The sequence below is a fragment of the Grus americana genome, chromosome 8 (genome assembly GCF_028858705.1).
Source record: "Grus americana isolate bGruAme1 chromosome 8, bGruAme1.mat, whole genome shotgun sequence".
Taxonomy (NCBI): Eukaryota; Metazoa; Chordata; class Aves; order Gruiformes; family Gruidae; genus Grus; species Grus americana.
The window spans coordinates 14,118,977-14,347,594 of record NC_072859.1 but is presented as its reverse complement, the minus strand read 5'-3'; the positions used below and the strand labels follow the sequence as shown (position 1 = coordinate 14,347,594).

The 228,618-nt window shown below is 37.0% G+C and overlaps 1 protein-coding gene across 3 annotated transcripts; it reads right to left on the bottom strand.

Moving 5' to 3' along the window:
• Nucleotides 1–6,640: 6,640 nt before the first annotated feature.
• On the bottom strand, nt 6,641–158,318 carry COL11A1 (collagen type XI alpha 1 chain). 3 transcript variants are annotated; one of them, XM_054833955.1, is made up of 68 exons: nt 157,904–158,318; nt 142,074–142,241; nt 137,478–137,691; nt 133,692–133,854; nt 121,769–121,897; nt 108,063–108,179; nt 107,639–107,791; nt 107,358–107,453; nt 105,613–105,858; nt 102,979–103,041; nt 101,645–101,686; nt 101,217–101,279; nt 98,693–98,767; nt 96,213–96,296; nt 95,903–95,959; nt 92,694–92,747; nt 91,503–91,556; nt 91,336–91,389; nt 90,688–90,741; nt 87,541–87,594; nt 87,385–87,429; nt 86,020–86,073; nt 85,889–85,933; nt 85,397–85,450; nt 84,886–84,930; nt 83,427–83,480; nt 80,119–80,163; nt 78,433–78,486; nt 78,307–78,351; nt 74,902–74,955; nt 73,844–73,951; nt 70,490–70,543; nt 67,348–67,401; nt 65,135–65,179; nt 64,951–65,004; nt 64,811–64,855; nt 60,712–60,765; nt 59,780–59,833; nt 56,994–57,047; nt 55,961–56,068; nt 55,083–55,172; nt 54,718–54,771; nt 49,380–49,487; nt 48,794–48,901; nt 47,725–47,778; nt 43,587–43,640; nt 42,746–42,853; nt 41,935–41,988; nt 40,949–41,002; nt 40,790–40,843; nt 31,260–31,313; nt 30,658–30,765; nt 30,416–30,469; nt 30,076–30,129; nt 28,937–28,990; nt 22,560–22,613; nt 22,032–22,139; nt 21,893–21,946; nt 17,243–17,296; nt 16,239–16,346; nt 15,587–15,640; nt 15,462–15,497; nt 15,305–15,358; nt 14,227–14,476; nt 11,922–12,034; nt 11,039–11,107; nt 10,135–10,368; nt 6,641–8,396 (listed from the first exon to the last, which is right to left on the bottom strand). In XM_054833955.1, the coding sequence occupies exons 1-68, from the start codon at nt 158,016–158,018 to the stop codon at nt 8,250–8,252; spliced, it is 5,577 nt and encodes a 1,858-aa protein (XP_054689930.1). In that variant the 5' UTR covers nt 158,019–158,318; the 3' UTR covers nt 6,641–8,249. The 3 variants fall into 3 exon arrangements, with proteins under 3 accessions (XP_054689930.1, XP_054689928.1, XP_054689929.1); XM_054833953.1 differs by lacking the exon at nt 107,639–107,791 and having other exon boundaries at nt 157,904–158,317; XM_054833954.1 differs by lacking the exons at nt 107,639–107,791; nt 108,063–108,179 and having other exon boundaries at nt 157,904–158,317.
• Between the last annotated feature and the right edge of the window lie 70,300 nt (nt 158,319–228,618).

Sequence of the window (228,618 nt, the reverse complement as noted above, 5' to 3'; positions counted from 1 at the left end):
TAAAAGAGGACTTTCGAGTAAATATTTCCTCAGCTGTACTTGGTCATCTCTCTCCTTCTTTGCAATCATCTTTTGTCACGTGCATAGCGTTTGCAGGCCCTGGGTTCTACCCTTTTCGGCTTTTTGCCTTGTTACTGTCCTGTCTGCCGTGTGTGGGAGTTTGCCCGTCTTTATTTAGAGTGTATTCTTTCATTGCATTTACACAGAAAAGGGCTGAATGCTGTCTGGCTATTGCTACTTAGGTAATGAAAATATTCCAGTGTTGCAAGAGCACCCTGAAGTACTTTGGTGTTTTTGCTTCTTCTGACTTATGAGTCTCATTAGAGTTAAATGTATCATTTCATACACCATCACAGCTGAGTTCCACTTGGGTAATGTGCATCCAAATTTGCTCCATATCTATAAGAAGTATTTATTGTTTTACATATTAAGAGGTATTAACTAACTGTGCTTGCATATGTTTCAGCCCTTAGTTGGCTTTCAAATTTGTGATTTCGCTTTCATCTTAGTTTTATAGTAGTTAATTCTAACCTACTCATTAAATTTAATGAGTAATCACACTGACTAGCTGCTGTTTTTACATGGTACACTTGTGCATACAGTCATCAGAAAGATTATGCAAAACACGAGAAATGAATGCACACATGCAAAAACACATAATGCCTTGAAATAGTTGACAATCATTTAATCGGGAAATTTTTCAGGTATCAGTTCATGTGTACTGTCCTTTTTTAGGTTTTTTAATTGCTTTCTCCAGAAAAATTGTCATGGAAAGATGCGACACTAGTTCAAATGGTTCCTTAAGATATTATGGCTTTGTTGTGAAGTTAATATGTTTAGAAAATAAAATAGGCCAGCTTTACTCTGCAGAGGGAGGTTTCACACAGTCATCAATGTGAACTGCTCTCCCTATTGTTTTCATCTGGCTTTTGTTGTTGAGACAGTCCTCAGGAGGACTGTAGCACTGCCTGCCCCATATGTTTCTCTGTGGTAGGAAAAGGACACAGACATTGTGCAGCCCATGTCATAGCCTGTTCCTAATCTGGATGCCTGGATGGGCCAGACCAGCTTTGTGTTTTGTGACTCTGTTAGTGTGGCTGTATATTGATTTCCCAGCCTGCTCACCCTCCCACATTGTCCTTTCTCTCTCCTTCAACGACCTGACCTTAAAAGTTAAGCTCCTCGTCCCTCTTTTCAGATGTCCTGTACTTTTCAGTGCCACAATAAAATGTGGCTGCTCCATGAGAATAGAGCTTCTGCAGAGGAAGCAAGTTCAGGAATGTCCAAGACAGAGGTGCGCTTGAGAAGGGAGAGGAGAGCAAGGGACAGGGACATGGCTGCAGGTATTAGCGGCACCATGTTTCCCACAGAGGCCTGCAGTGTTTGCTACTCTTTTTAGGTGCCATTTTTATAAACCAGTTGTGCTGCTGCCTCCTAACTAGGGGCCTGGTGCACCCCTCGACTTTGCAATGGCTATGAGAAACCACTGCCGTATACCAACAATCACATGGGATGCTCCGAGACTGGGCCATAAAGATTTCTTGCCCTTCTGCCCTGGCTTGAGGAGAGGAGGGAGCCAAGTTTTGCTCCCATCAACCTTTGCCCATGTATTTCCCCACTGCTTCCTTATTTCCTTTCCCCACCCCTACATTTTTGTCCTTTCTGCTGTATGCTGAGAACTATTTCTGCTTGGTTTTGTTGTGCCTTTCTTTATAGAGTTGCCTTTGATTCAACTGTCAGTATTGTACTCATTTCCTGTGTTGTGTCCCGTCCCCCCCCCGCCAGTGGACACTTCCCCCTACCAGTCACATATTTTCAGTCATTTTGAAGAAAAACATCTTATAATTTCAAATGCAAACGTCGCAATTAAAAAAAGGGGAGATGTGGGGAGGTAAAACATACTTTGTTCTCTTTGGAAATGGGAGTGCTGTGGAAATTTTTTATGAACTGAATTTCCATTTTTGGCCCCCTCTGTCAGTAAACAGCTTTGATCTTAATATCTGTGCATTGAGCAAGTCTGCAGGCCTAGAGCAAAGTGGATATTTCTAAAATTCTTCTGAGGAATAACAAAGGGATAAGTGATCCCTATACTTCCAAATCAGAAAGTTACTGAATAGTGAATGTTATGAAGATTATATATTTATGCATTCTCCAGAGCCTGAGCCTTTGCATCATGCTGTGTTATCTTGTCAGCAAATGTGGGCGACAGGATTACAAAGCAGAGCTACTTTCTCACCTGAGCTAACATTGAGATCATATTCTAAATAAAAAAAATGCATAGGCTTGAGAGACTGGATGAATCAAATAAAAAACCTTACCTATTTTTTTGTTAATATTTGACAGAAAGAAGCTTTTATGTTAATAAAAATAACCTCATTCAAAATCTCTCCACTTCTTATTCACTTAACATACTTTACATGCTGTAATGAACAGTGCCTGCTCTAGAGGTCAGTCAGGTCAGTGATAATACCCTGACTTCACTGGGCTTTCTGTGTAAGATTCTGAGTAAACTAACAAATAACAAATTAGTTTCTCTGTTTCAGAACTGCTAATTGTATTGGAATGTTGTTATTGTTTGTTAGTCAGATCCTGAGTTCAGTTCACAATTTCAACATTTAGTTGATATTTTCCATTTAAAAACACAGGCTTATGGCTCTGCTCTAGCTATGCTTACTTTTTACTTGTGCTAGAGAATTACAGAGCTTGCAGGCTGGGCATCCGCAGGCCACGTGACAGTATGGCCTAGCGTTGCTGCAGCACATGGTGAGATATTACTCATGAGATATTTCAGGGTGAGATGGGAACTGAGCAGGAGGCTTCTGTGTTCATTCCTGGTCATTAGGATCACCTTGGGACTCTGGGCAGCCTTGTTGTCCCAGCCCTGTGCACTCAGAAAGGTTCATTACCATTAATTACCCATTACTTCCTTACTATAGTGAAAACATGGCAGAAGATCCAGTTTAGAGAACTTCTGGGGCTAGAGAAGAGTTAATTTGGTTTTCTTTTTGCAAATAATTTAACTGACCACCATTTAAGGCTTAAAGCAAGGGCCAGAGCACAAATTTAGAAGATGGTTTTGCAAGGTGTTAAAGGACTCTGACAGGTACTGACACCCAACCTTCCGTATGTACACAGAAGAAGAAATGATGGTAACTGTTCCATCAGCTATTCTGCTTACTGTATCATTTGGAAAGTGATTAATTTTCCATTTTCTTGTTATCTGTTGAGGGCTTATTGACACTATTTGTGGCAGATGTTTTTTGTTTTAAAATCATGAAGCAGGTTGAGTGATTATCCTTACTGAGCCTTATGTTGCTCTGAAAATACCAGAGTATGAGAAAAAGCAATGTTAGTCATTTGGGTGTAGAATGGCTGACAATCAGGAAGTTGAAAACTACTGCTACTATTAGATTGTAATAGCTCACGAAATGTAAGCTCATGAAACTAGACGTTGAAAGGCAATCAATTAGTCAGCGTCATCCAGCAAAATGCAAATTACCAAATCATGATGAAAGGAAATCAGATGACAGACTCAAGGTTTTTCCTGGAGAGTACATGCTGGACTTGAACAGAACATCTGGCACCATCAAGACAGGGAAGAGAAAACAGATGCATTGACTTCTTAGTTGTGAATTTTATCATAACCCACTGACTGAGGCCTTAGTCATCTCCTATTTATAAAATTATGTTTTAGTAGCATATAATGTAGTGGCAGCATATTGGATAGACTGAATTTTAATTTTCATCAGCATTTTAATCACTGTGCAAGCTGGAGTTCTTTTATGCTTCAGCAAGATTTAGTTACGTTATCTTTTTGATCTTAAAAAAATAGTTTCTTAGATCATACCAGGGAGCAGAGAAGACACTTAGATCCCAGTCCTGCTGCTGAATTCCTAACAACTCCTGTCTGTCTCACTGAAGTTAGATGTATTTTGACAGAGATCGCTTCTCAACCCTTGAGAAACTGGGAACAAAGTCAAGGTCTGGCAAAGCTCCTGCAAGAACCTAGACAAAACGTGTCCATGGTAGCATTGCAGGATTTGGCTCCATTCTCTCTCATTAGAACAGAGCCTTCATTCACATAGCTGAGAATAAAACAAGCTAAATTTTGGCTAGAGCAGCATGTCTGAGTATCTGTACATTCACAGCCTTCTTCACTGTAATAATCTTCAATGTCCTTATTGAAAATACAATGAATAAGTAGCTTTAGAGCGGTCTGCTCCTTTGCAATAATCTTGGCATTGCTTTTTACCGAATTAACAATGAGCCTCTTTGATCATTTATGTGCCTAGAAAAGGAACACAAGAAAGACACATTTCCAGGTAAATATAATAGACATGACATTTAATATCCTGTCTTTGTCATTTTCAAGTTATTTTTGGTGCATGTACAATAGATGTTCATTCATAGAAAAATGATTGTGCTTGTAGTAGAAAATCAATTGCTATTAAGGCATCTCCTACCAGTCATTAGCATGTGAAGCTTCATTTTAAAATTAAGAAAGCTGTTCACAAGGGGAAGAATCTTAAGCAAATAACTGTCCTTATTTTTTGAAACAGATGGTAGCTTTTTGTGTCACAAAGTGACTGTTGATGTTAGCCATAATGACCGCCCACTTAGACTGAAAAAAAAAAAATCTTCATTACAATTTAGGAAGTTTTCCAAAAGATATGCCAGTCATAATGAACTGATACTGTGCTATCCTGGATTAGAAAGAGGAAAGGAGAGAGAGAGGAACAGAAACTCTACATCTACACGCAGAGGACAGTTTATACCTCTGCAGTCATAGCTTGTCATTTAAATCTCTATCATATGTCCATGTTACTCTGGACAGAACATTGCCACAATCTGTAGTATTTGTTGGCTTGTGTTTGCTGTGTGCTTACTTACTCCATTTCCATGACAGCAATGTCTGTATGTGCAGTGAAGAAACCATGTACCATCTCCAGTATGGCCTTTCTCTGTTTAGAGAGAGGCTCCAAGCAAACTTTCAAGAAAAACTGCCCGGTCTGCTTTGGGTAGGGTGAAACCGCAAGATCACAGACCATCCAAGTTCTCTTTTGTCAGTTTCTAGAGGTAAAATCCAGATGTCATATAGGAATTCCAATCTTTTTGTGATTACACAGGCTTTTAATTTGCGGTGTGAAAAATATTGATCCTTGTTTGCTTATGAGTTTGGCTGAGTAAGGAATTTAGCTTGCATAGTTTTGGAGTGGGTATTGCTTTTTATAACAGCATATGACGAATCTGAGGTTTTATGTTCTTATAGCTGGGATTTGACTAGCTTATTTCATAGAAAGACTAACATATGAATTTAGATGTGAAATTTCTGTTGTGAAGAGTGCTTTTTGGTTGTTGTTGGGTTTTTTTGTTTGTTTTAAGCACTGCTAGTATGAGACTTCTGTTGAGGGAAAAATAAATAGCATAATTTTTACTTGAAAGCAAAATATATAATGGCTATTTCCCCCTTTAATCAGAAGCTTTGAGAGAACAAGAACAGCACATTGAAACAGAGAATGGACAAAGAGGAGTTAGAATAATTACTGAGTTGTTCTCATGACAAAGATAAATAGTAAGGTACCTGGCTAAGGCCTTAAGGGCTAGAGAATAATCCTGATGAGTCCTTGCCTGAGAGGTGTAGCAGACTCAAGTTTATTTCCTCCTTTGGAATGTTGTCAACATGAACCTTGGCAAGATACTTTGATTCTGAAAAAAGATCAGCATTCATTTGGCTTCTTGCATACACCATTGCACTCTTAGAAACATCGTTCTCCTGCAGCCTAATCCTGCCTCTGCCAAATAACAACCATCTTTATTTTTTTACCTGAATCACCCTAAAGCACCTGACCCAGAATTATTTTTTTTTAAATAGGGTTGAACAGCTCAGCACCTAACTTAACCTAGCCCACTTCAGCAGCAGAAAGTAGCTGCTCCTCTGCCAAACTTACTGGAGCTGCTTTCACAGCTATCGTGGACATAACCAGAGTTCATAAAGAACAGTTAGCAGAGTAAAAAAAAAAAATATAAACCATTTTGGAAGAGGTCCCAGGTGACATATGTCACATCTGTAGCTTGGACCCATCACCAGTTCTGGCTCCGCTATCTAAAACAAAGTACTGGAAATTTTGTGTTCCAGTAGTTTCTATGTCTTGGTCTAGTTCTTGCCTTCCATTTCCAGTTTTTAGTTCTTGCCTTCTGTTTCTAGGTCTTGGGTCTAGTTCTTGTCTTCCATCTCCCATCAATGAATAGGGTCATTTGCCTACTTCATGGGACCCCACAAGGAAAAACACAAGATTGTGAAGCACTGAGACACTGTAGGTTGTGAGAGAGTGGCTGGGGAGAGGATATCAGATTCCTATCTTGTGTTTGATAGTATGATGTGGACTGCTGCAGCTACAAATCCATACAAACTAAATATGAAATTATCCGCCTGGCTGCATACTGCCAGTGGCCAGACCAGCATCTCTTCTAGTAACACTTCCCTTCCCAGCACTGTTGCCCAGTGCTTGCCAGGACATGTAGTAAGATAACTTTTTTTTGAGTCTGGATGGTCTGGTAGCAGAGTGAAGTTATGGTAATAACAGTGGGTGAGGTTTGGAGATTAAAAAAAAAAAAGGGAATGACCAATCCAGGTAGACAAGACTTGATTTTATTAATAAAATTTGTGTTTTCCTCTTTGAGGTGACAGTTACAAACTTTGGTTCAAAAATAAAAGAAAATATGAACAGCAAGAAGTTGACTTTTGAAATCTCACTTTTACATGTATAAACGTGCATAAGAAAATACCAGTTGGAAATGAGCCAGCAGAAACTAGTACTATTTAATTTAACAATTTATAAGAAATAGAAACAAACATTTCTTTTCAAGTCTTACATATATTATGAAAAATAATTACAAAAGGATTTGTGTTGTAAGGCTAAAATGTAATTTCTACTTCCAACTACCTGAATAAAATGTTCAGAGGGAAGGCCAAACCAACTTTTTTTTGCTGAGATTTGAATAGCAAATTGGAAGAGTTTGGGTCTAAGACAGCTCTGGAAGAAGCAGTCCCCTCGTATGTTGCTTAGCAACTATGTAGAATCACATGACCTAGACATATTGCATCCCTGGCCTTAGGTGAAATAACAGGAAAAAATAATTCATATTAATGGGATGGGCAAATATTGTATAGGACCATTCTGTAGAACTTTTAGTATCCAGTTCAGGAAGCAAACATCCATCATTGCTTACATAAAAATCTAAGTAAACACCGCAAAAATCCATAAATAACTGTTTAGAATCCAGTTTTAATATTTATGCAGACCAAATAAGCACAATGGAAACAAATTCAGATGAGATGTAAAAAAAAAAAAAAAAAAAAAAGGAAAGCTATATGACTAATTTATTTCACACAAATTTTTAACAGACCTCTTACACAGAAGTTGTTTTTTTTCTTTTCTTACATATTTTCCCCACCCAAAAATATAAACTTGTTTATTTTAGGTATGTACATGTATCTTATGACATTCTGGAATTAGAAAAGAAAAGAAAAAGTCTGAGGTATAGCACCATGGAACACAGCACCTTTGAAGGTGCTTTCAGTATTGAAATTCATCATCACAGAGTGATATCATCAGAAAAGAGTTGTCTGAGTGTGCTGCTCAAGATCTTCCAGTTTTGCCACCTTAAGTTTTGTTGGCGACTTCAAATAACAAAGCTCTTCAACAACAATATATACAAAGGGATTTTATTATTAATCAGAAATGGAATTGGCTTCACTGGCAATTACAGCTTTATTTTTTCAGAATACATACACAGTATTGACAATGTAGTTTTGTAATTATAAAATAAGAGCCAGATGCAATTCAGAGACACATGCAAGTTTTGGAAATGGACAGAGAAATAACAGTATAGTACTGTACATAGAATAATTACAGTTTATTAAACATTTTCTTAACACCTCTTTGTTGTAATGGAAGGAGCACCATGTCGTTTTTTTTTTTTTTTTTTAACAGCACCAAAGGAATCCAAAGGGGGGTGTTCCTAAAGTGAGCCCTCTGTTGTCTGTCTGTGCCACAGCATCTTTGCAAAATAAGTTTAAGTCATGTGATTCTGGCCCTACAAGGGCAACAATTACTTTCTAGATAAGACATACGTACACAGCAAGACATATTTTCTATGCCATCCTTAATTCAAAACTTGCATGTGGCATGAAGTGGGTTGGTAGCACCAAAGTGCAACATTTTTGTTGATCTGATTTTATCTTAAGCTTAACCAAGGAAGCAGACAGGACCGACCTCAAATCCAAACTTCTGGTTCTGATCACCAAAGTCATTGATCATCACATCAACTATAGGCACTTGGTCTATTTTGGGTGTGTTGATTTCGAGCACCGTCTTTGCATAGCCCTTTCTTGACTGTTAAAAAAGAAGCAAAAAAAACAAAAAAGCAAACATGGTTATATCTCAGAGAAGTAAGCAGGTGCTGTAGATCTTCACAGGTTGTCTCTGAAGTGTAGAATTTATAAATTATTGCCCCCTCATGCACCAGATATTAAAAACTCTAAAATTTATATTTTCTTAGGATTTTATTTTAAAAATGGGACATGGAATGTTTTTGATTTTAGAAAGAGATCGGCCCATAGCTTTTTGACTTACTAAAATAGACCTACAAATGAAAAATTATCTAAGACATTAAATGTCTCTTAGAGAATTCTGAGTTCACATCTACACCATTTAATAAATAATATCAATATTCTCACAGCAGTGCACATGTCTTCCTTGTGAAGAAATCCCTAATTACTTCTGAAAGAGAGAAGAAAGATCCATGTCTAAGAAGAAAGACTGTAACTGTCTCACAAAATATTACAGCAGCTGTTTGGACATGAAAGAAAGCATAAGTCTGACAGGACTGCCAACTGATGCACTTAGAACCCAGGTTTGAAGGCACACCCTTACTTCCTAACAAAGGCTCTCTACCTCCTCTAAATATCATCCAGCCAAGTCATCATGTTACTTGTCGGGACTGCACTTTGTTCAGCTGGCTCTTACATGTTGCTGAGACCCCTTTCAGCTATGCCAGGTTCTTGGAGTTTAGATGAGCATCCAAGTTGGTCGATCCGGGCATTCTCAGTTTAGTGACAGTTACACCCTAAATCAATTCCATCTCTCTCTGGAGCTCTACATTCACCCACTGTGCATAACAAAAGCAAAATAAATACATGGGACATACAGAAAGGCTGACATGAAGCAGTTACGTATTAGGATCTCATTCCTGAGGGGAGGAGGCTCTGCATCTACCTAAGCTGCATCTGTCTCAAAGCCAGGTATGTATCCTGGCACTTTCAGCTCTCTGATTCTCTATCACTGACTTCTCAGGAACTGCATTCAAAATGCTCCCATACCCAAAATAATTAATGAGGCTTCAACTGTCACTTGCTCCTTTGATGTCTTTGTTTCAAAGTGTTCAGTACAAACCATTCTGATTCTGAAAACAGGTAACAGTTGCCATGCCTACAAAGACCCTGCTGGAGAGGTGGTCAGAGAGCTGATGGATGTTTGGACAGCTCCAGGGATTTTAGCAGAGCTGAGAGAGGATTCTGAAAGGTACAATCCACAAAGTTCACCTGGCTTTGACTACCAAAAAATGAGAAAATGAAATACAAAGTCACATATGAAACTATGCAATTAATTCACTGTTTGTGTATGTACATGTATGAACTAAGCTATATGTTTTTACTGTATTCACTAAATATTCTGTCTGCATATGCCTTTACTTTGAGTATCAATATATTCTGCTGATGGGCTGCCTCCCTTGATTACGCTTTGCTGCTTCTGTTCCTCTCTTATACTGTGCTCATACTAGCAGATAGTCTAGTTTCAGCATGTTGGTGCCAACAGCCTGTATCCATGCCAGGTTTGTTCCATTTCTGTTGCTTGCTTTATGGTTTGGGTTTTGGGGTTTTTTTTTGCACATATATGAAAATTAAATAAGGGACTAGTGTACTGTAGTTAAAAATCTACTAAAAGGCAGTCTATTAAAAATAAAGTGTTTAGAAAGCTTTCTCAGAAGAAAGCTGTGAAAAAATGAATTTGTTTGATTTCTACTTTAACTGACAGGTTGGTTTTGTGAAAACTCTTCTGAACCTCTACTTACTGCACAGCCATCATGAAGAGCTTTGATGTAAGGATTGTTGTCATAAGACATTTCTTCATCATTCGATCCTAAGAACCTTAGTGCTTTGTCATAGCTGTCAGATGATGCATCATGCCAAGCCACGGACTGATGACAGTTGTAAGTGAAATTTTGTCTGGCAGAGGCACTCAGTAGTTTAAGGAACGTCATTTGGACCATATTAATGGAATTGCCTTCAACATCCAAATAGGAAAGCTGCAAAATATAAGGAGTTACATGAATATTTATCTATTTCCTTTGTTAAAATGCAAAACAAAATTATTGTTGACAAAAGAAGCACATAACTGTCCTTAATTGAAAAAAAAATAAACTAACACATAACATTTTATGGAGTTTTAAAGTTCAATAAAGCTATGACTCAGTAAATAGATTTTCATGTTGTAGCAATCTATTTAGGATGAAGAACTACATATTTTAGCTTCATTCTAATGGGAAAGACAGATAATTACTCCTACCATATAGTGTAATCCAGCAGAATCTCTTTGGGAATCTGTTTTTAGTTAATGATAAAGTTATGTCAGCCTGCAGTCTCACCTTTGCGTACTCAGTATATTTCCAGTTACCTAGAATGGGGCGGGGGATATGTGCTCCAGCTGCTTTACTACAGTTCAGCGGTGATGTGTGGTCTGCCAGAAACCAGATCCTCACCATCAGTTGTGCAGGTGACCATTGGGATCATTGTGGGGCAATACAGAGCAGGCTCCTGCTGTCCAGTGGCAAGAAGCGATATAGCTGCTCTAATATTTAGGGCAAAAAGGCTGGGTCTGAAAAGTCTTTTTGTTATATAAATATTTATAAAATTCCTTGGGATCTGTTGACACGTACTTTATTTGCAAATAACTGTTAAGTTGCAGTGACAACTTACAAGTTTGCCTCGCTTAAATTCACTAAACCAAGATCCTGGATTCTCCTTTGGCCACGACGAAATTCTAACCTGTGTGGTAAAACAGCAGAGATATAAGTATTTAAAACATATGTTAATAGACATGAAGGTTTTACATTACCTGGGACAAATTTCACATCAGATAGTAAAGAACGGTTCTTCTTTCTGAGATCTCACCCTCTTTAAAGCTCTAAAACAGGATGTTTTTCTGGTATGGAATGCCTTCAAATTAGTGACTTTCAATGGAATCCAGGGTTATAGCTTATAAAGAGAGCTAGTCCTATTTAAGGGAGACTGTTGTCATCTGTTAAGATTCAGGTAATCTGCTGGTATAAAGTGTTCCTGTGAAGAGTGTCTAAATTACTTTCCACTGGCATTGATGCTGATAGATCTCTCTCATTTAGGCAAGCTTTTAGAAAGCCTTCCTCTACACCTTATGTCCCATCAGAGGTAATTTATAACAGCGAGTGAGGACACTGTTAATACATAGTGTTTTACATCTACTTTGCATAGGTATAAATGAATAGATAGAAATGAACCCAGTGAGAAACACAGTAAGAATTTAGCTTTTAGGTGTAAAATACTAGATTATGCACTTTAACTGACTGCACAGCTATGTTGCAGTTGGAAATGCAATGAAAGGTTAGCAAGCAGGTGCATAGATTCCCTACCTAAGCAAAAGAGTGAAAATGCTGTTGGTTAACTCTATGTACCATTTTACCACTTCATTCAGATTTATGCAAATTTCAATGTAATCAGACAGATCTATGAAAATGTGACAGTGTAATTATCCTGTTTAGTTCAACATTGCAACAGCATAGTAGGATCTGTCAACAGCCAACTGAAAACACAGATTGGTACTTACTCCTTCAGATTTCTTATCTGGGTAGATGCAAGTTTCCCCACCTGCTGTGAAATTGCAGTATACTTTGAAGGAGTCTCCAGAACAGCCCTGGTTAGGATCAATCCAATATTCCCCTGAAACAAATGAGAAAATATTTGCCTTAATAGTAGAAACAGTATTTGTAAGATCCAGGGTTTACTGCTGCCTAATGGTCTTCCAAAGTTTGTAGCAAAGTTATTTTAGCTGAGTAATGAGAAAGCAACCCTTTCTTTTCTGCCTTGTGATTTGTTGCTGCCGTTATTGTTTATGAAAGATAAGACCAGGATCAAAGTCTATTTTTATCTGCGTCCTTTTGTTTCTGTCTAATTTTACTTCAAACCATGACTCCATTGCAGGATACTGCTGAGGTTTTGGAGGAACTGCGGAGACCTCAGTCCTAGAGGAAGGGCATTATGTGTGAAACACACATTGCAGGTCTCAACAATTTGGCCACTTCAGTATTTCACCTAGAAGGATAGTTTGCACTTGTGGTGACAGCCCTCTCAAAAACAAAGCAGAGGCCGCCTTAGGCAGAAATAAGCTACGGCTTAGGTCAGAGAGCAAAATCTAGAGTCATCTGCATACCTATCTACATAAAAAGATGGTCACACAGGGCTTGGTGAGGTTGTAGCTGACACAAGTACCTAAAGCTTCCATTGAGAGAGATATACCTCAAACAAAGATGTATTTTACTACTGGGTTATGAAGCTGCAACACTAGTGAAACTTCAGGCTGCTTTAGTTGATAAAAACACCTTAATACCTTGGTTAGGCGACATAGCGGGAAAGACAGTTAAAACTTGCATGAGGCTTCCCATCGTTTCAGCAGTCCTACCAGACTGGCATGATTGAGAATTTAGGCCCTACAATGCTAGGGTGAATGAAGGCTGGGGATGAAAGAGCGCCGCAGTTGATCCAAGGTCCATTAAAAACTAGCACTTTGTAAAATCTCTCATTCTAATTATAATGATGATTTCTGTGATGTGGATCCTTATCTCCAGCTAGTTTCACAGCAAGACAGCAAATGACTTTCTGACACTACTGTTCTAATCTGATTTCAAGCAAATAGTGGAGGTTTCAAAGAGGTTTTCAAATCCTTTCACCAGTTGTCTTCTGAATACAGGGCATAGGCAAAGCATTTATGGTATTTTAAAATTCTGTAGATTCAGGCTGTATTTATTGAAAACAGTCTTTCCTACCTGTAAGTCTTGTCCCTGGAGAATTCTGTATTTTAAGGAATGCATTTACTTTTGTTTTAACCAAAATAAGATTAGTTTGATATGAAGAAAGCTCCAAATAATAAGCAAATACTGGTAAATGAAGAAAGTGAATGTGTTCTATAAAAACATCATTATGGAGGTACTGAATTGTAAAATATGTACTTTTCATATAGCACATACACTCCTTAACTACTCCTCAAGGCAATCATCTGTTTTTAAACATCTAGAGCCAAGGCAATAAAATATTATTAAACTGTCAAAATCTATTTTTCTTCTCATTTAAAACCAGAAAAATACTGGTTTGAACTGGGAAAAATATTCATTGCGATCGAAAAAAATATGAAAGGATGAAAACTCTGTGAAGGTTGATTTTCATTTAAACCTTTCCAGAGGGGTAAACTCAGTTACAAAAAAAGAAGAAAACAACAAAGAATAATTAAATCAAGATAGTTCTTCAGAACACAGTGTCTTGTTCATACTACTCTGCATTTTATTAAGCTAGTACTTATTAGCATTAAACAGTATCAGAGAATCTTGCATGTCTATTTGCTAAGGGTAAAAAGAATAGTAATTTTTTTGACAGTCATAATCAATAAATCTCATATAATACCAATGCTATTTTTTATTATTATACTAAGATAAAGTATACAGCTACTAAAATAATCCTAATTTCTTTTAAAAGAAGCTATTAGCTATCCCAGCATGCTGAAATTTGTGATTTTACTTTTCATTGATCTAAGTAGCATCAATCCTTCATCCCTCTCCTGTTTGGATAGTTCTAGAAATGCAAGGCCCACCTTTCAAAGCAATAACTGGTCTTTATTTAGCGCTTTAAAAAGTTTTAAATCTAAAACCAGATCAGGTTATGTATTTAAAGAATTTTGGCTTTTACCAAGACAACATCTCTTACATTTTATAAACTTTGATATGTGCAAAAATAGATTTAATGAGACTGTATTTATTGAGCAACTATATTAACCTTCTACCAATAATTAATTATTCTGCCAAAGTATCTTAGCAGATCATAACTTTGGTGTTGTTTGCCTTTGTCATGCAATATTAACATACCATCTGGGAAGTCTGGGTGGCAGAGTTGCAAGTCTTTGCAAGTTCGGGCTGGGTTATTCTGAGTGCCCATTGGATACTTCATATGCTCAATGTCTTGCTTCAGTGAATTCAGTGAACCAAAGATCTCTTCCATGCCATCAGAATAATCCAGAATATTATCCCCAGCATCAGATAACATGTAATCAGGAGATCTTCTTGTCTTTTTGGGTGACTGGATTGGCAGTGGCTGGATTACCTCACCCGGAGGACCCTGAGTGGAAAACAACATATCTGGTTAACTTTTCTGTTTGTTTTTCAGCTGCATAAATGCACAGAGGAAGACCACAGAATGTGGCTTGGGGATGCTTTGAATAGCCTTTCCTCAAATTCTTTATTTCCTTATCTCACTTATTTCTTTCAGATTTATGTCTATGTGCTTTGATTTACTTGCAGAAAAAGATGATTGTAGAAGGCCAAACCATTGTTGTGCTCTGAACTCTTCCCACTACATCATTGTTGTTTGGGGAAGAGCGTGCTGCCCTCACATAAGTTAAGTGTGCAGAACTGACTTGTGATTGTCTCTTTATCCCTAGCAATTCCCTCAAGCACAGGCTTAGCCTATGGCAAATGAAAGCTGTGGATGTTTCCTATGATAAAACTTTAAAATTCCAGTTGGGGTCTATAAAGTGGTATTTCATTTCAAGAAATTGAAACACTTCATTCAGATTTGGACTGTTTTCATTTTAGATGTTATGATATGAAAAAGAAATGGTAGAAACAGAAGAGTATTAACAGGGAAACCAAAATAATTCCATTTCCTGTGCTTCAATGTAACACATTAAATAATTATTGTGAGGGGTTTTTTTTTGTTTGTTTGTTTGTGGGGTATGTTGGGGGTTTTTTTAAGTTTCTAATGGCTTTTTCAGTGCAGACAATGTATTTCTGTGTCTGGTGGATCTGTTTCTTCTGCAAAATGAATTTTCAATCATCAATATTTTCCTTATCTGCAAGTTCACAAATGGTGTTTTCTACCCTTGTCAAAACAGGATCATCGTGTCAGTGTAATGTGCATGCATGTCAAATACAAGTTCTTACTTACTGGAGGACCGGGTGGACCAGGTAACCCACTGTCACCCTTTTGACCAGCAGGACCCTATAAAGTAAAGAAAGAAATGCAGTGTTGACCATGTACACAATATTAAAAAATAACACACAGCAGTTAAGTAAAAGAACAAAAAAAATGGAGAGTTACTCACGCTGGATCCTTTGGAACCTTTTGGACCTTGGGGACCCTATGGGCAAGAACATATAACTATAGTTGGAGTATATTCCACACAACTCGGGAGTGTTTTGAACAGGAGGACTGGATGGAGTTACTTACAGGTAAACCAGGAGGACCAGGGGGTCCGAGTGGACCTGCAGGACCGGAAATTCCCTAAGAAAGAATAAGAGAATAAGTACAGAACTAAAGTATTCTACATACTGGACTGGATTAAAAAAATGCGTATCTATGAAAAAGGTAGTCCTGTGAAGCATCCAACCCTGGTGAGTTTTGATTTAGGCCATTTGCTAGGGTCCAAACTAGTTTGTAAGTTTAAAATGTTATCTGACAGTTTGAGTTGCTTGTATTTGCTCTTACGCTGCAGTACTTGTAGTCACAACTGTGTTCCCCTTCAGATTGGCTTGGAAATCTTACGTTGTACATAGTGCCTTAAAACATGGCTTAATAACTAGGCGAAAGAAAGCTACTTTGGGTGGTGCGCTTAAACATCATGTGATTAGCGCTGCTAGTTTTATCTCGTCCCTAACTTAGGTGAATGTGTTTCCTTCATCTTCTGAAACACTCTGTGATCTTGTTTTAAGCTGTTTAACTTCACTGTGTTTGTACAATGCCTAGGAAAGTTTTAACCTCTAGCAGGAGGCTCTGGGTGTTAAATGGTTATAGCGACTTTATGTCTCTTGAAAAAAAGACTGGAATATGTACTCTTTGCTTGCACAGAGTTTGAATGAAAACACAAGTATGTTCTACTCACTGCATCACCCTTGGCTCCAGGAGATCCCTGTGGGCCAGGAAGACCTCTATCACCCTTTTCACCCTGTTCTCCTGGAGGTCCAATCAGGCCAATCAAACCAGGATGTCCCTAAACAAGATAGAAGAAAATATAGTTAGAACTCAATGTGTATAAAGTAAATGTGCTTTGCAAACACACAAGTTAGAGCTTTCAAATAACATCACTGTTGCTAGTCAACAATTAACTTGAAAACAAATTATTCTGAAAGCATATTCATTGTTGTTAGTTGCCCTTTAGACTTGGAGATTATTTGCGAGCTGTGACCGCTTATTCAGTGAAACAGATCTAAGTGCAACATGGTCCTTACTGAAACTGATATAGAAGTAATGATACCTGTGGGTACAAATTTCATACCAACTTTCAAATTTAGATGCTATAAGCATATCAGAGGTTGCACATTTTTTCCCTCATGTAATATAGCTGTATAAACAGCTGATCCAAGCACATAAACAAAAACTGAAATTCACAAGATATAATCATATTCATGTCCCTTTCTCTATACAGATTTTCTCTGTTACACAAGAAGTCAATAAATTGTTGGGACTCATTTAGAAAATGCTACCCAGATGTCTCAATCTATTGTTTCGAAAGAAAGTATTATAGCTGTTAAATATTTACACTTTGTTGTTTTAAAATAAAAACCTTGAATAGTTTTTATGTCTACTTACTCTGGTTTTGTAAAACCAACAGTTCTCTTTACATCAATGTCTTTGGGATTTTCATTGCAAGGAAGAATCACATAGATTACTACACAGGCACTGTGGGTTTTTTCTGTGTATCTCAAGGATATCAAATGTAGCTTAAAACTTCATGATTACTATTAAGGCTATGGGAAACTGATTGATAGATACGGTAAGTTGTCTTGCTTGCTGATACAAAAACCCTAGTGTTTCTTTCTGCTAATTTTATATAGACTTTTAGACTGGATCAAAATTACAAAGGCGCAAATAATGAATAAAGTATACCTTCTCTCCTTTGGAACCTGGATCTCCTTTCAGGCCAGGCAAGCCAGGTGGACCCTAAATAAATTAACGGAAGTAATGTTAAAATAAGTTTTAACGTATTGCACAGATCATGTTTCCTTGGAATGTTATTAAAGGTAGTGTAAGTCAAAGTAGAGTGTCATTCAGTGGTTGATGATTGTGATTGATGACATATGATTTAGGGCCCAAGAGAAAATCGAAAAGTATGTTTAAAAAACCATAATGATGCTACTGTAGCATTTACATTACTTTAAATTAGAAAATCATAAAGGGTTGTATGATTAGGAAGCTATGAAGCAGAGGGTCATCTAAACTCTTAAAGAACACTGAAAGCATCCAGTGAAGCAAGTGATATTTAAAAAAATATTCAAATATTTTTTTTGTTGGTTAACCTACTTTTGCTTGTGGTTACATTACATGCTTTCAATTATTACTTCTACATTAATTGCTGTACGTTATTTTAGTTGCTTATTTTAGCCCTTTCTTTCATAAGACAGTGAAAAGTATCCTCTTAGCTCAGTAGGATTTTTGCAGAATATAAATTAGGTTGCTTATAATAACTGCTCCTCAATATTGTTTTGTTGGAGAACTACATCATGTTTTGTTTCAGCACTCAGGATGTTGTCTTGGAATTATGGTTTCCTTGAGTTGCCACCTGAAAGTCCTGTATGACCACGAACAATGCATTTAAATCTATATTTTCTAAATATTCACGTCTTTTCTACTCCACATCGCAAGCTTAATTAACGTGATCTAGGCATGCTAGTTCCGCTGACATGTACAAGCTTATGGTCCTTCATCACTTTTGTAAATGTGATTAGTTACACAAATTACTTCGGTTTTGCAATACTAGTCTGGGCAATCCTAAATGTTTTTAGGAACTGCCTTAGTCTCTTTGGGCCTCCACTCCTCATTTGTTGGATAGGGATAATATCACTACCTTACAGAGGTGTTAAACTGATACCTTTTTAGGTACTTACATGGTTCACGTCATATAAGCAGCTTACAATTTTTTATTTGTATTCACAAGCCAGCCTTTCTGCAGCACAGTAAGGACATATGTTACTTTATGAAACTGAGTAAGAAATGCTCTTTATTCTATGTTTTATCTACATTTGTCCCTAAATATTACTCCGTGCAGCTAGATTTCTGTTAACAGAAATATGCTGGGGCAGGAGACAGAGCTGTGAACAACCAACACAGGGTCAACAGAACCATTCTGTAAGGCCTTCCATAGTTTTGGGGTGGGTGTGGGGAGGGCACAACCCAAACCACTCATTTTTTCCAGGTGTTTCCAATGTAAGCTGCTACTTAGAGAATCTATTGGAAAACTCCATTGCAGTCTTGCTACCTGGGGAAGTACTGCAAAGCATAAACACATTCACATGGATAGGTCTTACTTTCTGCACATCCCTTGCAAAAAACACTGAATAATCTTGTTATAACTTGACACAAGCTTCTCTTCCCTGACAGTGCTTTTTTTATTTTTACTGGGGTCATAAGAGCAATCCATTAAAGACACCACTTTATCAATAGTCAAAAGTATAGCTGGATAGATGGCACAGAAAAAGATTATATATGAAGGTTGTTAAAATCTCCTTGGTTTGTTTTCTCTCCAGCTTTTTTTAATTATTATTTTGATCCTTATTTATAATTTTAGAAGAAAGTTCATAAGAATGGTAGTGCTGATTTTGTCTAATTTGTACAGAATGAGGTGGAAAAATTCAGGCCATACAGTACATATACAAGCACAGAAAAGGCATTCATTTCTCAGAGGCTATTAATCACACACTGAACATGTATGCATTAGGTGTAGAGCTGCTAGTCTAAGTCAGTATCTCATCACTACTAGTCTGCTGGCAGTAGACATCTGTGAAGTTATGATATGGATAGCAGTAATAAGTGACCTTTTCAACTTGGCACAGATTCAAAAGTGCCATAACACTTCATGTTCAAATTATTATTCAGTGCGTATCCTTACCATCTCTACTTCAGGATATCATTAGATGCAAAAGCCTAGGCAAATACATAATTCATGAATGAAAAGTGAATTTTTTAAGCTTTTGGAATACAGAATCCAACATTTTCACTTGCAGTGTATTGGGCTCTACTACAAATCTGCTTTCATATTCTTCTGATAGCAATCTATTGCGAAGGGAGAGAAGGGAAGGAGGGAGGCCTAACCTCAGCAACTTTTACATATAAACTTTATTTTCTTAAAATCCAAAATAAAGTTTAAGTTGCAGCAAGGCATCTAAATAAAGAGTTCTTGCTGAGCTGACAGGAAGCCTGTGCATTTGGGAATATACAGTTCGTTCATTCACTGAACTTCGGATTTGTATTGAATATTTAACGTCTCAGATGCTGGAAAAGAGATCTTTTGATGATGTATTTGGAGGCTTCTGGTGACTGACACATGGGAAAGGGATGCTTATTGTTGCTGAATAATAATTGTTCATTGGTTTTTAGATTTTTGGCACAGAATTGTAACTGAGGAGATGAGTTTTCAGTTCCCTGATCTGTCCTCCATGCATTTTATTTGTAAATTGGGCACATAATTTAAAAACTATGGTGGTGGTCCCACTCTTTGGAGAGAAGAGGTTTTTATTATGGACTTAGCTCAGGGGAGTCCTCTACCCTGCAGCTGAGTCTTTGTTTCCAACCTCTGACTTACAGGCAATGTTATCCCTGAGACTTAGACAAAATTAGAATTTTAAAATGAAAGGCGACCAAGAGCTCTAGTGTAAGGTTTCCTCAGCACATTATTGTTTTCTAAGAGACAGAGAAAAATGAAACAATATGTAGGTGCCACTGTAATACCATCTATAATTATATACACACAAGTGATTGATAGATACACCTATGCACCAGATCACTGTTGACTGGAAAAAAAAAAAAAAACAAACCTTTCTAGTGTGTGGGGCATAAAAATATACGTTCTGAAATTCTTTGATTATAGGTTAAAGAAGTTGCACATTTGGAACATTTTTGGAAATGTAAATAGTTACCCAAATACTCTCACCCATGAAAGTGTTTCAGTCAATGAAAGAAAAGGCAATTACTCATGTTCACATATGCACACGAACGTGAAAGACCGGTTTAGGGTAAAAGTCTTAATTTATGCAGCATTTCAGTTTAAATTCCCCATTTTTTCCACTTTCATTTTTATATACTGGAAAAGTCTGATACGGAAATTTTATAGCTGATGTTCAGACCCTGAGTTCTCACTGGGGAGGCATAAATGCTGTTTGGAAAGATTTTGAGTTAATGTATATAGTTTAAGTGCAAAAACTTTCAGTATTAAGGCTACCCAAGCACTCGTATTCTTTGTATCCTCTAAATCTATATAGGAAAAGGAACAGAGGATTTCCTTCACACTTCCTACTCACAGCTTTCCTTTTTCCCTGTAAAAACCACATCATTTCTTAAGTAGAGGAAAGCCCCTTATTGCCCTATTCTCCTAAAGTAATCTGATTGTATATGTTGGCATAGTTAAATCTTCTGGCCAAAATAACAGTGGATTTTACATAGGATGTGATAACACTGCTTGCAAACTGTAAAATACCTTGAGAGTGTAACACTTGTGGATGTTTTGGGTTTTTTCCCCCACCAAACTATAACAGTCCATGTTTTGTTTCAAAGCTTTTTATTCCGAATGTGTTATTCAACTGTAATCATAGAGGTGAACTCTACTTCAGTGAGTTTGGAAAGCAATGAGTATGAGATCTTTCTGCTAAATTGGATCACCTTTGCTTGATGTGAAGAATTAACCTGCTGGTTTAGATTTTAATTTCTGCACATAATGCTGAATAAGAACACTAATATTGTGCAATTTGTTGCTGCTCACAGTGTTGTTTTTTCAACTTGTTAGAAAAAATGCACTAAGATAGCAAGTGTAAATAGAAGCAATGATATAATTTGATAACATATCATCTTCCCTTGCTTTAATCATATTATTAACACAGAGCAGAACTGTGGAATGCCCTAGACGCCCTAGGAATTAGGACCTTGGTTCATTCAGACCTTTTTAAACACTTTGGTCATGAATTACATTTCCTGGGACTGCCACAATGAACAACAAAAATGAACAGCAGCATCATGTCTATAAAACTAGCATGTTTTCTTCTTTTGTAGAGGTCCCCTTTTGGCCCTACTTGCGATTTAATTTTGTCTTTCTCTAAAGAATAATCTAAAATTTTATCCTATGAATAATGTTTTCCTAAACTAGCAGTCATTAAAATCAAAGTATGTACAAAGTTTACCACTGTTAAGGAAACAGAATGATTTAAGATATTAAGCTTTGCTGATGTGGGAACAGAAGTAGATTTTTTGATTGTAAGCGTCATTCATTTAATTTTTAATTCTGTTCAGGAGATTTCAAGAATTGGGTTTTACACTGCCTTACTCCACTTTTTACCTGGTATAACTCAGCAGCATTCAGCACAGCTGCCTATTAAAATAGAGCAATAATATGAAGGCAGTTGTGCATCAGATTTTACCAGCACAGAAAAATAGCTACTTTGTGCTAAGAACTGACTTGTACATTCATTTTTCTGTAAATGCACAGACACGTTAATGGTATATTTTAAAGGGTGCTTTTTCTGTTTTGGCACTGAAAGGAAGGGTACTCACCAGAGGCCCAGGAGGGCCATCCTGACCTGGTGCTCCAGGTAGACCTTGTTCTCCCTAGAAAAAAAACAAAGTTTGCTTTACCAGAGGATATACAAGAAATGCAACAATTAAAATATTATTATATGCTCCTCTTACTTACCACAGGGCCAGGAATGCCCCGGAGACCCTCTGGGCCAGGTTTTCCTGCAGGTCCCTGTGGGCCAACTGGACCTGTTTTTCCAGGAGCCCCTTCTGCACCAGGTTCACCCTAGAAAGAACATAAGCAACAGGTCAGAAAGAACTGACTAAGCTTGGCACTGTAGGGATATACAAGCTACAAAGCAAGAACAAAGTTTTCTCACTCCATTTTTTAAAAGCTATTCTAAAACAGCGTTCTGCACAGGACAGTTTTCTGAACAAATTTTGATGGCTTCATATAAAGATGTGGTGCCAGCAAAGCATACTCATCTTGCTTTTCCACAGGGGTGAGCTAAGTTGGGCTTGCACTAGTGAGGGTCCACCATGTACTCTGTTACGTATTGCTGCTAGTTCTGGGTCTTAATTTGGATTTTACGGTTTACCTATTATTACTTTGATAAGTTTCACAGTCTGCATGTTAAGCAATTTACTTTTCATTTATATATAGTTTACATTTCCATGCTCTTGAAAAAAATCTTGAATGTATTACCTTTGCACCTTTTTCACCTTGTCTGCCTTCAGCACCAGTTGCTCCAGGAGGTCCCTGTAAAAGATGGAGACCGAGATCATAATCTCAGTTTTCTAAAATATTACCAGTGAAAAAAATCTGACAGTGCAATTTCCACTCAGTAAGTAGTAAATGCTAACAAAAGAACATTAAATGTCTTTCTTGACATTTTATTCACAGGCTAAAAATCCTAATCTGTCGTATCGGCTCTTTTTCCCTTTTATAAAATTTTCTGGGATTTTAGAATATCTGAAAGAATATATATCATCTAACACCTCTGATATGATGAGGTTAAAAACAAAGAAATAGCTTGAAAAAATACAAATAAGATATAGAAGTAAAAGGAAAAGAACAATTCTAATTTACATATACAGTAGCAGTTTTAAACTTGCTTTGCATTGGCTTCTGTCTATTCACTGTAGTTTATCCACTGATTCCAAAAAAAGCCCGTCATTCTACAGTGCACAGAACGGCATCTACTTCTTTATTCTCTAAGTCAAGGATGGGCTTAGTAAGCCTTTTGATTACATTTGGACAGCCAAAAAAAAAAAAAAAATTGATAAATGCCTTAATATTATCCAGTAAACGTGAAAGGGGAAAAAATTACATGACTGCTGGTTGCAAGGAATGAAATAAAGACACTGACTACAAATAGCTCTTGGTATCAGGTTTCCTGCTATTGCTCTAAAAACCCCTCTGCTTGACTAAGAAGATATAACTTCATTCTGCAGGAGGATGTAGAGATGGGATAAGGTTCAGTTAAAGGCCATAAAACAGGAGTTGCAGTTGTCTGGCAGCACTATGCCTACCTATTGCTGATGTCATCCATCTTTCATTTTCTTAAGGTTTCAGTGAAAAATAAAAAGACGTTTTTCTCCTCCAAAACATCAAGGGCTGGTTTTCAGGTCAGGGAATTAATATTCATAGCTTCAGTTATGAACAGAAGCAGTATCTAGAATCTAATGTACTCTTCTGAAAATGGTTCTCTTATATATACTTAGTTTAGGAAAGATACACTCAAGATAATGGACCAACTGTTTTTCTACAAGGTTAATTTTTAGCCTGGGAAATGTCTTTATTGCAAGTAGCTATTTCTTCCAAACCAATAAGCAGCTTAAATCAAAAGGAAAGAAAAGTGACCATGATCAAATACAAGGTGATTTTCTGAATCTATAAAACTTACTCTGTAAGACTCATCTGTTCATTAATGTATCAAACAGTTTGTTATGTAGAAATAATAATAAAAAAAATGTTCTAAGGACCAGCAACAAGAAAAATTAAATTACTTCCATTTATTTACTGCTTTTTACTTCATAACAATAGACAAAAAAATGCAGGGCCCTAAAAGTGAAGCACTAAACCACATTCTTAATTTTACAGACAAGAACTGTTCTTCCAGTCAAGCATCCACCTGCATGCTTTGTGAGCTCAGGGCTTTAGACCAGAGTTTGACCTCATAGCAATCTCTTATACTAGAGCTGAATCTAGCCCGAAATTTTTATAGCCTGATATATTTCGCCATCCACTACTCTTGGCGCATACCTTGAGGAACTCCACCAGTTTTAATTTAATTCCTGGAAATTTACATTCATTTTATAACTATTTACATAGAAGTATATTAAGATCATTCATTTGCTTCTGAAATGAAGCCTTCTCCAGAGTGGAACTGAACACCTGCAGTACTGTATGAACCTTTTGGCCAACAGAGATAGCTCAGGCTTTCCATCAAAGGTATTGCAAAATGAATTAAATTACCCATGATGGACTTTGGTCATTTGTTGTGGGTATCAACAGGTGCTTCTCTTTGGTATTTTTAAGAGCTGTAAGTGGTAAAAGGACTTAGCTTCACCTCTTCAAAATACAGAGAAGCTAAAAAGCCCTGGGAAGCGTGGTCTAAGTGCAGACTCTTTAAAACAGGAAAAATAATTTAAATCACTACTGCTCCAATAATAATCTCCAATGTATATACCCCTTTGTGTATGTTGTAATTGGTTGAGTGGATCACAGTTTGCAGCGATACCAAGAAAAGTGATGAGCAGGTAAATACTCAGGAACATTTTAGAAACAGGACTTTTTTCTTACATGAATTACTTTACATGCTTATTGTCTTTACTGCTTAAAAATTCCTATCACTCCAGTTCCCTTATGGATTATAATCTACCCTAAGAAACTGTAAAGGGCTGAGCGTGGTAGTTTGTATTTGAGAAATATGGTCTCTGCATAATCTAGAAATGCAGCTGTAACATGAATTAGCAGGGCTAAAACCACTGTGATCACTAAATTATAAATACAATGAATCATGATTGCTAAACAAAGGGGGCACATTCATTATCAAATGCTGCCAATGCTGCACCAAGCACAAAGCAGCTGAATGAACTGCTCTTTCTAACAGGCTGTGATTGCTGGCGTGGCACAGATGGTGCTTCTACAGAGAAAGACTGCTAATTATTATTTATCTTACCTTCCTACACTTCAGTTGTTGGAGTGTCTGGTAAATTTTAACTGGCAGAAAAGATCTCAAGAATAATTTTAAATTAATGCCTGGCTGCCCACCCTCACCACCCCAGCTACCATGGTGATTTTTATGATCATTACATTATGATCATACTGCCTGATAAGTTTTATGCAGAACTGAGAAGACAAAAGAACACATACAGAAACAAACTTGTCCTCAATTTTTGTTACATGAGCCTACTGGACATTTTTGTCTGCTTTTCCATTTTTCATAATTTCATTAAAATAATTTAAACTGTTGTTTATAGTTGTCTGTCATCAGACAAAAAACATGATTTCCAGCACAGGAAATCATTACCACATTTCATCAGTCTGTTAGACATTCTGTGCATTTGTCAATCAAGAGAGAAAATCAGCTTAATTTTTAAGTGGGGTGTGCTCCCTGCTGAGGCAGCATGATGCTGTAGTCAAAATGGAAAAAAATCTCCTTCCTAGAAACACTTCCTCTTTTGCTAAGTTATTCAACATTGTATATAAAGGCAACTAACTGAATAAGCTTTTATTTCACAAAATTTAGAGGCTGACTTTGTTGCAGTATTGACATCTGTTCTTTTATTGAAAGCAGACAGTATGCCCTCCAGTTTAGAACAAAAATGTATCTCAGTCTTCCACTTTAAATTCTAACATTTTTGGATTGATATAAGGAGCCTTATGTGTATGTGATCTAGACATCTAATTGACTTTAATAAAGAAAACACAGCTGAAGGGCTTAACACACTGAAAGGCTGAGAGAAACATAAGCTTGTTGATTTTTATTGATTGTATATGTTATTTGTTTTAAGAATAAATGTTGTTTGATGGTGTTTTTTTCCTCATGCTATTTTTAACATTCATCAAATAGAAAACAATGAATTCAAACCAGAGATATTACCCAGTACTCTATGGCAAAACAAACAAACTAACAGTCCCAAAAGTATGTGCAAAGAATTAAGTTTCAGAAAAAAATAGTAACAACATAACTGTACAGTGATTCAGTCTTTGTATCTGCATTTCTAGATAAGCAGGCATTGGATCAGGAGGCCTTTTGAGATGTTTAATTCATTACAGGACATTTTATCATTGAATTCAAAAATAGAGTTTAGTCAATACTAAACTAGTCCCTGAAAGCCTGATCCAATGAATATGTATTTTTAAATCAGTTGGTGTTTTGGGCATCGATCCTCTCTTGCATTGAACTACAGAATCTGGCCTTCCATTTGTTAAAGAGAAAATCCCTTTAGCTGTATGTTTCTCTTGATAGATTTTATGGCTCTGATTTTCTAAACAGCGTGTGCTCAAATCCATGCTAGATTTGCATGCACCATTAGTATGATTACTTGCTCCATGACTACATAGATGTATAAAGCCTTCTAACCATGTATTTATCTGATCTGGTACATGCACAGATCATTTCAGAAGTCAGGATCTGTAAAATATTAATTATGATTTAATGAGAATTAAAAAAATCAAGAATATATGTAATCGCTTTGAGAGACTTTATCGATGACTATGTCACAAGGTTTGACCTTAGATTATGGTTCTGGTCTATCAATATGTATATATTTAATCTAGTCATTCATCTGACTATAGAACGTCATTCTGAAGATACACTGATCTCTACCTTGTACAACTGAAAGTATCTGTGGTATTACGACTTTCTGAAAGGCAGTAATGGAAATATTTTTTGGAAGAGCAATTATTAGGTCTGTAAAGTGATACATTAATTAGGGTACAGATTTGGTGGATGCTCTGATGATCCATTTTTGTTTCATGCATCGATTTAACCTTTTATTTTGATTTAGACTTGAACTAAGTGGTCATTAGCATGCTAGTCAATTTTACCTCTTCAGAGTAGGAATCTGGAACAGGCTTCTTGTTCTGACATGTACTTCCTAAGTGGTATTTCTTAAAAGAAAGTCACCATACTGCTTGTCCATGAAACCCTTGCTCAGTCTACAAGGCTCTGGTATTTATTGTCAAAGCCTTTAGAGCACCACAGTGAAACAGTTTTGGTATTTGCTTACCACACCAACTAATAGCAATCCTATTACTGTCACCTATCACTAACTAGGAAAAATAGTTTATTCTTGGCCTTCACTTGATAGTTAAATGTCACTGTAAGTATGAAGTCTCTTAGGTACAATGGGAAAACTATTTATGTCCATGTCTCTCACTAGAATTTGCTTCCCAGGTAAAGCTGGGGGAACCTCTTTATAACTGGCAATACTAGACACAGATTGCTCAAAACTCTGAAACCTGGTAATAAACATAATTTCATAAGACCAAGCAGTGAAACTGAGTTCAAGTCAGTTCCAAAATACAGGGGAAGAAGGGAATGAAAAACAGAATAAATAAGGAGATTGTACAGTTGAGGAGTTCAAGGGACTAGATTTAAAAGTATGAATCCTGAGCTCTGCCAGCTTGTCGTTTCAGACACAGAAAAACAAAAAATGGGGTGGAATGTTGCTTTCTAGTAGTATTGGCAGAGCTGCACTTCCACAGACAGCAGTATTACTACTGAAATGGTATGTCCTTCTTAATCCAGATGAAAGGACAGTTGTTAGGGCTTTTTGTTGAAATCCATTCTACCATATAAATGCTCTTCATTAGTTTTCATCATTTGTATGTTCATTCTGCCAGCACAGTATGAAGCTTTCAATCCTTTGCTGTTTCTCTCTGATATAATATCAATACAATACAGTCTCTGTAGAAAAGCTTGAAACACTCAGGTACTCAAGTAACGCAGAATCTGATTCTACATAATGTTTTCTTCAGAATTCAAGAATGGGATTACTTGGCAATATTTAGCCATACATTTTCCCTAAATTGGAAATATGTCAAACCACAGGTGACATGATATTTGTGTTTCTAAAGTGTTTTTTGTCTAGGTACAATTAGATGCAATACATCCAATCTGTTAAGAATGAGCTACTGCCTTTCTGTATAATAAAGTAGGAAGTCCTTATCTGATGTCAAACAAACATACTAATTGCTAATATTCAATCAAGCCGTATTTCAGTTCTAGTGATAAGGTTGCTAATGCTACCATAATCATTTACAGTATTATAAATGTTTTGCAAGTTGGTGGAGCAAATAGATTATTGTGTAACATAGATAAAACTAATTAGGCATGTCAGTTCACTCAAGCCTATTAAATAGACCAATTTAACACATTTTGTTAAAGAGCTCGCAGCTTACATTTAATGATGCCCCCTCCCTTGTTTTTTTAAGGTGTAAAAGCTACATCTAATTGCTCTCTGAAGCAGACCTAAAGGCTGATGCATCTACTACATTTCTGTAAGTGTAACATTATTTACTGGTTATGATTAGCTATATTTGTAAAGCCTGTGAAGCTTCAAAGACTTTAGAAATAATAGAATAGCTTCAAAAGTTACAGAAATATCTGCTTGTTAATTTTGTATGCAGAGAGGATGACACAGGTTTGCACAAAAGCTGCATTGACATTTCAGAAGCTAAAGACACCAAAACAGACACATTCTTCTGGCTCCATGCCAGCAGTCATGTCCCTAAGGATGATGTCTTGTTTTACTCTCATAATCATTCACTCCTATTAGCAGACCAATTTAGCAGACACTGAATTCTTACCCTAGCAGGCACTGAATTCACTTGGGTGAAAAGAAAAGCATATTTATAGACAAGGAATACATTCTTCTCTACATATTTTTGTTCCCATGTTCTACATAACCCATGTTAAAGGGTCTTCTCTGCTGTTTCTATTTTTTCATCTCTCACATTACTTAAAAGAAACTTCAAACATCATATATGAGTGTCACAACATGGAAAACAAGTAGCTGAAATTCTCTAGAACATCATGTCTCACAAAGAGCAAATGAGAAATTACTTACTCTTTTTCCAGGCGGACCAGGTGGGCCGGCTTCACCTGAAGGACCTGGTGGACCCTGCAATGGAAAATGATAAGCTCAGTGGTAACAAAGGATAACATTATTATCTTTATTAAATGCAACAAACATCTGCAATATGTTGGCACTTTTCAATGGACAGAAAGTAAGTACACACAATGTGCAAATACACAGAGAAATATACCTGCTTATTGAAGAAATCCTTTCTTAGGGTAGTCTTTTAAAATTTTTAACAATTTTTGTTACTGTACAAAATGCAGTCATTCTTTTTTTCTCTTCCTGTTTGCAACAAAACATTTCAGACCAGAAAGTGGCTGCACGAAGTAACATATATAGTCTTAGACTACTGCCTAACTCCATTAAGAAGCTTCTTGCTTTCTCAGGTGCTGAAGTTGTTACTTTTGCTAAAATTTTTCACTTACATCTGTCAGTTAGCTGCCCTATGAGTGGCTTTCTCCTGAAAAATCTTTTGTGCACTGATAGCCATTTGGCTGCTCCATCTTGGCAAGCTGTGATACGCTTACATATTTCAGGGTTGCTGAACAGTTTGATAAGCTTTTCTTCAGGAACACAACACTCTTGAAGTACTGACTGTTAAGTAAGACATACAGATACTAATTTCCTGAAGTTTACAGGTAAACCCCAGTTTATAACTCACTCCCAACCATATGTTCAATGTACTAGCATTTTTTTATTTTCAAACAGTACTGTATAGGATAATTCCTTGATAACCAGAACTTTGACAGCTAGAAAGAGACTTTCCAAAATGGAAATCTTATCTTTTTGCAATAAAAAAAAATAAATTAATGATGTTTTAATTTGGGAATTCAAGAAATGTAAGAACTTTGATGTTTAACGTGATTATTGTTCCGATACTTCTTAACTTTCTTAAAGCAGAAACATCAAGGTTTTGCTTCATTTCATCAAGTCAGCTAATGAAGATTATTTGGCTGCAACATTCCTTTCTTATGCTCAGAGTTGCTCTATTTTTCATACTCCTCAGTAGCTCTATTACAAATCCTTAACACATCATTTGTTTCTACTTCTAAGAGAAACTGAGTTCTTGCTTCTGGTTGTGACTATAGTATGGGCAGTTCTATCTCCACAAGGAAATAACAACTCACAGGTTGACCAGGATCACCATCTTCACCCTTCTCTCCACCAACACCATCTTGACCCTACAGAATTAATGCGAAATAAAAAAAAATACAAAATTCAAAAATAAGTAACTTAGTTTCATATAAAAATGTAAGAGCACTATTTTTCTACAGAGCATTTTCCTAAGGACACTAGTTTTCAAAACTTTTTAAATATTTCTAAATCTTTTTTAAGCCTTAAGAAATATATGAAAAGCAACAGATCTTACAGGCAAGACCTCATCCCCAGAAAAAGAAGAGTCAAAGTTAACTAGAATTTAGCACAAACCAAGACTAAGACCTAAAAGTGTTTTATAAGTATACTTACAGCAGGACCAGGTTCCCCAGGGGGACCAGGATCTCCAGGAAAACCAACTGGGCCCTAGATAAATCAGGAAAAAAAACAAGGAATGTGTTATCCATTGACAAGCAGGTAGCAATCATCACAAACATTTTATGAAGCATATAATGAATTAGTTCAAATGTAGAAAATTATATACAGTTCTATATGTAGCACAACTTCAGCAGTGCCTCACAAGGCTTTGTGTTAAAATTATTAAGCTCACTTACTGGGTTACCCTTAGGCCCATCATCACCTGGAGGTCCTTTAGCACCTGGTGGCCCAGCTGCTCCAGGTGGACCAGCCTCGCCTTTTTCTCCCCTTTCACCTTTTGGACCCTGTAGGAAGCATATGAACACAAAAATGTCACCTGGAAATTGAATGGCTAAAAAAAGATTACGATGGCAAAACTTTTTCAGACCTGGGCAATGTTATCAATAAATGTTGGCATGTGAATGGGAAATTAGGACCTCAGCCTCAGAATGGAAAACCTGTGTATCTCAGGTCGAGTGCCAACATCTGCACCCAGTTTGCATCAATGAACTGTCTTCAGAGATAAAAACATGCATGTCAACCTTAATACTTTTGGAAGAAAAACATAGGTACTCTCTTAGGAAGTCTTCAGCTTTGTCCTCTAGCTGTTAGTACAAGATGTGGCTATAATTACAAGGAAACAAATTGCATTTTAAAGGTATAAGTTCTTCACTGAAAATTTAAAGAAATCATACGTGAGTACTTAAGTAATCTGATTAAATACTTTCTAAAGTAAGCACTACCAGATGCCTTAGTTCACTGTAATAGGTTAATAATAAGACAAAACCACAATACTCACAGATGTTCCAGATTCTCCAGGAGGTCCAGGGTTACCAGCTTCTCCAGGTTCACCCTGTAAATGTGTGAGGATAAATTGATGAGTCATTAGGGACAATATTCATATGAATTTACTTCTGTTATTACATATTCTTCTCATGTTTATTCATGTGAAAAACTTACAAGAACTGTCTTCTATTTGGTCTACCTAAAGGGGGGTGAGTTACATATGGTTTTGCAGAACTGGAATCTGAAATTTTAAAGACAATATATCAAACTAAGCTTTTAGTGAGTCAGGGAGACTAACCTTCCTTTTGGGCTTTGGAAGACCTTCCCCTTTATTATCCCATGTATTGCAAATTTCCTGTTTGTCATCTTTCTTTCTAGTCACAGAAAAGCCAAAGAAGTATATTGATTGTATATGTTTTTTTCTCTAGAAGATATATTTTGTCTGGAAGCAAGTTTCTACAAATAAGTGAATACTAATTGGAAATGAATGTCAATGGAATAAGATATTACTGCTATAGCTACTGTTAGAATAAAAAATTATATAAAGAAAAACATAAGGATAAAATAATAGCATAACATTTAGTAAAACTTTCACCACAGGCCACAAAGATGTACACTATATATTTATGGGTGATGGAAATTGTTTAGTAAAGCAGATGGCTATCAGGACGAGACCATATGAAGAAAATCTGTACAAGTCAAAGTTTATACACTATTAAGTGAATGTTTAAGTTAATTCAGTCTAATACAAAGTATTGGCTCAAAGACTTTCTTTGCAATTGCTCATTTTAAAGTTTATTATGTCTGATTATTTTCTAGCTCAGTGGTCTGATAAATAAACCTTTCTAGAAAACTACTCTGTTAGTAGAAAATGTAGCTATTAGCATCACAGATACACAAATCTGTGAAAGGAAAACAGAATCTGCTTTGTGATTGTCATGGAGTGCTGCGATAAGAACTATATATTTTTAGTCCAAAGGATTTCTCAATGTAACTGCTAATGGGGGGATTTTTTTCCCCATATGTATTCTTTTTCCAAAACAAATGAACCTTGCCAATAATTATGCCTATAAGCAAGAGTACTTCAGTGCTGAAAATGCATTTCACCCAATCCCCTCTACTGAATTCAATCGGAGATTTGGAATAAATTTGCGTATCTTTCATACCTTGTATGACCTGCACGCCCCTCTTCATTCTATGACAATTCAATTAATACAACATGCATGTCTGTCATTTCCACACAGAGAGTATCAATGTATAAATGATAGAATATGAATTTCAAACAGATCTTATGGTGTAGATACTGAACATTTTTTCATAGAAGCTAATGGCAGCACGATGACCTCACTGGGTCCAGAATTTGGCCCAATGTAAATATTATGTTAGATGAATGGAAGAAGATCTGAGCACCCAACTGAATTCCGGAATAGGATAACTGACAGATTAGCACAATTTTAGGAGCAATATTAAAATGTCTTTTAGAAAGGGCAGTTTTAAAGGGTAAATTTGCCTTTAGAAACTGTGATATGTTTTATTAGACAGTAATCTTAAAATTAATGATCCTGCTTAGTACTTAATATTAATTTGCTTCTGTGATACAGCATTCATTATTTAAAAAAAAAAAAAAGTCTAGTGGAAACTTCAGTATGTTTTCTAGGAAGATTCATAATCATTTCCTTTTCCTCTGCACAGGTTTTTCTGAATCTGCAGCATCGTTAATACTGTTTTTTTGTCCATGCCTACTATCAATCAAATTAGATTTATGTAGCAACAGAGAATGAGGTCTGGAATTAGCAAACAAATTGATGTTATTTGAGTTAGCAGATATGTTATATCTAACAAAGTCCGCGATATAGACCCCTGCAATAGGTGTCCCTATTGCAGGACTAACTGGGTGACACAAGAACGCTAACTGTGCCAAGTCTTCCTTGACAAGCACCTGTGCCAGTATAATTCCCTTCTAAGCTTCTCAGGGAGTAAGTTCTTTTTCTGCCTTTCTGCCAAATGATATTGTAATTTATGATGATTCACATTTGATTTGTAATCCATTCTTTACCCTTCCTACTGACAAACACATCTTCATTTTATGATATCATGCAACAAGAGAAAAGATGGGCTTTCTCTGACATATTGACCTATACTTGGGGATAATGGGGGAATGCTGTGCTCCTGGGATCTCAGGGGTCCCTGCTATAGCACGCCTGTTGAAACTGGCAGATGCAGACAGCCTGTATGAGCTCTGTGTATAGTAACTCCCCAATAAGCAGCAGTGTGGAAGACAGCAAAATTGGAAGGGCTAGAAAATGTCACGATGTTCCTCTTAAAGGGCATCTGTGAAAGATGAGACCAGTTAAAATTTTGTCTCATATTAATACTTCTAAATCAGTGCTTTATTAAAAAATGTCACTCTGCCCTGTATGCAGTCTTTTTTTTCTGACACTGATTTTTATATTCCAAATATTCAGAGGTACTATGAAGTTTGTACTTGTCTTTACTGTTAAGAGAGTTAAACGTTAGAGAAGATTGTACCTGACATATATTTACAGAGTTATATTTATAGCTACTAAAAACTGCAACCTGTAGGTTATTGTTTGCCCTTGTCTTTCTTTGCATTTTTTGGTAAGGATGGTATTAATTCAGAATCAGATGCACCTTCTCCATGGGAAATATGTTCTTTTGGGAAATAGATTTTAAGATCTAATAATAGATTTATTCCACCTCTGGATTTTTTTTCCTCTTTTGTTATCAGGTCAGATCTTTCAAAAGTTAGTGTGGTCTTTCTTAGGCAAAACTTTCCTCTGACAGAATTTCGACAACCAAAGACAGAAATTTTAAACTACAAAGAGTCATGTCATTTCATGGACATGTTTAATTCTGAAAACCTCCTTGGATTAAGCAACAAGAATGATTTATATCAGGCTAAGGACAGTAGTTTAAAAGTCCTTTGTTTTATGACCAGTTCCAGAGAACTGTCCATACAAAGCACAGAGACAGATAGTGGATGGAAGGCTGCCACCTTTTGGTTAAATTCTGGGACATGGTGATTTATTTTGTAAGAATGAGAAGCAACTTTGAACTGATGGGCTTGTGAAAAGGATTCAGTTACACTTTTGCTCCTCTTTGCCATCCTCACAAAATAGAAAAAAAGAGAAAAAATGTGACTCTAGAAGACAATCCCTTTTCACATAGGCATGCATATGTCACTGGGTTATATATGTTATGGCTCTGTGGAGATAAAATCAAGAGAGAAATTCTAAAGCTGTGCTATATGTTCTGGGAGGGCTTATGTTTACAGACACGTTGGAGAGATGAAGAAGGATGAGAAGAGATCAGAGTCAGTGAGTCATGTAAAGTTATTAAAAGTCATTTGTTAGGACAGATATTCAGGTAGCATAAACTGTCATAGACACATCTTGATTAAGCACCGCAGCAATTGTCTGCACACAGGTGTGTGGAAAAATGATATACACACATAAAGATGTCTGTGCAAACTTATCAGACATGTCTTTAAACTTAGGGCCAGAATACTCAATACATTTTGTCCTCTCACTTCCATCTGTAGTATACATCAATGACTGATTAAGCATGTTAAACTATTGATTTCACTTGTTTAGTGTGTTGGACTCCTTATTAATGTACTATTTTAAAAATTATTTTGGAATGATATAATAGGAAGGAGTATAAACACCAGATGAGTGTAGCGGTTTTCTTACATCAGACTTGTCATACAGTAAACCAGATTTAAACTCTGAGAGAAAAGAATGCTTAGGTTCTGCAGGCATTCATTTTGCATTATGCATTGACTGCCAGTTTAACACATGCTGTGGAAGGGAGAAAGGGTGGAAGAATGGCACAGTACTCAGTGCGGTTATCACAGATTAGCCTAAAATAGAGAGGCAAATTTATTTTATTAGGCTTTGTGGAAAAGAAGTGTGAGGTTAAAATAACTTCTTCTGTTTCCTCCCTGGGTTATAAATTCATAGATGCTGTAAAACATCCAAGACCTAGTTTTGAGAAGTCATGAGCAACTTACGGGGTATTTAAAGTATCTGCATGTTAGGCCTTTGATATCAAATTAGAGATAAACGTGTTGGAACATTTTATTTTTACACTTTTTCTTAATTATTAGCACAACAAAGAGAATAATCTCTGCATGGAAGCTGGATTTCATAGAATCATAGAATCATAGAATGGTTTTGGTTGGAAGGGACCTCAAAGATCATCTAGTTCCAACCCCCCTGCCATGGGCAGGGACACCCTCCACTAGACCATGTTGCCCAAAGCCTCATCCAACCTGGTCTTAAACACTTCCAGGGAGGGGGCAACCTGTTCCAGTACCTCACCACTCTAATGGTAAAGAATTTCTTTCTAACATCTCATCTAAATCGACCCTCCTTCAGCTTAAACCCATTCCCCCTTGTCCTGTCACTACACTCCCTGATAAACAGTCCCTCTCCATCTTTCCTGTAGGCCCCCTTCAGGTACTGGAAAGCCACAGTTAGGTCTCCCTGGAGCCTTCTTTTCTCCAGGCTGAACAATCCCAACTCTCTCAGCCTGTCCTCATAGGAGAGGTGTTCCAGCCCTCTGATCATCCCTGTGGCCCTCCTCTGGACTCTCTCCAACAGGTCCATGTCTCTCCTGTACTGGGGCCCCCAGAGCTGGACGCAGTACTCCAGGTAGGGTCTCACAAGGGCAGAGTAGAGGGGCACAATCGCCTCCCTCGACCTGCTGGTCACACCTCTTTTGATGCAGCCCAGGACACGGTTGGCTTTCTGGGCTGCAAGTGCACACTGCCGGCTCACGTTGAGCTTCTCATCAATCAATACCCCCAAGTCCTTCTCCTCGGGGCTGCTTTCAATCCATTCCTTGCCCAACCTATAGTCGTGCTTGGGATTGCACTGACCCACGTGCAGGACCTTGCACTTGGCCTTGTTGAACTTCATGCGGTTCACACGGGCCCACGTCTCCAGCCTGTCAAGGTCCCTCTGGATGGCATCCCTTCCCTCTAGCGTGTCGACCACACCACACAGCTTGGTGTCGTCGGCAAACTTGCTGAGGGCGCACTCAATCCCGCTGTCCATGTCGCTGACAAAGATGTTAAACAGTGCCAGTCCCAGTACCGACCCCTGAGGAACACCACTTGTCACCATTCTCCACTTGGACATTATTGAGCTGTTGACCGCAACTCTTTGAGTGTGACCATCCAGCCAATTCCTTATCCTCCGAGTGGTCCATCCATCCAATCCATGTCTCTCCAATTTAGACACAAGGATGTTGTGCAGGACAGTGTCAAATGCCTTGCACAAGTCCAGGTAGATGATGTCAGTTGCCCTTCCCTTGTCCACCAACGCTGTAACCCCATCATAGAAGGCCACCAAATTTGTCAGGCACGATTTGCCCATAGTGAAGCTGTGTTGGCTGTCACCAATCACCTCCTTATCTTCCATGTGCCTAAGCATAGGCTCCAGGAGGATCTGCTCCATAATCTTGCCAGGCACGGAGGTGAGACTGACTGGCCTGTAGTTCCCTGGGTCTTCCTTTTTACCCTTCTTAAAAATGGGGGTTATGCGTCCCCTCTTCCAGTCAGTGGGAACTTCGCGAGACTGCCAGGACTTCTCAAATATGATGGCAAGTGGCCTGGCCACTACATCTGCCAGTTCCCTCAAGACCCGTGGATGCAACTCATCAGGTCCCATGGACTTGTGCACCTTCAGCTTCCTTAGATATTCTCGAACCCGATCTTCTCCTACAGTGGGCGGTTCTGCATTCTCCCAGTCCCTGCCTTCTGTGACCTGGGCAGTGTGGCTCAAGCACTTGCCAGTGAAGACTGAGGCAAAGAAGTCGTTGAATACCTCAGCCTTCTCCATATCCTGGGTAACCAGGTCACCCGCTTCATTCCGGAGAGGACCCACATATTCCCTCGTCCTCCTTTTCTCACTAACATACCTATAGAAGCTTTTCTTGTTGTCCTTGACATCCCTGGCCAGACTACTTTCTATCAGGGCTTTGGCTTTCCTAACCTGATCCCTGGCTGCTCGGACAGTTTCTCTGTATTCTTCCCAGTGCTTCTGGTTGAGTGTAAGTCTCAAGAGTTCTCAACTGCTCCATGGAGGCTACAGGTATTAGTAATGCAAGGCTACATGCACATTTATACTGCAGATGTCTTTGAACATTTAGGCTTTTGTGTGTACAGCAGAGGAAACAAGAAGCTAGTTGAAAATACATGGCACTGTGACAAAAATTATTTATAATCTGCCAGAAGATAAGGGGGCTTTGAAACCCCAGTCTTAATGACAAAATAACTCCTTGTCTAACCATTCAAATATGAAAGTGAGCAAATCTATTTCACTCCCCAACAGTGACAGGGAGGACGCCAAAATGTTTTTCCACAGTCTACTATCAGCACTGCATTGCATTATCTGTAGTATGATATGTCTTTCCTGAAAGGGATGCAGAGACCAAAGCACGCTGATGTAATAAGAAAAACATTGGGGAAAAAATATGTGGGAAAAAATGGGAAAGAGAAAATGCATTTTTTCTTTAAAAGCATGAACTGTCCTCCCACTGCGGGAACTCCTCCTGACAAAATGACTCTTTATGATTTCTAAGCTTGCGAATTCATTAAATAGAACTGGAATTAAGAAGGAAGGTGTCCTAACTAGGAGAAAAACTGGCATGTACTAAAACTTGAGAAGGAGGAGGAAAGTAATTAGAAGAAATAAAACTTCCAAAATAATATACTTGGAAGCTTCTCTGTGTGAATGCAGAGAATATGGGAAATGAGCAAGAGGAAATAAAAATAACAGCCAGTGATAAACAGTCTGAATTTCATGTTCTTGAATTAAATTTCGTGGGCTGATTATCAGAAAATACAGATTCTAAATCACATAGAAGAGTCACAGGGAGAAACAAAGGACTAATGAGTTCAATATAAGTCAATGTTTTTACAAAATGACTGGTATATAATTTGATCATGAAACAGTAAAAATTAAAGAGATGACTGAAACCAATGGAACAATGCCTATTGACTTCACTGGGCCACAATATTATATGAGGTGTTTTTTTTGAAAGCAGTGAATATAATGGGTGCTACCCTGGATGTAGTGTTCTCATAATAAACGTATTTCTCAGTACCCTAGTGGTCACAGAAAGAATCTTTCTTCCCACAGTGCCTATTTTTATCTGTATTCCACTGACACACAGACTCTTTTTCCAATAACTTTTTTAAACATCTCTACCAACTCTTACATTCAGACACGTTTTTGGTACTCTTCCCAGAGAGAAAAAACAAATCCTGCAGCTCTTGATGAGGCCAAGCTCTTTTCTAGGAAAGGCTGGAGGAATGATGTCACAAAATTGGAGATTAGAGGCAATATCGTTGTTAATAATGCAGTCAAGCAGGAGGGCATCATGTTTTGTAAGTCTTATGCAATTATGGATAAAAAAGATTGAAGGCACAAGAATGCCAGTGTACCAAGAGCTGGGTTGATGCTCAGAGGCACATCCTAAGAAACAGGGAATGCAATGAAGTACTGTCAGCTTAAAACATGACAGCGTTACCATGAAGAAAATAGCATATAAAGTTAATATTTTCATTTGCTTGGGCTCAGCACCCTTTGATCTCAAAAGACAAAGAAGGGAGACAAAGTAGGATTTTTTTCCATCAAGCCATATATTATATTGCATTAATCTAGTACTCTCCGCACCACATCCCAGAGCACTGGTAAGTGATTTATTTGATGGACATGTAGAAAAAATCATGAAATATCTGAAAATTCTATTAACAGAATAGCTTGGTCATACTGATAAGAAGTTGGTGATTCCTTTTGACATGGCCCTAATATAAGTGAAGGGTTATTTAAAGAAAAGACATTTTAGTGAAGAAAACAGACACATAACCAAAATTGGTATGATAGATAGCAACAATATGGAAGAGCATCATAAGAAAGATCTTTTGTTATCGCAGAGGAACAAGAAGCTTGTGAGAAACTATAGGATAAACTGCAGATTTTAATTATTTTTTTTAATTATTAGCCATACAAATGATCCTGGGAAAACAATGGTAACTTCCTTATCTGGTGAAAAGAAACAACACCTAAAAGGTCTGTGAGGCAGAGTGACATGGTTTTGGACAGGGATTGAGAAGAGGATCATGACAAATATAAGTGATTTTGATTGACCTGGTACTCGAGTAATTATTTGTAAATTCATAGATCTGATGGATTTGTACCTAGAGGTACAATACTGGTACACCATGTCAAAGAGAATATGTGGATAAATGAAAGGGAGCAGAAGTTAAGACTGCTGAAGTGCTGAAGTTCAGTAATGGTGTATGAGGAAGATGAGGGAAAAGTTACCTGTGCAATTAATTATCTGATGGGACAGGAAGAAAAAGGGAAAACTTGCTTCACATTCTGAAAAGTTATTAATATTGTGATTCGTCTGAAGAACTACCAATATTGACATTCCTAGGGATGTCTTTTCTAGGATTCATTGACATTAGCATTTGACTGAATACATAGTAACCTGGAATATATTTCTACTCAATTTCCTTCACCTTATGCTCCTTTCAAAATCTTCTTTCAAATCCAAAGTTAAAGAAAAAATTCTTATTAACTCTGTAACATTACAGCAAAATGTTTTAGGCTTACACACATGATGTGGCTGAGGTCATCTAACTTGTTAAAATAAACATAAATAGGAATTTCAAGAGAGTCCCTTTTGAATTTTGTGTTTGCTCAGCATTTTATCATAGTTTACACTGGTGATTCAAATAAATCACACACAAAAAAGTCATTACATCTATTGCATACAATATTTTTCCTTTAAGAAAAAGGAAGATATTATCTGACATGTTCTTTGGGTAAGATATGAAATTTTTTAAAGAAAGCCACCCCATAGAGTGGTAGGAAATTTTTGAATAGAGAACTGAAAATAGCAATTAAAAGAATTTTGATGAATGAATGTCATATAGCATCAGTCTTAAGTCAGGTTTTCAACTAGCACAAATCATCCTCAAACCTTTGACTTTATTGGAACTGAATCTATCTGTATGAGGAACAGATACAGTGTGACGCTTCAGGTTCGCTTCACCTCACAGATATGTTTACCGCTGATACGTTAGATAATAGCTTATATTCTTAATGTTCCAGATAGAGGGCTATATGATATTCTAAGCTACACCAGTATAAAATGAAAAACACTTGAAGCCAATAATGTTACTGTAGGAATCAAAGTATGTAGTTAAGGAAATCACCATAACCTTACTTTAATCCTTCACCTGAAAAGTAACTCTTCTGTTCCAAAGCTCTTTCCTCTGATTGTTAAATATTTTTGTGATGTAAAACATGAAATAAAAAGACCAACCATGGTAAGTCAGCCATTAGGAGTATAGTTAGATCACTATTAAAATTACTAGATCAATGAAGGATATTTAGGAACTGTAATATATTTATCTATATAGCTCCAAAGAAGAATCAAAATGTATATTCACATTCCTATCCCAATGTTTTCTCTTTCTAGGAGGATATTATTAACACTTACCTTTTCACCAACACCTCCAACAGAGCCAATTGAGCCTGGGGGGCCTTGAGGACCCTACAATGATAAAAGATGTTAATTATCACAAATATAGTGGTTATCCCAAATACAGTGGTTATTACTGAATTACTGAGAGAAAAAAAAAAATAGGCTAATTCTTACATCAGCTCCATTAGGACCCTGGGGACCTCTGGGACCTGGAGGGCCAGGTGGACCCTGTATCAAAGAGACAATTTGATATAGTTACGATCGTAAAGAGTTAAGTCCAGTGGGGTTTTTTTGGCCAATTAAAAATAATATACTCAATCTGTAGAGGACTTTTCATCTTTGCAGTGCTACAGAAACAGCAGGGCCAGATTGCTACCCATTGCATGAGTCCACAAGGTGGCAGGGAATCCAGGCTATATTATACAGTACCTGAGCTGGAAATGCTCTGACGCTTAGGACTCCTGAGGACTGGTTTCCTGCACTGTATTTTCCCTGCAGGTTACCTGCATAGCCCTTCCACTGTGCAAAGACCCTGGAGTAGCTTATCAGTCTTGTAACAGCCACGTGACAGTACTGCACCATGGTGCCTACAGATGGGCAATAATAAAGTATCCAGACTTGGCATAGGGTCTTGGAGGCAAATCTATACTGTATAGCTTTCATTTCGGTCAGAACCAGCCCAGAAGGCATTCCGTCAACAGTATAAACAGTTGGAAAATGTAGTCTCAAGATCACCCAGAGAAACAGAGTAAAAAATAGCCAAGTAGTGTTTACCATCTTCTGGCCTGCAATTACCTGAAGCTAAGGTACAATGCCCTGAATTTCAGAAAAGTAGCTCCAACATCTATGGTGCAGTTGTCTCTCCTTTTTTTCTTTTTTCCTGAACCTGCTTGCCACTGTCCTCTCTCAGACACACATAGCATCTGCTTTGCTACCTAATCTTCAGAGTATTTTCTTAAGTTACATAAATCTTGACATTAAAGATGAGGAGATAGATGTGGGAAAGCAAAGTAAAGCCCAGAGAGAGTTTATGTTACACAAAATGTTTCATACTCAGGCACCAAATTCAGGAGTAGCTTATCAAATTGTGAGCTACAAAGAAAGTATTACACAGATGATGCTTATGGCCCCCACAGCGACCAATGGGGAAGAAGTCTTACCATTGGGCCCACATCACCATTTTCACCCTTTTCACCTGGTGGGCCAGGCAGACCCTAAAACACACAGAAGAGTAAAGAAAACTAATAGTTTTGAAATATTTCATGTGCATAAGTCTCTATCTAATTGATTTTTATATTTATGTAGCTTAGTGCTCATTAAATTTAAAATGTGAAGGTGGACTTTATTGAAAAACATCAGTTGAAATAGCATCCAAGATTTGGGAAAAAAAACAAGGATAATAACAAAAAACATTTTACTGTATGCTTGCTTTGTGGTTTTTGACTCATAAAATAACAAATTGAAGAGGAATAAACATGAAACTATAGGAACCTGCCAATGGTGGCAGCAGTGTATAAGCACCATGGAGTTCTGCTAATCTTTCAGAATTCAAGTAGTTTCTGTGATGGTATCACTGAGAAACACACTATGTTGCCAAAATCTATTGTGAAAAAACAGTAAATGACCAGGACACGTTAAATACTCCTCCAGGTTGAATCTTTTCTTTAAAATGTGTATCTCTAGTAAAAAGAAGTGCTCTTGTTAAAACAGAAATTGTTGGACTCAATAAATGAATGAGTTACTGAATGAAATTCTAAAGCCTATGCTATCCAGGAGTTCAGTTTTAGAGCATTTTACCCATCTCCTTCAGCATTAAATCTGCTATTTATACATGAACTCTATGAATATGGGATCTTTCAGTTCTTATTAACTGATGCTATCATTTATTTAATAGAAGACAATACTAATTCAGTTTCTGACACAGAAATCAGGGTTCTTACAGGTGGAGGGTAAAACAATAAAGGAATTCACCTGTAAGCCAATAGGGCCTGGAGGGCCAGGAAAGCCTCGAGGACCTTCATCACCTTTTTGCCCAAACATCCCTTGCTGACCTCTTGGGCCTGGCTCTCCATCACCTCCCTGTTTGGAAACAGCAAAAAGCAAGATTAATACAGATCTGATAATAACAGAAAAAGGTCCACTGAAATCACTGGAAAACAACTACAAGAGGGCTCAGAATCACTCCTAATGTCTTTACAAATGCATGTACACCACCTTTACTGAATGAAATCTGTTATACAAATAGAATACCAGTATATGCCCTGGTTTAATGTAGGTCAAATAATACTGCATGTCTCTCAAAAATTTTCCCTGAATACCTCTTCTCTTTCACTTCTGCATAAACATTCTAGCTGTTAATACCTACATACTAGTAAATGTGAGTAGCATGTAGTTCTACCAGTCTTCATGGTAGAAGAACCTTCTAGATAAAAATAAAAATCAATCCACCTGGTGTCAGGTGGGTTTTAAAAAGAGATATTCTCTTTTAAATGCATGTGGTATTAATCTAATTTTACCTCTGACTGTCATACAAACCGTCAAACAAGTTCACTGAAAGGATGGGCCCCATTCGCTAGTTACATCATTTCATTTTTAGTAATTCCTTCAAAGTTTTTCCCTGCTGTAAATCTGGAATAAAATAACACCTCTGCAGGTTTATTTACAATAAACAACTGCATGTAAGGGGACAATGATAGAACTGTTAATTGTGTTTTGAAATATATTCCTAAGTAAGGAGCACACAGTTTAAATAACTTCTAAGTCTCAGATAAGCTATGGCAAGATTGAGGCTTGCTCTGAATAAGCTACTTACAGCTATACCAGGGGCACCAACAGGACCCTGGAGACCTGGTGGACCGGGAGGACCCTGCAACAAACAAACATCCAAAAGGAAAAGTTAGTGATTATGGCATCTGGAATGAGATTAAAAGCAAATATAGAGACAACCCTATTTGCATGATCAAGGTCTATTAAGCATTTCTACATTTCTCCGTAGAGAATGTAGCATTATTCATAAGACTTTTCCATTCAGTACAATCATTATTTGTTTATCTCTCAAAGACTCAGATTTGCACATCTATAATAGACTTAATTCTGGTATTTATTGAAAGTACACTTGTAATGTTTTAGAATATTTAAAATAGATTCCCATGCGAATATGAATCAAAATGAAAAATATTTTCTTCACAATTAAAAATATTAGACCTTTCAATGAGATTTGTGCAGAAAAAGTCAACGTTTAAAGCATCATCTAACAATCTATCTTTAAATGGAATGCTTATTATTTGGATTAGTTTTTATGAAATTGCAGATGCAGATGCAACAGCACAAAGCTTATTTTGACCTCCAGGGGACACAAAAAAAGTCTAAGTTCTTGTTGAGCACTGGGAGTCACATTCTCTTTGCTATTCTTTTCAACAGAATGGCAAAAAATATGTCTCTGAGAGGAACTTCTTAATTTTTTCAGTCTCCTTGCAGAATAATAACTTTCTAAGTTATATTGTGCATAATTTAGAAGTCAGTTATGCAGATGTGATGTAATGAAGATATCAAACTCTGAGAGTATAAGAATGGAAGATACTAGTTTATGATGGCATTAAAATTACGTGCTAGGTTGAATCTGGGTTTGGCACCAGCTAGAGAGATTAGACAGAAGCAAAGAAAGCATAAAACCTTACACCTGGCAACGGCAGAGTTCTAGTCTGCTATTTCAGATGACAAAGAAGTTGTCTGCAGTTTGTAGGCTGGGAATTCTAATTTAATGCATAAAAATTCTCGGATTTAAAGACCTTGCTAGGGCTAAAAATCAGATTATTCTGCCCTTTATAGGAAGATTAGGAAAAGGGACTACTCAAGTCTTGTAGTCTATTTCTTTCTCTGAGTTCTACGTATATTTTAGAGTATCTTATTTTCTAGGGAGTTTTAAGTCTCAAGCTATGTATTTCTCTTTTACAATTTTCTTTTCATCACATACCTGATGGCAATAGGTGAAGCAAAGCTTTTTAGCCTCTATGGTGACATATCTAAATTAAAGGACTCCTAAGAATGCTCCTGTTGACTGGGAGGGTTACCATGCGAAAGGGAATTAGCATGCATGAATTTAAAAAAAACCAAAACATATTGGAACGGATTGCTTTTACACTCTGCAGGATGCTTCTACCTGCTTCTTCATTTTATAGGGCCCAGAATGAGATCTACCCATTTTTAATCTCACTTAAATACTCATGTTGATATAAAGTATTGCTGCAAGGTACTTTGCAATTGATTAATGAGAAGTTATTTGGACACATGGCCAGACTCTTCCATTGCTCTGGAGGACAAATGGAGAGAGACTGATGAGAATCATCAGGAGAGAATCTTCAGTTAATAAAGGCAGCTGTGGTAGCAGTGGTGGTTTTGAAGCTCAAGAGAGGATGTACATCAGCAATAAAATTGTGCTGTCCCTAGCTAGGATATGGCAATGTAGTATTTTTTGTTTGGCACGGTATAGTTAAATGCCCAAACATAAATCCTTGTTAGTTTCAACTGAGAATTGAAGATATTTCCACCTCTTCTTAAACAGGAAAGAGGGATCAACTCTACTTTGCTCAGAACCTTGCTGTGATGAGGCTCTAAATGCCAAGGCATTCGTGGGCATCTAGGTATAGTGAATATCTATTCTGTGTGTCCTGTGATTTCAGAACTAGGTACTTCCTCTTCAGAATCTTTCAGAGGTGACCAACAAGGCCTTTCCTCCCTGCCCCAACATAGATCTGTCAGCGGGCTGAAAGAAAAGCAGATTTGAAATAAATGCATTCTGATATTGTCAGGGTTGAAGGACTGCAACTGAGGACAAACAGGATTCAATACACATGACTTCAAATAGGGTAACATTCACTTCAACTAAGCAGGCCTGGACACTGAATCCCATATTTCAAGGAAAACATATTACATTCCCAAATGCCTTAAACGTTGAGACTGAGAGCACAGGATACATTCTCAAATGATTATGCTACAGACACTTTATTTGTAAAGCAGGTCTGCTGGAACATGCCCAAATACATTAGTACTCACTATGGGACCTGTGGTCACAGTCTAATGCTCAGCATAACTAGCTATGCTAAAATGGTCTGACACAGAAAAGTGCAGCACATGTTTTTTTCTGAATTTCTCTGATGCAGAAGCATCTCTAATGAAGAGGCATATCAAAGGGGAAAACAGGATACACATGTGATCACATGCAAAGCCTGAAGTGGAACTGGACCATGACCTGCTTCATATGCTTCCTCTGCCTTTTCCTTTAAACACCACTTTTTTTTGTGTACACAGGGCCTGTTCTGTAATGAACCTCTTTAGGTGGACAAAGAGGAGTTGCATGTACCTCTATGTGTTCTAAAGCTGGTTTACAACTACAACAGCAAATAGATGAAGATTGATTTTCAGTTAACTGGGAACAAGTCCATGGTTTTAAAAATGACTTTTAAAAATGTTTTAATTTGATAAATTAATTTTACCCGATTAACCAAAGCATTCAGCTCAGATTATGCAAGAGTAGTTTTAGTCTGAAGCAGAATTTGTTTACAACTTGGTTACAGGTATGTTTCTTGGAAAACTGGGGTTTATAACAGAAATGCTCTCTCATCCATATGTATAACATTACATTCCTTGTGTTAACAGGGCATTACAAATGGTTTATTTGTGATCAATTAAAATAGGATTGTGAAAAGTATGTGTTTTCTGCACTGGAAACTGCAGAAATCTTTCTCACATAAATAATTGAAAAGGACAAACTTATCCTTAAAAACAAAAAAACCCTTGTCATTTTTTTGCATGTTTTGTCTCCACATTTTTTCTACGAAATTATCATAAAACTGTGATTTGCTTGAATTTGTATGTATCCTCCTATAAAACATTATCTGATTATGTGTAAGGCATAAATTTGGTGCAATTTTTAGAAGCAATCTACATTTATGATGCTCTGCAAGTTTTTAATCATAAGCACAGTGTTTTCAAAATAATAAATATACTTAGTTATCAATACCCCTATGTTGAGTTCTGAACTTTGCTCTGTGAATATTGGATGAAATATAATAATAAAAAAATCTTTCTGCAATTACTTCTCCATTTTTTCTTAAGGTAATTTATTCAAATAGAATGTCAGTTTATCTGAACAGAAGTGAAAACAAATCTTTTCTGTATTTTTGGGAAAGAAACCAAAATCAAATAGGGAAAAAAAGCTAGTTTTATTCTTTCTAGCATCAAATTTTACAGGGAAAAAAGCTTAGTTTTATATTTCTGGCCTCAATCAAAAGCAGAAGTGCTTGAACTTTAGAAATAGTTTTGAAGACAAAAATATTTCAAATTAAATCAGTAGAAGTCTTATTAGTCCTAAGTTTACTAATATGCCTAGTGATAATATTTGAAAACTCATATAAGCCATTTCATCTGAGCTCTTTGCTGTTCTGAAACGTTGCAATCAGTTAAGTGTACTCTCCAAGAATTAGATATTCTTTAAAAATTTTAAAACTGTATTAGTAGATTTCTCTACTGAATCTTCATATTCTTCATCATTACGGCTAAGAAGCAAAAGCTGGGTATGTTCACACAATCCAGTCAGTGAAGTTAACTTAAACACAGTAAGACAATGTATGTGTATTTTTGGTCTCTCCCAGTTCAAATGCAGAATGGATGAATTAAAATGATATAGGAAGGATGCTTGGGAATGCAGTTTACCTATCTATTTTTTAATGATTCTGTAAGCTCAAGAAATACGAAAAACACTAGATGTATGCATGGCTCTATAAGCACAAGCTTCTTGTGCTGCAATAAAACTCAACATTATTTTGAAGAAACATTTTTTTGAAGTGTGTCTTTGTTTCTGTTCATTGATGTAGCAAGGCTACCCGCATACTTCATGCATGAATACTTTTTATTTATGTAGACTGTAATGGACAAAGGATTTTGCTACTCACGTTTTCTCCCTTGTCGCCTTTACTACCCTTCTGACCTGGTTCACCAATTTCACCCTGTAATTGAAAGTTAAAAGTTAAATTTCTTGTTTAAAATGGTCTCCTTCACACTTAGCTGAAGTCAATATTACCGTATCTTTAAATGTTCCCTTTGATATGATTATTCTGTGTTTTATGCTGCTGTTTCAGGTGTGAAGGCCTAAAGGGGGCAATTCTGCATCGATCAATAGTATGTCATATTAATCCAGATATTGATTGCTATACGGCGAAGGGCAACAAGACCTGGCTTTGAAGTGTAATGCAACTGAGCTCTGAAAGGAAATTGTGTTCCTCGTGTCACCTTCAATATGAACTTATAATGAAAGCACTCTGATTTACCAAGTCATCTAACTGTATGTGACTGAACAGCTTCTCACTATAGTGTACAATATTTCCAAACTTCAAAATTATTCAAATCACCAGGAAACCATGTCAGAAAAAAAAAAGTTTTCTTTATACAATAATAAAAGACAATCACAGAAAATACTCTCTATGGGATAAATAACACTCATGCATAATAAAAACGAACCTCAAAGTCTTTACCTTTACCTTATGCTATCTAACAAAACAGTGCTGGATCAAGCAAATATGCAAGATGATCCTGAAAGGTGCCGTGTCCTAAATTCTGCCAGAAGTCAGCAGAATATCTCTGCTGTGAACATATTATTTTGACACCCTCAACTTATCAGCAGTGGTTCCAAATCACTATATGTTACTGAGAACGTTTTATCTTACTCATTCAGCAAACCAAGTTTCTAAAATAGGCAAAAATCAATTTTGACATCATCTGCCTTGATTTATTTTGCCACACTTTCATCCTTGTTTCTTTGCCAGGATAAATGTTAGTCTACTAGTTCTTGAACACAAATCCCAATGTCCCATGGCATCTGTTTTCTTCACAGTGGGTGGAGGGAGTTTCAGGGAGGCAGGGGTGTTACTTTGTCATCATATTTATTGTGAGGAAAGCTACAACCAGAGAACTGTACTGACAGACCTTCTCACAGATGCACTAATACCAATTATAATGATTCACCTTGTCACCGTCTTCTCCAGGAGAACCACTAGGACCAGCAGGACCAGGAAGTCCTACAGGACCCTGTACTCCATCACGCCCAGCTGGACCTTGAGGACCTTTTTCACCCTGGTTTTGAAGAAAAGGAAGTGATCCACATTATCACAGGAGACTAATGAAGATTTCAGAACAGGCAGTCACATTACCAATACAAAATTAAAAAAAAACCCCCGAAACAATAGAAAGGAAACTATAAAGGGAAGAGAATTTATTAGAAAATTATACTAAGTAATAGCGGAAGCTGATGACAAATACACTTGTACTCCAATACACAGTGGCTGGGTACAAAGGTTTAATGAAAGATTGATTTGACAAACTTTTTTATTATATTCACTCCCTGCTCTGATAATAACAGGTTTAATATTTTGTGGGTGTTACAGGGTATTACAATGAATGTTTTACTATTTACTTAGTTGTAAATATAAAAGGAGTAGGTCAGGTATTCTGTGGATATGTTTAATAGGCAAATACTAGAGTGGGAAAAAGTGACATTTTGAAATGAAAAGTCTGTGCTATGATAATTTTATGTGACTCTGTGAATACTTACGGGAGCACCCTTCTCTCCTGCAGGGCCTGGAGGACCCTGAGGTCCAGGACGACCTGGTAGACCAATTGGGCCCGCAGTGCCTGCTGCTCCACGTTCCCCTGGTGAACCCTGGAAAGAAATAAAACATTGTAAGAGAATTCTGATATAGTGCTGATAACTGTTGGTGGTTTTCATGACCCAGGTCAACAGAGAAGATACCTGTTATTCAGTGAGATTCCAGCTGGTAGAAAGGTACACATTCTGCATGTGTACAAGTAAAGAAAAAAGCTGAAAGAACTAACCTGAAGTTCACACTCAATAGTTCATATTCAACACTAATTTGAACTTTTTTTTTTCATAAATAGCCCTTCCTGTATTTGTTCATCATAATAGGAGCGTGCTCCACCCTGTTTTCAAGAACTTTTTCCCTCTGTGTTTCCAAAATACATTAACATACCACTTTGATGAAAGAATATTCACCATTTTAAAATACAGACCTAACCCACCCTACAACCCAAATTTTTGGTGTTTTGTGCTGTACATTGCTGTGTTGATCAGTATGTTTCTACATTTCAATTCACCTGTGTAAAAATCTATTGAAGTATATTAACTAATTCGATGTGTCAGACAGAGGAGGCTTGGGTGTACACGTATCTTTAGATAAGCACAGAAAAGTTAAAAATCTAATATTGCAAATTAAAGGGGAAAAGACAGGTGCTGTATGTGGGAAAAGCACTGGAATTGTGTATTCTAGAATATATTTTGAAAGAGAACAATAGCAGAGAGGAATAATTTTTACTCTAATATCAACAAGCCTCACTTTTAAATGAGTCATATCATTGTTATTACTGTATTCCTTTAATTGTCTAAATAAGTTTTTTTTTCTACCTGAAACTACCAAAGCATCCATAAGTGAAAATTTAGTTCCTACCTTCCCTTTTGAAGCAGTATAGGGCTTATGGCTGTTCCATAAAAAGCCAACCTTTCTTTTAACTATGTCAATGTGCCACAGAGCCAAGTTCCATAACCTTTCATAATTTGAGTTATGCCTTTATGGTTTCCACTGGATTGAGCTAACTGGATAAAACAGAAAGCATGACTAGGTATGTAAAAATCTGCAGTGCTCTAAAAAAAAAGAGGTACCTAGGGTGGACTAATTTTTTCCTGTCTTATTTATCGCACTTTCTAAGCATACAGATGCCATATACTTTTAAGTAGTGCTGAAAGGGAACAAGTAAAGGAAATGAAGTGTTCTAGTACTAAAAAACCTTCTTAAGAGGATACAAGGGAACAGATAACAATATAGATTAGGACTTCTACCCAAATAAATGGAATTTCAGAATCAAAATGTTAAATTTTGGTCTACCCATATTTCTTTATAATTTACTCAAAAGCCACAATGTGGAGCTTTTGGTGGCTCTTGGAACATTGGAATTTTGAAATGCTTTCACCTATGAGGGCCCAATTTTTTGCTTTTATTCATTACATACTTTTCCTGGATGGACCCCGTTAGCATAACTGGTTCTAATTCCATAATAAGGTGCTTCTCCCTCCAGATAACTGTGGCAGAAGAGAATGCTGAATGATTGCCCCCAATATTTTTGCAAGTTATCTCAGTAAGATCTAATTTTGCATGAATATTCAAAAAAGTATTTGTGCAGGAATCATAGATGACTTTATCTTTCCAGGTGTTGGGTCTTTTTAAGTCTAGGTGGATGCCTAAGTTTCAGTCCTATTTCTGTTATTTTGCTTCCTAAGACCTCAGTGTATTCAACAAGAAAAATTCACTACCCTGCAGCCATACCTCCATGGTCTCTGATCTTGTCAGCTCTCATAAGCTAAACAATTTTAGGTCATATCATCAGTAGGATGCAAGAATAGAGAGGAAAAAAATCCAAATAACTCATAGATCTTTCCTATATCAGACAGCAGACACTAACAGTAGCCATAATTTCTAGTAGCTCTTTTTACTCAGCCAGCTTTTCATGTTTATCTTTGCATCATTTTTATTTCTTAAATTTCACATGAGTTATGAACAAGAAGTAGACCTTCTGTTTTCGAGGATCCTCTCAATTCTCTATGTGCTTCTCTGATCAAAGCAGAACATATTAAATTATAGTCACAACTCAGAAAAGCATTTTAGGTAGCTTCTTAAATCTGTTCTCTTTTTCCGTATTCATTATCTTTTTTTTTGTCACTCTGTCCTGCTATGAAACAATCCCCTTATATTACTAAACTCCTTGTTAACCTGTGGTCTTGCAGTGGTATTCACATCCTGGAATCTTTTTATTAATTTGCTGGGGTTTTAAAAACTCTTCGACAGGACGGAAGTGTCATGCTTTGTCTTGTATTTCTCTCATACAGACTATAAACTCATTAGTAACCTTGTTTTTATCTCTCTTTCTGTGAAGAGACATGTAATTATAGCTGTTGTATACATTACATAGTAGTAGCAATACTTTTTACTGATGGTTAACTGAATGCTCAACAACTGAAGATCCCTGTGACTGAAAAATGTTACCAGATAGAGGAAGATAGATCTAGATAGCTCAGTACTGATAACTGGGTAGCCCAAAGCTGGCTTATTCTGAGTCCAATTTGGGCATCCTATTGCTAAATGAGATAATGAAAAATGACTGATTGACATTCTGAAGAGCTTTCTCTCATCAGCATTCAGCATTCCACACAGTAGTATGAGAAGAAAACAAACAGATGACGAAGATGGCAGATAAAAGAGAACTGTTAAAAAAAAACCCCAAACCAACAAACAAAAAACCCACAACAAAAAAACCCCGAAAAACCCCTTGCTCTGGAGTGCATTCATGCATCTCTTTCTTTTGTCCAAATCCCTCTAAGCACAGTAATTGGCATGCACAGTATTTGGAGCAGTCATTTGTTTGGTATGCTTGCAGATGTATGCACTAGCCAAATAAAGCTTATAATTGACTATATATGCTAGTTAGAAGCAATTGGTATTGGCAGGGAATTGGAGGAAAATCATCCAGTGGCATGAATTATCTTCCTATTATAAATGGCAAATGAAGACTCCATTATAATTACACTTCTGTGTGTACTCTCTGTTGGCTAAAAATAGATGGGAAAATATTTTAGGACTACTCGATGCTCATGGTCTGCTATGAGCTACTGCGAAAAAAAGCAAGCTATTGTGGTTTAATTGTGGTCCTTGCAGATGCACAGAAACCAAGTATTAAGGGCACATATGCATCTTTTTTCACTGGAAAAACACTTTCAAGATAACAAGTTAGTAATTAAAGATGAAATAGAAAAAGTAGGAAAAGAGGTCCCGTTAGCTGGTGTGTATTAGAAGCACTCCTGGAATTTCTCTTCCAATTTAGTTTCACATGAAAGGAGAGCTCCATGATTTGAACCAAAGGATGGTAAATGGGGATGATTGAGACATTCACCTCAAAAAGACTCTGATATTTTGAACACTAACATACACACACCCTATAAGAATTAGACATGGATCATCTGAATTTAAATTCAAACGTGTATTTCATAATATGGACAACCATCTCTAAAGATATGTGCTTTTGCCTCACAGCCTTACGTGATGCATATTTATGAGAAACTATGATAGTAGTAGCACAACTACTGTGTGGGCATCTTGTCTGGGAAAGTGGGGTGTGTTAAATGTCAGGTGCTGTCTGGTTTCCGCATGCTCAGAAGAGTTCTGGTTCATTGTACCTGAACTAAATAACTGTTTGAGAGGTTAGTCCAGCCTTAGGGCCTCCTTTAACAAAAAATGAATACATGACATTTAGATAGAAGACACTATTCTGATCTATGCTTTCTTGATTTTGGTTCATCTTTTCTTCTAACAGTTCAGGTTCTTAGATGGGGTGGGATAATATCCCTTTTGACTCTCCCTGCTAGCTTCCCTTCCCTTCCCTTCCCTTCCCTTCCCTTCCCTTCCCTTCCCTTCCCTTCCCTTCCCTTCCCGTCCCGTCCCGTCCCGTCCCGTCCCGTCCCGTCCCGTCCCTTCCCTTCCCTTCCCTTCCCGCTTGTTTTGGTGCCTTTTAGAAATGTATACATACTGTATGGTGTTAAGAAGAATTGTAAATCACAAATGCAAGTTCTTGATTTAAAGAATAGAAGCTTAACAGCATTAAGAATTCAATAATTAATCTTAAGAATTCAAGTACCAAGTATTAAGAAATCAAGAACTAAACCTTAAAAGTCTGCTACAAGCAGACCTTTTCCAATAATGTAGAAATAATCCAAAAGCAAGAACCTTTATACTACATTGGGTTTTTTTCCTCCCTGTTTAATGCATTCTAATTTCAATATGAATTGCAAGGACGTATGAGCGCTGTATTGTTGAAATACATAGAAATTCAGCTCCTCCATTAATTTTTGTCTAACAGGAATAGCTATGCTGATTTTTTTTTTTTACTTCAGTTGCACTGAATGAAAGAAATAAGTTGACAAGATGACTGTCAAAATCTACACAATTCACATTTGGGAATAACTGTACCATGTTTTGAATACCAGTGTGTCCAGGTAGAACTTCCTTGCATAAAAAATGACAACAGAGAATAGGTAACTTTAAGCATATTCTAATTTAAATACCTTTCAGTGGTAACCAGAAACTGAAGTGAAAGAGTGAGCAGAGGCATAAATAATAGAAGTCCAAATATGAAACAAAAATCTAAATGTAAACAACTGTTGAGCACAGGACCATCTAGAAAAAATCTAGTCACGCTACTCAGGGGAGAACAATTTACTGGTTTTGAGGAATGAGCACATATCACTGCTTTTCTCTCTATCATAATCATAAAGAAAAAACCAACACCGTCACAAAAAGTTGGCAAATACATTTTTATGCCTAAGTTGAGCTTAAAATGTTGAGAAGGAATATTACTGCATGACGTGATTATACATAGCTGTTATTAGCCAAGCAAACACAATTTCTAAAATTTTCACGGATTCTTTCTATAGGCATGGTCAACACAAGTGCAGTAAAGATAAAGTCTTCAAAGCAATGGAGGGTTTTTGGTCATCTTACCTTCTAAAATGCCTAAGTACTTGTATAATGCATCATTTCATTACATAAAATGTTATTTTAATAAGCCATTCTTATATTCTTGCATGATGTATTTTCCTATGGATTTCAATACGAGATTTCAAGTTGCATGTTACTATTTTCCAAAATAAGATTCTTTTTTACAATGGTCATAATACTTGCTCAAAGTTCTTAAGCTTGCTCTACATTTTTTCCCTTTTCCTACAGAATCTAACCTTTCATTGAAATATATTTTTTTCAATGTAGATACTGTGGCAAAAGGTTGCTATGTAATACTGTTTGTATTTCCATAAAATGATTATGTTTACTTACAACTGGGCCAGGTGGGCCTTGTGGGCCTTCCCCTCCTTTCAGACCAGCAGTACCCTAAAAAATGGAAGGGAAAAAGGAAAAAAAAATAAAAAATAAGCTTAAGCTTATCTCTTACACTAGAAAGTTCAAGAGTTACTTTTGCAACACATGTAATAGAAATAATGTAAAAATCCAAACACAAAAAACTGAATAAATTACTTTTTGTTTATATAGTCAATGATATTTAACAATGTTGGATTTTTGATGCCTGTTCTCCTATTGCATTAATTTTTAAGCACGGTAGAAGGTTCCATGAAATAAGAGTTAATCCGTTGTTTCTTGTATTTAGAAACATCATGTCAATTGTCCTACTGCTTATATCATACCTGAGCACCTGGAAGGCCTCTCTCTCCAGGGAAACCACGAAGACCTGCTGGTCCATCTTTCCCAGGAATGCCTTGAGGGCCTGGGTCACCCTTGGAAACATATTATATTTTGATTAAAAAAAAAAAAAGTTGAAAATGCTTATGTTAGTCATTAAATGAGTGATGAAAATGAAGTACCGGATCCTAGTTATAGCAATGACAAAAAAGATTATGACCCCACCTATTCACCCACTAATTCTTTTAAGATTTTTAGGACAATTGTCTATCAATATGGTTAAATTTATAAGAAGCTTTGACAAAATACAGTATTAGTTACAGACTATAAATAGTGAAAAACACAGCAAGCTATAAAAACGTGTTTAAAGATACACTCATTAAAAATTTACAATGCCCATTTAAGATGGAAGATTGCATAGAGTTACACAGTAACAAGATAAGCAGTATTTTTCTTGTGCCCCAATGGTGGCCAAAGAGTAAGCAAAGAGCTAAATTTGGTTAGTGAAATTCTGCCTTGTAGCCAGTACTACACATCCTACTTTAAATGCCAATGTACAATTGTAGATGTACAATTTCCCACCTTGGTGTGAACGTGATTACTCCATATTTCCACAGTGAATGTGTGGTATATGTAAACTGTTTTTTTATTTTTTATTACCAAAATACTAATTATTGGCTCAAGAGATTTCTCATAATTTCAATGCAAGCAGACACAGCTCTAAAATTGTAATTTTCCAGTCTTCAAAATCCTTCTGGGTGAAATGTCTTAATCGTGATTTTATATTGTAAGTTCTGATTTTATTCTGCATAATGATTTGAAATGTGAGACTGTCAGCAATTTATCTGTCCCTTCCAATTTGTTCCCCAAAGCCACATCATACCTTAGCACCTTCTTTTCCTGCAGCACCTGGGAGGCCTTGTTCACCTGGTGGGCCAGGAGGACCTGGATGACCTCTTTCACCGATTGGGCCAGTCTCACCAGTAGGACCCTAAGCACAAAAGTGAAACTTCAGTCACCTCAAGGTATTTAATGTCTTGGGGGGGGGGGGGGGGGGGGGGGGGAGGAGCAGATTCTTAATATCCAGCTGTTATGAGTATCTGTTACAAAACAATATTACCATTGGTTAGCATGCATTCCTCACCTTCCCTCCAGGCAAAGCTGACTTACAAAATATCCTTGTCCTATAAAATAAATCTTGCATTGCATTCTGCCTGCAGACATGTCTGTACAGCTTCCAAAGAGTGAAATCCTAACCTTGCTCTTTAAGCAATGAAGCTTTAAAACACAGTGCATACCCATATATTGGAGGAGGTTACAGAAAGGACATGAGAGGGAAGTCCATGTACTATGCTTGTCTTGAAACACTGTTGTTTTTCTGAATAATATAAATTAGAAAGTAGGACAGTTGAAAGACAACTGTACAGATTCACTAGCAGAACATTTTCACTGAGGGAATTACCTAAAAAAGCTCATGCAATCCAAATGCTTGATCTTGTTGCAAATAAGTAACATTAGATCAAATGAATTGTTGATAGTGAATCTCTCCACAATCTCAAAGTGACTAAAATTTGGCCTCTGACAGGAAAGTGACATGTTGTATTGTTCTTTCTAAACTATTTCATGGTAGACAACTCTGCCTTCTGGACTGCTATAAACCACCAACTTCACAATCACATGAAGAAAACACACAGAAAAGGAAATAGAAAGGTAACCTCAACATTTGAATATTTTGTGTAATCACTAATGATCGCCAAGTACACCTTTCTAAAATTGTTATGCATAATTTGTTACAAAAGTTAATACAACTATCAATATGGTCCTTTTAATACAACAAAAGCAACTGCCTTAGCCATAATATAATCATTAAATATTGGTCTTATGCAGTTATGAAACTATGAAATTAAATGATGTACCTGAGGGCCAACAACACCACCAGGACCAGGAGGACCAGTTTTTCCTTGAAAACCCTGTGAAATAATCATAGAATACTATGTTACCCAGGACAAGATCTAGAAGAGTAAAATTCATATCTGTGCTGAAGAGGAGAAAGAGAAATTCCATGTCACATGTTCCTTCTCTTCAGGAAATAAAAACAAGAATTTCTTTTTTCCTGTGTGCACTTAGAAGTGAAATACTGATTAATCTTTCTTATCTCTATCAGTTCCAATTTCTCTGAGGTGGTACAGCAGTAAAAATTCCAGTTTTTGCAGATCTCTCTAGGTGAACTTGATTAGGTGAGTCTGAGTGCCTAAGTGATGCAGCTAAAAGACAGCTGAAGAATACATTTTTACATATATACATTATGAATCATAAAGCCAGACATACAAATGCTTTTTAAAGAAAAACACAGATGGTGGATTAAGTTGGAGGTGCATTAAAGGTAAAGGGGAGGTTAGATAGAAAGAAAATGAAAAGAAATAGAGATCTAGGAAAATGAAGATTATATAGAGATGGTAAAAAAGGCAGCAGGAGTGCCACAAAAAGAATGAAGTTAATGAGAAATTGATATGATGACAAAAACTGGGAAGCAGAGAATAGAAAGGAAAAGGTTTTGGCACAGATTTTGAGAACACTGGCAAATTGCCAATCAGTGGCACCAGATTTCCATCCAAAATTAGTCAATAAGCTGAATGACAACTTTATAGTAGTACTATTTAATGTATCTTTGAATCGTGCTAAATTATTTCTTTCAAATATTGGAAGTGTGTGGCTGAATAAAGTTAGGAGAGTGCATTCACTGCTGTATCACATCTAGGGTTCCACATAGTATCCCCTGCCTAACAGCCTCTATCTGCCTCCTACTCTGCTCACCTACGTAAAAACAAAGGTGTGATCTGGCCCATATTTCTTATAAATGTTGGGCCCTGCTCAGCGTTCCTCTGGGCTCAGTCTCACTGACAGTTGCCCCATTCCATCAGATCTGGTTTAAGCTTTTTTTTACCTTCCTCAATCTGATTCTCTTCTTACTGCCAGCCAGATGTTATCATGGTTCAGTTTGGCCCATAACTGTTTAGGCACTCTCTCTCAGACCTCTGAAATGATCCAGATTAAAAACAAATACAAAAATACCCCTTTGCTCTAATGACTGAAAATCAGAACTGCTACAGAAGGAATCATTCATGTGTTCCTTCCTTTACACAATCAAAGCTTCTTCTGAATATTATCCATTTCCTGAAAGTACCTTGAGAAGACCTGCTGTTCCCAGGTTTGCAGAATGCATTGATACTTTGCAGTGTATTCAATGATTCTTAGTACTAATGATGGTTTTACTACTCTGCTTTGTCTCTTACGTCACCAGTTTATCATTCCTACAGATTAAGATTTGTAAAAGAAGTAATAAGCAAAGGAGATTTCAGCAGCAAATAGTCAAGATAACCTGAACATCACATGGGTTCATCTAAAATATTTAGTATTAAAGAATTTACACTGATGTCTCATGCATGTGTTTCTAAGTGCCTAATTAGCCTCCATTTTTTTGTTATTTTCTGTGAAAGACAATTCAATAAAACTGAGTTTATTGTATTAAGAAGAAGGTACTTGATTAATTCTAATAGGTGAAACAGCTAGTATATTTCTATTTTGTCCTTTCGCAGGCATGAAACACTAAATTCTTGAATAACACCAGAGAATCTAAGAATCTCTGCAGCTGATGCCTCCTGCCAATCTGAGATTTTTATCACTGAAATTGATAATCACTTCTAAGGTGGAACTAGCTTAATATTAGTACCTAGTTTATTCCAACATTTATATTCGAAAATATTTATCATAATATTACTGTTTCTATGTCTAGAATTTCCGCAAATAATGGCAGTTCTTCAAAGTGCATGTGGCTTACCGGGGGAAGAAGCTGTAGCCTTTTCTCCACTAATACTTACCTCAGTTGCTATGAACATATACTTATTATTCCATAAGCAAGCTGCAGAGGGCAATCTGGGAATCTGGCTCTCTAATTTGTTAAGCTTGAGTATGTCTCTTAGTTTAATTCCCTAATAGCTGTAATACCCACATGCACCACTGAACTTTAATGAGATATATGCCTAAATAAGAAACAGAATTCTTAAGACCCTGACTTACCAGTGACTGCAATGAAAATTTTCAGATTTTTTTTATTTTTAAATCTGAAATGGAAATGTTCATCGAAAAAAAAAGTCAACAAGTCTACATTTTGTTTTTAAAAAAATCTGGTTTTCTACAAAGACATATACTCATTGTGATTCTTAGGGGGATTACATAGGACATAGTTTGAAAATCTAAGATCTTTTTCACAGGTTGAATCATTCCTGATCTTACTTTCCAAAGGTGTTGGCTTTTGAGTTTTCTACATTAACAAGATTTCTTATTATGTTATTATTTATGTTACATGGCATTCAGTGAGAAAAGAACCATATACTAATTGGATGGCAAATCTTTATTAAAATTGAGATCTGAGTATTAATTTCTGTTACTTCTATTGACTATATAAGCTCATTGTGATGTTACTAACCAGGCATAGCAAAGAATAACCTCATTCTTGCAGCATGGAAACAAAATAAAGCTTTCTAATGCCTAACCTACAGACCATAAGAACACTACAGTTATATAACCTCTTAGTCCCAGCCTTTTCCCCTTTTCTCTGTTGTCTCTGTTTCTTTAGTTTTGATCACACAGTCATGGCCTTTGGAGGTTTACAACACTAAGACAGTAAAGTACATATACTTACAGTCTCACCCCGCTGTCCTGGGTGCCCAGGCAAGCCATCTTTTCCAGGTGGCCCCTGAAATTGGAAAATACATAAATCAAAGCAATTCTTAGCTATCCTTAATTCTGAAAAATAGTGTGCAATTAGCTGTAAGAATCTCTGATCACTTTGTTTTTTCTAGACTAGTCTTCAGTACAGCTTAACTGCTCCTATATCAGCTAACTCAGATTTTAATAATACAGTTTCATTGTGTCCTCCCTGATGTGTGCTAGTAATTGCTTGGAGAGTGATTGTTAGGTTGTCAAATTCACACATGTTCAAAATGGATTTCTGTACATTCAGAAATCATGGAAAGTCCCTATACTTCCCTTCCATTTTTCTTTGCTTAATGACTCAGTTAACACAAAACTAAGCATTACAGGAGCATTTGATGAAATGTCAGCTTTTGGCATTGGAAATAAAATAAAAAATGCTGGGGTGAAAAAAATCACAGGTGGTTTGATGCTTTTGTACTTACTCCACATGAGAAGAAACACACCAGAAGAGCAGTATAATTAGTTCAGGCTGCAGCTCAAATGTGCTATTACTTCTATACATTTCTGCTACTAATGTATGTCTTCATCCTCTTCATTTTTTCCTCAATGAATCCATTGTTAAAAGAAAATGTACACCAGCAAAGCAATATTTTGCCTAAACTCAGTCTGTCAGCTGGACATTGGCATCAACATATCAGAAAATTTACAGTTTAGCATATTATGCTGAATATCATATGAGCTGCACCAATGATCATTTTGAATATGTGAGTTCTTGTCTTAGCCTTAAAGGTCAATAAGCATATTTGTAATCTATACATAAACCATCCCGTAAATAAATCTTCACATACTAACTTCAGAAACATTGTATGAAAAATAACATTCCTGTTGTTGCACATACTTTACTAAGAAGATACTTACTGGAGGTCCCTTTGGTCCGGGGAATCCAACAGGTCCCTGAGGCCCTTGTGGTCCCTAGTATAAAGGCAACCAAACATGTAACGTTTTACTGTAGCTGCCATGACACTGGACTGAAAACTTTGCTTCAATTATAAAATATATGAACTTCAATTATAAAATATATTAACTCTGTAGATAATGTATCTATCTATCTGTAACCAGGCTATAAGTATAAAGCCTCAGCTCCACTGCCATAAATATTGATAGCAACAATTCACACGCATAGACATTGGAGGGGATTTCCTGAAAGCAATACTGCCTGTGTAGGAATGCAGTAAGAAAAAAGAAAAACTACGTATATAAAGTACGTCTGCGTCTGACCCCTGAAACTGTGCGTAATAAAGTAGGAATCAACTGTGAGTAAGAAACATTGTTTTCTGTGTTGCATAAAACATGGGAATTAATTAATAGTCTGGTGGTCTTTTTAACTTTGAGTCCAACATTCATCTTGGCAGTTCTTACACTCTGACAGTATTTCAAGCCAGTACAACAGTACAAACTTCCAAATAGAATAAGTCTTCCAGAGTTACCAGGGACTACAGATAATATTCTCACTATCATGAAAAATAGTTGAGATATAGCTGAAAAAAACACATGATGCACGAACATTTTATTTATATAGTTTGGTACATGCACACATATAGGGAGAGAAAAAATTTTCATGCAGTATGGTTTTACAAATTGAGTTAAAGATGATCATGTGACTTAGTGCACTATGTACGTATATGCACAAGTATACACATATACATGTGTACATACATGTATGTCCGCATACATCTATACACACAGATATATAAATTAAGTACTAGCTTGCATGACTGTTTCTAAAGTTGTCACCAAACAAAACAGAGGCCAGATTTTTTTAAATTTATTGCTGATATGTTGAAATGGACTGTGCTAGCTTATTAAAAGAATTTTTCCTGTTCAGTTTTTAGTGTGCTAAGTCAAAGACTAGCAACCTGAAAAATCTTATTTATTCTACATGGTCCCACAACAGAGCCATGTACCCTAGTCACATAGCGCAAGACTTTATCCTGTTCTACTTGGTATATGATGTCTGGCTTTGCTAATACAAAGCTGTCAAAATATGTTAGAAATGTTGGTTTGATGTTTGATACAAAAGACTTGAAGCAGGAGGCCACATGTCCCAAATTATGCTACCCTTTTGCTCCTCTGATAAAGCGCCAACTGTTTCCAAGTTCCATAAGACTCATTCATTAGAGCCCAGGCTCACTTGCCAGAGCATGGCTGCCTCCTGCAGTAGGCAAAGCAGTGTGCGAATGTAGCTGTGGGAGAGGATCCCTTCTGCCCAAGCTGGGAGAATTTGCCCTTAAGTGAATCCTACTCCATGGTAGACCTGGATTATACTGTAATACTAAGTCAACTAAGTGGTGCTAGGTAAAGGAAGAAATTTTTGTGATCGTACTGCACTACCTGTCATTTTTATTTTCTCTTCCAAAACAGGTGTAAGGTTGTTTCTGAAACCTCCATAACACACAAATATGTTCCATATGAGGGTTTGGGGTTTTTTTCATTCTGCTGTCTCTGTGAACAAATGACCTTGACTCATTTGCTTCTGTGTATAACATAAAGCATAAAGTTCCCTCCAAAAAGGGGGGGGGGGGGGGGGGGGGGGGGCGGTTTATAGAGGAAAACTATTAAAATTGGCTCAGCTATTGCACAAAATATATTAAAGAAATTGGTCCCTCTCAGGAATTGGGTTATAAGAGCAGAACTCAAAGTTTTACTGTTAGTTTCACCTTATTTCTCATAAATGCCCACTCTACTTTGACCCTCACATCTTCAGGCTTTTTAAGGAAAGAAGATTTGCATGGTTTTTTGTTCACAATACAGCTTGCAGATTTCAAGCCACTGGACTGATGGATTATGTGAGAAAAAGCACTAGAATACTAACAGCATGTTATCAAAATTACATTTTCTTTTTTGTCATTAAATTTCATTTTAACAGTAGCTGCGCAGGACAAGTTATTTAATGTTTACATGTCTGGGACCTGAAATAGTCTCAGTGGAATAGAAATGAGAGTTTTATTTTTTGGCTGAAATCCATCCCTACTGGGAAGCAAATAAATACCTCACACTTATATTACACAAGTGATATGAGATGTGGTGCTCTGTGATTCTTCATCTCTGCTCTAATCAATTTCTCTCCAGGGATGCCTTCATCTTGGATTGATCTGTTCATTGTTTTCAGTCCCCCACAGCTTCTCTTCCTCATAACCTCTTGGAGCTGCCAACAAACTCCTCCTTCATGAGGCTCTGCTGTTCACCTTCTGGTAGTCTGCCTCTGACATTCCTCCTCAGTGTAAAATAACCTACAGTTCCTTTCTTGGACTATGCCTAGTTCTCTACATCCGACATCCCAGTTACTCATTCCTCTCTTGAATCCCAGCTTCCTGCCCCTGTGTGTCTCTCTTGCTTGCCACATCATGCCTGTTTCAACCAAACTTTCCACTTACTCCCACTGTCCATATTCCACTTGTTACATTGTCTGTTGCTTGATAATAGAGGTATTTTCAACTTCTTACTGCAGCCTCCCTTGGAGTGTTGCCTTCCATATGTACTGGCTACAGTCTAGTCCTCCCATCCTCAACTTTTCTTCTGTTCTACCGTACTTCTCCGCCTTACTGCAAGAACCACTGTCCTGCTCCAGTAACCAGTCTCTTAGACAGTTAAGTAATCTACTTCAGGAATGAAAGAGCTAAAACAATGAGTATGAAAGGTTTTTAGTAAACTAAACCTTTTGTTTCCAGTGTACTTGGTATTAATTTTTTTTGGCTTATACTTTAATGGCTTTCAGACAAAAGGAAAGGAATCCTTTTCTTAAGCAGAAAAATGTGACATTAGATATGCAGGCTTGTGCATTCCTTTATGTTTGTAGAGCAGACAGATGTTTAATATTCTACTTGCAGCTGCTAAGGATAAAGCAAACAAAATTAACCTTAATTGCTTTATGCGGACACACAAACTGAAAACTTGAGATTTCTAGAACACACTGATGCCATGCTCTTGTTATCATTAGTTTTATGGATAGCCTTTATCTCCAGTAATCAATTAAATCAAACCATATGGTTTGATGCTATGGCCTTTCTCCTTTTTCAGTTTGCTTAGTCATTCTAGCCAATACAGTTTGCCGTTGTTCTGCCAATATTGTTACACCAAGTGTGCATGTATTCAGCAAGGAAATAGTGTAACAAAGTGACATTATGGAGCAGGGCAAAATGCAGAGGGAACTCCCTCCTGAGGAGTAAGACTTCTGGAGATCACTGGCACTTGGAGGTGGGTACTGGGAAAGGATTTATAGATTCTCTACATTAGGTTAGCAGTTTAATGAAATACGACTACGAAAGAGAACTTTGTTCTTAAGCTTTGCAAAAATACTTCAGCAGAGAGCATGCCCATTTAAACTATCTGAGTTGGTTTTCAAGTGCTGCTGTTACAAATCTGATTTATTAATATTGTTTTTCTATATACTGCTGTGTAATGGGCTGACTGTATATGGATTTGTGTATTGATTGGTAATATAATAGCAAGCAGAAAATTTTATTTTAGCAAGCACAATAGGATTTCTCAAGCATGCAGAAAGTAGGTTGAAGGGAATTCTTAGCTGATCAGAATAAAAAAAAAATCAGCTGCTCCAACAAAGAAGATTCTGGAGATGGCTTGAGTGATTTGTAAATCCCATAAACAAGCAGGATGCTGCAGTAAATGATGCATTCTTAAGAGCATAGGCTGGTAAGTACAACTGTAATTTGCATGGATATAAACAAAGTGCATAGGTATAATACAAAGTGTGTATGTATTCTCTGTCTTATTTGTACAAAACTGAACTACCGATGGAAGAAGCTTTCAGCAAACTTCAGCTACCTCATTCATAAATTTGTGAAAAGCATCATTGGAATTGATGTTTTGTTAGTTCTGGTTACTCTGGTTGAAGAAGGGAGAAGACGTGAGAGGAAGAACTGAAAATAAAATAACATTCCCACCCTTAAATCACACTCCTACATGAAAAACAACATGTACATAAATAGCTTTCACATACCCTTTCACCTGGTGGGCCAGGAGGACCATCATTGCCTGCAGTACCCTAGAAAGGAAAGACAATATGTTCAAAGATTAGACCTCTATTTTATTGAAAAGAAACAGCCTGTAGCCAATTTATACAGTGTGCCTGACAATTACCTTTGGACCTGGTTTGCCAGTGGGACCTCTGGGACCTCTTGAGCCTCTTGGACCCTGTCAATTTAACACAGATGCACTTGAGGATAATTGTTGGATACTATAATCAAATCAAAATAATTCTTCACAGTATAGTAGAGGCAATTAATGTAAAAAAGCCTCTAAATTGCAAAGCAAAAGTACATACTGTTGGTCCTCGCTGTCCTCTGGGGCCTGGTTTTCCATGTAATCCCTGTAGAGAAAAGTTCACAGAAATCATCTTAGTGGACACTGTATTTGAGAGATAAAGGGTTTTTTTTAACTGAAGTAGGGGCAGAGTGCAATTCCCTTAGGTTTAAAAGTTATTTTAAGTATCTGCTTTGCATCTCAATTTACAGAATCATGGTCCTTGATAAAATTGATTATCTTTCTGAGTTCACTGGGATTTGTAGCTAAATGTGCGAAATTTGCCTGAATCAGATTCTGACATAGGCATTAGAACATTTTAAAGTACTTTAAAATAGTAGTGAAGATTGCACACAACAAGCAGAGTCTGTCTGCAGTAGTCTAAAGGACTTGGCATAATTTCCAATAAAATAATGGCCTTGAAGACAAAGTTCCCAGGTTCCCATGGACAGCTCCACAGGTTAATAACCTCTCTTTTTTTTTTATAACAGAAATAGGGACTGTAATACCTACCAGGATTCTGCACACTTGCACAGAGATACAGAATTTACCAGAATACTAGCCCTTAGTTTTTTCCTTCAATCTATCTCCTAATCATACTTAATAAATATCTTAGGCTCGGCATTAGTATTGCTGTGCATTCTAATGCTAAAAAGCTTAAAATTAAGTAGAGTATTCTTCAGGTAGAAAAAGAAACCTGGTAACTGGTACTTTCTAATCTCTGAGGTAAACACAACAGCAATAGAAAATCAGCAGAGATGTTTTAGCATAAAGCTTGCTTTTATTGGAAACCAATTAAGTGCACACACACACCTGTTTCCTTGAGGGCTTTCTTGTGGGGTTTTTTTTTTAATATATATATTGATTTAATTTCACTTATCAAAATAAAACTTATGTGATGTTCTTAAAGTGCTACACAGCTTATGAACTTCTCAGGGACAATGACTGTCTTTCCTAGTACCAGTGTGTGTGGTAGCATAAACAACAATGATATCTATTTAGGCAAGATTAATTATAATATCTGTTTCACATTACAAAACCAGCGGTTATTGCCTCGTTGATGATCAGCATAATACTTAAGTATGCATGCAGCTTGATGGTATTAATTACATGGTTAGTACCCTAGCTGAATTGAAAGATTTATGAAGGCCTGATAATAGATCAATATAGTTAAATTTTCATAATTTTAAGTCTGCTCTTTGATGTTATCATTTTGCTTGGTTTTTTAATCTGATATCTTGATCAGCAGTCATGTCTCATTTTTCCCAACAAGGATGAACTGAACATTGTTATATTGCTTGTGTCTGGACAAGAGGACATGGCCTCAAATTGCACCAGGGGAGGTTTAGATTGGATATTAGGAAAAATTTCTTCACCAAAAGGGTTGTCAAGCATTGGAACAGGCTGCCCAGGTTAGTGGTTGAGTCACCATCCCCGGAGGTATTTAAAAGATGTGTAGATGTGGCACTTAGGGACATGGTTTAGTGGTGGACTTGGCAGTGGTAAGTTAATGGTTGGACTTGATGGTCTTAAAGGTCTTTTCCAACCTAAATGATTCTATGATTCTATGACTTTAAGTTGCTAACATGTATGAATTCTAACTAATCCTCTTAATTTCATCATCTTTCTAACAACGTGTTCTGCTATGTTCAATTGAGCTTTAGAGACAACAGCACAGTGACCTTCTTTCTAACCTACATGTCATTTTTACAGTTTGAAGAGAATGCATAACAGATTTTCCCTCACCTGCTTCAAGTAAACAAAGCAGCAAAAGCTTTATATATTTTTTTAATATATGTAATAGTACTTGTGCTTCATCTTGTCTGGTATATTTTGCATTTTTGAAGCTCAGCCTATAAAAAAAGCTTGTGGCAAATCAGAATACTTATGAAATACAAGTTGAATTTCCTTGAGGGTAAATTGCATGGTAGCAGGATAATTCACTCAGCTATACTGTCAAAAAAGATGCTTCAGCAAAGGTGATTTCTCTTTTTCAAATATATAATTGTGGTAGCATAAACAGTGAGAAAGTGTCTAGCTCCTGTATATTTAGATTAATACCTTAAAGACTGAGAACTAGTCTCTCAGTATGTCCTGTTTTACATAACTGTAGAGGTTCATCTGACATGTGAAAAGTCTGTTTTTATAGTTCTTCAAATAATAACTTCTAGTGACTTCCCATAGCACTGAGTTCCAAAAGTTATTTAAGTGTCATGCAAGCATGAATTATCATACCCTTGCACCTTTCTCTCCGTTGGCACCTGGAAATCCTGGGAAACCAGTTGAGCCCTACATAAGAAATCAATGCAAATATCAGAGGATATCAATAGCAAAACAGTAGTATAGCCAACATTAATTTATATGTAATATAAATATATATACATATATAAATATGTAAAACACACCTTCAAAGTCACGTACATTGTACACATCAAACTTGCAAATGTGACAGCTCTGATGAATAGCTGTAAATTAACTTACCATAATGCCTCAAGTCCAGAATGCATTAAAAAATCAATGTATAGAATGGACATTATTTGTCATCTTATTAGACAATAAAGTATTCATTAAATCTGCACCATTTTTAGCAATAGAAAAGAAATTATCAGTAATGGCACACTAGAAATAACTGTATCATAATGAAATAACTGTATTATAATGAAGAGGAACAAACAAGGCCTTGTTGCCTCACAGTATAGTAACTCTTTTACAAGATAACTTCATTCAAAATAATTGCAAAGTGTTGCCACATCTGAACAGTGGTGCTCTATTTACTTTACTGAGCTGTAAATTACTTGAAGTGCTTTAATTCACTAAACTGACCACTGGCCAGTTTCAACTAACTGATACATGCAATTTGTATATGTGCTTATATGCTCATCTCGTAAGCAGAATGTATGGGGAGATTATCTGACTTGATTCTATATATAGAAACTGCTTCCAGGCATTATTCCTGCTTCTCTTTTTTTCTCCCTTTTCCTCCTGCTAACTACCCAGCCTAATCTGAACAGTACTATTTTCTTCCTTATTTCTGGTATACAAGTCCAGAGGGACAGCAGACCTGTTACCTGCCAAGGTGTTAATTTGTCATAAGGGACTTGGGGTCAAAGAGGTGATAGACTTGATACAATATACTTTTAAGTGACTGGACATGAAAATGAAAGCAGTGTTTGTTTTGGTCAGCCATTAAAACTACTGGCCAGTCCCCCTGCTGTGATAATACATCTGTATCTGTGCAGCTTGCTATTAGTATTTCAGTGGCAAATAAAATGCATAAACAAAAAATTAAAATAGAATTTCTTGGTGCTCTTCTTTGAAACATAAATAAGTATTTTCTCCTTTTTTCTCTTTTTGTTACTTATGTTTTCCTTTTAATGAATCTTGCTTCACACAATCATTCCAATTATCCATTAATGGCTTAGGGGCGGTACAACTTCACTGACACTGATTCTAATGAAAACCTGACTGATATTGACTGGTGGGAGAAAAGAGATTTTCTTTTCTTTTTTTTCTTCCTTTATTTCCTTTTAATTCTTCAGCAGTTATAACTTAAAATGTGAAAAAACCTGTAAAAATTCTACTCTGCAAAGCCCAAGCATGTTAAAATTAAAAGGCCAGAGGAAAAAACAAACTAATGATCAGGCATTAATAGGCATGACTTGGTTGTAAATATCTTATGTATACAGTACTTTTTGCAATTGTGTTAATCAAGAGGGACTGGACAGGAGAAAAAAAATAGCGAAAATTATCAGATAATGGCAGTAGTCTAACAATTCTCAGAAGAAAAATAATGAAAAGCAAGTAAGTAACAAGAAAATGAATGGTGTGAACCTTCTTGACAATACTGGGACAAGATTTCTTATTTGCTTTACACAACTAATATGCTTTTCTGCTCCATTTTTTCTCTCATGTTATTTTGAACTGAACTGTGAATAAGTTTCAAAACAAGCCTCTAGTGAGTTGATGTATTGTAGCTGTCATTACTTGTCCTTGGAAGTTTAAGTGACAAATTAGAAGAGCAAACAACGAATTCAGCTTGAGAACTGTTTTCAATTTTAATGTGATTAAAATTTAACGTAATGAAATTCTTGATCAAGTCTTTGCGGAAAGAAGAATCAATCAACTTTTATTTGAAGTGTTAAAATAATTTTGGTTCTTAGAACTGAATAATGTAAAACCTCTTTGATCTTAGACTTTTCAAAAGACAGTTCAAAGGAGAACAAAAAGAGAGACTGAAATCTCAGACATTTGAGTTAAGAAACAGAAGCAAACCCCCATGTCTCTCAAGGTGAATAGTTTTCATGAATACTTTCCATAGATGGTTTTGATATTTTTCACTAACACAGTGTTCAATGGATAAGCACTTTTCAGATAGTTCATTCACTTGACTGAAAAAAAGCCAAAGTATAGGCCAGAGTCAGAAAAAACACTTTGCTTAGCCAGTCAGGAAGTTGTATTTCTTCCAAAAAAATCATAATTTCAAATTTGAAAATAAAAATAGATCCCAAAGTAGAGCAAAGTTGAGGATTGTTCAGTTTTGTAGAAGAGGTAAGGGCATCTTTCACTTGCAGTATTTCCCCAGATGAGTCATCTTTGAGACAGTCTGGAGATGCAATATCTCCCTAATGGCCTCCTCTACACTGGGAAATGTCTGTAGAATTCTGTTTTTATTCTCAGAAATGAGAGTTTGCAATTAATTTAGCACGCTCATTTCCTACAACTGTGTTAGGATGATCTTTTTAAAAATAAGTTTAATAAAAATGTTTTAAAAATATAAGCCTTCACTTAATCCAGAAGACACCTATAAGGTTTTCTATTGCAATCAAAACAAAAAAGATAGCACATAAATCAACTAAGGTTTGGGTTTTGCCATGTTTGTCTTAACAGAAGTAAAAGGAAAACATGATGAAAATTGTAAATTATATGTTTCAAAGAAATATGACTTAATCTATGGAAGAAACAGTAATGACACAAATGGAATCCTTGTGCCACACAGAAAATTCGCATCACTATCATCATCCATTTAGTGGTCAAAATAGTGCTCATTCTCTTTTAAGCATGTCAGCAGTTCCTTCATTTTCAAATTGTTTAATGCATGCCAGTCTGATGCTTGTGCAAAAACATAACTCATGACAGGATGGGAAAAGTTTGAAGGCAGTAGAGTTAAGAAGAGGAAAGATACTGCTCCTTAAAGAGCCTGCCTTAGGGATCCAACGTTTTTAAAAATTTTACTTCAGAACATGATTGTCAAGAAAGAAAATGTGAAAAACGGCCCTTGCTTTGATGCCCACAACCTGTTTCCCCAAACACACAAATAAAATAACTGCCATTGTGACTCATGTCAAGGCACAAGATATACAGCTCATTTACAGCTCACCTTTGGACCCTGTCTTCCTGGATATCCTGGCAATCCGGGTACACCAAGCTTACCCTGCAATAAGAAGAGAGTGTTAAATTTTATTTTATCCTCCTTAGTAGTTCAGCATACTTCCATAGAAAATATTTTTTCCACAACTTAGAGTGATGATACTTCATGGAATATAATATTCAATTAAATAAATTTCTCATTTTAACTATTAATCACCAGTGGGTTTAGTTCCCTAAACTTAAAAATCGCACTCCAATGAATCAGTTCAGCAAAGTTCCCCCATGACATGCTGTGCTGTGTGACATGTAGTGACGTGGAGCTGAGGTCATTAAACTATTAATATTCCCTAAGAAATGAGGGTGCTAATAGGTTTAAGTGAGAAGAAATCCTTTTTAATTTATTCTGTGTGATGGCTGCTTTGTTTTCCACAGATTTTTCATGAATAGGCATTTGAAGAATCAACTTTTTTCTAGAATAGTTCTAAACTGTTTGAGACTATGATAAATCATACTGACTATTTGCTGACAACAGATTCGTCAGCAAATATTACCACCTTGCTATGTTCAGGATGAGCAGTCTGATCGACTCTGACATTAACCATTCCTAGAAATGCAATACAGTACACTACCCCATTGCGTTGGTCTCTTCAGACCTCTAGAGGATGAGTGATGGTTTGCCACTTTCAAAGGCAAGGGAAAGCTGTTCAGTCTTTGAAAGATGGGAACTCTGGGGAAGAATTTGCTTATTTCCCTATTCTAAACACAGTCTACGTTCCAGACTATCACCTTTTGTAGAAGATCTCAATGGAAAAGATATGATTACACAATATAATATGGTACTCTGCAGTAACCTTAGGTAATGAAAATGAGGAAGGAGACACCTATATGGGAAAGGAAATTTGCCAGAATAAACATGTCTATTCTTAAAAAATGAAGCAGATAAATAAAGATGTTGTGTATTATCATATTCATGTAAGTGCATGTGTCTGAGAAATTATTAAAGAAGAATTCTTTGATTTATGAAAAGAATGATAATGCTGCCAGTTATGTGCCACGCTGAAACAAGCTGCATGCATTACAATGATTGAAATGTTTTGCAGCATGACAGCGCATCAAATTCTTGCCAAATTCACTGAAAGTTTTGTCCCTGATTTTAGGGTTAAGCAAGCTCAGTTGCCTAGGTTTTAAGTGTGAATATGGATGGGTTTTGATTATAAGCTCTTTTCTGATATGTTCCTAATTTTTTTTGCAGCATACTTGGTATTTTTTTTACTAAGCAAATCCAGCTCTAGACCTACTTGGAAGAGAGAATTTTCTAATCACGGGATCAGATTCAGTAGTATGTTTGCATTAAATAAGTCATAGGAATGACAGGGGAATAGGACATTGATAACTGGTCTTATAGGCATTTCCCTAATATTGTGGGGAGATCTAAGAATTCACAAAGATTATTCTAGTCTTTGTGTAAAATAAGTAGCACAGGATCAACATGATAGAATTCAATAATTTTGTGCAACACCAGTTTAGGGCTTCAGATTCTGGATTTGTGAGACTGAGAACCCCATAAATGTCACAGTGAAGAAGAAATGCTTGAAAACATGAATCTATATTCACATTGAGTAATCTGAATAAGAATTAAAAAGTACTCAAATTCATATTTAAAACCTAACAACTAAAACCAACATTTTTTTTTGTTTGGTTTGGTTTACTTTGGTTTTTTTACTTAGATTATAAAGACTTGGGAAAAATGCACTGTTTTGTAGATGTCCTCAGTCAATTAATTATTCTGCAGATATCATGACAACAATACAGATTTTTGAAAAATTCCCAATATTCTTACATTTTTGTCACGTCAGTGATACTGAAAACAACCATTGCCATAAAACATACGGTTCTTTCTGGAGAATGCAAATATACTGTAGGTGAAAATAATATGACCCTTATTATACTGGATAGTTTTTCTGATGTAGTTAAAACTGAGTACACTGGCATTCTGGTGTGAAATCAGCTTGCATTCATGTAGGAGAATAGTTCTGAGTTTCTTTTTTTGTATGTTCTTTGATTCATCACGTAATGAATCAATTCAATGACCTAACAGCTGGTAAGATATCTTGCAAAATTATGGAGAACATTAATTCATAAATAGTTGCCATTAGTTAACTACACCTGAAAATATATCTTTTTTTGTAATGAATGAACTGAGTTTTTGGATATATACTTTTCTAAGGGTTTACGAATGCCAATAGGCTCAAATTATAACCCTAACAACTTTCTGAACTTCTTCTAACGACATACTTGCAAGAAGTAGCAATTTTTGATGAAAAGAGAGTTTGTTATGAAGTTTGCTGAATAATCTTTTTTCTTCCTGGCAAAACTCTTATCTCTGAACCTTGTTACCTTTTTGGTAGTACCACATACTTATTAAGATTTCGAAGACTCTATACAGATAAAAAGACAGAAAGAATAATTAATCATGATGTCAGGTGGGATGTTGCTGGAAAATACTAACTGTTCCTATTTTAAAGACAGTGAAAGTGAAAATGTTGTGTAAAATGCACCTTCTGTCCTATTCTTTTCAAGACAGAACTAGCATTAAAGCCACAGTTACAAAAAAATTTAGAGAGATATTTTCACCAGCATCTTCTCACTTTTCTGAAATATAGTATACACATTTCTGATGCATCATTTTTGTTTTATTTTATTCTGTCCTTCTTTCTCATTTATCCAAAATGCCACTGCTGAAATCACCTTTCATTTCTGATGGTCTAACCCAGTGAAATATGGTACCTGTGCACACATTCCTCAGCCTCCTTTCCTCCTCTATATCAATCACCTCAAGTGTTTTTTGTTGAGAGCAGGATTCTACAGAGATTCATACTTATTTTTGTGTTCATATTTCATATCACCATCCTTTTTTCAGTCCTCCCTTCTAACAGCCCCTTTCATTTTTGCCAACCCTATTTTGTATTTTTATTCAGGATGTGTTTTCACTTTAAAACAATCTTCATGCCACAATTTGTCATAAAATGACTGTGAATATTAATTCACTCTCCAGCAGCACCTTTATCCTCCTTTGTGCTCAACTATTTTGTTTGCATCATATTTTCCTTAGCTGGCATGCACTGTATGTAATTTGGGATAAGACTTTAGCTGCCTTATGTGACGATGAAGTATTATAATACCCTTTTGAATAATTACAAATTAATGATTCCCAATACTTGTTCAAATGTGAACTGCTGTAGTAGTGTCTCAAAAACTACTGTTAGGTAGCTGAAGATTTTGCAGATCTGGAGATGAAGATCATGGGTGCTCCATCTATGCTTATAAGGCAAGGACATGTTTATGCTGATATCTGGCTACTGACCTTTTCCCCAGCTGGACCAGCAGCACCTGGGTCCCCAGATGGACCTGCTCGACCTTTTGGACCTTCTGGACCATCTTCTCCCCGTGGACCTGGCTGACCAACTTCTCCCTAAAATACACCACCTTATAAACATGGAACACTTGCCTTTATGCATATACTAGAAAGACTGCCTACAATTACTTGAAAATAAGTTTTCAGTAAATGTAAATAGAGATTAGAATCATGGAATCATAGAATGCTTTGGATTGGAAGGAACCGTTAAAGGTCATCTAATCCAACCTCCCTGCAATGCACAGGGACATCTTCAACTATATCAGGTTTCTCGAGCCCTGTCCTATTTCCAATTAGGAAAATACCACTGCTTATATTCATAATATAAGTGCAAATACATATAAATTAGGCACTGAATATTACTTTCACAAGTGGAAGAGCCCGGTCACCTTGCCTGAAGAGAGCTGCATTTGGAAACTACGTATTCTTATTTTTCCTTCTTTAAATTCTTGTGAAGGCACTCTGACAGTCCACAGAAAGAAAAATGTCTGTATCTAAGTACTTATGTGGATACCATCTTCACAGTTATTTACGTATACAGACAACAGATATAGGCCAGGAGACACTTGTGAGAATTTTTTTTTAGAACCTCCACAACACTTCCTGTGAAAGGAAGTAAGTGCCCATTGGGCTAAATAAACAACATTTTGGCAGAGATTTGCAAGATGCTAGGTTGGAATGGACATCTTTATCCTGGACAGATTAATTTTCCTCAGGCAAATACTGGAAATCTTGGAATATGAGAAAGGAGATTGCCTAGGAAGAAGCTTAGTGAAAAAGATATCCAGGAATGACATTCTCTTCCTCTGTAACTGGTCATTGTTGATTCACAAGAACCAAATCTCTGGCTCAAATCTGTGCATGCACAGGGAATAGAAATAATTTCATCTACTAGCTTTCATTTTATTTTATTTTTGTTTTAAATTTATTTGTTCACTTCAGTGATCCTTTCAAAATAATATCACTTAAGCTTTTTAAGAACATATGGGCTATGAATAAATGCCTACCCGGTCACCTTTAAGGCCCATGTCACCTTTAAATCCTGGAAAACCATCTTCACCCTAAAAAAGGCAGAAATGCATGTAATGACTTTTAGTAATAGGGAGGATTATTTTTTTCTGCAGACAGAATAAGAAAATGCATTCACTCTAGATTAAAATAATTTGCATAGATAAAATGAGAACTTCAGACATCAGAAAATCTAATACAGCTATTGCTGTTTTAGAGAAAGTATATCAGTGCACTATACAAAATGACTCTTTAGTTTGAAAGTTCCCAATAGCAGCTGTTTAAAGCTGTTTAAAATCTGTTTAAAGATAGAGACAATGTAATTCTTCTATTTTATTACGAATTATCTTGTAAATTTTTTTCTTAACTCCTAAGCTTTTTTTGATTATCACTCTTTTTAATAAGGTTATCCATTCAATTAACTAAAAAATTGGTGGCCAATTATTCAGTGTTATTCTCTTTGATAGCAGAACCTCTGTTTTAATTAATTTTTCTTTTAAATTAGTGTCTTAATAGCATCAAGAAAGGAATAAAAAAAAATGGCTGGTTGTGACATCTTAATAAAAACCTCCCAAAACGGATATTAATGTTCACAACCTAAAAGAAGAAGTAGTCATCTGTATATAGTAGTTCAATGTCCAGCAATACTCATCCCTGCCTACTCTCATTGGGTGACGTGATCGAAGGAAAGTAGAAAAAAAAATGGACATTGAGACTGAATCCATATACAGTGGCAAAACAGGTGCACATTATTGTTATTCATAGTGAGAATTACTTACTGCCTAGTAAATTCTGGCAGAGAAATTACTCCAAGCATTTTAACAGGTCTCCATGCTGAAGTACAAGTAGACAGTACTCAGACAAGTTGTATTTACACTTGTCTGAGTTAGTTCACATACAAACAGAAATCTCCAGAGCTGTTCAGTGGAGTTGTTCACAACTTGCTCTAGCATAACTGATCACTTTTTGGTTACCTCTTTCTTAATCTGACTCATGATACAACTAGCATTCCAATATCTAGACAACAAAGACTATTGATTGCATTTTTATCTGATGCTTAGTTACACGCTGGGAGCAAAGGTCTTTGTGATGAATGAGCACACAGTAAAATGTTTTACTATGATGCTGTTAGTTCTTTTATATGCTGAAGTAACATTGCTGACTTAGAATTCAGTAATATTTTGACTGTCAATAAAGCTAGGAAAGAGTGATACTATGGCCCACATTACTGGGGAAAAAAAAAAAAAACCAACAAGAAAGGCTTTCTACTTCATCCCCACTTTGAAAAAGAAGTTTGGGTTTTGCATTCCTGGGCCCACAAAAGCTTTATCTTCTCCCTGATCAGCAACTGAGACAGATTACAAGGCTAAAGCCATTTTGACTCTGTTCAGAAGTAGTTATGCTGCATGCAACAAATAACCCTAAAAAGGGTGATAGAAATAGATTTGCTAGTGGTAAACAGCTCAAAACAGGTGAGGAGACATTAAAATTAAAAAAAAAAAACAAATAAGCAAAAATAGTTTCTCAGTATGTGTTCATGTAAAAAAAGATGAAGTAACCCATCATGGTTCATTAAAAAAGATATACTAAAGACCATTATAAAAGCAGGTTTCCCATGCTTTCTAGATGGTGAAGCTAAGCTTGAGATGGTCATATTGCACAAATTTAAATTTCAAGGTGATCTTTCTTAAAATTTACAGAGAGGTGAAAAAGGTAGAGTGTAGAATACATGAAAAAAGCTTGAGTTGTAAAAGTTGCTCAGTTCTGGCCATGGACAGTAATAATTACACGAGAACACTTTGCAACATATCAGCAAGGACTGACCATGTGCAAACTACTGGCCAAATGGCTGCCAAATGAACAGAAACTCTTCTTCAGCCTTCAGAGTGAGGTTCCAGCTATTGAGATCTACAAGAGGTTGATTTTATTCCATGTAGGAGGAGAGAGCTGAATGCTCTATTTCCTCTTCTGCTGTTAATAAAAAATAAAATAGCTAAAGACTTCTCATCGCATTTACTGGTCAGTACAGAGATGGACCTCCTCTGATATCCCTGGGACCATTCCAGATCTACAGAGGCTTTCCTGAATGATGACTTTACTTATTTCTGTCTCTTACAGTGCTTTCCCCCATGTAATGGCATCTGAATAACTTCAGTTAAAAAGGCCTGTGTAACAGACCTTTAAAGCACTGTGAGGACAATCTATGAAATATCTTTGTGTGACCTTTTGAGGTATTCAGTAGAGATCAGTGTCTTACTGCAAGTGTGAGATCAATTTTTGGGAACACAGAAATATTGTGGAGATTATGCTAATCAGTATTCATTCATAGATACATATATATACACACATATATTAAGCTTATTTATATGTCACTCCTGTATTTTGTCCTAGCTGGATATTAATCACTCAATATGGCACTAAAAAATCTGGGTTTTTTAACTGTCCAGTCTCCACAGGTATTAAACACGCTGTTTTCAGCTTAGATGTAATGAGCAACTCTAAAATGAGTATGCAGACTAGACAAACTGTGGTTTAGGAAAGCCTGAAAACAGCAGCTCTTGGCATCTGAGCTTGAAAGACCGATCTCTAGCACTGAAATCAAGTTTTTTTGGCATGAGGGAGTCTTCTGCTTGAGGAATATCTATAAATATATACACAGTAGCCACCAGAGCCACACAGCTGAATTTGCCTGTGTGGTCAGGAGGTATGACTGATGGTGTTTGTTATCTGTCTCTTATTCTAAGTGACGAGGAAAGTGGGAATTTAAACCAATACTGGCTGTAGTTTCAGCCACTGCAGACCATGAGAAGTCAGCAGAGATTGCAGTAGTTGGTGTTTACTCTAGTGAGAGCTCTACGTACAGAATTAATGGTATCAGGGGGATGGATGTAAAAGCTTTCTTCATGTTCCTGTATCTGCATCTGACTGGGGATGTCCATCACTTTGGCAAAGCCAAAGATCTGGGACAAAAATACCTGGAAAAGCCATTGGAAGATGTACACAAAAATGACAAAATCTAGCCTACAGTGCTATCAAAATGGATAAAATAATACTATTATCACCACAAATCTCTCTGATGCACAAACTTCTCAGTATCAACTATAGTATCTATTAACAAGAGAGGGGATGTCTAATTCTCTACTTAAGAGCACCTTAGAGAGAAGTTACTTAAACTGGTGCAAAGAGGACCCAAAACCATTCTAATAACTGAAGGGTTTATATTCACTTTGTAAATAACCATGGAGGTCACTGATTTATGATTTGGGCTTGGTATGTCCTTAGGGTAAGGCAAAAATAAACCCACTGCTGCAAGAGAAAACACAGTGCAGTGAAGGAGACAGAAGATGTAGCAGTCAAATAAAGAACACAGAAAAGGGAAAGGAATTAAATGCAGTCAGATTTACCTTTTCACCTTTGGATCCCTTGAGACCACGGACACCATCAGCTCCCTAAATAAAGAATATAAAGAATTACCCACATGCATATATTCAAAAAGGGGTGGGGAGAGGAATCCAGTAATTAAATCTTACCTTTACACCACGAGGACCTGGATAGCCAATGGGACCCTGAGGACCTGGAGGCCCCTAAAATATATTGGAGTAAAGAACCTTTGTTTGTACAGTACTTGGTTAGCAAGCAGTTCTCTTCTGAGTGTAATCCTTGTTCTTTCACTATAATGCAGCAGTCTTGTGTTAGACATCAAAATAACACTGGGCTGCCTGCCACTAAGAAATGTCATGGCATCACAAAGCACCCTTCAATGTCACTATAAAACTATTAACAGAATTATGAACTTGGTTCTACTTGTATATTTGGGAAACTTCTATCCACAACATAAATTATCTGAAACAGTGGTAACTGGAAAAAGTAACAAACAAACAAACAAAACCAAAAAGATGTCAATTAGAAACCAGTGGTGTCTTACTGGAGAAGATGTATATGTTAATTATGATGATGATACAAGTCAAAAGTAGAGATCAAAATAATGATAATAATAAAAATCATGGTCTTTAAAAGAAAGAGATTCCAAACCTGAAAGCTAAACAGCTTATGGTGCTATCAATACTGACCAGTGTCTGGATGCTGTTATTTACTGTTTGTTGAGCATTTTAAAAATGCTCAGCTTCGATACTATGCAATCTGCTGGCATTGCCTAAAGAAACTGAGTTCTGTAAACAGTGGAAGCAAGGAAGCCTGGACACATACATATCTGTGTCTGAGGCTGAGCTGCTTTGTTGATTCTCTGATGTCTGAGATGGGCAGATAACAGAATCTTTCCTTAACGGGGCCATTGATAAGGTCTTTTTCCCCTTTCCAACTGTATCTTTTCAGAAAACCTTTAGACTGTTAACATCTCTGAGAAATACATTTTTCTATCAAATTTGGCTGAAATTGATCAGTAAATTCAAAAGACATAAGGACAACTGACAAATGGTCAGATACCTCTACTTTCAAAACATAGATGCTCTGTGTAAGCTTTATTTTCTTAAGAAATCAGGATAATATCTACAAGCCTCTAACAGATAACAACATTTTGGACAAATAGTAATATGCTGCTGTCAGTGGAACTGTACTTTCTGAAATGACCTATTCATTCATTCATTCATTCATTCATCCTATTTATCCAGAATACAATCTTTTAGTATTACCACTGAAATCGGTACTGCAACTGAAACTGATTCAAGTGCTATAAAGGGTGCTGTTCTGGGTAAATAAGGGTCAATAGTGAGCAAGCAGAATGCTTTAAAGAGCCCCAACACCTTTTAGTGCTGCATAAAGAAATAAATTACTTTTCACTGTCACTGACTTGAAGGTGACCTAAAAAATACAATGTGTATGCATGCATTTGCAAATCTTAAAAAAAACAAGGTTCTGAAGAGTACTCAGAACTCTGGGCACTCTATACAATGGAATTGTAAACTCAAACTATTTGCAAGTTACCTATATGAAATGTATGCAACTTGTATTGATTGCCCTTCTGTCAACTCCATGATCAGTTTTACTTTTCAAGAGTAATCTCTATATTATTTAGAATCTCTATAATATGTAGAATATTATAAATATCTTTATCTGCACACAGATGCTTTGAATGTGTCATGGGTTTTCTATTATCTTCCTAAACAGTTCTTGGAGCAACAAATGTGTCATAAAGCTGAAAAACTGCCAAAGGTTTTTTTGGAAGCTATGTAAATAAATGGAAAAGTTTTAAAACTCACCAATGCACCTTTGTCTCCAGACTGACCCTCTTTGCCAGGATGACCCTGATTTAAGAGAAATTTATGTGATTTGGAAAATACTCATTTTTTGGTAGTGACATTTTATTATAAACCCACCATTATTTAACTAGCATTTCACGTCACTAATCACCCTTCTTCTGTAGTAGAACACACACACACAAAATCCTGAGGAAAGATTTTGTTTTCAATACCAATTTAATTTACACAACAAAGGAAAAGCTAGACAATAATTATGTCAATGTTAATGTTTTAGGAATATCCTGACCACCCCTTCCATTTAATGCTTCAGCAGCAAGAGGTTTTTAATGCAAGACACTCTCAAATTGGATTTTGAAACAAGCAGGGTGATTAATATTACAGCATGAAGACATTCCTAAAATGATTTAAAAGATTATGGAATTTATTGCAGAATCCAATGGAAGGCTGATCTAGTTTTACCATTCTACGTTATAAACATTCTCTTTGTTATAAACTGTGACTTGCTTTTAAAACAAAATATGTTTAAGTCTTAGTCTTTGTTGTACATCACTGATGCTCACAACATTAACCTATTCATACTTTATTTTTGTTACAAAATTTACACTAAAATGCTGCAAAATTTAAAGGCAACTGAATGAAACTAAAGGTTAATAGACGGTTATTGTTTATGAGGATCACTCAGGAATCCTTTTTCTATTGATGTTCATCAGTTTTATTAGCGGAGCATAGTAAATCTCTAGTTTTGCCAAGCATGTGGTCCCACATAACATGTAGCCAGTTACTAAAACCATTCTTTTTTTGGTGTCATTGACATCCTAAAATGTTTTCAGTGTGTCAAATATGGTATGATTTGATGTGGCTGTTAATCTTATATGACAAACCTCTGCTGCTTATATTCAATTTTCTGGCCTTGGAAAACAGTTTGAAATATGTTCTTTATTAAAAGAATGATTAAAATAAAAAGTATTTGATACTTGCTTACCAGTGATTATTAATTTTCCTTTAAAGAGTTTACCTTACTAACATTGAGTACTTGTTATCTGTTTTTTAAAATGTACATAGGTCAGTTGTTTAATCCTAATCTCCTAGAATATGCTTTTTTTCTCTACAAAATTTTAAATTTCTATCCAGTATCAGAGGTCTCTATAACATTAAATGACTTCAAAAATGCTGCTATGAAAGAGCATACTTATATCCCTTTAGATGTCCATTAATTCCAGTGTAATACACCACTTTAACAATGTCTTGCTTTCAAAATAGAAGGACACTTCCTCACATAGAAGTGAAATGAAATAGCATAGCAAGAATTTTCCTGATCCCCTGAAAAAATGCTCTTGAGCTTTCACTTCATCTTAACACAGATATCATGGGAGCAGTTGCAAAGCTCATTGCAATCAGGAAGGTACTGCTCATTGTCTTCAGTCAGTAGTGTAATTCAACAATTGTGAATAGGTCACGTCAATTAGAATGGACTTAGTTTGACCTGCCTCTCCTGCCCTTCCTCTGAGCAAACCTTCTTGTGCATGAGGGAGATAATTTTGGGTAGGTGTACGAGGTCTGGCTGGGAAGGAGCTAATTTTCTTCATAGCAGCCCATACGGTGGTGTGTTTTGAATTTGTGACTAAAACTGTGTTGATAACGTACCAATGTTTTGGCTATTGCTGAGCAGTGCTTGTACAGTGTGGAGGTTTTCTCTTTGTCCCATTCTAACCCCGCAGTGAGTAGGCTGGAGATGGTCAAGAAGCTGGGAGGGGACACAGCTGGCACAGCTGACCCAAATTGACTAGAGGGATATTCCATACCATATGATGCTATACTCAGTAATAAAAGCTCAGGGAAAAGAGAAGGAAGGAGGGGACATTCATGGTTACAGTGTTTGTCTTCCCAAGTTACCCTTACATGTGCTGAAGCCCAACTTTCCAGCAAGTGGCTAGCCATCTGCCTGCACACTGGAAGTAGTGAATGCATTCCTTATTTTGCTTTGCTTGTGTGTGTAACTTTGCTCCACTTACTAAGCTGTTGTTACCTCAACCCATGAGTTTCCTTGCTTTTGATCTTCTGATTCTCTCCCCCACCATGCTGTGGGAGGAGTGAGCAAGTGACTGCATGGATGCTTAGCTGCTGACTGGGGTCAACCCACCACAGTAGGGATGTGTATCAGGTACAGATCTGTGCTAAACACCTGATTATCTCTTACAGCATTTCCCCTTGATTTTAACGTTTAACAAGATGCAGATTTTAAAATAATGCTTATGTGTGGAAATTAATATTGTTCCCAGCATGCAGCAAAGGATAAGGGGTAAAGTTCCAATGTTTAGACAACTATTCAAGATACAGACTTCCAGCTGGACTGTCATTGCATATTTAACATTTTCCATGAAAATGGTACTTTGGCAGGTAAAAGAGACATTGTGAGAGCCCTGGGTACAATTCTGTATTAGTAATATAAGCATCTATGCAGTGAAACCCCTGCAGTCAGTTCTGTTGTTCTTATCCTAGCAAAACCCTGCTGAAAGTCAGGTTTAAGGAATGCAGATTTATTCTAAAAGAAAAATTGTAAGGGAAAATTGTATGGAGAGGAGAGAGATGGTCTGAGAAGTCACACTGACTGTCTAATGGCTCTTGATGGTATAACAACATGATGTTTTTGATGCAAGAAAACTAGTGTATATGTATGTCATTATGAACGATTCCATTTAAGTTTAAACGCCTGAACTGTAAGCAATGCTACTGAGGTGGTTACACTCTCTGTTCACACGAGTGAATGCAGCCTCCGAGCTAAGCTAAATTCCTTAGCAATCACAAAATTCTGAAGTTTGGCTTAGGTCTGTCCCAGTGTAGACAATGAAAGAAGCAGCCCAAACATGTAATAAGGACCTTAGGTCAGGAGGCAGAGAAAGATCTAGTCTCTTCTATGTTTCCCCAGAAAACAAGTGGTGAGTATTTTTACAGATGATTTGCTTTGCCATACTGACATAGTAGGACTACAGTGAAACAGTATCTGCCCCTCTGTGTGTCAGTTAGGTTATTTACACATCCTTGCAGATGTTTCAGATGCATTTCACCATCTGGGACTGCATTTTAAAAGCCCACAGCCATTTTTAGCAGCTGCTTCAAAAATGTAATTCTCTTAGTTTTAACAGCTCAAATGATACAGGGGTTTTAGATGGATTTTATAATACTGTTGCCAGCTAGGACTACCAGTGCTTTTACTCTCTATTTCCTTTTTGCAACACAGGTATCAAGAAATATTTCTTACTTGGTAAAAGTATTTAAACATTCAAGGGATGAAATATTTGGTTACTTACAGGAGGTCCATCAGAACCAGGAAGGCCAGGAAGGCCAGGCTTGCCTTGAGGTCCCTAAATGCAGTAACAGAGACACATCTTAAGAACCATAGTGAACATTCTATAATTTGCTAGGATGATGGTGCATCATACTTGCTGAGGACTGGTATGTCCTAAGCCAGCAAACTACCTTAAACCTTTTTAGTATTTTAATCTCTGTTAAAACAACTGGCAAATCCACCCCAGGTGTAGAGTAGCTATAAGAAAAATAATAATAATACTTAAAAAAAAAAACAGGAAAGAAAAAGGAAAAAAAGCCCCACCCATATCCAATACATTTAACTGTAAGAGCTAAGGATATAAAATGTAGTTATACCCTTGATATAGATATCAGGGATAAACCAAAAATATAACAAAAGTAAACCCAGAAAGATATTATTACAATATATAAGCGCAAGGCCAGCTTTTACAATTGTTAGCCAATACAAATCACCCATATTTTTCAATGGGTGCTTGCCTGAGAACAGAATTCAGGAACTACGCTATGAACATGCACACACACAACACGAGGTGGGGAAGAATTCTCCAGTGTACAAAATTACCTATTATTTAGAATTTCAGGAATTAAAGGATTCACCATATGAAAGATACCAACAAGATCAAGAGACAAAGCACAGGTTACAGAACCCCAGCAATCATAGCTGAAAGGCATGCTATGTCTTTGTGAAAGCCTCTGGAACACGTATATAGTGGACCTAGCCCATTTTGCTAGAATAATACTTCTTAGTATTATTAGGCACATAGGCAGGTATAAAGCATGTATATTGTTTCCTAAAATCTCCTTCAATTTCTCCTAAAGTATATAATAAACAGTGAAGGGGAGTAAAATCAAAGAAGGATCAACAGAGCAGGAACTCAGCAAAAAGGGGAGGAAGGTAAAATCAGTGTAAAATCAAACGGTGACATTTTTTAAATTAACAGAAGACATGTCTCAAACCATAAGAACATGTACAAACAGATAGATTAGGAAAAAAACCCCACAGTACAGTCACACTAGAGTATGCCAATTATACCGCAGAGTTATGTCAAGATATAATCCTTGAAAAAAGAGAACAGAATCAGACCTGAGTAGGTAAAACTTTGTTATAAAAAAGAGATTAATAAAAATAATTTTCACAGCTTGCTGTGAAATTAATTAACATACAAGTACACTCTGTTTAATATTGTAGCTGGGATTCTGAAGCTAATAACAGAGAATTAATCCAAAATAAAGGGAGGAAATTATGCTTGTGAAAAAGTGTATATGAGAGGAAAGCCAGACCTCCATTGATTATTCATTTACTTGATGATTTCAGGAATATCTGCTAATTTTTAGATCTTTGGTTACTATTCTGAAAAACATAGCAAACCCCCTAAGCACATAAGCAAGGTTGTTGCACAGAACCGACTGTGAAATACCAGAAAAAATGCTGTAACTTACTTTTTCACCAGGAGGTCCAATAGGACCTTGCGGACCAGGAAGCCCCTATTAAAAAGAAACCAGTGTGAGAAACTGGGGAGAACAATATACATACATTCACCCTACTAAAGGTCCCTCATTAATCTGTTTAAACACACTGGCAAATATAAGTGGCTTTTTTTTCCCCCCTTACGAGTTAGATCAGGAGTTTTGTGTGAGCCTTTTGCACAAGCCACTATTCTGGCAGTAGGTCTGTAACAAGATCCTATTCAGAACCCTCCTCCAGGTGTGGCCATTCCTGCTGCATTCCAGGAACACTGAATGAGTCATTTTTCTCCTGAATTAAAAATCCCTCTGAAAGCTTACTTGAAAACCCTGCTCCCACTGCCCTCAGCACATTTGCAGCATTATTTATAAAATCCTTGAAGCTTTATCAGTTTTGCACATGAAAAGCTAACCTTTTAGTAATTTCCATTTATCAAACATTTGCTGCACATTACTTTGTATTCCTTGAGACTTATTTTACACTTACTTGTGGGCCTGGGATTCCTTGCTGACCAGGAGGTCCTGGTTCCCCTTGAGGACCCTACCATGCAAAAAAAACCACCAAGGCATTAGGTTTGCATTTCTGCACTACAGATCTTCATTGTCAGGACTAAAAGGATTACAAACTCATCTTTGTTCCTCCCTCTTTAAAGTCTACCACCAACTTTCTATCCAGTATGATATTTTTTCATGCTAATGAATTTCATGGCCTTTTCTTTAATAGAGAATAACAGCCCACACATAGGACCTAAGCACTGGAGTCCATGGTGTTAAAGGAGCTTAAGAGAAAGCATGGTTAGGCCTTTTGGCTGAAAACTAATAGGCGGCTTCTGTTTTCTATGTAAGATCATAATGAATCTGAATATTTAGACAGAAAAGTTTAATTAAACGGAAGGGATGGCACAGTGGCAGGGATAAGAGAATTTGGAAAGGATTCTTAGAGTCCACTCCCTATTTACTTCCCAGGTCGCTTACTCACCATGTTTCCTTTTGGGCCTGAAGGTCCATCAACACCTGCAATGCCCTACAACAAACAATATAAACATGAGCAACTTAAAGTGGACTTCCATTTTTCTTCTGGAAATTGCAAATACAAGAGTTCATACGTACAGGTTGTCCAGGGGGACCAGGTGTACCTCTGGGGCCCAGTAATCCCCGTGGACCCTGTAAGAGTAGAAACACTTATTAACACCTGCATGATTTTTTCTGAAACAAAGAGAGGCCCAGGATCAGGACTGGGCAAGGAATGTCATAAGGAGTAGGAAGGATGAGGGGAAGGCAGCATGGGGGTTGAGGGAGCAAGAAAGAAAGGAAAAAAGGAAAAAATACACTGATAACAGATTCTCCTGAAGGCCACCATATGTCTGAACAGGATGTCAGTGGAAAGGCAAGCTTTGATTTAGCCGCTGTATGGTCATTTCAGAGAACCATAGGAGATAACTATTTATATTTCCTGGTGCAGAACATTGGCACAGCATCTCCCACTGAAGTTTCAGCTGTGTCTTGGCCTGAAGGTCTGACCTGGAGAGTAGCATACATTTGTATTTCTGTCTTTAGGAAACATGATAGTTTGTCATACGCTATACCACTATTCTAAGTGTAAAACAGTTCTTTTATTTGTAGTAAAGATCCAACAAATTACTAAATATTATTAATAATTTTATTACAATAAATGCAAAGCATTCTGGAAAGCAAAATCAGATTTGTTCCTCCTATCCCCAAAAAATTCCACAAAAGACCAAGGGCTTTTCTCCTAAATGAGGTGAGCAAGATTTGATCTATAACATAATCTTTTGGCTTTATATTATGTAAATTAATATTAGTTTTCAGCAGCATTTGGGTCTTGTCACACTGCTAAAGTAGGCAGGACTGTGTCTCCAGTCTCCTCATGTATGATATAGTCACAAATTATTAACACACTGACTCTGTAACGACTTCTTCCTCCTTCGCAAGTAGGCAGCAGTATATCATACATTTAGGGTAAAATTCCCCTTTCTGAGGCTTGATTTCTTGCCTGCAATGCAGAACTCTGCTCTGCAGTGACAGCACCTGCAGAATTCCAACTGACAGCAGAGGAAATTCTGTATGTGAAACAAGTGTAAAAATACACAATGAAGCTCAGCAGTGTGAAAAAAGAGGAGAAGCCAGGCCTTATTTTCTAATAAACAGATGTTTGGAAAACATTTTCAAAGCAACAAGGGCTTGGTTATATTCTCATGTTTCAAGGACTGCAGTGACTGATTTTACACAATAGGATAGGAAATGGCCTTTGTGATTCTGGAAGTTGTGTATACTTGGCTGGATATATCCCTGACTTAATTCTAATCCTGTAAGCAGTTTTTCACCCCTAAAAAACCTGTTAATTTGCTTGCTTTTCAGCCAGAATCAGTACTCTCTCTATACACACACACAGAGTAATTTTTATACCTGGAATTCAGAACAGTTCAATAGAAAGAATAAGAAAGCATTGCTTACAGCTTCACCTGGGAGACCTCTTGGTCCAACTTCCCCATCTTCTCCCTGGTTTTGTACAAGGGGAATAGAAGTTTTAGGAAAAAAGAACATTTATCATGACCACATTGCCATTACATGAGATTCACTCTATATTTTACTGTGTAAATAGCAACTTACTCTTGATCCATCTTCACCAGGTAAGCCAGGAGGTCCCTGTGGGCCACGGTCTCCCTGTAGAATAAGGAAAGTCATTAAAATAATACATCTGTTGCTGGAAACAATAATGGATGGGAAAGGAAATGAAAACAAATGTGTTAGCTGAAGTCTGATGTGTCAAAACATGTCTTGACACAATGATACAAATCTGTAGGTCATAGTACTCAGTAAAGTCTTTTATTACATTAGTATAAAAACAAATGAACATTATTGAAACAATGAACTATTTGTGTTTGCAAAGTTTCACTCTGTAACTGTTCTTGGCCCCAGAACATACACAAACCACTGCTACAAAAGGCAGTGTTACCCACGTTTTTCTTTGTCTCATCGGCACCTTCCCCCTCTTTCTCCACAATATATTACTGCCAGTAAAATAAGGCATGTGTACATGGGTCAGAAGTTAATAAACCAATTTCTGGGCCCTGGAATATAGATGGTGAAGTGCACTGACCACCTTTCAGAACCACGCACCCTGGCACCAGTCATTTAGAGCCTTGGGACTGATTTGTCTGAGGCTTTGGAAGGCAGCCAGACTTCCACACTTCCCCTCAGAGGCTGGGGCTTTTCAAGTCTATATATGCAGAGCCTCAGTAGATTCTGGACCATACTTTCAGGATTTATTTTTCTTTCCCAATTTCTAAAGAGAACTAGTGTGCTGCATAGCTCAAACACCACTGACTGACCTCTTTCTGGGCAGCAGGTTTTTAGACTGTGACTTCCTTCTGGCATTGGACAACAATCAAGTATTCATGCTGTTTTCCTTAATTTTATCAGTGCCTCCAAGGAGCCTGACCACTGCTGTGGATCCTAGCAGAGATATGTGGCATCACTCTTTAGTGGCTCCATTCTTTACTCTTTCAAAATTTCCGAGGGAATTTTAGGTAACTTGCTCTCTTACCACAGAGCTGTCTAATATTAGGGATGTCAGGATTTTATTCTACCGTCTTTCTGTCCTCTGTAAGTTGGAGTCAGCATGGGAGAGAATGAAATTCTATGAACTGTACATTTGTATCTGTAAGATGACTTAATACAGCATTTTCTATATTTTGCTAAGTTTTGGGACTACTCAATATGATCTGCTGATACAGCATGTGTTTTTCTACATGCTAAATGCACTCCTGAAAGATGACACATGAGACACATGATCTGTGCTCTGGCTTCCAATCAATATCCAGGTGAAGACTGACTTAAGCTTTAAAATATTGAAATAGTTCGTCCCCCTCAGGGGCCACCTATCTTGTCTTGCAATCACATGGCACTTAGAGTTAGATTAGGAGCTTGCATTTAGTGTCCTGGTATTGTCATGCAGTAAGAACAAAACTTCCTATTATTGTCAGCATTCTCAGTTCTTCAATTCTCTAATTCTTTCCTTCAACTGTTCTGTTAAATCCTGAATTTCTTTTTCCTTAGACCTTTTCTTCCAGTATATAGTGTCTTGCTTTTATACTGGAGAAGGGTTATGCATCTAGTAAATCTAAATAAGAGGAGTTCAAAGTCATAGATATTGAGGCTAAAAGGAATATTACACCATGTGGTCTGATCTCCTCTACACTGGAAGTCAGAGAATCTCATCCAGTGACTCCTGTCTGACAACTTGTGTTTCACAGAGTCATAACCTCAGAGAGACATGCAATTTGCAACTCATAGTTCAAATACGACTAATTCTAAAAGTAGTCCTAAAACTTTTACTCTAAAGTTATGGGTTTTCAACATCAATTCTCTTACAGCTGAAACATGACTACAACAGAAAAAGTGTTTCTCTTGTCTTTCTTTCTGTGCTCTTTTTTGCAAGCCAAAGAGAACTGAATATTTGCATTATACGCTGTCAGTATATATGAAGCCGAAGAGCAACAGCTATCTGATCTGGCTTTGAATTGAGGTGCTATCAGAAAGATCATCATTTGTGCTTTTACAGAAGATTTCCATAGAAACACGAGAATGCAGTGATTTTTAAATAGTAGGATGAAAGAAATGATGAAAAGAAGTCATTATTTTCATTACTATTTTGCAAATTTCAACCCAAACTTAGTCTTCTATTCTAGTTTATTTATTTAGGAAATAAGAAACAAATAGAATATTTGCCAAAAAAAATTTCTTTATGACTTGGAAGGTCCCACAGACAGACAATTCTAGTATTCCAGGTTGGAAAGCAGACACACATTCCCTGACTGAACCAATTTCTACCCAGCCTTCAGCGTGAAGCAGTGTCTAGAGCTTAATGTCTAGCCCCCTCTGCTGGTCACCTGCCGATCAAGCTGGAGTTCAGTTTACGTGACTTCTGTAAAGCACTGAATGCTTTACACTCTAAGAAGGAATGATGAAAGAGGAACAAGACACTTCTGTATGACACTAGAAGTTCTTTTCCTATTTCAAACAGAACTCAAAAGATTATCATTAGATGCTATTACAAAGAATTACATTACAGTAAGGGAGGTACATTCAGTAGAGTATGTTGTTACTAGCATCTACATTAGGGGTATAATTTAAAGTAGAAATCCCCTGCTGTGATTATTTCTACACTTTGTAGGGAAAGATGCAGATCTCATCCTACAGATTGGTATGACAAAAGGAGCAAGTACATTAGTTGTTATAAATATTACTTCAAGTTTTCTTAACTTATCTGACCTGACTCTGATCTTTAACCTGCAGCTGTTGGAATAAGCCACACTAAAAAATTCAGTTTGCAATTCAAATATTCAAATGCATTTTTTTGAGCAAGCTTCTCAGCAGGTTAAAATTTGTCATGCTCCTGATACAGAAAATTCATTCTAATTTCCTTTTCCTATTACTATTTTCTGTATCAATCACTTTAAATCCAACAGGCAAATTCCTTAACTAAGAAAAATCAGAGCAAAACCCAGCTGAAAATGTGATCTGAATTCTGAAAATATATTTAAATCATTCATATATGTATATATGAGTTGTTGTCTATTGATTGATATTACTGAGGAATACATTACCTGACAATATAGATATTATTCTGTAGTGTGAAAAGCTGACATTCTGTTTTAACTTTCCCCATAGTCCTTAGTGCTATTCTTAATGAATAGTGCATTATTTCTGTGACAGTATCAATTTGCTGTGGTATAAATATACGTTTTTTCTTACCCTGTTACCTTTGTCACCAGGGAGGCCAGGAAGACCATCAAATCCTCTGTCACCCTAGGGAAGAAGAAATCACAGCTTTAGTAAATGACCATTCCATTCTGTATTACTCTGATAAAATTTTGCCTTCCCTCGAAAAGTTAATTTCTACCCTTGGTTATATGTACACTTTTGTTATTGAATGAAATACACGGAGGGGAGCATGTATATCAAACTCACAAAATTTGCTTCTATGCATTAAAGTAAGAGAAGATGCTGCACCAACTTTTTCACTGTGTTGTAATTATGCTATTTATAAAAAGAAGTATACCTTGAAATGAAAAGCTTGATTATATCTGCACTTTGCAGTTACAAAACTGACTTTACTATTATTGATACTCTGTAACTAGAAACTGACTCAGAGGGATAGGAATCATGCCGCAAGAATCAAGTTACTTAAAGGTCAGACTACTAGCCATTACCATTAATTACCATATTTTAAATGGATGATTCATTCTCAGCTCTTGCATCTGACCCAGCTATCTGAAACCTCAGAATTTTCACTTGAGAAAAGAATTTTGGGTTGGCCTGGAAGAAACTGCGGTACCTACATAAAATCTGTGTAGCCCATTCCAAGACTGAAACAAAACCTCAGGTCTCATTACTATTTACCTTTGCACCAGGTTCTCCTGGCATTCCTCTGGCACCATCAGCTCCAGGACGTCCCTGCAAAAACCCAAAGGGGCTAACATTTGAAAATGCAGTGGAATCAGTTAATATTTAAATATATTTAAATAGAAACTTTTACCCAGAGCAAGATTGATCCATATGCTACCTACCCTTTTGCCAGCTTTTCCACTTGGACCAGGGGCACCTTGAACACCACGAGGACCCTGAATTTAAAAAGTGTAATTCTTAGACTCACATTCATGTCAGCAAAAGGCTAGTTAAACATCTCACCTCAAAAACAAAATAAGATTTTTTTTACACACAAAGCTGCATTTTTTTCCCAGGAGATAGATTCTGGTTTCCAAATTCCCATTGGTTTTAATAGAACTTGGGCATCCAAACTGGCCTTAGCACTACCAATTTTCACACTAGTTTTCATGAGACGGCACTATAATTGGTCCTTTTAATGTAAAAGCTCTTACATTCTTTTCATGGCTTTGAAGATCTCAGTCCTGTGGTTTGAAAACCCTTCTTCCTCTCATGCTAAAATTATTTTAGTCACATAGTAATTATTTGATGAAAACTAAAGAGTGCTTATTTCAGATCCCTAACTCACACAAACATGAGTTGTGCTGGTAAACAGCTTGCATGCTGTCTTGGCTTTACACAGCACAGTTTTAACTAGGGGGAGATGAAATTACCCCAGACTGAAAAACCTAATTCCACTCTGCTGCAAATATCCATGAGGAGTTTTAAGGCAGGCACTTAATAATGTAGCAAATCCATGATACTACTTGAGATCTAGCAAAATCATTGTTCCAGAGACTGCTACCATGACTTCTTTAAGAACCCCCTATTACTTTTAGGTTTAAGCTGAAAGATTTCAATGTGCTCTTTAACATCATTGCACAGGAGCTGATATAATAAGCTGAGAAGAAAAGCATGCACTGATTCCTAAAGACTTATTCTTGCAATGTCATGTCTGTCTTGAACGTATCCTATTGAATTACCAACTAAAGCCAGCCTCTCTCACCTTATGAGATCTGATGAGATCTAAGGTCATACAATTGCAGACTGACATATGATTATTTAACAGAGAAAAGAGCCTGCAGTGACAATATTAAAACAGGTTTTCAAGTGATGAGACTCTACATGTGATAATTGCTCTTTGTTACATAAAGATCGTTACTTTCATATTTCAAAATGAAGCATCAAGCTATTGCATTTAATTAGGATAGTATTGTAAAAGCTATTTTCAATTGCACGTAGAAAGCATATAATTGATTGATTTCTTCTAAGTGGTATGAACATATTTTTTAAAAGATAAACAAGCTCAAACATAACAGGCAATATTATTGTACCTGAGGACCTGGTTCGCCACTTTCACCCTTAGCACCTGCTGCTCCAGGTCCACCCTTGATGAAAAAAGCAAAATATATTGTTTAAATATACAAAAAATTCTTTAAATGAATGTTACTTTCTATTTCTGTATGTTAATTACAGGGAGAAAAACCAAACAATGTCCTATTCATCAGGAGGTGTGAATTCACCATTTGAATTAGCAAATATACCCTAATATACCGTCTAGACCCTGGGCCTAACTGGGCCAAAAATCTTTCTATTACCAAAGAAAACTCCTGTCGATTTGAATGGGATTGGTTGTAACCCTTTGTTCTATATTAATATTTGAGAGATAAATGTGAGCACAGTAAGAACATAAGTCATGCAAACAGAAGAGCATCTGCTGTAGGGAAGGCAACAGAAATTAAACCCACCTCTTTTTACTTTTATCTATTTCTGTGCTGTACAGAAAATAACAGAGTCTTGGAGTTCAATCCAAAGATCGCTATAATCAATGAAAAATACCCTGTCTAATCTTGTCATGAACTTCAGTGATGTTTTAATCAAGGTCTTTATGCATCTGGCCCTGAAGTGGAAAATCTATATAAATGCATCTCTTTACTATCATTAAATGATGACACAGATTTTCAGAGTAAGTTTTACTCACAAACAGACCTAAACCAGATCTTCATCCAGGGTAAGATACTGTACATGGAATCTGGGGCAGAACTAGTCAAAGTGAGTTTATGTTTTCTTAATAGGGGTCTCACAAAAATAGACAAAACAAAACAAAAACATCTTGACATGCTCACATAGACTACAGGCTCCGGAAAGGAACATCCTGGAGTTTACTATTATGGGCAAAAGAATTTTTGCATTTCTGACCTCTGAAACAGGTCGTGACCAAATGTATGTATTTAATATAAAATGAAACTTGCAGGCTTTGGAAAATTGATAATCCTCCTCTATTCACCGTAGTGACCATTCAAAGAAAGAAGTGGTCTCCCAGCTTGGCTTAGCACTGAGTCTAGCATCCTGGGGCGGAAACATTCCCGCTGACCTTGCAGGTATTGAATCAAGTCCTAAGCAAACTGAAAATCAGATCCGAGCTGGTACTGGCACGTGAGAGAACAGTGAGTTTTGGCAGGTGGTGACTGTCTGTTTGGGTTTCCCTGATGCTTTTAATTAATATAATTGATTACATTTAATATCTGTAGGCAGAAATTTATTTTGTATTCTATTTTAATTAAGCATGTGATCTCTAGACTCAGTTGAAGCTAAACTGCGGCTTTGACAGTGCTATGTTTAAGACTTTTAATAATTGGTATGTTTCTAAATGTATCTTATTGGCTACTAATAATTTAACAAAAAATAATTCATATTAAGAGTAAAAGCTCCAACTATTTCATTCTTAAAATAAGCTAGGCACACAAACAATTGACAGGCCAAGAACCTGTAGTTCTTCTAAAACTGTAGGCCAAAAATGTTGCCAGATCAAAGAGTTGGATTTCTAGAGCCTCCTGGTGGCTTAGAAGCAAAACAACTATTAATATTATTCATTTGTTGAATATTGCAGACAGAAATTCATAGAATCATAGAATTGATTTGGCTGGAAAAGACCTTTAAGATCATCAAGTCCAACTGTTATGAAGGCTTTTGAAACATCAAAGCAGGAGTATGAGGCCAGGTTATACCTCAGCTAAAGGTATACAATCCACTGTCAGTATTAAACCAGTCTTTACAAATTAATTCCTTGCTTACAGCAGTTCTATAGTTATTTTGTCTGTACAGACTAAATGTTATCCTGCAGGTTTCTTGATTTAAATGCACTGCTGGAAATAGTGAATTAGTTTGCTAAATAGACCCAACATGTTTGACAATTTGTAAGTATTGTATACCTAATCATGATCAATGAGGAGTCTTTAAGCCAAATTCTCTGCTTGGTAGCAACTATTTATTTTGGAAGAATTACTCTAGAAAAGAATTGCTCTTGTATAGGTCTGCCTATATAAATAAAACATAAGTAAAGTCCAATGATTTCAATTTCTGGGGACCAAGTGAGGTCCGGGTGGGATATTTAGCTAAAAATTACCTGAAAACAGTAAGTTTCACCTAGATAAACAGACTGAGTTTATGAGACTGGCCAATTTGGAGCACAGCATAATCTGGAACAGAATTTTTGATGCTATATGAAGACGAGACAAAGCACTACCAAGCCAACCAAGAATACAAGAGAATGCAAAGCTGCTAGGATCAGGGAAGAACACTATCCAGAGTATTCCTTATGCTCCCTAAAATATTCCTTCAACAGTATGTAATTATCTTATGTTCCTCTGGGGTTTTTTTGTTAATAAAAGCGGTCACTGGAGGGAATAGCAGCAAGAGCCACTGAGGCAACCTTTCAGTTGCATTGTGCTGCTATAATTATACACAATGATATGGACGATAACCTGGCCAGTACTTTCTGTTGGTAGTAGTAGGATGCTATACTCATGTTTGTCCATCTGCCTCTCCTGCTTTCAAACTAACAGACCCGTGGAGAGAGGAGCCCACATTGGGGCAGGTTTGCTGGCAGGACTTGTGACCCTGTGGGGGACCCATGCTGAAGCAGTCTGTTCCTGAAGGACTGCACCTTGTGGAGGGGACCCACACTGGAGCAATTTGTGAAGAACTGTAGCCCGTGGGAAGGACTCACATTGCAGCAGGGGAAGAGTGTGAAGAGTCCTACCCTTGAGGAGGAAGGAGCAGCAGAGACAACGTGTGATGAACTGACCGCAAGCCCCATTCCTTGTCCCCCTGTGCTGCTTGGGAGGAGGAGGGAAAGATATCAGAGTGAAGTTAAGCCCAGAAAGATGGGAGGGGTGGGGTGAAGGTGTTTTTAAGATTTAGTTTTATTTCTCATTACTCGACTCTGATTTGATTGGTAATACATTAAATTAATTTTTCCAAGTTGAGTCTGTTTTGCCCATGATGGTAATTGGTGAGTGAACTTCCCTTGGCCTTAACTCATGGGCCTTTTGTTATATTTTCTCTCCCCTGTCCAGCTGAAGAGTGATAGAGTGGCTTTGGTGGGCACCTGGCATCCAGCCAGGCTCAACCCACCACATAATTGTATCAGTTTCTTTTTAAATAAAATAAGTACAAATACAGAGGCATAGGCAAAGCCAGAAGGAGATCCATGGACTTGCATTTCTGTGTTCTTAAACCTGTGCCCGTTTTGTTTACATACCACAGGACCTGGTCTTCCAGTGAGTCCCATGGGACCAGGTGGACCTCTCATGGCAATCTGAGAAAATAAACAGAACAAAACAACAGGTATGAAGAAAAAGCTGCCAGCCAGCATACCAATTCTATATTAATACAATTTCATCATGCATTAGCAAATAGCCCGCACCATTGACTCTGTTGTCAATAAGGATAACTACTGTGATGAGATGATGCTTAGAGCTCTCTACTTCACATCCTGCATGATATAAAATGGAAATTTTTTTTGAGCTGTACCCTTGTGGCAGTTTTGTTTGCAGACTTCTTGTACTCACCCTAGCTTGCTGAAGAATAGCTTGTGCTTGAGCTTCCTGAGCTGAGATTGTTGGGCCCTTCTCACCATCTCCACCAAAACGGAACTGCAAGTATGAAAACAAGAAACGGATTCAGAATTTATTAAATTAAAACCATACATGTTATTCACTGCAACGGTGTCAACCACTTCAAAAACACAGGGTCTCAGCCTTTATTTCATTCCACTAACTTCAGAAGACTGCTGCATTGAGCCCACTGGATCCGGCATGAATATTAAGTCATTGGTAATAGTTTAGAACTGACGTGCAAATCTAATCCCTTATGAGCGAACATTTTCTTGATTTCATAGGATTTTGGTTTTCATTTTGTTTGCTTGTTCGTTTATTTCAAAAAGAGGCCAAAATGGACTAATTATCTGCAAAACCTCATTAAAAATATGTATCAAAATTAATTAATTCTCTATACATTGGTAGCGATGCACAGAAAAACGCAATTCAATCTAAGGCAGACTTCAATTTGAAAAACGTTTGGTATCTGAAATGAAACGGTTTTGTGTTATTTCTGACAATTTCAAAATAAATTACAGAATAAAATTTAAGTACTCATTGCTGCACTGCTGGACTGTTATTGCTCACGAAACTGCTAGCACAAGCTTTGCAATGTTGCAGAGACACTAAGCTGCAACAAGAAGCACGGCTTTCCAAAGGTACAGCATAGGCACACTGGATATTAGGGCCATGAATCTTTCACTACCCACAACAGTTCGTTCAGTTTCCCTACACCCAGAGTTGGCATGGTAACTGAGGTCTTTCTCTTGCAGTCATATTATTATCAGAATGGAAGGATTTTTTGGAAAGTGATGGAAAACTTATTGCTTTAAGCCTCCACAAATGAGCACCTGACCTCTTCTAAAATGAGAACTACCAAGCCTCCTATCATTTGAAAGGAGACCAGGTGGTTTGCAGGGATCCCCATAATGTGGAATCAACCCCATTTTCAAAATATTTTTCCAAGTAAAAGTGCCTAAATTCATTGTCATGCATCCATTGAAAAGGTGAACCCATTCTGATGAATTCAAGCCCCACATGTGATGATGAAGAGCCACACATCCCACAAAAGATGTCTCCCACGTTAATTGGTGCTTTGAATGTATCTCTGTGACAAGACATTCTGCCACTGCTAGATTCGATTCCAACTCTTTACTCATTTATATCAGGATGGCTCTCAAGCTAGTGAGCAGGTCATCTGTTATAAAAGGATAGTGGCTTCTCAGTGGGGTTTATAAATGTAGAAAAGAATTCTGGATGGTGGTTAAACTGCTAGGCTGAAATTCAGGAGACCTGAAGGCAATTGCTTCCTTACTGAGAAATTTCTGGTTTGACTTGGTAAATCACTTGTGATGATACTCATTAACATCTAAAAATAAAGTTAGTGAGATTTTTCCAAAGTTATGGATAGGTTAAGTATTAGTCCACACTTACTACCTTTAATGGAGCAAACTGATACAGCAATTATAGATGGAAGAATATTTGGGAATAATTCCCCTGAGGAGTAGTGGCATTTTTCCATCAACTAATTATTGGTAAACAAATATTTCTGTTACACAGCCAGCTGCAATAATAGAACTTGGTGAAAGCATGAGGTCAAAAACATGAGCTTATTTTAATTAACTTCCATTGATTTGTTCATAAATAGAAAAGAAACCTTACAAAATCATCCTTTCCTTATTGATACTGATGGAGTCCTGCCTCCTGTACCAGAACTGCAGCAACTACAGCTCCGAGACTTTTTACTTACTTTGCTTTACTTACCAAAAATACTCCCCCTTCATTTACAGTTGGTTTATCAATTCTCTGTGATGGTAGCGGTAGTACTCATCAGAGATTTCATGTACACACATACACTTAGGATTAATGAATTCCATGCATATAGTACTTTTCATACCACAAAGCTGCAAGATACTTTAACAGCTTTGGGCTTGTTCCTCCACCTGCTAAAACAGATGGTGTTTTGCTTTGACTCCAGTGGGAGCAGAGCTAGCTATGTGCATATATTTCTATTCAAAGGATCCACTGACTCTTCAAAGAGGACACTGAAGTCCAGTTTTAAGCATGGAATGCTTAAAATTCTCCATGTCAAGGAGACTTGAAAGCACATGTGCCTGCTGGGAGTACATGCCCTTTGTGCAACAGCAAACTCCTTGTTCAGGATGTATAGTGGCAAATAACAGTTACTGTTGAAAATGTAAGGAGGATTTAAGTGAGTGTAATACATTCATGTAGGTTCCAATCTGGCAGCCATGCAGGAACTAAAGCATATGCTTTGTTTGAGGGAAAAAAGGTACCATATGATCTTCAAATGCTTACACCATACAAGAAACTCTGTATCATCTCTTATTCCAAAGACAAAATCAGATGAAAAAAGAAAACACCTATACATTTCTTGAAACACACTTCCTCTTTTTGGAGGCTGGCTACCCTGTAATCTCAATACAACTTACCGGTAGCATTAACATGGTACCTGGGGGACCTGCTAAACCATCAGCACCAGGGAGACCAGGGCGACCAGGTGGACCCTAAGAGAACAAAGTGACGAGAACAAAAAGATAGATAAGATAAACCCTTTGAGTCACTCACACTCGTATTCATAATAATGCACTTGGAGGTTTAATATTCTCTTTGCAAATGGTTTGGGAATGTTATTAATTATGAGTGAGGTAATTAAAGAACTGAGTTTGGGGAAGACATTCAGCAATGGGGAAGAAAACTATTTTCTTTAATTATTTTACTTACAAATTATGTTAAAAAATGGAGTATGGAGTACCTCATTATGGAGGCTCTGCTCATTATTTCATAGGCTGGGCTGAGTAAGATTTGCATTGTGTTCCAGTGTTTGCATTACGTGATATAGAGAACTAACACTGCTGATTCTCTTTAAACCCTTTGAGTAGGCTTAATTTGCAAAGGTTACATAAGCCCTGCAACTATGACTTGAAATCTATTTTTTATGAACTGTAATTCTCCCTGACAGTTTAAAAAGAGCTAAACTTTCTGTGTAAGCTGGAGTTGAAGAAATGTACCAATATGCGTACATGATGGTCATGATTATTGATCCAACATGCTGCATACATAAATATTGCTGTTGTGACAACAGTTAGATTTATAATTGCACCTTTCCTCTCAGCAATTTGCATGCTGCATTTTTGCTAGCTGAAGCTGTCAAGGGCAGGAAGGACCTGCATCAGGAGCACTCATTTGCTTGCTGCATGTCTGCCAAAGTACTCCTTCACCGGAAGGACTCTCTGCAGGGTTGCAATGACAGACCAACAAACATCAAATTGTTTTAACTGGTTCCTTCTGCTGCTCAGGATTTGAACAAAACAATGGGAAAGCTGATCAGAAAAAATTTGGTGTTTTTTCCCCTCTTCAAGAATTAAGATTGGTAGTCTGGTACTGAGTCTGAGCTATTTTTTCAAAAAAGCCTGAAGCACCAAAACATAATTCCCTACTAATAACACACTACAGATAATCTTAAATTGAGAATTATTACTAACTCAGATGTAAAATATTGAATAAAATATTATAATTGTTAACAAGAACCTTGATATACCCAGGCAATTTTGAGTTAAGGTTAAAAAATAGAGAAACAATCAAATGCACTTGCAAAGCCCCGAAAGAACCTTCAGTCTGACCTGCAGCAACTTTATACCATATGATTATGAGCCTTTGTGAAGATTAGAACTGAAAGATTAAATCAAAAGGTGAAGATTAGATTACTGAAGATGAAACTGAAGATTAGATTAGTTTTCACTTTCTTCTTCCATTGCACCATTGTAGATGAGTGAAATTCATCCCTACAGTAAGTAAAAGTGGGACCACTTAAGGTCCTCTCCAGAAGGGTACATTCATTCATTTCTCAGTTGTCTTATACCCATTATTAGGATTAGAATGATATAATAATTTAGTACAAAAGCTGAAGCACCATAGGCAACTACAAAAAGTGGTGGATTTCTAAACTAATTGTTCTGTGCTTCTGTGCTTAAACAACATTCTCAATTATTCTAGGTATTAATGCAGGCTTTTAAAAATTAAGCAATATGTGCTTTTCCTGAGTGGTAATTTTCTCAGTTAGTTAAAAAACTGAGTATCATCAGTAGTTGTTCCATTACAGTGTTGAAATTCCCATTTTATAAGTTTAAATTCCAAAATATGTTGTTTAGTTAATCTACAGGAAATAAATATGAAAGAAGTGTGGATGCTGACTTACTATCAAGGTGAAGCATTGTTGGGATTTTAACATTATCTCATTATTCAGTGAAACAATAGCATCTTCTCAACATTTTCTATACACAAATACAGTACGAACATGCTAAATTCGTCAGTAAACTATCACTCATAAAACTCAGGAAAGTTTCTTTTGTAGCATATTTTCTTAAAATAAATATATTTAGGCTGTTTCAAAATCCTGTCAGTTGTGGCAGGAAGAAAAGGCTTGTGAGAACAAGTCAGACTAAAATAATAGCTTAAATTTAATAATATTCATGACTGGATAGGCTGCTCATCCAGTATGTTATTTAATATGGCCAATAAATTCTGCCTAGATCATCTAAATGTTATCTATCACTTTCAATATTGCCATGTATATTTTGATTCTGCAGAGCTTGTTTTTCTCTGTATCTCTACATGTTATAGCTGAAGTCATACTGATGTTTTAAAACTCATTCAAATCATTTAAGGTATGTACCTATTGCTTTATTATATTTTAAAATAATTTACATCAAAACAAATATAGACAAATAGGAACTTAACTTTTTTCCTGTATTTACAGTACATATTTCTACCACTAAGGAAATGTTCGTTCAGATTCTCAGTTGATTTGCTCAGCTGAGTAGATCAGCCTCAGTTCCATTGAAACTTCTTATCCTATAGGTATATATTTCAGATCAGGATCTAACCCACTTACTCTTGTAGCAATTAGTGCAAGACATACCATGAACGCCCAGGATAATCTGTATGTTGACTTACCCTTTCACCAGGGTCACCTGGAGGACCAACAGGACCTTGTAGACCTGGGGGACCTGTAAGACCCTATGGAAAATGAATGACATTATTATGCTGAATGACGGCTTGCAGCATTTTTGAACTATTTTTTCTCTGGAAAGTTATGTTGAACACATATTTGGATAAAATAATTTATAAGGTGGCATACTTTTTTTTCTTACAAAGGTTTATAGTCAACATTCACAAGTTTGATTTTCATGCACTCAGGTTGCAGCATGCTCTCACTGCAAATGCTGAAGATGACCATTTTTTACTCCCTTCTAAAAACACTAAGTCCAATATACCATTTGGGAACTATGATAAGACCAGTATTAATTGTGTTAACTCATGAATACCAAAGCACCGTGGATAAATCAAAGGCAATAAAAGTAAATTTTGATTAATCTACTTACAGCAGGTCCTCTTGGTCCCGGTGGTCCTTCAATGAGCATACCCTAGGCGGGGGATGAAAAAAGATACTAAATTGGTTGTGTCTTGGAGAAAAATAGAAAATATGTCTTTAGCTGAACTACTAAAGTTAATATTTCTTAGTGTTTTGATAAACTTTTCCGGGGTTCTTCTCTCCACAGTTACTAGGATTGGAATCTGAATTGCTGTGTGGCTTTAAAAGTGAGAAAGACTTCTAGGCTGGAGGGATTTCATAGTACTTAATTTTTTTTTTTTTTAATGCTGTTAAAGAATTTGATGTGAATAGCTCTGGCTATTTCTGTGTTGCAGGTCTTACAGCACCTCCTAGATGCTAGTCCAAATTCCAGGTCACAGTAAGACCTATGAATACATGATCCTCACTTGTGCTTGGCTTTCCATAGGAAGGAGGACTGGACAAACAAGCTTGAAGCTAGCTGTAGTGAACTCCAGCAATGCTGGAGATTGGCAATGGATACCTCTTTAGTATTACAGATGTAAACTAAATGTATCTTGAAAACGTTTAAAAAAGCTGTGTATTTTATGAGCTAACACACTGAGCTTCTTCACAGATCATGACTGAGAGGTCACAACCTTGACTTATAACTTTTTCATTATTGTAGTCCTTTCACTTTGGTGATCAGTAACAACCAGTTGCTAATCCTGGGATAGGAATATAGAATTAAAAGTGAGCTTTTATATCACAGAATCCAGACCTTTGATATTTAGGTAACAATGGCACATCATAGTATTTTATCGGGCTTCAACTTAAGCTAATTTTTTCCCTTGATATTTCTGTATCTAATTCTTTATGAAATAAAAACCAAATTAAACTTTAATTTCTATTTAGGCCAAATACATATTTGAAAGAAGTCCTTGAAAATTCTGGAAGAGTAAACCACACTGGCATTCAACTCCTGATAGATATTATAAAATGATTATTTTATATAATCTATGTCTTCTTTTAAATTCAGTTACATTTTAGTTTCTAACTGTCAAGCACGATGCTATCTCTAGGTCTGTCCAACCTGTAGTTACTAAATGGCCTGAAGAGCAGATCTATGCTCTGATTTCCTCTGCACAAGAAGATCCTCCTTGTTTTAAGGAACATGTAGTTAGTCCTTTGCATAACTGAAAGACAAGGCTGAACAAGCTACTGTCTGTTATCACTTCTACACTGTCCATACTGCAGGTGATTGTTTCAGAGATCATGGATAAGGTTACTGTCATCCTATCATGAACAACATGGTTTGATAATGATGTATCGTGTATATATGTTACATAGTGCTAAAAGAAAACACTCACCCACATCTGTACTTACAGGTTCAATCACAGCTGGCTCTCCCTTTTGGCCTTTTTCTCCATAAGCCCCATGTCCAGTCACCTGGCCAGTAAAAACAGCCCCAGAAATGAAAATAAGTAGAAAGTCTAAGGACCTGATACAAGAAAGAACTGCAGCAACCTGTAACTGAAAGCTAAAGCTGGAATCGATCTGTGCTATGAAAAACACATCACAGGCACAAACCATATAAGTCAATAATATTTAATACATGGGAAATGGAAAATGCAAAAACTGCGTGCATACTTTTCAAATTATTGGATATTGTACATTTGTAGTTTTCCAATGAGATGCAATAGTTTGCATCCCATGGTTTGCATTAGAACTTTGGACTAAGAATCTAAAACTTTTGTGTGCAAGTCACAAAGTTGTTTCTTATTTGAATGGAGATATACTTGGCAATTAACAATGATTCTTCATGGCTGTCTGAGTTAAGCAAGCCTAAAGTAAGCTGGAAAGAAAGATGCTTTGGTCCAATATGGATAGTATCCTTCAAACTCCTAACTTCATTCATTAGACATCCACAACATGTAAATTAGTCTGAGAAGAGTTTGTGACCTCATGGCATAAATGGGAAAGAAGTGGCACAGTAAACATTAAATAATATTTCATGGCTTGCCACTTATGCCTCCTAACTACATGAATTAGCATTAACTGCAAAATTCTTTTCGGACCAGCTCTATGGGAAGTTTTGGGTTCAGCATTAAGATAACAGAAGTACCTAAAACAATAGGTTAGTAACACGCTAATGGCAGAACACAGACAGATTCAAGTTTGAAGCAAATAAAAATAGTGAGTTGTTTGGGGTTTTTTTTCAAACCAGGAGATATATATTTTTCTTCGGAAGTACCTCTCGATTGCTAGCATATCCACTGCAAACTAGAAATTAAATTCAGTTTGATCAGATGAAAATTCGAAATGCTTTTTTTTTATTTTTGTAGAGTGATTCCACATTTACAGGAAAATAGCTCGGAATTTGAAAATGTTAAGGATAATGTTACAGTATTTCAATATGAAATATTTTGGAAAGGAAAAACAGAGATATATATTCATGGCTTGTGCATTTTGTATGGATTTATAAAGACACAGATCTCACTAGTAACAATGCAATAGTTCATAAAAATCAAGTAGCAAGAGGTACGGATAAATATGTTTTATCATATTAATGAAAATTGATTGTAAAAAATGACATCAGGTCTCCATCTTTGGAACTATTGCCCCTTTTTTGAAAGTTTCCAGGTACTGACTACTTTTCATCTTGCTTTTTCAAAGGCAGAACTTCACTCGTTCCAAATACATCCATATGTCAAAGGAAAAATATATTTGGTTCAGCAGATGAGAGTTGCAATAAAGTTGGGACAGGTCAGAGCCTGGGTTCTAATTCAAACTTCCTGACTCCTTCAGTTTCGTAGCAAGGCATTTTAAGTAGAAATTTACACCAGGGGATAGAGTCTACACAGTCATTTGCTTAATGCAGGCACGAATGGTGCCTTATGGGCTCTTTGCTTTACAGATAATCTGACCTTTTCTGTGTCATTCTGCCACAGTGTCCCCATCTGTGCTAGAAGGAAAAAAGTGAGCTTGTATCACATTGCATAGATAAGGATCATTAAAAAATACAATGACCCCAACAGGGTTTAGAAAGGAGCGATAAATAAAATACCAAAGTACAGGTTTCAAGGTTGGCAGAGAAAAGCAACCTCACAGCATTTGCTGTTATTTCTTGGATCCTTTGTAAACTGAAGTTTGGAGTTTGTGAGGAGAAGATAAAGATAAGACTGAGCAAATACTCAAACAAAATTCTCCTTTCGTACTATATTCAGGGCCTTCCCAATTAAAAATCCAAGTGGGAATTAATTTTGCTTCCAGTCTTAGTCATATTAGGTTTTTTTGCAGCTTCCACACTCTGGTAAACTGGTAAATCAGTATCTTGGCACAACTAAAGGAAAATTAAAGCCTTTCTGTTAAGCCTGTGGTTAAGTCAGAGGGAAAGAGAGAGCTATAAAACACACAAAAAAGAGCATGATTCACAGGATCCACCATGTCATCCTATCTTCCTTTGTATATACTGAGCTGTTAAATCACTCCTGCAAGGTCATAAACCTGTCACCATTGACTAAGCTTATTTTCATGACAGGATTCAGACCTTCACCTTCCCACTCATGAATTTTCTCCTTGGAAAGTAGCAGAAGCCGTAGGATTCTAGACACTTATATGCATTTCAACTTCCTAGGGTAATCATATAAAAATATTAATCACAGTACTTGCACCTGCATTAGAACATGCATTCTTTCCAGCTTTAGCTCTAGTGTAGAAAGATTTTTAAAAACTGTTCATTTTATAATTTATTTTTGGAATTCCACCTCTTCTTTACTTTCCCTCCCACCTTCAACCCCCCCTCATTCCCTTCACCACAAGAGACAAAACCCCTGCATTTAATAAAAATAAAAAGTTCAGGATTACTAAAACAAGAGGATGGGCTTGATCCAAAGCCTACCACAAGTGAGAATATATCTAATATGTACAAGGAGCTCTAGATCAGGCTCTGTACAGTTCTGAGACTGTAAAAGAATTGCCAAATTAAATTAATCTGCATTGTGCCTTCAATCAACTTACGCTCGTTTCTGTGATATCGGTCTCTGCAGGAACACCTGGACCAAACTCCTCATTAGTGGAATCAGTTGGTTTCTCTTCATATTCTTTATATTCATAAAAATCATATTCGCCTAAATCTCCATCTACCAGCAGATCAGATTCACTGAGGTGTACTCCTCTGCTTCCATATTCCGTTTCCTCAGTTTTTTTATCATAATCCTCTCCAGTTATGTATTCTTCAGCAAATACTTCTTCAACAGGATTTTGCTATTCATAGCAGTAGCAAAGATTTGGGAATAGGAGGAATACGTGAGTTATTGTTAGTAAAGCAATGTAAGCATATGCTGATCCACCATGATGACTTGTCAAAAGAAGAAAGAACAGTAGAACTACAGCATATTGTCTTTTAATTAGAGTCTGAAGGAATGGAAGTCCGGCCTTTCAGAGTAATTAAAAGATCTTTGTATAAGTAGTACAAAGACGTAATGCTTTCGTATTTTTTTTTTTTTTAATTTCCAAAACCACTGAATTCAATATATCCAGTACACTATGTGTATTGCTTGCTTAATGTTACTTTAGTGCCAAATATAGCTAAATTTCTCTGCTTGGTTTCACACTTACAAGCATTCATGAATGAACATATGAACCTCAATGAGCAGTGAATAAATTACAATAACAAAGTGAAGGAATTGCAAGCATCACTTTAGTTAAGCCCGGCCTTCTTTACTGTTTTGTGTCTATAAATACCAATGCTGAGCTAGATGCTTCAACTTCTTTTCTCTTGTTAATGATTTTGCAGTTTATTTATCACTCAAAAAGTCATGGTTCATGTCTGTCATGGCAATTTATATTTTTTTTTGTCTGAGTCAAATTCCACCAGCAAAACTCAGATTAATTTTAACATTTATGAAATCTAAGCTTTCAAGTATGTAAACTGTCAAACCAAGCAACCAACTCACAAGCACCAAAGCAGTTTAAAAGAATGCTATATTTGAGAAGTACAAAACCATTTGTGAAAAAATAATCAGCCATCATTTTTCTAAAACTAGCATTAATTAATATGCAGACACATTAATCAACACTGGCTTTAGGTGTAGTAATCTTAAAAAAATAATGTTTAGGCTTGCCATTGTGGCTTTCTAAAAAAGCAGTTTCTAACATAAGTCAAAATAATAATTTTGTCTTTTTCGACAGTTCAAAATACAGTGTTTCATAGAACCTCAGTGAAAAGCAAATAATTTGGGTTGTTAGCTGAAGAACTATTAAAAGGAAATGATGGCTTCTGACTCAGCTTCAATATGCTGCTATGGTTGCAGCCATTCTTTGTCTTGTGTTAGGCTCATTTTATGCTGCATCTTAAAAAGTTACAGGAAAAATTAGAGACTTCACTTCCTCTTAGATTAGGAGGACTATGTGTAGTATTTAACCTAGTATATACTAAACATAGCTCCATTCACATCCGCACTGAATGCAACAACCCTGCATTCCCACAGCATATACCACTGAATGATTTCCAGAATCATGAACTCTGCAGTCCAAAGATTCAGCAGATGTCTACAGAATTAATGGGAGTTCTGCCCAAGAAAACAGTAGGTTTTGATACTGGCTGAGAAAGCATAAAATTGGATTAATTGCTGTTATGTATAGATATGTATATTTACACAGACAGACACTGATCCTTTTAAAATGTGTTTGTGCTTCTTTTAATCATTGACACCTGGTAGACAAGTACTTTTGCCTATCATTTCCTCAAGAGTCCTTATTACCTCATTTGCTTCAGTAGTTCTGGAGGGAGCTTCTGTCTGGGGCCCATAGTCATTTTCAGCTATGCTATACTCTTGAAATCCATCAACAATGTTTGCCTAGTATTAAAGAAAAGGTACATTATTAAAAAAAATCCTGTAGGAAAAATTCAAGAGGTATCACTTTTATTCAGGTTATAGTATTAGCCAGATATATTCATCTAGTGGGGTTAGGTGTATTTTTTCTTATTATCAGAGATCTTCCAGTCTTGGCCTGGGAAAGATCTTGATTATTTCTTGGCTACCTTTACCCCTAGTTTGCCTTTTGTTGCTGCTTGATAACTTTTCTTCTTCTTGGATGCATATTTTTGAGATTTTTTTGTTGTGGCCTTTTGGGGTTTGTCCTTTGAGCTAGCGGCCACTGTCCTCTTCTTCTTTTTGACCATGGTTTTCTTTTTCTGCAAACGTTATGAAAGATGGAATGGGAAAACATAAATAAAATGAAAAGAAATTTTAGAAAGCATGAATGAAAGAAGGGTAACCAAATGTGAGATGAATGCTGTCAGCCGTGAGACTTTCCATCTCTAACTGAAAGCAAGTGTTACAGCTACAGAGTAAAGAAATGAGCGAAAGGAAAACATTAAGTTTTTATACAGAAGACACAAATTGACAAACCATGTGGTAGGGGACAGCTGGACACCACACAACAAACAGATCAGATTCTGTTACCTCTGTTTGTGCTACTGTCTCTTCGAATAGTGGGGGTCCCTCTGTTACAGAGTCAGTTTCTTTATAATCTGCATCCCCATACTCATAGTCATATTCGATAAAATCTTCTGGTGTATACTACATTGCAAATGGAAAAATATCAAGCATTCCCATGTTAGTGGTAGCAAACTAGATTAGCAATACTGGAAAGCATCTTAACCTTTACTTAGGAGTAAAGCTTAAGAAAATTAAGGTAGCATGAACAATTCAATACTGTTATTCATTTGGGGGGAAAAAATACAATGTCTTATTTCTTTCAAAGCACAATACAAAAGTAATAAAAAAGCAAGTAGTAGTGCCAGGAAAATACTCTCTCTTATTGGACTGCACAGAAGAATAAACTATAATTTGGATTACTGGGAGCACAAATGACCTTTGTGAAATCATATATTTTTTTAATCTTTAAATTGCAAATACTGCCTCTTTTTAACTACACTCTTTTTCCTGTGTTTTTGTCAGGTAACCAGAAGAGTGGGGAGATGCCAATATCTGACATGACTAGGGTAAATAATTTCAGGTACAGGAAAGAGGCCACAACTCACAAATAACCATGGCTATCCTCCTCTTGTTTGCTGGAGAGTTCTCAAAACCAAGGCAGCTCCATGGTACTCATTGCCTAAGCAAATGCTTCACTGGTATAATTTCATTTAAAGGTCAGATCTTCAGCTGCTCCGAGTTGCACTTTATCTATAATAACTCATATCAAATGAAGATTTGGCCCACAAAACTTTTACAAGAGAAAATGGGTTTAGAATTGGCTTGTGTAATGTTGTGAACATGATATAGAGAGCCTGGAACCCCTGAGCTGTAACCTTGGCTGTGCCCTGACGATACTGATCTAGATACTATGTGCACCAAGTACTACTCATCATGGCTGAGAATAAAAGGCATCTTTAAACTATCTTACCACTCCTGTGTAAAGGGATTTTTTTTTCACCAGAAAGCCAACCGTGTCCTGGGCTGCATCAAAAGAGGTGTGGCCAGCAGGTCGAGGGAGGTGATCCTGCCCCTCTAATCCGCTCTTGTGAGACCCCACCTGGAGTACTGCATCCAGCTCTGGGGGCCCCAGTACAGGAGAGACATGGAGCTGTTGGAGCGAGTCCAGAGGAGGGCCACAGGGATGATCAGAGGGCTGGAGCACCTCTCCTGTGAGGACAGGCTGAGAGAGTTGGGATTGTTCAGCCTGCAGAAAAGAAGGCTCTGGGGAGATCTAATTGTGGCTTTCCAGTACCTGAAGGGGGCCTACAGGAAAGATGGAGAGGGACTGTTTATCAGGGAGTGTAGTGACAGGACAAGGGGGAATGGGTTTAAGCTGAAGGAGGGTCGATTTAGATGAGATGTAGAAAGAAATTCTTTACTGTTAGAGTGGTGAGGTACTGGAACAGGTTGCCCAGAGAGGCTGTGGATGCCCCCTCCCTGGAAGTGTTCAAGGCCAGGTTGGATGAGGCTTTGGGCAATGTGGTCTAGTGGAGGGTGTCCCTGCCCACAGCAGGGGGGTTTGGAACTAGATGATCTTTGAGGTCCCTTCCAACCCAAACCATTCTATGATTCTATGATTCTATGATTCCTGTCGCTTGAAGCTACAGGAACTGGTTGGTCCTGTGAAGTAAAGCAGTCTCATGGCGGCTACCAATTCTCTTTACATCCCCAGGGAGCCAAAGGAATGTGGAATTGTGGCCAGAATCTGGCCAAGTGTCTGTTTTCCCTTGTTTAGGAATAAATATTCTAATGTGCCTCATGTGAGCTAGCCACTTCTGAAATCTCTCTCCTGTTACAAGTCAGCATCATTGTCTGTAAAATGAAGACAATATCTGTTTGTTTCATTTGATTGCTAGAGGATTAGTACATTACACTTCCAAATGACTCTGGGGATTCATAGAAGTCATAAATATCATCAGCATCAGAAAGAGATTGACATTTTAGAGGAAGTTATAAATGATATTAAAACAGATCTCCATATTCCAAAATATATTCTACCATGTGACCAAATTATTGGTTTAACTCTTTTCTCTGGCAAAGCCTTTTGATACAATGCTTGTATTTATGATTTTGGTGCACAGAAAATATGGAGAAGCTGATTTCCTCAGGAAGTGAGACTAACACTGAAAGGCCTTAATCACTTAAAAATCCCTTTACACAGGTTTCTGTTACTTCACTCCTGTGACTCCTCAGAGTCCTACTATGACCAACAGATTTTATTAAAAAGAAGATACAGATTTTTTTAAAGAAGTTGGATGCTTTTTGTTTGTCCTTTTGATTATTTCTACACCTATGCACATATAACTTGGTTAGTCATCAGATTTGATAAACATATAGAAAGAATGTAACATACTTGCACTACTTGTCCAAAACTATATTGCACATTAATAAGAGAACTTCAAACCACACTTAAATTTAACAAATCATTTATCATCTTTGGTGGAGAGTATCCTCTCTGTGAATTATATTGGCACTTTATATCTGCCTGTTATATAAAGTAAGCAATGCTTTGATTTCATCAGTGGTATCATTGGCATTACAGAAATAAATCGACTCTATTTATACTTTTCAAAACCAGCAGCATTTTAGACTTAAACATGGTAAGTAATCTGTGATTATTCTCTTCCTGTTCAGCAAACTAAGATTCAGTCCTAATCCCAGTGAAGTCAATGAAACATCTTTGACTTGTAAATGGTATTGTCCAAGGGCCTCATGGGCAGTAATGACATATTTTCACAGATGTGTAAAAGTATAAAAATGTGCTTTCTGGCAATGTGACTCAATACAACTTGTTTCTAATGAAGTATGCCAGTGACATCCAGAAAAGAAAACACACTGACAAGTTTCTAGGAGACCATAAGCAGCCACATAAAGGAAGTAAAGAAAAGAAATAACCACATAGATAACAGCTGTTTTGAAATAGTTACAGAATAGCAATGAAGTTGTTGTATTTCTTTGGAAATTATAAAAATGTGTGCAAATGCATAAAATCTGATTTGCTTATTTTCTGTCAAGAAGTCTATGCAAACTACATTGATCTACAAGGAAAAAAAAAAGTCTTTAGTGGAATATATCTATCAAATTCAGTCATTCCACCCTACCAGTGACAACCCATTACATATTTCTAAATGCTTCCTCAGCCAAACAACATGAATCAAACACTCTGCTATGTAATTTTTACTGGTACCAAAACAATAGACACTACTGATGTTAAATATTATTCAATATCTTAAGGGATAAGTGGAGGAACATTTTGGAGAGAATTACTGCTTCATTAGCTGGATTTAAATTTAAATATGCTGTTAGGAGTTTGTTTTAATAACTTCCAGACATGTAGATTCCTTTTTAGTAAGCATTGTAGATCTATTCTGAAACTGGAAGCATTCATTCCAGCATTCATTTTGACCAATTAACAATTAAAATATAACTCTGTGTTGCTCAGTATTATAACTGTTTTTCAAATCTCAGTAGTATGGCTTCCCTCAAGGTAAACTGAATGGCTGTGCTGAATTGTGCCAACTATGTGACTAATAAAATTACAACAGTGGGTTACAAAAAGTTCTTCAGAGGCCATAAACTAAACAGAAATGTTGACTGGAAAAAAAAAAAAAAGAAAGGAAAAATATCTGTGCCAAGTATGTTAGTATTAAAAAAGAAAGTGGTGAATAAATTGGTATTTATGCTAAGATCTGCCAGAGGCATAGTTTGGAAAGCCAGACATTTATGAATGAGAACTAGAAAATACTCATACAAAAAAGCATGAGTATGTGGAGAGATCTATTGCATCATGCATAATCACACAGAAAATACTTTTGGGTATTGTGCTGCACTCATTTCTATTATAGAAAATGAAACTTTCTTGACATATGCAAAATATTATCACAAATACAGTGGTACATTTGGGTTGCAATGATATGAAGGCACACAGACAAAAAGAACAGGAATGGATGAGAAGTGGGGAATGCCAGTTTCCATGCTGGAATCGGATTACTGCCAAGCAAGTGAAGATCTTCTCCATGGGCTTTTTTCTTCCTTTTTAAGAGCACAGTATCAGAGGGGTATTACAGAAATTCTTGAACCTACAAGTTAGGACATGTGGCCTCCATGCTGAAACCATATTCAAGCAGTTTCTAATTGGCACTACTTCGTAGTCCCCCTGGTACAAGCGGGACAAATGGGAATATGCAGTGGTCCTAAACTTCCTGCATAGAAAGACCTTATTCTTAGCAATCCTTCCTTTCCAGATGTTTCTTTCTGAAAGACCAGCAACCCTAGTCTTTCACACCAGCCAATAACCAGAGAGAATGTTTTGTACTGTACTGCACGGGTCCTGTTGCAACTGGTGAAATATAGATGCAAAATCTTCCAGGTGCATTTCCTGAGGCACAATCTGTCCAGATGGAGGAATGCATCTCTACACCCCTAACTGGTGTAAAGATGTACTTTAGAAAAATTATTTACTCCACAGCATTATTTTATCAACTCAACCTGATAAAGGCTATTCCCCATTTTTAAGATGAGACAACAGGACTGGTGAAGGACTGACCAGTTAAATGAGGACTAAATTGACAAACACCAGGAACAGATTTAATGGAGTGAATAACGGGGCTTTAGTCACCTGCTGTGAAGCTGGTAACTCACACTTACCCTGCCATTAACAGTCAAGATTGGGTATGTGGCACACATCCCTTCTTTTTCTGGAGTTACACAACTACAAGGTCACCTTTATCAGATGATCAGAGACAGAGGTATGACCCACTCAGTTTGAGGCCTCAACAAACCTTGAGAAAAGTGCCTTCACATTTTGGATGCTATCATTTCTGAGTACAAAACCCGTGCTATCCCAGGACTTGCTATTTGTTCATAGAAACTGGAGAGTTCACAGAAATCTGTCATGGTTGCACTGCTAACCAAAGAAAAGAGAATAAGTAGACTCTTGAAAATACAGAAAAAAAGCATCTAGAATTTCAAAATTAATTAATGCAAATGGACAAGTATGTTCTGCCACTTTCTAAATTTAGTCAGGACTACTAACTCCAGCAAGAAGTCAAAGCAGGAATGAAAGCAAGCATGACAGAGATGAAGAGTGTAGTTGAAGACAGCATCATTTGTTTTGTTAGCTATATACCAAAGGAAGATAGTACTGGCCAGGAATGCAGCCAGAGAATCAAGAAGCTGGAATGGGTTTTAAAGGGGCATTCAGCTTGTGGATCATTCTGATGATCCTTCTATGGGCACACACTTAGAGAAGTGCAAAATATACCCACTACAGCTGTGCAGCATTACTTCAGTCCCGCTTAGAGATCTGTCTATGGAAGTTTACGTAAACCCTAGTACTTCTAGACAATGGGATGGTCGCAGATCTGAGACAACAGAGATGAGATTCACCAAGGGCTTATAGTAATAGCAAAATATTTACAACTCTATTAACTTTTCCAGTGATTTCATCTGAATATCAAAAAGATTGACTCAAAATTATATCTTCAACTTGGACAATAGCTGGAACTTGGTGGGGGATTTCAGCTAAGAGACATCAGGTAACATACTTCAAATGTGATGCAATTTTCTGTTGTTTTTCTTTCTTCTCTTGTAAGACCACCAATAGTTACAGAACAGCCATTTTTGTAATGAATATTGCATATGACTGTTTTCTTACAAATGAAAGGAAGAATAAAACCTGCTGTTTCTTGATGGGACAAAATCTTTCCACTATGACCTCATGCTTTCTTTACCAGAGTGATTATATTACACTACCAGATCATCATGCAATTCCAATTAAAGAGATGAACTGTTTTCTTCATCAGATGCATTTTAGAAGCTTGCAAGGCCTATTTCAACTGTGGAATGACTTAAATATTCTGAAGACAGCCTTACTTTGAAAATGGATTCTTCTGTATTCCATACTCTCAAACCCCACCCCCTCATTCCAAGATGTAGATTTTACCAATTTTTGCTTTACCTTTCCAAATTACAAGGAACTAACAATCTAAACCCTAAACCAAAGAACTGTCATAAACTCAATTTTTTCATTGCCTAAAGATTATGTTAAATCATCTATCTAGCTAAAGAGGCAAAGATGACTTTGGAACAATCTGAGCCCACTAACACATTACAAAATGCAATGAAATAAAGGTTGCCAAGCAGAATGAGAGTTTTAAAAAACAGATGCAGTCACAAAAATAAATAAATGGTAGTAGATGTCAATCTTAGGGCAGAAGAAAAGTTAGGAGATTTAAAAGATGGCTTCTTCTACCACATAGTCCTTATATTGTTCATAAAAGTGATAAAAGCAAGGAGATAAAAGGACTTAAGAATAAAATCTTCAACTTCCAAAGACAGCCTCTGTCAAAAGGAGAACAAGACACTTAAGGTTCTTTATTATGTTAATTGCTTAAAGAAAAAGTCTACATATCTATACAAAGAAAAAGAGATATGAAGATTCCTATGTTTAACACCTGCTAAGTTAGCTAACTGCAGTTCTACACATGACATTAAACATGTAATTAAACATGCAAATAATTATCTTTCTGTATTCTTCAGAAAACTAGTCTCTGATCAGTCAACCACCTGAAAGGATACTAAATTAACATGGTCTGAAAGGATGCTTGAACCCTCCAAGTCGACACATTTGCACCTTTACTTTACCAAGTTCATTTCATTAAAGGCAAGTATTTCATTTCTTCAAGTAATCCATTAGTTTGGGATAGGTCCAAAATAAACAAGGCAGAGTTTCTTCAGGGAGCAATTTCTTCAGCAGAAGTCAGACAGTGTAATTTATTGGGTTGCAGAAGAATCTTCCAAGAAAAGATTTGAAAGTCTGATAGCTGGGTCCATTGAAACTTAGACCTGACAACACTCCAGAAAATATACTGTCCAACATCAAGGAAGATGAAGACTGTCTAGGTCTTTCCCTCCTCTAATTTCTGTGAGCTGGCCAAGCATATGTGATTGAACTGGAACTGAATTTAATACATTTCCATTTACAGTAGAAAGAGGTTTGAAAACAAAACAGAGGTCAGACTATTCACAAGGTATTTATAAGAAAAGCACAGGTGCATAACTTCCTGATAATTTTAAAATATAATTTCATCCCCACGTCTGATCCTTAAAACCTAATTATACATTCATCATGAAACAAATGTAATGATTAGTGAATGAATCTTAAAGCTCATTATAAAAAAACCTCTGGAAAAATAGCAGAATAGAGCAAAAAGCTTAAATAAAATGAACAAAATAAGACTCCTTTCATCCTAAGACACTATTCAGCCAAATGGCTAATCCACCACTATGTGTAATTCACCCTATCATTTAATTCTAACATTCAGTGAGCTACTATGGAGCCAGTGGTGCTAGCCATTCAGATACATTGCAGGGCTCATGACAATAGCATGTTGTTAACGATCAGACTTTCTTCAGTAAAATTCTACAATAGAAGGATAACAATCTAGTACAGAGAACTCACATTTCTCACTCATTTTCTCTCTCTACTTCCTACCAGTTTACTTGGTTGCAGCTCTTTGCCCCTTGGTTTGTCTGCTTTTTCTACATAAAAACCCCCCAAAATTTGCAGGCCATAAGGAGACTTTGCACAGTAAAATGACTGTGACACTAGACTGAAATCATGCTAATGCACTATTCCAGTTACTTTCTAAAGTTCCTGGCCAGTTTGTTCTCCACTTAATTATCTTTATCGAAAACCTATTTCATTGCGCCAAACATTCTGACCTCTCTAGCAACCCTCTTCTGACATAAGACAGTAACACACAAAACTTGATGAATGTATTTCAGGATACAATACATTTCTTAAAAGATCTGGCAACCTCCTCCCTGTTGTAAATCAAACACAATGACTTTTCTTTGCTTGGGACTTCTGAGAACTGAGATTTGTGCTCATCAAGTAATGATTTGGTTTACTCCATTTGGGAAGTACTCTCTCTCCCTTGCTGTGTTCAAATTTGAACATTTTCTATAATCAGATACCCTTTCTTTTTCCTCCAGAAGCAACTACAGATTCAGAACAATTTTTTAAGTGACTTGTAGGCAACACCTTTTTGGTGTAGCGACAACTCCTGAGGTCATCACTCTGTACTTGACAAGTTATGGAGATTCATACCCAGCTATTCACAAGCAAGAACAAGGATGACTGACGCATGCTTCAATTAAAGCATGTCATAAAGGTGGAAATAAATGATAATAAACAACAGAGTAAAGTGTGTAGATATTACTATTAATCTATTGCTTTCCTATTTTCAAATTTCAGACTGAATGACACTTAGGTCTGATGAAGTTGCAACAAAACAAAGAGGAATAAAAGCATTCTGTACAGGAATGTCACTCACATGCACCTCTATTCTACTGGCTTAGAGCCTCAACTGCCCACAGAAAGCCCCACAATTCTGGCAAACAGCAAAATTCAACAGATTTTGCAGAGCCTGTACACAAAAGGTAGTTAAAGGTTACCCAGTTAAATAAACTTCGTTTAGACATATATCACAGTTACTTGGATCCAGAAAGGGATTGATATAATTAAAATGGAAGTGGAAATACAGCATCCAGCTCCAAAGCTTGTATCTTGAAATCCTTAGGTCACTCTTACCCAGTTCCCTATAGGAAGGGAGAGGTGATGGAAGAGAATGCAAGAGGTTGACCTTGGTTAGGTAGGAGAATGGCATGGGGATAAGGATAGCACGGCTGAGTAAGTCTGTAGAGAAGGTTAGAATTTAAGATATGTCCTCCCTTTGTAGGCTGGCTAGGTCTATGTCTTCATTCACAGCTTGCTGTTTTTGTGAATCCCATTGTGAGATGCTTGATTCTTCCTGAGCTTTATTTAGGGTAACCTCAGCACTTAATTGAGGGATGAAGGGACCCTGCAAGTAAAAAGTAGGCATTGAAATCCTCTCTGTTACAGTGCCCAAACAAACCACCATGTATTTGGTCTGGCTGAGTTGGAGTTAATTTTCCCCAAAGCAGTCCTCATAGTGCTGTGCTGTGCATTGGTAGCTAGAAAGGTGTTGAATCTGATGCTAAGGTAAAAAAGAAAATGCAACAAGAAAAAGAAAATCTCAGTGAAGCACTTAAGGTATCATCAGTAAAGACACTGATTGTAATTCAGTGTCCAGTAAACCTACGTAAGAGAACAAAGTCAAGGTCTGAGGGTCTTGACACAAACCCAAACATTTTAAGAAGCAAATACTGCACTCCTGATGTTGCACTGATGTGACGTGCATCCTCATGCTCATTTAATGGAAGATCCCTACAATATATTCCATCATTTTTCCCATTTTATGGCTGGTAAGTTATTTTTAGTCTAGATGAAGTCTCAGACCTTGACCCCAACAAAAGCATAAACAATTATACCAGCTGAACTGGAAAGATGGCATAGGGTGGAAATGAGTACAGAAAAGGAAAGGACTCATTTAAGTCAGCGCTGCTATTGAAAGAAATGCCAAAAAACCTACAATGTTGGGTATTTGATTGTTTGCTCCTTTGTAGAAAGAAACACTGCCTAGAGCAATGAGGATTACACTCAGTTAAACAAAGTACTTTTGCCTTTAAACATCTTTGACAAATCTTTCTCTCCAGATGTTTCTTTAGTGGTCCAAAAATCATCCAACTTTTCAGAATAACTCCATTCCCAGGCTGTGAACTTTCCAGGAGTCTACAAAGGTGTGCGTTATCAAGAGAAATCCTATTCGGCTTCCGAGGTTCAACTCCACAAACATAATTTCCTCTTTCACTGACAATCAACTACTTCCTCTGGGTTTTGTAGTCAGTGCTGGAAACACACATTAATAGGTTCTGCAATCACATAATTTGTCTCTTTCCTCTAAGTCAAGTATCAGTTTCTTATTCTGGTCTGCAATAATTCAATAATAATTGAATAATTATTGAATAATTCAATAATTCAGAGATGTAAGGCCAGAAGGTACTATTAGATCACCTTGACTAACTCCTGCATACTTTCAGACTTTAAAACTTCTTACAGTCACTCTGTAATCGAGCCAACTAAAGTATAAATGACATTTCCCAAAACTTTTAGAAAGGTATCTATCCTTGGCTTGAAGATATCTAGAGATATACCATTTCAGTCATTTGTTTTTTCATTCCTAAAAATTTTAGTAGATCTTTTCCTACAAATTATCTAACTTCCTTCCTTTTCTTCCTCCCACCCATTTGTCTGCAGCCAGTATTTTCTTTTTGTGGAGGTTCTTTACATATGCAAACTGAGCAACATTTCAACCTTTTGTCATTATTGTGGACAAGTCAAACACATTAGATTTTCTGGTTCTCAAAGTTACAACAATTATGTAGCTTTTATCTGAATCATTTCCATTTTTGCAATGTTTGTTTTAGTAACTAAACACCAAGACGGTATGCAATGTTCCAGTATATGTTTCAACCAACAGCATACAGAGAAGTAACATCACATCTGTATTTGTTCTATATGTTTGCCCTGCATTTCTTTCTTTGAATTATACGTGTGTAACTTTGCCTTTAGTTGTGTTATCATCATTGTTTACTGCTCTACAATATCATGACTCCGACAAATTTTAATAGCATCCATTTTACGCTCATTTCTATATTGCTAGCACAATTCCTAAGAAACTCTACTAAAAAGTTAATTCAGTGATAGCTCTTGGTTTATAGTAATTTCTGAAATAAGGCAGCCAGATTTGAATCTGTTTGTGAGGTACTTTATCTTTGCCATACAATGACTTTTTTTTTTCTTCAAATATCGTATGTTGACAAATCAGACGCTTTATGAAGATCTAAGTTTATAAGTTCTAACAAATATCATTATCAAATTTGTAATCTCCTCCAAACATGCAATCTGACATTTTGAAGTCATTGTTTTCCATATAGACTGGTTGTAATTATATTTTTATCTTTTAATGTCTTTTAGTTAATTTTGCAATCAACAGTTTAAAAAAATCAGAATTGCTATCTTCTATAATTTCTTTCAGTACCTAAATAAGACTTGTTTCATTTATTTCCTTAAAATGAATTATCTAAGTGATTTGACAAGCTGCATCTCAAAAGGTAATGAAGTAGCTTGTTTTAACAAGCTGTTTTTTTATCATTTAGCGGATAATTCTATAATTCTGGGCAATTAGGTCAGTTATTTATTCTGTTGCATATTTATCACACTGGTAGTATTGCTGATGTGATTATTTCAGATTACTATTACACTACATGTTAAAGAGAACCATTGACTTCACTGGGAATATTCATACAAAGTTACACATATAAACTCATGGATAGCAACAAGGAAATTGTGTCTTAGTTCAGAAAACAAAATGATTCAATCACCACTCAGAGCAATAAATGGAAGCAAACAGAAATGGCAGTTCTCCATTTTTTTAATCCTCTAGCTCTTTTCAAATTTTTTCAAATTCATTTAAAAATGTTACATTACAAATTAAGATCTTTGATTTTACTTTTTTCTCTGTAGGTCCTCCCACAAACTATATGTGTTATCACAGGCAAAAACATAGGCCTTAGAAAAACACATTAAAAACCCACTAACCCCAAGAGGTTTTTGCAATGGCTGCTGAATTTAACAATATTTGCTGACTCCAGTGGCAGTCGCATTAGGCTATACATGATCTCTACTCAGGATGCTCATGGAGAACAGTGCCAATTGTCTGATTTTACGGTTTCCTTTCTTTGTTTGGTGATTACAGACTGTTTTCAACAGATGTGCAGTATATAACTGGGAATTCTATATGATGAGCATAGATCTCTATATGTGCACATAGTTTTTGTAATTATGATGAGGCTTATTTTTCTTTTGATCTACAAATGAGTGGTCTCAACTGATGATAGTGTTAAACAGCTTTGATATGGTATAAACATATTATTTGACAGCAGGAGATTTAGCCAGTTGTCCATTATGGAGGGAATGTAATCCCTGGGCTATTTTATTCATACTCTACATCCTTTAGAAACACTGAATTACACTCTAATAATTCACCAGCAGTCATTGCTAATCAAGCACAAGTATTCATTCTTCTTCATCTTGAATAGACTTTGAATTTACAGTCTGATCCCAACAATTTCTGTGCACTCTAAGCCTTGTCCACACGCATGAAAGGACAGGAGTCATCATTGCCATCAGCGGTGGCCAGAGCAAACCAATACTTGCAATCTCTCCAAACCATGTTAACTCCTGCTTAGGAGTTGATGTGAGTTTGGACGTGACAGTACTTCCAACTTACTTAGAGCATTTTAAGTATTTAGATACATTCCTCTTCAAGAAAGAGACCAAGGGATGACTTTAACAACCTTTTCCCACGAAGATGAGTTTATTAGATTGGCTACTTTTCAGTCTTATTTCAAAGTAGAAAAGCACTAGCCTATTCAAACCTTCCAGGTCTTCCCACAGGAAATAGAAAAAGAACAGAGTGCTAAGTCACATAGCAGCAAAGCCCAGGAAAGTTTCCAAGCAAAATTTGAAATTTCTTTGACATTTAATAATGAGAAAAAAATTAATTTGATTTTGCTATCTTTTCTTCCCATAAAATATCAACAATATGCTTTCAGCCTGTTCTGTTTTGGAATATAGTGCATGGAGATCCATGTAGCCAGGCACACAGACAGAAGGTCCTACAGGGTCCTCATGAAGAAACCAGATTCCATACATTGTAATGTAGTGTAAAGGCCTCTGCCTATGTGTAATTGACTTGACACATCTTGAACTATACTTCTGATGCAATGGATGTGTGAGTCCCTCTGAACTAAGTTCTGGGCCCTATGGACCTAGTCACTTGATGACATAATTTTCAATCAGATAGAATAAATAGTAACAACAAATAAAATTATCATGTATTTAGGAAAAGTTCTGTCTCAAAATTGGCTCAAAGCAGGCATGTGAGAACAATTCAGGAAGTTTTTAATGGTGATCTTTTGAGCAAACAGTAACAATAACCAGCCAGATCACACACAGCTGAGTGCATAGTAAGTGTCCACAGCCAAGTTCAGTTAAGACTAGTTACACTTTGCAAAAGGTTTACAGTGTTTGATGCAAGTATTTAGAATGCGTGAAACACATACGACTGCTGATCCTCAGAGGTCTAATCTGAGTAACTATCTTGCCCTCAGTGAACTACTCAGATAATGGCTGTGAGAACTGTCTACAGTGACAAACAGTTTCTGTAAACTTTTTTTTGTGTTTCTGGGAAAAATTCCAAGTCTGTTTTGTCCCTGTTGATATTTACCTGCTACGAGTGGAGCTAGCTGAAATAATTTTGTGTGTACATGTATTTGTACACTGGACACAGCTCATTGGAACACATAGCATTTCTAGCAGAAGAGGTTTACAGTTGCAGAATACTCATAGCTCCCATATCTTTCAAATGTGGTATTTGATGGTACTCAGCATCAGTGAAATCATAAACATACATAGGAAGAACAAATAGGTACAATTAAACAAACTCATACTGCTATCATTTTTTAAAGGAATTACACTTTAACTTCACTGAACATACTGGTTATTCAAATACCAGTGTGACAGGTTCCTTCAAATGCTTGACATAAATAAGTGGATAGCAAAAATGAATGCACTCCTGCAACCTTCCTCATATCTAGAACAATGTATGCCATTTAGCTGTAAATGCTCCTTGGGTAACTTGTATCCAGCACAACCACTAATGTGTAATAAATCTAGTAATACATGACCAATTACTCACCTCATCAACTTGAGGATCTTGAGCCTGAGCAGCATTGGGCACTGGGGAATCACAGTCTGGGCTATAATGCTCACAATAGTCATATGCAGCTCTGGGGTCAGCTATAATCAACAGCTGCTGGATCTCACCCTGCAGGAAAGCAAATGCAGATTAAACAACAAAAACAAAGATTGTCTACAGTTCATCAGAAGTACACAGTTTTCATTCAGAAAACAAAACTAGGCACATAATACTTAGATACTATATTAACCTTTGTGGTTATAAACAACATATCTATTTAATTTCTGCTGCTATTCTGGAAAACATCCTAACTATTGTTCCCATGGCAAACCAATGCAAATTAATACCAAATGGACTACGTGCAAAATTCTGGCTTAAAATGTTGTCGGGGTTGGAAGGGAGAGGGTGGGAAGGTGTATCTCCTGTTCTGTCATTTTCATGCTGTTTGTTTTCTTCTTCACTGGGAACCAGTCTAAATTCCTAAGATTTAATTCAGAGCACTTCCTATTACCAGCATGCAGCTCAGCATGCAAGTGATCAACAGTATAATTCTGAGAGTTTGCATCACATCTACACTCTCAAAGAAGGGAGAAAATAAAATAAAATTAAAAAGGCTGTACCAGAGACACAGGTATTGGAATAAAATCTAATTAAGTAAGCACCGTGTAAATACACTCTATAGAATATGTTGAAATAAAAATTTTAACAGCTAACAAATGTTATTTTCATCTCTATTCCCACATGTGTAAAAACAACATCATGGTAAAGAGACCCACTATTCTGGATAATAAAAATGGCTCTGCTGAGATCCCCTGCAGAGACCTTGTATGTTTATCATCTTCCACAGAAAGCTGTCTGGTATCCAGTGCATTTCTTAACATAGTGGTACCATTTAAACAGCATTAGGTCAATTCCTGCCAACATTTCCACTATAAATTTCCTCATTCGGGAGCTTCTTATGCTGTCATAAAAGTAAGGTTGTTGAAAATTGGCACATGTTCTTGGTCCAAACCCATTAACTTCAATCTCTCACTATTTCCTCAGAAGGAGGGATTTTTAAGCTTTTCTATACTTCTAATGTAATTTTATTTTGTTTTTAACAAAAATGGAGGCAAAGGAATAACTTTGCTAGTATACTTATGCATGTTTTGTCTTTAAAGAGAAAATACCATAACTGATGAAAATTTACAGCTGGGAAAATTCACAATTATCTCAGTATTTCCAGAAGTGCTTTTCATCTCTCAAAACAGTAGCCTTTAACACATTAACAAAATTGGAGAATATTTTAAAATAGTAAAGAATAATTTGTAACACTCCTTCCTTTCAAAAAGAAAAATCATAGAAAGAAGGAAAAAACCCTCAAACTGAAAAAATAATCAACCAACCTTCTGCAATTTTCCTAGTTCTACAGCATTTTTTACTACCTTATTTAACATAAAATATTAAATACTTAGCTTAAAATATGAAATACTTAGTTTCTTAGGACATGATGGCTATACATTACATATCTGTTTTTTACAATACTCTCAACTCATTTTACTTTATAGACTCAGGTATGTCTCAGCATAAATAAAAGTTGGAATATTTTTTTTTAAGCTTCCAGAAATACTGGAAGCTCCCCTGCCAGTGGTTCTGGACTGTCTCTTTTATTTTCCTTAGCTCACTAATGCTTCCTGATTTGGACATCTTCCTACAAAACTTGCTGTACATACATAGAAATACCCTCTTTGATTCCTTACAAGACTCCCTCAAGAGCTTGAGTGCTTTGAGAGGTTTTGTACAGTCATTGTCAACCTGGGCTATGCATGCCCCATCTCCAGCAAAGTGTTTCCAAACTGCTCTGCTCTTCCTCTTTCAGCCAAGTTAAATCTAAGTGAAGCAGAGGAATAAGTTAGAGAGAATTAGCAACTGAAAGACAAAAGAGGAAACCCTTTTGGAGCAACCATTAGAGATAAATGTGTAGAAACGCTGCCCTCATCCTGTTGAGCTCAGGTTAATGTCTTGCTATATCCCCCTAAATATATATATGGCTTTCTGAGATGCCCATTCAGATCACCAGCTGTGCCATCTAGTGCAAGTAATGCCAGAACTGCTCCTGAAACTACTGCTGTTTAGTATGATATGTTAAGAGGACCCAGGTGGGGAAACATAGCCAGTATTCTGGAACTTGCTTTGTGCTGATCTTGAATGTCACGGAATTTTGGCACCAGGTTTTGTTGGATTGTGTGTTTGCAAGAAGCACTCAGCATGCTGTTACCACTTGGCTTAGATGTCCCTAAATTGGTTAAAGCTGTTCCTGATCCATTGACTGTACTTCCCAGCCTTGCCTGTCTGCCTGTCATGGGTCCACATAGAGGGAGGCCCTCAGAAGTCTTGCACAGTATACATAAATTGCTGCTGGCTATCTATGTGCGAGAAGTTTACTGAGGAACTGATTAATTTTACATTTGGCATCTCAAATGTTAATTTTCCTCTTTTTCTTCTCATTTACTATAAAAATATTTGTAGTAAATGATCGTTTTTCTATTTTTTTTGTCTTTGCTAATTAAATGGCTTCTTTAGTTATATATAACACATAATTCACCAAGTCAATGCATAGTTGAGTAATTCACCTCAATATGGAATAAAAATAGTTAAAGTCTATGAATGTTATAATTCCCCTCTATTTTGAGAATGCGCTCATAATTAAAATCAGAGGCTTTTGAATCAGCCTCATGGTTACATGAAAAATGCTGCCTGAGAATCATAAAATATCTTGCCCACCAGTTATGCCTAGCATGAAAACATGGTACAGAAGGATTAATTCTGTAGTGTTGTCCTAAAAGATACTCTATCAAATAAGCTACTCTTTGCAGAATCCTCCAAGACTATTAAAAGTAGTTAATTAGATCTGAGGAAACATTCGCTTCTTTGTGGCATGCCACAGCAAATGTGGAGAACGGTTTCTGTGATTCTGTGAACTAGGCTACAGAGCTACAAGGAGAATCAGTTGAATGCCTGCTTATTGGAACAGCTGCACAGACATTCACTCAAATTAACTGTTCTACAACAAGGAACAGCCCAGCTAAGAATGAGACGTGCGTGGTGAATTCAGTCATTGAAAATTCCTCTGTGAATCTCACAGACATTCCACTGCGACATTGTAGAATAAGAAATTTTATGTGTATGTACACTTCAAGGATTTGTTGAAAAACGCACCTCACTAAGTAGTAATGCACTAGCCTCACGGTAGTAATCGCTATATTTGATTCCACCTTTTTAGAGTCCTTCTTAATTTCCACAGCAGAAAAGGGAGTAAATTAGTAAAATCTCCAGTTAGATATGGTGTCAGATTTTCTCAATGATGTAAATCACTGAGGGTCTGAGATGTAAGGAATTAATTATCATTATAAGCAATTAATGTTCATGGCTGCTTATTATCTTGTGACTTCATAAAAAGTCTCAGATTTTATCTCTCTTGTTGGAACATTCTCTTTTCCTTTTAACTATGTAATCTTACTAATGCTTTCTAAATATGGTGTATTAGAGAAGTAAAACCATAAAGTAGTCCATTTATAGTCTATATATCAGCAAAGTTTCTATCATTGATAAAAGACATCTCTACTATCATCTGCCAGCATTGTTAAAAAGGCAAAAGTATGAATTCTTACAAGGCTGTAAGGAATCAGTGCTGAAATTACTGTTTTTTCCAGTACTTAAAATGTTATGGTCTAGTTCCCTAGTTCTACAAGAACCTCAAACAGTTCACCTGCAGAGACAGATTTTGGGGATATCTCTTTCACAAGAATCTTAATAAAACAGTAACCCTGCCAGGAGAAAGTGATCGTTGTCCCAGGAATAGTAGGTAAGCATTACTTGAGAAGCTCTGCAGGACCCTCTCCACAGAAGCAAACTTCACAAACTATTCAAGACATTGAAAAAAAATTATAATTTCAAAGAACAAGTGATCTTGGTAGTTGCACAACTAGGATGCTACATAACAATGTGAGTGGACCTGAGTTGACAAATCAAGTTGTAGTTTCTTATTGTAAAATAAGGAGATTTTCTAGAATGTTTTCATTAGGAGAAAGCTTATTGTTCTTTTTCAGCCTGACCAAAAAAAAAAAAAAAAGAATGCAGCAATTACTTAAATATCTAATTTATATATCAGAGGTTCAGAAAGATTTCCACAACTAGAGTGGGAGGGTTAGTAGTAGCAAAATACCATCCTTCTGATTCGCATTCTGGATAAAATTATAACCTCTTTATGTACTTACTCGGAAGGATAACTAGATTTTAAAGATGACCACCTAAATGGTGATAAAAGCATAACAAAACCAGTGCTAGGCACTATATCATCTCAGGAGAACAACATCAATATCTTTCATTTTCATATGATGGCTAAAGCCTACGAATTGCAGAGTAGACTCTTCAGTAGATCCGCAGAAACCCTAACCTGTGTATACATGCCAACTTTCTCTAATTAGTTATGTGACAGTACAACTATAGACTCCAAAGAACAAAAGTCTAGACAGCCTGGATATTAATACTATAGAATTTAGAAGAACCTGCTGCAGAATTCATTTAATCTTCCTGCAAAGATTTGAAGGATTGAAGAATTCCAGGGGCATTTAATATAATATTCCATAACCCAGGCCCATTGCATAATATAGCTAGAGAAACATATTTAGAGCCTGCCAGACTGAAGCACTGTAAAAGCAATAAATTGTGAAAGCAGAATTCTGTACAGGTCAAAGTTTCCATAGAAATCAATGTCGTCTTGATTCTTTGAAACTCCATAGTTATAGTAGTATATATTCAGCTTGGTTAAGAAGTAGGTTAATATACCAATTATCATTTTTAACCTTCAAAACATAGCTGTTCACAGACCAAAGTCTACTGCAATTCTTGGCTGAGAGATTAGATTTTAATACAATGCCTGTATATACAGCATGTGTACATAACAAACACACAGACACACACATGCGCGCACACACATACGTGACAAAGGGCATCCTATTTTCTTGATAAAGGACCTGCAAATCTGTTACATTTTCATTTATCTTTGAAACCTCATTTACAGATGTTCTTTAAAACCTAAATGTATTACACACAATATCAAATGAGGTGATAAACCCTATCTGTAAAATTTGCTGGAGCTGATGTAGCAGGCAGCATTTTTCTGAGCCCAGATTGTTAATTTTAAATGTAATTACAGTTTAGTTAAATGACCATTCCTTCCTTTTTTGGGAATACTCCTTGAAAATGAAGTTGAACTCCAACAAATTACCAGAGCTTTGCTTTCTTCCCCCCCTCCCCGCCCCGACCCCGCTTTCAAAAACAAAGAAGGGAAACAAGGAAAACAGAATTATTTACTTTTGTTCATTGAGCATAAGTTTGGAAGTGCTATAAAAAATCACAAACACCAAATCACCATTCTTTCAGATTAAAAAAAAAAAAAAGGCAAAACAAAACAAACCAAATAGAAAGCTTTTGTAAAAAATGCTGGGTTTTTTATTAGGTGCCTCTGAAATGGAAAAATTGTTTGCTTTGCTTTTATTTTTTTTGTTGTTTTTTTTTCCTCCCAATGCTGGAAGTAGGTCACTTCTCTGGTGTTGATAACTATAAGGTTGTTTCTAAATATTTTTGCTTGAAACCTATTACATTTTTTTGTTTCTGTCCTATTTATGTTAAACATTACTTTTTAATCTGACTGACGCTAAGCATTTAGTGGGTCACTAGCAATTGCTAACAGTGATGTATATTGGGAATCATTTTGGCTATGTCTACATTAGTTAGTAGCACAGCTCAACAGGACAGTATGAAACAGAGGATACTGATGACGCACCATTCACACTACATGCTTTTGGGGGAGTTTTACTTTGGGCTAGCTTCCCTATTCTACTTTAGCTGTACAGCAATTTTGGTCAGTCAGTAAAAGCTACTGCTACCTTCTTCATGGAGTATGCACACAGATGAATGGCCTTTCTACACTTGCACACATTGACATTCCAGTATGTGAAGGGTGGTTACTCATCTGAAGGGTTCTGTAAGTTAAATCATATTGCTGTCAAGGTACTATCACTCTATCCTCAACTGCTCACTCAGGCTATTTAAGGGAATCCTATGTTGTACATAAGTGCATGAATGCTTTTTTTCATGAAAACGGGTTAATGCCTAGTATCAAAACCTAACCCCTTTATTAACAAGGATTACTGCAAGGATCTAATCTCATAAACTGTGTGCAGTTAAAGCTTTCATTGACTTTAAATGATAGTCTTATATACATAAGCTTTTGTCTTTTTATACTCATTTACAGCACAGTACCTAAAAATCATTATGCTGGTTTGACATGTGGGGAGTTTTGAAGGAAAAAAGTCTCTATAGGGAAATATCTGCATAAAAACTCTATTAGTAATTAACTTATTATAAAATACTTATTATAAAAACTGTTGTATTGTTCATACCAATGGTACTAAATGAGGAGTGACAAATCCTTAAAGCTGGCAAAGAATAAAAAGATCCCTGCTATTTATCAAACATTTAAGCTACAAACATAATTCAATGGATACAATTCAAATTTTTTTTACTAGGTGGCATGTACCAGCATCTGATTAATTTTTTTTCTTTTTTCTAAATTTTTGTATGCTATTGTAGGAATTGTCTTTGCAGCAAGCACTTACAAACCAGCCCTTCTTGCACTATGTATTTGAAAACACAGAAAAGATTAATTTCAAATGACACATGTAAAAGTTTGAGGTATATACTGTGTCAGTCTTTCATAAACAAGCACTTACATATTAGTCCCACTGATATTAGTAGATCCATTTCGGTGAGCAAGTGCTTAGCAGTGTAAATAAAGGTCTCATAATTTGGCAGTTAGTAATAATAAAGTTTCTAGATAGCATAATTTTATTAAGATACATTCACACTTTACAATTTGCTTCTCAAGCATTTGTATGCACCTGATGCTTAATGCTTGCTTGTATTCAATATCTTGCTTATGACATTATACTGATTTCCATATTAATTGAGCATGATGTCATACAATCTCAGATTAGCACTTACATTCAGGAATGAGTAGTAGGCAAGTCCAAATTAGAACTTCCTGATATAAAACACAATCCCAAGATTTGGAAAATACTTAAGATAAATTTTGTCTTGCTTTTATAGCTAAAACAGAAGATCCTTCTGAGAGCACTACTAAAAAATGCCTCTTAGGTTTAGCACCAGTAGGTAAACTTACCAAGTAATACTACATTTGTTGAATATACAAAAATAACAAATTAGGTAGTCATTTATCATGCTCTTCGGACACTAATCAGCCCTTACATCAAAGCAGTCATGTCAAACTGATTAAAATGTATGCATTTAAAATTTCCCAGTGTACTATAATACATTGTTGTGTTAGCACTAGTCAGACTGCCAGAACCAGAACAAAGGTGGGAGAACTGCCGGGAAAACAGAAGTTAATATTAGGAACAGGAAGAAAAAAGAAGTAGCCCAGAATTTAATTTAATTAAATTTTGCTGTATTACAAATTTAATATAACACAGTTAGAAACAAAGAAGAAACCTTGATCAACTGTGATGTAACACTATTTTAAAATAAATGTGAAATATTTTTCGTAGGAACAATATTTGTTCTGAGGATTCTAAAAGAATGGTCCATGTAAATATGTTACAGCAATATGACTGAAGAAGTAATTCTTTTTTCGAAAGATACAATCAAGTCGTCAGGAGATCAGGATAATGTCATGTAATAATAGCTATTTCTGACTCACGTGTGTACACAAGAATTCACAGAGGTTTAGATGTACTCTCTAAGGGAACAGGAACATACGATGTATCTAATTGCTTACAGCGCTGACAGCACTGAACTCTGTTTTCAATAGGAGTGAATTACCTTAATGATGCAACTGGGTTTTGTGCAGTTGCGTTATGCTGTATGAATGGCTTCAGGACCAGAAGAAACCTTAGCATCTTCAACTAGTAGGTCACTGAAGCCTAAGATTTCTTTCTATTTATCTACAGGTTCATTATTTCTACATTTTGAATTTCCATTCAGTTTGAGGACACTGATGAGTGCCCCACAGTTCCTGTGATCAAATCACTGACTTACTATGACTAAACCCACCATTATTACCCAAGATAAAACAGCCTTTGTGATGTATGCATACTACATGCTTGTGAATTCCAACAGGTCACTCTACACTTAATTATTTCTTTTTATGTGCTTCCTACATGTAAGCTAATAAAGGCATCAAATGTCATATGGAAAGCCTGTCTTAAACAGTTTTAAGTCCTCAACACTTAAATCTAGTGTCATGGCTAAGTAAGTTAATTTCTGGAATTCCTTGCACATAGAATAATACACTGTGCTACATGTTTGTTCAGTGCCTGTTGTGGCCTCAAGATACAGCAGGGTTCACAACACAGAAATACTACCAAGGAGGGCCATGGAACCACCAAACATCAATCTGTGATACCACGAATGAGATAAAGGGAACATTTAAGACACAACCATGAGACTCTCAAGCAGGAAACAGCCCCAGATTTCAGGGAACAGCCCCAAACTTTAGAAATTGTAGCAGCAGTAGCTAAAGGATGGATGAAGTCTTATTAATGAAACAAAAAGAATGCTATTTAGAGAGTAGAAAAACCATGAGACAAACTCAAAAAGAACTAGATTATGTTTTGCTGGGCCACACTTTGAAGGACACATATCATTAAAACCGTATATGGCACAGTATTTTATTTAAACTTTGAGGGACTTTCTAATTGCCTATTTTCAACATGCACATTTCTAGCTAAAGATTCAAATAACTGAACATAGGTATAAATGCAGAAAGCAGAAATCTATCCCAAAAGAAAAGACTGTAAGCTTCTGAGTAAGAGACTTCAGACTAAATCTAATCCCCCAGCAAATACATGAACAGCCTTACAAGCATGTAACTGATTTCTCTGAATAAAGCAAGAGAAAAGAGGTGAAATCACTTAAGTAAGGAAATCAAATCACTGAAGGAACACAGAAATGCATAGTGATGTTACAAATGGTAAAAATGTTGCTGTTCTCAGTGCTGAATGTTAAGATTCAGCCTGTAAACTGACTTTACAGACAGCTGCACAATTTCTTTGTGTGTCCAAAGATGGGCAACAAAGCTGGTGAAGGTTCTAGAGAACAAGTCTTATGAGGAGTGGCTGAGGGAACTGGGGTTGTTTACCCTGGAGAAAAGGAGGCTGAGCGGAAGCCTTACCCCTCTCTACAACTACCTGAAATGAGGTTGTAGTGAGCTGGGGGTTTGTGTCTTCTCCCAAGTACAAGCGATAAGACAAGAGGAAATGGATTCAAGTTGTGCCAAGTGAGGCTTTGGTTGGATTTAGGAAAAATTTCTTCACTGAAACGGTTGTCAAGCACTGGAACAGGTTGCCCAGGGAATGTATTTAAAAGACATGTAGATGTGGTGCTTAGGGACATGGTTTAGTGGTGGACTTGGCAGTGTTAGGTTAACACTGGATAGACTTGATGATCTTAAAGGTCTTTTCCAACTTAAATGATTCTACAATTCTATGATTCAATTCTATGACTCTTTTGTGAGTTCAAAGCCATCTTTTTTCTTAGTAGGTCTCAGCTGGAATTGAAGCACTGACTTGCCACATCATTGTAGGAGATTTCAGGGAAAAACTTGACAGAGGATCACTAGCTTCCTTTTTTAACCTTCCATACAGGACAAAAACTCTCAGGGAAAAATATTTTTATTTAAGTCATTGTAGCAAATTCTGTTAAAAATATATGCTCATCTATGTGTTGACTTCACATAAGCTTGACTTCAAGAAAAATGTAGGGTTATTTTTTGGGTTTCTTCAATTAATCTGCTAATTCTTAAGTACCAATTTCAATTTGCTAAGTGTCTTCATCCAACCTTACTCACTCTTTCAACAGTTGCTAGCCAAAAAATCATTGCACTCTACCACATCCCTTCCTATCACTTCTTCCTCTATAGGGCTTGAAAGAGTGGAGGGAATTGTATACACAACAGCAAAACGTATGGATGGAGGAAATAATCACTGAGGAGGAGCTGCTAGAGTAGGAATTATTTTGCCTTAAAATAGTTATTCTTTGTCATGACTCAAAGTTTCCTCCTTCTGAGTGGCTAATGACCTTTGTGACAAAAGAATGACATAGCAGGAAATTTTCAGAACTATCATTTTATTTACCCCTTAGATAGCCTATGCTCCTTTTGTATTCCCATGGGAATAATCTCTCTTTAACAAAATTTTTGTGGAGGATTTTGTATTTAAAACTGGTTATAATATAGAAGACAAATATAATATCATAATAGTCAACAACTTCAGAGATTAAAGGCCCCTAGCATGCTTCTCTTTTATTCAACATGTTACTTAATGCAAATTATTAAAACAAATATCTCCATGCACATATCACCAATCACTATACTTATTTTCAAACAGCTATGTACAATCATTTCAGAACCTCTGAAACTTCAGATAGGTCTTTTTCATTAGCAACTGCACTGAATAAAACAAACCAAACACCAATGTTTAGTTACTGTGCACTTCCCTCCTTCACAACTTTTAAAATGATGACAACCTTTGCAAGAACAAGCCACGGCCTGTTGCTTTAGTTTCTATTAGACTCTAAAATCACTTGTAAATCACTAACAAAATATCAGTTTATCTACTTTTACTGTATTTTTTTAATTCTTTTTACTTATGTATATTAACATTGCATATATATATTGACAATTTATTGCCAAATACACATATTGTGGCACTTGGTTTCTGACCTAAAAAAGAAATACAAATGAAAATTGAAAGTAATTATCCTATGTGGAGATCAAAAATCCTTGTCCCACCCTAAATGAGGTATCTGTGGAATTCATCTTACAAATGGAAAATAATGTCCCTCAGATGTGCAAACTGTATGGGGACTACAGGTAAATTAGGCTGTGAATACCAAATATATCATACTGGTTGACCCATTAAATCATCCCAGAAATATCCCCATTCAGAAGTCTCATGTTTCATCATACCCATGGAAATGAAAGATAAAATGCCACAGTGTTACACTCAAAATTCCTATTTCCTCACTTGATACCTATGCAGCTTCTCAAGCATATGCTCTGCTTAAACTGGGATTACAATTCTGGATGTTTATGGAGCACAGATGTTCTGTATACGAAGTAAGTTAACCACTGATCTGTATTTTCTTATTTTTCAGTTTTAATTTAAATTTACAGTTTTGACTGTTGTATAACAATATTATAAAAGAAAATCTATAGTGTCGATTCAGAGAAGCTTCATTATTAGATTGTAAAAATAATTGTTGACATAAGGATTCCACCTAGAAAGGCCTCATGATTGGCAGTCACATACTTCCTTAGAGGCATTTTACCCTTCCTATATGTACTTCTTGGCCAGTAAATGATGGAAACGTATATATCGTTATTGCCAAAGTATGTTCCAGTTACTGGAAAGAGTAATAAGTGGGATAAACAATATAAGGGATTCATATTACACAGAAAACTTTCCACGTCCTTCTCCCCCTCTCTCAAATAGTGTTAGTATGCACAAATATCTGTAAATGTTTAAGAGAGACAGAACTAAAATGATTCAGTATCATACTATTCAAGTTTCACAGATTAATTCTCTTAAATATCTCAGGTATCTCAATACTAGGAAAGACAAAAAAAACAAGCCCCTTCCAGATACAACATAATCTAAAGAACAGAAAAAATGTATCTTCCAACAATAGAGACACTTCCCTGTTTTACTTCTCTTTTATTTCAGCCTATCCTAACAGGTTCAATAAATCAAAGTTTCTACATTATAATAGCTTTTGCCCTAAAAAAAAAATTCTGATTTGCACTAAGCAATTCACTCAATACAAAATCACTCAATTCCATTTGTTCAGTGTTGATTTTTACCTCAAAAACTTCTTCATCCAGAATCCTGGTTCCAAAGACAGTGATGCCATTGGTGTCCACAACTGTTTTGTCACTTCTTTCAAGTGGTTTTGTAGTTTTTTTGTTACAGTCAACAATCATTGTAACACTTTTTTTCTCCACACTAATAGCTACTCGATGCCACCTATTAAAAAAACAAACATAATTCTAATGCAATTTATGTTTTTAAAACTAGGTTATTGTGTTCTTATCAAGACAGTTTATTGCAGATTGTGCACCAATCAAGTCACAGCTAAAATTTTAAATGTCTCCATTTGTTTCCTTCTTTCATACATACACAAATGTGCACAATGTTTTGTCTATTGACTGTATAATTTCTGTCCCTTAGTACAAAGGAATCTGATCTATAGCTCATTGTGAATATCCTATATAAGATGAAGTTCAAGCTGACCTTCTCTGAAGCTTTACTTAGAGAACATTAGCAAACTCAAATTAGAAGCAAGTACACTGTTTACATTTTATTATATTAAACGATCTGACAGCAGATTTTATTTTTATGGATGTGCTTGATTTTCCAAATTACTAAAGGAGTTATTTGTGCAAATATACTTAATCCAGCAGGTTATTCTTTGTTATTTACATTTTACTATTTGCTCTCTGTGATCAATCACCAAAATTTTACCATGTTCTTTCGCTTATTTGAATGTATCCCATACCTATAGAGATTTTTCAAAGATGGTCAACAGTTCTGACATAGATGCTTTTCCACATACATATACTTACAAATGCTTGCCAAAATTCCTGCAACAATAGCTTTGGCTACATACATATTAACCAGAAAGTGAATGAAATGATTCAGAATACTGACAAATTATTTTATTTTAAAGATATTTGAGAATAAAGTTTTATACAAATTGCCCAACTATACTAAGTTCTTCATGAGACTTTATTATTATGACAGACCACATTAATTTAGTGATCCTCTCTGCTATGACAACTTCAATATCTAAGAGCAAGAGCAAGTCACTCTGTAACATGGAGTAAAACATCAAAGAATCTTTGATAGACCAGGGCAAAAAGCATCAAAATACGTCATATTAGTGACTGGTAAGAGGAAGGCTGGAACCAAATTATTTTAGTTGGCATTTGTGGCACTAAGGTTGTCTAAATCAGGGAGACAGCTTAGATCATTGTTACAAAGAGTTTCTGTATATCAAAAGGAACACCTCAAAGCTAATGGAATCTGACTGCTAAACAGTATCACTGAGCCAGAACTCTAATCCTATGTTTTCTCTGGAACGCAGTTGAACGTTATCATTATAAAAGCAAACTGTCCATGCATCCTCAGGCACATTACACTGTTTACACTTTTAAAATATATCTCATTTTGAGACGAAGATTGTTGTCCTAGATCCTTCATAAAATAGCTGAGTCAGAAGAAAATTGTTGGTCTATCTTTCGAAAGTATGTAGAAGCGGAAAACATGAAAACATAGCTCACTGTGGACAGGATTGACTCCAGCTGATTTAGAAGTTGTATAGTCTGACTGCAGGAAATAGTACCAAATCACGTTCATTTGAATTTCTTCATTTTTATCAGTTTCTCAACATTTTGGGTGAAATTCTAAAATCCATGTCAAAGCTTTGTTATTTAGAGAAGGTCAATGGAAAAAAAGAAACAGTTTGCTGCTTTATTTTATCACTCCTTCTGCTAGGGGAATGCATCAGGTTTAGATTTCATGGTTGTGTTGGGTTTGCATGGCAAGGTTTTGATAGCAGGGTGGGGCTACAGGGGTGGCTTCTGTGAGAAGCTGCTAGAAGCTTCCCCTGTGTCTGATAGAGCCAATGCCAGCCGGCTCCAAGATGGACCCGCTGCTGGCCAAGGCCAAGCCAATCAGTGCCTCTGTGATAACATATTTAAGAAGAAAAAAAAACAGTTAGAGAGAGCTTTTGCAGCCGGAGAGAGGAGTGAGAAGATGTAAGAAACTCTGCAGACACCAAGGTCAGTGCAGAAGGAGGGGGAGGAGGTGCTCCAGGCGCCGGAGCAGAGATCCCCCTGCAGCCCATGGTGAAGACCATGGTGAAGCAGGCTGTCCCCTGCAGCCAGTGGAGGAAGGATGAGGGGGTGTAGAGATTCCACCTGCAGCCCCTGGAGGACCCCATGCTGGAGCAGGTGGAGGCACCTGAAGGAGGCTGTGGCCCGTGGGAAGCCCACACTGGAGCAAGCTCCTGGCCGGACCTGTGGACCCGTGGAGAGAGGAGCCCACGGCAGAGCAGGTTTGCTGGCAGGACTTGTGACCCCGTGGGGGACCCACGCTGGAGCAGTTTGCTCCTGAAGGTCTGCACCCCGTGGAAGGGACCACGCTGGAGCAGTTCGTGAAGGACTGTAGCCCGTGGGAGAGACTCACGTTGGAGCAGTTTGTGAAGGACTGTCTCCCGTGAGAGGGACTCCATGCTGGAGCAGAGGAATGATTAAGAGGAGTCCTCCCCCTGAGGATGAAGAAGCAGCAGAAACAACGTGTGATGAACTGACCGTAACCCACATTCCCCGTCCCCCTGTGCTGCTGAGCGGGGAGGAGGTTGAAGGCGGGAGTGAAGTTGAGCCCGGGAAGGTGGGAGGGGTGGGGGGAGGTGTTTTAAGATTTGATTTTATTTCTCATTCCTCTACTCTGTTTTGCTCAGTAATAAATTAGATGAATTACCTCTCTCAGTAATAAATTAGATGAATTACCTCTCTCAATTCAGTCTGTTTTGCTCGTGACGATAATTAGAGAGTGATCTCTCCCTGTCCTTATCTCGACTCACAAGCTTTTCGTTGTACTTTTTCTCCCCTGTCTAGTGAATGAGGGGAGTGATAGAGTGGCTCTGGTGGGCACCTGGCCCCCAGCCAGGGTCAACCCACCACAATGGTATAATTCCATTCTCTGGTAATACAAGGGCTTGAAGACAATTTACTTTTTTTATCATTTATTGCTTTATAAACATATTTCATTATAGTTGAATTTTTGCCTTTCTCTACTGATTTTTCTTTTGCTTTAATAAAATTACATTCTGTGTATCTCTGAAGACTGTGGCTGCTCTTCCTGGATTGCAGCACAATAAACAAAAAGCCTTTGAAAGAATGAACGTCCATCTACAAGCACTAGAATGACATTCCCAGAGAGTGATTGCTTGTCTACAAAGGGAAGTTAGGTACAAAAAATTAACAACTGCATTAACAACACAATAGGTGTTTGAGATTAATTGCCTTTACTGAAGGTGCAGTATAAGTTCTTGCAGCACTTCAGATTAATTGTCCAGCTTATTCTTCCCTGATTTCCTTATATATAGATGTCTCAAACGATCTTATTTATCTGCTGTTTTGGTTCAGAATAGGAGAGATTCTATGCTGTCTTGTCAAATTGTCTTCACTCTGTGTATCACCTTCAAATGGCCAAGACGACCCTCCTAGTGAGACTATTCCTTGAGTCTTTTTGAAAACAGAGTTTCTTTCTGTATTGCACAGGAAGAATTTTCATAGGTTTAGTTTTGGTGGGTTTAACTTCTATGACTATTTCTTCACTCTTGATTTACAGAAATGGCAAATAAGAAAGGTAGTTAGGCTTTATTTGTAGCTTTATACACCATTTGAAGCTGGAACTGTACTCTGCTGCAAAGGTTCTCTCATTTTGTACCATAGCAGTACAACTTGCTGGAAATTGTATTACTGATTTATTTAAATATTTAAGATAACTGTTTGTAAAGACCATAATCACCTATACAGACCAATATGGTGGTATTATTTTTCATGTTAAAATTTTACACTTACTTGCCATCAGCAATGTTGACTGTTCTGAAAAGAGGATAGTCTTCTGGGGCAGGTTTTCCATTTTGGTCTTCAAACAGGAAGACAGGGGATCTACCAACTTCAACACCTACTTGCTGAATTCCTTGCTCATTGTAGACAGACAGAAGGAAGGACTGGATACCCTTTTTAGGTTTTACTGTCATTAATATTGAAAAATCTTCCGGAAAATCTCCACCTGTAAACAACGTTAAATACACAGTTACAAATTCAGAAAAGATGAAACCATTCTTTAAAGGCTTACAATTTTCTATAAGCACAGAGGATCCCACATACAAACTGCTGGGTTTTTTTAATTCTCCAAAAAGAATACATAAAAAATTACACTAGGAAAATGTTTTATCTCTTTTTTTCTTTCTGATCTCGCTTTAATTCCTGAAAGATACACCTCAATGATTCTTAAAAACATGCTTGTAAATCCATTGTGATTTTATGTTATAATATACGTAAGAGCCATGATAGTTTCACATTATTTTTTCTATTCATCTTCTTTTTAGCAATCTTCTAATTTAAAAACGTGCACTACAATTTCACACAACAAAATAAGTATCTGTATTATAGCAAATATGTTCCCAGACATTTCATCTCCTTTGACAACCACTTGTTTTAGTTTCTCTCTCACAATATACATCTGAGTCTTTCTACAATAATATTGTGCATAACATTGAAAAAATAAGTAACTAGTTTTATTTAATAGGAGCTTTAGGCAAAATCAAAGAACATTTAATTTTTATTTATTCCCTGATGTTTTCTTTTTGAAGTAGAGATTATATATCAATCATTGTTTCAACCTTTACAACTAAAAATAAACAAAATTAAAAGTGGATATAGCTCAGGAAAGACTGAGGTTTGTACTGAGTACTGCTCCTGCTGACTGCTGAATCTGGTGGTAAATCTGCATTTCACTTGATGTGCAAGTCTATTAGGCTTAATATCAAATGAAGTGTAAGACTGATATTCTAAAATTCAAAATACATTGGATCCATGTGGCTGCAGATGCAATCTGACATGCAAGAAATAAAGAGATTAGAATCTAATCGTAATGTTGGCAATGAATATAACTGCAACTTTTTGTGCATGAGAGTGGGTAAAATGTTCCTAAACATTTTAATAATATAATACAATAAGTTTTAATAAAATAATATAAATTATATTTTTGTAATGAATAGAAGTATGTAAGACTTCAACATTGAAAGCTGATTTAGGAATTGCTTCATCCCATGGAGAAAGTTTAAGTTTGTTTCCAAGACAGGTCTTGTGGGAAAACTCTCAGGATTCTACAGAGTCTTCTGTGAAGACAAGTTATTATGGCATTAACTCTTTAGTTACAATATGAAACCAAAATGCATAAAATCTTCATTGCTCTTTAAATGACATACTACTCTTCTAAACCAGAAAATCTCTAGTCTACACTTACTATATTGTCTGCTGCAATGTTGTTTTCTGTGCTTTCTACCATCTTTTTAACTTTTTTGTAGAAGGTTGTCAAAACACTGTAGTAGTATAGACCACTTTAGGGCTTGTTTTGACACCTTATTTTGAAGGGATCAAAGCTTAATAAATAGGAAGCATTTCATTTACTCTGGTGAGCCTTTGGTCAAGCTTTTTAATGACAAAGCAAGATTAAATTAAACTATACATTATACCTTTTAATGCCATAGTAAACAGATGACCAAAAAAAGGAAAAGAAAGAGAAAAGATGACTGTCAACAAAGGCCAAAGAGATGATTTGAAAAGTACTGAACACTTGCCCTGTCTGCACTGTTAATCTGAAAGATATGTTGAAAATGCTTAAGGCAGGTGACACTAATTCAGCTAGTCTGGGCATGTGCTCCTTAAACAGATAACATCCTATGAAAAAAAATCTGGGAGCTTTCTAAAAAAGGCAACTGAAAATGAGTCATGTGCCTCAGTTCAGCAGTTTCTCTTATCACTGTTATCACATAATATTCCCAAATGTTTTATCTTGCACCTACATTGTGTAATTATAAGTAAATTTCCTCTAAACACAGTTTTCATTGAAAAAGTTAAAAAATTAATGACAATCTAACATGTAAAACTTTATGCATTGCTATGTACATATAGTTCCTGGACACATATCTGGAATAGTTATGAAAGTCTTCTCAACTACTTTTATATTTCTTGTTTATTGTTATGGTTCTGTTTGAACAATAACCAAAAATAACAATAACGGTTGGAGGGAAAATCACTAGAAAAATCTTTGTATGTATCTGGGTTGCCATTCCTGTTATTCTTATATGCTTTTGTAAAAGATAACTAAGACCACATAAAAAACCAATACAACAAAAATCTAAGCAGTTATATTTACAATTATATGATGCCTTCCAGTCAGTGAAATCAATGCCTATTATATTCTGGGAAGTTGGCAAATATTATTAGATCCATTTTTAAAAGATAGATATATTGATGCTCTCAGCTTTTGCCTTTCATAGCTCTCTTTGAGATACAGTAGCTAAAAGATACCTATACTTCCTGATGAGTTACAGGAGTTGTATGAAAGCAAGCGTAGGATGCATTACAACTTGTGTTGTTTAGCTAAAATGATGTCTCACAACTCAGTTTTGTCTTGGATATCTTCTGTAGTCTTTCCACTACTATATAGCACTAAGAAAAAGGGACGTGATCATTCAAATATCTTTAACAATAATCTCTGAAAAAGAAGGATTTCTTCTGGTGATGAGAGTATGCCTTTTCCACAAGATTCAAAAAGAAGTAATTATGATAATCACCTTCAGAAAATTGTTTCTAAAAGTTCTTTATGGAAGTAGAGGATAGCATGACATTTGCCTGAATTAAGCAAAGTTTTGTGGTGGCTTCTTTTTATACTGTGAGTGAACAATGCTTTTTATTTGTCTCCTGCACACAGAAGTCTTGCAACAGATTGGTACAATCAAGCAAACTCATTCCAGTTGTAAAGAAACTGAAAGCATTAATAAGAAGAGTACCTAAATTAAGGCAGTCAAAGGTTATATAAATTTAGATGTCAGACAACAATATAAGGTACTTTTTTGTTCTGGCATTCAAGAACCATATGAATAGTTATTACTGCAGCTGCCAGACCTCCTCTTTATGCTACAGTTTGATTCATGAATACGTGCAAGTCAGCCCAAGCTCTCTGACTTCCAGCTCTAGACTCTCAGGCTTTGATTTAGCAGAAGGTGCTTGTACTGTTTTAAATTTTTAAAATTATCAGTGATTCCAAGTCAATTTAATCTTCTGTCCAGTTGTATTTGAACGCCCATTTAAAGTTTTTTGTTGTATCACTTGGCTTCAATGACACACATTGTAAAACTCAGAATATAAAGGTGCCAACTTATCACACTGTGCAACTTGTGCAGTTTTTCAATACAATGGATCATTTTTGCATTTTTTAAAGAAAGAGCAGCCCATATTCTGCTAACCTTACTTAGGTGAAGTAGTAATTAATCACACACATAGTCACACTACTATCAGCAAGACATTGTAGACTGTAATGTGCCATGCAGTGAATGATACTTTCAGCTGGATAGCTCTGCTAATTATATGCAACTTAGTTGAAAGGATATATTAAAAACTGAAGAACTGTGTTAAAAAATAATATAAATATTATATCTGTAATTAATTTTGCTTTAATCTTCTTCATGAATAAAAGAGTAAACTGATGAGTTAAGTGAACATGTAAGTTACACTTGAACTGTGTACAGCTCTTTCCCATGTTGCTCTGGGAACGCAGTATTACTACAAAATAATGTATATTTCCCCCTTTTACAGATCTTGAATGATATCTATATGATTGCTACTTTGAAAGACAAACAGAAAGTATTTTTCTTTGCCAACATCTAATCTGTATGTTTATAGACAGATTTGTTCAAACTCTGCATGATGTATCAAAGCAGAAAAATTAAATGTTCCACGATTTTGGTTTTTAATATTCTTATTATCGTTTTCCTCAACAGTTTGGGTCAAGTGACAAGTCACAGCAAAAAAAATGGAATAAAACTCTCTCCTCAACATCCGAAGCATCTTTTCCAAAATGTGATTATTTCATTTTAGGGAAATGTGAGAGAAGATGGAATCACATTACCTGCTATCCACAACTAGCCTTGTTTAGTCCCCCAAATACCCAGATACTCTTAGGTAATTCTTAACAGATGGTACTTCTGGGAACGATTTTGCAATGGCCAACCACAACTCATTTCTACCATTGCAGCATTACTCCAGGAAGTACTGCTTTTAAATGGACTACTGAAACTGGAGGAAACGTGCCAAAGCCACCAAATAAGCTTTCCGTCAGATAGCATCATGAAAGAACAGGTAATATGACAGACCAATTCCGCCTGTGACACAGGATTTGATGAAGAGCTTTATAACTGAAGCCAATAAAAACTGATTCATTCAGTGGATAAAGCGCATGTCCTGACATTCGTGTGCAGGCCCAACTCTAGGGATTACAGAAGTGTTTTGTGGTACTGATGATGGACCACGTGCTGTGCTTTAGATACCATAAAAGCATAGGCAGTAAGATAATTTAGCAAAGTACTAGCTTTCTGCCAGTCTTACCTGGGTACAGCTGCTTTGTTGGAGCACTCAGCTGTGCAGTTTTTGAAACTCTGTAGGCGACATCTGATCCTTTTGAATCCCTTCTGTTTGTGCAAAATCCTGCTGTTCTTGATACTCCTTCTGGTGAATTGTGAAATTCTAATGCTTTTAGCACATCAACGGGTTCAGCTGACAAAGGAAAAAAAAAACAAAACAAACCAACAAAAAGAATTACTCATCTTGCATCTCTACAGTATGCAGCCTTTAAAAAGGATATTAATTTCATTGCAAAAGTGTATGTGTAATCATAGCAGTAGCTGCATCCTATTTTGATTTATTGGAGATTACTCCTACACCAGGATATTATTTTAACAGGATTATTCATTTTTAAATATATAAGAGTTCATCCCATCCAATGTAATTGTTATGATCAGATTTTCAAACTACTTGACTACACACTGAAAATCAGTTTCCCAAACACAGAGAATCTTGGTGACTGAAACATACAACACATTATTTTAATGAGTGATTTCTAAGAAGTGGAACTGATTTTAAAAGTTTGCACAAAAATTTCAGAAGCATTCAGCTATTAATAATCTGCTATCAGAAACTCATCTGCTTCTAACATTAAAATATATTCTGATTACATATGACTGCTTTCTCAGATACAAAGGATAAGGAAGAAGCTAATCTTATTTCACATCCAGTTAGAGAAAGAAAAATGTACGTGCTTCACCTGCAAGGAGTGTATGGACTGAATCAGTGTCTTTCATTACTTCCAGGCTAAATTCAAATGGACTTGTTTTGTACTTTAGAGCCCAAGTACTATCAGGTTGCATTTATGCTCAGTGTCTAACAATTTAAAGTTGAAATCCAGAGCTGCTACTGAACTGATATTGATACAAAATTATTTTTATAACTTTTTATATATATATATATATATATATATGCCAACTGCAAAGCTGTAATCTATAAAAATTTACCATGGCAAAAGGGCCAAGTACTGAATGGACAAGCACTTCAACAGAGGCAGTGAGAGAACATAGTTTGCCTACTACATATCTTTTCTCTTAGAAGAAAATAAGGTGTTTATTCTCATACTCCCTAAGGATCATGGCTTCACTAATTTATTTTCTTTGAGTGGAAACAGAATTTCAACAGATCATTTTTTTAACCGGGACTATACTGCAGTTTTTATGTTGGCAAACTCATAACCACTTTATCTGGAAAGACAAAGTTTTACATGACTTTCACAGTTAAAGCTGAGAAATGTGTTTGTTAAATCTGACCCTTCTTCAAGTCTTTGACCTGCATTGTGGCATTAACTAAATAACTAAACAGTTAATTTATTCTCTGTTATTATTCATTTTATGTGTCAATAAATGTCAACTTAAGGCCCAGAATTCACTGTGTGCAAATATTCAACTATTTGAACAACTATTTGCAAACAAGAGTGTAAAAACATAAGCAAAGCGATATTCTAATTACAGTCACTGATGGAAACATCTCTACCTTTTTTTCTTACTATTTGTACAGTTCTAGGCAGTGTTATTATTTTTTGTCACTATAGTATCTCAGAAGTCCTTTTAGTATATTCAATAACATAATAATATATCAATAACAGACGTGAACAAAGTCAAGTTTAACTAGTGTATCCTATTCACCTCCTGGCTTTGCCGAATATGAAGAACTCAACTTTTTTGTTAAACCTATCTTTGAATAATGCCAAAAGTATATTCTTCAGAAACAAAATCTGAGGTTTTCTCAATCAGCCTAGAATGCACATAACTTTTTCTGTCTTAAAATATATTCACAAGAAAATGCTTGTCAGCTGCTTTAATTTTTTTTTCACATCATGGAACTTCTCATTTCCTTTTTCCATCAGGTCCTGTTATCAAATACAAACCAAATAGCCAATGTTTGTTGCGAGCTAATACATTTTGAATGAATGCTACAGTATACACCTGAATTTACTTAAAATCTACATATTCTGCAGATTCAAGAAATTATACTTGACTATCCTCAAAAGAAAAGTTTCAGTAGTATGCAAATTCTGAAACATTAGTCTTACCTCTATGTTAAGTACTGACTAAATAATTTTAACGGATATAATGTATTTTCTATAGGTATTCAACGCAATTCTAAAGTTAGTACCATACTGAAGGAACTGCCACACTTTTTTTCTGGTAACTGATGGCTACTTTTGCAGCACCTATAATAATTTGAACCAGTAAAGTAATGTAGAACCAGTCACTGGAAATAGTAAAAATTCCAAAATACTGTATAAGTCAACCACTGCTACATTGTTTTTCCTTTGCTCCTTTCTATAATTTGTACCAGATTCTTCATTATTTTTTAGAATAATGGCTGGGTTTTGCCTGGCTGTCTGGAAGAGTATTCATCCATAAACAACATTATTCATTACCCCCTGCTAGTTCTGCTGCTAAAAAACTTCCAGACAAGAAACAGAATAATAATAGAACAATCTTTATACCACAAATTCCAAATAATTAGAACAAACATTTTGTTAATAGTCCATAGATGACATTTATTTCCACAAACTGTGATTCACAAAATGTAAACATCAAAAAAAACAGTCAGTTTACAGGGATTTCTAGAAATATAACTTGTCACAGAAATGACAAGTCATATGAAGTAACTAAAGGTAATTAGTCTATCTCCAATGATAACAAAATACTTACAGATCCTAAGTACCAGAAACTGCTTCCCTAATTTATATAAAAGATTTCAGATAGCCACTTTGACCAATAGTTAAAAAGTAAAGAAGTCTTTAGATAAACCAGGCAGGAAGGTATAACATTTAATATGCTTCTTTACAAAAATTTGCTTTTGATAGAAACCTACATATCATTCAGTCTGTGAACTAAACAGACGAGTTTGTGCCTCTTCTTTATAAATGTTTTTGCAACATTCTTGTGTGTGTCATTATCTAACCTGGGCTTGAGCCTCATCAAATGCCCAGAGTAGGATGCAGCCAATCCTGTATTTCAGCTGAGAGGTAGCAGGCCTGGAAATGTCCTCACAGCTGTTATTGCCATCTCCCAGCTGAAAACAGGGCTCACTGTGGAAAGCACTTCTCCCTTACACTCTTCCTGTGTCATGCATAGGGCTACCATATATTGGGGTTTCTGCAGAAACAACCTCTTTTTGCTAGTGGAAATTTTGTCTTGGTGAATTTCAGGATTTTTTTTACATTTTCTGAGACTATGGCAACCTAGTTGGAGCAAGTGTTCAGTAGCCCTGACTAGGCTGCCGTGCCATTAGTCTCTAAATTCCTGATGAGCTCACTGTGCATGTTCAGGTGATCTGCTCAATGCCTCTAAAAAAAGCACTAGACACAGTTGCTCTCAATATGCCGCAGAGCACACACATGTAGGAATCCAGTCAAAAAGAAATAGCTTTTGAAAAACAGCAGCACTTATTCTAACTGGTTAGAGGCAACCTGTTTGAAGTATAAAGGATGACGAGAAGTCCTCGCACAGTCAACACTGGCCTGCTTAGAAGACCACAGTAGAGAGGTAGGAAGACAACTTGCAGAGTCAGGGAAGACCATAGTCTATAAGTCAATCAGATGAAACTGTGGCTTCTCTCTGCCAGTTTCTGTAGGTTCTGCAGTGCTCAGTGTCACTGTATTCTGGGAGCTTCAGCTCTTCCTGAAAACTGACTCTGTTCTAGAATTCTGCTCCCACACAATTTCTGGAAATGGTAACAAATAGCCAGAAACTGCACCAGTGCTAAGGCCATGCAGTTTCCTGTTTGCATGGTCCACTAATTAAGATTACAGCTTGTATTTATATGGGGCAACATTAATGTAACCCATATATTGGCAGATCTAGGGTCTCTCACAAAAACTTCCTTACAGCGCATAAAGTACCTTGCCTAAATTATTTTAGCTTCTAGTCTAATTTCCTTTGATAGTTTTCTCATAATAGAAGTAAAGAAAACTGCATATTAATGATATATGATGTAATACTTTTGCATCCTTCCAATTTGGTGTTAAGATTTAAGATGGCAAGGGAATAACCAACAAATAAGCATCATGCAAACAGCTCTGTTCACCAGTTCCTGGGGTGCAGTTAATTCTCCTTATGAAATTTAGACATCAGCTTTGAAAACTCAATTTCATTTGCCATGGAAAATTTGACAAAATACAAGATCCAGATCCTGAAAGTAGGTCCCTTCATGCAGATGTTTATGGCCACACTGCACTGCTGCTTGAAGGCCATCTCCTGCAAGCAAGCCAGACAAAGCCACAAGATAACCCTTTGGAATGAAGCCTATGTTCATCAGCTCAAGCCTTCTTTTTACAGGTTAAGGTCTCCTGAGTTTCAGACCACAATCAAAAAGCAAGCTGCCACTGTGCTACTTTTCCACTGATAGAGAACCAACTGTAGGGGATCATTCTTCTCACTAAATATTATAGTGCCAAGTTCAACAGCATATGTCCTTGATTCAAAAGTTCAGACAGACGTGCAACTTTCACTGCCACTAACACTCTATACAGTAGTAGCCAGAGAGGAAGTGTTTAAAAGTGCTGAGATTTCTGGAAAGGTAAAGGAGAATTCTTCAAAAATTCCTTTTTAGAAGACAGGATTGTGTGAGATGGGAACCTGAGTGTCCTAGTATCTTTCAAGATACCAGACTGTTAACCATTTAGCTCCAGCATAAGTTCCTGGTTTTCAAAAATAAGGCACACAAAAAAATTAGTGGTATAACATCTCAAGACTTGAAATAACTTGTTAACTTGCAATACGTAAAATTGTAAAGCCAAATTCTGATCTTCATTACTGTGGTATGACTGAAATACATCCATTCACTTAATGAGCTTTCCATATCTATAGTGGTATGGATAAGAACATTTGGTCCATGGCATTTCATATTAAATATAACTCCAAAGCCATATTTAATCTTCCTTTGCTTTCCCTTGAGCCTTCTTCCACTACATTTTGATCATATATTCACAGTTAAAAATATCATAGCTTTTGTTTTATTCCATAATCTCTAAATTGAAATAAAATCTGTGATATATCATTCCTATTAATACTGATATTGATACAAAACATATGGATCAAATTCTGATGCGTTTATATTGCGTTATACCTAATGACTACTGCCATTGTTCAATGTGATTTCTTCTGGAGTTAAGTAGAAGCTGGCGAAAACAGCAGATTCATTCTTGATATGTTATAATGTCATAAATATAAATAGCACTTATTATACATGACCAGAGGACTTCCTTCCTTCAGTTTGACTTCCTCATACATTTGAACTGGAATCTATTATATAATATGGCTCTCCCTTTCTCTTGGTGGAAACTGCCCATGGAGGACATTCCCAGGTACCATAACAATACAGGTTTATGATATCAGAGAAACGAGGGACTGAGAAACTGTACATCAATGCAGAAACTGAAGTCCTTTGGACACACATCAGTCTGTGCTGAAGACTTATTCAATATGTGACATAAAGCCTCTTTGTCTTAAGAGTGACCTCAGTTTTCAGTATAGATGCTTAGCATTTCCACATCTAGTGAGTGACATTAATGTAAACGCTAGGTAGGTAAATGTTAGGCCATTAACACACACTGAAAATAGAGCTGTATTGTTTCACGTAAATAGAATGTTCTTTCCCATATCACTCTAAGCAGCTAATGTGTCGATAAATTTACACTTCAGCATATGAAACACTTGAGCTCCTGGGTTTTAGGACACGTATCAGCTTCCACTCACAGAATCTTACTAGTAATTTAAGTCTGTCACAATTTAAGTAATTTAAGTTGCTGTCACAAATCAATTGACAAATTCTGTGTCGGATTCATTTCCTTGATAGAAAATGACCTGGAAACTCTATTACTAGAATTTTTTTTTATTTGCAGAAGAAAAAATTTTCCACAGACTTGTGAGTGCTTCCTCAGAAATTCTTTTTGACCTATATAGGCTAATTGGTTATCAGACAGGTTTCTAACCATCCTTTCCTACATAAAGCTGTACTGAGAAGCAGTTTATGGGTCAATTCCATGAGTGGCTGCAATTCCCCACTACTGTGGATCTCACTCAGTATTTCATGTCTTACTCAGATCTTAAAAGGTCAAACATCTAGAGTGATCCTATCACAGATGCATGCAGTGGTCCTCAGCACACTTGGAATACATGTAGATTGAAAAGATATTATTCATTGAATTGAGAGTTCTTTTGAGTGAATTTGATTATTCTTTAAGAGATAACCAAGGAAGTCAGAATGGACCATTGTCCTTATCTAGAAGGTCCCACACCTTGAGTTTTCTTCTATTCTGCACAGAACATGGTGCAAGCCACTTAGAAGTGGCAGTGAAAAATGAATATAGCCTTGAACCTTTTTAGATAGGCTATACCAAACTTGACATCTGTTCTCTTTCTATGAACTGTACCTAAAAGCATTGTTAGGTGCAGTTAAAGGTGCTAGTGACTAACGACCAAACAGTTCAAGACAGAATTTCTTGAAGATAGGGTATACAGAGGAACGATCGTCTGCATTTTCAGAAGGGCTTCACTGTCCGGCCTCAAAGTGAAGCTCTCCAGGACTGACAGGAAAGCGACTGTGGTGGCAACTCCTAGCTACAAAATTCATTCCCATAAGAAATTGTTCAGGGGATGACTCATTTAGACTAAAATATTTTTCCTTCTGTTCAAATGCCTAATAAAGCACAGAAGTTGAAATCCTATTATATTTAGATTTTGATCTGGTAACTCCTGGGTCTTAGGCTCTTAATTCTATGAGAGCTCAGGCCCAATGATCCTTCCCTATTTAAGGGCTATGTTCACCTACATAATTTACAAGATGCTCCCAGATTGCATGCTGGGGGACATACTTTAAATGCAAATAAAAGCAAAACTCTAGGGAAAAAAAGAGCCAGTATTCTTTACTTTACAGATATACGTTAGCAAACTGAGTGTGCAACTATTTGCTATACTGTTAATAACTTTGGTAATTGTGGCTTCTCCTTTTTCAGATTTAATAAACAGTATTTTTATAATAAACAGTATTATATATTATTCAGATATAATAAACAGATAACTTCTCAAGTTACCATAATTCTTCAGCAATGCCTTCTTTTGAATGTCAAAATTTATCAGTGATGACTCCACAAATAGCCTGTAAGAATTATGATCAATAACTCATAATTAGTGAGATACAAAACCTGGAGTAGCAAAGAGCTTAACTTGCCCCAGTAAAAAAAAATTATCTGAGAAATTTAGGAAGACTAAAGTTTCTAAATTACTCTTATTTTACTTCATATTTTTCCATGGAAATATGTCTCATTCTGCCAGTAATCTGTTCCAATGGAACCACCGCAAAACTAAAACTTAAGAGTGTTGAAACATTAATCTTCAATTCTAAATGGAGTGGTTTTTTAAAGTTTAGTCCAGTTTTATTTCACTGTGACAGATCATTTAAAGAGTAGAGGCTATTATAGCCTGGTAGGCTAACATATGCGTATTTTGTGGGTACTGATGAAGGGGCTCCTTGTATTTGTGGACAAGACTTTCAAAATAGGCTACCTATGGTTAGATTTCTAGGTATATATTTAGGAACATAAATAGAAGGTACTGGCTGCTCCACAGTTTTTTGAAACTATGCTACCTATTAAAGGCATAATAGCCTACAGTTATTTAGTTTATTTACTTTTCTTAAAATTTTGAATCTTCATAACTGTAAGTGCTCATTCTAAGGACTCTCCATGTATTCTGTAGGTGCGTAAAGATAAAAAATAGTGATGAATGTTTCTACCTGACACTCAATACACGGTCCAAGGCTTAATAAATATAAGAGTTGAAAATATTTTCATGAAAAAGAACTCATATGAAGGGGTAACTAGTCTTTAGTTTCTGCTGTTGACCTCTCAGAACAGTGCTGTCAGGCCAGGAAAAATGAAGAAATGTTTTTCGCTTAAAAACAGTCTTAAATACAGATTGTGTCAAAGTTGTTCTACATAGGTTTTTTTAGCTACCATTTGTCAAGCTGTTCAAGCAGTTCTATTGTGAAACTTGATAACTTTTTCCCTCCTTGCATTCCTTGTCCCAGATTATTAGTCCAGTTTCTGATTCTATCAACAATTAGCAACCAGCTTAGTTTACCAGCTAGACCTAAGTTTGCTAGATCAGAAAGAGTAATAAATGCTGCCACTTTGCCAAATTGTCAATAAGAAAATCTTTACTAGCAGTGTTAGAATCTAGATTTGTTAAACTGTTAGTTTGTTGACCTTTAGGACACAGTACAAGACCCATCTATTACTAGAAATCTGTGCTATTTCTAATGTGGTTGGAATTTTTTGTTCTTATTTTTACCCTTATACACTTTTACTTATTATGGGCAGGTATGACGGATATCTTTTAAAAGCAGAAATACATGTAATTATTATTATCTGTACTTATTAATTTACTGTGTTCTTGATCTGTTAAGAATAAATATAGGAGTATTACAGGAGTAAACATCCAAGAGCAGGAATGCAAAAGCATGTTATGCCAAAAATACTTCACTGAGCTTCCCAGTTCTTAGGACTCTACTACCTTCCCACTGCAGGCTCTAGTCTCTGCATCCCAAGCAGGGATTCCCTGAAGTTCTGCCATAGGTGTGTAAGCACCAGGAAAGGATCAGATACTCTTCTGCCCTGAGCATTTCCTACTGGCTAGTTCTGGGCAGATCTGCATTTCCTCAGAAGCTTTTGGGACTGGCAATCTGAGAATTACACACCTCCCAACTCTCTGCTGAGAGCCCAGACATGTAACAGAAGACTATTCTGGGAGCAAGCACCAAAAGCATCGGTTCTGCAATGTCCTTTGTGAAGGTTCCAATACTTTTCATAGATGTTAACCAGAGGACCTTACAGAACTGGGTATGAACTCTCTGTTTTGTGAGCTGCAAAACTGAGTTACAGAGCATCTTCCAGGTACAAAAATGAAACCAATTAAGCTGCCTAAAGTAATTACATAGCTCCTGAAAATCAAGCTGGTTTTTTTCTAGGTACCTAAATATAAATTTATGAGATTAACTGAATATATATTGCCCATGTATATATTTCTAGAGACATACGTCAAGGTTGTTTTACCTGTTAAAATTTTTCCTACATGTTAGTTTTTAGATGAATTATGTAATTGGGATCTTGGCCGGTGACATTTTTAGAAGAAGGTGTTATTGCACTGCTTTCATATTTAATGATTACAAGAACTAGAGATTATCCAGATGTGTACAGGAATGCTTTAAATGGCCTATGATTGACTATTTCACCAACAGAGGGTTTGTGTGAAACTGCTCAGAACTGGCTACTTCTGTTTCCACTCCAGTTATCTGGAAATTTTTCATTGACTTTTTATGCTGTGAAATCTACTAAATACGTAATAGTATTTAAAAAACAATAAAGACAGTATGCATATATGGGACACATTTCTGATACTCACCAACTACTAACTCTATCTCTTTTTAAAGACCAATCTCTAACACTCATATAGTAAAAAAGAACACCACCACCAAAACCCACACTTGAATCCCATATTGAAACCAGTGGAAAACTTGCCTATATACAACTACACACTCACACTTTAATAAGGTTCGCTTGCAGGCTAATTTATTTACTGGAAATATGGAGCAAAAAAATAAGAATAGTTCTTTCTGGTTTTTGTTACGTTGCACAATTCTGAGTGTAACCTAGATTTTGAGACTGACATTTTATATTTGCTTTATATATTTTGCCACAAAATGTGACTTTTTTATTACTTAAAACCTTCTTTCAGACCAGATAGCTTGTACGTTTATCACTTGTTCAGCAACATTGATTACAATCAAGCACTGAAGACCTGATCCTGATTCCATAAAATGTTTTACTTGCTACCCACAAAAGATTGGGATAGTTCATCATCTGGTGCAGACCTGTATTGATCCATCAGTTTACAATATTTTAACATCTGCCTCTACTCCTGTGGAGTTATTCCTATTTTACACCACAGCAGATTATATCAGAACTGCAGTCCAGGTGTCTAATTATGTTGAGGCCTCTGCTAAAGATTTAAAATGTTCTTTCTGTACAGACAGTGGAGACAGTACTTCCAACTGTGAAAATCAGCAAAACAAGTATTAAATTCTTGGAGTATCGTGTTTCTATTACCATATAAAAAAAGACACAGTCTGAAAATGGTCACAGCTACAGGAAGAGACAAGGTGTTCCCTCACCAACTAAACATGTAAGAAATTGAGTCCACTTAAAAGCTTTGTCAGTCAAGGTAGTTATTCAGAAATAATCCCAACAGGCTTCAAAAATATCTTCTAATAAATGTTTTCTGAAGTGGAACATTTGTACATTTTTCAGCTATAAGCATAGAAAAAAGGCAAACCACTGCTAAGGACAAGATTTACAAATGGTGCCATTTAAAGTAACCCTATTTAATTTGATAGAGAAACAACTAAATGATTTTTTTAAATCATACAACTAAAAACTTTCACCACACTTTCACTGATGTCAAAGGTATTATCTCCCTTTTAAGAACAATGCAAGGAAATCAGATCCAATTCTGTATTCTACTGATATTAGCAGGAATTCCACTTAAGCAGACAGCAAGGTTGTAAAACCTTGAATTATATCTTTTCATAAACTATGAATGTTTGATAATCTATGAGATTACTATGATAATTTGAGTAAATACACAGGTAAGGGACAGAATAGGTAAAACTTAGACTAGTAATACTTTAACAATGTGACCATAATTTGACTCATAATGAAGTTAATTCATATTATAGCTTAGCTGCCAGTGACATTATTCACAGCAGGATCAGGACCTTCATTTTTTTAATCATATTTTATAATACATCTTTCAATTTGCTTTCCAGCAAACACTTTGTTTCTATAATATCACCTCTGCTAAATAACTTCTATTTCCCATACTGTATGCATTAACACTTTGACATACAGTGAAGTCCCAGACCTAGAATTTACAAAGGTTTTTACAACCCTTTATGTGTGATAATGTGCTAAAAAGAATTTAAGTTCTGCCAGATTCCACTACTATTGTAATAACAGGGTCAACAATTAATCCTTACATTTACAGTCTGTAAACTTGGTATTTAATACTGAGTGGTACAGTTGTAAAACCTTGCAATAGGCATGTGTGTTCACCTAATTCCTTTTAAGCCACTGTTCTCTATTGTGTCAATCCAGAGGGCAAATCTTTATCACTGCATGAGACTTCACATTCTTAGAACATTAGAGATTTCTCCCAAGCTCTGCTTAATTTATTCCCCCCTATTATCAACAAGTACTCAGAACAATGATAAATTAACCAATGCTGGTAGGATTTCTTCTGAAAAGAAGCAGAGCGCTCTGCAGAGAAAAGAAAAGCAACTTCTTAATCTTGCTGGCAGATGGAAACCCTACTGTTCACCACTGTACAAAACAAATCCGGGAGAGACATAATTGCTCCAGTGTGTTTTAGGTATAACTTCACCAGTAATGTCATGGCTCTTTTATTATGCTGCAACCTTGTTAGAATTAAGGGCCCTATTGGGAGGAGACCAAATAACTTTGGGCAAGACAATTGCAAAACTAAGTATGACAACTCCTTTCCTACATTTTACAACTGCTACAGACACCCATTGTACTGATGTTTTTCTTTTTTTTTCCCAGTAACCAGAAAACACCATAGCACCAGGAAATGTTTTACATCAAAGATTATTTATTTCTAGTGACATTCCAATAGTAGGTGCTAGGCACAGAGATTATCTCAAACCAAAAACACTGAATATTTGTGGATATTCTATATATACTTATATACAGTTGTATTTGTTAAGATATATGCAAAACTGAAATTGCGAAACTTCTTTTCTGCAGAGCTAGTAAAAAGACATAGTTTCCTGCAGCCTGAATAGTCCTTTCTGGGATCCTTGTGAAGTCTCCTTCTAAATTAAATGCAAAGATTCACACTCTAGAGAATCTACAACACATACCAGTCATTTTTCTGTGTCAGATGTCTGCTGCTGAAGTTGAAATAATTATTTTAAATTAGAAAAAAAATTTAAAAAAATTAAATTATGTAGCAAACTAGATATATACATGCAGGTCTCTCTTGCGCTATACTGGGAAGACTGGACCATTTCACCTGCTGATCCCTGGGACTCAGAAAAACTTCAGTTAGGACCACTAGATGAATCTAGTGAAATCACACTTTGACTTAATCACTTTTGCTCATTTTGTGAATATTTATCTGAGAAACGCCTGTATGTCCTGTTTCTGAAGGTTAATGGCATTTTGTTAAACTAAAATTAACACACAAGACTATTTCACTGTAAAATAAAGGAACAATGAAAATTTTAATATTATTTTTCAACCTTAAAAGTGAATTGATCAGTTAAAATCAAAAGAGCTTTACATCACTAACAGTTCTGAGAAGAGATTCATAATTTACTAGCTTAAAACACCTTTTTATATAGGTTTAGACTAGCCAGATACATTGAACAGTTTGCATTCAAGAAACAGATCCATATCTTCCCAGTACAATTTGCTAAGCAATTACAAATAAGTAAGTGTTAAGTGTACATCCTCAAATAAAACTCCTTTTGCCATCACTAGTGGGCCCCGTTCTGCATTCCTTCCACACCTAGAACTCCCACTACTTTCCAAGCCTGTGTGTGGGAAGCACAAGGAACCTTTGTGTTTCCTAAAATGACTGTAAAAAGTATCTATTCTATATTAGAAACAAATCTGCTTGTCACTTACACAGAAGGTCCAAAGTGTATTTTCCATATATAGCTTCATAGCCTCATTTTCAGTAAGGATTCTTAAATCTTTTTGCACTCTAAGAGCTGGATTTCCATTTGCTTGAAAAAGCTTATAAATAATAAAAAGACTGATTTTTCATTTCTTGCCCATGAAATTTAAATCAGCATCACAATAGTGCATTGATGCCAGGCCCTTACAAAAAATTTATAGTGTTGAAGCCATGCCATTTCGACTAAATGAGTTTATTCATTCCAAACACATTACCAACAGATTTAGTATTAAAGGTGAAGAAGGGGAAAGGAAATCAAAAGATGTCTTTTAAAATACTGAATTTTGTTTACTTTAGCTAAGTCATAAAGCAAAAATATTTTCTAAAAAGAGCTGCTTAAGAGCTGGTGGGCACCGAGCTGACCAAATATGAGTCACTAGTTTTCCCATTCAGTTGCTTCTCACTTCTGTAACTTTTTCTGTCTAAAGAAGAAATCAATCAAGAGCCCAATCAGATCTTCACACCCCCTTTCTTGGTACTTCTCTTTCTTTTTTGTGTTAAATAAAGAAACTTGAAAAAAAAGTCAAGAATTTTAGGAATCTTTTGAGGTTTCTCTACATGGAATGGATTCTGTTGTCTTAAAAATAAGTCACTGCTATATGATTAACACTTTATATGAATACACCATGTAATTTTCTTTACATAGGGATAGTTTATGAAAAGACAATTGAACATAGGATTTAATTTAACAGAGTTGATAAGGCATTGATTCATATTTTACCCAGCATTTTCATTTAGTCATATTGTTTACCTGCTGTAGTATGCTATTTTATTCTATTCCTCAGTATTCTCCCAGTCCTACTTTCAAATATGAATCATTATGTCCTGTTTTATCTTTTAAGTACTTTAAATAAGATTAGAATATATAAAAGAGGATTCAGAAATATCTCCCTTGTACTCCATTAGGAAAATTAGGTCAAATTCTACTCCCTCTGTAGTCAATGGAAAAACTCTTACTGACTTCAGATCAAGCCCTAAACACACAGCTCCCTGTAGTTTCTAAGCAAATGGCATACTGTATTTCAGAAAAGTTCAAGAACTAAGTTCTTTTCAGAATGCTTCTAAAACATGAGAAGAGAAGCCTGTAGTTTTATGTTTCTGAAATGTCCTTTACACAGAAGACTAGAGGAAAAGATTTTTAATATAGCTTTTTAATGCTTACCGAAAACAAATTAGTCTGCCTAAAGTTGCTGAATATAAGTTGCAAGATAACTTGCTGATTTTTTCTGGGCTGCGTGGGTTTAGATTTTAATTTTTCATCTGCATCCAAGCCATTATGTAAAGATAATCTACATAAATCCTACTTAAGGCTGAATGGTCACATGAAAAGCAGCATAAGAAAAATATCATGCCTTTGCTGACAGTATTGCTTCTTGAAGAAATTTAGTTAGTAATGAGGAGCCGAATCCTTGAAGCTCTGCGAGGTCAATTCACCCTGGGTGTAACTCCACTGGAGTCCGTGGAATTGCACCAGGGATGAAATTTGACCCCTTCCAAGCCCTGTCAGAAATGGGGCCGGCAGGGGGCAGAAACCCTGATTGATCTGACACCGTCAAGGTTGCGCCCAGGTATAAAGGGCTTGAATGGAAACTTATCACCTTACTGTGCTCCCTCTAGGACGCCCGTTGATTCAAAAACGTGGGAATTCAGATCGAGAAATACCTCGTTAAAATAAGAAATGCATAAAAATTAAACTTTTCTTTTCGGAGAGTTAAGCCCCTTCATGGATGTCAAACCCACGCGGGAAAAAAAAAAAAAAAAGAAAAGAAAAAAACCCCCAACACCTCAATCCCAGCCACACTGACCCCCAGATGCGCCTGCGGGCTCCGGTGGGAGGGAGGGAGGGAGGAAGGGAGGGAGGGATGGAGGAAGAGGCAGCATTTCCACCCCCGGTAGAAGAGGAAAGCGCTCCAGCCACCGGAGATTATACTTTGCTGCTCCGCGAACGCGCGAGCACATCTCAAAAAGCCGGAGCGCCTCGCCGGCGCCCAGATGGGACGCCGCGGCGGGCGGCCGAGGGCTGAGCAGTGCCGAGCAGCAGCGCGGAGGGGAGAAGTGCCGGGGACAAGAGAGGTGGTGCGGGGCAGCGATTCCTTTCTGCTGAAGCTGCCGCGCTGCTGCCTGGCTCTTGTTCCCACTGCAGGTCCCCCGCGGGCTGCGCCCTGTCCACCAGGTCCACGGACACCTAAGGGACCACTCGATCCCATGGAGGCTGCAAAGGGGGAAGGAGACTGGGGACTGCGCCCCGGCGCTAACACCGCCCCTGTGGAGCCCAGCGACGGTCAGGCCGAGCACCCCCGAGGCCCCCCCGCCCCGCCACCGGCCCCCGCCCCGCCAGGGCATCTCCGGGGCCAGCGCTGCGCACACCACCTGCGGGCGCGCCGCTACCGACGGCAACTGCTCTGCTCACCGTCTGGCAAGGGGCCCCTTCAAATGTATTTTCTTCTCCCCTCGCGTCCTGGAAAACTTTTTGCCCATTGAAACCCTTCGAAAGGGGAAAAAATAAAAAGCGGAGAATGGAGAAAATCAGAGCGCAGAGCCTCCACCCCCCAACTTTCCCTTTCCTCGCCCCTTCGAGGAGAAGGCAGATACTTGTCGCTCTGTTTCAGCCATGACTCAGTGAACTTTAGCAGAGTAACGACTCTTTAAGTTCAACAAAACTGAAAATCGTACGCAAGCTCCACAAAACTGAGTTTAGTGCTGGAAGAGGAGAAATCACTCTGTTCAACAAGTATTTATCTTCCCACCCCGCCAGTGCATCCCCTTTACTGCGTTAAACCCACATCCAAAGTTAAACACTGAGGGTCAACGGGAGCCGTCCCTCCGCGGCACCTGGGAGGGACGTCCCCGGCCCACGCTGCCAGGGGCTCCTAGCGGGTCTCCACGCCGCAAGCCGCCCCCAGCCCTTTCGTGCCTCCCCAGCATCAGGAGCCGCTCTGACAGCTTTCCGCTGAAACGCGGCCCCAGCCGTGCCCTGGGCCCTTCTCCCGAGGAGGGAGAGAGAGGCAACTGGACTCCCCGGCTTCTTTGCTTTCTTACCTCCTCTGACCTCTGCAGCCCGGAGAAGAATAGCGAAGGTGATGAGCACGGTTACAGCCGAATCTCGGGGCCACCTTCTCGTTTTCCACCTTGTGGACCATCTCTGCATCTCCATGCTGGGCACCCACGAGTGTGAATTAAACCCGGGCGCCTTCAGTTTATACCAGCTCCGACCTTTCCACTATATTCCCAGAGATGATATCTCCTATAGAGCCATACGTAATATACCAAGAGGGGTTTTTTCTCTCTCACCCCCCTCCCTCTCTGCCCGGCCTTGCGCAGGCCCCTCCGACCCGTCCTCCCGGGTGCCCTGCCTTCAGACTGAAGGGAGATGAGGGGCTTTAATCAAAATGCAAAGAGCGCCGCATCCCCCTAAAGGCTTCATCCCGTCAGAGGGCTGGGCGAGAGGCTCCCAGGGCCACCCCTGGAGCCCAACTGACAAGCCAGCCGCCGGGCGGAGGCCAATCGCGCGGCTCCCCCGGCCGCCCACAGCACCGCCCTCCGCCTCGGGGGCGGCACACCGGCTGCTCCGCGGAACCGCCGGCCCCCGGGACATCGGAGGGCGACCTTCCCGAAGGCGTTTGGGGAACGGGAAACGGCGGGGCAGGAGCGAGCCGGGGGAGGCCGCTGGGGTGTCCCGTCACCGGGCCACCGCCGCCCTCTTAGTCCCACCGCCCCCCGCGCGCCCCACCACCGCGCCACGGGCCCCGCGCGGCCGGAGCATGCGCAGTGCCGGCCGCGGCGGTCGCGGCTTCTGTTGGAGCGGAGGGGCGGGCGGCGCGAAGCGGGGGTGTGGGAGGGATGGGCAGGGGGGCGACACTTGGGGACAAGTGGAAGGCAGGGAGAGGGGGACGCCGGATGAGGAAGGAGCGAAGGGGGGGATGTTTGAGGGGAGAAATGTGCGTGAGAGGAGCCGGGGTGCTGAGGTGAAGGCCTGCTGCGGGATGGCCCTTCGGGCACGCCAAAACTCTGCCTGCTGGCGCTGGTGCGGCGGCAGCTCCGGCGCCCTGTACCCGCTCGCACCACTCCCAGGCACAGCTTGTTCTCACACACCCTTGGGGGACCTCCGGAGAGTTCGTTTTAAGGACGCTGTAAGAAAGGAGGGAGCGGGGTGATGAAGGAAGAGCCCGCCACCAAAGAGCCGGCCCCATTCCCCGCCTCAGTGCATCCTGGAAATCGGGGAGCAACGTTTCAGAGCTCCTCCCCGAGAAACCTCCCGTTCTCACCCGTGTCCGCTTGTGCAGCAAGTCTTCTCACCCCTGCTGTCCACTTGTGCAGCACTCTGTGACAGGGACCTCTGGCAGAGCCGAGTCGTGCCGCAGATCTGGTCGAGATCCTCCGGAGGGATTGGGTTCTGCCCTGACTCCGCTGGGAAATGACAGAGAACTATGGTCACATTTTAGTAGAAGGGTATATTAAATTTTTGAAATTCGCCTTCATTGAGATCTTTTGACTTGAACTTCTTACAGCAACTAATAAACATACAGTTTATCCGCAAAATACATGTTACTGGTATATGTCAAATTAAATTTCAGAAGTGTTTTATCCTATCCTACAAAATCTTATGTTTTATTGCGCTCTACTAGTATACCTAGCTCTTTCTGCCCTTGATTTTCTGAAATGGTTGGTATCCTTGTTATTAGCTTTACAAAGGATGGGACTCAGGTGCATAGCATGGTTACATCTAATGTCTCTTAAATGCTGTGCATTGGGTGCCATTCCGTGAAGAGATACACAAGGTTATTCTGGCACTTGAAGTAGTTCACAGCACAGCTGTGGAACACTAAAATGCCATGTCTATCCCACTTTTCTGCATCAAAGCTTACTCCTTCAGAACTGCTCTCAATTGTCTGTCTTAAACCGTAACCACACACAGGTCCCCAAAAGTCAGGAACCAATTGTTAGTACTATTATTGTTGCCCTACCGGTCTGCATTGGTCTCAGTCATTTACTAGATGCTTCCTAGAACAGATCAAGTTAATTCCTTGATGTTTCATCCTCCTTCATTACAGTATCAGTAGGTACTCCCAATGACAATTTATTCTTTTTACTTAATACTTTGTCATTGGAAAATCTTGTATGCTATGAAGTTTCAAGTTTCCTCTTGATGCTTATAATTTACACATCTTTCTATCACCAGCATTCTTGCTACTTCCAGTCTCTTACCACAGGTTGCCTCTCTGACATTTTCTTTAAGCCTTCCTGTTAGCCTAAATGGATACAGCTAAACTGTATCCTAGTAAAAAGAAAAATTTCTGTCTCTGCCCAAGAGAGGGAACAGAAGAATTTCAGATAGGTAGTGAAAAAGAACAAGTATTCTCACAGTGTAGAGAACAGTGATTTAGCACAGTGCCCTTACAGTTATGTAAATTTTAGAAGATGTAGTTCAGCCCCCGAAGTGTCAGTGGAAAGATACCCACTGATTTTTGTGGTCCTTCATCAATCCAGAGCAGAACAAATAGGACAAAATGCTGAGTATTTAGCAGAATTTTAGATCTCCACAAGGCATTAGAAGGAAAATATATTAATCCAGGTGAGGTAGTGTGCTTATATTAATATACAATTCTATGTAATTCTATATTAATTCTAGTACCAGAACCACGTTTTTTTAGAGCTATCTCAGTTATTTTCACATGCTGGCATATCAAGCCACACAGGCACATAATAAATTACCATCAGATTCTGCAGTTGCAAGAGAAAAGTTATGTGCCATTTAGGCAAAGAAGCACATCTTGCAGCCCATTAAATTCAGTATTTAAGGACTGTTGATTTTCATTTAACTGATTTTCTTAGTTATTGTTTGTAATCTTCTTAATTGCCATGATGGTGTTCCAGAGTGAAGTAATTGCAGCCTAGGTGCAATGAAAATATGTCAAAGAATAGATAACGACTTAGAGCATAGATAAGCTTTATGAGCGCCATAAAACTTTTCTTAAAAGATTTTTGGTAGAAAATTTCAGCACTTAGATGTAATTTCAGGAGAAATATATTTTCTTGAATCTGAAGGAGGGTTAAAACATGCAAATGTTTTTAGAGAAAAACAGAAGAGAAGTGAATAATGTTATTTTTTTAAATCAACTGTGATCCACAGTGGTTTGTTCTTTCTGTCAGCTTTCTTGTTCCTCATTACTCTTCAAGACAGTTTTAGTGAAAAGAAAGACTAAGCACTGTGACGTTCATTATGTTCTGTCCCTGATACATCAACGTTGGCAGATTAGTCCATGTTTAAATATTAGGAATTGCTGTCTTGTATGTGCACAGATGGGTCATTGTTGTATTTTGGGGCAGAGAGGGGGAGGGGTTAGGAACTATGGAGAAGAGAATATGCTTCCTTGGACCACTATAGCTTAGAAGAAATGCACAGCAGCAGCGCTTTCACATTCTTCAGACTATAGGCACCATAATGAAATGTAACTCTAGATGTAATGTTCTTTAGCTGTCTTGCAATTATACTGTGTTTTTCCTAGCACATTCCTTGACATTACCAAAAGCAAGAGACTTCTTTCTGTATATAAAGGGGTCATTTCACTGGGAATAACTAATGCACTGGAAGGAAGAGTATGCTTTTATTGTTGGTTTCCATGTATCTCAGGGACATTGATTTGACTTAAAATACTTTGTTTCACACAAATGCTGATGCCTTCTAAAACTTGAACTTCTTTCTCGGATTCTGTTCACAGCACAAAAGTGAATACTGCAAAATAAATGACTGTCTTAATAGTCATCACCCACTGCCTTTTCTATGACTAATTTTTTTGATTTATGTAGGTGTGTATTTAATCCTTGTCTCATTTCTGCTGCACATCTATGTTTTCTAAGAGTTTTGCATCATATGATAAATACTGGGAAGAAAAGTGAGTGAACCCTTGTAAAAAAAGATGTCTTACGGAGACTAGTGGAATGATCTCTGCTAGGTGAAATGTTAATGGGCTTCTTTTTGTAGTTTTAAAGGGAGAGAAATATATGAATGCATGCTTATAGACAAAATAAATGACAGTATTTCCTTCCATGATTCTATCTTCAAGAAGTGTAATATACCATTTGCTACTACCAGTAATAGCTTACAGCTTCTCTGAGCTCCCCCAGTTCCATTATTTAAGGTTTTGAAGGATGAAGCCAAGGCTTACTCTGTGCCTCACCAAACTCTTTGGGCTAGGGAATGGCACAGTGTCCATTGATTCTTTCTTTCAGATGCCCAAGAATTAGAGAGGACAGACAATAGTAAAAGAAATTTGTTACAAAACAGCATAGTTCAATACTCATTAGCTCAGGTACCAAAAGACTACAGAAACATTAGCATGACTGATTTTTTTCTTTTGAGAATGTAAAGAAGCCTGTTCAGTGGACACAGGCAAACCTGGAGTGGCTGGATGCAGCTGCACTGTGCAACCTTACACAGCTCCAGAAGCAGGGCTGTGATGTGACTGCTGTTGTATATTGAAGGTTGTGTTGCTGTATGTATAATGAAGGTTGAATTTATACAGGTTCTGGCGAAAAACTCCTTACATTTTTAAGCTGAATGGGCACTAATTGGAGTTGCTACCAGAAACACAAACATGAGAGATTAAAACTTCTAGGCCTGTGTAAGGAATAAAGTTAGTGCTAAGGTTAGAGTTAGGGATTTAAAGGATTAAATTATGACTGGTGTTTGAAACGGAGAGTCTGCTGATTTGGGAAGGGGGCTGTATTTGGTGGGAGCTTATACCTCTCTTTTGCTGCAGGGGTTTATCTCCTTTTTGTTAATATGGTTAATGTTGGGAGTAAAAAATGTAAACCATCAAAATTGCATCCTGTTCTTCAGGATCATGAAGGTAACAAGTTTGGATAAAAGCAAGACAATAACCTGTGTTGTCTTTTACTTTTGGGATCATCCCTTATAAACAAGTAAGTATAATCCTTCTGCCAGAATTTGGTTGATGGAAACAAGAGTTATTTTTGTATTTAAGGGAGTTTGATAATAAAACTAAGTCTCCAAGCCCACACCTAGAAAACCAGGAAAATTAAATTGCTTTTTTTGCTCTGAAAATGAAGATAGGTACAAGGAATATTGGCAGAATAACATGTGATACAAAATTCCTACCTATAACCTTTTCACAGTCTTCTCCAGTGAGGCAAATTCTAGGCCAGTTGATTTCCTTTTGCAATAACATGTAGTTTGCAACGAAGGATTGTCAAATCTTTCTGGATGGCAAGGCCAGATTCAAGCTGCTACCAGTCCCATTTGGAGCGGCTTCTTTCCCGGTAGCTGCTTGTCTCTCTGCTCCCAGTAGCCATCCCTTCCTTTCCCATTGTCTGCTCCTACGTCCTCCTCCCTTTCTGCTTCTGGCATCACTTCCTGCTCCCCTCTAGAGTTCTCTGGGAGAGACCATAGAGGTGTATGGTGGTTTTCTTCAGTTTTAGGACTCAGCTGTCAGGTTTCATAAAATTAGGGTAAGGATAAGGTTAAGTCAGGGTTTTGGAATATGAAGTGTAAATATGCTAGTTTATTGTAGGACGTTAAAATAGGAGAGGATTTAGAAATGAAATTATCAAGAACTCTATTGTGGATCTGACAGTTCCCCAAGAAGCTTGAAGGGGCCTGGGTCAGAAATCCCATTACTCCTTACAGTTTTATCCTATAGTGATTAGCCCTTGTCTTCCCATAATTTATATATGAGAAGTTATATATGGGGTTTGGTCATAACCTGGGAAATTTTCTTTTGTTTTTGAATTTGGATTTTGTAGACTCTGCAGAGATTGCTGTTGATGGAAACCAATACCTGATGAAGTCTTTCCCTGTAGGCATTCATGTCACTGTTAACAATAAGAAAAGGGAAAAGATTTGGCACAGGGTTAGGGCTGAGGATTTTGAAGTCTTAAGAAACCAGATTGTTCCTGGACCCTGCTGACCTTTGGAGATAGTAATGGTGTTGATAGAAACCAGTGCCTTGAGCTGTATCAGTCCCATAGGAACCAGTAGACTATCTGTTTAGGAGGTAGATATGACAGGTTTAGGCTGAAGGTTATAGCAAAGAGCTCAGGGTATGACACCTTTCTACAAGTTCCCCCAAAGTGAAGTGTTTGGTAGAAATCATTCACTAATATTGTCTTTAACTATGAGGATCACTCCCTTTTGTGCTAGTCAATTCAAGTTATAGTTAGTGTTTGAGTAATAGTGTTAGGGTTGGAGACTCGTAACTGTCCTAAACCCTGAGTAATACTCAACTATGCAAGACTGCCAAAGATGAGTAGCAGGGAGGTATTAACAGAATCTGATGTACTGTGTTGTGATTTCCCATAGAAATCGGTGCCCTTCCTAAAAATAAAACTACTATTAGAAATGAGTATAATGCTGATACTTGCATTTTGAACCTGTGGGAAACAAGATAAGAAGGAGGTAAGTATTGACAGAAGCCAGTGCCTTATACCAGTTGACAGAAACTAATGCCTTAGTCTCCTGTAGGCTGAGAATAAGTCTAGTGTTAGGCAGAGGGTTTCAGGCTTAGGAAAATAAAGCACCAACAGGTAAATTAATTTTTCATAAATGCAAAAATCTTGGCAGCAAGCTTTGCGCTAATGTAGTTAGCAGCCGAAGCCTTTCATCATTTTCTTTCTCAAGAGAAAATAATATTTCTACACCAGATGGAGAAATAAGCTAAAGGTCTATATTTTGTTTTACAGTTGGAATTCATTCTCTGAACAAGGCTTTTGTTACACTTGAAGTTAGGTTTTTTAATGTGTCTGCATCCCTGACTAATGTACTATTCTACAGGGTCCCCTGCAGGTAAGCATAGAAACAGTACAAATGAAAACCAGAGACTGATATTGTCTTATGTTACATCAGTAGGTTCTTATATATAAATTACAAATTAGTGTTGGACTCTGCGGAGGCTACAGAGGTGAGAATTGGGCAGATACTGCTAGAAGCCTTATATTGTCTTTCCCTCTGTCAGTCTCTGTAGGAGAGAGAACTTGCCCTAGGAGAGTGTTAGTGTTTAAAACAGATTAAGGGTAGGGTTATGGAAATGCATGACAAAGTATAAAGAGCATACCTTACGGTAGAACCTACAGTGTTCCCAGAAATAAGAATTAATGAGACTCAACTCATACGAATAGAAGGTGTTGGCTTTTCCTCTGGTAATTGATCTTGTAGTTTTTAATAATGTGAGTTAGAATTGGAGGTATAGGAATTTACGATTAATGTTTGGGAATCTTTAGACTGAATCTAGTACATAAAATGGGCCAGGGACTGTTCTGTTGCCCTGAGGTGTCTGATCTTCTGGATAGGGTTGAGATTAGATTCACTATCTAGAATTCAATCTATTGCTAGTTTCTGGAATGTTCTTAGGGGCAGGAAAGCACCCAGTGATTCTACAAGCTGATGCCGTATGTTCTCTTTCAGTAATGATTTACTGTCTTTCAGATTAAGATTAGGGAGTTGTCAGGACCCCAGTTCACCATTGAGTTTTACAGATCTGAAGACTTAGGAAGGTTGCTGTTAACAGGAGGAGAGGTTTAGGTGAGGACTCAACAACATCATTCATAGACAACCCAGTTGATTTGATCTAGAGATACAAAGTGGTCTGGTATCATCAAGATTCAGTCTCTTATTTTCAGTTTACTATTTTTTTTTCATCTGCCAAGCCTATATACAGTTGTCATTAAGGTTACACTACGAAAGGTGACTTCAGGAGGTTATTGCTGGGGAATACGAAGCAGCTTTTAGCTATCAGTGGCCAATGCCTTGTTTTCAGAACTGGGTATAGTGTAGATTAGGGATAAGACTGGCTTGAAGATTGGGTAGAAAAAGAATATTTTCAAGACCCACACTTATAGCCAGATTCTGCAAAGCTTGCAGTAATAGGATGTTGTATGGAATCATGAGCCTATATTCTTTTTAATAACCATATATATGCATATAAAATTAGGGGTTGGGGTGGAGTTAGGAGATATCATTTGGGAAATGAAAACTTGAGCATGCTGGGTAATTGTTGGATTCTGCACAGCTCATTGAGATAAGAACAGCTCTGATGTTTTCATGGGCCATTCACTTAGTTCAGATAAGGTGTGTTACCAACAGACTACACCTAAGGTTACAACTTAGCACAGTTTTGTACAGATCCATCACCTTGCTGCAATGAAAGTAATGTTTAGGATTGGGGTTATGTTTAGTGCTTAAGGCAATAAAAATTCCAGAGTCTTACTTTTCCCAGGCACTGCAGGGCTTGCTAGTGTTATGAGAATGCGTCATCTTTTGTTTTTTTATAAGCACGGGTTATCTAGCCATGTATTACAGTTGGGCTTGAGAAGAGTTCACTTTGAGAGCTTGAATTGTCAGTTGATTTTGTGTAAGCAAATGCATTATTTTCAGTTTTTCTGTTGGTTTTGTTTACTTAGTCATAATGGAGATCAGGATTGTTTCGAGAAAACTTTATTGCTTGATTCTGACCTGTCTGTGCAGACAAAATGAGGGCATATGTTCTTTCCTTGAGTCCCCTATCCCCTTGCTACTTTGATGCACACCTCCATGTCACACAGTGATCTTTCTTCACATGTTCTACTCCCCAACCCTCCTTTTTATCAGTGTGCATCTATATTTTGATATGAGAGGAAAAGTAACTGACTGTATTTACATAAAATCTTGCTACAGTTAAGGAGAACAATTTTTTCATTAACTTTGTTCTTTTCATTGATAGATGCAGTCTGACAAATTTGTAATTCTCCTTGAAGTTCCTCCTTTCTTGCTTTACATAGCCTTAATACACCCAAAAGTAAGCACTGTTCTGATGCTGATACAGATGACCTATTTGAGGAACTACAGCACATAGTATTACTGGGACATTAGTTTCTCTGTGGGTTGTGGATCTGTAGAACCACACATTTGTGAATGGAAGATTTTGTGACTGGAATTGTTCTGGGAATGTGCTATGTGTTTGGCCTCAGGTTAAAAGAGAATGTTTAAACTCTGTCAACCTGTGGAGTTCATTGAAGAAAAGCAGCAATCACTATCCTTCCTAGTCTCATTGACTTTGTTGGATCTTAATCATGACCGTCTTGTAGAATAGTCTGATCTTCCTGCACCTCCCTCAGTAGAGAAAATATTGCTGAAATAGCATTTTACAGCACAACATTTCCATCCTGTTCAGCAAGCAGCAGGAAGTATCAAGTATCATGCAGCATTGCCAGCTCAGCTTGGTAATTCAGCTGAAGTTTTTGGGGCTTATTTCAGCCAAACTCCCTAATCTTTCAAGGTTCACCTGCTGACACTTTATAGCACAGCACAGTGTAATTGATCCAGCAACCCACCATTCCTTTTTCATTTGCATGGATTTCTTCTCCATAACCAGAGATCATACTTAATTCAAGAACAAAAAATAACACGTGAGCAATTAGTGTAATGTGTAATAAGTCCCTGAAACATGACATATTAAGAATATCAGAATTTTCCTTATTTAAGACAACTGAAAATGAGACATACCTATTTGATGTAGGGATTAGTTTCTCAGTTTCTGTCTAGTTTTTAGATATTGCCATTACACACCAGAACTGTCAAAAATCTACATTTTGATTGCTATTTCTGAATTTATTCAATGGCCAACAAAAACTTACCTTTAATTCTAAGTCTGTCGTGGTTTTGCAACACAACACTTTCAAATATTTGCCTTTAATTGCTTGTATCTAATTGGTTCCTTCATTCATTTGTTTTTACAATTTATGTGAGACTTCCTTTTCCTTCAGACCAGTTGAAACAGATACGTGGGCTGGGGAAACTAACAGGGGACAGTTTGTACAGTCTCAGTTGCTCTCATTGCTAATTGTTTATCTTATTATCAGACAAAGTCTCCCCGATCAGTTGTGCTTTAATGAGTTTTGTTCTTGAAGCAGTGGGCCACTATCTACATACCACAGTCCATTTTTAATTATGACTTGTGACAAATTGATAACGCAGATGTTTAAGTCTAAAAGGCCTCTTACAGTCCCTGTTCTGCATTGTTTTGTGGCATTTTTTTGTATTGGGAGAGTACTGGTGGCCTATGTAATACACAAGGAGGCAGTGCAGGCACAGACTAATGGTCTGCATGTGTCACACACTTGGAGCATGTTTATTAGTTTCTGGCAACACTAATGCTATCACCCTCACAGTTCCTTTTAACTGGGGGAAATTAAGACAGGGAGAGAACTAAGGTGAACAGCTAAAAGCAAATTAATTTATGCCTAGTCATCATGACAGTCCTCTACTTCCTCTTCCTATGCATAGACACCTTGGAACTGAATCGCTTGTTGAAGTACTTTGGAGTAGAATAAAAGTAACATTTCAGGGAGGCTGCCTGCCTCAGGTAGCTCCCTGTCTCATACTTGCCCTCTCATTTGCTCAAGTTTGAGAAGAGGAGGACCAAAACATAATGTACATATAAATAAATAAATAAAAATTAAAAAAAATACATTACTAGTTTATCATTCAATAAATATTTAAGTCCCATTATATTTAATTCATATTCCTCCAGAATAACACATCCAGTCAAAGGCCTCACAGGGGTTGTCAAATGACAACTAACTGCCTTGGAATATGAGAGTGCTGGCAGACTCGTTCAAATATTTCTCATTATCCACCTCAGTTCATAAAATAATGGTCATTTTAATAGTACTAGCTGATGAAACCTGAATCACATGCATTATCATGCCATGTAATAATCCTTCATTAGACATAATTCTATATTTCTCACAGAAAAAAAAAAGAAACCCCTTTGAGGAAGGTGAGTTGAATTATGTGTAGTAGCTTTAAAATTAAGATATGGCAAAGTTTTTAATTTGATTTGGTGCCTTTTAATTGTTTAAGATTTGAAAAGTCTGTTTAGGGCTGACCATGCCCTTTTGAAATGTGAGGCAGCCTTCAGTACATAAGCCCTACCAAAGTCTTGGGGACCAGTCCCAGGAGGCCAGTGGGCCTTCTGTGTTAACAGCAGTTCCCAGAAGGGAAGGCATTGAGTAGTTCATGTGACAGGGAATAATGAAACAAGGATTGCACTAAAACTGCCAAATTGCCTTGAGCTTCCTGTCCATGGACATGGATTTCTGCAGAGCACATAATTCCTCTCTCAAAGGCAGGGTATCTACATGTTTTTGTGCATTTGTATGGATCTTGAAAAAATTATTTTAATCATTGTTTAATGTAATAAAATGTGAATGTTTGCTGATATTAGGACAAACACAGGAGAGTATAGCAGCTCCGTGAGAATTACAAAAGAATAAGTAAATGCAGGACCAGCAGAACATCTTTGTATACACTTTATCCTATTTGATGATACCTTGAAATTGTGATTCACCTTTTTTCTCTATAATGTGTGTTATACTAAATGATGAATATGTTGATGGCTACTTCATTCACTCTTAGTGGTATTCATCTCTCCTTAACACTTTAAAAAACATATCAAACAGGTGCTCACAATGCTTCAATAACTCTACTGCAGTCTGTAGTAATATCAACTGCCCATATTTTGATTTTTTTTTCCCAGAAAGTGATTATTTTTTAGTCAATACCATTAAAATTATTAAATTTATCAGAAAAATGTTAGGTTTTTCTTTCAATGTGTATCTTCAAAGCAGCAGTGGGTGTCCATGCCCTGCTGTCTGCCAGACACATTGCCCAAACTATGAAATAATTAGATTTATTTGTAGCCAGTCTGGACTGAAGCAAAAAGTAATGAGGTCTACTGGTGTAGTGATAGCTGAGGAAAGTCAAAACAGTAAAATGGAAAAAGACGTAATAGATTCTTAGAAACAAAATGTAAAACTCTAGACTAAAATCTAGCTTAATTTATTAAGTTCATGAGATACTCTAAAAAAGGCAATAAAAAGATAGGAATATGAAAGTTCACATTTGGATTCTTAGTTAAAGAAATGCAAGTTCCATTACATTGCTTCTTCCACTACTATATTATTTTATTAGTTATGTGATCCTGACATTCAAGATTAAAGCACTAGGCTACTGATTATTAAGTTATCATAGTAATAAGTAAATTTTATACTAGGTAACAATCTTCAGTAGATGCTAGTGAACTCAATTATTTCAGTATCAAATTTGTTCTGGTAATTTTTACATAGTTTATGAGAATGTAAATATTTTGCTTATTTATATACTGAAAGTTCTACAGGTATAATGAAAAAAAATTTGATGAATTTATACATATTGCCTTGAGATTAGATCGCTAAAGCAAAACATTGATCAGAATAAAATCTGAAAATTCCAAAATGTAGTATTGTCAAATGACTATAAAACAAGTTGCAAAATTTCTGAAATACAGTGGGAAAAATAATGAAGGTTGAAATATGCCTATTTGTACTGCTGTCAGAGAGTGAAACTAGAGATCACTTCTCTGTATCAGGTGCAGCATTAGTGCAGATTCTCTGTGTTCGGAGAAATCAAGATTGAGATATGCTTATAGCATCTACAGTGTATGTTTGCAGATTCTGAAGTGTAGGAGGCAATGTTTACTCTATTATATGCTAAGGATTAATTTATTGTATCCCGACTGATTCCAGATGATGACTGCAGTAATTTTCCAAAAATTGTTATATGGTTTAGTCTTCTAAATCTCTACCAAATTATAATCAGGTATGAGAGCGAGACTGAGAAATGGCAAGAAAAAAAAATTTTACTCCAAAGATTGATTATTTAGCTACCTTGCTATTATCCCCAGATTGCTCAGAATCCTTCAGTCCTCCTAAAGATAGACCTTAAGGATCATCACATTTGCAGACAATAGCTTTTTCAAAATTGGGCTTTGTTATGCCAATAGGATTTTATACATGTGTTTTTATTTTTAGGTATGTGAAAAGCTCAAAATTAATTCCAGATGATATATAGCAATCTTGTCTTTTACTTTCCCCTAGGTAAGAACATCCAACCTATCTTAACCATAAATACTGTTTCTATTCTTTACTTATTCCCACATCCACAAGCCAGCTATGACTGATCCTTCTAGTATTTTGGCAGGTGCTTAATTTTTAAGTATGTAAGTATATCTGTGTACCCCATTGGGGTACATATATATATATAGAGAGAGAGGTCTTCTTCTCAGGACTAGTTCCAACTACTACAAGGTAGCTAGATATTTCTAAAATTAATGTATGTAAGTGGTGTTTTTTATATATGAAAAGTAGAATCAATAAATATTAGTTGGACATCTGTATGGTGGCTAAGACACAGATAAACCAGACTGATGTTACTATTATTTTGAGTTGGAGGAGTGGAGTTGAAATGGATGAAAAAAAGAAAAAAAAAAAAAAAAAAGATTATTAGTTCACTGTAGATACTCTTCTGTTAGACCCAAAATGATTATGGTATTGATAAATCTGGAAAGACCTATAGGAATAGGGGAGTGAGAAAGGCTTATTCACAATGCTCTGCTTTGAGAGAGAAGAACCACTAAATGAAAATGGACATTCAGTCTCCATCATTCAATAATGCCTGTGCTACTTATGCCCAGGGAAAGAGATTGGTGAAATACTGATGCTAAAACCCAGTAGAACAATCTCAGATAGTATCTAACATAAGCTCCAGTCTTGCAGTTTTAATTTTTGAAATCATCCCTTAAATTCCTACAAACCCATGGTTTGCACCTAATTGAATAGGATCAGAATTTTCTGCATTTTCAGATATTGAGACAAATTTCTTCATGAATATAAGCAAGCTTAACTATTGACTTCAATGGACTCATGTCAGATTATTAGAGCTCTGAATTTGGCCTGTTTGCCTAAAGTGCATGTTTTGTGAATGACAGTGTTGCAAGAAAGATGCATTTTGACAGGAATGAGAATAATAAACAGGCAGCTGGAAATACCTGGGCATGTTATGCTTCTTGGTAGACTTCAGAGTTGCCTGTGGGTCTGTCACTTTGTTCGTCTCTGTCAGGTTGATTTTTCAGAACTACTTTGTCTCCAAGCCATCATTTCCCCAATGGCTTACCTTAGCCTGTAAGGAATTTACATGTTATTGTCTGCTTTAAATATGTCTTAAATTCCAAGAAAACTCTGGAGCTGTTTCTTTATTATAAAAAGTAATGGGAAAGAGATGATAGCTTGTCATCCTTTTATTTGTTTAGAAACATAATTTTTGATAGGATATCTTTATGATATGCTTCTATAACTCACTGGACTTACTGGTTTTGAGAAAAAATAATTTAGAAAGGCCCATTAAATTACCCTACAAAATGAAGCTGCTAATTTATTTAATATTAGTTGCCCTTACAGTGTGAGTCACATTGTGAAATTTAATCTAATACTGCGTTGAGGAAGATGAGCACAGTGTTTTAAAAATTGTGGTGGTTGAGAGAGCAATAGTACACAGTCACAGCAGATATTCATAAAATTTCAAACACCTACATTGATCAAACAATAAAAAATGGCATGAAAGAATGCACAGTTTGATTTCAAACCTGTCAAGCTAGTACAGTCTACTAGCTTTGAAACCTGACCACAAGTTTGCATTACCCACTTTTTCTGTTTAATTTCCAGCTGTGGGAGCCACAGGAATGGGCTGCAGGCATGGGAATGCTGCTTCTGTCCCTTCAACAGGGAGTTTCCCTGTTCCTGACTTCCCCTCCCCAAAGGCAAAATGGTCTGGCCTGTAAAACAGTGGCTTCTTTCTATGCAGAAGACAGCAGGAAGAAATGCAGGAATTATTATGTTTCTGAAAAACTCCCCTTAAAAATAGAAGTTCAGTGCTTTGCTTCCTCTCTCACTTGTTAGGTCTCTCACTTTAAAAGATGTGTTCATCCTCCTTTTTTAGAAACTTGCTGCTTTTATTTAATCAGATTACAACTGTGGATTCTGAGAGTCATAATTTGGTAGATAACTCAGATCCAAGGTTTTCAATAATTTGTTTGGAGAAAAGTGTCGAGAGTTAATAAAAATTAAAGCCCACGTCAGCCTTCTATGGGTCTATGCCAAACCTGTGTTTGGGGAATTTAAAAAAAAAAAAAAAAAACAAACCCAAACAAAAGAAACAAAACAGCAAACTGCCTTAATACCAGTAAAGGCCATTTCATGGGAGAAGATGACCTGTCACAAAAAGCAAACTCTGCCCTGCTGTTCCTTCTCCATTAAAGCATTGTTGCCTGCAAGAGAAATATGCTCTTATATCCATCCAGGAAATATTTGAGCACAAAATTACAGTCTCATTTTAAGTGAAAAGAACAGAGATCAGTGAGGTCTGCTTGATTAAGCACATGTTGAAGAAAAGCCTTGTAGAGCTCCACATATGAGAACTTCTAAGGATTCTCTGCTGTTGTGGTACTGCCAGGAAGCACAACCATAAAGGACTAAGTGGTACAGAACATCCTACTGCACTGTGAAAGTAAGTAAGCTAAATTCAGCAGTCACATAATTTTAAACTTAACAATTAACAGTTAAGCACCGTCTTTCATTCATGGCGTGATGGAAGGTGTACTGCGTCACTTGTTTGATCACAGCTTATCATGTGCTACATTTTTATAAAAAGGTGAAAATAGGCCTGATGAGGGATTTATTCAGTTCAGATGAACTTTTCCAAAATGAGAGGATGATGAGGCTTCCCTGAAATTAGTTCTTGAGTGTTACTGGCCATGCTCAGCTGGCAAAGCTTCTGCAGATCACTGCAAGCAGCTGGGGAGTTTGCAGAGGACCTGGGAAATTCTTATAAGAGGCAGGGAGCAGCCAGATAACTATATGTGAAGGGACAAGGAAAGTTTTCTTAGGCTTTAAAAAAAACATGCTGAGTTTGTAGCAAACTGGGAATTGAAAACTGCTGGACCTGGGAGCAGGATTTGGATGTATGTGCACTAAGGGTAGGGAGGTAATTGTTTATAAAATGTGTTTGAACCTGAACAGATTTGCATTTCATCTATTTGAAAAGCTACTTTGTTCCACTTCAGGTTCTACTAAAACCTAGCTTAGGAATTGAAAATCTTAACCACTTTTGAAGTGTGAATTCTAAGGAAAAAGTGCAGACAGTTCTGTCTTAAAGTCCTGGCTTCCTTACTGCTGTGTCACACAGGGTTATAAAAGCAGCCTCCTCTAAGGCAAATATGTTGATTCTTGTGGTGATGCTAAACTGGAACTGTCTCTTTGCTTGCTTGTTAGCATATGGCTGTTGGTATCCCTATGATGAATTATGGAGTCATGTGATAAGCTTTACTTATTGTGTGGTTTTGATGATTTCACCTGCATTTGCCTCTTCAGCCACTCTCCTGCAACATGCCTGTAACATTCTAAACAGTAGTCTCAGTCAGCTGACTTTTTCTTTCATTAAATAAACTGCCAGAAAAATGTACCTTTCCTATCTTCCCTGTGCCAGCTATGGAGTGTCATCTCAGTTATGCTAACCTGAAGCCCAGATGGGCAATAGTCCATTTTTGACTAATGCTGAATGGCTTTGAAACAGTCTGTTAGAGCAAGAAACAAGCAGTGGGAACTAGAACTAGGAGACTGATATAATTAAAAAGGGGAAATTACACTTAGTTAATGAATCCTGAGATGCCAGAACTTAAAGCATAACATTCCTATGCAAAGTAAAGCAGATTTGGTTGCTTTTCAAAGTAACCAATACATACAACTTCTCAGTTATACTATTTCTCCTCTTCCAAATTTTGCAAAGTGAGACTCATCAGACTAAGGCAGTCTGTTTTACAATCACAGGAATTTTAAAATATAACTAAATTTAAATGTTTTAGGTTGAAGAAAATACATAAAAATGCTATATGCTTGCTCTAAAAGAATATACATCTGTATTGTTACCATGAAGTTGTCATCACTCATCATTGGGTCATAACTCATGTAATTTGGCTATAAGTCCTGCTGTGGTGAACCATATAGACCTAACTTCCTTTCCACTCTGTGTCTAGATATATACAGTATAATAAGTATTAAGAAATTGGTGGTAAAGAAGATAGTTAATGACAAGCTTGAGTTCTCAAACACTTAGATCCATATAAATAATAAGTGATATCAGAAGTACATGATTTGGTGTTCATTAACTGAGGTTATGCTATTCATTTTCTCATAATAAATCTAAGAAAATCGATGTATCAGAAGTATAGATTTTTTTCATGTATCCTTATAAGGATGGATTACTATAACCATATTATGAAATTTTGTGTTCCTTGCCAATATGTTAGTAGGAGCCCTTTGTCTGTTGTTTTCTGACAGGTGCAAAAATGGATCCTTGTCTACTGCTTCAGTATTGTGTTATTCAACAGTAGCCTTAAGAGATAAGTGAATTCTGTATGTTTTTATTCCATATTTTCAGTTGTGTTTTCTTAAATCTTACTGGTTTTATAATTCCTATAAATCACTGCCTTTTTACATTAGTCAGGGTAGTGGCAAGAGGCAGGCAAACTCTTCTGTTCATGATTTTCTAGCATTTCAATTCTACATTTCAAGGAGAAAACAAACAAAAATACCAATGATATATAAAATTTATCATATTTTTTCCAAAGTTATGAAGAAAGAAAAGATTTGGTGAGAAAAGAGCCCAGGGATAATTTCCACTTTCAGTTTTTGGTTGTGCTGTTTTTCCTATTTCTCACTTGAAAAATGATTTGTGGTGGAGGAAGGAAAAAGGAAACAAAAAATTAAATATCTACTTAAATAATATTTGGGCAAAGATGGTATTTCTATTCCAAAAGGGTTTCAATGTACAACATCCATTTACATTTACTAGTATCAGTTCCCCTTTTTCTAGTGTTCTTCAGTTACTAAGACTTAATTGCGTGTTAAATGAGCATTTTTTAATTTATCTGTAAAATGACAGAGGAAAAGCGAGTTCAGATTTATTAAAGATACAAGTTAAAAATTAATTGAAAAGCCTATTCCTAGAACATGGTCTGATTTAGAATTAAACTGTGTGCATAACTCTAATGTATTTTAGAAGGAAAGTGAATTAAATTACACCTAATTATGGAGACTTATTCTGAATAAATGTGTCTACTCATCCTTTTGATATGTTTGCAATATGATTTTGAAATTTAATTTGGATTGTCTTCCCAAGTGACCCTGCAAAGATTGACTTAGATGTAGCCCTTAATCACTAGTTTATTCCTGTTACTTGGGTGGTATAGAAAATTGACAATCTCTGTGAACTATCCACAGCAGAATATGTAATTTTTTTTTTAATTCTGCAAAGAAAGCTTCAATGTCATGTCTGAAAAAAACCTAAGATAGTGGTGTTAATAATCCTATATAATATGAGATTGGGAAAATCATTTCACAGTAACAAATGTACAATTTGATGATATTAGCGAGCAGTAATTGATGAAAAAACAGCAAAGGAACCATTATCACAACAATGTTTATTTCTGTAATGTTATAATATCAGAAGAGAGGTAAGCAAATGCTTGCTGTAGCAGTAGTACCTTGTTATAATTATGCATGAAAATGTATAAAATAACTAATCCAGAGGCACTTTCCAAGTATTTTAAAACTTTAATTTTTTGTTGTCATATTTGTGGAAAAGAAAGGGGTGGGGAAAGCTGAGAAGATATTTGAAATGTATAGTTGAAGGACAAAACCATATAGTTGTAGGCTGACATTTTGAATATTTTCTAAGCCAGGATAGTAGTCTGCATTTGAGGAGTTATTCTCTTTAGGCATTTACAGTAATATGATAAGGAATAAACCAGTAGATTCTTGCCTTGTTCAGTAGTGGTGAAAGCAAGACTGGTTAGTGGAGAGCTCACCAGGCTTTCATTCAAAGCAATCAAGTGAGGGTTGTATACTTGTATTTAGTAAAATGCCAAATATCCTAATTTATAAATGGATAAAATCAAGGTTGTAGATTGTTGGAAAACCTGCCTAACAAACAGGACAAATTATTTACTCTCTTTTCTAAGTCTTAACATAGCCTAATACTTAACTAAGTCTTAACTGGATTTCCTTCTCAGGGTTGAAATATATTTCAGCCACCATGTTGCATGTAAACCAAATCAGGATCTGCATCCCTTTGTGACTTCTTGTCTGGTCTTTCTATTCACCTGTGCAGGATTTGAAGACTAACTCACACTATGATTCTCTAGAGAGCAGAGCACATATCTCCCTTGGGAGTGTATAAAACTCACAATTGTGTTTCAGTATGAATAAAATTTCTTTTATTTGCTGTCAGGCGGGCATCCATCTAACCATATTTTTAAACCCCCGTTACAGTTGTCAGTATCTCTAGGTAAAGATTCCCAACCCTTCTTGGTATTGTGAAGAACATAGTCATGGCTGATTTAAAAGCATTTTAAATAAAATAGATATAGCTTGCTGCTTTCTGTCATCTGTTCCTAAGCAATGATCTTAAGTACTTATTATAAACCATAAATTCAGGCTGTAAGACTGAATTAGGTGAATGCTTCAAGCATTGTGCTATTTCATCGCCAAGGTAATGATTTCACAAATATTACTTTTGTGGAACACACCGGCTGAAATTTGAATGTACGAAGGACTGTTTCTATAGCATTTCCTCATACTGACTTGTACTGCTACGTTCAACTAGTTATATTTATGCCCAGGGTGGGTATATATTTAAGTTGGAAATTGACTTAAAATAATAGAAATGACCTAAAATGGGAAGCTTGCATTGTGTAAAGTAGTTTAGTCCATGAAAGAAGATTAAAATGGTGATGGGAGAAGGAAAATATTGGTAACTGAAATAATAGAATTAAGAATTCGTCATAGAGAGTATGACCCATTTACCAACAAGAAAGAAGGAAAAGCCATGATGAATTGCTTTAGAATGGGATAGACCAGCCATTTTGTGAGAGCTAGTATGATAGTAGATCTGTCTTCTTGATGACTAGAAATGTGTTTTTATGGCACAATTGGTTTTTAGATATTTTAAAGGGAAGGCTTTGGTTTATTTTAGATTTTTAAGGTAGGGTAGTACAGACAGCCACATCATACTGTATAAAGTATGTGAACAAAACAATACACATCTGAAAATCTTGGTAAACACACTATCAAACATACACATAGTTGATTAATTTAAGAATTTGTTGCTGGGCTAAACATAGGGTCCCCGGCTTCTGAAACAAAAGCTCTGTTATGAAGCAAAATAAACAGCTCCCTCAGCTCAAGCCAGCTGAGTTTGTTATATTCAGTCCAGACTGCTTTACAACCAATAATTCTTCATGTTTATATACAGTACCCTGCTATTTCCAGAGGGATGGTTTTATTTGACTATCCATTCACCTAGGATACAAGTTTAACTTAAACTTGATGGTGCCAAGTATGGCAAGTTGATCTTATACCATTTTGATATCTCACTTTACAAAGCCAAAACAAGCATTACCAAGCTCTACAATTGTGGCTTACCAGACTTATCCTTAAATGCAGCATTTTAAAACTTACTGTGGCATATCAAAGGAATGTGATCATTGAGATGCACAAGACCAAAATTACAGTGCCAGAATCATATCATTATGTACAGTTTCCTGCATTTCATTTACACTGTCATGAAACATAAAATGGATGCTACAAAACATAGATTTACCAAGAAAAACATTAAAACATTAAGAAAGTATTCCTGAACTTGAAAGGTTAAGAAATTTGTAAAACCTCAAAAAAATGTTAAGTTTCATAGAAATTTTTAACATTTTTTTTTCTTTAAAATGCTAATTTCTATTTGTGGAATGAGAATTAAGCAAGGTTAATCTATGCCAAATTAAATATATTTAATGCCTGGCATGAAAGTAAAGCAACTTTACACATGAGTTATAGCTACAATAGGTTAGTACTGATTCCCTGTATTTCTCATTCTAGTGGAGGGCATGGAAGCAGATGACACTTCAGTGCTAGCAGAAGGGCTTAGATACTCTCCTACACAGGCATGTGTTGTTCTTAATCACGCAGTAGGGCTGTTTTCCATTACCTTCCCCTTTTTATGTATTTTGGTATAGCTCTGTCCCACAGAAGTATAATGTGGGAGAAAGAATGGCAGCTATCCACAGAGACTCCAACATACCAACTTTTCTCTTGTTAAAGGTACCAAATGAGATGCAGTGTGGTTTTCACAGACTGTGTTTTGAGTTAGTGTCACGTGAGGGAAACTGGTGTGGGGAAAAATGAAGGGGCAAAAACTCCTTCATCTCCCCTCACTCTCTGTGCTACGAAAGGATCTAATTGTCACAGTTGTGTCAAATATGGGACAACAATCAATAACTACAGAATAGCACTCTTCCTGTCCTTTCATTTCTGGAGACAATTGTTTCCTTCAGCTGCTATAGGCATCTCATTCGTAGTTTGAGGTGTGACGAAGTGTTGGCACTTAGGTTTGTACAGTTAAAATAATTTATAAAGTGTGTTTTTTCTCTTTTCTTTTTTAAAAGTGCATGCAGTTATTGGCTAGCTCTAGTACAGTCAAGTCCTTTGCTCAAAGAACAGCCAGCTTCAAAAAGCAAAGTGAATGTTTGAATGCATAGTGATCAGGATAATGTGGAAATAAAGCTACAAGATTACAAGGGACTTCCCGAAGTCTGGGAACCTCCTCTGGTACTTCAAGCAACTCTTAAAATACAGTGTCTTTTGTGAATTTATCAAACCTCATCTCAGATCAGTTCAGTTGTTTCTGTAACTGAAGGATTGTTCCAGAAGTCCATCCTCTAATGTAAAACAAACACACACCTTCTAATTTGTTGACTAATTTCCTCATGGCTAATTTATACCTATTTTTTAAGCAAATGCATGATTACTCTTGTTGCCTCCAGCCACTCATTCACCTGGTGTTTTCATAGAAAGTTATCATATTCCCTGTTAGCACCTGCTTTGGTGGACTGAATCAGGTTGTATTTTTAGTCACTTCTTGCAAAAAGAGCTCTCATTTTCACTGATACTTCTTTACATCCATTTCATTTTGAATGCATCTTTTAAAAGAAATGCTTAGGGTCTTCAGGTGAAAGCTTTTACCTGGAATACTTGTGCCTTATAGTTTGATAATATATACTGCTTGGGGCAGGGGAGGGGGTGTTCATATTTTTTGTTATGAAACATCCTTCAGAATGCATTAAAAAATTCACAGCCTATCGTAGAATCTGGTTTCAAAGGAAGTGAATTGTCTTGATCCAAATCTCCTGGTGCAATGCAAGCCTTGGGTATGTTTGCTGCTCTCAGCAGACTTGTGGGTTGACAAAGTATACCAGAGTCCACAGCTTGGTTCTACGTATCTTGGTTTTTCTGAACCTTTCAGGTGTGAATAGGAAGCTATGCGACAGGTTCTGAAAATAGGTATTATTCCATATTTACTAAGATTTGATCTCAATTTGCGCTATACAAATGTGTAGATGATAAACTCTAATCCCATTGGGTTTACACTCCAGCTTCATTAAAATGTAGAAATTTAAAATGTGAAGAAAAAAATGCAAAAAAAATTGAACCAAGCTTCCAAAAGACCCATGTGTCTCTGGACATTATAAACTAGAGCTAAAGACCTTCCTTTAGGCTTAAATCTCATTAATTCCTTTCACTGTGACGTACATATTTAAGATCTTTAGAATTTTTTAGGAAACTTACTGATATAAGGATGCTTGCTGTGCTGTGTTAAAAAAATTATACAGATCTGTTCTACTGAATCTTCTTCAATGATTATTTACAAGTGCAGCCGGGAAGACATTTATTAGCCATGTATTAAGTCTGAATATGAGAACACTGAATGGTTGATACTTTAAAGGGGGGAAGAGGAAACCCCTCTATCCATGCTATTCCCAAGCTACCCCAGCTGACAGTTTGAGACAGCTGACAAACCAAGTGCAAAGACAGGTAAAAAAATGACAGATGCTAAAAAAATCTAATTAAGTATTCTGTCAGTCTTCTTGTATGCTACAGACTTCATTTTCTGAATCATGGGCTGACTCTGTCAGGCTAGGCCATTTATTACTGAAATGTTCTTTTTAACATCAAAGACTAATTATTTTTAACTTCTAGCTTCATGCACACTTCAGTATTTATTTTGGTAAAATGAATAATAAGTGAGGATGAACTACGTAGTGGATGTGCTACAGTGATATTTGAAGAGGAAATATTTTTGATTTATCAAATAGTAGGTAAATTTTAAGAATAGTATGTTATTTCTTCTTTTGCTATGTTGACTCATCTTAGTCAAATATCATAAGACAGACTTTCTTTAAAGTGTCACATGAATTTAAAAATAGGGGAGGGAAAATAAATTTATACAGGTAAAATTTCTAGAAGAGACGGACATGGGGAAAAAGGAATGAGCTAGATCATAGATGCAGAACAAGAAATCAGCCATTTTGGACATCCTTTCTTTGACTTCTTTTCTGTAGTGGGATGCAAAAAAGACAGGGAAGCAAAGTGTACTATCTGTCTCTAATGTCAGTACTGATGCAAGATAAATACCCTGTGGCGCCTTTCAAGGAGTGGAGGAGATACTTGCTTTATGTAGCCAACCTTTTTCAACTGAAAAGATTCTAGTTTCTCAATTGTTTCTGAGCCAACTGGTGATTGTACAATAGTAATTTTGCATAACTGCTGCATCATTAGTATTTAACTTAGTACTTCAAAATGTGCATTATTCTGTTGCTTTAATTCCTAAATGTAGAATATTTCTGTAGTGTTTTCAAAGTTGATTTTAAAACTGCAAATACTATTTTCTTCAATATTTCTTCAGAATTTGTTTGTGAATAGCTACGGCTTCTTTAGTCTTAGTGCCAGCTCCTCTTGAATTACTGAACTTCCTTAATATAAATCAAGGCTTTATCACCTCAACAGGGCAATTTTTCTTGGCCTAAAAAATTTGAAACCACAGCAGACATGCAGATTCTGCAGACACTAACCTGTTATGAATAACTTCCTTTGTCCTTTAACAATTGGAACAATGTACTATGGCTAGAACCCTAGCTGGCTAGGACTTAGCTGGACAAATGACAAGACACTTCAAATACCCCCAATATTAAAATAAATTAATTTTTTCTATTAATGATCTAATAATTTCATGCATTTCTGTATTAAAAGGTGACTGAATTATTTTAACCCACTGATTTACTGGTATGGATTTAGTCTCATCATGCAAACAAAAATGTATGGATTTTTTTTACATCAAATCACAATATCAAGCATAGTTTAGAGAACAGAACACTTCTATTAAATATTTTCAGCCATTTGGTTCTGTTTCCACATTAAAGCTAGTTCTATCTCAGGTATTTCTGTTCAAAAAAACCTGAGATTGATACAGGCAGTTATCTTGTTCTCTTAAGAAGTTAGACTTACCATATAAAATGCAGTAGTGTCTAATTTTGTGCATACCTCATAACTTTTTTCTCCTGCTTTATTTGTGGCAAATAATCATGTCTCTTGTGAGTCTAAATGACTTGCTTTGCAAGGCTTGCCTTCTCTAGCAGTTCGTATTGTACCGTCTCTTCCAGTTGTACATTCAAAGGAAGACACCCTTTGCTTTAATATAGCATGTTTTAGAAGACATTCTGGGATTACCTGTTTCTGTTGCTTTCATATTTGGCAGAACTTCAGTAAATAAGAAATGTAAAACACTGCATTACCTTGTTCAGTTAATATATTGCCTTTTTCACTAATACTATTTGCTAAACAGTGACTTTATCCTTTAGAAAGCATTGTAACTGATACCTGCCTTTCATAGTTGGTTGCCTTGCATGTACATATATTCTATACATCTGTGCTTTTTTGGTGGTTTCTGTTACTACTGCATTTGCGTCACCTAATTTAAAACAGACTTTCTGCTGTTTTCAGCTATAATGGGTTTGTGGCTTAGTACGCAAAATAGAATTGACTGCACAAAATGTGAAATTCTGATGCTAGACATTCCAGCTAGGTCTTTACAGACAGGAATGTGCATTTGTCTGGGCAAGCGTTATAGTCCTAGGGGTGCTTAGCTCTTTTAGTGACAGCCTGAATATGTGGAAGTCATTTGATTACAAAAAAAGCCAACACCAAAAAAACCCCAAAGACAGAAGCATTCATTTTAAAGAAAAGAAGAAATTGCCTTGGCACAGCTCCAGCATTTGCAGTGTAAAACTCACACAATACAAACTGTGGAAAAACTTGTGAAAGAAACATTGAAAGGAGAATAAAATATCTTAAGCATGTAAAGCCCTGAATACTAAGTGAACTGTACAATCCAGAGAAATGTTTACTAGCAGGGGTAAGTCCTACTAAAATACTCTCTGAAGCATAGATGTCTCTTAATCATCTACTTCTGATATTTAACTGTATCTGCAAAAGAATGCAAATACATTAAATCCACAAATCCTCTAAAGAGTTTTAAATTTTAAAGCATGAGATAGTTTATCCCATTTTCGAGTCTCACCTCCAGTTTTTGGAGAAAGCAGATACTTCATGTTGCTCTGGTAGTGATGAGCACGAGTCACTAGAACAGCCACAAGAAGCTCATAGACAGAGAGCAAGCTGTTAGGCTGGAACTGTCTCTGTGGGGAAGGGATAGTCTCTCTAGACAAGGCTAGGAGAGAATGAAGAATGAGGGAGGAGAAACTCCCAGGATAGGGGAGAGAGGTGAGGAGGAATTTGAACTCCTTTCTAACAGAAGCTTCTTGGGGTGGGCTGATGGGAGTTATAACTACTGAAAGTCCAAGTAATTTTTTATTTAAGTTCACGTTTCGGAATATAGAAAATATCTTCCCTTTGGCCAGCTGCGAAGAACCGCCTCTTTCCTCTGCCTGTGACAATTTCAGTATGTCTCATTAGGGCTTTGCATTCTAGAGCTGCCTATAAAACCTCCAGTCATCATTCCCAGGGACAGGAGCAATTGAGCAAAACCCATCTGATGAACACACAGATATGTATCATGACTATGTAGTCCTTCCATAGGAAATCAGTTGAAAAATACTGCACTCATGATTCCTGGCCCAGGCAGTGCCAGAGATCTTATATTGCCATCTCCTCTTCTATCGTCCAGCAGCCTGACTATCTGAATTGGTAGAACTCCTCTTAGTAACACCCAAGTCCCAGGCCACTAGCAGGATTTTGCTTAGAGGCTCTCTGCAGCTGTGCTGATGGCTCTGGTCATCTCCTGGAGCAGCAGGCACAGTGTGTGAGATGGGAGAGAACAGGCTATAAACTGAAACTCCAGTTTAGAAATAACTCATTTCTGTCAGTTTCTGTAATGCGAGTTTTACATGTTGGACTCTGTTAAAACAAATGATGGGCCATTTGTGCTACTAGTTCTTTTAAATAATGTGATGGAATGAAAAAATTATAGCACATGGTTTGGATACATTTTTATCACTGGCAAAAAATCACTTCCAAAGTATTGGATTTTTACAAATAAGAAGACTGATTTTACTATGAACTGAAATGAAAATGCTAAGAGAAAACAGAGCTCATGTTTATACTGTATTATATGGCAAGGCACAAGGCTCCTGAAAGACAGGAAACTGATTGTTTGAATTGGTAATTCTCAGTTTTTTCCATTCTGAAACTCTATCTACTCCCAGGACCCTTCTTGTGTCTACTCAGGAACTAGAGAAGATTGTCTATTGAGGAAGCATACAGTAGCCAGAGGCAGAACAACTTAGAGTTACAATTTAAATACTGTATGATCATTGAAACAGCTGGATCATGCAAATTCCTTTTCTAGTATCTTTAGAAAGCACTAGGATGCTTTTGTAGCATTCACATGGTAGTTATACAAAAATAAGCATGGCTGCACTGGGTTTGGATCCAAGATCCCTCTAACCCAGTATCCTGTTCCAGAGAGTGGACAGGAGTGGAAGCTTACAGGGGTGTAGGAACATCTCCCAGTGCACTGTCTCAGCTTCTAAGAATCTACTATTAAAGACCTTCTTAAGTGGAGACATCTTTACCATTATTTTTGAAAGCTACTCACAAGCCTATTTTCGACAGATTTGCTTATTTGGTTTTTGAATTTATTTACACATCTGCCATTCAAAATATTGCAGCTACAAATGCTACCATTTCAAGATGCAATATGTGAAAAAGTATTTCCTGTTTTCAGCTTTAAATCCACAGACTGATAACTTCTTCAGGTGACTGCCAGTTTTTTGAATGATAAGAAACAATAAGAAATAATTCCTGACCACTTTTGCTGTTATCATTTCTAATTTTTATGTCTAGAGCAACTCATATCAAAGTTGAGGAGTCTCGGTCTTTTAAATCTATCCTTGTACAGAACCTATTCCATAATTCTGCTTAAACTGGTCACCTTGCATCTACTTAGTGTGAATCTGAAACATCCTTTTGTGAAAAGCGATCACTGGTAGCAGCGCTCAGATGTGCATGCTAGGGATCTAGTCAGTGTTTAATGATTTTCTCTTGTTTGTGTTATTCCTATTAATTTTTAGCTTATATTTGTCTTTTTGTCAGCATCTGAGTACTGAACAATAGCTTTCAGAAAATTATCCAGAGTAATTCTAAGATCTCTTAAATTTTTGCTAATAGTTTAGATGCTAACATATTATATGTATATTTATAGTATATTGTCTGAGAAACACAAGCCTCTACAAAGGCTTAAGTGGCCTGCCAACTTTACACCATGAAATCACATTGTAACTCTGTGTGTAGCGGGGGAGGGTTGCTATTTAACACAGAGCAGATCTCACAGGTCACAATTCTTGAGAGCATTGCAGAATTTGGATTGCAAACGGGAACCATGCTTTTCTAGATGAACAGTTTGAAACCCCTCATACTCATGCAGATTTACTATGACTGCTTTCTAGCTTTGATTAGCCATGGAAAAGATGTATTGGTGTAATATGCAGTTAAGAAATTTAATACTCCTCCAAGGTTATCTAAAATATTTCAGTGTGTATATACAACAATTTTTGTATGCCTTTGTGAGAGAAAGCTGTTGAGAAATCTGTTTGGAAGCTTTCTGTCAAAACATTTACTATAAACTGATACATGCTTAGAAAGCTTGCTTTCTTCAAGAGCTTGTTAGGTGTTGCTATCTCAAAAGTAATATATTACATCCTTTTTCCCATATTTGTCACCCATTCATGTAAGGAGGATCCAATTTTTAGAAAAAATGAAGATGTAAATGAATACCCACTACATGAACACATGCATCAAAACTGAATCCTAGTCTCATCGTTTTATGCATACACACTACAGTTAGTGAATTGGTCTCTTGGTGTCAGTAACAAAGAAATATGTATTATTGTAATCCTTAATACTTAGTGTTTACCAGTAGCCTACTTTATGATCTAACTGCTAATTCCTAAATTATAAGCTTTACAATAATTCTTCTTTTATTCAAGCCATAGTTACTATGCTTAACTAGTAAGTTTCTAGCCACATTTTCCACTGTTAGCTACATGAAAATAAGGCTTTTTTGTAAGGCTACATATTTAGAGAAAATGCTACAAAATTGCCCCTGTATTAATAGAATCCAGAGCATTCCTTGGTAGTGGCTCAGCACATTGCCATGTGAGTTGCCTGCCCTTGAAAAGGCATAATTTGATCTTAAAAGTTTTCCTGAATTCTCTGGTAGTTACAGAGAACAAGTGACCACAGTTCAGCTCCTCAAGCAGAAAGAAGAGTTTAGAACCACAGTTGTGCTGACTTATACGTTTCTGAATTTCAATGAGAGAAGGAAAATTCTTTCTTGCAACTGAGTCTTTCTGATTCTAGTGAAGAGTTAGAAAACTGAAAATAGCAAAGTGGTCCCAGATGGAGATTATTTTATTTTTTTTTTTACTAAAGGCTTCTCAGTGGTAGAGCTGTCTGTCTGTCAGCTGCAGTAGATATCTCTGTGTCGGGTAAAAGGCTGGATAGTGTTGTGGTAGACCCAACAAGAATGTCAGGAAAACACTAGAAAGGGCAACATTTGTACGCTTGCACCTATAAAAATTAAACATTGAAGAAAATACCTTCAGTATTGTTCAGAGTTTTTTCAGCACATTGCTTATGTCCCTTGCTAGATATAAATCTTAATTACCAAGGAAAGGAACAATAGGAACTTAAGTGATATCCAAGGAGTAGATTTCCTCAGAAGACAAGAGAGTTAATAGAAGGCTGGAGAGCTTAGAATAAAATAACTATGTACTTCCTACCAGCTGCTTTTAAGCAAGAGAATGGAGTTCAAAGGCCACATGCTGATCTTGGCTAAAGCGGGGCAAATCCAGAGTGTCTATCTGTGAAAACAGTAGAATTTCTGAAGATTCACATCAGTATGAATAAAACTAAAATTCAGCCATTAGAAACTTGATTATGAGGGAGTGTATACTTATCTAGCTAAGTTTATTTCCTGTGTCAGAACACTGGTAAATTCTATTTGTAGTTATCTCTGCAAGCTTTTCTTATGTTGATGTTTTTTTTCTTGACTCGCCTTTGTGTTTAGCAGAATAAGGGTGGTAGGCTATTAGGTTTTGATTGTGTTTTATTTAAGTAGTAATGGGTTTTGGATTAGTGAGATGATGTGAAGTGTTATTATTAATGGACATTGACCAGTAATGAAACAGATGCATAGGCAGATCTCTCATTGGGATAATGAGCAAAAGCTGGAAGCTTGCCTGGAGCAGAGGAGTGAGCCTCACCAGGGCACAGCATGTAAGATGTCTCTGGCAAGCTCATACAAGTAGCAGCTGAGAGGATTTGATGGACAAGCATAGATGGCAGATACCATATCTCCCACAAGGATAAACAAATGGAATGCCAAACAGATAACCATAAAGTTACGCAGGTTTAAGTTGAAGGAGAGCTAAAGCAGATAATTTCTACAAGGATGCTATACACATGTGTCTACTTCTTTATTACTTGCCATGAAGATGACTCTTCATATTACGTAGAATTCAGAAGATAAAATGTAATAACTTTCAAGCAAAGAGCATAAGACAGATCTCTGTTTAATTTCTAGTGAAACTTGTTACTCTTACACTGAAATTAATAGCCTATGTTTGGAATCTTATAGAAAGATTGGTTATGTCTCCAGCAGAGGAGATGTATGATGTATGCACCCAACTCCTTTATGTTCACTTTCTGCTCCATTAAGAATTAACACTAGAAATAAACAGTTTCTAATGATTTCATTCCAAATGAATAAATTGGAAGTGTTATGTATAATATGTAACAGTTTCAGCAGGAATCCTAGTGGGCTATCATTTAAAAAAAAAAAATTAATGGGGATTTTCTTAACCTTCAAAACACAGATCAAATCTTTGAACACCACACAGATGTCAAACATAGGAAAAAGAAGCAAATGGCAGTTGATCCCAGTCTCTACCATTAAAAATTAAACATCAGTTCTAGGTGAGATAACTAGCATAAAGACAGTGTCATTGTACAAAGTTATCCATGAGAAGCAGCAAAAACCTTATGTAGAGACATACCATGTGGAAACTCCACATAATTCCCAGTGAGGTGGTGAATTGTATGGCTTGGTGCTTAAACTTGTTAAATAGCTGTGAATGTTACAGTTTAGGTGCAGACATGCAGCTGTACAGCCAGTCAGAATTTGAGTTTAAAACCCAATGTTATCAAATTATATATTTTGAATATACTTGTTACAAGCTGGTATTTTGCTGTAAATTATGCTCACACATGGTACTGAAAGAAAAGTTCTTTATAAGTCTAATCTTCAACTGAAAGTATTCCTTATATTTAGAAAAATAAGGAAAAACATAAAACATTAACCCGATTAATTATTAGTTATGGAAATAATAAATATCAAGGTACTCACAAGCAAGCTTCTTTAAAGCAGACTGACCTTTAATTCCCATCAGACTTTCAGCTGGTTTTGCTGTTTACACAACAGTAGACTAATTGTTTTGGACACCTGGTATCCACTTTGGCACATCTGAAAAAATAGAAGTTGTAGTTGTGGTCTAGCTAAGAAATGTGCCATAATTGAACTGACTAGTTACTTCCTAACATTACATCACAGAATTTGCTTATTCAGATGGTGTTAACATTTTTATCTCATGAAAAAATATAACATTAATTATAAAAGAAAAACTTTTAAGTGTTTACATGCAATGGGAAGTTGTATGGTATGTATCCACCACTCGGTGGATAAGGAATTGGCTGGACGGTTGCACTCAGAGAGTTGTGGTCAACAGCTCAATGTCCAAGCGGAGAACAGTAACAAGTGGCGTTCCTCAGGGATCAGTACTGGGACTGGCACTGTTTAACATCTTTGTCGGTGACATGGACAGTGGGATCGAGTGCACCCTCAGCAAGTTTGCCAACGACACCAAGCTTTGTGGTGTGGTCGACACACTGGAGGGAAGGGATGCCATCCAGAGGGACACCTTGACAGGCTGGAGAGGTGGGCCCGTGCGAACCGCATGAAGTTCAAGTGCAAGGTCCTGCACGCGGGTCAGCGCAATCCCAAGCACGACTACAGGCTGGGCAAGGAATGGATTGAAAGCAGCCCCGAGGAGAAGGACTTGGGGGTATTGATTGATGAGAAGCTCAACATGAGCCAGCAGTGTGCACTTGCAGCCCAGAAAGCCAACCGTGTCCTGGGCTGCATCAAAAGAGGTGTGACCAGCAGGTCGAGGGAGGTGATCCTGCCCCTCTACTCTGCTCTTGTGAGACCCCACCTGGAGTACTGCGTCCAGCTCTGGGGGCCTTAGTACAGGAGAGACATGGAGCTATTGGAGCAAGTCCAGAGGAGGGCCACAGGGATGATCAGAGGGCTGGAGCACCTCTCCTATGAGGACAGGTTGAGAGAGTTGGGATTGTTCAGCCTGGAGAAAAGAAGGCTCTGGGGAGATCTAATTGTGGCTTTCCAGTACCTGAAGGGGCCTACAGGAAAGATGGTGAGGGACTGTTTATCAGGGAGTGTAGTGACAGGACAAGGGGTAACGGGTTTAAGCTGAAGGCGGGTCGATTTAGATGAGATGTTAGAAAGAAATTCTTTACTGTGAGGGTGGTGAGGCACTGGAACAGGTTGCCCAGAGAGGCTGTGGATGCCCCCTCCCTGGAAGTGTTCAAGGCCAGGTTGGACGAGGCTTTGGGCAACGTGGTCTAGTGGAGGGTGTCCCTGCCCACAGCAGGGGGGTTTGGAACTAGATGATCTTTAAGGTCCCTTCCAACCCAAACCATTCTATGATTCTATGTATAGTTCAGGTTATGGAAATATTGTTAGTTAATCTGCTGTTAAAAAATACCTTTATATTATTGATTTAATTTTTAACTCTCAGTAATTGAATTCAATCTCTATATTTGATATAATAAACCTTCCTGAAAGAAAATGAATTGTCTGGGTTTTTCAATGAAGGATTTAACAGTTTATACTGAGGAAAAAGTTTGTGTGAACCTTTGCTGGCAGTTTGCTGTAGGTTCCTTTTTTGTATGTTCCTCTGCTGAATAATCAGTTACCACAAACTCCAAACTTCGCACGTTCATGTGAGCACACACAGATGCATGCACACAGTAATATCTTCAAGGTAAGCCATATTTGAAATGTCAGAATAAAACTTGTAATTTAATTCTCCCAGGCATCTCAAAATGCTGACACCACCACCCACAGATGAGATGAGTAAGAGTGGATGGTACATGAGAGGGAGTCTAAGGCTCAGGTTATAAGAGGAACATGCAGAGGGGACAAGGCCTGGTGTGCAGGAATTTTTTGTCTGGAGATCTACGTGGATGGAGGTGGAAACAGAGCTCTAGGGCAGTCTGCAAAAGGCCAGTGTCTTGGTAATAAGGCAGGTGGTTTCTCTGTTTTTACCACCTTGGTGCTTTGCAGGGATGCTGGCAAAGACCCTCTGATGTTTTCTTCCTAATATATTAGCAAAGTCACTGGTAAAAGCAGTGCCTGCAGAGAATCCAATATCCAACTGCACTGGTGAGGGGTCCTCCCCAGACTGCAGGGAAATACCTACTCTGGTGCCTGGAGCGTCTCCTCTTCCCTGTCCTTCTCCAACCTTGCGGGTCACAGGGCTGTTTCTCACACTTGTTCTTCCTCACTCCTCACCACCTTTGTGGCATTTGACCTTTCTTAAATACGCTTTCATAGAGGCACTACCTGCTTGGCTGAGGGACTCAGCTGTGCCCTGCTGTGGGGCTGGCAGAACCGGCTGGAACCGGCTGTGTCCAGCCCTGGCCTCCCCTCACAGAGGCTGCCCTGCAGCACCCCACTGCCAGCACCTCACCACAGACACCTGGTACAAATGTGAACTTGGAACTTTCCTGGGAACATTTTTAATTCCTAATAGTAAAATCCTCCCAAGAGCTAAATGGAACTTGTAGATATCAATGGAGAAGAGAATGGGTGAGGCAGGCAATAAAAACTGGTTTCTCTTTGTTGTACAATTAGGATGAATAGAACCAAGTCTGGGAGAATAATGTCTGTAAGTAACTTTCAGCAAGACTCCCCCTATAAAGAAATATAACCCAAGACCTTGCAACCTCTGGTTTCTCCTGTCCTTTTGCATATTTATGATTCAGTTCCTTTAATGAAACTGGAGCTTCCCACAGACATGAGATAGGCAGCAGTGGGCAGCCATAGCTGTCTTTGCTTAGGCCTGGGCCTGCACTCTGTGCCCTGGACTAGCGTCACCTGCCCTTTTGTATCTTTGGGGGTTTCTTAGGTAGAACTCATTAACTGATTTAAGAATTAATGGTGAAATTGTGGTGGTATGAATTGAATTCAGACCTGCATGGTGTGCTATATGGTGGGGTAAACTATTTTCTCTGGAATATACTTCACAGAAAAACAGATATAACTTCAAAATATACCCCAAGTTTGTAAATGCTGTCTTTTTGTGCATAATATAACTTGAAACACTTGCATAATGCTGATTTTCTGCTTTTTCTTCTTGTCAGTGCTTGCACAAATTAATGTGACAGAAGAAAGAATGAAACACAGGCAGACAAATGCTTCCACCAGCAGGCTGCTCTGTCATCTATCCACTGTTTTTATTACTTGTTGCTTTTGGTTTCATCTCTTTTATTATAGTAGAGGCAGAGGTTCATAAGGAGATGAGAATACCTATGTCATTAAGTGAACATAGATTTGTTATGGATTCTGGAATTAATTTTTGGCATTTTGCTTGGTCAAGGATTGTATTACTCTCATTTTAATTTTGCAAACATGTACATTGACATAGAGAAGGCAAATAGTGGTCAGTACCAGATGCTTCAGGATTAAATGGGAAAAGCTGCCTTATGCTTCTAATTACAGCTTAAGTAAAGCATATATGTTAGAAAAGGGACTTGTACTGAAGAACTGAAATTAGAATTACTACCATTATGACACAAGGAAGATGATGGTGATGGTATTGTTGATTTTTTTTTTTTTTTTTTTTTTTTTTGGTGTGGCTTATAAGTGCAATTCTGAAAAGACAAAAGGAGAACAAACAGGCCCGGTCAGAGTTAGCTAAAAGGGGTAAAAAAGGAAATGGGAACAGCAATCAGCAAATTATATAGTTTATGCAGACATTTGCTTGACTCATTCTGAGTAACACAATTCATGAGTACTAAGCAAAGCCAAAATGAGAGCTTTGTAGATGAGTTCCTGGAAGTTACAGCATGTACAGGACTGAAAACCTGAGCTGTGAAGTTGGGATATGGACGCTAAGTAGGAGTTAATACGAAACCGGAGTTTGAGGGTACCCACAATAGCTTGTTTCTGCATTTTGTAGAATCTGTGTTCTACTACTGGTACTTTTGAGTGAACCTTCTTGCATGCACTTGCATCTTTTGAAGCACATGCAATCACAAAGATTTGAGATGTCTTCTGGACATTATAGAATATTAGTGAATTTGGCTACACATTTGAAGTGCTTTTACTTGAGTTACAAGATGTTAGTATGGTCACTAAATGATGTGCCTTAAGTATATAATATAAAATACAATTTTCAAAAGTATCTAGCTAAACTTGAGTTACATTTTCAAACCTGATTAAGGCACCTACGTTCCTTAGGCACTTTGGATATTTTGTCTCTGGGGCAATTTGTGAAATAGTTGGCAGAGGTCACGATAAATTCAGAATGCAAAAAATGTTGATTTGTAACCATAAAATACCTGTTTGAGAATATTATTGTATATTTTTCTCTTTGTTTCATATTATTATTCTGTTCATCACAGTAAGGGGAAGGATTTTTTCTTTTACAGCCTCTGGCATACAGTAGTTATTCAGCTAACTATTGGCATATGTTCTTGAAATAGTTGCCCAGAAGATGACCTGTAGACTAAACAAAATCTGTGGAATCTGTTGCTCTACTTAGACAAACCAAACAACTGGTACTTAAAAAAGCAACAGGTAACACTATAGTAAGAAATTATCTTAGCCTTATTTCTTACTTGGCTAAGAGGAAAAATTGTTGAATGAATTGCATATAGGCCACATAATTCTCAGTCCCTGATTTTGAAGGTAATTCAAACCCACTCTTTCATCTTCTAGTGGTTTAATTTTGGCAGCAAAGTGCTTCATGACTGTAGTAGTCAGTACTGCAAATACGTAACCGCTTGACTATGTTGCAAAATTTAGGTGAGGCACATGTTTAAGTTGCAGATATAATATAAAATGTGCTTGAAAAAACTACAGGCCATCTAAAATATATTTAACATCTTGTTTAGGATTAGTGTTGACCTTTCAAGTAGGTGGGATAAATGGGGAAAAGGATCAAGTCAGAAATATTCCAGAATTCATATTTTGATTAGTAATTCTGGTAAATTGATTTTTTTGTTTGTTTCAATATTACAGTAACACAGAGGCATGGATTTCTTTAAACAAGCTCCTTTTTTGGAGGCAGTCTTACAGATATATAAGGTCTGTAATTTTAGAAATGCCATCTGGTGCAATATTTACTAACTCATTTCCTTGGTGGGGCAAAGAGCAGTCTACATCAGAAGGACAGAAGTTTGCCATCAAATGTATGTAATCCAGGTGAGAAGATGCAGTTTGGGACACTGGCTAATAGCAGCAGAGGTGAACAGAATTTAGCGTGTTGAGTCTGGGTTTTTGTTTCTTCAGAAAACTTTGGTCGTATTTAGAAGTGTAGAATGAGATATGAACCCAGTGAGGCATGCTAAAATCTAGCTAATTCATTGGAACAGACAAGAGGCTTTGGCTGACATTTTTTAAACAATACTGAGTAGTTTGACAGCTTTTTCTGTTCCTTTAGCTGAGACCTCAGAACGAGAATGGGCAACAGGAATGGCTTAATAGGAAACAGTCATGGGTAATGTTAGGGATAAGTGATCAACAGGGTTGCCTGAGACCTGCAAGCTAGGTAAGTGAATGTCATCCAAATTCTAGGTACAGTCAGCGTAAGTGTCATGACATCTGTCCTTCAGTGATTCCCGCCAGCCTAGCACCAACATTGCCTAATGAGCAAGCAGGAGTAGACCAGCTGGTGCCCTTCTACTGGGCTCATTTTGCTCCAGAAGAGCTGTCAAGTAGCAGAAAATAAACAGATCTTTAATTCACAGCAGTTTAAAGAAATAAATTTGAATATCATTTGAGGAATCATTTCCTGAAGATAAAATAGTCTTAATTTTTCTAGGACACTGCTCATGTGTACCAATTTGAACTGTTTATCTAAAACCTTGGCTCTGTGTCACAACCTACGAAATCCAAAAGTTCTATAGAAAAGACATCTTGCTTGAGTGAAAAGAAAGAAATCTCTGCAAATGCAGAAGTACTCTGTGCCACCAAAGAAATGAAACAAGTTCAGTAGATTCTTCCAAGAATTTAGACAAAGTCCACAACTCTTAAGTGTAAAGATCAATAGACATTTACTGTTGGAATCTTAGAGGAGTTCTGCTTCTGTTTTATAATCAGACCTATCAAAAGTGAGTTACTCCTGAGGTTCAAGAAAGGTCCTACAACTCTGAAGGAGGCTTTGTGTAGGGTTGGAAAAAATATGAAGTCATGTGCAAATGCCTTCATATTCTTGGCATTCTTGGATGCCAAATCTTACTGTTTCTTAAATTAGAAAATGAGTGTGTATATTCTTGCCTCTTTTTCAATATCCCAATATCCAAGAGATTTTCTTCCTTTTCCCACGGATATCAATTTTCATTGTTCCCCCATTTATATTTATAGCTTGTTTTGTGGGCCATTTGGCCTTCTGGCTCTGGAATCTCAAAAACTGTCATGCGTTTTGTTTGATCCAGACCTGTATTTTCCTAAAGAAATACTTTAGCTGAAAACATTTGCCTGGTGATGATTTTGTAACTGCCTTGAATATATTCTTAAAGCACTATTTTTTTTGCTCATTTTTGCCAGATGAATGGAGCAGATACAGGCTGTTGACTCCCCTTGTAATTAATGTCCAGCTAGTTTAAGTGCCAGAGACAAGAGGTGAGGACTGACTTCAGGTGAGGTCTAAGTAGATACCTGCCTCGGACAAAACACCTGTGGCTAGTCTGGATTCCTGCAAAGCCTTGCTCATTGCTGCAGGTAAAGGAAGTAAAGGTGTGTAATGCAGTAGCTGCTGCAATAAGAGTTTCTTCTTACAGCAATAGCTCCCTCTACCTCATCCACTGGCAAGATTGCCTCTGGCTCATTCACAAGGCAGCAAAATTTTATTTTCACTACATCTGTGAAATGCCTTTAGCTACTTCTGGCAAAGGAACATTATGCCAGCTATCAATTGGAGGTCTACAGAGTGGACTCTGGGGGACAGGAAAATAAAAAAGGCCTAGTAGGGAATGGTGGTTCTTCCTTCTGGGATGTTCAGAGGTTTCACAAAATGTGATGCCATTTGCTCAGTTCAGATTTTAAATTCATGACCAAATACTAAGTATATGCACTTTTATTATTCTGTGCACTGTTGTCAGCATGACTGCTCTTCCAGTGGGAAGCTTTATGGTGGAAGAAGAGAGAAAAAGAAAGATTGGGAACATGTATGGAAAATCTCTAAGTTTGTGGTTTTTTTCCATTTTAATACCATTTTGAATGAAACATTTGGGTCCCATAAAGATGTTTAAAGTTCACTTTTTTTCAGGGAACACCATGTGGACTGCTAGATAGCTTTCTCAGATGTGAGGAGGGATTGGAGTTGAGATAGGTTAAAAATAAAGTCTTTCCACTTGGTTCACACTTTTGGCGAAAGAAGATCCAGAATTCTGGTTATAGAAAGAGAAGCTTTCCAAAAACAATCAGAGTGCTAGTAGATCTGTTAAGTTTAATTGTTAGTGAAAATGGAGTTTTTCAGAATATCATGCATTAGTTTCATACGTAAAGACCTCAAAGTACTCTGTGTTTATGGAAAATACTAAAGAAAGGATTTTAAAAGTAAACTTAGTGTGTATGCAAAAGTTACAAGAAAATCACTTGCTTCAAAGCCACTGTGAACATCCAACTGTAGATCTCTTAATTAAATTGAAGGTATTGGTATCACAGTGCAAGACAGAGCTAAGAGTTGGCTGTAGTTGGTATGGTATCTGAAGAACTAACTGAAAGGTGGAAGAGAGTGAGAAGATTGAAGGAGGGAGTCTGGGAAGGTGGTGTGGTTTAATCCCAGCTGGCAACTAAGCACCACACAGCTGCTTGCTCACTCCACTCCCCTGCTGGGATGGGGGAGAGAATCAAAGGGTAAAAATGAGTAAACTCATGGGTTGAGATAACAGTTTAATAATTGAAATAAAATAAAATACTACTGCTACTACTCATAAATCATAATGGAAAATAACAAAAAGAGAAAGAAACAAACCCCCAAAAGAACAAGGGATGCAAATGAAAAACAATTGCTTACTACCTGCCAACTGATGCCCAGGTGGTTCCTGAGCAGTGATTGCCACCCCCTGGCCAAGTCCCCTCAGTTTATATGCTGGCCATAACATCACATAGTATGGAATATCCCTTTGGCCAGTTTGGGTCAGCTGTCCTGGCTGTGCTCTCCCAGCTTCTTCTGCACGTGGCAGGGTGTGAGAAACTGAAAAGTCCTTGACTTCGTGTAAGCACTGCTTAGCAATAACTAAAACATCAGTGTGTTATCAATGTTGTTCTCATCCTAAATCCAAAACACAGCACTAAACCAGCTACTGGGAAGAAAATCAACTCTATCCCAGCTGAAACCAGGACAGAAGGACAACTTATTTCCTTTGACATTTGTTGGACAGAATTTGATTGTTTTAGAACCTTTTAAAAAAAACAACAAAAAACAAACAAAAGTAAACCCCAACCAAACAACCTTTCCAAGCTCTTTAAACTTCTTCAGAAAGATTCACCCTTTAATGGAGAGTGAAATAAATGCCCAGTGGAAAAGTTCCTTGGCAGAGCATGTGTCTTTTGGAGACATTAACTGTGTTGTTGGAGTTGTGGCTCTGAGCGCCAGCATGAGCCTAGGCTGACTCGCTTTGGGGCTGTGGCAGCAGCTGTGTGAGCAGGGCCCTGGGCTGCAGGAGGGTTGTTCCCCTGGCCCTCACTGTCCCCTGCAGCTCGACCCTGCCTGGTGGTGTGGCAAAGCACCAGTGCTGCCTGTGGTGACAGTAACACTATTGTTCTGGCTTAATACAGGTGAAGACAAAGCAGTAAAGTATACAAGAACTGTATCTTTTGTGTATGAGATCACGTGAATAATATATTTTGCCAGTTTTACATGATTACTTTATTCCCTACATTGCAATACTACATTTAATTTTTGTGCAAAAAAATGCTAACTTAAGAGTTTCTCCTAAAAATGAGGTATATTTATTACATGTGTTTATATTGCATCTTCTGCCTGGGATTTATATGGCATCCCAAGTGGTATTATTTTGGACAAACAGGATGGAGGTCTTTACCAAATGCAAGTAAAAGGAGGGATATTATTTTCACTTGATAAAATACCTTAGTTCAAGAGATAGAAATTGATGCAATCTCTCTATATTTAGAACAGTTGGAGGTTTAATTTAAACTAATGGTTGAAAATATGGGTGAATGCATATAGATCAATATATAGTTGCCTTCTAAATTAATTTTGAAAGTAATTTTTGTCAAACTCAGCTGTTAGACAAAGCCTGACTAAAACAGTCTGATTTGTCTGCATTTATTGAAAAGAAATATAAGGGGGTGGACTGAGTATATGTAGAAGTTCTTTATTCACTTTTCAGAATTCCATCATCTTGTCCCTTTAGTAAACTAAGGATAGGATGTAGTGCCAGGCTTGTATCTTGCACAGGAGGAATCTCCTGAAAGACATCTCTGAGGTGCTTTGTCTAGAAAAAAAGACGCTGAAGCAAGATTATGACAATGTATTCATTTTTAACTTGAAAGGATAGGAGAGGCAACTAATTCATTTCTTGAAGAAAATGTAAGCAAGGAAACCCTATTATCCTAATGATCTCAACTGGTGATGATATACTTTCCTTTCTCTTTTTTTTTTCCTCTAAGTTTAGATCTAATAAAATAAAAAAAACCCTGATACCAATACTGAACCCATGTTTTTAAATACTAGAAAAGTTGAAATACTAAATTTCATACATGATTGACAAATACTCGTGAGGCAAAAAGCATTTATGAAGTTCTGTCCTAAAGCAAGGTGTCTTATAAGTTTAGCATTCATATTTTTCTTCCAACACTGCTTTTTTTTTTTCTGTTGGAGATGTAGATATCTTGTCTTCTTTTCTACCAGGTGCATATCACTTAAATCTTTCACTATTTTAATATTTGTACAGAGTTACTACTTGATGAAAACCTATGAACAATTTAGTATTAAAACCTTTTTACAAATATCCTTTCATTTAATTTAGTTTTTATTTTATAATATAATAAGATTGGCTCTGCCTTTATTGTTAAGTTTTTATTTAATAGCCTTTCTGACAGAATCGTTACAGAGGACAGCTATTTTGTCTCTTTTGATGGAGAATCAGAACCTATTTGTGGAGAAACTTCTATATTTTGTGGATTTTTCTTCTTTTGTAGGAAAAATTAGAGCTTCTGGTGATACTGCTGTTGAAGAAAGTACTTTTCTTTTTTGAAGGGTCTTCAGTGAAAAGTAAATCATTCTACTTTTCAGAAACACTGATTCATACTTGTTTACAGTTTTTAATCAAAAGGTCACAATTTCTGTGGAAAAAATTCAATTGCAGTTAAAATTAATTATTTTTGTTATTAACTTTGCCTGAGGGGCTTTTTTCCAAATAAATCTGCTGCTTGCTTAGACTTCTTTAAGCAAAATGTAACTTAAAAAGTTTAAAGGTTAATGTGGAAGATTCAAGTGCTGCTGGTGAGCTTTCTTTTATGTAGTATAGGTCTATAGACTTTGATATATGATAAATTGCCTTTTTTTATAACTTTTGCCATGCGCTGAACCTGAGCATTTTGTAGTGGATTTATATGCATTTTGGAAGCATTATGGCAGTCTCATTCCCCATGCTTATGAATCAGTCTGCATCTGTGTTTTCACTAGACTATGTTCAGGCTCCTATATCTTTTACCTTCATATTTCATACAGTTAATTAGATCACATAATGGTTTATGCTGACATTATTCTAATTTGCTCAAATTTTTCATGTTACTAGTTAGATTATCCACTGGGACATATTTTGAAAATGGAGTGGTACTTTCTGTGATCAATACAACTGTTTGTTGAAAACTTAATTTCTTTTTTCACATTAAATAAAATTGGGATTTCCCTCCACTTCCTCCCCTGATTTTTTAGATGCATTCCATATACAAAGTTTGATTAAGTTAAGTTCCACTAATTCATCATAGATCATTTGTTTATAATCTTGAATTTCATATGGATCCAATATTTAAGTTTGAGTACTACAATGCCTTTCCTCAGAAACAGTGATTCTTCGTTGCTCCACTATCAAGTACTAGATTGTTCTGGCTGCTAAACATGTTGCTTCTGCTATTTCTTATGTATGCCTTCCTCAGAAATCACCTTTTAAACTCTAAATTGTCAACTTTAGAAAAAAATGTTTAAAAAAAGATGCTTCTGGAGTCTGAATTTACTTGCTCATTAGAAATTGTCACTTTGTCCCAGTAAAAGGTGGATAGATTTTACATTAGCAACTCTGTAGAAAATAAAATGGAAGTATGCTATAGAGTCTTCTCTAAATGGCTTCAGGGGAACAAAAAATAAATGTAACCCAGAAAGTATTTCTGTCAAGAACTAATAGCATATAATTAGCAGCCAAAGTGTAGAAGAGTCTTCCCCTGATATATATCTAGCTGTAAAGTACTGAATTCTGTCTGGAAATTCCATTTTATTATGTAATATATTTTGGAACAAATCAGCAACTATTGAGCCAAGACACAAGTGCTGCAAGAAGTGGAATTTTCATTACTGCAAAACCACTGCTGTATCTTTCAACTGCTTTAAATAAATCACTGAAAGAAAAATGTATGAGCGAAATCTGGTACTTAAAAATCAATCTCCATAGTTTGCTGCATAGCCATTTCCAGTATGTTTAAGAGTGTATTGTACCTCATTGCAACAAGCACTAAGCTAGACATTTTAGGAAGACAAAGCATATGACCTTAATTGTTATTAATTTTTTTTTTCTTTTAGAACATGATTAAGGATTTAAGAATTCCAGGAATGAAGGTTGTTTAGTTCCTTCACATACACCCCGTCATTTCCCACTCGTGGGAATCCAGGAGAATCCCTCCTTTCCCTTTTAGAATGGCACTATAATGTGTTTGGTACAGAATAAAGTTAGTGGCAAAATCTTATCAGGACTTAATTTTTTTTATTTTACTCTACTAATGAGTATATTGGTCCATAACATTGGCAGACAGTGAAGTCCATGTATATTTTACAGAATGCTTATTTTTACCTTTACAAGATTCTACTTTTTTAGGCTATAGAAAGATAAGAATTCAGAGACAAAGCGGAAAAGATCTCTATAGTTAGGAGTATGGCTAAATGCAGGCAAGTGGTGGACGTGTATATCACTAGCTATAGAATATCCAGGCTGTGCTTGTGCACAGGCAGGAGGTGCAAATTATGTTAACCAGGCAAATAAATTATGTGGCATGCTAACTCAGTCCTGCTAACTTCTGGTAATAAGCCACAAATGCATACACAGGAAGCTTATTATGATCATCTTAGATAATCAAGCAGAAGTTTCAGATGTGAAATTTGGAAGCAAAGCTGAATTTTGTTTCACACATTCTCTGGTTGTGCAGTATAAAGGCTTAGATTTACAATTCCCAGACTTTACCAATTTCATGTCAGACTCTGACTGGAAGTTGGATTGCATCTTTCGTGTAGTGTTTAAGGATTCCATAATCCAGTTTGGGTGTAAGTGCATAATCTAATAAATCGTAATAAACAGTATCCAAACAGACCTGACAAATGCTAAGAAAAATAAATGTATTTAGTATGTGCGAGAATATCCAATTGCTTCTAGAACAGTTTAGTAACATTGAATAATAATGTATTAAAAGCAATGTTCTTTAGAAAAATTAAACTTTCATTCTTACTGCAGAACAAGATTGGTCATACTTGAAACACCCATTTATGAATAATTCATCAAGCATCTGCAGTTTTTATTTTAATAATGTTAATGGACCTAGTAAAACTACCTCATTAGCAGTGTTGCTAATCGTAGTGGTGGCTGTTTTGCGTATCTCTTGATATTCAGTGTTAACTCCCCTAAAGATAAGTTTAGGAATACATACATATACTGTTTTGTAACCTCTCTCAAAGTAAGAAAAGCAAGTTAAATTCATAAAAAGCCCTATAATAGTTAAAAGTCTAGCCCCAAGTTGTCAGGAAGGCTTGAAAAAATTAGTCGTAATAAGAGAGGGTGAATCTATTGGAGAAAGCCATCAGTGGAGAAGCTTTCAGAAGAGGAACTATGTCCTGTGAAATTCCTTCTCTACATAATGTAAATGTGTGAATAAAAGCAGATATATCTTAACAGCAAAGTTGGTCACTTACCAGAATGAAATGTGCAATTCTAGTGATCTCTTGGTCCAGATTAAAATACTATGCCCCATGGACTGGATTAGCACTCAAGATCATTATCTTCCTGCTTATGTGTTTTGATTGTCGTTATTAAATTGGGATATAGAAATGATGAAGTGAGACTCTTCTCAGAGGTGGACAGTGATAGGATGAGGCAATGAGCACAAGTTGAAACATGGGATGCTCCAGTTAGATATGAAAGAAAATGTTCTTACCATGAGGCTGGTTAAATACTGGAATATCCCGCCCAGAGTGGTGGTGTGGGGTCTGTGTCTTTGAAGAGACTCAAGACCCCACTGTACAAGGCCTTGAGCAACCTGATCTAATTAGACCTGTTTTGAGCATGTGGTTGGATTGAATGATCTCTGGGGATCCCTTCCAAACTAAATTATGCTATTCTATCTTAGGAGTACAGACCTAAAAGTGGAGTAATTCACTCTTACTGAGTAACAGTTCAAGCAGGAGGTAAGCTAGCAACTACTATGATAGTGTTGTAGTGTGCTGAGGCACTGCGAGCTCATTTTAATCTATCTTAAACCGCTGAAGCCCTACCTAGGTGTGAGTTGCAAATCACACTCTGTGAAGAAGTAGCTATATACTACCTTTGTGATTGTTGATTCCTGTTCAAGAGAATACTTTCCATACCTATATATGCATATTTGAGTCCTATCTTGTTTTGTTATGAGGTCTGATAAATAATGCTTGAGGGTAACCTAGAACATTGTCTCTCTGTCCCAGGGGAGGATAACTACAAGTTCTGAACATACCATGCAATCTTCATTTTTGTCAGTCATTGGATTTACAGCTAGAAAGTTCCCTTGCTGCAGATTAAAAATGAGCTATCTGGTCTTATTGTGCATATGAAGAGCACATACTCTCTTGCTTTTTCAACATGTTTTAGAGAGTTGAAGTGCTTTGTTGCACCTTTTCCTCAGTCTTCTCTTTAGAGAATAAATCCAGCTCTTTCGAGCTTTCTGCATACCTGAGAATCTTGTACTTTTTCTCCCTTGTGGATTCTCTCCATGCATCTTAGATGAAGTGGGATGCCCAGAGTGTGATATGACCTTCCAGCAAAGTCTTTATCTGTGCTCCATAGAACGGAAGGATTTAATTTTGTGTTATGTCCAGCATCCCTGTCTATACTTCAAATAGGATATGTCATCTTCAAAAAAAACTTTCTCAAACTCTTGGATTTAGATTCAGTCTGTGATTTTTAGTGTAATTGCTGTTCTGAAAGCCTCTCAGCTCAGTTAAAATCATTGCTTATCTGCATCTACATTTAGTACTTTACCCATTTAAATGTAAATACATTTTGAAGTTGTTTCTTAAAATTAATCTCTGTTAATTTTCAAGGCATAGAAAACTGGTATCTTCAGCTGTGCAAAATAAAAATGCATTGTGGTGGTGTTCAGAGCTATAACAATGTCACTTCTCATTCCAGGGCAGCTTGGGTATTAGAGCTGGCCTTGAATGCCATCATTGGAGTTGCTCTACTGGCAGCTGATTAAAATTTCAGTCAAATCAGAACGAATCATGTCTGTGACAGAGAATTGGCACAATGTAGTAATGTGTATTGCCTCAAAATACCTCTTAATGATGAAAGACCTGTCTACAAATAGAACACAAATTTCACTGAACTTAGCTTAAAAATTGTACTTTAGTTTAACCAATACACATATGCATGTGAATCATCTGTAGGATTTTATTTTGACTGGTTTTACTATGAGGTGGTAGTTGCTTTTTATCTGCTAGCTTGCACTAGAGCTGCGTTCAGGATATAATGAAGTACACAAAGATTTTTTGCTTTGCTTTAGATGAGCTGAAGTCCTTTAGAAACATTTATTCTAGCTACTTTGTCTGGTTTTGCACACCGAAAACCTGATCCTAGTAGAAGGTATCCCTGCCCATGGGAGGGAGGTTGGAACTAGATGATCTTTCTAACCCAGATCATTCTATGGTTCTATAAAATGACTAGAGTGGATTTTTAGCTGTAAAACTCCATTTTAAACATGAGCCTTGCTTTGGCCGTAAGAAATCCAGACATTCAAATAAGATTAAAAAGCATACTGCAAGCCTTGCATATTTCTGTAAAGGTTGCCAATCTGAAAGTTGTCATGTTTCTCCTGATTAGCTTTAGTGCAGAGGATCGGGAATTTGTTTCTTCTGATAATCCAGTAGACAAAACTAAAATAGCCATGCTTGCAAATAAAGACTTGACTTTGATGGAATGCCAACAGTCATTGTAATTTATAGTTTGAATTTAAGATTACTAGTTTCCCCAAAACAATGGGCTGTGTCCCAGAAGGACATTGTTATCAGATCCTTGTTAGTAAGTGGCCTTACCAGATGTAAGTGCTCACATTCTCGTTTTAGGAGTGTTTGTACGTAGTCTTACAGCACTGTGAAATAACATTTCATAACAGTAATGCGACAGAATTGTTAACTCATTATGTATTGTAGTAAATTTATGCATTTAAAATACAACTTTACAAAAACAGTATATGTGGAATAATCACCTAAATATTTTCCTTTCTGATAGTGAATAATGTCAGTAGCTCAGTTTGTCCTTTTTATAGTAGCAAATTTAAAGGAAGTCTTCCAACCTACTGCATAATTAGTACATATTTTCAATTTTTTTCCCTGACCTGCTATCCAGTTCTTAGAGGAAGAAAGAAAATGAGTGAGACCCCTAACAGCACAAACTTCCAAATCTGCAACAGGAAAGTAAAATAAATATGAAAAATTAATCCCTTTGGGCCCTGGAGTCCAATTTTCCAGACACAAGCTCCACTGGAATCCACTGGTACCACTGCCAAGGAGTTAAGGTCCCTTGATATATTTTGTTTACTTATCCAACTCACTTTGACTTTTTGGTCTAGTGTGTTTGATTCCCTGCCTACTGAAAACATATCAGCCTATTTCATTTCTAAAGACAAACCAAAATAAGCACTCTAGCTGCATGGGCAGGAAACAATCAACTTAAAGCACTGCCCTCTGCTTCTCTTTTATGCTTTTATTTTTGGCAACAGTAATTCAGACAGCCAGGTAAAATGCTATTGGAGCTGGTTAATGCATCACCTCAGTTATCATCAGTCTCTGCTCAGAAGTGCAGTGCTATGACAAATCTTCATACCCTCTCAAACACTTGCCAGACTTTTCCTGGGGTAGGGATGTGGTGGATATGAAGGGTCGTCTTAGTAGATATCAAGAAAATGAGACAAAGACTGTAGTTCCTAGTATGTCCAACTCCTTATGGTGATGCAACTGTTTCTTTATTGACTTTTGAAAATATTGTTCCCCATGCCAAAAAAACCCCAACCAAACCTCAAACCCCAAAAACAAACCCCAAAACCCCAAAACAACCAACAAGCCAACCAACCAACAAAAGAAGAATACTTAGGAAGTATTTCTGAAAGAGCTATACTTGACTCCACAGCTATAAACTGCTGACCTCTTTCTTGTTGGGACAGAGATTGCCACTGGCAGGACAGCTCGTGTTTGTTCAGCTTAACCTTCTCAAGAAGGAAAAAATTGTGGTGCAGAAACCAGACTTTAACAGGGAAAGCTACTCTCAAATTTTACCTGAGCAATGCAACACTACCCATATTTGTAACAGAAAGTTGAATAATGATGCTCACTTTCAGCAGCTATATTATCTGAATTGATTTTTTTTCAAAAAAAATTGATTTTTTTGAAAAGCAGATTCTGTGCATTTTCCTAGGGAGCTAAATAGTAATACTGCTTGGAAACTAACTTTGGTGTTCAAATACTAATGTTTGCCCTTAGGAAAAAGGAAACATCAGTTGTTAAAAGGAGATGTGAAATGTATTTGACTTCATAGTGGCCTTCCACTGGAATGAGCAACACTTTTGTTTGAATAAATGAAAATCAGTGATACATAGGGTAATTGAATAACCAAATTGGATGTCTTTACAGTAAAAAAAAAAAAAAAAGCTGTATCTTTTCAAGTTAATTTTCAAAAAGCTAGTGTATCACACCTTAAATTTAATATGTCAAGTGATTTTAATACGCCACTTGTGAATGCTGGAGTATTCATTTTAGATGTTTGTGTAACACTGACTTCCTATTTAGTCATATGTAAGGGAAGCTGGAATTGCAGTCAGTGTTCTAAATAGTTATGATTTTCTGTAAGCTGCACATGAATGGTTCTTCCACAAAGAACAGACCTGCAGACTCCAGCATCAAAAGTAAGAAAAAATTTTGTTTTATAAGAACAATTCTTATAGAGAAGAGAGCCAAACTGCCTCTGAGCTCACTGCAAAATTGCTGGTTCCAGTGCAAACACAGACTGCTTTCTTTCCAGTGGACACTCACTCTGAAAAAGCTGGGTACCCACCAGCAAGATGAAGCCCTTTCTGAGCATTTCATTCCTCTAATACACCAATTAAGTTCATCCATAGGTAGTGCAGCTGGAATGAATTTTGTTTGGAATAGATTGCCCAAATCAATAGAGTAAAAGACCTAAAATAAAAGTAGTTTTAAAATGGTAACTGAAATATGATTGGTACAGATAAACTCGATAATGAAAGTAGCCACTGGTAAGGATTGGAGCGCTGCTAAAGGATAAGTGTTGTGTCATCTAGATTTCATGGCTTTACTGGGCTTGACTGACATAAAACTGGTTAGCAGTTGGTATTGTGCTGTTCTCTTTATTGACATGATTTCTTGTATAGTGATGAAATATATTTTTTATTAGATGAAAGATATATACCTGGTATGTGACATGAGGTCAGCAGAGAATTCCTCGTACTATAACTGACTAGTCATTTGCCCATTTAGTCCAAAGAAATATTCTCCTACTGAACTAACAATAGATTTCTTAGCTTAGTGGTTCATTGGAAAATGGAATCCAGCTGCTTGAAATTTGAATAGTAAAAAGCCATATCGCCTAAACTGCAGCTTGTGGAGTCTTTGTGGGTCAGTGGGATAATTCCTGGGATCCATGATATTCTAATAGTGATGCTTTTTCCTGGGAAGCCAGCAGTCCCCTCCTGTCAAGTACTGGCTGCCGGTCTGGCTTCGTGGAGGAGGTGGTCTGGCCAGGAGACAGTCACGGGGCTCAGGGGAATGGCAGCTGTTGGTAGCTGGCCATGTTTAATTGCCCTGGCTCTTGCAGCCCATTTCCAGCCTCTGTCACTGTTGGGCCAAAGAGTGCTGGGTGTGGGCTGAAAGCAGACTCTGGGCAGATCTGTTGCATATTGATTGTACTGCCCACAGACCAGCATGTGTCACACACACCAGTGTCGTACTAGGGTTATAGTCCACATACTAATAATATAACTGTGTCCTGTCTGCCCTACCAGAGAGAATAGTTGGCACTGTTGAAATGAAAAGTCTTTAGCTTTGATTTAATTAAAAAAAATTACCTCAGTTGTATTTTTTCCACTTAGTCTGTTTTTCTCCAAGAAAATACAGTATGATAATAACACTATTGCTAATCTGTGATTCAGTGGGCAGTCATTGCTGTAAGACTGAGTAAGAAGCTTTCTAATTAACCCCTTGAATATTTTGGAGTGTGTTCATGCATAGAAATTCAAGTATGGGTGGCGTAATCAAAATTCCTGCTGCCCTTTATTCTGGCATGAAGAGCAGCTTAGATTTTAAGACACCGCATATCTTTGCCTTGCAACCTTTTGTTCTTTATTAGCAGAGAATAACATTTTTATTCCAGAGTATAATTGTGTTCCCAAGGTTCAGGTCATTCAAATCAGTCCAAATAGAAGAGGAAAGCTGGCCAAGAGTACATCTGGAAACAATGTTAAAAGCAGACAATTTCTGTATGCTGAGCTATTTGGAAGAGCTGAAATTTGAACAGAAAGGGCTCACACCTCTGATGTTCCAGTAGAGTAGCAAAATGTTTGAGTTACTCCTGTAATAATACCTACCTCTTGGACTGTTCTCAACAGCTGGATATTTATGTTCTTTTTTGTTATTAAACTTTTAATCACAGAGTATCCTTCTAATTAATTGATCTCATATGTCTGTATGACCCTCTCCTGTTCATTTTGGGAGATACAAATGCAGCAAGCCAACTTATGAAGATAATGCCCATAGCAAAAAAGTGGTTTCTTGATATGCCCTTAGAGCAGCCAATTGAACCAATTCCATCCTTAGCTTTAGTGTAACAAGAAAGTGTTTTTCTAGTGCGCTCCTAGGCTCACAAATCCCAAGCACTTTAGATATATCATTACAAGACCCCGGCTTTCATACACAATTATATATAACTTTTTTGTTGCCTTGTTTAATTTTTCCCCAGATTTTCTAAAAGTTAATCTGGCAGGCTGCCCTCTTGCTACCTCTGCAGCAGATACTTTTTTTTTTTTTTCCCTTTCCTGGACTTCACAGCAGAAGCTGAGCTGAGCTGTCTAAAGCCTGAGCATGGCAATTTTATTATGTGTTTAGCCAGTGCCACTCTGGTGCCCAAAACCTGACATTGGTCTCTGACTTTGGGTTGTTACACTCATTTCATGAGGCAAGAGAATTTTGTAGTACCACACTTCCTTCATTTTGCAGTCTTACTCATTCTTGCATGCCACCCTCTCTGTTTATTCCAAAACTTTTGTGTGATGGTTTTTAGTATACTTAACAGCTGCCACTCTCGGGCAAAAGAACCTGTCTTATTAATGCCTAGTTTCAATAACTTCAGATTCTTCAGTGCATTCTTCAAATGCATCAGACTTTTTTGTGCTTATCAGGAACTCAGTTAAAATCTTAGGGCTGGGGGAAGGGTAATAAAGGGTAGAAAAAAAGGCTGCATTTTCTTTAATTGACTGGAGAGTAAGACTGTAGATCTAAATCTTATATTTTTCTCTCCATATTGCACCCATTTACCTTTGGGATCTTAATTTCCTTCCTGCTTCCTTAGCTTTCAGTTCTGCATCAGGACTTCATTCAGTTCAGTATTATATTTCTAACAGGAAGGAAGGAAATAATTCCACAGATTAAATGATACAAAGAAAAATATTTTCATACCCCTTGTGTTGCTATGTTTATAGATATTTTTGTAAACAGTTTTCATTCTTCTAACTATCCTATACTTGATTTGCATAATTATTATAGGTGCTTGAATAATTTTAGATCATTACTTTTTTTCAGGATATAAGTAACTCTTCTACAGTTTTATAAAGCATACATTGATGTATTTTTATTGGTTTTTTTGTTATTGTACTACCATCATTAAAATTTCCCTGTGGGATATCCACAACTCCACATTGTCTTTTTCTTTTCCAGATTGCTTCAGAGTTTTTCAAATTCACTGTTCAATCCAGTGAACAGGATTTGTTAGCTTGGCTTTACTGAAGTTTAAACTGAAATCAGATTTCAAAATATTAATAAACGATTGGGCACCGTCCTGACTGGAGGCCTGGCTAGCCTCTTCTGACATGACTACTGCAGGTGCCTTTCCTCTCGACTACTCCTTTTTCTGGCAGACAGACTGTTCTGCATCAGCCCTTCCCATTTTGCTTTCTTGCCTGTTTAAATCCTTAACCTACATTCCCTATTGGGCTGTAACACTTCATTATTTCTGCTTTGTCCCAGCACTGCACACTTGGCTGTTACGCTTTGCCCAGATCAAACTGCTGAGAGAAGTGCAAAAGTAACAGTTCAACAGTCTATACCGAAAATTACACACTTGGCCACTGTACTTAGCACTACTTATTTCCAGTTATTTCTTCTGTTTTGACATATTTAACTTGTTTGAATTAATGTTTCATAAAGGAAGTGATAGAAGGGTTTTGGGTTATTTTCTGCCTGAGAGGTTATCTGTTTTCATCTAATGCCTGAGTCTGAGCTGGCCACTATTTTTCTCATGAAAACTTACTCCAGGGAGTCAGATTCTCTCTTGGCAGAAAACATCCCATGCTAGTCCCTGGTTTTCTCATTTAAAAAAAAAAAAATTAACATGAAACATTTCATGTAAATTGTCACACACTTGAGGAATCACTGTAGTGGTTATTGGACTGCACTGTAGCAAAATGGTTGAAGGAGCTTTTATAGTGGAGAGATAAAAAAATCAGTAAAAGTAGATAAAAAGAGGTGAATGATGGAGTTCAAAAACTCTGGAGGGATCATTCTGAGGAAAAGTGAACTGCCAAAAAGATACTTTGTACACAATTATTTCCACATATTGGATATTTGACTTTACAAACCTGACATGATTATAAAAGAGAGAACACTGGTACCAGGAGGATCTGAGAGAAGTGGACCATGCTAGTGATCACGTCCAAAAACTTACTTCATTTAGTACTCCTGCTCATCACAGTCTCTGGTCTTCCTGTCTATCATGGTGGTTTGTGATATTTTTTCCTGTTTAATGTAAATACTAATATTGTTGGTCTTGTCTTTTTGCTCCTGGGAGGGCAGCAATCTGTCAGGTACAGGCACATTACAAGTAGAGTCACTTGCCAAGTGATAACAAGATGTTTGATTCCTTTTTAACTTTTTCTCATATTCTGAACTCCATCTCAACTGAGCTTTCCCCCTAAAAGTTTGTTGTATCTTCTAAGTGCCTTTATTGGCTACATTCTGAGTTTTGTTTGTTTGTTTTTCTGTAGCAAACTCTCTGCTTAGAGATCCTAACTTTTTCCATTCCAATTACAGTGTAGATGAAACCCTAGCAAGTTGAGTTTGGCAGATGACCATTATTTGTTATAAAGTCAGGAGAGTGTGCATCCAAAGTCTGGACTAGTCATGCTGGAGTCATCATCCACTTTATGAGAATAAAATGATTGTAGGGATTCCAAGAAACATTTCAGGATGTAAATAAATTACAGCACTGAAGTTGGTTCCTTTTGTAAATTAGAATGACTCTAGCAGAAAGAATCATTAAATGATTCTCAGTGTTTGATGTCAGTCATTAAATAGTGAAATTCTGTTGGACAGCACAATTAGAGTAATCTCACAGGTAAATAAGTAGAATAAGTATAAATAAATATCGTTGTTTTTTCCCTACTGAGAAAGGGAAAATCATGATAAATTATTATACAAATCCGCTAGCTAATGTGAATAGTTCAGATAGGAGTTTAAAAGCCTATGAAACTGAACAGTACTGTAGTGGAGAATTTTACTTTTTAACCATGCTACTTTGACTTCATTCATGCTGGCAGATCCATTGTCATAATTAAATGTGCTTTTTTAATGTGTCTGGTACAAAACAGTTTTCTTTGGTTAAGTGGCAAAATACAGCTGTTTAAATTTCTCTCTGCTTCTAATTGGACCCCCTGAGCTTTGCAAAACTAAGGACTGTGACTGAACGGATCTCATTACCTTTTTAAAAAGGTATTAGCCAACAGGATACAAAATAAAAGGAGCTCAATAAAGAAATCTTCTTCTATTCACAGAGATTAAATCCTTCCTACTAAAGTAAAGAGTGAAGGTCCCCTTAACTTCCAAGTGGCATTGGGCAAGATTTCATCTCAAGCAGTAGTAGGGTGTGAAACAGATTTCCCATTGGCTTTTGTCCAAACAGCTATGTCTCACTGGAGGTAGGCACCTTACAGTTCTCTCTCAGAAGATGATCATATTGCTAGCCCAAAATTACATGGCATCCAGACTAAAATTAATTTAAATTATACCGAAATTTTTGTTTTGAGACACTTTTCTTGAAACTCATATGCTTTGATTAGTGTAGAGTCTGAGGGATAAACAGGTTGGTAGGGTGGTGCTCAGGTTCTGTGGAAGATCATTCTGCCTCGGTAAAAAATACCAGCTTTGAGGTACAACATAAAGTGTTTATCACTTCCTGATGAAACTGATATATTGTAATTTACCACGATTACAACAATTAACATTTTTCTTTGTTAGATTAATTTCTATTAACTATGTAAACGAGTTCACAAACATTTTAATGGTGTATTTTTACATGCTTTAAAGATTAATACCTAATTTTAGTAAATGGAGAGATAGAGACAATACTTCAGATGCAACTGAAATAAGTAGTAGTCAGCATTTCTGATAGTTAATGCACAGAGAGACTCAGCTGTGGAACTCTTGCACTGAATTCTGTAACAATATTTTACCTTCGTAGGCCTTATTATCTGGCATCCCATGTTCATCCTGGTGGGCAATAAAATAAATCTACATGGATATGTAGCAGTCTGACAATAAATATTTCAGATCTGTAAAAATACTTTAATTTACCTGCTGCAGGATGTTTCCTATGTCCAAATGCAATGTTTTATGTGTTAGTGATTGCTTTAGCAGAAAATGTCATTCCAAGGAATGACTACTGTGTATAACTGGAGGTATTCCTTCCAGTCTCTAGAGCGTTATGAGAGAGACCCAGACACGTTCATTTTGCTGTTGGACCTAACAGTTTAGATTACAAGTGTATTTATCTCACTATGCAAAACCGTACTTATTGTATAATGTATTCGTCAATAAGAAAGTATGTGTCCCGCTTTTTCCCATATGCTAGAACTTTCATTGTCATAAATCCTTTATTAGTTTTCTGTGAAGTTCATGTACACTTAATTATAGTGTATACCAATTAAGAAATACAAAAGAAGGTACTGTGTTGTGGTCAGGCAGCACTGATCTCTGCAAAACTCATCTACAGACTGAAATCTTGCAAGGAGCTAAAACAAAGCAGGTTCCATCTGAGCACCCTCCAAAGACTAACTAATATCTACCAGGAACTTTAAGGTTTAGAGCCAAATAAATGTGCAACATTAGTTTAAAAAACCCCCCAAAATCCCATTTACTTTTCCTAATGTAATGGCTTCACTAAGGGCAAATCATGCCTGACAAATTTGGTGGCCTTCTATGATGGAGTTACAGCGTTGGTGGACAAGGGACGGGCAACTGACATCATCTACCTGGACCTGTGCAAGGCATTTGGCATTGTCCTGCACGACATCCTTGTCTCTAAATTGGAGAGACATGGATTGGATGGATGGACCACTTGGTGGATAAGGAATTGGCTGGATGGTCACACTCAGAGAGTTGTGGTCAACAGCTCAATGTCCAAGTGGAGAACGGTGACAAGTGGTGTTCCTCAGGGGTCAGTACTGGGACTGGCACTGTTCAACATCTTTGTCAGCGACATGGACAGTAGGATTGAGTGCACCCTCAGCAAGTTTGCCGACGACACCAAGCTGTGTGGTGTGGTCGAAACGCTGGAGGGAAGGGATGCCATCCAGAGGGACACCTTGACAGGCTGGAGACGTGGGCCCGTGCGAACCGCATGAAGTTCAACAAGGCCAAGTGCAAGGTCCTGCACGTGGGTCAGCGCAATCCCAAGCACGACTACAGGCTGGGCAAGGAATGGATTGAAAGCAGCCCCGAGGAGAAGGACTTGGGGGTATTGATTGATGAGAAGCTCAACATGAGCCGGCAGTGTGCACTTGCAGCCCAGAAAGCCAACCGTGTCCTGGGCTGCATCAAAAGAGGTGTGACCAGCAGGTCGAGGGAGGTGATCCTGCCCCTCTACTCCGCTCTTGTGAGACCCCACCTGGAGTACTGCATCCAGCTCTGGGGGCCCCAGTACAGGAGAGACATGGACCTGTTGGAGAGAGTCCAGAGGAGGGCCACGAAGCTGATCAGAGGGCTGGAGGACCTCTCCTGTGAGGACAGGCTGAGAGAGTTGGGATTGTTCAGCCTGGAGAAGAGAAGGCTCCAGGGAGACCTAATTGTGGCTTTCCAGTACCTGAAGGGGCCTACAGGAAAGATGGAGAGGGACTGTTTATCAGGGAGTGTAGTGACAGGACAAGGGGGAATGGGTTTAAGCTGAAGGAGGGTCGATTTAGATGCGATGTTAGAAAGAAATTCTTTACTGTGAGGGTGGTGAGGCACTGGAACAGGTTGCCCAGAGAGGTTGTGGATGTCCCCTCCCTGGAAGTGTTCAAGGCAAGGTTGGATGAGGCTTTGGGCAACGTGGTCTAGTGGAGGGTGTCCCTGCCCATGGCAGGGGGGGTTGGAACTAGATGATTTTTGAGGTCCCTTCCAACCCAAACCATTCTATGATTCTATGTTAGACTTCTCACAGGATCTTAATTTTTAAGTCCCTACCTGAAACACACTGTTTACCTCCAAATTCCCCTCAGCACATCTTGAAGACTAAATGTTAAAAATGACATAAAATGATTGATAATTAAACCCAGACATAAAATATGTGTATAAGGTAGAGCACAACTGAATGACAAATGTTGGGTTTTTTTGTTATATCCATGCATGTGTGTTGTCTCCTTCACCTGCAAATACATGGTGACAGGATCCCTACCATTTCCTTGAGCTACTCAGTTGCTTAAAATCCTTCCAGTACTGCTGAAGGAATTACATCGTCATTACCATCAGAATAAATACTTGATGATAATCTTTTGTGAAGCGGATGAACAAGAAATAGCCTTTTAAAGCAAAGAAGAAAAAACATTCCTAGGCAGAGAAATACAGTCTTTTGTTTAGAAATGGAGAGTAGGAGGCCTAAAGGACAAAATATACATAATCCAATTTTGAGGACCAATACATGGTGTTGATGGATGTGCTGGGTCTACTGACTTTATTTGCTGACACTAGTATTTCATACGCCTTTCAAGTTGAATTTACTTGTCACCTTAGACATTAAGGCAAAGATATGTGAGCCAAAATCTGGAGATATTTAATACTGGCAACATTCAAAAAGATTATTCAATCATTATTCACTTCTGTAGATGGAAACTGCTTGCTCCTTGACCTTTAAAATAATTCATTGTGGCAAGCTAGCTGAATCTTGCTGAGTGTGAATGCAAACCTATATCTGTATTTAATAAGAATATTCCATCAGTATTCCCAGAACATCTTCTCCAAAAATTACTTTTATTTTCTGAAAGAATTTATTGCTCTTAAAAGTTGTTTTTCCCTTCTTGAATTGTAAAACAGGAAATTTTCAGGTGGTACAGTTGGTAGCTCTCAATGAATTTTTAGTAATGAAGACACCATTTTATGTATCTAAGAACAAGTTGAACAGCAGTATTTAGGTTCAGAAATTGAAGGCTTTTTTTGGTGGCCAAAAAAGGAAGACTGGAAGTGGACTTACATAGCATATTGTGACTGGCTGGCCCAGAACATCAATTACAACTAGACCATTTTTCTCTTTTTTCCCTCCTCAAAGCTGTTTAATTTGAATATGTTAAAAGGACAATAGAAAGATGAAAAAACTTTTTTTCTCCTCAGGTAAATGTTGTATTTTCATTTCTGAGAATCTATTTCTTGATTATGTTGATACTGGCAACAGCAAAGCCACTTTTTGAAAAACTTCAGTATGTATATATATCATGGTTAGTACATGAACTGAGTCCAATCCATTTCTGGAGTTATTTATGTCTCCTCTTATGGGAAAATGAGTAAATAAACGCAGACATTGGAAAAACTTGTGATAATGCACTCCTTATGAATGCACACTGCCTTTAAAATAGTGAAATAAAGCTAGCAAGACAAACAGGACAAGTAGAAAAGAACATAAAGAAACTTTTGTTCTTGTATGCCTATATAGACACAAACGACTGAGAAGTTGAGGCCTTACCAACATTCTTGGCAGCAGCAAGTCAACAGCAGTGGTTGTATGGCAGGAGTAGTTTCCTAACTTTTATTTCCAGTCCTCTCAAATAAACCCCTAAATTATTCAATTCATCCCACTTTTTAACAGGAATATATTGCTTTTGGAGAATAACTGTTTTGCCTCTGCAAATTTGGAGGGGACTGTTGACTAATGTGATGTGGATGGTTGTTTTGTCCTTTGTATAGCCAGCCATGAACAGGCATCAGAGCAACCTGCTTCAGCATAACTGAGCACTAGGGTGAGAGTGGTAGGAACAGGGAAGAACAGGCTTTCTCTGAGTTGCTACATATTGCTTGCATGCCGTGGGAAATTGTACTGGTGAGTTACTGACTCAGAACTAAGGAATGAGGCCAGTGCGTGAATTGCAGTTTGCCTATTAAGAGTGAGAAAAAAAATCCTCTAAGTTTGCACTCATGCTTCAACCAGAATTGGTCCCACGCTATTCTTTCTTTTCATTTTGCTTCCTTTACAGTTTCATGTGTGTTTTTTACATGCGTGCAGATCTACTTACTTTGTGGCAGAAAGCTAGGGCTGTAAACTCTGAGATAGGAATAACTTTTTGTTCTGTGTTTGCACAGTGACGAACTCTATGAGGTCCTTCTTGTTTGTGACTTTATGTAAAGTCTGGTCCTGAAAAACAAAAGGATAAATAAAATATTTTTTCACTTTTACTCTCACAAGCAACCTTTAATTGGGAAGGTTCTCCCACAAAAGGCAGCAGAGTCTTATACTTGACAAGGAAGACTTGTAAGGTGAGTCCCTTGAAGGTAGCACTTTCACAGCACAAACGTCAGCAGTTAGCTTGGACAGCTGATGAAAGAAGGAAATTACCAATACATGTTTTCTATGGTGTGCACACAACATGTATTTACATGTTTGGAACAGGTCCGGTTTTGCCACCATTACTGTATGTCAAATTGTACTGTGTTTCCAAAATACTCTCACTAATTTCAGAAGGACTTCATTCTTACAAGAAAGGGATCAACTCAGTGAAAAAGTGGTGGGAAATGAAACACTGATGGGCTCTTTAATTATTATTTTATCACACAGTAACCTTGGAATAACTAGACTTAATTCTTAAAGGATACCAATATTTATCTGCTGGAGAGTTAGGCAGAGATTTTTCTCCTGAAGCTGTCATGTAATCCAACTCTAAGCGTGTTAGAAATTGTTGTGATAATTATGGAATATAACAAGGGGGAATAAATCTACTCTTTTATTGTGTGGGGTTTTTCTTCAGACTAATCCAAAATCTATATACATTCAAAATATAGCTCAACAAATATTGAAACATGGAAAAAAAAGTATCATTCCTACCTAATGATAATTCAGAGTCGAATACTCATCCCTTTTCCCCTGTTCCTCTAGCCCTTCCATTAACTATGAAATTAGGAAATGCTTTATTCACAGCTGAGTAAACTTCTGAAATGTTTCACTAGTTTAGCTCTCAGTACTGTGGTGAGAGGAATCCTTAGCTGTAGCACAATGTATGTATGTGGAACTGTTCAGGAGCTTTGAATAAGTTGGGGTTTTTTTTTATTTTAAAATGCCTGTTTATTGAGATCGCATCTCATTAAGGTTTCATTAAAAAGAAGACTGTTATGACTTAATATCTCATTTTGGAAAAAAGATGATTTTTTTTTCCCCCTCAGTTCAAATCAATGTTCCTTTCACAGTTTACTCTTAGTGAACAGACCTTTTTCTAGTCAAACAAAAAACATACTCTTTGATTATGTAGAAGAGCACTTAGATTGCTGCAGATATTGCCTCCTTCTTTTGTGAATTAGATTTTTCAAAGCAACCATTTTCAGAGCTTTTTCACCAGGGAACCCTTGTTTACTGTTCATACCATGCTCCATACTAGTATTAAATGTGGAAAAGGAAATACTAAAAATAAAAGAATATTGAAGTAATTCTAGAGCAAGGTTGTGACTTCCTTGGGTGTGTCCCTGTGATTCAGATGAGTTAATCTTTGTTGACATCTATAGAGCTAGGCATGCAATATTCCCTGAGCCTGGCCTGGCTTCTTTTAGAGGTAATACAGGGGGACAGGCAGTAGAGATCTGTACTGTAGCTTGGTAGATACAGACTGGAAATGAGGCCGTGGTAAGTCCCTGGAGAACTGTATCTTAAGGTACAGCATAAATATTTTTTCGCAGAGTATAGGTGAAGTTAAGAGCTTTTTCTGTGATTGCCGCTCCACACTCTGCCCCAAAATCATTCTTTAATTAGTAATAAATATATAATCATGGAGCTGATATTGAGAGAATACTGAGGTGGGAGAAAAATTAGCTCAAGAATATTCTTCTAGGTAGAGTTAAAAGGAAAAGGAATTCTTTTAACACGAGCAAGAGTACAATAAATTCATAGAATCATAGAATGGTTTGGGTTGGAAGGGACCTCAAAGATCATCTAGTTCCAACCCCCCTGCTGTGGGCAGGGACACCCTCCACTAGACCACATTGCCCAAAGCCTCATCCAGCCTGGCCTTGAACACTTCCAGGGAGGGGACATCCACAACCTCTCTGGGCAACCTGTTCCAGTGCCTCACCACCCTCACAGTAAAGAATTTCTTTCTAACATCTCATCTAAATCGACCCGCCTTCAGCTTAAATCCATTCCCCCTTGTCCTGTCACTACACTCCCTGATAAACAGTCCCTCTCCATCTTTCCTGTAGGCCCCTTCAGGTACTGGAAAGCCACAGTGAGGTCTCCCCCGAGCCTTCTTTTCTCCAGGCTGAACAATCCCAACTCTCTCAGCCTGTCCTCACAGGAGAGGTCCTCCAGCCCTCTGATCAGCTTCGTGGCCCTCCTCTGGACTCTCTCCAACAGGTCCATGTCTCTCCTGTACTGGGGCCCCCAGAGCTGGATGCAGTACTCCAGGTGGGGTCTCACAAGGGTAGAGTAGAGGGGCAGGATCACCTCCCTCGACCTGCTGGTCACACCTCTTTTGATGCAGCCCAGGACACGGTTGGCTTTCTGGGCTGCAAGCGCACACTGCCGGCTCATGTTGAGCTTCTCATCAATCAATACCCCCAAGTCCTTCTCCTCGGGGCTGCTTTCAATCCATTCCTTGCCCAGCCTGTAGTCGTGCTTGGGATTGCGCCGACCCACGTGCAGGACCTTGCACTTGGCCTTGTTGAACTTCACACAGGTCGCACGGGCCCACGTCTCCAGCCTGTCAAGGTCCCTCTGGATGACAAATTGTGTCTATGGCACTTGCACATATGCCTAACTTCAAGAATCTCTGTAATATCTTGTGTGATTGTTACTTTTTTCCAGAATCACAGTTCAAAAGCCCATTATTAGGTTCTATCAAATAACATACATTAAAATGTATTAATCTTGCTATTTGTTTAGTTCATATGGTAGCCACATTTAGGTTCTGAGAGTCTGTTCTTGCTATTTTTTGCTCTGCCCAAACCCACAAATGTTCCTTTCCTCAGGAGTTTGATTTAGATATAGGTTCTGGAGGTATATACTGACTCTAAATGCACCACTGACAATTTCCAGTGGTAGCAGCACTCAGGTGAAGAGCCCTACTGATGTCAGTGGTATTTTTCACTGGAGTTAGAGTCACATTTCTTTAATATTTTGTATATATCTCACGCTCAAATGCACTTTTGTAAATGTGTAGTATATGTCAATTTATATGTTTAAAAGATTATTTTTCTTCCCAATTGAAATCTGTGAATGTTTTACCTGAATTAGTCCAGTGTGCAGCTGCTTGGAATTAGCTCTCTACAAATGCAGAAAGCAGATATAAATCTTAATTCCTGCCTTGCAGACAGTTTACTTGGAGATGCAGGGAGATGCCTGGGGCGATTTGGGATTTTATAATCCAGAGCTAGGCCATTCAAGCTTATGTACCTTGCAAAGACCTCATGTCTAGTTCCTTCGCAGGTGAGCGAAATGTCAGTATCACTCACCTAGGAAGTGAGTGCTTTTCCCCTCTTTTCCTGAGTGCATTCACTTCCTTGCCCGCCTCGCACGGGATGCACTGCCAGTCCATGACCTGTTCTGTACTGGTGCAGTCCTTCCTCTACTTTTTCCCCTCTCCAGATGGTTTTCGGAATTTTAGCCTATGTCTGATTAATGGAAAATGCACACCTGGTCATGGCAATGGGCTCCAACATCCACATGTCTCACTTGGGAATATATATGTGAATCCTGTTAGGCTGAAGAGGAACCTGGTTCAAATTTTGTGGGGAAATAACCTACTCATTGGGTAGTCCAAAGAACGAACTACTTTTTTTTTTTTTTGCTTTTCAGGTGACATTTAAAAAGAAGGTAGGGTGGTAGTGGCTTTCGCTGCAGCTTGGCAATTTTCAAAACTCTTGTAATGCAGTGGTTGAAATAAGTTATAAAGCAGTTACCTGCATCTCATGAACATTTTAAGCTCTTTTAGGTCATTCTATAACCCAAAAGCCTCAAGTTGAGTAGCTAGGGAACTGACGTCCATATATAGGAAAAGTGTCTGTATGTCTATTTTGCTTTTGTTGTTTGGTTTTGTTTATTTTGTTGTTTTTCCTTAGGCAGGGCCTTAAGGGGGTGGGGAAAGCTGTTGGCCTTCACTTCAAATAGGTGAAATAAATAGCTGTAACTCTCAAAATGGATGTATATATTTCTGTTATATATTTTTGTGGCTGGTTTTGTGTAGTAAATATATGATTATGTTGTACTTTGTATTGTAATCATCTATATTCCTCTCTACTTGCAAGAGAACGCCTTTCTCTCTTTTTTAACATTTGTTCTTTCATAAACCCACAAATGACAACCTAAAGAATAACTAAATATTCACTCTGGCAAACCCAGTGCTCTCTTCATGAATGTTGTGCCTTTTGCATTAGAACATCACATGGTAAAATGGCTTTGTGCTGAAGGACTGATGCATGTCTAATTGGCAGAGGCAGCATTTTATACTGTTTAAACTAGAAATGGTTGGAAATTACATGTGACAATATATTCTTAATCAACAATGCAGTTTCTACAAACTAGACTTTTAATAGGTGTTCATTTTTTTAAGGTTTTTTTTTTAGATGAGGAAACTCAAAAGGAATGCAGCTCTAAAATCTGCTTGACCTAGATCAGAACTTGTTTATTTCTTATCTGAATTAAACTGTTATTTCAAAATACTCTAATACACTACATAACTGTGTTCCTCTCTCAGTACACTGCTTTGAGTCTTTATCATCTTAAACAGGACTCCCCAGTGGCCTATAGTTCCTGTCTAATTTATATAGGTTTTGCCAGATCTGGAGCTAAAATAATTTTATCTGCAGATAAAATGGTGCAGGTCTCTTGCAAGCTGAAAAAAACCCAATTCAGTTCTAGGGGTATATCACAAAAATAACATGAAACAACCTAATATTTCAAAGTTGATTTTTCTCAGAATTCCCATTTTGAAACTATTTTCCTCTGTCATTTATATCAACATGGAGCCATTTAGGTGTCAAAATGCTGGAATTTCTCAGGGAATCAAGATTCTTTGTCTCCAATTTCTCAACATTTTTGCTAATATGCAAGATCTCAAAAATGCAGTTAAAAAGAAAATGCAAATTGCATCAATCATTATGATGGAATCTGTATGGGAGATGCTCATAAACTAACTGACAATAAAGAAGTTTATTAAAATAAAAGAAATACTTAAGGAAATAAATTAGTGCACTCAACACAGCAATTACTTAAGAAAATCCAGCATGTGATAGAAATACAGCCTACTAATCCTTCCATGAATGTTAATAGTTGTGTATTCTGAAAAAAAGAGTTTTCATTAATTTTTCTTTCACATCTGTTCCTTTTCTCAGGTTTTATTTTGATTTCACTAGGTAAATCTAAATATAAATACATACCCAAATGGTATGTCAGACTGAAGTAATTATCCATTAGGTATAGTACAGATTAACTGAAGGAGAAGAAAAATATAACAAGACTAAATAACCAAAGTAAGGTACATTTTGAGTTCAGGCCTTTATTGGTTGTTTAATCAGTTTGACAATGTCAGGATTTTGTATTTATTTAAAAAAATATTTGCTCCTACAGTTTTTCTTGCGATGTAATCAAATTCTTGTACTTTTTCTAAAGGGTCTGCAAAAAGGTGCTGAAACATTTTACTTCTGTGTAAAAATATTTTTGTGATAAAAAATATTCCTTGCAGAGAGAAAAGCTGGTCTTTCCCATTTTCATACTGGAAGTTGATTATGCAGTAGATAGAAAGAAAAGTTTTCAGTAGTGTCCAACAGAAAACAAGCATACAACTGCTTTTCAAGGATGATGATTTTGCTGCCATTTTGTGCCATTAAGAATGCTTCCTCTGACTTACTCGAATAAACGTTCAATACTCTCTCACAGAACTGGTTGCTATGCTGCTCTTACTTTTCTGAACTTTCCAAGCTAAGAAAATAGCTGCTAACAGATGCCAGTGCTTGTTCTAAATTTTATACGGTTTGACTTATGTTACTGATGAACCTGTTTAAATAGCTTTCCATGGACATTTAATCAGATAGAGTGAAACAAACTGTTACAACCATATGAAAATTCAAAATCTGTGGGGAACTGGGAAATTATTTTTTTTTTTCCAAAGGCCTGCTGCAAATCAAACAAATTAATGGAAAGATTCCCTGTTACTGCTATATGCCATAGTTTTTGGCAGTAGGAGCTCAAGTAGGAGCACGTCACGAATGCTTCTCAATTCCTTATTATACCACTGTGAACAATATCTTTAACGAGAGTTATTTTGAAATAAGTTAAGGCTCGAGAATGCTGATCCTACTTTAGACATACCTATTCCTCTAGCTCCTCTGACTCCTGCTGAAGGTGGTATGCAGATATATGGTGTAGCAGATGGTGCGCAGTTCAAGTAATTGCAAGCTTCTGTTTGATTTTCTAGAAGCAGGAGACAAGAAAACCATTTTTTTGTGGTTTAGTGGATTCAACTTTGAATAAATTTAGAACTACACCTTTCAAATCTACAATTTTCACTGACTAACCTTAGCTAAATGTAAAGGACCACATCCTTTTTGAGTTTAATACTTAGTAACCAATAATTTAATGTCTAAAATGCTTTACTAAGTAGAAATACAACTCTATGCCTTTGGCAAGAGAGATTTAATGCCAGAAAATAAGCTTGAAGGAATTCATGGTTCTGTGGGCCTCTCAAATGAGCTTTCCAAATAATGCCAAGTTGACTTGCAGTTCTCTTAAACCCCACAAAACAAAAAAACCCAAACCAAACACCCCGTCAAAAATCCCCACAAATAACAAGTCTTCAAACAAATAAATAAAAAGACTCACAAAACAGGAATTTGACATAGTTATACCTAAAACTTGGTTGCAGTTATCATTAAGACCAAGATATATGGCCTTTATCCAGTCTGGAATTATAATGTTGTATAGCTTTGGCACATATTATGAAATTAACTTAGTGGAAATATTATCTTATACTAGTCTTCTATTAAGTCATATTTTTATTATAATATCTTTAGAAAATGAAGAATCTTGTGTTGGGAAAGAATGGAGCAATCAAAGTATTCTATCTAAACAGAAACCTGGCAAAGAATAAGAATAGGGAGTTGCAATTTTTCTGTCACTTGGGAAAGCCACCCAAAATTATAATGTGAGAAAGATATCTCTACTAAAAATGGTCCACAGAGGAGAACATTAGCCACAAAAGTATAGAACTGCAAAGTAAAACAAATATTTGTATTTGAAGAGTTAGTGGATGGGCTAATAAGGGAATGAAAGTGGAATTTTCATAGTGACAGTCTTACTGAAATCCTTTCCTTTGCACTTATCCTTCTGACAGGGTATTACAATTCCATTTTTGTTCTCTCATTGTTACTGCAACAACACAGGAATGTGACTTTTAAAAGGCATCTTAAAATAGTGTTTTGGTACAGAAGATTTGAAAAAGCATCTACTTAAGAAATATGAACTGATCATAAAAAAAGTAATAAATGCTCAGCAGAGAATAGATTTGTTTGTAATAAAAACAACGCATTAAAATGGTTGTGTGAAACACAGCACGCATATAGCAAGACAACCATCTACCAAAATATGTTCTAAGCATGATGAACTGTGAAATACAGAACTACATTAAAAAACATACTAAGCAGCACTAATCAGTGCTGCTGCTAATAAAATGACAGTTCTTTACTGTTTTCTACAAAAGAAAATAATATTCAAATAAAGCAAGAATGAATGACAGAAAAATCCTTGATAGAGTCAAAGTGCCTTGCAGTCATACTGTTTTGAGAATTAAAGAGCATAAAGAAATAGATGCAGTAGATTTGAACAGGTTTATTTTACAGAGCAGAAGATGGTGCATACGCTGGAGTGTAACAGATGGAAATTGTGTGACATAGGTACGTAAGTGGAGGTGAATGGAGCAGGTTGTCAAACACTTTGCTAATTACTTTATAGAAATATTTAAAAGATGGGATAGCAAGCAGACAGTATGTCATAATGATGGTGATACCAGTGCATTGTTAATATACGTGCAACTATTAGCAAAAATAGAGTTTATCTGTGTACAAAAACCATAAATCAGACTTTCTGTAGGAAAACATTAGAAGCTGCTGACAAAAACCATATTGCAGTTGGCACAGTTGAAAATGTGATCATTAAATGTGATTATTAAAGATTCGTGAAAAAGGTCATCAAATATTATGTTACAGTGCGAGACCTTCCAACATACAGAAGTTTATTAGAGAGCTGGTTCTCTGTCCTTTGACTATAAAATCATAAGAACACTATTCTTTAATTTACAACAGGAATATTTAGGTTATATGTCAGGAAAACTAAGTAGGAAACCCCAATTAGGGAAACTATTAAGAATACCTTAAGGGGAAATAAATGCTACACCAGGCTACCCTTTGAGGCTATGCAATCTTTCACATTTGGGGATAAGGCCAGACAAAACCTCACTCTATGTGTAGCTGATAATGCTTCATTGCATGAAGGGGTGAGTTCTGCAAGGGAGATCTCTTGCAGTTGCGTATTTCTGTGATATGAAAAGCACTGAGCAGAGCAGAGCTTCAACGGTTTTTGTGGTTGGTTTATATTTCAGTTTATATTGATCTTTGAGGTCTCTTCCAACCCAAACCATTTTATGATTCTATGAGTCTGTGTTGGATGAGGCTTTGGGCAACCTGGTCTAGTGGAGGGTGCCCCTGCCCATGGCAGGGGGGTTGGAACTAGATGATCTTTGAGGTCCCTTCCAACCCAAACCATTCTATGATTCTATGATTCAGTGGTTTCTGTGCAATATTACTTCAGCAGTTAAGGATGCTGTACCTAATATTTTAGAGAAGCTGGATGGATTGGAAGCAGTAATAGTTAATCTCAGCTTGCTTCTGAAATTATCAGCAATAAAAGAACATTCTAATATATGACAATGAAAATAACCTAAAGGTACCCCATGTCTCACATTGTTGTATCTTGAATGGCAGTTTGCTTATAAAATCAAGAGCAAACAAGAGCATGCAATTCCATGTGGATTTCAGGATATGTCAGCTTTCTTTTCGTTTTAGGATATAATTTTGATAAGGTATTTTAAAACATACAATTGCTTACTAGATTGTGGCAAAATACTGGCTTTGTTCAGCTAGACCCAAACAGGTTGAAAAGCTAATATAATATAATAATACAAAGATGTATCCTACAACACAGGGATCTTTCCAGCCTGTCAAGATAGCTAAACAAACTCATTCTCACTTTGTCTGAAATAAATCTCATTTGAGTTGTTCTTTGAGCACAGTGCAGAATGGCAATGGGATTACTGACAAGGTCTCAGAGGGGCATTCAGGGGAAAGTCTGAAGTACTGATGAGTGCAGAAAGATCATCTGAGATGCAAACTTACACAGAATTGAATCAAATGTGAGAATTACATTGAGTGTGGAAAAAGTTGTGGAAGTGTGATTGAGGGAGATGTCATATGAAGGAGAAAAGCCATATTTGGTTTTCTTGTCTGTGATTTTAGGATAATATTTTCCGTGAAAAGATGTGCTGATATAGTTGAACCCGCTGGCCTCTTTGTGTTGTGATAATTTTTTTTTCTTAGCAATTATACTACTGTCTCTCAGAGCATCCTGAAGAAAGGGATGTGATAATTTTTGCAATTGAAGGTGGTGTAAACCCATAGGACAGTGCAAGGTGGGATTAGTTGAGAAGGTGGGAAGAACAGTAGAGTTCACTGAGGAGCAGGGCACAGGGAAAATAACTCAGGAAATGCTGGATTAATCTCTCAACCCACATGCTACTCTCTCTTGAGTCAAGTTTCTCTTATTTCTTTGTGTCTTCTCTATATGTAACTAATCTGCAGTCAACTCCTCTGCTTGGACGATTTATCCTGGTCAGCAGCCAAAAGAGCTCTGAGCACCCGCTCAGTAATATCCCAACTAATATTTTCACAGTTGGATAAACTATGCCGCATGAAAACCTTCATCGTTCCTTTCATAAACACTTGCTATTTTCTGTCTTAACCAGGTACTACTTGTTCCTTCACTCTGTCCTGGATGCCTGTGGGTTATAAATTATGCAGACATTTACCAGTACACAGCAAAGAGGACTATTGATTAAATCTGTCTTGGAAGATGAGGGAAATGTAGACTAAGTGTCAAAGGGTAAGAGGAATTTATCTAAAATTTTCTATTCTGCAATTTATTTAGATTTTTTTTTTAAGGCACAAATACAAGGATCCCTTTTCCCGTAAAGACCTTGTTCTTCCTCCATGAAAACAGATAGAACATCCCTACGGCTCTCAGTCTTCAGTAGAGTGACAAAATGAAATCCATGTATCCTCATGACAGGAAAGACAGAACAGCTACTACATTGAGAAACTATGCGTTAACCAAACTACCATCTGAAATAGCTTCTCCTGGCATTGCTTAATGAGGAAGACAGAGGCATTTCGTAAAATGCATTTGAGGATCTGATCTAATTAATCTGGTGTGCTTACTTTATCATACAGTGATCTCACACTACTCTTGACTGACTGGATAGGTCATTACTGTGCTGTACTACCATGGGACTACCATTACATTTATATCTGTCTCAAACACAGCTGAAAACTGAATGCAAGACCAACACCACCAAATCTGACATCCTTGCACTTTTCAGACGCCCAGAATTTTTGATGGGAAACTCATTGCTGAAAGAACAAGGCCAAGAAAAGTCTCAGCCAAAACCAGCTGAGTCAGAACTACCAAAATTTCTGAACAACTGCCTCCTGTTTGCATTTGAATTTATTATTTTCAGTTCTTTATCAACACAGTTCATATTGTGTAAACACATGAGTGCCCCCAGAAATCAGATATAATTACTCCCAACTCAAACTTGTGGAATCAAATACCAACAGAATGCATCTCTATTTGATGAGCTTTCTGATACTGGAAGTTAAATATTTTATACTCCTATGTGACTCACCCAGTTTCATAAATCTTCTTCCTTAATTTCATTTATACATGTGAATACTGTGTTTCTAGTCTTGGATCCATAATTCAGCTGGAATTAGAAATAATAGTCACAAAAAAGGACGCCATAGTTTTGTACAGACCTCTGTTGCTTCTTTTCATCCCAAGAAAAGAGATTGATCCAGAACACATTCTGTGATCTGAATAATTTCACTGGTAATCAGGAAACCAGAGTTTCCAGTAGCCAGTTTTTAATGGGATGGGAATTGCTTGGATAGGTGGAATCCCGCCTCTATGATCTTCTATAGACCAAAGTACAAAACAGATAGTGATTTCATTTTGGCAGGAATCAATCTCAAACAGAAGGCAGTACGTTGAAAACCTTTAAAGATAAATTGTATTAATCTTTACTAAAATGGTACATGAAGGGATACATTGCTATTCCAAAATCTTTTCTGCCATGTATTGCTGCATGCTCTTTATTTATATATGGAATTTTATACTGCTTAAATGTAACATTGAGCTGAATTTATTTACAATACTGAAGCAAAATTCAGACCTGTTGTTTGAAGAAGAGATTGATAAGAAAGCATTATGGAATACTCCAGCCTGATTAAATGCATCAAGGTTGGTTTGTGGTAATACAAGTTAAAAAATTATTACGATTAAATATGGATAGCTGCTTACAGTTAAACTGTGAAAAAAGAATGCAGGTTAAGAAATGAATTGATATTACTCTGCAGGAAAAAGCATAGCTTGATATTTATCCTACTTGTGTTCATTGATATTCATGTTTATTCAAGCACTTGCTTGAGTAAGCAATAATAATACAAGCACCCTCGTCAAAGAAAAATATATGCATTTTTCCTCTAAATAGATCATTGCCAAGACCAAGAAAAAGAAGTCTTCCCTACTTTCTTACATGATGCCTATCAAATGCAGATTTTGTTTGCTTACTGAACTGAAATCTCTGTTTAAACTAATCTGTTATCACCAAGGCAGTATGTTCCTTCAGGGAAAAATGGGGTGAGTAGATACAAATTTCATAAGAAAAAAAGTTCATGCCATAAATATTAGCAGAGGTAATTTTTGTTGGAAGAGACACTGGGTTTCTTCTCTATTGCAATAATGTTCTGCTTTTGGTTCCATGCCACACTAATCTAGAGTTAGAATGATGCTAATTTTCATTTCCATTCTTTTTTTACCTGGAATCCTGACGTGGCAAAACATGATTGCATGAATAAAAGAATTTTTTTCTGGCTTTCTTAAATTCTTTCTCAAAGAAGATATTTTTTTTCTCAAACCATTATCGTATAATGCTCGGTAGGTACCCAAGCACCCTGTTAAAATACTTTCCTAAGGCTTATTTCCAATCTTCTTATATCCTGCTGTGATTTGAAGCACATGTAATTTTAAATGAAGATTTTGCAAAAAGTTACTACTGTTTTGTTAAATCAGTGTATGGTGTGTATATATAAGGAGACACATTAACAAATATCCCTCTGATGGCCCAGACTACAGCAGGAACTCAACGCTGTGTAAGGAGTAATAGTAAGTAACAAGGCAGTATAACATCTGCCATGAAAATAATGCCTAATAAGAGAGGTCTCTAATCTTAGCTGGTAGAAGCATGACAAACCCCAATGCATCCAAGCTGAATCCAGAGACAGTGAAGCTTGATGTATTTCATAGCACTGAGGATTCACCGCTAAAGCAGCTTAGGAAATATCTATATGGACAGGACATAACCAGCCACAGGCTGGCCAGACCTTACTTAGACACTTGCATTAATTGAAGACCGTTGTCTACTAATGCATTCTTCAAAACAAAGCCAATCAGGTACTATAAAGTTTTTTAAATACCTACTTTTTAACCCCCTCTGAAATACCAACCTGTTGGTTTGAAATAACAGAATTCATAGAAAGTGATCTTAAAAGGTTTAATAACAACATAGAAATATGTTTTGTCCAAAATAACTGTTTGGAGAT

What these genes read in the sequence shown, in the direction of transcription:
- COL11A1 (XM_054833955.1), bottom strand. Translation starts at nt 158,018, where the DNA reads ATGGAGATGCAGAGATGGTCCACAAGGTGGAAAACGAGAAGGTGGCCC. An exon ending in ACGGAGAGAAAGGTGCAAGG is followed by an intron (nt 65,180 to 67,347) that starts GTATGATAATTC and finishes TTTTCTCTACAG; the next exon opens with GGATTACATGGAAAACCAGG. An exon ending in GGGGCATTCCTGGCCCTGTG is followed by an intron (nt 21,947 to 22,031) that starts GTAAGTAAGAGG and finishes TTTTTTTTCTAG; the next exon opens with GGAGAACAAGGTCTACCTGG.